Here is a 242,509-nt window from a genome sequence, read left to right on the forward strand (position 1 = left end):
AAAGTATGCGCAGGTCCTACAAAGCACCTCTCATGTCATTCAAGGTAACCAAGGTGGAGCGGCAGCGAACGGCAACGGTGCAGCGGGGGCCAATCAGGCCGCCGATGGCCGACGGCCCAAGCTGAACCCGAGCTCAACGCTGCGCATCCTGAAGACGGCGGCACCGGCACTCAACAAGACGCCACGGTACAGCCCGGAGGCGGCATCGATCATTACGCCGTCGCCAGCAACGCATGCGCTCGAGGATACCGGGCTGCCGCTGGAGAACCTGTTCGCCAGCCAGCCTAGCTCGAGCTTGGTGCGACCGTCTCGCCGTCTACCCGGTAGCGCTAGCGGTAACTTCAAGAACCGTCTGAAGAACCGCATCACCAAGGACGAGAACGATCTGCAGGAGCAGGGTGGTGATAGCGAGGTCGTTACTCCGCAAGCCACTGTGACGCCTCAGCCCACCTACGGCAAGAAACCGGGCAACCGTTACCGCAACACACAAATCGTTAAGCCCGTCGGCAAGAAGTAAGTAGTAGTGCTTGTTCGGACGACTTAAACCCGGACCGGACACAGACGTATGTATTGCTTGCAAGGACTTTGCCCGATGCGAAGAATGTGCGGTCGGTGGCCCCGTTCTCGCATCGGACATCAAAATTTAAAGCGAACACAAACGAACGACACAATCGTGATCGGTCGGATAATTCATTCCATACTCCATATTCGTTCTCATAGCCTATGTAAGTGAATGTTTCGCATGAGTGTTGCAGTTGAGTTTTTGTTTCGTTCCGTTTTACTTTCTTTAGCTATGCAGCTGTTACATTTAGGACTTTTTTTTTTGCTTTTAAATATTCTTTTTTTCTAAATGCTTTGTTTAAACTTTCAGAACGCATGTTGGGAATTTTATATCATTTTTTCTAATCTATCTTATTTCTCCAGCAATGCGTTTTGATGAGTGTTAAACATTATAAAATTTGTAAATTTTGTGTAAATTTATACGGAATTGTGGTACCAAATTTAATTTCATCAAAATTTTGTACAAAAAATCAGAATTTGTCTTTGTGTGTATGTGTGTATGTGCATCCGCTGTATGATTGTGCTTTGTGGTCTTTATATTGTTTCCATCATCGCATTTCTTCCATATATCATCTTCATTACCATCGAGCTCACTGCTTATCACCACTTTTACACCAGTGTGAACGTGTCTCCTAGTGTGCGAGTTTCATTCATCAGCATGTGTGATTTGTTTCATTGATTTTCATAATTATTATTTTGTTTTGTTTGATTTTGCACGTTTGTTTTGTTTTTTGTTTGTTTTATTATGTTTCACTATATATTCATCTTTTTTATTTTTTGCATGAACGCACACCAGTACCATCACAACACTGCATCCTTTCAATACATCACAATTTTTTTCATACTTCATAGATTTACTGTCTACATAATACATATTTATTACCACACGATTATTCCAATCACATACTCATCGTTACACGATCAATCTGAAATTCATCCACCATTCACTAAGCGTTTCGTTTTGGGTTTTGTTTTCCTCTGGGCAAAGTGCTGCATGCAAACAAACGGCAAACCACACACAATGTGTACATACTGGTACAAAGACACCCCCGGTGATTGTAAACACATCCCTTCCTTTTTCTTCCGCTAACCGTGTTTTTGCAGTACAAGATTTAACCGTTACTCTACATCTAGCGTGGAGGTGGCCACGGTATCCGTTTATAGTGAGCCGAATCCGACGCCCGGCTCGGGCTATCAGAACCGGCGCAATAAATCCTCACGTAACGGTTTCAAACCAACATCATCCCACAGCGTGTCGACGGTACAGCAGCAGCAACAGGATGCGGCGACCAGGCGATCGTTCAAACCGAAACCACAGCCGTCCGCTCCGCAGGATCAGGAACCGGGTCAGACCACCAGTTTGTACAAATTTAAGCTGAACCGATCGCCGGGCCGCTGGCAGTACAAGTCGCCCGCTAAGCCGACGGTTGCGATCAGGAAGCAGAGCGCGGTCAAGCCCAAGGATCAGGTACTGGAAAATCTCACGACCGCACCGATTTCCGACACATCCGTACAGTATAATGATATTGCGCAGTCGCCCGAACATGCGGAAAAGGTGGACACGGATGCGGACCTGGACCAGTCCGGCTCGGTGCATGGGAATGTGCTGAATGATGCGGAGAACGACAACCAGATCGAGCGCCGCTACCCGATCGAGACGCTGAAGGTGGAGATATCGACGCCAGCGGATTTTCGTGATACGTACTACGAGATTGCGACCATTAAGTCACCATACACCTTCCAGGTTAGTAGGCAAGATCAATGCCTGAGTATCAGTACTCAGATCTCAAAACTTCATGTTGATCTCTTTCTTTGCAGGTGGGAACAGTAAAGAACACACGCTACATTACGGTTACCTCAACGATCGAGAAGGTTTTAGAGCAGGAGACGGCCACCATCACACCTTCGCTGACGGAACCATTGACCGAAAACATTTTGGCCACTACGACGCACATCGATAAGGAGAGTAATCTGCTGGACTCGAGCATTGCCACACTGCCACCGATTGCGCTCGGCATTGACACGGAAACACCTCCCCTTGAGACGCTGACGGAAACATTCAGCACTACGCAGGCAATGCTTAAGACGCACATTTTACCCGTGATTCGAGACGGTGACACCACGAGCTACACGCTCATCCAGACGTACCATGTCACGCGCCTGGTGACCGCCACCAAGACACTACCCCCGATGGAGTTGTATCACTTCGTACCGTCGCGTACACTGAACGAGTTCAATAGCCGATTGGACGAGGCTGGTTCGGAGCTTCATCTGGAGCTGGAGTTTGGTGATGATAACGAGAACGATGACGAAGATAAGCCTAAGCGCGAACGACTACCTTCGGATTTGGATCTCTCGAGCATCGGATCCGATTTTGATCTGTCCGAGGTGGACAAGACAAACATCCCGGAAAATATCCGACCGAAGAAGAAGATCTCGGGAAGCAATAAGGAGAACCGAGTTACCACCGAGGCACCTGTTACGACACCTGCTCTGACGCCCGATCAGTTACAGCAACTTGCGCTTCTTCGTCTGCTCAATCCGGCCGCTGCCGCTCAGATTCCCTCGGTAATAACCTCCTCCAAACCGGTGATCAAGCTCGAAACCGTATATGAATCGCATGTACTCCCCATCATCAATGGAGCGAACACGATCCTAAGCACAATTTCTCGCCCAATCGGAACAATCACCAAAACCAGCTACGAAGTTGTAACAACTACACTGCCTACTCTCCCAATACCACCAATCCCGCAACTGAACCCACTGCTGATCCAGCAGCAGCAACAGCAGCAGCAGCAGCAACAGTTGCAGATCCAATCGACACCAGTCGTCACGCAGACGATCGTCACCGAGACGAACAGTAAGGTGTTGAAGCTAACGTTCGGCGCCAAGACGGCCTATACTACACTCTACTCGACGACAGTTGTCCCGACGGTGCTGACCACCTACCTTACCCAGTCGGTGTCCGTGCAACCAACGGCAGCCGCTGCATTCCCCGGGTTCTTCCCGAATCCTTACGCACCGTTCCCGTTCGTCGGCTAAGGAATGCTGCCTAGCGTATATACTTGCCTAGTTGGTAGTTTAGGATAACGAATTGACAAAGCTGCATAAAGTCGTGAGTAAACAGGTAAGAAAAATTGATTTTAACAACATTCCTAGTTGTACAACATGTATAACAGTTTCGCTAATGACCTACAAATTGCATACTTTCTGGCGAAACTAATTTGATTCAACTGGAAAATAACAGAGCACAATTGCAATACGCCCAAAAGTATGCTACTTGGAACAAAAAATAAAATTTTTCACTTGGTCAAAGTTTGATAATGAATTCCTGCTTCTCTATTCCAACCGATTACCCATTCCAGGGTAAGCATAGTAAACAAAAAGCTTGATTTAATTTTCTCGCGCAACTCTAATCGAATGGACAGATTCCGAAACTGCTAGTTCCGTGCCGTAGTTCCGAAAACTTGGATCGTTTGTTTGGTCCCTGCTTGCCAACGCAATTATCGAGCCAAACATCCGGGTTTGTTTTCTACCAACTGGGGTAGTGTTAAACTTTTACCTAAAATTTGTTGCGCTTCCTCCAAGAACGCATCGAACTATGGCGACCGGCATGACGTTGAATCGCGTCGAGGATTGTTTGCTTGCATCGGCGAAGAGGAGCGTAGGATTAAACTTTTAACCAACAACAAGATCGAAATGGATCTGGTTACCGTTTGTATAACCGATGCAACAAGTGTGATTTTTGGATTGGAATGAAGTTGCCTTGTTTTTAAAAGAAATAAGAGAATTAAAATGGAAAACAACGTTTTTTCTCGTTTATTGTTTTTTTTTGGTTAATGTTGCTTTTTTTCAACTTAAAATAACGAAAAGCTAATCCTTTGTATACTCAGGTTTCTGTTCGAACCTAATGCAACGGAACAGATTAAGCTCGTTTGCGCAACGCGACCAAACTAGAAATTTACTTTTGTTTCACTCAAAACATTTCGGTTTCATTCGGTTGATTTGGTTGCGAAAAACAATGTTAAAATGCTCCGTCTCCTATCGAACTGTATGCGTTAAACGGGCCTCATTGCTCGGTGGGCTAAACCCAGTCAGACAATGACCGTTCGGTTGATTGAAATCCATACAATTCCACCTTTTTATTTCGCTTGTCCAGGAAAGACACAACCAATCTGGACAGATGTCCTCTAGAAAAAGTAGCAACAAAAAAACGGACAGAAAACTTGCTAATAACAGACCTTCCCATTCGAATGTACTACCGATTGGTTTCATGAGCTGGTATGGTTACGAGAAGGGAAGTCAAGAAGAAGAAGAAAAACGCAAAAAGTCATCTTAATTCTCTTGTTGAATGGAAGTTTATTTCGCTTCGCAAACTTTTGCCCGTCCGGGCTTACAATGCACCGCGAAAATGGTTCAACTTTGCTCGTCCCTAGGAAAGGGACGATGTAAGGACGATTTTTCCTCATTTACTATTTGTCCTGCTAGTTTTGCGAAACGATGGTAGCTCTGTCCATCGTCACCATCACCATTGCCATCATCATCATCGTCATCCTGATCATTAAACTCCGTAAAGTCAAACCCAACGTCCGGATGGCGACGTACGTACTCTGAGACTTTATCATTGCCTTGAAAGAACTATGAGACGGCAGTGTTACTGGTTATGAAACGGCGGAGGAAAGTTTTCCACTTCTATCCCTTTCCTGAGAAGCATTTTTTTTCATCCTCTCAATTCAGTTTCTAGATGCACGTGAAATCCTCCGAAGATCAACTTCCGCTAAGGAGAAGTGTGTATGTGTGTGGGTTTGCTCGCTAAAGTAAACGCAAGGCATGGCTACCATGGCTCATTTCGCTTTTATTTTACGACTCTTGCCATCAGTTCTTTTGTTTCAATCTATAAGTGTGTGTGTGTTACATGTTGAGACATTTTTTGCATTCACTTTATGCCTACATTCCGCAAAGACTCCTTATTCGAACTTATTTTATTACTTCGGTTTAGTTTAGTTCGGGAAACAAATTTACTGTTCTTTTTTGAAACGATATTGTCTTGTGTGTATTAGCTATGCGCAATTGTTACATTGTCAATGTTGCGCATTGTCAGAAACTGAAACTGTTACTATCGATCGGCGACTATATTACTTCCATATAAGTTGGTTCCATTAAAAATATATATTTTGTTTCGTTTGCCAACATAAAAAAACGAGTTTTATTGCGCACTTATTTCGTGTCTACAGCTGTTAAGAAAATGGACAAACAATAGACGGAAAGACTATAAGCCAATCGGATGGAAGAACCTACCCGTCGGGATTTTTCTATTCAGGTTATTTTTATTGCTCCCGTTCGGGTTGTTTCGAAGTGGAGGTTTTTAGAAAATCCTTAAACGGATTAGTTTTTGTTTTTTATTCGGCCATCAATGCATTCCCTCACTAGAAGATGTATCCCTCGGGATGGTAAAAGGATGGTGCTTTTGTTTGGAGCAAAAAAGGCGAGAACAAAAAATGAAAATTGAGTGGCTTTGCAAAAAGGAGCGAACTGGCCGATTGATTGGATTAGAAATGGTGTCCGTTTTATCTTGGTCTTGTAAGCAAATAAACAAAAGACAAAAAGCCCATAACATTTAGGACCCTGGGCTCGGAGCTGCTGTTCGATCATTCTCTAACAGTACCTCAGGGGTATGCGGGAAGCAAAACTTTAAGCTCTGGTCGTTTGAATAAGAACCAGCAGCTGAATAGTAGTGCCAGGCCGACCACATAATGTACGGCAGTAACATAAACGGTAGCGTTGTTCAGACGATTTCTACGTTGGAGATGTGACATAAAACGTGAAACGAACCATGTCCAACTAGCCATTGGTGTTTCAATCAGTTTCCGATTCAATAAAGTGGTAGGCCATTCCAAAGAGGACAGCATCAATATTTGATCCAAAGGAAACTAACCCTTTGGGATTAGCCTAGCATACGAAGATGCTTGTTAAAATTGAAAGCCCGAAGGATGATTTGAGATGAAAATATTGTTAGTGATGATGCATGATGCATTGTACCTCTAAATATATTGGTTCTAATTCCGAAAAGCCTTAATATATGTAATCTTACAGGCTAGAAATTTTTTTGATGAAGTGCTAAGTCGTTGAATCGGATATATTTTAACAAAATGTTAGTTCATCCTTGCTAACTTAAGGATAACTGTTTCTAATACGAATTGACAGAAACTCCAAAGCCTTCATCGGCAAATAGTAAAAAAATATATAAAATCAGAAATAACTATCTACATGTTGCATATTAAAGTTAAAATGCTCAGCAAATTTGAAATAATACATCACACTGTAAAATAAAACCGTGCCTTCACAGTTAGATAGTTTGTTTGATTTTCGTGTTTTTCAATGCCGCCGATTCTCATTCTAATGATGATTTTTTTGGCCAATTCTGTCCAAAAATATAATCCAGCTATGGTCAAATTCCGTTGAGCCACATTGCACTGCATGACTTGAAAACTCCAGTTACTTTTTTAATTTTTTTCAGCTATATTTCGCTTGGGAAAGCGGTCTTAGTGACGAGAAGATTATTGACGATTGTGAACATAATAACTGAAACATAAACTACTTCCAAATTCTTCTCAAATCGATGTGAAACATTAAGAGCTAGATATGCAAGCTTTCTTTCTCCCTGTTTCCAGTGCAAATGAAAAGCATTTTTTTTGTCTACTAACGCACACGTCATGTCAAGGTGCTCTGAATTCTAAGCTTCCAATAGAATCGATTGCAAACAGCAAAAGTTCGCGCAATACTGCAGATTTCCACATAACGCACTACACATTTCACTTTAATTATAACACAACCCGGTAACGCTTCCAAAATCCCCGCCGCTTTTCTTAGCTTGAAACCTCTGTTTTTTTTCTATAACGTGAACAACTATCCTGGAGACTTATCCAGTTATCTTACAAAAAAATTATTCCTTACATACGGAGAAGCACCATCGTTCCATAGACCAGCCGCACTGAAATGAAACACACACTAGCTGGCCATTGCATAAAGTATTCGGCATCATAACCACATCAAACGCTCGACAGCATCGTTGCCATATTGCTTGTTGCATGGTACAAAAAAGAACGCAAGAAGTTATACTCGAGTGTGGACTGCGTTAACGCACTGTCGCCCCAACAAAACCCGAGCCCAGGGCCAAGAACCATCCATCGACCACAGTGAGCTTTAGGAGTGGCTAAAGTGACAGTAATTAGTGTGAAAATATTTCACCACAATAGCAGAAACCAGGTAGCGCAAATGAGTCGGGTTGTTTGGGCGCCTTGATCAACGGTAACAAACTGATCGTCCTGTATAACGTACGTTTCCTTACCCCTTATTGTGTGCCGTGTTTGTGCTGGAACCAATATTAGGACAGTAAAAACCACAACAGAATGTGGTGTGAATTGTTGCGTGAATTTGTTGGAGCTTTCCAGGCAGCCTGACACCCTGACTGGGTGTTTGGTTCTTTCCGTAACCTTGTGAACCACATCACAAACGATTCAACACTCGGTTGCATTCGGGTGTTTAGTGAAAGATGCACTGGCTGGAATTTCTGGAGTATACTGCAGAAGGCTGAAAGTACGATATGGATCCGTAAGACCAAATTCCAGCTGTTGTGTCAATTGGTGGTGTTTGTCTTCTTTGTGCTGACTTTTCAACCACACTCGGCGGTCTCTCGTCTATTGTGAACTGCTATTAGAAGCTGCATAGTATGCCATCCAACACCTTCTGTGAATAATATGCAATTTATCCATCTAGTAGCATGCTCATTTCGACCACTTCACAGTAAAAAAATTCGCCACTAAGGCAAACAGTTTAAGAAAGGGAAGATGTGCCAAAAAAAATTCATTATATATTGTGCTGAACCTCGGAAAGAAATTTCCAGCACGGCTGGTGGAAAATGGCGTTAAAAACACTTTTGAAGTTTCGTGCTTCCCGGTAAGATGATGGTTCTTTGATTTACGGTCGAATCCAAAGTTGCAAGCACTCAAGCAAAAAAAAAAAAATGAGCATAAAGAAAACTGAAAAGGAAAGGCAAGACGACGAGTTTGACGGTCAAAAGATTTATGTGTTCTGGTTGGGTTCGTCGCCGGCATTCGTTAGGCAGCGAAAGTTTGTTCGACCTTCCTGTTTTCTTTTTTTTCGTGATGCAACATTCTTTTCAACGGGTTGGAAAATTTGCAAACTTACCCATCCGGTTGGGATCGGAGCAACAATGGCCGGGAAGAGATTTAAATGAGGGAATAAATTGGACCAGGAATTTGGACGACTCTTGGAATACTTGGAAGCATTACTTTCGGACGGGGCAACTCGTTGGCTCTGTGGGCAATATTTTAATGAATGCAATTGTATGCACCTTTTCAAAGCACATCAAAGTGCAACAAGCCATGCGGTGCATTGCATTGTACTCCTGGTGGTTGGTTAGGCTGGTTAGGAAATATCATTGAATGGTATCTTCTGTGTGGCTCAGAGAATTTGAGGTTAGATAAGAATAAGTATTTTATCCTGTTTGAACGATCATAACACTTCATTGTTCTAAAATATTCGCATAAATAGCCATTCCATTTATTTTGTTGTTTTTTTTTTACTTCATCTAGACATACTGATCCTTAATCCTTTTCTTCTCACATTGATTTATAGACGATCGCAGGGAAGAAAGCTAAAACGTAAACACGTCCGTACGGTCGCCAAGCAAAGCAGGCCGCAAGAACCTTACCCTGATAAGCTCACCTCACCATGATAAATTCCGAATGATACCTTAACCGTGTACCGTGGATCCCGGTGACCGTGGAAAGGAAATTACTCAACGGTGCAACGAAGCTAGCAGATAGAGATAAAAGCCATCGAGAAGGATGTGAAAGGTTAAACGTCCGTGCACAGGAATCTTGCCACAGCTCGGGAAACGAACGCGAACCATCCCTGTCATCCTGCTAACTTTGGACTAGACGAGAGGGTGCAAAGGAGAAAAAATGGTGCCGACTGCCCTCTTCGGCTGAAACGATGTTTTAGTGTTATTTGCATGTTTTGTTTTTCTTGCCGGACGATCCAACGGATCCAACCAACCTGACTGACGAACCCCGAAACCGCCTGGCCGGACATAAAACATTCCATTCCGTTTAGTGGACGTAACGGTTCTGTATCTTTGTTTTGTTTTGTACCGTCCTCAATCTACTATCGCACTTGTAAGCGAAGGAGGGAAACATTTGCCTTAAGAATAGCATTAAATTTAATTCAAAATAGAGCTCCATAATACGGTGAAAATGTAGTCGAAGAGAAAACAGGAAAGCGATGGACGATCCGGAAGTGACTTTGTGGGGGGAGGTGTTTGGTGCACCCCTTTTTTGCGCAAACGAAGAAAATTCGAAAGGGAATACGCAAGATTTTATTTTATGCTACGAAGGATAAAACGGTTTATGACGAAACAAGGCCCTATACAAACGAAGAAAGATCCGAGTGAAAAGTGCAATCGTTAACGTTGAAAAGAGAAGTTGAAAAGTTGGATTAGCGAAAACGAGCGCGCCTAAGCGTGTACTATCAACGATTTTTTGCCACTGGCGCTCGAATGTAACGATAAAGCGCCGTATTCATAAACGGATAATTTTGTAAATATTTTATACGATTATCGAAACCATCGCCAATCCTCGTGCTGTCCGTTTCGAGGAGCGTAGTGAAATCTAACGATTTCGGTTCCTTTCTTACTGAAGCGGAAACGTGTCGCTTCCTTAAACTTGCAATATTTAGTAGTTCCGAAACCCGAAACACTTTTCTTTTCAACCCCAATCCTACAAAAAAATCATTGACTGTTTTGACATTCTGTTGTAAATATTCTTTTTCTTACTAGTTTCATTTCAAATATGACTTTTTTAAAATATCCATCCTTGAATGACCGATTTGGGTATAACTTTATGGCGAACGAAACATTAATTCCGGTACAAATTTATTACAGCTCAAAACTTTTACAACCTTCACTCATAATGCGTATTTTTACGCTCTTACACTTTACGCTCTTTGAATGGGTTAGCAATAATGCTTAAGCGTTTCAGTTCAGGACCATAGCAATTTGCACTAAAAATAGCTAATATTATAATCGACCAGTGTGCGTAGGATTCGGTTGTAAACAACGAAATCGTAACTATATTGAAAATACTCAACGCTACGCATCGTTGCAGCGCTTGCGACGCATGCTCGATTACGTAAACTGTTTATTTGATGTGCTTTAGGTTTAACGTTTATAGATATTACATTTTAGCTAGCTTCATGCGCACTGGCAAACATTCTTTTCCTTTTGATTAAATGATTTGTTAGTTTGTGTTGCTATTTCCTGTCTTTTGTACATAAGTTATATCTTGTCTTATCTTGTGTCTCTACCATTTCCATATACTGTCGATCACACTATCAAATGTTTAGTTAATCAAGACGAATTGTATTCATTGAGAATTTTTTAATAAAACTTATCTTATAAAACAGCGGTTGCTGATGATCGATATGAATTAATACATGATATCCGAAACTTTATTTCAAATTCCACTGTACCAAAGGTTTCAACTTATTCCTTGTAAGTTCTGCTCCTTTATCGGCAAACCTACCTCAAGAAGTTTAGGCCTTGGGATCTTGGAAAATAGATAAATAATAAAATTAAAATGCACTTTCACGCATTTCCGATAGCAGAAGTTATCGGTTATTGTGGATTATTTGCACTGTCATTTTACCATTTACAAATAATTTAGACTGTGTGGAAAGTGGTAAAAATAAAAGCTATTCCCAATAACATTAATTTTTTTTCTAATTTTAAATCATGGAAATCCAGTATCGTTAAATCATTATTTTTCATATCCATGTCATCTATAATGATTCGAATATTTCTTAAACCAAATGTATCGGTTTTATTTATTTCCCAGGCCGTATTTCTCAAAACTGTTTGATTCTTTACGTTAACGACATTTACTTCTCCACAACAGTGAAATACACCTTATCCTGGGTGTACTAGGCCGGATATATTAGTTTTTGTTTTAAAAACGCTAGACAAATCAAAATGACTTGATTTTTTTTTGTGTTAAATGCAATTAATGCAAAATGCAAAATTAATTTCTCATCTTTCATTATGGTATTTCTATTGTTTTCTTTTTTTTTGCAATTTGGCTACTTTTTTGTGATGCATCAATTCTTAACCACAAATGAATCACTATTTTGAAAATGTTTATATGCCATTATGATCATTTGGGGCGGCATGATGGTAGCAACGATGGTTTTTGCACGAACGGACCGAACCAAAATCATAACCGGACCAATCCCCCATACTGGACTGACTATCCAGCTATGGGTAACAGAAATAAAGTCACAGAAAGCCAGACATGACAGGCCTGGACCTCTTGAGGATTTTGTGCCGATAAAGAAGAAGATTATGAGCACAAGTTAATTATTTTTACATTCAAGGTTTTTTTTAAATTTCTTATCATTAATTATATTTGTTCACTTCTTGAGGCTCTTCTTTGTGATTTATTTTTTATTAATTTAAATAAGTATAACTAGTAGAAAACTTCATATAATTATTATGAATGAATTAGTAGCGGGACATACCACGCTCTTATATTCTGTACGTTTACATTTTCACTATTGGTAAAGTTACATTTTACAGTAATGGCAATGATATATTTCAATATATATATATTATAACTAACAGTATAACTGAGAAGCAAACAGGAGCACACGCTTCATCCGAAATCACCGCAGAAAAAAAAAACATCGCACCGAATTTGTCATCACCTGGAAACCAAGACTTCCAGTCAACCCTGTTCAGCAATCGTAGTAAGCCTACCTGGCCTACCGCTCATTCTCTTTTCAATATGTCTTAACATATACCACCAGCACCAACAAACGCATTGGCAAACATTACAACAGCAGGCAAAAGGGAAAAAAATCTGACCCCCATATCATCCCGTACCGTATTGGGGTGTTCCGTCTTATCGTCTTATCTTATCTCGATGTTGCTAAGTATCGGCCCAAACCGAGCGTAACTTAGCCCTTTCGAGGACAGGTGCCATTACAGTCGCTAGCGCTCGGTGTAGTTTCACGTTAACGTGTTTCTTCGGTGTGCTCGAGTACAAATATAGTTAATTTCAGTTATTCCACACTCCATTTCGAACCAGTGTAAAGTTTTTCATCTCTCTCGTACCGTGTAAAAGTGTCGAGTTGGGTAAAGGTTTCGTTTCGCGAACAATTGAATTGCAAGAATGGCCCGTGGCGAAGGCAAAGGTGAAAGTGTGGCCAGATTGTCAAATCAAATCGCCTGCATCAAGTACACGCTGTTCTGTTTCAACATCGTGGCATGGGTAAGTGATCCTGAATGAATTTTTATTAAGGTCAGAATGAGAATGAGCGTGAAACTGCGGTGAAGATGATGCATTTCAATCCATTCAAAGCGTGACACGGTGAGATCATTGGAATTCGTGGAACGGATACATGCGAATGCGAAAGAATTCGCCCAGTTTAACGAGTGATTCACGCATCGTAATAGCAACATATCAGTTTTCTTGTAGTGTGTGCGTTTGGTGACATGGGGTTTGTGTTAGTGCTCGCTGTCGCTATCATCACGCATCGTTATCGCAATGAGTGAGTCTTCCGCGATAACCGCAATGGTGAAATGGAAAGGTCCATCGCAAGGCTTGCATTTGTCGAACAACTGTACTTTCGTACTGAATGTTTTAGTTAAATCATTTTAGCATTTCTTGCGACTAGAAAAGTAATTTTGATGAGATAGTTTTTGTACTAAGTTTCACTAAGTACCACTGATTGCATCATGCTAAAAGCATTCTTCAGAATTAAACGAATGTAATTAATTTACATTCCTATTAAAGAACATCTTACATTCCCGGAGCTTTAATTTCCCAAAGGATTTCAATAAAGTCCAGTTCTACTTTTACACCTGTTCAAATCGATCCTTATTTAATGCTTCCCTGTCGGTGTGTTTTGCTTCAATCAAGTGCACTTCAATTTGCTGTAGTACTTTTTCTTTTAGTTCGTTACTCATCCAACCAACTCAATCTTGTCTGGGTTTTACGATGGAAATCGATCTCCGAGAACTGCAGCGCACTTTATATCGTGATTCACTTTTTTGTTCGGGCTACCGCTTCCAATCTTTACTATCGTGATTGGATTGGGACTGAGGGCCACGAGCAGTGTCAGAGTTTGTTATGCATTTTGGGTTACTTTTTTCCTTTCCGTAGCTGTATTGTTTCTACCAAACTACAATGGAGGAAAGAAAAGATAAAGATAGCATTGGATAAATGTAAACTCTAAGCCTGGACTGTAGAGTACTGCACGAAACGTCGGAAGTTATTTAGCAACATGCACCCAGGAAAGATCATTGCGGCAGCGTGGCATGGAACTCGTGGGAAATTCTCGGAATCTCCTCCCCTCCCCCCCTGGTTAACTAGGGCTGTTTTTACTCCGTTTTTCCGTTTTGAGATCCAGTGATCCAGATTTCATGTAGATTAATTTGAATACTGTAATGGTTCATTTTATTGAAACGCGTTACATCCAGCTCGGCAAAGCGATCTTTTGAATAACAGAAGAAAGTACTCTGGACTTTTTTATGCACATTTATTGCCCAGTTTTTTTTCGGATACATCATTAACTAATGTTTGTTGTGTATTTTGATTCGGTTGAAATCAATGTAACATATTTACATTTTTTTATCAGGTGCAATCCAAACATAGAAGCTATTACTAAACCAAACTCATCAAATAGCAGCTCTCAAGATGTTAAATAATCTAGAAATGCCAGTACATTAGACAAATATTGAAGCAATGTGCCATTTTGAAGGCTTTCTTTGGAATCAAATAGATTCCAGCATGTCGAAGGTTTCCCCATCTTAAGTTAAATACCCGACCCTCTAATGCAGCATTTCCATACTCGCTTTGAGAGGATTAAAAAACCAGCAACTCACAACACGGATATAAAATTGCGGAATTTATGATGAAAACCATAAAATTTTCCCTTCTTTCCTGAGCGCTGCCGGTAAGTGAATGAGACGGAACACACGCGTACAAGCACAATTTCACCCAAAAGGGCAGGTAGTGGAAATATACACAGTGGAAATATAGGGAAATAAATATTTCTTTCGACTGGGGTGCTTCCCCAATCGTTGGGAAGCCAACCAATGGCAACTGAAAACAGGAGGATAATTCATCCATTTCACCGGCTCCCGCATCGTAACCAGCCGGGGTTCCCCGGGAGTCGTTGGCAAATTTCGACAATCCGCAGAAAAGACAGACAAATCGTTCAACAACAACGCAACCGATGAAGTACGGCTGGAAAACTGTGGGTGGCAGTGGGTAAGGATTTTTCGGAATCCCAAATATGTTGGCTTCAAAATGATGGAGTGTGTCTCAAGGCACACGGGTGGTGGAGGGCTTGGAATTGGAGTGTGGAATTTTGAGAGGAGGACCCGATTTTATTGCGTGTCGGAAGCAGGGTAGTAAACATAAAATTTACCATACCTTCACGCCTCGGTTTCTTACTGGTGGTTGAAAGTTGTACACACTTACTATAAACAGGAGTGCTACACGCATCGGGTGCAAATATTTGGGAACAAAAAGAAACACATTAGTTAATTGCTTTTTTCCTTGGGTTTTATTTACTAAACTTCAAATGTAGCACAATATATTCAACACAAAAAGATCATTTGTTTAATAACATCAGTGAGAAACCATTCTAAGTGCACTTTTCGAAGAAGTAAAACAAATAACGTAAAAAAAAGTAGAGAAATTTAAATTAACTCATTACAAGAGACTTCCAACATCACTATTCTATTGAAGTCTTTCAATAGAATTATAGCCCACGTTATCCTTACCAATTTCCGCTATTTCGCTACCATTTCAAAGCGATTTGCCATAAGTCGTTTTATATTTCTTTTCCTACTTTCTTCTTCCATCGGTGTATTGATTTCACATTTACGATTCCGTGCTTTGGCAGTAGTTTGGTTGCTTTCAGCGTAATTAAAGAACAAAATCTGCATCTTGGACACGAGGCGCTGGTTGCCGAACGGAAGATGTTGGAAATTTCGTACAAATTGATTTCTCTTTGTGCTCCCGAGGTCAACGATTGCTAGCCAAAGTTCGGATCTTACGCTTGCTTCCAGAATGATGATGGTAATGAGCAAAGTGTAGCACCAGTAACCTCTGAACGGCTCTCCGTTAGTACAACGGTCACCACGGTTGGCTATCGGTGATGGTTTACATTTTCAAACAGATCGAAAGAAAGACGAAACCTGCTCGGTACATTACCCGCCCCATAATCTATTACAACCATGGAACCAGACACCGAACAAGTAAAGCAAAGTGTACGAAGCAATAACTCGAAGCCACGAAAGATTGGGAAGGCAAAATTTGCAAAAGAAAACTTCAGCTCCCTGAATCCGACTACACTGGATGGATACCGGGTTCTGGCACAAAGAGAACAAATTAATATTAATTAGAGCGAACAAGTGAAGTGACAGTGCTTGCGGGACAGTGGCCCCGGTGTCCGAGGTTTCAAACGGAAACGGATGGGTTTGTCGTAAGACACTCTCCGCCTCCGAGCACTCGATCTCACTACCGCCAATTATCGTTCTCGCCAAGCGTATCGTGCTCGGTGTGGCGCAGCGCAGGATCGGGTGATAGGATAATTTTCGTTCATTAAGCGAGGAGTTGAGCGAATAGTAGCTAGATTTAAAATACAGTTTATCTGTTTTCTGTAAATGCATGCAATGTCCACCACTAACGAACAATTATGCGAGGCATAAATTAATTTTGCAGTTGATGTTTGTTCAAACGTCGGACGATGCGGAATGCGAAACGGAGAGAGTAGTTTTCCTGTGAAGTTGCTGAAGGGATTTAAGCTAGTTCTACCTATTGTTGACGGTAGTTAAGTTATTTAAAGCTTTTTCATTGTCCAGAAAGGATTATTTAGCACGCGTTGATGAAAGCTAGCAATGTATCAATGCTGATGATTAAATCTTAACTTAAGTTGATTGAAAGTAGCTCAAAAAATAAAGTAGATTTTTTTGCTCATATTTTGCTAAATGTTCTTTTTAAAGTACATCTTCTTCTTCTTTATGAGCACAACATCCTCAAGCAGTCTCGACCTGCCAATTCTGGCTGCCTATGACTTTTATTTAAACGTAGCTGGATAGTCCGTCTAGCGTCTGGGGGATTGATCAAGATGGGATTATGGACCTGGTACTGTCGTGTAAAAATCGGCGGCGCTACCAATTACCTACTGTCAGCAACAAATGTCAACCGAACACGTTCGAAGTAATAAAAAATAAACAGAAAAAATGTATTGTGCATGTTGTTACTCTTGGTTACTCTTCTAGGCGTATTGAGCTACTAGGCCATGCCTGCCATTTCTGGATTACTAGACTAATATTATCACGTAGCAACATATTCAGCCCTTGAATGCAAAATAAGGTCCACCAAAGGAAATATCGCGTTAAAGACTTAATAGAATTCAAATCAATACAGCGAAATAATTTTGCTTTACCAAACAAGACCCACCTTGACAATGCTCATACCAAATCAACACATTAGTTTAAGAAGTAAGCGTGAAAACTATCTTCTACCGGAACGTGTGAAGTGTTAAAAATGAGGAAGTTCACACAGAAAAAGGTTCGTTCCGATTGAAACATTAAGATCATCTTCATGGATGATCGAATCGGCACGCTTTGGCTCACTACACCAAACCTGCCGTGGTAAGTTGTTGTTACCGCTGCCCAGTTGCCAACTCAGATAGACACTCGCAACAACACGGGTATGGTTTCGCTGACACAAGCTTCTCGCTGTTGATAGCGCTTCATTCACGCAAACATAAGCCCGGTTGGGGTCAGGCAAAAAATAGACCGAAACAAGAGTATAGTTCCACGGCCGTGCTTCTACCATCCTCACCGGCCATTCCATGTTCTGTTTCGTGTTTTTATCTGTCCATTTTACGATCCGTGCAACTGTTCCCGGAACGAGGCCACGGGTTTCGAAATAAAGTGCAAAGTGTACAGCCGATTTTCCCACCATTCTTAACTGAGCTGCTCTCAGGCTGGGTAGATGGTGTGAAAAGAAATAAAAATGGTGGTTGGCAAACAGCAGAAATAGAAAAAAAAAACCTTACAAAAGTTTTGCTAAAGTTTCTGCCACAGCGCGTTGAGGCTTGTGTGGTGTTGTGTGTAAAGTCAGAAAGGAAGGAAAAACAGAAACTAGCAGGAACTGGAATCACAACCCAACCAGCGAGTGCAAACTGAAACAAGCAACATATCTTCTATTGTCTTTTTTTCAATTTTTTGCTTATTTCTTCATTCGAGCTTTCCGATTTCTTGTGTTGCTTTTTTCCTCCTTTTTCCAAATTTAGTTGTGCTCAGTTTTGGACCTGGTTTTTGTTATATTACATTTATAGCTCCATGTACTATCGCCAGTTATATTTTCATGCACTCCACGCTCATACACTCTGGCTATCTTTTCCGGTGCTTTGGTACCTGTTTTTCTTTTTTGAACGCTAGTTTCAACATTGGGCCCGATTTCAGAATCGAAAACTTTCTGATTTTTTCACACCACCCTTTCATGACCCGGTTAGCCCGAAGCGGAGTCACTCAGACGCTTCTTTCATTCTGTTTCGTCCTTTGCGAAGTCCCGATCTCAGCAATGGTTTTATATGGTGTGAAAATTTATCATTCCTACGTGATCTTCGTCTGTTTCGGAACGGTGTTTCGAGGGAGGTTTTTCTTCTAGGAGGAGGTTCGCACCATACTTGCGGCCTAGGTGCAGTTAACTTTAGCGTACTCCGGCAAGAGCTTCGAAATGAGGCAAGAATGATGCTCTCGTGCAACAGTGCACTTGTGCGGTGTTTATTTTATTTCTTTGCTCATGTTCCGCCACTCGCTTCGCACGATTGGAGAACGAGCAAGCAGCAAAAGGGCAATCGGTAATGTACGTCGGCTACATAAACTTGTGGCCGTCACGGTTTCGGTGTTACGTTTCCGTGGCTGGCGAAGTTTTAATTCAATAAACTTTAAAGTCAATCTTTTTTTTGCCGCATCCTTGTGCTACTTGCGCGTCTTGTAAAAATGCAACTGAACAAACACAGACGAATGAGTGCGTGTGTTGACGATGGCAATAATGTCAGAAATAATCTCATACACATTCACAGTGCGGAGCAGCATAAGCAAGTCCGTCCGATTCCATGCTTTACGTCACGAAAAGGATAATATACTCCTTAGTTGCTATTTTTCATTTTAAATACTTTTCCCGGCTCGTAAACAGGCTATTTTTCATCATTCTCTCTGTTGATATATCTTAGCCAAGCTAGGCAAGTTTTGCAAGCGAAAGCAAATCCAATTACAACCAGTCGAAAGCAATTAGTTTGAAGTAAACCGCTCCCGGGGAACACGTGCACCCTAGGACTGTCCGAGGGACAAAGCTCATCATTCAACCTCAGCAAAGGAATCTTTGCATGAAGGCGCGCATGTGTGTATGTATGTATGTGAGAGAGAAACGTATTAACGAAAACTTGACACAAATATGAATATTTGTGTGAGAAAATTTGTCAAAACCATCCTTTCAGTCGCCCGAACCGCCGAGAAAGGGTGTAGAGGTAAAATATTTAATAAATGTCTCCCTGGTGTCCCTGGAAATAATGGTCGTACTCTAGTCGGTTGGTTCATTCCCATCGTATTAACATGGAAGTAAACCAAACAGTGTAAACCGAGACTATTTCCACAAGAAGGATATGAATGAAGCGGCAAAGTGGAATGTCCCTTTTTGTGGCTGACCGTTCACAGGCTTAGGTATGTGTGATTGCTTACAGCACAAAGGCTACTGGGTCCCGGTGATATACCTTACCATATTCCTTTCAGGGGATTTTTTGTGTTCCTAAAGGGATTGGAAGTATTTCATAACGAAGAAATTCCTTTCTATTGCAATTTTATTTTGATGAGTGAAGAACGAATAGTTTCTATTTCAAATGCCTTAGGAGTTTAATGTTCCAAGAAAACATTATGATCCTTATGTTCCTAATTTGAGACAAACGCTAACAGTTTTGATGCTATGAGCAGCACTTACTGGCCATTATTGAAATATAAGTTCTAGAAATAGCTAAATACTGTAAACTATTACATTAGCAATATCAATTTGAATAATAATATGAATATTGGTAAAAGTTATATTTCATACAATTAAAAAAAGGAATACATATAAATCCTTCAAATAGCGTTTCATAGTTTCATATAGTTTCACATAGTTTCACATAGTTCACATTCAATCCCACCCATCTTAAGATTGGAACATAATCATTAGTATAAAATGGTCAAAATTAGTATTTGACAAATCTGAATGAAGCTACCCAGCTCAAAGTTTCTATAAACATGGTAAACAACAAAAGCATTTGACAAATACACATTGCACTCTTTAGTTTTGAAAATTACACTATTTTGACTTTCGATGAAAGAAAAAATCACTACTACGAGAACTTAAAATAAAATAGAAATAGGGTTGGAGAGGAAAAACACGAACGCAACGAAACTAAAAATGTGAAGCACAAGTAGGAGCTCGAAATTTAGAAAAAAAACTGAACGAAAAAAGCGAATGTTACTAACTTACTTACTCATCCAGCGCTACAAATGCTTCGCGATCTTGACCTGCTGCAAGAGTCCTCTTAAGCGCTCACGATCGAGCACCTTTGTCTGCCAATCTCGCCATTATCCCGGGCTTTCTGGCGGACGCATCAACGCCATCACTCAATCTCAATTTGGGCCTAAAACGCCTCCTCTGTCCATGTGTACGATCTAAAAGGACTTTACGGGTTGGGTCGTACCGTTTCATTCTCATGACGTGATTAGCCCACCGTAGCCTGGTGAGTTTAATCCGCTGTACAACAGTAAGTTCGCCGTACAGCTCATAGAGCTCGTTATTGAAGCGGCTCCTCCATCCGAAGCCAAAGCGGAAAAAAATCCCAGTAGAAAAGTGAATCTAGTATTGAGGGAAAAAACTGATACCTAAAACAAGAGAACGGGAGTTCCATGATACTATGACAGAAAACTTCTAATACTTAAATTCTTATCGAAATAATATTGAAAGCGCATGAAATACGAAGGAACTACATCATACCAGACAACATAAAATTAATAATAAAATATCAATCCAAGAGCTTTAAAATTAGTATTTATTTAAATATGATTCAAAACACAATATTTGCGTACCCATTTTGTCCACACCAACTTGAAGGAATCCAAGTTCAGAAACATGTTTGTCTATTCGTTAAGCATTCTAACAGTCGGGTACCGCTTCTAAAGAGCGGCTTAAAATGTAACCTTTAACAAGTCGTTCGTTGTCGTTACGATACTGCCATCCTGTGGGAAATTCTATTTTTACTACCCTCACTGTCACCAGCCCTTGCATGTTTTACTTTTCCTCGGGACTAAGATATACTCGCATACACACACAAATCAGTCACATAGAACGGTAACGCCAAACGCTGCGTTCCAGCAAACCCTCTCCCTAGTGACGGTGGTTGGAAAAAGGATACTAATGAGATTATTCCATTAGGAAGTTGCTGAAATTGTGCGCCGTTGACGTTGAAGGGAATTTAATGAGTGAACGAGCGCGGTGCGCATTTTTACTAACCATTATCCAGAAGCGAGCAAAAAAACGTACAGCCGGAGTGGGAAGCAGCATTTCGTTTAACAGCCCCAAACAGAACCGTGGGAGATTTTCGGCATCCTTTTCTACCGTACTGCTGCTTGCGCCAGCGACACCAAACAGCGACGGAAGAAAGTGTGAGAGTTTTGGAAGAATTTTAATTTCCCATCAAAGCGGATGGTGAGGAACGGTGCTTGAAAATGGTTGCGTGCGCCATTTGCTTATCGGTTTTGGCGGGAGTGTGACAGTTTCAACAATCAAGCCTTAAAAGCCGCACACTCTACTCGTGTGTTCCGTATGCGGCTCACGTCCCAAACATGTGTCTCGTGCTGTGCGGCCACACATGGCATCCATTTGGTGTGTGCGTGTATGTGTGTAAGGGGAAAGATGAAGGGTATTTATGATTTATAATTCATACGCAAATGAGTGTCCCCGGCGTGTCCTGATTTGCCTCCTGTTCGTCCCCCCAGATACGTGCGAGTTTCACAACCGCTATTTGTTGCTTCGTTACTACGCAGTTTGGTGGCGCTGTTAAAATGTGCCCGCGAAAGTAGATCGTGTGAATATTCGCCCACGCCGACAGGTCTCGGTTCCGTAGGGATTGAATTAACAGCGCTTAAAACGAGACTCGTGTCGCTAAAGTTGAAAGAAAGGAAAGCACAAAAAAATGTTCTCGCTTGCAGAGACAACTTTTTTGCCCATCGGCACTCAGCTCTTGACCGCAATGTTAGACCGAGTGTTGGCAGATTTGCACATGCTTGGAGTTGCTTTTATTTTCTCATTCACGACGATTTCACCATTCGGATCGGTATGGTATGTGTAATTGAGGCACTCAGCGGAAAAAGAACACAAGCATTGCCAATGTTATGTAAAATTTTTGGTACTCAAAAAAAAAGTTCATTGAATTGGGCAGTATAGTGGGAATATTTACACTTGAATGAACCTATCGAAAGGAAAGCTTGCTGCAACGATGAACCACCCATGGTGGTAAAGCTTGAGTAATTGAAAGCAATTCTATTTAGTTTCGATGGGCAAATTAGGAGAAATTTTTTCCTGCTCATCCGATTGCATGGAGTGGCATGGATATTTTGAGGGAGTTTATGGTGCACTTAGGCAGATTAAACCACAATCCGATTTGCCGGGAAAACCATATTATTTAATCGCAAATAGGATTTCCCCAAAAATCGTATCTTTTCGTTGATATAGAGCTCAATATCGGTGTACCAACCGTTCTTTAGAGCAGGCGTGCTGAAAGTAATCTAAACTTTATAAAATTCATTCAAATCCACTCCATGAAGTCTTCTGCTTCATTAAAATTGCTGACATCATCAAAAAAATCAATTCAATTAAAATTTCCTCCCTTAGCTTAACTTAGCATATGGTTACGCAATTAAGCAACTGTAGAGCTACGCAACACCGAATACGAATGTTTGTGTCTGCATTCACCGAATGAACTCATTTTAATCAAGCACAAAGCTAGACACATTGTTTTCGTAAATTTCTAACAAATTGGAACTCATTCGTTACCCCATATCATTAGGATTCGAAAGCTTATTTCGCAAACGTCATCAATAGTTCAAATGTGTTGAGTAATTTGGTCATATGAGGTGAGAGGACGGGAGAGACTTAATGATTACATACGACACTGGGTAGGAAATTTATTCACTTTCACAATTCATCAGCATAATGAATCTGAACGCTTCATACGGTTAGAAGAATGCTAAGAGCCTGAAGAACGAGCTAAGAACGAGCTGAGGTTTAGATTTTCTCATTAAGACAGTTGATGGTTCAAATAGGGAAAGTGTACCAATAGTGGTAGTATTGGTATAAAATACGTTCCTGTTTACAAACTTAAAATAACTCAAATTGATGTTATAAAATAATATCTTCGTAACATGAAATGTTCCCTGATCTTTCAAGTGGCATTTAAAATATAAACTTATAACTGTAAAATCATAAAACTTTTCTTAATACTCTCTAACATTATTCAAAAATTTTCAAGCTTTCCCAAGTAAATAAACTTGTTCTTTATGCTATAATTGCTTACACTATGCTTATGCTTAAGAAATCTTTGCGAATACGCTCAGATGTTATTGGTAGAAACGATTTGACGGCTTTTTACTGTGTTATTTTTTTGCCTATGGCCACAGTGTCACTATAGGATCCAAAAACAGATAGGTCCCGATAGTGGTATCATTTATGTCGGTAACTTAAAAAAAAAAAATAGCTGGCAAATCGATTTGACCATTACGAAACAAAACTATTAAATAGGAGAAGATTTACGGGATAAAGCTGTCTTCATTTTTTTGCCGTATGTACCAAAAATTGACCTTCAAAGCTCATATAAGCCTTACGGAAGATGAGAAATCGAATTTGATGATTATCTCATTTATAAGGGAAACATGTTCGTGATGAAATGATTAACTAAATATTCCACCACTATAAGTACGCATTACCATCATTACACCTTTACCAACATGAATAGAAACCATACCACCATTACAGGTACAAGAAAACAATTGCGTAAACGTAAACATTAAATGGTGCATATAGTTGTTTTTAGTCCATCCAAATACCTCCAAACTATTGCAAATTGTTTGTATACCTATTAGTTGGCTCACTATTGACACGCTTAACGCATAAAACGAATGGTGCTTTTATAGCTGTGTAACAAACGTGCAACGTGAATTATAATGCAGGTGTGACAACAACTTGGTAAATTTAGTGAAATAAGAACAAGTCCAATTAGAGCTTAAATCAGAAATCATGAGCTTTACTTATGTTTTTGGGGTTGACTCATTAACGAAACATTCCTGATAATTTGATAACCATACCATGCCTGGCCTTATTTAAGCAAACCATAGCTGGTACATTCGTTCGTTTATAGCATAATATCGAAAAGCATGAAACGTCGAAACCGATATGTTTCTTCCATATCGCAGTATCGACACGTATCATAAAGGGTTGTAGTCTTGCATACACAAGAGCGGTAAAAGAACACCACGCACACAAAAAAATGTCAGCTGCTACTTTCCCAGACCTTCAATGTCCAGCGTAAAAAAAAATGAAGCTGGGATGGAAAAAATGCGCTGGTAAAACTAAATGGAGCATGGGATTTTTTATTTAACTTCCATAGCAGCACACTTTTACGACCGACGACGACTATTAATGCCAAACCGAAGAACCTACGCACCTTTTGGAAGGGAAGAAAAAAACGGGGAATACCCTCCATTTCGAACCTCTGTCGCAAGCTGTTGAACGCATCTTCCCAGCTGGAACGGTTGAACGGTGGACGGACGCAGACGAATTGCTGATGGTCGAGATCCATCAAGTCGATTGGTGCCTCGCAACAAGTCGCATAAATGGCCGATCGAAGGATATTTTCAAGGATAAAATGTGCCCCGAATCCGGGCACCCAGTACGACCGAAACCCTGACGATTGGTGGAAGACGCCTTAGAGGTAATGCGGCATGCTACGGTACAAACGCTAGAAAAAAGAAGGGATCGCATTCCTGTTTGAAAGGCATTTTTCTTAAGAGCCTTTTTGGGACCGAAAAATTTTACGACCAAAATGGCCCGCATGCTCCGTCGATGTACTGGGATGCATGGGGAGTCATGCAGTGCGGCATGTTTGGCAGGAACCCCATTGAGTCAAGTAGATGTAAACAGAGGAATGTTTTACGGTAAAACTGTGCAAAGATAGTCGATGCTTGTTTTCTTCCCGTTCGCTAAGGCCGTTTGATGCTTTATTTTACCCAGATGGTCGTTGATGTCGTCCTTTTTTTATTATTCTTTTACGTTAAAAGGTGGACCATGTCCTTTTTTGTACACGGGGCTCGCCAATGCAACGGGGGTGGGGCGCAGCGAACGAGCAGAAAAATTCAATTAGTATAAAAGCCGTCAAAAGGATTGAAAAGTTTGCCCAAAAACTTTATCCACTTGCTGGTAGGGGTTTGCCTGAGCGGTAGCCAGTGAGCATTATGATGTTGCGAATGATGAACGCAGTGCTGAGGGACAAGCCATACCAAGGCGGGTTTCAATTTGTTTTCCCTGTTGGTTGAATGGTAGAGTGAACAATGCAATATAAATTTAAAATATGAATAACGTAGTGAAGTGGGCAGTTCGCAATGATTGTTTGTTGCCTATTTTCTCAATTACCATGCAGTTTACTTACTGCGGGGATTGTTCAAAAGCTTGATTAATTAAACGCAAAGTAACGAACCGTCTCAAGTCGTCGGTCGTTAACAAAAAACCTTGTTAAGACTCTTTAATGGTTCTCGTCGCGAAAATATATCTTATCTTTACATCGGTTGTAGACGAACGGACTACAATGTGCAAGTTGAGTAGAGGAAGGAAAGAAAAAAACACACCCGAACTCCAACGCTTCCATGTGACAGCTGCAGCAGTCACCGATCCTTTTGAACTGCTGTCCCCAACAAATGAATGCCTTATTCCAACCAGGGTTTACTTTGTTGGTCGAAGGTTTAGCAAACAAAATTAGCGAAAAAGTTTCGCCTGAATGCTGCACAAACCCGCAAAGTGTTGGTTCGTATTTTTTTTACTTTCACTGTCTCTTTTCAGTTTCTGCTTGCTCAATGAACAGATTCAGTTTTCTTGTGTTTTACCGTCATACTCGGTTCGAGTGGTACTGGCATCGAGGCGACCAACAATAGAGTCTGAGGCGAAAAACATCGGAAAAAATTATCTACAAAAAGTGAACTGGAAAGCACCTTCAGTACTCATCCAAGGGACAATACTTGATGGTACTTTTGTCTGGATTGTACTGGGTTTTCTACACCGATTGTGCTTTTGCTCAAGTTTTTTTGTTGTTGCTGCTCAACACTCGAAGTCTAACCACAGTCTTAGTTTCTGCAATAGTGCTTTCGTTGTTTCAGGTTACTTCTTTTACCACACTAACTGCACAAAACAATAATTTGATTTGGTTTGGCGTGCTGTGTTTTGCCAGCGTTCCCTTTTCCCTTATTCTTTGTTTTTTCCCTCTTTATGTTTGTGGTTTACTTGGGTAAAGATTTTTTACAGTTTCTTTCTTTTATACGGGCACATTTTCGTTGCTCTTCAACACGGTTGAATACTCAGACTGAAGTATAGTTTTTAGTTGCGTGTCTCAACAAAACATTGTGCTTACTTTTTGGAAAGTTTTTCAACAATGGTTTTTGTGTCATTTAATTTTTTTTCTTTGTTACAATCTTTACGCTTGGAGGACTTGGTCTACAACAATCAAGATTACTTAATTGAGTTAATTTAAAAACCCAATTTATACATTGATTAAGGCAAGAGGTTTGGTCTATTACCAAACGGACAATTTAAATTAAGGTGCCAGATATTTGATGGCTCGACTGGGAATGACCGTCGTTATTTATATTCTTAAGACTAGCAGCATTATCTCATACTAATATTGGAACAACACTAGAATACCACTCTAATAAGACCGCTGTGATCGTTAATAGTTTTAGTGCATATCTGAAAATAGTTATCTGAATTTTCAATATAAATAACTTCAATATAAATAATGTATTCATCCCATTTAAGAAGCATAGTATCTTTAAAGATTCTGTTCAGCGCAAAGCTTGAAAAAAAATCTATGACTTTCATTTCATTTCGTGTCGCTTCATCTCAATCATTTTATAGCTTTCTCTATTTTGTCGAAACATGGTATAACGGTTATTGACTGAAAGTATTTTCTCAATAGCAAATGCAAGGATCAAACGAATTGTTTAGCATGGTATGTGAGCACGATAAGAAATACAACTTCCGGTGCCTGAACAAACAGAGACTGGTCGTTTCCGTACAGCTGCTGCTAGGAGACAACAAAACACGGCGGACAAAAAAAAAGAAAACAAACGCAAACGATTTGTCGAACGCAGTACACTTTGCACGAAACATCGGCATTTGTGTCTGCACGACTAGAAACCAATAAAATGAAATTAATCGTAAAACACATCGTTTCTTTTATTGCGAATTGCGATACGCTCGGGATCTCATTTGTCTGTTTATGACATTTTTTCGGCTGTAAATAAACGGCATCAGCCATCAGTCACAATAAGTCGAGCACCAACAATTTCACCGCTTTGACGATTTCCGTTCTCATGATCGATCAGTTTGACGGATTTGAGAGATTTGCAGATGAAGTTAGCTTAATGTTTCATATTACAGGTAAAATTCAATAACACACTAATATGAACGTTTAATTGGTGACAATAAAGGTTACAACGTGTCAGAAATATGGAACCACGATGTGTAAGTCGAATCATATAACAAACATAACATCGAATTTTGTAAAATATTACATACAATTATGAAAGCTTGAGTGTTCTAGACGGTACATGAAGATTAATTGCTGTTTTTTTTTTCGTAGTACGGATGCGCTTATTAAGAATCTTCACCAAACGTAATTTTAACTGCTGAATCGTGTTGCATCGAAATAACCGTCGTGAGGATCATTGCGATCGATGCGATTTGCCAGGAAGGAACAATTTTGACAGCAAACTCTATATACTGTCTCATCCGTTGCATTTACATTTTCCAACAGAGAGAAACTTGACAGCCGTAACAATAGTAGCTAATTGGACAAAAGCTCTTAAATAACCTCGAATATCCTGACCGCCTAGTCGGTCGTGTCGTCTTGACACTGACAAGTGGAGTTCAAATTGACACATTGAATGGAAATACCGCGTGGCTTCAGTTTGTCTGGATACACCGAGACACACCACGATAAGGGTCGATATGTTACACGAGCCTACCATGCTGACTGTAGTTTCTGTATACTGTTTTGCTAGTCCCAGAACTCACACGTATCATTCCATTCAAAGGGTCGTGTGAGAAGGTTGCTATCCGTACTTCGAGTGTACGGGTTGCAAATGGTGTCGCTACGCGATAGCAATAATTTTTGGACACCGGTTCGTTCTTAACGTTGCCTCGGGAGATTGACTCGGTTGTCAAAGATATAAGTTGACCACGAAGCCGCAATGTGGCGTGGGATGTATTAATCTTAGTTCATTTCCTTCGTTCGGTGGTTTGTTGCTATCGCGATGGGATCATCCGGTACGCAATTTCCGTAAACTGGCATGGCAATATCTTGTCCAGCAAACTAATGAACGTTTGGAGCTGAAATGATTATATCTGACGTCGGTAACGTATGCGTGTGGAATGGTTTTTGAATAATATACTATCTTTCTAGTTTGGGTTCTAGTCCTTTTTCGGCAAAAATCGCCAAAACCAGCACCTAAAATGTAATACTTTGAATATAAAATAAATTTAATAAATACGTATTATTGATTAAAAGAAACCAGAGGAAAATTTTATGATTCACAACATCCTGTCAAAAAAGCTGTTAAACTCAAATGTTGAATTTTTTTGATAATTTGTCCTGTTGGTTTTTAACAGGTAAAATGACTTTTCTGTAACGATAGGGGCCCAAATACTTTACATTGCAACTGATTACGGATGATTTGTAGAATACTTCTCAAAACTCAAATCTATTTTCGATTTAATGATATTCCGTTGTTTATGGATTAGCTACCCACGCTGTTTTATTTTTACTCCGATGTCCTCCCGAGTTCATTGAACATTTGGGTGGATCTTCTTACAACCTCTCAAGTCTCGTGAATCTAAAACATATTTTCAACAGCACACTAATTGGATGGAAAGCATCCAACGCTAAGAAACACATCATCTCACCGAACGCAACAATGAATCAGATCCAGCAATAGCTTCAACGCTTTCAGTGAGGTTCAGCCAAATCTCGCCGGAAAACGTTAATTAATGTCGCCCAAGACAAACGTACACTAGCTCGAGCTGTTGGCTCCTTTCGTGGAAACTTTTCTTCCGTTCTCTGGACGCACCGGTATATAATGAAATTGTTTTCTGTTGCTGTAATAGAGAACTTATTTTTGCTTTAACAGTTACTTGGAGAGTGCGCGCTAAGCTGGGGAGGGATGATAAGGATGAGATGTTCATTCAATTGCAGAAGAAAAATCAAGTCATTTCGCTTCTGAGAATGGAAAACATAATGGACGTCCGAGTTCACCCAGGCATTAAAACGGTAACGGTTTGCGGTGTGTTGTTCCGCCGGTTAACTTTTATGTGTGCCTCATTTGATGGTAGTGGACAGCAGACAGCGATTGCTGTTACCCACTAAACCAAACAACGGCGACAATTTTAAATGGAGTTTCACTTAAGACTTCCATTTTACAGTGTTACCCATTGCTCTCGACCAACTCTAGTGCCATTATTGGTCAGCTAATTTGCTGAGTGTACTTCTTCGTGCTCATCTATACTGACAATGGGATGGACAAGGAAACCTCAACTCAAACAATCGCCAAGTACATTCAAGTCCGGATAGAAATTCACTGAACGGGTTTGTAGAAGATTCACGAAACAAAAAATCCTTTCATTCCTCTCAGCCAAACCAAACTTCATTTCGGTTCCGATTTTGTAAGGTGGCCGAATATAATAGCAAAGGAAAACGGTCCAACAAAGCAGCACTTTCGCGGTCATTATTGTCTGTTCATCGGAGTGGAAAAATAAATGTCTCAAAGAAGAAAAAAAAACACAAACCTCAACGCTGGACACCAATTATAAAGTCTCGTTAAATTTAACTACTACGTCAAGTCCGTTACGTTGGATTGAGGGCATCGTTTTAATGATAGTTTTCCCTCGTTGTTCTGCTGGAAAAAGAATCTTGGAGAAAACGAAAACAATTTACATTTCGCAAAGACAATTAAGCATGGCGCGTTTGTCTTTGATGCAAACGGACATCGGTGACGGCAGCGAACACTCATTGTTTCTTTTCGTATCTCAATTTATGCTTAGTTTTATAACATTAAATGTAATAGAATGACAACTGAATTGATGAAACATTAAAAAAGTATAATGAAAGCAAAAAGTTATATGCTATGTATATTAAAACTTAACTGAATGCCTTTAAAAAATATCAAACAATAACAAAACAAAACTTCTACATAGTTTCATACATCGTTACGAGAATAAATCAAGTTAGAATCTGTTTTTGAGATAAAATATTGCTCAATTTTATTGCCTTTCCCCCTTGCTCCGTTTATCTCACGATATACACTTTTATTTTCAATCGTCAGCCAAAACAAACCGAAGACCGCTTGCAGCCAAAATAACCTGTTTGACATGGATGTAAGAAATTCAATGTCGTTCGCTTGATCCATTGTTGATTTATTGCTGTCTTCGATGTTTCGCAACATAAGCAACATTTTAAGTGTTTTTCTCTGTGAATTGAATATTCATTCAAAAGCAATTTGTCTAGCTAGAAAACCTATCGAAATAAATCACTATAGAAGAACAGCAATGAGGAAACAACAGGAAGGAACAGCAATAACGATTGCAAAATTTGCTGTCAATGAGTAATAAAAGGATTTATTGGAAGGGAAAAGCATGAAAAAGTCAACATTAATCATATGTGACATTTTTTATTGCACGGAAATTTTGTCGTTTTCAATAAATACAGCCATAGTTGCGCTAGTGTTTCAAGCATTTTGTTGAAAAGATTTTCAATATGCGCTTGCCTCTCTTTCTTTGTCTCGTTTCCCATAACTACCCCAAAACGAATTTACAGATTAACTCATTCTAGTCCGGTATCATTCTAATGACATAACATTTGTATCGTATTCTTAAAATCACTAAGTCAATGCACAATAAAAAAAAATTGTCCCCAAACACATGAAAAACGTAATTTGATCGGTTCTTATTGCTTTGAAAATTAAACCGTGTCGAACGTCCAAGCGACGGCTGTAAACAATACAGATTGTGTGACATACATTGAGAGGCTGTATTTCAAGTGTGCTGGATCTTGTACAAGAATGTAGAATGTACACCGACAAAGAGATTCATGGTTTCATATTTTTTTTTATAAATGGTCGAGATGCGACGTTTAGTTAGATTGGTGTAAAGAGATGGCGTTAAATTATTGATGTACAGAATCTACTATTTAGAACAATTGTAAACAAATACGCAGTTATCTATGTTTAAAAAATGTTCAAAATTATTATTATTTGTGTTTTCCATCTAAAGGAAATTTATCTCCTTAACCTTAAATAGAACGCAATGCAAGAAAAACAAACTAAACACCATGTTTGGCGGCATTTTCCCCATTCTTTTAAATTTCGATGCAAGGCACGAGTCAACCACACAATCCAGTGCCATATTTAATGGCTTCATTTTGCCTTCCTGCGACACTTTCCGTAGAACTCATGGGTATGTTTTTATTATCATCATGACAAGCCGAACTAAAAAGCACATAAAAACTCAACCTTCCCTGCCATCCGTTAGGCAAATGTGTTTATTCCCTGCCATTGGGCGGCTATGATATTCACTAATTTAGAGCCACCCAGAAGGGAGGGACGAGCGATCCCTTCCGTATTGGCAAACACATAGACACGTGTACAGCAAAAAAAAAATCCACCACTAAGTAAGCACGGGACAAAATTATGCTACCCGTTTCTGCTCGGTCATCGTTAGGCATAATATTTCCAGCATTTTAATCATCTGCCAGCGTTTACTTTACGATTCTTTTGGGCGAACGAGCCCCCAACATCAGGGACTACTGACTTGCTGGTGTAAATGAAATTAGCAAAACATTCGCTCGATGTGTGACTGTTGGCGCTTGTGCGAGGAAAAAACCAACCCCCATCCGGATGTCGAGGGCAAACCGTAACTTGTTGAGTTTTACAGGTTGCTTCCTGAATATTTCATCAACGTCGCTACGGTTCGTCCTTTTTTTGTGTGTGCGAGCTTATGACAAGCAAAAAGTTGGGCCAAAGTTCATGATTGCTAGTGTTGTGGTTGATGTATGATTGTTAACTTCTTTTTTTTGTTTCTGGTTGTTTCTCGTTGTCATACAATTGGCTTCAATAAATTTGCCACAGGATGTGGCAACCGGAATAGACACTTTTTAGAATAATTGATTTTGTACCTTTCCATTACCAGGCGTTGAGAGCGGGTGTTAGTTTGTGGGTTGAGCTTTAAATTATAAATTAGATGTGTTTAGGGATGTTGCATTGTCGGAAAGTTTGATTACGAATGGTTTAATTTGATTACTCATCTTTAAACGGTACTGCTATCCTAGATGAACGATGTTATATGAAACTTTACTAACAAGTGATTATGTGTAGCGACTGGCTTAGCGGAAAGTTTTTATTTTTTCCACACAGTAGGAGCAAAAATGTGTGTTTCCATGTTATAACGATTTTTTTTATTGAACACCTACACCTCTCGACTTCAAATAGTCCTCCAAATAGCGGCACTGCTACAGATTTGCGTCGAAAACTCTGACTACAGCTTTACAAGCCACTAGATGCAGGATGCAATCATGATCGTGGTAATACTTTTATTTAACGTGATGATGTTTTATTTAACTTAGCTTTTTTAGCATGTGAACATTTCCATAGCTACATCAAATTGTATTAACTCGAATATCCGCGTATCTCGAGTTTCCTCTAAATAATTGTTAAATACGTCGTATGTTTGGGAAATGTATGTATTCGTATGTTCGTATAATGTCGTATGTTTATAAGTTTATTTTTCGACTTAATACGATCCCATACCTATTTCCACAGTAGGAAGCACATTCAAAATTGATATTTTTGCGTTTATTTAAAGAATTATAATTCAAATGTCACGAAAACTAATTGTTATAATAATGAAATATACCGCTAATTTTTAGCTTTTTTAAATTTGCAAATTAAAAATTCAATTCTGTACATAAAACTCAGCGAAATGTAAAATTTTTAAAATCAACGTATCCGCGTGAATCGAGATCCGCGTAACTCGGGTATTGACTGTACAGCTTTGTTGAACTAAGATTGCTCATTTTGGGCTAAGTGGTAAAAACAAGTCTATACGACCTGACCATTCTCATGAAACTGTAAATTCCACGCGAAGCACACGCAATAGCTATTTGAAAATACAGGCAAATTGTTCGTGCGGAGAAAGCTGTTGAGTTATTTAGCCGTCATTATGTAACTTATGATATTTTTGAGAATGACCACATCTGAAGCCAAAAAATATTAAATTACGAATCCAGGGTCTCATTTCCCATTTAAAATATTCTGTTTTAACAGTTTTCCTGTACTAAATAATCTTAGAAACGCTTCTAAAATATTTGATCAAACTCTCATATTACAGTACGTTAACTAACAAATGTAAAAAATCCTTTCCACTTTTCAAATTCCAAGTTTTATTTTCCACCCATACAAACAGCTTCGCTAGTTTGTCTCAGTGACAATAAAAAGTACCATTTGCTGAATGGAGTAAACAACATTAATCTTAACCAATGCGCCTCTTAGGGGTGGCGCAAAGTTGTGCACATCGGTACGGGTTCCAAACTATTGCAATTGAAAGCAACTATCCACTCCCGGATTCAGATGTGGTTGTTGTGTTTTATGTGCATGAAAAATCACTGTTTGTCAAGAGTTGTTTCATGCTAGTTCATAAAAGTTTACATCCCATTGCTCTGTCACGTTTTACCGTATTGCGTCAAATTATGATTAAAAACTGCATGTGTTACATTTTTATAAAGTAGGAACAAAAATCGAGCATGTAATTATCGTAATGCAAAGCTCCATTTGGGTCCATTTGGTAAAATGTCTACTCCCTTCTATTTGCCATAATTTAAGTACACCCGGAACCGATAAATCAGCTTTAACTTGATCGAAAAAGTAACGCTGGTTTGCTTTACACACGATCGCATCAATGGTGGATGAGTCTGAGAAGTTTTCCTTCACTCGTTCCATTATCCTGAAAACACGCACAAAACCCATAGGCGTGTTCTATTGAGCCGAACCATACCTAACCCCCGTGTATGATGTGAATTTTATTTCATGATTCAGATCGGACCTCTTCTCAAGGGATCGGTACCTCCCTTCAAAAAAGGACGCAATGTCCGGTTTTTGCACACGGTACGATGAATGATTTATAGACGTTATTGCAAAAAGTAAACCCCATCAAGCATTTATCAATATACGCGCAGAGCTGGTAAACTCCGGTACGGCAGCAGAGGATATATTCGGGATCAATAATTTTCATCTCTCCGCTGACGGACGTTCCGGGGTCGGACCTGACTATCAAGGGCTACGAATCAAACATTTCTCAATCATTTTTCGAGCATTATTCGATTCTGGAGGGGTTTCCTCGTTTTTCATGATGCGCTATAACAGTGCCCCTTCTACGGTCGTTCATTTTCCACGGGTAGAAGAAAGGTTTAATGCGGCGATGGAATATTTTCAATACTTGAAAACGAGTGGATTGTAAGTCATAGGCAAACTTTTTTTTTCTCCCGAAACACACGCACACATAAGCATACTCTCATCGATGCCCTGCAATAGTGTTTTCATGACGCTTTCATTCTAGCAATCTCACAGTTGCCAAGCAAGCAATTTCATTTTCCACCATTCGGATTTCAGTAGTTTTGACTTGTTAAGAGTTTCTGGTTTTCCATTTTTTTGTTTTTTGTTATTTTCTAGCATCGTTGCGCCGTACGTTAACGCTTCACGTGTTTGATTTTTGCTACCATATTTGGTGGTCATTTTGGTTGGCCACTGTACACCAGTGCGATGCATCCAATGCATTCTCGATATTTAGTAATGGATTCAGGGATGGTTGTTAAAGGAAAATAAAAACACAAGAAAAAAAATTACATCCAACCAGAACAAAACTGTCAACCGCCCGCGCTACAACTGACAAACAGACCACACATACAAAAAAGTGTTATTTATGAGCTACAATATGACATCGAAAACCGAGCGCAGTAAAACATGCAGCGCGCGGCAGAAAACAGTCACCTACCGATAGGTCAGAAATTCAAACCATTTGCCATCGTGTTTGGGCTTCGACAACGTTGGTCGTGATGGAGTTTATACTTTTTTATTTGTGCGGGTAGACGTAAAAAAGAAACAACCAACTGACGGGATGCGCCACATGGGTTGCTGCGACGTATTTGTGAGGATGGTGAGAAAAAGATGCGAATCTCCCTCGACTCCGTCTTGCCTGCCAATCGCCATTTGTGCCTGTTTCCTGCCAGCCCTCCCAGTGAATGATTGGAAAAGTAATAAAATTTTAATCGAATTTCATTGTTCCGGAGCCGAAGCCACGAGACTGGGCAGTTGTATAAAACGGCCATAAAAAAGGCGGTTGCTGCGTTATCACTATTGACCACTAAGTGACACTAAAACGGTTGGGTTGCTTCAGTGACCGATGTTACGCGGCGGTTTGGCACGATCGTATGCAAAATTGGAGACAGTGCACTGGGATAAAAACCGCAAGCGCTAGAGATATGATTTAATTTGTCATGCCGATTGCGTGTTGCACAGATAGTGCGGTGCGTTAGGAAAGCTCAACCAAAATGGAATGTGATCAGTTGGGAACATAAAGTTGAATCGGCGATGGTTGTAATTTGAATGTGAAAACTGTAGAGTTTACATTGGTAAGAATTTTTGGTGATTGAACGATGTTTGCCTTCCGTTTGACAGGGGGTGAAATTTTGATTTAAATTTAAATTTCAGTAAATAAATTTCAATTCAGCATAGTAGCAGCAAAAATAAAACGAAAATTTTAAGAAAGGAAGTGAACATAAAGTTCTAGAATGAAAATATGATATGAATTGAGGCGTGAAATGAGTTATGCATGATTTGCTCATGTATTTTCAAGAAGTACTGCATATAATTTTTCAAATCGTTGAAATCTGCATGTTACAATACTCCACGAGCAATAACTAATTACCATCCATTAGCCCGGTGGTGCCTGTCTTTACACGAAAGGACCGGTTCAAAATCTCATCAAGGCCCATTCTCCGTACGCAGTTTTTACTAGCCAGATACGGGGTAATAGAGTCAAAGAAAGCCGGATATGCTAACCACGATACGATACTTTCATGTGTATCCTTGATTCATGTGAAAAGGTTAGAAGCAATAAGTTCCACCAACCAATGGATGGGATAATGGAAGATCTGAAATATCAGCATTTTACTAATTTACTGCATTTATTAGAATATCAATGTTTCATTGGCATAAACTGGACATACACACAATAAACTGTCTAAAAGTGCATAGATGACGCACATAAAGCATTGAGCAAGTAGTGCAAATAATTCAATAAATCTTCAAAATCCAAATTAAAATCTGTTCAACTCCAATGTAAGCTAACCATCACCAAAACCATAACTAAGCATATTTTGTCCACCACTAACCGTAGTAACTCGATCCATTCATCTTTTAAAATATGCTAATGATTGCATAAATTCGACACAATCTTCATATCTGCCAGATCTGTCCAATCATAATCATTTCACAATCCCATTCTCTCAGATAAAAAGATGGGATCGAGGCTCCATGTAGGGACAGCAAATGAATTCTACGGCTCAGTAAATCCACTCTAATACGTTCAATGGGAACCGGTTCGCTGGCAAGAGGAAAGCCAATGTTAATAATTCACCAGTCCAAAAACGGCCCGGTGATGGCACCGGTGGAACCGCCCAAAAACTTAACAGTCCCCGTTCCTATGATGGTCTGTTCGTTCGTTTGACAGATTGCGAACATGAAGCTAACCGGACGGTACGATTTGTTGGTTTGCATTTACAGTTCTAGCGAAGGAGCAGGGGTTCTGAAGAGTGGGTCGCAATTTCTCTATTACTGTTCACCGTTGGACCGTCCCGTATGGTAAAATGGAATGGTATGAAATAAATCTCATTTCGTGATTTTAGAGACAATCGCATGAATAATAGAAGGACAACCCCAATTGTGACCCACACCCGGTTTGTACGTTTCCGATCCGGACCGGAACAGAGGTCATCCGGTAACACGAGGTGAGATAGTGTCGGTTGAGTTTGAACTACCTTTCTGTGCCTTTCGTCTCCATCAGCCCAAAACCCCTCTCCAGTACGAAGGGCAACCCTTCCATCAACTAGCATTATACATCAGCACTCAAGCTGATGTCCTTTTCCTTCACGAGTCCCTTTTTGTTCCCCCCTGTATTCCCTGTGTCCTCCTATTAACCACACAGTCAATTCGCAACGAGAATTGTAATCTTAAAAACGGGAACGAGAGGAAACGCACATGACGGGATTGCTTTAAGCTTTGGATATCTTATGCTATCCATCGGTTTACTTGCGCCTCGGGAACCCGGGAAGTGAAGTTCATTTCCATTTTTGGTTTTTGGAAGTGGGAATATTCTCGTAATGGTGATTACATTCACCCCCCATTTTGCTGGGATTGATTGTAATGCGAATGAGCCTTTATTTCGAGGATGTTGCCATTCTAATGTTTCAATCAATAGCGCCCGGAACTGTAAAGAATAAAGGATGTGTAGCGCAATATTGCTCGCTTTTTCATCAACTTCCCAAAATCATCGAAAATACCGTCTAGGTTCGGGAGCTTGATAAGAACCGCTACAATCGTAAGCCAACCCTGTACGAGTGATGAGTAGAAAGGCTTTTCGTTTCTATTTACACACATTTCCTTCCCAATGGAAATATTCTTCCCCATTGAGCCCCACCTTCGGGGCTTAATATTGCGTCCGATTCATCAACTGTCCGCTGGGCGATGCTTTTGACACGCGACACGGAAGATGAAGTTGGATGTAGATGAGCTTCATACTGCAAGGCCTTTTACGGAGGAAAGCGAAAGATGCCTTCCATTTGTCAGACGTCCCCAGCCTACCCTGTATGGTGGGGTACACGCACGGTGTCTAATGGAACAGCCTCCTAGCTGTTCTTTCGGTTTGAAATAGGGAAACTATAATACACGCCACCAAGTATGTGAATCGTTTTGGCAATGGCGATGTGACTGGAATTTATTAAGCATCCAGCAGTGCCGTTGGAAGGAAAATTCTTTTTCCCGCTCCTATCGGGGTCGGTTCTATTAAATAAAATAACTTTTCACCATTTCCTCACCCCCGGGGGTTAAAGAAGAAGTCACGTCCATCGTCGAGGACGGAAACGGGATGGGGTTGTATACCCCATATCCCACGGGGAATTGTGCCTGATCCGTGCCGTCCCTTTTTTCGGTGTGATGTGAAATTTATATTATCCCACATTGCCTTCTATTTGCTTGTTGAAAAGCACAAAATGACCAAGCCAACATCGTAGGGTGTCCCGAAGTGTTGATCGGACACGCACCGGATTCCGGTGTTTTTGGCCACTCTGGTGTTGCTAGTCTCGAGAATCATCCATCCCCGAGAGAGCTTCCAGGGTCAAGATATTCATCTCCATCAGAAAGGAAACTATGTTTCGAACAAACGCCAACGGTCGTAGATAAATTTGCGAATAATTGAGCCCCCTAAGGATAGCTGCACTCATTAATGGAGATTTTTCCGAGAAATAGCTAAATGGAAGCAGTGAAAATGTAACATGAAAATGAGCCATTACAGGTCAATCCATCCATAGTACTGGAACAAAAACACGTGTAAATCGAGATGAAGCTATACCAATGGTCTTCGTATGAAAACACACCGGTACGGTAATGTGCTGTGAAAGAATCGCACCATAACATTACGTGGGATGGTGAAACACTGAAGCGCGATCCGGACAGTATGTTTGTGTGAGATGAATATAAATGAGCTTCGCTGGTGCAATGCCAGAGGAAGCTATAGGGAATTACCTAGAAAAAGGCTTGGAACAGGATCAAGGTTTGTCCAATGTCGCGAATATGACTGGTTTGCTGTACTAGTGGAAAATCTCTTCCCGGTAGTTGCGTACATACATACATACATGCATACAAAAATACTTAATCAAGAAAATGTTGTTGAAAAGAGCGAAACCACGAGATAAATTGTTTATTGCCGGAATGATAATTCGAGGGTTGATAAAAAATCGACGAAACTTTCCATTTCACTGCACATGAACGACCCGGTTCTACGAACGCTTGAGATTTTTTGTTTCGATTTTTTTGGTCCCAGCTAACCCACACCTGACCGGAAGTATGGAGACGGAGGCAACATGACCAAAAATGGGGATGCCATAAAAACACCCCCGTGATTGCCACCTAGCTGATAAGAAACCTACCGTGGATTTGGATACATAGTAACCGAGAGCAAAACTAAACTTACCCTTGTGTGGTTGAGCTAATAATCAGTGTATATGAATAGCCCTTAGTTTAGCATACGCCAAATGACTAAAATTGCCCTTTGCAAAACTATCACATTTGAATTTCATCGACGGCTTGAAATTGCACTGTGTTTAGATAAAGGATTTTCTGGTTTGGGCGGTCGCGTTGAAAAAGGTTTTCGAACGAGCGAATCGGCACATTGAATGTTTAAATTAATTTAAAATATGCAAAGCTAAAACCATCACTGCTGATTGGATTTTCCAAAATGCTAATAAGGAGCAAGTAACAAGGAAATGAGTAATAAAGAAAATGCATTTTATATTTTAATATTAACTTATCACAAATGATGAATTAGATTTCAAACTATTATTAGCACTAATATGCAAAAAATCGGATACTAAAAGTTAATACAGCATAAACGAAATGCAAAAATCACACTTTTCTAGACACATTTCGATAATGTTTTGCTATTTAATATTGAAGTAAGGTAAATGCAAATGAAAAGTTGTTTTTCAGCGCAAAACAGTGAAGAATACGATAAAAAAGAGAAACAAAACCAAATATAAAACTAAACATAAAATACACAACTGCAACGAAATGCATACTGAATACACATTATACTATTGTCACCAACAAATAGTGGTATCTTTCTCACCAGTCCATAGACATGATCGTTCAACCAGAGCACGTAAAGAAATAAAGCACCCTTCCCGTTGGTGTCGGTTCAAAACAGGAAAATGTAAAGCGCACCCCGTAAGGAATCGAAGGGTAAAAGAACAATCATCCATGCATAACACCAGACGCCAACTCTCGAGGGGGCAAATGGATAACCCACCAAACGGATAAGAGATGCACAACGTGCAAAACACTATTCCCACACGACTTATTGGCAGAACCACCCAGAACTGGACACCAATTGCCAACCTTCGCTTTCCATATTCTCGCAGCTAATGGAAACTATCATTTGTTTAAGAAGGAGCTAGAAAGTGCTCACTTCATGCTGATTTACATAATGTTTTCTCCCTGTCGTACGCGCTGAGGTGCATTTCCAATCGCATCCGCTGCAAAATATGCACGAAAGGAAAAATAAGAAAAGGAGAAACACTACTCCACAAGCCCTGCTTCACGACGTAAGCTTATTTCAGCAAACGTCCACAGCCGAGCCGGTTTGACAGTGGAACAGAGATAAATTGTATTGTTGTTTAACGCTTGCCTGCCTGTGGTTGCTGGTTACCGATGGAGACGCCAGGTACGTTATGGGTGGAACTCGATCATGGAGACGCCCGGTACCCCATGTAAACGGTCGATCATGGAGATGCCCGGTACTTTACGGTCGATCGAACTAGAAACCACGAAATGAACGCTGGTAGGGATTACATTTTCTATCGCTTGGTTCGTCTTCCTTTCGGGTAAGGGGTTGGCCCATCAAGATGGGTATTGAAGTCGCTATTCACAGCTGTAAAATATATTCATCGTAGATGGAACGCAGCTGAAGGGAAAAAAACTCAAGCAAAAGAGTGGAAACGAATTTCAGGAAGCAAACGTCGAGAGAAAGCACGGTGAAATGCAAATTATTTCCTGTTTTTCATTACACATAACCATTCGTTTGCATGTTGTTCGGGTTCGTTGGCATTTTGTCACTACGCCGCAGTGGTCAGTTTTAGCTTATCTTCATCTAAATAGCATTCTTGAGTTGTAGGTTTAGTGTGAATATGTTCTAATCGTATGCATTTTTCTTTGGAATCGTTTGTATTTCAGATTGTTGGTGCTGGACTCTTTGCGTTTACCATTTTCATTCGCGCAGAGCCCGGATTCGATGAATGGATCGCCATTTTGGAGGTATATGAGTATTACATCGGAGTGTACATTCTGATCGCAGCTGGGGCATTGGTTATGATATTCTCCTTCCTTGGCTGCTGTTCAGCGCTGATGGAGCATTCGTCTGCATTGTATCTGGTAAGTATTGTACCCATATAATTTTACAGTTTTCGAATGATATCTATTGCTTCTAACACCAGAGATATTGAGTGAAAATTCCTGTTAAATCGAAGATGGAACAATTAAATGAATTAATCATCCGTGAAATGTGTTCTACAAACACCTCGAGCGATATCATAATAACATAATAACTTTTCCCCCGTCCGGAAGCGATTTCACAATCAAACTCCTCCAACCGACATCCCTAACGCGCCATGACGTCTTCACGACAAAGGCACTCAAATGATAGGGCAAAAACATTAACAGGCACAATGCGGATTGGCGACAGGACTGTGTCCTGCCTCTGACAGCTCTAATGAAACTGGCCCAGTTCCAATCCGCTCAATCATCCCACGCTTGTCTTCGATGCCCGTGAATAATGGATACCGCGATGGACTGCACGCCATCGGTGTGGAACTGTCACACAAACCCACCACACCCGACAGCGGGTTGTCCTGTTTCCCAGATGCTATCTTTTCATGTCGGTTAGATCATTCCTTCCGTACCATCCCGATTGTTTGTGGTTAGGAATGGAGCTGCTGTGGCTTCCGGGAAACTTTGATCCATGCCTTTATGCCCCCAACGTGCAACTAATCCGGCAAGTCGGTCAAGAAAGCGGCCACGACATGTGCTGGAACTTGAATCGGTATGTCAGTTGCAGAGAAACGGGAAAAGAATACGATCGAAAGTCTCATGCCTTGAACCGATAAAGATTTCTCAAGACCGCTCGCATTCTCTTCTTCCTTCCTACCACAAATCCTGGGGCAGGGAAATTATAACTTACACAACATGACACTTCGGTGTCAATTAAAGCATGAATAATGTAGCACCAGCCCTGGCGTCAACTTCTCCGCTCATGAATACTGGAAACGTCTTGACTTTTCCGCTGGAACAAAGAAACCTTCCCAGTTCCCTTACTATTTTCAAAGAAGGCGCCCTTGCAGCTGACAGTTTTCGGGCAGCCTTCCTGCCGGACCATTCACGGGAAAACCAATTTCAATAATCATCCAACCGAACTAACCGATGGCGATGCGTCCCCTGCGTAGTGTTGCGATACCGGATTTCTTGGCACCCCGTGTTTTGTTATGACAATGGGGTCCTCTCGCGACTGGCTGGTTTCCCGGTTCGTGCTTGTAGGACTTAAGTGTTCCATTTTTTGTTGCTCTGCTCTCTGTATTATTAATACCATTCCAGCATTTTTTGTTTATACGGCAGTACACAGAGAAACCGGAACTCCATTCAGCAAAGATTACAATCTCAACTGCAGCGGAATCGAGCGCGGCCAAACGTATAACTTTAATTGCTTTCAGTAGTGCGCACTTGCTCTGTCGGGCCGTAGCGTATTGGACGGAAACCGGAAGTGCAGAACTATAATGAACCTTTCTGACAACGGTAATGGGTGTGTTTGTACGTGCGTGCAGATGTCATTTTCATCTATTGTTTTATGTAAGATGTTTTGTTTGCTTTTTCTAAACCGTTCATTGCTTCCCTTCGTTATCTTTGGCGCAAGTTCAAACAAACTGTGACGCAGTTGTCGTTTGGTAAGCACTCCTTAACCCTATTGTTGTCCTTTAAAAAGTATGGATGTCCTTTGAACCGTATGATCCCATTATATTTCTGTTGTAAAAACTTACTTCTCTATTACTTTGTGTGTGATCCAATTCTCAATTAATTTTGGTATGTAAAGAACGATATGTGCATGACTCACGACATTGATTGGGCTATTTGAGTGAAAAGTGTAATTTAATAAGTATGCACGCGTTTGTATGGAAAGTTTCCATTTTGCTGCTATTTCTTATTGGTTTTATCTTATTTGCTTATGCATCTAGACACGGACGACGTAACTAATTCTGCTGAAACACACAACATAAACATTTGCCCACAGTTATGCTAACACTTACTCTGTTGTTCTGATCTATTAATTACAGTTCAATCTATAACCTCAACCTGACCGGTAATACGGCGAATGTATTTATTTAACCACATTTAACCACAGTTTGTCAATACGTGATTTCTCAGCATGGTATGCCTCTTTATCAATTACCATTAATTAATTGACTCCTTGAACGAGCGGCATAACCCACTTACTTCGAATCACGGGTCCTTTAGGCTTTATTTACCTAAATCGACATTTTATTGGAAGGCGCATCAATTTTCCAATCGAACATTAAAGTATCTTTCGACAGCATGGACCGATTTCAATATTTGAGACTAATGCTCATTCACAACTTGAAATTCACCAATTGAAATTCGAACGTTTTTTATATTTCAAATTAGTATTGATCTGTAGCTCAAGCGAAAGGATACAATATGTCGTTGGGAAACGTTTGTTTTAGATGCAAGAGTCTGCAGTTTACATGCCACATGTGTGTAATGCTCCAAAGGTACATTGGTATTTAATCAACGTTGCATGTTCCAAAGTTGGATATGGATAGAACCCAAAAAAATCCTATTCTTCCCCCAGATTCCTACAATAAGCCCTGCCCTCGAAGAACTTATTTGCCCATGCTTATGTCTTTTGGTATGCTTTTGTTTTCAATTTCACCCGAACCCATACACACAATCCATTGCAAAGCACAGAGGTATAGGTACACTGTCAGTGTTCGTTTCCCGAAATCGTTTCATTTCGAACAGGGATTTTGTGTTTGTCGTTTCGATGAAATCTCTTCCCCCGTTCACTGAATAGAACAACAGCTGTTTCGTTGTTTCTGGGTGCTTTTTTCCTGTTTTGTAAACTCCTTTTGTTGTCGAAGAAACATTCCCAACGACATGGAATATGTCTCTCGAAGCTTTTGCTTTCAATTTACCTACCCTTACTAACGCCCTCTTCTTTGATGTTCCACCGTTGTGGTTTGAATTTTTGGTATGCAAAGTGTTTTCCCACAAGATAAGTTTTCCACTGATTTCCTACAACATTGCAACGATTGAAGAGAGAGAAGTTATTCAACGACCTGCATGTGGGGTTGTGTGCCATATTCCCTGTTATCATGTGTTTGTGGATGCGCTTTTGTCGGGTGAAGCTGGTTAGGAAAGTGAACCCAAGCCTGTTGAAATGCAGATGTAAAGGCGCATCTAGCAACCGGCAATGGTAAAGATAAAACTGCCAGCTCATGTCAGTCTGGTTCGCATTTCCTTGCAATGATGACCTCCGATACATCCTATCTTAGCATGTTTCTTTTTTGCAAATAGAAGAAAAGTCATACGCTGGACTCAACCAAACAGTAAAAACAATGTTTATTAATATCTCTTCCAGAGATTGAACTCGATGATCTTTTTTCACCAACATATCCATGGATGTAATGAAGTTATGCATTATGCAGAGTGCATAATGAAGTGAAGACATTTTACTCATGCTTTTGGCATATTTACACTCCAATACACATATTCGAGTGATGACATTTAAACTTTCTAATTTGAACGCTCCAATACTTTGCTCAGAAAAGCAATGCGTAAAAGAATTAGAACTCTGGAAATCACCAACCGTTTTTTAAATCATTTAAAAAAATTGAAACACCGAATGTGGTTCTTACATACTGAAGACGATTTTTTTCACCTGACTTCGATTTTTATAACCTAATTCAGAACTTTTGGTTCTGTTTTAATTTGTCGCACGCATTGAGAAAAATTCATTCTGTGTCTTCAAATATGCCTTAATTTGCATCTAGAAATTACATTAAATTATTTGACTAAATTAAAAACAGAAAATATAGCAAGGCCAAGTCAAATGAAGATTTATGTATATAAAATCATAGTACTTACAATTTTACTGAAATAGAAACACAAACTTGCCGTCCAATATAAATAAAGCAAAACATTTAGATTGTAATAACTTGTCTTACCATAACATCCTCTTTAATAATTTTCCTTTAAAATCACTCGCGTTAACCTCAACCACGCGCTTAATGAGCAAAGAAACTCTTGAAGAACCTCCTGCTTCTATATATGGCGACCTAACCCAATGCTGTCATTCTTAGGTGCCATCTGTGCAAACACTCGCAAACATTACCCGTACGCAATAGATTTCGGACGCAGCACTACAATGGGAAGTATCGTCTGCCGGACGAAGCATCGGTTTTAAGAAAATAAACACGACATCCCTTCACCTTTGTCAACATCCTCAGCTGACCACAGCGGGAAGTTTCGCCCAAAGAAAGTCAAACTTCCTTTCCCAGGGTAAGCTCGGATGTGAGCAGAAAGGCCAGCATCGGCCTGTCTGTTCAAGGGATAAACATGCTGATTATATCATAAACTCCAAACGTTTCTCCCACTCCAGCTGGATGATTTACCACTTCGTCCCAACTTCGGTGGGTTGCCTGTGGTTTTCACAATTTACACCGACCGACCATCGGTCAACCGTTGTGCAGCCTGTTTGCCGGTCGGTTTATTTGTTTGTTTGCCTTGCTATTTGATTATTTGCCATTGGGGAATATTTCCCGGGCACCGCAACGTCAAAGTTGAGATGACTTTTCCTTGTACACACGGTTTCATGGTAAAGTATGCCTGGTAAGTTAAAGATTTTTTTTCTCAAATGTAAGGAATTGAATTTTCTTAATAACAAAACTCATTCGTTTGAGAAGATTTGGAAAATGTTTTTTTAAGCTGCGTCATCTTTCATGTGAATAATGTACTGTCAATAACAGTAGATCATTGTTTTCGCAAGAATAAAGTTTGCGAATTATAAATATAAGCTTAAATTGCTTTTTTTATTCGTATGGAACGGCTATGGTGTATTTCTATAAAAAATATGTATATCGTTATCCGATCGTGCTAAATCTTTATGAGTTAACCCATGAATATATCCTAGTTCCAAACGAGAAGTATACAAAATAAACCTATATTCGTTTATTGTATTCTTTTGGCTCGGCAGAAAACGAAAATCGGATTGTAAATCGCTTCAGTGATTCCTTTCGATAGCTGTGCAGTTCAAGTGCTTCGATCCAATTCGATGCATGAATTTTCAATTGCTTGCAAGATCAAATGGATATTAGTTTGGATAGTTTGCCAGCCAGATGCTGTAATATACCGAGGGACTAAAAGAATCGTTCTGGTACTTCCGTACGTACTTCCTGTTCGAATATAAATAAAAAGTTTTTTTATGTATGCAGTCTGCTTATATCTCAAACAACCTTACATTGATTGAGCGTATGTATTCCTTCCTTTTATTCAATTTCAAGAAACGTAAGGAATCTGGCGATAAGGAATCATTTTAAACATACATTTTCATAACATTCGCTAGTTTGACCTTGTTTTGAACTAACTTTAAACCGTAATAGCATGAGGGAAATGAAGCTACTTGATGACGTTGTTATTTCAGAAAGCGTCAATAATCACTGTTGCATAAAAAAATGACAACGTAACGCAACACAACTACGGCAGCATTCGAAGATGAACTATAAAAACAATCAGACATTCTTATAAATTATGTATCGCTGATTATGTGATTAAAAAATACAAAGTTAGTGATAATTTATTTGTTAACCAATAATAAAAAAAATAAACTTCCAAAACTTTTAACTTTTAACTTTTAACTTTTCAAACTTCCAAAAAACTTCGGTCAGCGGAATGCTGTAGTTTACATAAAAAGTGTGCTACGGGATGACCGGGTGGTGTATTTGTAACGGCGAACATCTTTACACGACAGAACCGGTCGAAAATCCCATCCAGAAAAATCCCCCGTAGTAAGGACTGATCTCTCGGATGCGTGATAAATGAAAACAAGTTTGCCAGATGCCAGAGAATAGTCTATGTGACCTAATAGGTCATTATGTCTAGAAATAGATAAAAATGTATAAAAAACAGTTCGTGTGTTTTAAGGTTTTGGTGAAAATGTTCACAAAATCTTAGTTAGTTGAGCAATGTGTTTCAGCTCAAATCGAGGGTATAATATGATGGTAAAATGACAGTTTTCAAACATTTTAAGAGGCTTTATGTTCATATTTTTTTATTGTTTTTTAATATTTTTTATTTAGCCGACGAACAAAGTAACATAAAACTAAAAGTATCTCTTCTGAAAATTACATTCTAAAAAAATCAAATTAATTCTAAAATAAATAATGCAAATATAAAGTACATAAACGTAAAATTAACGTAACGTAACGTTTGCATAAACGTAACGTAACTAATAAGTAGTACTAAATTCTGATAATTCAACGATTCGTCACTTTGAGGGGGTGAAAACTTGGCAGGGGGGGTGTGAGAACTTGGCAGGATACGAGTTTAAAAATTATCCTTGCGAAAAACACATTTAAGAGCTACAAAATTCATTAACGTTGACCATATTATCAAACGTATGCAAAATTTTCCACAATGTTCCATACTACAAAACCGACAACGAACGCAACGATAGTACATGGGTACTGTTACCAATTCAATCTTCAACGCTCTGTCTGGTCGCAACGATTTCCGGACATGGAAACACATGAACCGGCAGCCCTTTTCGGCTGCTTTAACAATACGGGCGATTGATACTGAAATGCATCCGGCACTGCACATGGCGATGATTAATTAATTAAGTTTTCCAAATGGATTTATGAATAATGAGCAGTTGTCAGTCGACCGATGTCTACCATTGCAAATGGTCCGATCAAATTGGGGTGGTGTAGGGTAGAGGAACTTGGTAGAAGCTGTGCTACTACCCTTGGCACGATGGAAGGTGAACATGTTCATACCAGACTATAGGTATTCTCGGGTATTGTACCCTCGAACGAACAATTTACCATCGTTCAGATCTATTCTTTGCAAGGTATGCCACCTTCGTCTCTCCACTTTATCAATTTTCACAGAACGCCAACGAGGAAAAAAATCCACAGATTCCATAATGTTTTCTATGAGCTATACGAGAGAGTGGAGCAAGAAAAAAAAAACTTCATATCCCTCTGAACTAAATAGGCAGACGTAAAAGGGCTACAGCCCAGAGAAAAAGAAACACAAACTCATCCTTTGCTCACCCGGTAGCCATTCGTTGGACAGGACGCTATAGCGGAAACGCAGAAGAACCTGTTGTCGGTGGGCTGGAGATGATGAAAAATGACAAAAATTTCCAATCACATCACGGAAATTGGTTTTCATAACATCCGGTTCGTGTACGCGCGACTGGACTGAGCATTCGGGAGAAGGCAGCAAAAATCAAGTAGCAGCAAATCAGCACACTTCTTGGCTGTACCGTATGCTTGCTTGACCGCTTCACTCACGCCTTTGGGTTGAAATGATCACTTTCCTGTGTGCAGCCTTTGCCGCAAATGTTACGGGAAACAGTGGAAAGCAAAAATTTAAACACAGAAAAAACTTTGAATGCTAGAATGCTTCTCGTCTGGTCCGTTTGGTGAGTTGGCTGCATGGAACGTTTATAGGAAAACAGAAAAAAAACAGCCATGACAAAAACAAAACACCAAAGAGAGGAAAAACGAGCGAAGGAAACGACGACGAACAGGAGGCGGTTTTTATCATTTGATGGTGACTTTTGGTTCGATGTATTTTCTTCTCAACTCGAGGACTTGTCCTTCGGTCCAGCGGTGGTGGGGTTTTCTGTGCCCAACCAGCTTCCACCTCAACAAAGCATATCACATGCCGCATCGGAGCGTCGCATTGCCTATGGCTATCGAAGTTTCTTGCTGATGATGGGTGGCTGGTGGTTTGCTTTCTCACCGCCGTGTCATTCTGTAGACTAAAAAATGTACCACCACCTCGCAATAGCCAGTGGGTCTATTTTTTGTTGGGCCTTTCTTAATCATTCTTCAATTTTCTTACACTTTGTTCAAGTTTAAGAAAAATATCTGAAATAAATTGAGACGAAGTTAAGAAGTAAAAAAATCTAAACGATATCATCAGAAGAATGTTAATTGCGTATTTCAATGAAACTACAAATGATTGTAAAAACAAGAGCACCACAATATAACAGAACAAATCTAGGTCTGCCATTTCTGGCTTTCTTTGACATTATTTACCCGTAGTGGGATAGTGAATCCTGCGTACGGGGGTTTGATCTGGAAGGGATTTTGGATTGGTCATGTCGTGCGAATATCTGCGCCGCAGCCAATAGCCCATCGAACCCCCTCGAATAGAACAAATAGAAAAGAACAACATAATTCTTGTGGGAAGCATTACGATGGTCTTTACCAGGCTAACATAAATGGGCTGTACATACCTTACTATCAATCCTTGCTACAGGGATTGGTCCAGATGGAATTTTAGACCGATCTTGTCGTGTGAAGACCGGCGCCGCTCCCAATACAAGATCGGATTAACGTGCTGCCATTCTTCATGTCATTATTATCACATTCTATGCGTTAGCATGTAAAAAAAGTCCCCTGAAAAATCAACTTTATTTTTAAGCAATTCTTCCGTCCTTATTGAAAAACAAGAAAATGATAACTTTAAGATTCTGCTCCTAATTCTACATTTAGCGATCTTATTCTAAACTAGAAACGGTGAGATCATCCACGTTATTTAAAACAATACTCTTTACGCAAAAATGTAGCTTTTATGATACATTCAATTTCATCTTCCCTACTTGAATGGCAGCTTTTCTACCGTCTTCACCATGTTGTGCCAATCAAGCGCAATAGATTTTAACCAACTTCCGCACGCTTTATGCAACATGTGTCTTATACGTTGAGCTCTCGTTTTTCTTCCTATCACCATACTTCCCCATTTACCTATCCTCGCCGAGAACGTAAATGCACTTTCATCTCTTGTTATACGTTATCCATTATTTAAACCAGTGAAAGACTCCGATAAGACGTTATACCACACAGCCCAAAAAGCTTCACCCCGAATGGAACGAGGGCTCCAATGGCCATTGACATCGGTATGAATTTTCTACCTAGATCACTTCTAGATTGGAAAACGATCACAGGCTGTCCGTGGTGGTCGGAAGGCATATTTACTCATTGCTCAAGAAAATATTCTTTCATTCCTTTTGATAGTCCTACATTTCGCAACCTGTCCATGCGTCTTCTAGCTTACGGTAGGTTCAAACCTCTCTGCCCGGATGTCAAACTTCATAACTAGAAAGTTCCATAACCTTCCCAGTACTGAAGTGTCCTCTGGTGGGTTCATTCCGAAGGCTTTTTTCAATATGCATGATCCTCCCACTACTGCCGGATATTCCGGAGAACGGTCCACCAGTTTCAGTTTGTCTTCGTTTCGTAACCGTTGGCTTGTGTAACGATGAACTAGCAATAAAAGAAACCCACCTTCATCCATTTCGAAACGAACCACACAACGGAGCACATGAAAGGAATACACCCTCAATGCCATGCTCTAACCGTAACAAGCCTCCGCAAGGCGTACACTTTGATGTTGTAACATAATTTGTAAGAATAATATTCCCATCCACCGGTTGGTTGGAACTTCATTTGTGGAACCTCCCGCACTTCCCGGGTAGTTGCCCCTTAATATGCTCGCTTGTCAACCGGAACGAGATAGGAACAGATGAAGGTGACCTAGGTGGGAAAATATTGAAACCCATTCGGTTGCACGATGACGAAGCCAAACCATCACTTGGGCCCATTAATCGATCGAAACGTGCTGCGGGACCGGCATATTTTGTCGCTAGATAGGTGAAAGACCTCACAGACGACGTGCCCTTACGTATTCAAATGACTCAATTCTGAACCGTGCGTCGTTAATAATTTAGCGTAAGAAAATCACTTGCCGAAGGTAAGCATAAAATAAAAGGGAAACGCAAATTTCTTTGGGTTTGGTTTGAGTTGAGGTTTACTTGGTATGTGCATGGCATGTGGCTTAGAGCAATCTATCAAAAGATTGAAAACCTACTTCAAAAAACAATACAGAGGGAATTTGTGTCTTACAGCGAATAAGCTATTAAGTAATAATAAAAGGTATCGTGATTGAAATTTCAATTGAGTTTTATTTAGTTTTCAATACCTTACCTTAAAATAACATAGAAATTTACTTTAAAACATTTCCGACATGAAATATTTGTACTAAACCATAATGCAGCACTCATTCATTCCACTCAACTTTCAACTCAACTTCATCCAAAGGTTCCATTTCAGTAACGAAATCATCGCTTTCAATAGGATATACTTTAACCCACTCCAGTAGTTTGATGTAAAAACGATCCTTTCTGCCAGTATTAAATCTATTTACTAACCCCCCCCCCCATTCATTCGCTCGAAAATGTGGCTAAATTGCAATCCCTATTGCAGCTATGGTCAGTATTGAGTTCGCGATATTTTCCACTCCCGTTTTCAACAACCGAGGTGCTTTTGAGTAAACGTAGAATGACCGTAGTTGATTGAATTTTTCATTCAAACTGCGTTCGATGGATGACCATTCAACCAGGTGCTTCAACGGTTGCACCTGCATGGAGATCGTGTAATTTTATTGAATTCCTTTCCATCACTTCTATGCCATTCAATTATGGTAGCCGGCGGTGCTCATTTGGCTCGCAAAGAAGCCCCACACAATTGACGGGCGTTATTAACCTTTCGCTACAGCCAATCGGTAGCCAATCATCAACGAGTCCTAGGTTAATTTATTCATCGTGCAACCTTATTATACTTACGCGTCAGACCACCCATCGTAAAAAGCAGCAATGTAATTATATATAACGTATAATGGTCATCATTTACATTGCAAAGAAATTCACTTTATCACTTTACTTTAAACTTATCACTTAATTTTTTATTTTATTATAAATACCATTAAATATTTTTCTTCTTCCTACGATTCGCAAGTACCGTCATCAGGGTGAGATAAATAAATAAATAAATATGTTTATTCTCATTTACCCGTATCTGTTTGAATAAACAAGTTATTGAAATTGTGACAAAAAATCCATATAAATATTTGTTCAACGAACGATTACTCTATCGTTGTCAATAATTTGTCAACATATTACTACACATGTACTCAACAAAGAAAAGGAAAGCGCACCGGATTGTGTTGTCAATGCGTTCGTTTACCGAATCCACTGCAAAATATCCAACAGCGATTCCGTTAATAATGTTTTCAAAGTAATTTATTCTCAATCTCTTTCGGAAGCTCTTGCCAGACACAATCCATCGATTGGAAACGGACTATACCGCGCTTACCCACCTGGGACGGAAGACGGCCCAGTTTCAATTGTAGTTTAATCGGTTCGATCCTGATAACCGGCAGGAGTTGTTTGACAGGCGGCAGGACATGGCTTAATCGGCCCCCGTTACATGGCTTAATCATGTTGGTAATTGTTCAATTTTCATCGCACCGATTCTCACGTCAATCGGTCGGCTTGGAGCGACAATTGGATTTTCGTGTTTTGGTTCGAAAGTGATTTTCGTCGGGAAAACGGTTCTGCTGGTGATGGTGGTGAAGTTCAACTTTTCTTGCGCTGGCTTCGCTTTTCATCGAAGGCTTGTAATTGATAAGCTGCCGCTAATTAAATTTTCGTAACAATACATTTGCTTTGGCACAATGAACTCTGAAAGATCGTGCAATTAGGCAATATGGAACAGCAGAGTTGTGTAAAAATTACAACATTTGTTGTAAACATTTGAGATTACGACAGCCATCAGGAGCCTTGTTCAGTCGTTGTGATACGTTTGTTTTCTAGAACCAAAACATAATGATCGAACGCTCTCAACATAACCAACAATGGTCGGATATAATAAAATATCGTTTTAAATTCAAAGAATCAAAATTACAAATAAACAAACAAACAAACTTTTTGGAAAAAATACAAACCAAACTATCTACTCGAATTAAAAAGTTAATAACCACACCGCTACTTGTTTTTAAAGAAAAATATTATAGAAAAATATTTTAAAACATTGTTTGAAACTCCTGAGGAGCTCTACCGATTGATCTTTTTTTTTTGCGACTCGAGTGCTCTAGCAACCTTCTACGTAACATTAAGCAATATAGCTTAATATATATAGTTCTGTTTAATATTCTATTTCTTAAAAAATCAATAACATATTCTTCATTTTTCTTCTATTTTTCAGTTCATCGGAACGCAAGTGTTCTTGTTTATACTTACCGTCATCGGTTCTGCCATCCTGCTCGATTACTCGACGATGAACTCCAGCATTCAGCCACTGATTCGTCAAACGATGCTGCGCTTCATCATCACCTCCGAACATCCTCACTCGTCAGCCGCACTGAAGCTGATCCAAGAGAGTGTAAGTATCCCGCAGATTTTCCCTCTTACGCAACGACATGCCTGCCCAATCGAGAAAGAAAAAAAAACTATATTAAATCCATTTCGCTCCGTACATTTTGCGGTCTGAAACTGTTGACGACACACAGCACCCGAATGGCACTGTTCGTAATGTATCGGTTGTTGTCTCTTGTGTGGAGAAATTGTTTGCCAAAGTGCTCCACCTCGTCCGTGCAGTTCATTAATCCATTATTGAAATCAAACATCATCGCCACTACATCGCAATGCAGCATTTTGTTCGCATTCGCTTCAGTAGATCTTCTGGCTCTATTGTTCCGTATTCTCCGTTCTCGACATCACACCAAGCTCCCATCTACGGTTGTAATTAATACTGAGTCTTTAATGGATATTTGCTTAACTCACCTAAAACGCCCAACCCATTCCCGTGATAGCGAACACATTCACATTCATTGACGACACTATAAAGTCCATTTTATCTGGTTCTGTTGAGTGTTCGATTCCGTCCCACATGGCATCCTTTCGGTATAGCTTTTAGTAATTAGTTGAAAAAAAATATTACAAGAACATGATGCAATTACAAAAGAAGCTTCCAAATAATCAGTTTGATGAATGTAAAATTTTGATTTGCGAAATTAAAATACTAATATTTAAAGGGTGTATTACTACTTTTTAACTATAAACGAAAATAATTTCACATCAAATAAATCTCGTTTAACTGCTCAACAATTTAGAAAAGTCATTCAACAAAAAAAGACTGTGTAGTAATTTGAATTCACAACTCAATCAAAAGTCGATCATTTGATGAAAGCCGGAAAGCAAATCTAAAGTTTCTGTTCCAATTTTGCTCTGCAACCAATTAAAAACTTACTGTGCTTTGGTGTTTCAGTTGTGGAATCGATCTATGCACTGTAAACTATAATTTTAATCATCTTAATTTAACCACTTTCTTCGAGGACGGCAGAACTTTTAGTCATTCCTTTGTCGATTTCACATCGTCAGTGTTTTCGATTTTCCACTTTTTCTCCCTTCGATGTCGCCATCTTTCAATGAGCAGGTGTGGTTGCTTTTCTCTTGATGTCAATCTCTATAAGATACACATTTTTTCCGCTTCTGGTTTCTTTCACTCTTTCTTTTACTCCATGTTGCATTATTGAACACCTGCCAGACTGTTACACGACTACACCATCGTATCAGAAATGGCACTTTGCTTCAGTGATACGGCCCATTTCCTTATCGATTTCACTAATGAAACCTATCCCGGCAACGAATCAGACGCCTCGACGGAATAAAAACGGCAGTTACATTTATGCTGATTTTTTTCTTTTCTTGTGCAACTACTGAAACGCTAAATCTGATTTGCTTCTTCGTAACATGTTCTCTCGCTACATTCTCGATACAGATTGGGTGCTGTGGAGCGGACGGACCAAACGATTACATGGTGATGCGTCAACCGTTGCCATTGGAGTGTCGCGATACGGTTACCGGTAATGCATTTTTCAACGGATGTGTCAATGAGCTGACCTGGTTCCTGGAGGATAAATCCATCTGGGCCGCCATCATGGCAATGATACTGGCTGCCGTTCATGTAAGCCTCACCAGACTGTTGTTAGTGCCTGCTTACATTCTAACATTCTTTTCTTCTTATATTTTGCTCTGAAAAATAGACGTGCAATGCTGTGCTGGGCATTGTGCTGGTTCAAGCGCTGAGACGCGAGGAGGAAGCAATGAACCGTCGCTAAACAACAGGTTGCCGAAAATAAACCCCGCAATGACAGCACGTAATACCACAATACACCCCAAATCCAGTATCAGGAGCATAGAGCTATGACAAGCTCAGGCAGAGGAGTGGTTTTTGATTTATTTTTCGATTGTGCAGTATTTTAATGCCAGAGCTATCTTTTCAACGTTTTACACTTACTTTACCATAGGCGCTAGCGGTTAATTGAACAATGTCAGCAATGTAACTTAACTTTGTATGTTTGGTGTATCGAAACTAAATAAAGCTTAGGTTTAGAGAAAACAAAAAAATATCCAAGCGGTTTCTTTTTCAATTAACTGAAACATGTTCTTTTCGCTCAGCCCTGATCATGGCGGATCCGAACAAACATTTCCGAGCCCATTTTATACAGCTTGTTATTCCACGCTTTGCATGTATTAGCATTTTGTCGAAGGGATAACACTGATAAACAAAGGAACATAACATTGCATCCGTAAATAGCTTTATCGAGCTTCATCTAAGCCACAAATCTTTCCCGACCAAAAAAAAAAAAAGCAATATAAAAAATCACTCACCTTAGAACAGAAAAGTTAAACAACTACATGAAGCATGAAAAACGCCATCTATTGTTGTTACCTTTCCTCAGAATGAACCAGTTGTGGAAGGGAAAAATTAAAATAAACCTCACTTCATCTCGAATACGTTCCAAGCACCTTCCCTGGCAGCGAATCGTGTGTAAATCCTTTACACCAAGGACCTTTCGTACCGGCCTTTCCCGAGTCTTGCGAACCGAAAGCTAATATTGTAGGTAATAATTTGCATAATTTTTCCTCACACAATCGGTTACCACCTTTTGTTGTGTCTGTTTTTTGTTGCGTGCTCTTCTTAGTCGACGTAACACCAGATGTTACCGTGGTAAAGTTACCCTTATTTGCATCTTCGGCAAAGCTGGTGGAGTGGATTCTTTCTGCCGCGAGATACGCCAGCCCTTATGCTAGCGAAACTTTCACTCCCCGAGTTCGTCTGTTGAAGGTCACACAATCACACAACGACAACTTTAAACCGTGTTTTCTTTGTTTTGTGTGCATCATGGGAAGAAACAAGGTGTTTCCGCGGTTCGTATTAAGGTTTCTTATGGGAAACACGCTGCCCCAGTTGCGGCCTGAACTATAAAGCATATTTCTCATATCATATTTTAAAGCCATGTTTCATCATATCAAATAGACACATCTGTTAACATTTTTTATAGAACTGTTATTACTTTGTTACTACTTTTTTATAGAAACCGTATCGACTTATTTTACCACGTAGCTGGATAGTCACAGTCCGGGAGATGGGTCCGGATGGGATTTTGGTCTGGTCCGTTCGTGTGAAAACCGATGCCTATACCATCATGCCACCAGGTCGCCACTCCTAACACTACTTATAAGCTTATAAAATATATATTATGAGATTTGAAAACAATTGCCATCACAAAGTACACTAATATACTAGATTCATTGCTGTGAGTTTGACTAAGCTAAATACCATTATAAACTCAACAGGCAATACCTTTGTAGAATGTTTAAGCATTTAGTTTCAACATCTCCTAACACCTTTTTATTATATCGTTTCGAAAAAAACGTTTCTTCTTGAGATATAAATCATATGCATTGTTATAAATAAGTTGCTTCTGTAACCGTAGCAAATAGCCTGTTTACATTACGTAATCTTTTATGCGCGAACATAAAATGTCTGCTAAAATGAAACATAAGTATTAAGATAAAAAAGTGCGCATACTCTCAAATCAAACTACAAACTAAACGTTTGACACGATAATTAACTTTCTGTGAAAATTCTACTTCGATGACACACAAATCCGTTCACACAACACACAAAACAACGATTAGAAAAGTATGCTAGATGGGCAAGTTCGTTGCCACGGGCGTGCTATTAAAACCACCTCCCAGACATAGTTATTAACTTCTATTCATGTCCAACTATAACCGCCACCAAAGTCGATCGACTTTTCGTACCCGTGTGTATCCCTTTTCGGTGGTGGGATGAGACGTTTTAACAATCTCTCTATTTATTGCCCGTACATTTTCTCGAATGGAAGAAGGTGAAGAACCTCATTAAAAGCTTGTACTTTCGACGCGCTGTTCAGGACCCATCGTCAGACGATGTGGCGGTTGCTTCCATTCAGTCACAGGACGAAAATGAATAGAAGTGAAAATTCTTCACATGTGAAGCGTCTTACACGACGTTCGTGCGCGTTCCCATCATTTCCACTGGGTCTTGCTTTTCCTTTCTTACTTCACCGGTCGGAGTGACCTACTTCAAACGGTAAGCTCTGGACGTGGACGTCATTCAAAGCTGGTGTCGATAAAGGCGGGGTGCCTTCAGCCGGGATGCCTGGGATGTGGAGCTGATAAAGGAAAATATCACACGAAACGATCCTTTCTCAGCTTGGGTTCGGTGCACCCTTTGGTGCACAAACAGGTCGTATCAGAAATGAATATCAGAGGACGATGTAAACAGCGATTGCGTTTTGCTATAAGCGTCGCAATAACTATAACAGAGATACACTATGGGAAAATTCGGGACAAGACTGTTTTGATTGGTAATAATATTTGTATAAATGATGATCGAAAATTTAAGACTAAAAATAATGTACATGATCATCTCAAAACGACTAACTTATAGATAGGAATTTTAACAATATTAGAAGAAAGTTCCAAGTGTTTCGGTTTTGTATTTTGATGTTAATCCAAAAGTTAAACACAGAATAACTGCATATTAAAAACAAAATCGTTATATTGCAGTACTTAAATAAACTTACTGAATTTCCCTAACCAACTGCATGCTCTGTATTACAAATGTTTGTTGAATATTATTCTAATAATAGTAATAATAATATAATCTATAGTAATAGTAATAATAATAATAATATAATCTACCTAATATATTGAAGGTAGAGGGCGCTGCAGCAAGCAGCGACATCGATCTAGCCGAAGATACCCGATCTAATAAGATCAACGCTCGGGTGAGATGTGACTCTAAAAAGTTATCCCAGCGAAAGAAGACTTGTTTTTTTTAGCTGCTCTAAATAGCAAAGTCGGAGGAAATCGAATTGGCAAATAAAGATTATTAAAGTATGTGCTGTTAGTGTTATGTGTTATATTTGTGCAGTTATTGTCGAACGCTGTTGCTTGTCGCAGCGTAAAAGGGTACTACGTATTTAAAGTGATACCAGAAGGCGATTCTACAGTTCTTGCTGTGAGTATGTTCTAACAAATGTGGTCGAAAGTAGCCCTTAAAAGTGCATTATTGTGCACTGTGTGCATTATGTTGTTGTGCATTAATAAGAGACAAAACAGTACTATGCAGTAGTGCATGATAAAGAATTTCGCATAAGATTCGAAAAAAATAACGAAATCAAAAAATGGACATCATGCCATTTAATGGAATTTAATGATCTCAACTCTCAACTAGGTAGTCTATCTAATTTTTTCCAACAATTTTACCTCCTTCCTTTTTCTGTCTCAATGTGCATTGCTAAGAAGTTTCGAGAAATTTTCGTTAACATTTATATCCGATGATATATCACAGCACCACTATCATCAATAAGCGTCACAAAACAGATGAAACGGAAAGAGATTATATAAGAAAATGATGACAATAGCGGTGATGTTGAATGTATAAAAATCAATTGCCTTATCCCGATAATATTTAAATAAGTACGTACAATATTGAATTTGTAATTCATTATTCTATCGATCAATTGATACAAATTGATAGATAAGTTAAAAAACTAATATTTTGATATATAAAAATAAATGCCTAGTTTGTTGCGCTTTACATGGTTGCTCACTCACTGTGCGAATGATTCCAGCTAAACTTGTCTTTGACATTTCAAACTGACGACTAGTTCGAATACTTTTCGTCGGAACCTCATTGGTAGGAAACTTTCTATCACATCATATCGTGTTTATGACTTAAGCTAGCGCATCGTTTAGGCTGTTTTCTTAAGTTTCCTTCAATTATATATGCGTCAAGTTGTTGTATTCTAAACACGGCATTTTGTAGTGTTCTTAGTTTTTAAAATAATTATAATATTTGGAAAAGTTGTGTTTTGTTCTGTTTTTTTTTTAGTTCTGAACCGATATCATAATTTAACTTTTTTTTCGAAAAAATTTCGATCCGGATTTGATTTTCGATTGGTTACATTCGTTTTAAACAAACTTGTCATAGTATGAATCCTCTTGTTTCAAATTAATTTAAATAAATGTTGGATATGAAATGAAATCTACATCTTATTTATGTTTTTGTTTGCTATTATAGACAAGTATGTGCATCTAGGTATAAGATTTGAAAAACACACTAAATTATTTATGTTATCAAAACCACTTATCTTCGCTAAATTTGTTTGATGGAATCATTACTTCGCCGTTTGTGTTAAAAGTAAATTGACGTAACAACCATTTCTAGCTTACTACACACAACAACACAAAAAAACCCCAAACAAATTAACATTCTCCTCACCAAAATACGCCAACCATTGATGATGCTACTGCTGTTGTTCTTGCTGTTGTCACGATTTTACGATCCTTCAGGAACTAGATTAGATCGCTCTTCGACTCCCAGCCCTCGGCGCCCATTTTCTACCCGTACCGAAAATTATACATTCAACGTTGGAGACACAATTTTGTACATGTTTCCTAACCGCACCACTCAAGTACAAAAGCGTCGGGCTCATCAGCCGAGTGGCGCGAGTTAAAAATGCGCACCATGGCGACACAAACTTTTACGATTGAAATAATGTGTAATTTTTAACCACCGCTTCGGAGGCGTACAAAATAATGCACTTTGGCGGTTGCAATAAAACGTTATCCTTTGTGTTATCCTGCCAGCGCACTTTTTATCCTTTGTTTTGCTTTATCACTTTGGTGCAGCTTTGAAAGCGGAAAAGTGTTCATCACTCGAGGCAGGAGCGTAGCGAATGGTATGGGTTGATGTTTCCTGTGTATCTCACTACGGCCATGCCTGTTCCTTGACGTGTTGCCTTCAGTGTGTAGATACCACGGACATCAACGCGTTAGAGGATGAATGCGAAAAAAGTGGAACAATACAAGAAATAAATGAGATTCGGCAAGATTTCTACGGAAAAGATCGCTGTTTTGCACAGCAGTTGATGACTAGGGTGCCCGCATTATAACACCACAAAAATATAAATAAATAAACGCACAGTGGAACATGTACATTGTAAAAAAACGTTAGCGCCACCCCTCACAGTAAGCACGACTCGTGAATGGAATAAACCTTCTGAAGAAGAAAAAATGATGTGTGTCGATAAAATTATTATGCTCTGTTGTAAAGTCAGTCGTCACGCTTCCATATCCCACACAAAGCCTTACGATGGGAGGATTACATTTTGAAGATTTGATAATCCTATGCCAGACACTATACCGCCATGAAATGGTGATACGTTCACCATATACTACACACCAAGGAACATGTAGCGACGGTAGATGTCTTACTTGACGGACGGATGTCCTGTTCTTTTACCTTTAAAAGCGGGAAATGGATTGTTGTAGCTGTTGCAGGTGATGGCATGCTGATGGTTGATGGGATTTCCACCCAACGCCCCGCTATTGGTCAAAATCTTGGTATGTTATAGCATTATTACAGCATTATTATTTAGCAGTAACGTTGGATCAAAGTCATGAAACATTTCAATTTTGAAACACGGTTTTATAATTTAGTCTATATTATCCAAGTCGTTAAGAGTTGTAACTGCAAGCGATATCATATAAATCGATTTAGAAATGATTAGACGTGATGTATCTTTACTGATATGCTGCAAATATTTCATTTTGTATCATAATAAAATTCTATAACATTGTTTTGGTTTTGTTAGGTTTTTGTTTTCTAAGGTTGGTTAGGTTTTTGTTTTCTAAGGTTTTGAAACTTCGATAATTGAAGCACTAGATACAGTGCGTGCCATAACTGTATTCATACTCGCGTTTTTGCGCTTTCCTTTAAATCCGGATGAAATAGATAAAAATTTACTATTTATTGAATGCATTTAGTTATCTAGACTATTTTGGCCTACATAACTATCCTAGTTTAACAAAAAAGAATAACAGTAACAAAAACGAGAAAAAATACATTTAACCGTAAAACCTTTTACAAAGCACAAGATAGATCGTCAATAGATCCACTGATAAACTTATGTAAAAAAATGCTCTGCGCCGTCATTCGCCTGCGTTTAAGAGACTGCAGTAAAATTATTTTTATATTCTACCGACCATAAGTGCATTAATCTGTAATGCTGACGATGATGATGATCTTCCGTAACGGAAACATTCTTTTAATTTGAATAAAAGTATGAGAATCATTTAGATTCTTTGAACAATCGTTGTTGTGGTTTTTATATCTTCTTGCAAATTTTATGAAACGAATGTCAATCCTTGTTGCTAGTTGACATACTATAGTAATTACAATAACATACAATAACTCTTGGATTGTATGTCGGCTGCAATCATGTGCTTATTTAGTATCCAGTTTGGAATTATTCCATAATTTTTGCACTACTTTTATGTAAAATTAACAAGTTGAACGGATTTGTCATTCTAAATAAAATACTTAAAATTTTACATTTCAACCATTTTAGCACAAAAAAAAACTTCCGATAATATTTCTGTATTAAATACAGTCGTACGTTCCATGTTCACATTTTCCAACATTTTCCATATAGAAAGATACGCAACCTTGTTCGCATGACAATCAAAATACCTAGTCACTATCGAAGAAAGATAATCTAATTTTAAAACCAAAGCACTGACGGCATCGTCGGCACGAGCGAATTTTACAAACAGATAACATTTTCCCATGGAAACGGGTGTAAAATGCAAATAAATCTTAATGAGACTCCACCGTAGAAACCCGCTGCTACCCCGTGGTATCGTTCAGTTGATGTGCTGTTGGGCCATTTAGCGAAATTGACACAACGCGGGCATCGATTCCACAGCCAGAAGGAATGAAGTTGTTTAAATGATTTTCCAAACCCGGCGATGGGTGAAACGGTGGATTTGCCCGTACCACCTGAGAGAAACGTGCGTTGGGTTTTCGGTCCCGTTGTCTGGCCCGGTTATTTATTATATCGTTAGTTTCTGTCGGATTTCTGCCTAATTACGGCCCAGCTTCACATCGTCGCCCTGTCGCCGTGGTTGTCATACGGCGTGGTGTTGAATACGAGCGCCCGTTACCGTGGATTTTGCTGGCCCGCTGTCTAATTCAAAAACCGCAAAGGAACCGCTCGCCACAAAACTCCGGGTGCAACGTCATCATGACCCCTGCCCATAGTTCCCACCAAACCACCGGAAGTTATCTGTGAAAGATCGGGAAATATATACACCAATAACAAAACGATAAGTTCCACCTGTGCGAGTGCAAATCGGAAGCGGGTGAAGCTTTTTAGCATATTTTCCCAATTAGCGCTTTGCAAACGTTTCACCACAGCGGCAACGGTTGGGAGCAACGATCCGCAACGAAATTTAAGCCTTACCATGTAGGAACTGTTCGCAATGCTCACAAAACAACTCAATCGGAATCTGCTGTTGGGTAAGTTTGGCTTGATCCGATGTCCGGCTTTTTCGGCATTACCAATTACCGCAAGCCATAACGATGTCGTACAACTTTTCCCAGCAAGGAGATATTGCGGTGCGGCATGGAAAGAAAAATTATGCGAAGCAGGTGGTCAAGGTGGCAAAAGTACCGTTCGAGCCACCGACCACAGATGAAGCACCTTTTCAAGACCTCATCGTAACGCGAACTTGCGGTTGCGGTATTTGAAGCGATCTGCCTTGCGGAATTGAATGGAACGTACCCTATCCTCCGGAAGGAAGGAAAGTGATGGTAACAGTGTGGAGGGAAAGAATCTTCCCACTTTTTAGCGACTTTTTGATTTATGCTTCAATCGTTTCACTTGAATTTTTAAGCATAGCCCTACCGCTGAACAGCTCTCGAACGAAACCTTGAGAATGAATTTCCTCTTCGGACGGCTAGTTTCGCCTTTCAACGACCAAAGGCATCCAAGATTAATGAGGATTGTTTTTATTCTATCGTTTCGTCTTTCCACTTTCGCTTCCAGTGGGAACAGGCCATCGAAGTGCGAGGTGAAATTGAGCCCGTCTTGTGGTGCTTAAGCCGTCAAGAACAACGGACACGACGTAGCCGGAAGGCGAAACTACGCTCTCGCTTCACTCATTTGTTATTCATAAGGGGCCGTAGTTTGCAAATTAATTATTATTATCTTGGTTATTCGTTGCGGGACGAAATTCGGCCCAACTGTGGATGGTAGGAAGTTCAGATCGGTTTGTGTAGACAGTACTTTGGAATTCAAGTATGACGCTTGATCCTTTTTTTTTAACTCATTACGCTCTCCTATGTGTGTAAACCTCAAAAAACCAGTACGCTCTCCTGTGTGCGAAAACCTTAAATCTAACGATGAGCAAGGTAAGATAATCTTAAATACCATATGAAACAGAAAAAAAACATTCACATTAAAGTACATTTCATCATCTGAAAATGCATATACAGGCCTAACATACGGTAACAGGCTCAACAGTCTAACAGGTAACATGGTAACTTGTTATTGGAGACATTTATCAGTTTCAGGATCAGCTGAGATGAAAAGGTATCAATGATGGCGACTTGCCTTTGGCTTCATTGTAACTCGAGTACGTAAAAATTCCTATTTTTTTCTATAACAACTCAGCGAGTACACCTTGTCCTTTTTCGTATTTTTCAGTTGAAACGACCTAGCCGTATCAAATTATTTTACCACGTAGCCGAGTAGTCAGTCCGTGCTACAGACAAACGGTTCGGATGGGATTTTGGCGCGCTCCTGTCGTGTGATATCGAAACCACTACCAAAGGGATCACCGTGTCACTCCATTTTCCTTCGAAGCAACAGTGTTTAAAACACACCCTTTTTTGCTCCCTATTTCAGTGCACAGTTTCTTACTTACTTTCTTACTAACAACAATTTGAACAAACAGCAAACTGCCAGTACAGTCATTACATCTCTTCAACAGAACGTAATATAAAAAAAAGACACACTTTTTTAAACGAAGCTAGTCCAATAATCTTTTCCGGACTGTTCCTTCCGTACGCAGGACAGAATATTATTATTTAAGGAACATGCGTGAAACCCAAGAAAATGCTGTAATTAATATGTTTTAGGTATAACAATCAAATAATAACAAACCACCACCCCGCTGGGCGGTTCAATATCACCAATTCATGCAATCATATGTATGAATCGCTCATGTGGGACATAACATTCTTCATTATGGCATCATTTGAAAATCTCCATTAACTTCACACTCTCTCATTTCCGAAAAAAGCTGCAAATGCTTCCTGCATGCATCACCTTCTAATGATATTTAAATATCCATCAAACTTCAAACGGATGAATAATGTTTGACCATCAGACTTTCCGCCGGATGTAATCAACGGAAGATGTACTTCGCAAGAATGGCTAGCGGTCGTTTCAAGGAACAGTCGGCTAATGCAGAAAGAAAACTAGAGTGCCTTGTCTTCCCTATTAGTGTGTATGTGCGCCTAATATTGAAGCATCATAGCTGTCTATGCTTTGGTATGCTAATTTTTCTATAAATTTTCATTGCTTCAGATGTTTCGCCCGACCCTGGCCATAAATATTTCCCAAGCATCGAAGAGAGAGCTTTTTTTCCTCGAGCAGTGGAAAAGCCGATGGGAAGAAAAATCATTGCTCAGCATTTCTCCACGCAGATACTTTCATCAAAAGTGGGCATCATCATTATTCTTCGTCCGCTCGCGTCTGCCGCAATCGAAGTCGGATGTAAAATTCCTTCGATGCTGCATAAACACCACTTCGGCGAATACACGAGCCTCATACGCTACCGTTTGACCTTTGGACCGCACGGAAAAACCACACTACGCTACGCTCGATGAAGCGGAACGTGGAAAGTCTCCTCTCGGCGCTGCCGAAACACTGCTTAAAGGCCCTGCAAATACTTCAAGTTGGCGCATGAATGATATCGTCAACGTAGTAGGCTTCAGTTCGGTCGCTTGCCTGTCCCTACATCAAACAGGCCCCATCGACAGTATCCTCTTCTTCGAACGGAACGGGCGAACGGAACCCGCCTCCGGTGCCAACGACAACAACCGAAGGCACCCCGGGCATAGACAAGTATCATCGACGGCCAAATAAATTAAATTATACTTTCTCCATCGCTATTCACCGATGCGAAAGTTTCTCCGTTTTTCCGTTTTCCATACCGCGCCCAGAACCCCGGTGGGGAACATTGCCCCCTTTGCTATTCCACGTGGTCGAAATTTCAGCCCGGGTCGAACTGAAAAGCAAAGTGTCATGCCGGCCGTATGTAGTGTGCTGATGTGGTGCGCAAGAAGGCGGAAGAAATTGTCTCAAGGATCTCGAACGCTGCTCAGCAAAGAGTTGGAGCAGGCAGGCCAAATTGAAAAAGGAACCCCGGGCGGAAGATTAGGCGGCTACGTGACGCATATGTGAAAGTGACTCGTTAAAAGCTCCTGGGGATATGTTTCAATTACCGAGATGAGGCAAACGGTAGCCTGCGTGTTGATGGGTGGTTCCGTGCGTTGTCCACATCGTTTCACTCGGACGAATCGGAAACGACGAATGAAGGCGATTCCGTCAGTATGGACATCCAACTCGATAATGACACCATCGACTTACGGTGAGAAAAAATATTCATGAAAACAAAGTTAATAAATTTTGGCAGCATATAACTAATCAATACTTTTATTCCAGCTCTCCGTTAAGTTGAAAAGTAGTTTGTCATAATTTTAAGTTATGCATTGTAAGAAGACGAGGAACATTATTAATGGAACATTGTTTTTTTATTTTCCTTTATGACGTTGACAAAAATCAAATATTTGTTTATAATTTAGATTGTTTATACAAATCAACCAATTGCAAAATAAAGATCTGATCAAATAACACATTCTTTTACTCGAACATGCAGCCTGCACACACATGCACGGTTAATCAAGAGTAACAAAAATTATTAAGTCAAGCTATTTATACTATATGCTTAAAAGTTAGTAGTTAGTATTCTCATAAGCTAGTAAGTAAGTCAAACTTAATTTACGTTTACCTGAATCTTTACATCCAGATACTCATTTCTCGATTATGAGGTAGCGATGTACAAACGAGGTTTGAATGCCGTTTGGTCGTGCATTGTTGATAAAACTTCATTTTTTATGTTGCTCTTTAAAACCTTTCCTCGTCTTTCTTAAGTAAAACAGCTACGCATAAAATAATAGCTATTAAACACAGAGTTCTAAAAATAAAAGTAAAATATCCTTAACCAATAGCAATGTACCCATATTTATTTGGAATTTTCTAGGATTTACCATTTGAAATTTTCCAATTATAACTAGAAACTCAGCTAATCTCACGATTCAAAAGACCATTCCTTTGTATATCGAAAATACCATTTGAAGTGAATCCACTTCCTTCGGAGACTAGCGAAAGCTTTTTTTTAATCTTTATTTGCCATGTTGCAGCAACATCGAGGATTGTCGATATGCTAAGCCACTGCCGCTCAAGCAGCCGATCCATTATCCAATCGTTTCCAACGTTCGCGGATTGACGAACCGAACCGTTGTTTCTACCACAATTCCTATTAACTTCCCTAATCCGACCGGAGCTCGCGCCGATAGTGGCGGTGCGCGAGCTTTGCGATTTGCTTTTTCATCACACTTTAATCCACTGATTAATAGCAGAATCGAGGCGAACACGCGAACACGTAGCGGGTGAGTTTTTGCGTATTCCATTTTCGGAACGATGCCAAAGTTCTAGGAATCGATTTTGGAAGAAGCACCGTATTATTTTTTTAGGTTGATTTCATCCAGTAGACAAAACAGAGTAGAGTTAGAGGGTGGCACGAGAACAAAAAAGTACACCATTTGCCATTTGATAGCATTCCAGAGGCACAAGAAGGAGGCATCGAATAATACCGAAAGACGTTAGATCCTTCCTTACGGTCGGCCCATCAACGCCAGCCTTCCAACCGCTGGGAGACATTGTTGAGCGAGGAAGAAGGAGGATGTCCTCTAATCGGAAAAACTGTCATGCCTCGTTGTTCACTTTAAACCACGGGTAATTTGTTCGCCTCCTTATCCTTTCGGGCCCTGGAGAGAATTGCCCCGGTTGCGGGAATGGTGCCATGGGGACATCCGCCCAAGGACATTCGCTACCCAGCAAAGAGCCCACGTTAGGCGCGAGACGGATGTTTTTCCTCTTGCAGTGCTATTCTGTGCTATGAAAACTTTCCTCCTTCCGTCGTAAGTATGGCGAAGGGACAGCGGCGGAATTCAACCGTGGGGTGTCAGAAAAGCAAACCGGAAACACGAAATAGCGACGAGCTGAATCGTTTTCAGCAGACTGCTGCGAGCGACAAGGACGAACGAAGTCTTTTCCATCGAAAGATTAGTCTTGCTCGATGAAAGATAACTTTCGTGACGGCCAAATCTCGTTATTTCGTTTCGTGGCTAGATTCCGTAGAACGGGTGTTGCCGGGAAGATGTGTCGCCTTTCCTGCACTCACGTTCCCCAGTATACCACCGACAGACGCAAGCAGACAAGAGATGAATGAAGTGGTTGGTTGTTCCTCTTTTCTGTCTCGATACCCCACTTGCCCGTTCTTACACTCGCAGTAATTCCGCTTGCTCCCCTTCCCAAATGTCACCGCTGGTTGGATGGATGGCTTCTTTCAGTACCGACATTCTCGTTTTTTCAAAAATTATCACCAAACGGAGACGTGTGCGGAAGTTCAGTGAGAGCAAAAATCGTTTAAATCAAGCCGAACCATTTCGCGATACGAGTATGAAAAATTGTTCCCATCCGGAGACGAGTCGTACTCGCATTTTGGCTGGTTACTGTTAAGCTGCCTAGGATAGCTGAGCTATCTGTGCTGGCCACGAACGGTTAAGCACGAAATCCCGTGACAAATTAGAGCGAAACGCGAAACAAGCATCCCGACAACGACTGCCATTGTTATCTTTTGCACTAAGAAAATGAAACTTACTACCGTGCAGATACGTTTTCGGACACATTTCGATGGGAATGTTGCCGTTTGTAAAATGCATCATACAAGGGAAACGTCCCAAGTGGGTGAAGAACATCAAGCTTTGTTGGCAAAAAAATGATAACGTTCTATCGGAGGATATTTTTCATTCTTGGACGTCTGCAATTGTAATAAATCGTTTAAAATTATTTCATAGTACCAAGAATTATTACAAGAGCATTAAGATTCCATAAAAGTCCTACTCAAGATAATAGACAATCGTCGAAATGAAAACTAATGCCCTGCTATACTCTGCAAAAAAAAATTTATATAAAAAAAATAAATACAGGCCATTTATGAAATATTAATTAAAATTACATTAATATATATGCTAACATTAGCATAATATTAAAAGAGAAGAATATTAGAACATTATATTAGAACAGAAAGAGAATATAAAATACACAGAGATGTTTATGGCGTTCTAATCGTTCGTGTTTTTTTCAGAAATTAATTTTACATTAAAAAGTCTTAAAATTTGCCGACTATATTCGGATTCAGCTACATTGGCTATCTTGTATGCATTTCAAAATAGATAAAGTTCAGCAATGTTTTATACGAGCTCCTTCCCACCTAGAGGAGAAGCCGGTGCTGGTTTACTTTTGTGTATCTATCCCATTATGTACAGAAAAAACTTTACAACGGATTTGACAAGGCAATTGCTTTCCATTTCGTATTCACCCTATATGATCGATTTTCCTTCTGTTATGTCTTCTCCTATCATTAACAATACCAGAGGGCTTAGCAGTATTCTTGCCCTGCCCACCACATTAGAGAACGTCGTGATAGTAGAGATATTCGTAAAGTGCAGCAGTACCTAGAGAAAACGATCGAAGACAAAGTGATCTCCATAGCCTTTGATAAAACTGAGTGATAGCTAATAGGCAAGGGAACGAAAAGACTTTTTGTTGTGCTACCTAAGGTTTTGGCCATTTAGCATACGTTCACTGGTCAGCGTTTCGCAGCATTTTTCCTGAATGGTTGTTAAACATAGAATTAAAGCTAACTTTACTGCATTTGATTGTGTTGAACGGTTATTTTTACTTTGTATATGCGGACTCTATTTTAGGCGTCCATGAGTGTGAGGTTTAAGTTAAGTTTAGGAATGAACAAATTATAATTTTGTAATAATTTTTTCCTTAATTAATGAGCCTCAATCTTTTTGATACGATTGTTCATTCGTTAAACCATTCACGCTTAAGCTGAAATTGCACTTTAAATAATTGCTCATCAAATTTCGCCATAAAAACCACACTACGAGTCCATTATAGAAACATCATTTGTATGTGTCTTTTGGAGCTATTCTTAAACTCCCAATAATGATAACTCCCAATTATTATGAGATTTTTCTTGTGTTTATGGTATCATTCAATGAACTATCTCAACCAAACCATCGAACTATTTGGCATCGCAAGATTTGCAGCAACTGTAGCAAGTCCTGATTCCAACATTTTCGCTCTAAAGTCAACTGGCACAGACAAACGAACCGGAAAATGAACGTTTTTCCGGTTGATTATATTTAACCCCCCTAACTGTAGACCGTGCCCATGTCCGCAAGCCAACTGTTGCCAATTAGGAGCACTCTCATTAAATCCGTGCCATCCGGCAACGACCGAGTGAATATTCAATTGCCTTGAAAGTCATATCGAATTTCTTTCCAAAGTACTCCCATCCAACTATACTCAACCATCGTCATCGTTCGTGCAGCACGTCAATCACTCCATCGCTATGCTGGGGAAGTCGGAACATCAAACGCCAACGCCCACCAAACGTGTCTGTGAACGGTGGAGAAGCGAGTGCAAAATAGCATTAAATGTATTATCGGTATCATGTTACCGCTCCGGTTGGCTTCTAGTCGCTTCGGTTGAGTAGGTCAACTAGTGGGGATGCCGGGAAACTCATGGTGGAAGATAACACTTGGATCATATTATTAGTGGCACTGCCGAGAGTGAAGGTACTGTAAAAATGCAACAGCGGTTTCTGTAGCACCAGCATACTGAGGTCAGGCAAAGGATACCCAGCTTAAGAGGAGGTCAAGCGCCGCTAGAACAATAGAACGTGGGGAAATTGTTACCATTCCCGACTCAAGTATCCTCGTGCCTCGCCACGGGGCACGTATAAGAACAGAAAAACCCTCAACCCTCCCGAACGGAAATTGCAGTTCAAATGTCAGCATTATCGTGCCGTGTACGTCGTGCAAATTCCACTCGAGTGACAACTTAATGGTATGGCCTCGGTGCGTAAGTACTTAGCTCCGTGCACTAAGCACCCAAAGGAACCCAAGAAAGGAAGGACTGACGCTCTTCTTATTAGCTCCGACACGGCAACTGGTAATTAGTGTACGAGCCTTTCATTAAAAGAATAAATTATAGCCATGAAGATGATGATGGGCTTCGGGGAGCGAATCTTCTTCGCGTTCGGATTGCTAAAGAACGAGGTTTTATTTGTGTAAGGAACTCTTTTCATAGACATTTGCGCTGGTAAAAGTGTAACATAATTAAATTTTGGGTTACTTTTATAGGTTTGACATGCATATCGTCAATGCTTTTCAACTTAACACAACAACTTAACAAAGCCTTAACAGTTTTTGAATTTCATACAGTTTATTATTATTGTTACATTCAGCCGTGCATAATAATTAACCGAGTAGCAACTCAGCGTTATTTTTTGTATTGGTAGCAGTACACAATACACAGGTGTAATTACTGTATTAACTGTCATAGATACCAATTAACTTAGTTTACATTTTCAAACCGTTGACATTTTTACATTTTTCAATGTCAATGTTGAAAATGTAAAAATTCTAGATATTAATTTCCAAATAAATGATAAAATGTTTTTTTTGTATCTATCCCATTATGTACAGAAAAAACTTTACAACGGATTTGACAAGGCAATTGCTTTCCATTTCGTATTCACCCTATATGATCGATTTTCCTTCTGTTATGTCTTCTCCTATCATCAAATCAAATGATCAAATCTATCAAATAAATGATAAAATGTTTAAAAATATTAAAATTACCTGTTTTAACCGAGATAAAAAGCATAAAAAAATAAAATTACCTTTTTTAATATTCACAATCGAGATGAAATACATTTTTGACTGTATATACGTATTAAATAGATATCTTAATCAACAGAAAATAATTGCTGTATTATCAGTTCGATCCAATTGTATCTAGTTTAATATTTTAATTTTTGTAATAACTTTTTATCCTTTGACAGTTTAGTGTTCCTTCTATAACGATTCGTGCAATTTTCAGCGTTCATATAACATTTATGATGTTATATCATCAATATTTCATTAATAGTTAAAGCAGTGTGCAAGTAGATTTTTCTTTCGAGTAGTTTGGCTTATTTGACACAAGAGTTTTGTTGATCAGCTTGCCATCTTACGTTAGAACATTCTACGGGTGATATTACTATTATCCCATAAATGGTGGTTTAAATTTATTTATTTATTCCCGATGGCACTTCCCATGACCATTACTTGGTGGACAGTTTCGTCGGACTTCGTGTTTTGGATCTGTTAGGTCAGTGGACGCATTGAGGCCTAACTGCGGGTCGGGGGACTCTCAATGGTCAAGAATGAAAGAAGGCACGAGTATGACTTCTCTCATGACAGTCCAGATTAAGTCTCTCTCTCCCAACACGTTGGTGCTTTATTATATATCATAAATATAAATAGTATAAATAAACATAAATAGTAGTAATAATCAGCTTATCATATTAAAACAGAAATACTAACATTTTAAATCGGTAAGTTACCGATCCGTTAATTTCGATGCGCATCGCAGACCCAAAAAAAAACAGAGAACGAGCGAAATGCCCGAGCCTCACTCGGACAAATCGATACATAAACGCATTGCTTCCCCGAGTGAACGTAGGGTCAATAGATTAATGAAACTTTATAATTTACAAAATTACCATGCATTGTTTTGATGATCATATCGATAAATAAATCTTTCAATTAGAATATTGCCAAATGACGATAAACTATTACAACTACACTATCCACTTCGTACTAACATGTACTTCTTCCATCGTGTTCGTTAATGTTTATGTCAAGATTTGTAGTTTTCAAATTATTCAAAATGGTAGCGACGGCGGTTGCACACGGCAGGACTAGTACTCCATCTCATTTAGATCGTTCCTCCATAGCAACAAAGACACTTACATTGAATCGTTTTTACGCAAATGATTCTCATCTTACGAAAACTGTCCGAAGTTGCAACAATCAATGTCCGATGCATCTCGTATTTAATGGTTCAAGCTACGGCTAGCATCCATAATAACACGCGCTTTGTACATTCTCTGCCAAATGCATCCTATCTTTGTTACAGCAAACAAAATGTCCTTTCGATATTCACCCACTCATTCTGATAATCTGTCCATCGCAACTATTCCGTTTACCACGCGATTCGATCTGCGTCTTCGACGTCTACCGATTGCTTGATCGTAAGCGGTAGTGCACCGGTACGGGAAAGTAAATATTGTCCAGCAATAAATTTTCATCCTCTCTCCGATGCGGGGTACCCATGGTTTTGAGCTTGACCATCGCACATAGCTGATGAACGGTAGCTATCTTGGGGATCGAACGGTACGCTGTTACGGAGTTGTCCTTTTCGAGGACTTGCCGAAGCCAGAGGTATCAGTGAACCGGAAATACGTTTGGGCACGTGTTAGTTTTTCCAAGACTTTGAAAATAAAGCCCCTTTCGCATTGCACCGTTCACTCTTTACCCTGTACAAACCACATCAGAGACGGATAATGTCCTTTGTCCACGCTCTAGATAAAGCATCAGGAATGGCTTATTTCTGCAGCCGGTCACAATCCGCCTTCTGGAAAGGTGTTACCTGCTGCTATGCTGCTGTAGAACCCTTTCCTTCTCCACTAGCTTCTACTATCACTCTCTTGTTATCTCCCTTCTCTTCCAACTCTACATTGCCTGCACCCACCAACCAATGCTACAATTCAACGTCACGACAAACAGGTGCTCAGGGCCAGTGCCATTAAATTATACAAATAAAACAACATGCGCTATTTGCATTTTACATTTAGTCGTTGGACAGGTTCGGTTCGCCTGTGTCGACTGAGTCGGCACACCGGAATGAGCACTAATGTCACCAGGTTGCCTGCGTCTGGTCATCATTCCACCCCACGATCTACTCCCTGTGACTGCGCGATGTGAAGATTTTCTCTGCTGGAGATGCATCCACCAGCAGCGCATGGTACAGGTGAGATGATTTCGTTCCGGTTTAGGACTTCCGTGCTTGAACTACGGTGATAAAATAAAATAGAGTGGAAATTGCTTTTATATTAAATATATTCATCTTCTACCAACTTCATTCGTTGCTTGATTGTGCTTTCACTTCGCATAAAACAAACTATCCGATCGAAGCTTTCCTTGATCGAATTGAATGCAACTGATGGTGACATGGCATGTGGCTTCCTTGCATGAAAACAGATGTTACTGTGCTACGGATATGATTATACGAGAAATTTTTTAAAAAATCATGCAAACAAGTCACTTACAGACAATCGGAAGCACCAAGTACTATTTCAGTAAGTTGATTTAAGACGGGGTATAAGTATATAAAATTGATTCAGGTACTTTTGCAAATAATGATTACGTATATAAATATGTGCATGTCAAAATATTTTCAGGCTCGTTTTTATTAAAACATCAAAATAAACAACATTTTATTTCACCCAAATTGAAAATAAATCAACCCATTCAACCTTCATGTAATTTTTGTTAATGAATGCTGTCAAGTAGATTTATTTAGTAATTAAGGTACTTAATTGTTTGTAAAGAAATATTTTTTGTTTAATTTATTCTTTTTTTATTCAAGTACACTGAATATTATTTCCCAGAGAAATTGGATTCCCTGGCCCAGAGAAGGAAATGTCTCGAAACAATATGAATTCATTTCCTAAATTAAATTACAAGTAGTTTCGTACAAACGTACAAAAATAATCGCCGAGCGTAAAAAAAGAATCGAAATATTGAACAACCTTAAAGTTTAAGTTAAGTAAAGTAGTAAGTAGTAAGTAAGTCAGTAGTTAAAGTAAAGTGAAAGTTTCGACTTTTTCGATAGGTGTAACAGAATTCTGAAGTGGGAACTATTGCATGAAATATAATTCAATTTTAAATAAATTCAAATAGATAAGCAGTAGTAGTTAAAATTACGACGAGACAAACAACTGTCCCAATTGTATTTTTAAAACAAAGAACTTTTCAATCCTTTTCTATAAATAAATCTCAAACGAATATGTGTACAAAACTAATGAAATATTTAAGCTCAAATGGAGGCGCCTGGTTAATTGTACATTGCCGAAGTTGTCCCCCACATAGTTCCCTTTTTTCTTTATGCTTCCTACACCCTAGTTACCCTGATTGGCCACTGATATTCGTGTGCTCTACATTATTACTTCCAAAACAAATTTATTAGTTCGAGCTTGTGGGTCGATGAGTACCCACGCTCAGGACGGAAAATGTTTATTATACACATTTTGAAACACTGTCAATATTCTGCGCTTTCTGCTCCCTTCGCTGGAGCGCCCCATACACTAACAATTAATGCACTATTAATTAAGGCACCTTCGCCGATCTCCATCCGTGGTCCCTTCTTCCGAGACGCCATCATTCGTTCTCTCGCGTTCTCCCATTTTGACATTCTGGCTTCTGACTTGGTTGTTTTTAGCTTAATGTTCGCTATTTTGTCTCTCACACACTATATCTTATTTTCAATCGGTTTCTCTCTCGCTCTCTGTTGATTTCGTTGTTTCATTCTCTTCTAGCATGATTATTCCTTCCTCTTCCTTATTCGTGTCATCATAGGATAGCCGAACCGTGAAACGCTTCATTAAAAATCAAATTACTTTTAATGCTATTGCTCGTAATTATTTTGATGGTTTTAATGCTTCCAGAAGCACGGATCGTGTGTATCTGATCGTGCGGTAAGTGTAGGAAATGGTGGGTTCCATTGATTGAAGGTTCCAACCATTTTTTTAATTGATTTTTTAAAGAGTTTACAAATCAAAGTATGCATTAAACAAATCATTTAAAAAGGTAGAAAACATTTTTAAACCAGGTACAGAGAAAGATGTGTAATCAATCAACAATGCAACATTCGAAAACTAATGGTATCTTATATGTTGCAAAATAAAATGTAACAAAGTAATAAATAGTGTTAATTTATGGTATGCTTGATAATGTTATTGATTTATGATACGTATATTATTTCGATCAGTAAAAAAATAAAACCATTGTTGAAACTTCTGATTGAATGCTTTAATTTTTTTTATTGTTACAAAAATTTCAGTCAAAATATTTCACATATTTTGTTATTTATGATCATATTTTCTGCTCTAGCTTTTTTTAACTTTACGCTCTGCCAATTTGCTATTGATTAATGAGCTGAAATAATGACTGTCCAACGCTCACAAAAAAAAATCGAAAATTATTATAATAGAGTTATAAGAAACAAACGACAACATTTCACATGTATTGTGCAACTGTTACAAAATGTAGCTCGCAACACACATAAACGTGAAACATTGTGCGGTAAATTCTACAATTTCAATACGTGCCTTTCCTATGGTCCATGTGACCATTAACTATCCGAAAACTAATGGTACGCATCGAGCAGGATTTGACGTTCGATTGATTCACTAACAAATGGAACAGCTCCTCTTGTAAAATGCCCTTGTGGTAATAATCTGGAACGATCGATTAGAACCCCGTATTCACTACGCTGAATGTTCGCATTCATTCGCGTGCACGTGCACTCTAATCCGCTTTATGGAGTATGGCTCCGTAACACCACCCACACCTTCCTAAATGCTTCCAGTTTCAGCTTTCCAGTGTGGAAAAATCCAACCAAATTCCGATCCAACTTACGGCACGTGGGACGGTGAAAAGGCCGCGTGACTCAACGGTGAAGCCGCTCTAACGCAGCATATTGATTACGATCACCTCAAAGCGCGAGTCAAGTGAACCGAGCTCGGAACTCCAACTTTCAAACCCTGATTGACTGTTGGTGGCCGGTGGCAAGTGTTTATTACGTGACACACCTGTCGGCGACCAGCATATCGGTGCTAGTGCAAGTAACACTTCCAGCAGCACCGTCAAGCCAACCCTTCAGCTCGTTCGATCTCATTGAAAGTCAAGCGTTGGACGGTAATGATATGCCACGAAAATCAATTTCAGCTTTTCAGGAAACCGTCGAATGCGCTCGATGATGAACTGCATTATTATGCAGCCCATTTACTGCAGTCGGTACGCAAAGGGCTTCACCGGAAGGCAACCTTAGTGGAGCCACAGCAAAGGAACGATCAAATGACGGTTCTTGTGGTACCTTTTGAATGATGGCTTAACGCGCCGTTTAGGTGCACCATTGGCACCAATCTGAAGGACTGCCGTTGCTAATATTACCGCGGACAGTGAATCGGTTCGTATTTTGACAAATGCGGTTAAGCTGCGCTTGAATCTGTTCAAAACATTCAAATATGGATATTTAGTAGAACGAACAAAGCGAATAAGATTTAAAATTTTAAAATACATCATAACATGTGTTTTGTTTTACCCCGATGTGTCCCAAGGTACACATTTTTGACATGATATTTTTTATTATTTCGTGGTTTTTCTTCGTTTGTTTGAGAGTTTTAACTGTTATTGCATTGATTTCTTTTAGTGTCTTCCCTGATTTTCTGGTTTAATTATGTATTATTTTGCCATTAACAAATTGTCCTTTCATGTCTGCTATTAAGTTCTGCTAAATTGTTATGTTATTTGCACGAGGTTTTGTGGAATCGAGACTTAAAAGATAGCCAATTAAACTAAGTCTCCTCTTTTAAGAATTGTGTAATGAAGACCGCTAAGCTTAGTTAAGGACAGGTATTCAAGCTTGCTTCATGTTGATGAAGCGACACTACATTAAGAAGCAACGCGAGAGCAATAAGTCTAAACCTATTAGCTTATCCCCTTATAAGGGCCTACTCTCCTAAGCTAGGTACATTTTTGGGAGATAAGGACAGCGGGCTTTCGACGAAGATAATTTCCGTTTGCGACACATAATGTGCTTTAAAGTAAACTATATTAAATTAAAATTGCAATTATTAATCGAATAAAATAGATTAAACCAATTCTTTGATAACAATTTAAAAATAAAATTGGAGAGAATAGAGCATTAAAGAAAAATGAGAGAGGAAGTTGTAGAAAATAGAACAATAAAGCAATAAGAGAGTATGTAAATGATAAATTAAAGAAACCTGAAAAATAAAAAAAAGGTAAAAAATGAAGATTCATCTTGAGCGCTCAAGTGCGAAAGGATTATCAATCAGCACAAGAGAAGATATGTAATAAAACGATAAAAGCTCCTTTCGGAGAGAGTATCGAGTGATGATTAGGAAGAGAGTGATTTTTTTTTACACACGTATTAGGCAACGGTTCGGAAAAGAGCAGCGTTGAAACGTTAAAATAAAATTAAGAAGTTTGTCTGAAGTAAAAAACTAAGTTCAAAGTCAGAAAGTTGGCGAAGGTTTTCAAGCTGGAGAAAGATATAATGGTACATGGTGTGCCTGCCATTTCTGTCTTTGACTTTATTTACCCATAGCCAGATAGTCAGTCTTGCGTACGGGGGTTTGCTCTGGATGGGATATTGGACCGGTCCTATCGTGTGAAGAGCGGCGCCGCTATAAAAAAAAGTAACAACGGGCCACCCTAAACTAAAACATCTAGGTGTTCAAAAATCATGTTATTCATGATGATGGTTTTATACCTTAGACTGTGATGAAAAAATTGGTGAAAACAATCATCTTGACACTCCGAACAAAATAGATCGTATAGTTCTAAACTACAGCATGTGATGTATTATGCAAAAAAAGTGCTCAGCATACGATACCACTACCTATTGACTTTAAAGTATGGGAATGAATGCAGTTACGTTGTGTGTGTATGTGTGTGAGTGTTAATTAAGTTATCAGATTTTCTCAAATTTGGTCGATTTTGTAGTGTGTTATAATGTGAAAGTCCTGGTTATATAGAAACGAAAAAATGACCGTCAATAGTTTTTTGTTTCAGATCAAGTAATAATATACCTAAAGAATATTGTAAGTAGGTAGTATTTGATGGGTTAGACTGTGGCTAATTTATTTATTTTAATAAATAAAACATCTTCATTTATGCAAGCTCAGCACGGAATCTCATAGTTCTTAAAAATACCACATAAATATTGAATTCAAGTACCATTCCATTACATCATGCCCTGAACTATTGTGATTAAAAGTTTAAAACTATAGCACATTGGAAAATGATTCACCTTGATTTTATTTCTGTTAAGGATTTTTTTCTTCAGTGCATACTATCTGTATCAATTACTGCAGCTATAGATAGTTAGGTTACAAAATTCCACGCCCAAAACCCATTTTGTTTCAACACCTCCATGGTTTGCTTCTTTCAATTATGCTTTTTTTCATCCTTACCTCTCAGCAAAAACACAACCACCAAACCTCAACCCGAAATTCGTGGAATGTTCAATTAAATATTCTCCTCTGCTCGAGCATTGCAGAACGTCTATCTTCGCACGAGACGATGAAACCCGTACTCATGGCTCCACAGGGAGTGCTAAACAAAAAATCCCACCACCGCAATTAACGCCTTCCCGAACAAACTTCACATCGTATCCTACCCATGCAAGAGGGAACTCGGCATCGACCTTAGTGTCGATATTTACCACTAAAAAGATACACCCATACACATACACTAGCAAACCAACAACAAAATAAAAAAAAACGCCCATCTCCATCTTTATCAGGCAGCAAAAGTTTTCTACCTTGATGCGAAAAAGCTTCACGGTCGGAGCGTTGAGAGATTTATCTTCATCCAACTTTGCTGCTGGGTTAGGTTTGATTTGACGGTTGAGGATAAAGGAGAGAAAAGCTAACAGCATGCTAACAATTCAATCCGATGCACCCAATTACCTCAAAACGAGTTAGAAGACACACAATCGCAGCATGTGCTAAACGGTGATGAACTTATCACCTGGAGGTGAATGAACGGATGTGAAGCGATAAATAAGATTTGTGTAAAAAAAACACATCTCCAAATTGCCACCAGCACTGCACGAGGCAGGATGGGAAGGTATGCGAGCAGCCGAAAAGGTACAGCGCAATGCTTCCCAAGGACAAGGACTCGAGGAGAACGCAGACGTCCGCAACGTCCTTGTCGGCTGGCAAAGCGTCCCATCTGAAGGCGGGGGATGCTTTCTGGCTGGCTCTCGAGACACAGCACAGATCAAAAAGGACGCTAAAACGGATGGATGCGAAAGTGCGAAAAAACGATCCCATAAACGATGCATGAGACGTAGCATGAATACAAGGGCCTGGAAGGTATTCGTGAGACCGGGAGCAAATGGGAAAGAGCATTCGCACGAAGCGCCAGACAGACGCGCGAGATCCTTGACTCCATTCTGTGCCGACGGTACTAATTGGCGCCGGTGTGCACTGTGGTGTGATACGTGCGCCCGTCATGGTGACATGGAAAATGGCGGTAGAGTATCGGAACGGTGGTTCGAAGAAGATGCACAAGTGTCACGGGATGGCATTGGCACGGGGATTAGCAAACCACGAAGGTTGGGAAAACATGTCGAGTAGGACATCCTACCTTAAATCGTAACCATTCTCCACTCACATACGCCGAACTCGAAAAGCGAGAAAAAGCCCTCCCGAGGACAAAAGTTTGACCGCTAAGATGGAGAACGTTTCGATCGAGATTTCCACCTTGCGATGGAATTGTGCAGAAGGCACAAAGAATAACGTCCGAAATCCCACAACGATGCCGTTGTTGAATCGGATTCTCCATGTTCCTTTCCACCGCAAACGACCTAAGGTGACCTGGAAAGAACGGAACGAAATAATCGCCCACAGATGCTGCAGACGTAGAAAGACTGTATTTATTTTGTTTTAGTTTTCAGTCTGGCGAACTGTTTTTTTTCTCGTTCTTTTTAAGGTTCGAAAAAAGGAACGTGATGCGTTTCGCTTTTAGTTTCTCAAGTGTTTGTCTGGTTTTGGGTGCGAGGTCAATGTAACGAAACGATTCCTTGCCTCCACGTGTATGGAAATAGCGATTTTACTCACTGTTCTCCGCGCATCCATCGATTTGGGACGGAATTTGACCTTTCCGTAACGCTGTGTTGGTGGATATCGATAAAATGTGTGTATATATGTTCAGCGATCGTACAGGAGACGTACACGGCATGAACAAAACAAATTTACGAAATCTGAGCCAAAGTCGAACACGGTTTGTTGGATGGCTAAATTAACAGCGAACGTTCGGCGAAAAGCGAATCGGAAAAGCGTCCAAGCGATACCGACCTGCATCCGTGGATCCAGTGTCGTGTGGGAATTGGATTTGCCACCGGTGGCAAACTTTTACGCCAAATGATTTATTTGACCGACCGTACCCGGTCTTTATACGAGGGCAGCCAGTACGGCAATCTTACGGTTCAATGAATTCCGATTCCCACGCGAAGATTACCACGGGACGAATGTGAACTTTGAAGTGTTGTAGATGCTGCTTTTTTCTCTCTCTATATATTTCGTTTCACGTTTGCTTTTCCGCCTGACGCGCAAGGCAAAGGTGTTAGCATGTGGCGTTGATAAATTTATGTCCTTTGATTATGATTTCTCAATCCTTTTCAGTTTCTGTTTTCTGCTTTCCAGTCCAGTTGCGGTCTTTTTTTTCTTTTTCATACAGTAACTAAGAAAACTTGCATTCCAATGATGAATGGAGGAAGGTTTAAAGTTGTCACTATTTGCTGAACTACAGAGCGATGATAAATCGATAAGCATTTCCACAGATCCAAGCTTTATTTTCTGTTTGGTTTGTTTTTCATTTGGAAACTTATCTTCGGTTCGTGCCGATGAGGTTGGAAGAAAATAGCATCTTTTCACAAAACAACTCTTCGTATGTTGCGGGAACGAAGCGTAGGAAAAACTTTCTCCCAGAAACTCAACCCCTGCGCTCTTAGCCTTACGTTGGCAACCGGGCCACCAACCGCTTTTAGGAATAGAAACTCATGTCTAGGTTCAGAACTCTCATTAGGATAGAGTCTCGGTCCTGGTTTCCCGCTTGCGGATACACCACTGAGTGAGGGCCGAAACTTTTCCAACGCAAAACTATCAAACCAATTTTTCATCTATTCCTTCCCCCGGTCCAAAGCGTATTCGTTCTCAGTAACGAGTTAATTAATATCATCCCGTTTCACCGAAGCTGATGACTTCGCTACCAGAATGTGAAAGGTAAAGGAACCCTCATCGATCTGCGTTTCACTTTTTGTCATTCGATGAAGCACGCGACGCAATTCCCTTGCGGGACAGGCACCTAAAATGCCCCGTGCAGCTACCCTGTAATACAGTACCCTCCTGGATGTCATTGTACTTTCCAGGGAGGGTCGGCTTGTTGCGCTCGCCTGTCGGCACGGATCTGCAGCATCGGTTTCACTTTTTGATAATGATGCGTTTTGCTTTTATTGGTTCAACGGACAGGGGTGCGCATACTTTCCCGTACGGGTTTCGCTGTTTTTCTTTTACTTTTATATCTTCACCATCTCCGATTCCTTCGGGTGACCCCGGTTGACGAACGGCGAGGACAATGACGATGTTGACTGGTATCTGGTTGAATGAGAATGACCTATGTTCGGGTTCGGGTTCCGTTGGCCGAGGGGAATTTTCCCGACACGATGTTAAAGCAGACGCATGCGTTCGTTCGTTTCGGTGGGGAAATTTAGGGACGTAGGAGAATTATGCTGTCACTTTGCCAGAGCAAATGTGCGATAAGTGTTTTGGAATGGACAAATGTGTTGGTTTTTTTTTATTAGAAATCTTTTGGGATTGTTCTTAAAATTCACCAATTAAAAGAATACATAATTTTATGTCTTGAATTTATATTAATTTTTACTTAATCATGAAACCATGAAAGGATTTTGAAATTTTTGTCTGGGATTGGGGGGTTCTAAAAGTATTGTTTGTACTGGTTTTGCCTTCATATAACGATTCCGAAATCAAGCGCCTGATGAAAAGTTATATAAAAGCTTAACAAATAAAGGATACACAGAATATTCAGCCTGTAGTTGTACAAATTAAATAGCAAAGTCGATTTAAATCAACTCCAGAAGACCCACTTAAAAACCCTCAACATTCAACAGCTCGCTACTATACCGGTTGACAGCATTTTCTTCAATTCCCCTCTAGCGAATTTCGGCAAAGCGCATACTCGGCCCGAAACGGATGCGGTTGCATCGTGCCCGCTACGAAGTTCGCCCCTTTTACACCATTGCAGAACACAAAAGGCTCGATCATGTGATACCGAACGCTTCAGTCTGTCGGTCACTTTGCTCGCGTACGGAAGTGTCTCAGTTTGTGCTACGGTTCGAATTTGTTTCCAAAGAAACTTACCCTGCCAAAGCAGCGTGCAGGTTTTTACGGTGCGTCAGATTTACCAACGGTCGGTTTGAACGATACGTCACGCGCCAGACATATCTTGAGAGCGGATGCGACCGTGGGAGAGAGAGTGCAAGACTACGCACAAGCGAGAGAGCGTGCCTGTCTGCAAGGTCAAACGTCTGCGTCAGACGTTTTCCCAAACTGTCAGATAAAATTCGATGCAGAAGTTTCGCATTTCGGTCAGCAGGTCGGTACGGGAGAGTTCTTGAAAGAAAACAGGTGAAAAAATTGTGCTGATTGAACCGGGAATGTGCGGTGTAATTGAGTTACCGTTGCCGGACCGTAGAAAACAAGTGCCAAACACGTCCGCTCGGTTGGAATTCGTGCCGTTCTCGCCCGTTTCAGAATGAATGTGTGCAGAATGCTTCCGCAGCGTCTGGTGCGATTTTGAACTGGTGCAGAACAGTGACAATTAGTAGACATGCATCTTGCATCTTCCAGTGCGAACTCAATGTGACGGAAAGACAATAATCAAATACCATTCACCACTCGAAAATAACGCACCGATGGACACCGTGTCTTCACGGTTTTTGGCTACTGAAACAAGTGGTTAATGGGAGTGCCGTATGTGGAAAACGTCAAAACAAGATTTGTTTAGAGCGAGACAGCAGTAATTGTAACGTTTTGGTGATGCAAATTTAGGGAAGAAAAGCATGTTCTATTCGATTTTTGGATCGTTCCTTGTTCGATGAAACAGATTAATGGAATGCAAACAGCGAACATGTTACATTTTGTTCTACTAAAGTGCTTGAAGATACGTTTTTCCCTTCCTTTTACAATGTTTCAATGCAACATAGACCTTATCGCTCTCTCTCGCTTGCTCTCCCTCTCTCTCTCTCTCTCTCTCTCTTACTCTCTTTCGCGCATCGGCATCTTGCTAAAGCCCAGGAAGAACTTGGCAGCAAGAGTTTTGCCACATTTCGCAAATCAATGCTGACCACAAATAAAGAACCATGAAATTTCTCAACATGTTTAACTAAAATTTAAATAAAACCTTTACTTCACCTTTATGACAGATACCTTACAGCTCACACTAGTCCAATTTTCGTTGTCGTAAAATTGTTGTTTTAATTCGCGTGCGTGTGTGTGTTTTAGAATTTAGAGCAGAATTTTAGAAAAAAAGAAAATTGTTTAAAATAGGGTCGTGGAAAACCCATTCGCTAGAAAGCATCAAATCGTTCGTTACATGCTTGAAAAGTTCATTTGGAGCTTCCCCCTTGTGCAGTGGCGGATCTAGCAGCACAAGAAGTGTGTATGGGAGTGTATTACGTGTGCGTGTGTATAAATTTGCTAAGCAGTGTATGTTTCTAGCTGTGTGCCGTGTAGTAGATGTGCTTGTAATTGTAAAAAAGAATGGTGTGTCCATCGCAATCGTGAAAGGGATGAAGTGTGCATTTTCCATTCCCATTCCCATGCATTCCTTAAAATCATTCCTGGTCCGAAATAAGTGTTAGCAAATTATTGTCACCCTTCGGTCTTCATCCTTTACGCCGTGTTTCCGTGGAAATGCCGTGTTTTCCAGTGCGAACGGAAGGGAAAGCGTTGATAAAATTATTTGTTTGTTGAAATGTGCGAAGAAAAAGTTTTAGATTAGCATTTGAGGTGGGTTTTTGTAAAATAAATTTCATCATCGCCTGCAAAAGAGCGCGAGTGCGAGAGGCAACTCAAATACAGGCGATAAAAAAGGGAATCAAACGAGTGATTGTGGTTTGTAAGTATTCAGTTGTGTAAAATATTAATTACTAGTACAGTTACATGATTGTTTTATAATATAACCGTAATAGAACATCTTTCATTATCCTTTTGGAAGTCTAGTGCGACTATCTCTTATCCTGTAATTGTGTTAGGATCGCAACTGTTCCAAGATTGAAGAAAAGTAGGCTAGTGGAGCAATGCTCTCAAGATTTTCCTTCTTTTTCCTGGTTTAATCTTCCACCACACGTCACCTAGTGGTGAAATCTTTACTGTTTCCCTGTTTGTATGTGTGCCTGGTGTCGGTGTCCGTATGATTTGATGAAAGTGTAATTCAATCCTTCCTGGTGTGTTTTCTTCGTGAGTTTAGATCCTTCCTCTCGTCTTGTAAAAGATAACGATTTCAAATCCACGGGACACCCAGCAGCATATGGTGTTTTCCTCCCGCAGTGATGTGCCGTTAGAGTGTCCTTTAGCAAGTGATAACACTCAAGCAGCGCTGCATTTCCATCACCCCTCAGTAGAACGACATGCCACTTGACAACCAGTTCTGCTTTACCCGGATATTGGTGACGAGATTTCATCTTCCTTTCGAGACAACGGCAGACGGCATTGATTTTCACTCGTTTGGATGGAACACCAGTGGTTAAGATTTTCTGCGGTAAAATCGGAAAGTGCAAATAGGCTGTGTTGAATGAATAAGCACGCATCGGTGTCGAAAGGAAGCACGCCATAGTCTGGCCGGCCCTGATCGAACTCTGGTCATCTCGTGCCGGCTTGCTTGGGTTCGGTGTCGATGGAATAATTAATCGAATTCATTCGATATCCTCCCCCGAAACCGCGCACTTTGGGAGCGCAGCAGCATTGGGTAAGATGACACCGAACCAGTGGATCGAAGAAGGACTGATTTACGACGACTGATAGGACTTATTACTGTAATAAATATTTCACCAATGCCCTGCCCGCTCCGTGCAATGTGTTTCTCCCTACCCTCTTCTAGCGATCGGGTGGATGGTATCTTTCATCACGTTTCCATCCAACGGTAACGGTCAGCTCCTACTCTATCCCCTCGCTTTGTGGTTTTCCGCTGGACCAAGAGTGTGTCTTAATTAGATCGGATTTATCGAGACCATTAGCAGCAAACCGTGCAGCGGGTGTTGAGGTATGCGGTTCGGACAGGATTCCAGTACGTCTCCAATTTCGGGTGGGTACGTGAGCAAATGTTGCGTGGCCATTAGCGGCCACCCAATTTACGGGGGAGTAATTTTATTGATTCAGCTGGCCCCATCCGGATTATTCCTTTCACGTGTTAGACAGCTAGGTCAGGTGTGTTGGTAGGTAAAATGGTGATTGTTGTCGTTCAGAAGTGATGATTTTTCATTTTTTGGTTTTAATTACCAAGAATATACTCAATGAAGTTAGATTAAATATTGTCTGTTCCGTTGAGGTTTCATTACCTAACCCCAAAGCTTCATTCATTCGAAACTAATAACTTCAACTTCTCAGTGTTATTTCAACTACCAAAGTAACTTTATTGACAAATGTTGCTTGTTAAGTTCCTGTCGATTAGACAATCGAATTATTTAGAACTACACTCCTTTGGGTTGGGATGTGAATAGTTAAGCAGCTCGATCTCGGAGAGATCATAGAAAATTAGCTATCGGAGTGATTCTAGACAATGCCTACTGCCAGCAGGTAATTGACAAAGCTATTAAAAATGGGCTAATTTGTTAACAGTGTCCACAATACCGAATTATGTTCCGGTTTGATGTTCAAATCAACTGTTTGATATTGGAGTTCAATTGTCTTCTTCCTTAAATCTAAAGGCCCACTGAATAACCTATTAATAGCGTCACATTGCATAGGTTTTCGCGTTGTTAGGTTTTTAATCACATTATTAACCTGTAAGAGCACAATGTTGAAATGGAAAACTTTGAATTAGAACTGATTTCTTGACCAGATTAAATATTCATGGTAAAATATTTAAAGATTATATAGAAGACAACAATAGCTCGGTAATTATGAATGCAATTTTACGGACGTAACAGTAGTACTTTCCCTCCGTTAGCGATGGTGCGGACTAGTGACATTTTTATGATATCTATGACACTTCGAATTGAGTAGCTCAATGCAACTTTGCACAAAAAAACAATGCTGCCTTTCTACGCTGCAGTTGGTTCTTAGGGTTGACTGAAGTACAATGATCAGGTTTAAATACCAAGCCAAACACCAAACGAATCAATCCCTTAGTCTGATACACCATCAGCGACGGATCAAGCCCCTTTGGGGGACCTCAAGTGGAATAGTAGAATAGAATAGTAGTGGAATAGTGGGATATTAGGGTCTTGCTGTTCAAATAGGTTGACCGGATAAGATGCTCGGAGCCCGCCATATCCGCTTAGTTTGCTTACCGTTAAACCCACCACTACGGTACTGCATGCAATGTCTGTGATTGAATGAATGATTGTGTTCCAAGCTGTGGTGCATTTGACGTACAACACACTCACACAAAAACACAGCCCGCGCTAAATCTCTCCAAACATAACGTGAATCGTATTTGCACAAATTATTTTCATCTGTTCTGCTTATCTAGATGGGATCCGCGGTTTGCTGAAATGAAAGTGAATCGAGAAACGAAATTTATTTTTAACTTTATGTCCAATTTTGTTCGTGTAAAGAATTTGGTTTGCTTACAAGTTGCTGCTCGTACGACGGGCCCGGTTTATGTTTATGTGATTGTTTGACAAGGCACCAACTCCGGCAAAACTTCGGTAGGCTGGAATGAGTTTGCAGTGAATTAGAAGGGTTTTTCTTAGCACCAGGTTTTACGATCCCACCCCCTGCCTCCAATCGTAATGCAGTCGCAATAAAATGGTGAAACGTGTAGTAAGCTGCTGCTTGTGCCTTGGATATTTGTTCTCCCACTTTTTTCCATTCCAATCGCGTCCTTGACAGGTTACAACGGTTCGTTTGGCTGCTTTCGGCTTTGCTCTGTTCTTTATATTTTAAAGCAATTTCATGCCTTGAATGTTTTCAATTCCACAGTGCAAAACAACAACAAATGAGCGAACAGCTACCAACTTCTATACCGGATGCCGATTCTGGCACAGGAAAATGGAGCGATTTCCGGTTGCCATACCGTTCTTTTGAGTCTGATTTCCATCACCATCCTTATCGCTACCTCCCTTCCAATGGGTTTTTTTATGAAAATGCTTGCCTTTAAGTTACCTTTAAGAGCCAAATCATCATCTTAAAACTTGGCGCGCTTGTTCTTTGGCTCTTGGATGGGTGGGAATTGAAGGAAAGGAGAGCGAAAAATACAACCCCCAAGGGGTAAGGAAAATGAAAGGGAAATCCGTTGTACAATGTGCCCTTCTTCCAGATTCCCCACGAATGGATCGGTTAGGCTTGAGATCAAAGCTGGTGTTGTGTGTATCATTTCAATTTTTGTCGCAAAAGCGTTCGGAAAGCGTGCATGGTTGGCTATCAATGGACAATACATTGAAAGGGAATTAATTTCTCCGCTGCTTGGAGGCCGCTTTTCTTAAGCTGTAACATAGTGAAGTAGATGCTTGAGCAATGGTGCTATCTACAAACATCTGTCTTTCATTTATAATGAGTGGTATTGCGTTACACGGTGTTTGGGATTGTTTCCATTAACGTAATCTCAGTTTGTTTGTGGCGGATATAATATTTATGAATGATTTAATTTTAAACTTACATTTCATTGATTAATGGACGGAATGATTACGCAATTCAACAACTGTTTTATCTGTGTAGAATAAAATAAAAGTGAAGGGTATATTGTTTACTGTTAGTGTAAGTGTTATTTAAACTCTTATATTATTATTATAGTGTTGTTTAACCTGGTTTGCACGAGTAATTAGTAGAAGAAAAAAAACAGAACAACTATTTCTAATTGTCTTTCCTTTTCCATTCGTTTTCTTTTTTGTCACTCCTGTGATGCCATATTGGTTCAGGCCAGGCCAGGCACACTCATAGGGTAGACTTATTATCAATTATCTCTGTAATTATCTAGTTGTTTGGTGAAAGTTTGGTAAACACTTAAATACATTTATTTTATCATTTTTCTGTTGTGTAATCAATTTAACATATTTTAAGGTGGAAAAATTACACGATGTATCATAAAGAGACTAATGGAAAAGTATCGTATTTTTTCGTGCGCCATTTATTCTGGTTTATTATGGCAACATTGTTTGGTATTGTCCACAAAACGGCAGCGTTACGGTTACGATTGCAAGATAAAAGTTAGTTTTATAAGTTTTAAGCAATCTCATCACGGCACATTTTGGTACTTTCAGATCGTCTTTGTTATCCTTTACTAAACGAAACTAAATAAGTTGAAACACGCGACTTGTTGGACATCATCTTGTCTTGGACTGCTTGCGTCTTTTTGTGTGATTTTTTTTGCGTTACGTTGTAACTTACCTATTTTTTTACTCGGAAAGTGTTGTTATACCGTTTCGAAACCTTTGTCTCGGCTGTCACACAACAAATTTGTATAGAAAATCACCATTTTCTCTTTTTTACCTCTATTTCGGTACTAAATGTTTCAAAGGTACCAAATGAGTTTGATTTCGGGGAATGTTATAGTCTTTTTTTTATATCAAAACAACCAAAGTACGTCCTGCTAGTTTTTTCTATGTCCTGTGACTTTTCAAATTTCATTTTTTTTGTTTAGTTGCTGTTATTGGTGTCGAGTTCATTTCTTTAGGGCAACATTTTGGTAACAACCGCCCATACAGGCAAAACATAAGTAAAAAGTATGTTTTCTTGTTACATGTTGTGCGCGTGTGTGTTACTGTGCGAGAAACAGTTTTCCCAACACAACCAATAGCCTGAAGCAATTGACGAAGAAAGTTAAGGCTTTTCCGAACTGGCAACGTTGCTCCGACATCATTGTATATTGGAGGAAAAGCAACGATTGTGATGAGTATCAGAAAGCGGTCCCTGTGTGGCGAAAAATGGAACGCTGGGAAAAAGTATCGTGAGTGAAAAGTTAGCTTTTTCACCATTACTGTGTAGAGGAAACAGAGAAGGGATGGAAAACTGACAAAGGATGTGAGAGTGAGAAAATTTAATATAACTTTCGTGTAACTGAAAAATAACAATGAAATTCTGATGGGATTGTGGCACGGCACAGTCGAACTCTGGCCATCTGATAACTCACCCAGCGTTCCCGGCAAGCGCACTTTGTCTGGATGTTGGGTTTTGCGGAGGGCATGGTGTGGTGTGCGCTGGTAATGAAATGATAGTTAATTTTATTTCGACAACCAACAATGGCTGCATACCAGCAGGCGCGCATTGTATTAAATACAGATCTTTTTCTCTTTCGTCGCCATTAAAGTCGGATGGCAAATGAATAAAACAACCTTCATACATCGCCAAAACGGCCACTCCAAATGCTGTATTTCTCCAATTTCACTCTCGCATTAATGCGTATGTTGGCGCGATGCTCCATTTTTGAGGTCAACTTATCCCGTTTATTGTGTGTTGTCATCAGATAATGAAGACTGCACACACAGCAATGGAGGCAGTTGTTTAATTACAAGTAAATTTTGGCCAATGTTTGACGCAATGGGGCAATCGTGTGAAATAATTGAAAGTATTTAGGTTGCTATAATGTGAGTGTGGTGTTGTTTTTTGTTTGCTACTCTCAATTGCGTCCGGCGTCCGGGAGTTTGTATTACGAATCGCTGCACATGATTGGCTTTTAATTAGACTCAATAGTTCCGATTTATGCCAGTAATTACATTTTCGTGTGTTATCAACCAATGGGTTGGAGAATGATATTTATTTTATGTTATTGATTAGAGTATTGCTAGCATATTCATGCATTATTTTATCATTATCTGGTTTACGGGAGATTCATTTGTAGGTCGTTTGTTTTTGTAATAGGCGATAAGATCCTAACGTAATATGTATTTTACGTTATAAAAATCATTAATATTTTTTTGCCGACAGAATATGTGTTGTTTAGATTCAAATGCATTGTAAAAACTGTACGAAATTCATTGATTTCATATGATGGATAATTCAAAGTTACATTATAGTTATTTAAAATGGATAATAACACGGATAGCGTCGATGTTTTAAAAATATTCATATCTTTACCTGGTTTATGTCTGGAAAAAGTTATGGTTGATGACCTTTTGAAGTTGTCGTACAGGCAAAGAAATAGAAGAATGTCTGAAAAAGTAACTGCTGTACTGGATGTTTCTAGGCATACATATATCCGTGTTTCCCGAGCATCAGGTGGAATGTATTAATCAACTAAATTCATTTGGAACTCGTGACTGAAATCAATTTATCATGCTCCCCAATATCTAATTTCGGTTGGTTCAACTCGCAGTGATGGATTGAGCTTTTTTTACGATAAGGATTCGATTAACAATATTGGTTACACAAACAAAACGAAATATAAGAGCAATAAAATATCTAAAAAAAAGGAGATTTAAGCATTAGTAGAAAACGTTTGTAGCTACTTTTGAATCAAGATGATTGTATTAATTCTTGTGAAATTAATTAAATTTTTAATGCAACTGATGTTACGAGACCGACTACGGCTTGCTTTGTTCCATATTTGGATCGCAAATGTTGTATAAATTTCGTTATTGGCATGATTTTAGAATCATATATCAGCTAGACAATTCCATTAGGCGCAGAATTTTCTGTTATGAATTTATAAATTTTATTTGGAAATAAACTCAAATCAATGTTTGTACATAGCAATGGCTTGAAACCTTTGAATGAAAAATGATACATTTGCTTCTAATACATATAAAATTTGTATTAGTATAAGGTGCAATATGTAAGTTTTTTAACAGTACAGAAAGGTGCTCATTAAAGCATTCAAAATCTTCCACCATTTTGAAAACTTTTCACGCTCTTACCCAGTCAAACATCTCTCAATCCCTCGAAAAGTGTGAAGCATTCTCGCGGGAGCATAAATATCATTCGGCAGCCCATCATGAATGATTATTAGTGCGCGGAATTTGCTGTGGGCCCCTGGGAATTTGCGTAATGTAATGGCGCGTTTTTTTTATGCAGCGGCAAAATCTTTCACCTTTATTGATTTTCCATCTCGTCCGCGCTTCCATCACGAGCCGTCCGATGGAAGGTCCGTTCATAACTCTTGCGGTTCGTTTCAAGCTCACATTTTCCTGCATTTCTTACGATCTGGGAAAGGAACAACTTTTGGGCCTCTTGCTGCACACAAGTACGGGCGTGGTGGGAATAAAGGAGATAAAAAAGAAACTTTCGCCATAGCAATCCCAATAGACCATCGTTGGTTTTGGTGTGTGTGTGCGTGTATCTGTGAATTTGTGCAAATGTGTAGCGAGGGATGGCTTTGAAGGCGGAGAGAAGTTTTCCGTCCGTTCTATGTGCCAGCGATGTGAGTCCCACAAGACAGACACTTCGAACGCGCCACCACCCAAAACTAATGAGCCGGGTCCGTGACCATTTTCCGTCTTTGCTTCAGTGTTCTACCCAGTGCTGCATGGTTTTCTTATGGAGTGGGTTGTTTTTTGTTTTACTTTCATCCGTGTGAATAAAAGTCACCTCGTAGTTCGTGCCTGGCTAGCCGTTGACGTGACTTGGATGGTTGTTTGCGGAGGAAACGGATCCATTCTACGGGATACAACCGGCGTTGGATGACCCAGTAAGGTTGCTAACTTTAGCTTCCCGTCTGTTCAAACTTCGGACGAACGAAGCTGTGTGTCCGTGTATCGTTACTTGGTGTCCTTGCTGATGTGTGTGTCCCTTTTTCCGGGGCATGGGATATGTTGTATGATTTTCCTTGGGATGCTAGTTAATAAGTCGCTAAGTCCGCGCTACGATGTGCGAGAAAATTAATTCAATTCCTTAGGATGCATGTGTGCTGGCGAAGGATGGAATATATTACAGGCAACTTAAAGCTATTTCGCTCTCATGCTCGTATCCTCTGCCCTAACGACAGTCTTCTTTCACATCTCTGGCGCGGTTCCTGAAAGTTGTTTCCCGTCCTTGTTTTCGTTTTTTTGGTTTGAAAATTATTCCCTCCCAAAGACCCTTGCTTGGTTCTCTGCGCTCGAAAGTGCATTATACAATGGATTATTCATAATTTTCCAGCCTTCGTTCGGGGGCTTTGAGACTGCCGATGATGAGCTTCTTCGCCAGCCGTTCGTGACCGCTGCTGCCGGGCTGGATTATGCATGCGAAGGTTATTTTAATCATGATATGGTTGCCTTTTACTCGGCTTTGGCTTTCATCGGTGTCGTTGAATAGGAGCTTTTAAGCTACTGTTAGTGTTCGTGTTGCTGTATAGATATTTTTTTTACGCTTACGAGGAATTGGAAATCCAGCACGTTAAGTAGTGAGAGCGTCTATTGAAAATAAAGTCTATTGCTATTGCACGGTTTGTGGAGATTGGACTGCTGGCAATAATTTATTAAATTAAATTAAATGGCGTGCATTGTCTGTTTCTTGGATTACAATTTTGACCTGATTTTTATTACCACCGCAACGGTCTACTAGTTATTAGGATTGGTGCAGCATTTTAATTGAAATAATTTCTCGACTTCGCTGTTGTGTTAATATGACAATTAAAGATTTAACGAATAATGTGTTTCCACTGAAAAATGTAATAGTTGGAATCGAAATATGTTGTGTTTTTCTCTTTCGACTGGATCGATCAAAATGGTAGATGATTTCTAAGTGGTAGATGATTTCGGGTGTTTGGAATTCCATTTTACCTTTTTTTTTCTTTGTTGTACAGCACCGATTTTTGCTGTACAACCGCAGTGTCTGTAATTCGCAGTAAAGAAACCAAAGTGAAGAGAAGAGGAGATAGAGAAACCAAAATAAATCCGTCGGTGATTTTTGAATGGTTCTGGTAACACACCAATGCTGCTGTCAAATTGCTAGAATATTAACATTTTGTGTTTTCCGAGCTTTTTTCCGATAGTATTTATTTTAAGTGTTTCGGTATCATTTATCGCGTAATTCCAGATAAAACCGATGTTGATTCTTTGTTTTGATTATATTGCTAGTGTAAATTTCATACAAAAGCTTGTTCGATGCATGAATATCGCCAGTTGCACAGCAGCGTCAACTGACAGTGATTTTCTGAGATATTTGCGTGCTGCAACAACGGCATATGTGCGCAAACGACGATTCACGATGTTAAAATGATGGAATTGAATGAAACGATAACGGTAGTGGGCGGACGCATCAACGCCATCACTCCATCTCAATTTGGGCCTACCACGCCTCTTCTGTCCATGTGGACGATCTAAAAGGACTTTACGGGCTGGGTCGTCCGGTGTCATTCTCATGACATGACCAGCTCACCGGAGCCCGGCGAGTCTAATACGATCTCGGACAGTAAATTAGCTGTACAGTTCAAAGAGCTCGTCATTGTAGCGGCTCCTTCCTTTGCTCATCCTTTTGAGTATTTTCCTCTCGAACGCGGCTAAGAGGGTTCCGTTAAAGTCAAAGACAAAGTCCATGTCTTAGAGGCGTGTGTGAATACTGGAACTGTATAAGTTCTATATAGTCCTAGCATCGTTCGTCGCGACAGGTGTTTTGAGTGGAGAAATTTCCTCAGGAAAACCGTAAATCAATGATGTCTATGAGGTCAATGTATGCCAGGATCTGGATTGACTTATACAAGATGTGAAGTGCCCTCTGCGTACGGATGGCGCTCTCTAGCGCTAGGTTGAAGAGTAAACAAGCTAGCCCATCTTCTTGGTGTAGACCTTTGTAGGAGTTCTCTGGCTCTTAATGTCCTTAAAGATTAATTAATTATATAAACAAATTTAAAAAAAAATAAATTCTCTTAAAGAGCTAAGATATGAACGGCGTTAAGAATAGACACAGCGTCATGATTACTCCCTCTGGGCATTGTGATAGCAGTCATTACCACAACACTTTCAATTGACCACGTCCTCCTTCTCTTTCACAATTCACTCGATTCAACAGGTGCATAATTTATCCACTTCTCTGTCACCTTCATTTAATTTAGCAGATACAGTACATCTTTGCTATACCTGGTCGTCACCGAATGTAAATCTGCCTTGGACCATTTAGTTCTGTTTATTTTTAGGGTTTTGGTACTAGGTACAGTAGATATTTATTTTAGCTATTCGTCACTTGTGGGAATTTTTCATTTTATATTAGATATTTTTGCACATTTAATTTTTTCAGAAAAAAAAATCTTTAATATATGTGTTTATGAATGGACCTGTACCTTATTTTATGAATGGTTCCAAATCATATTCAATTCCAGCCAAGTGCAGCGGTACTTTCCCATCACTACGTTGCGCAGTGGACGCTGCCCATACTAATACCGAGATAAAAATATAATATCATGAAATATTCATAATTTCGTTCGCAAAAGAATTTAAAATCATACATAAACTCAGTGATTTAATGAATTTAAACCGAATATTTCCCCATCTTTTTATAAAACTGATTACAGTCGACAGCCTTGGTCTAGAGAATGACTAATCTCTGTCTGGTTTTCTGCGTGATTTGTTACACTTTTAACTAATATCACCTTGAAAATATTAAATAGTTTGAGTGATATGTCTCCTATATTTTTTATTTGAAAATCATCGCAACAGCTAACATAGCGTTGAAAGATTGTTTCTGTGCACTATTTTAATTTAACAATTGCATTTTTTGTGTGCAATGCAAAAGGTCCTAAAGGTCTGCTTGCATCGTTTAGAAAACATGCTACTTCTCAGGTTTACGAGTTAACCGTTCTTAGATTAGATTGTCCCTAGCTCAGTTTCTGTTGCTCTCATTTTCAAACCCCTCCTGCTTTAGGGTTGCATGATCCTTTCATCCCCGGAGCGTTTCATTTCTTTTTTCTACCACTGGCAGCTGGCATGTGCGTTTAAGTGGCGTTATAAAAAGAGACGTACGGTTTGTGTCGACGCAAAATGGGGCAAACACTGCCCTGGTCGAGTGTCCAACTGTACACCATAAACCATTTGTAACGGGTGGTAAATCGTTGCGCTCTTTCCATTTTTCACCACTCTGGAAAAAAAACCCGAGGTAGAGAAGCGTCAATCTGGATAATATAATATGTGCCATGCAGAAGGCAAATTTGACTCTTCCTTTATATACTTTTTTTTATATACTATTGTTGATATACTTTTTTCGTCAGTTTCGCAACCAGCTTCTCAATACACTGGCTCGCTAAGATCTTTCGGGAGTTGTAACACTTTTCGTGAGAACAGAATGTGCTTCCCAACTGTTTAGGACCGATAGACCAGCGTTTGAAGTGGAGCACCAATTTTGTTTTTTTTTCTTTGTCGACCATAGTTACTTTGGAGTGGTTTTCCATGTGAGTGCTGACAGTTGGTTTTCCTTTCTACTGTTCCATTATTCGTTAAAAAAACCGCATGCACTTTGCTCGGTTGACTACTTTTCGCATGGGTCTGGTATGCTTTATTAATATTTTGTTCGCATCTTTGAAAATGAAACAAAACCTATGGAACAAGTGAAAATTAGGCTTTACCTCCCTGGCCCGACAATAGAGCGAGAAGAAAATTGGCCATGAGCCGCCGATCGGCGCTGGGATGGAAATTTCGTGCAAAGCGTAAAAATTCCCGGCCCGATTTGTTCATTCGCTATGAGGCCGTTTCCTTTATAGTCTTGTCCAGTTGGTGATTTGCTTTTTTTGTCATTTCATCATTTTCGCTGCTTTCAAAGTCACCAAACCCGGTCACCAAGTCGAAGCACAAGGACACCCGTGTCGGAAATTTCTGTGTGCGATTTTTGTCCTTTTTTCCGTTACCACTTTGGGCCGCACATTCTGCTCAAGCAATCGGGGGCACCCAGACTTTTCGACTCCATCCGTATGACGTAAGGTGCTATTTTTTGTGTATGACAAAACCAGCAGCGACAAAAAATAGTCTTTTTGTTCCAGTTTGCCGATGCGGAAGCGACTGAAAATGGCGGCCTGTTGCTGCCGGTTTCTAGCACTGCTAGGGTTGGGGGGTTTTTTGCACCGTTTTTCTCCGAACGAAACGTGCAACTTTCGCCGATGGACGATGGACGATACGCACAGGAGTGGCACTTAAAATTCAGCACGACATCGTGGTGCTAAATTTCATCTTTGCTTTCCCGGTGCCATTCATTTTAAATGCCGCTGGCAGTTGGCGATGTAGCCTCTCGGTGATATTTTTTCACCGCTCTTGTGGTGTTCGCGCTTTTTGTTCTCCTTGTATTCGTTTCGCGAAGGAGGCATTTGGGTGCCTTTCTCACGTTCGCGTTTCTGCTCAGTGCCACAAGCTGCCGTTGGGACATACGAGCCCACTCTCACATCGCATGGAAAATGACGACCAAGTAACTAGCTTTCTTTCAGCAATGTCAGAGGTTACACAACGCCGAATAAAAAAAAAATGCAACCCCGAAACATGCACACGAAGACAAACGCTGCCGGGAAAAAAGTGTCAGAATCGGCAAGTGGTCCGTCACAGCTGTCGCCTTCCGTTTACGTCGTCCAGGCGTTTAACGAAATGACCTTGGTTTTGGGAGACATTTTTGCTCCCGTATTACCATCCCACCACTCTGTTGGCAAATGTGACTTTTCGCCAGAAACAACAGTGCCCCCTTGTAATGCTTTTAAAAGGCACATCATCGGTTAGCGTTCAGTGCTCCGGGTTTTTGGTTTTATTTACGGTTTCGCTGTAAATATACGCTTGATCAATGATTGCGAACAAAATGGTACTCAACCGACTAGAAATGTATGCGTGAACAATTTTCCATCGAAGCTGGAAACATTGAGATTACATCTTGATTGGTTTCACCTTTTATCGAGACGCACTTTGATATCGATTAACAACGGATTTAAATGGGGATAGGTGTGGTTTTGTAAGACAGGTGCGATCGTTTTGAAAGGATCGGTTTTATTTTGCCCACAGCGCGTGTTTGGTTGAAACCCAGTTGAAGGAAGCAAAGGCAGTGTGGGACGAATTTATTATTGTAGATAAATTTCCAATCTATTAAACAGCTTTTGTATCGGGTATGGTCCTTGCGGTGTAGCCGCTGGTAAATGATGGTTGAATCTACTTTGCACACAAAGGTGAATCTTTTTTGCTGCTTTTCTCTTCTGTTATAACATTTATGTTTTGTGCCACGTTTTTTTCTTGCCGAGGTGGATAACCATACAGCTAATCAAATTTGCAAACTCGTTTGCCTATCGTTGGCCTTGAGGCATTCACCTTTTGGGTTAAAGTTTATCATCCGTTGGAGGTTTGCATCGCCCCGCAATGCCGAACTATTGCCAAGAACAAGCTTCATCCTCGCCAAGACTGAATGGTTTCTCACACTGACAAGTAAGCTAGAATTTAGCTTGCCTAAGGAAAACTGGACCACCACCCACCGGCCCCTACGTTTGTTTGTTCAGCACTGGGGAACAGCAAATTGTTCTACGAGGTTTTCACGTTCCGGTCGCTCCAGAGAGGATTTCGCGTGGGTTTGCTGGAATTTGTACAACTTCATCCGGTCTCACGAGTAGCAAGAGCGAAGTTCGCCGGAAGTGTTGTCGCTTGTCAACGGTACGCACCTTCCGGAGGTTTGCTACCGAACAACTGAAGACAGCCTGCTCCTGTGTACTGCAAGCTGGTTTCTTCTTCGCAATTTCGATGGTTTCGCAGGAAGAATTCATAACTTTAATCGGCTCACGTTACGGAACGTGGATTTGCGCGATGATAAGTGGCGGATGTGTTGAATGTGCGTGTGATTCAATAATAAAAATCCAAGCTGCCGCTCACTTCAGCTGTTTTCGCTACAGGATACCATTCCTCATCGTATTGTTGTTGGAACGGTTGGCTGTTAGATGGTTGCTGTATGTCCGTGGGATAGCAAAAGTGAAGAGTATGCTGGAAATAAGCACGTGGCCAACACTGGTGGATAATATGGTGCTGGTACGTTTTGGTAAATTGTGGTATAAACGTTGTTCACTGTGCAAAGGCTCCGGATGCTGTCGATACGGGAGAAGCATGACAGATTGTAATTGGCTTTAGAATTAATGAGCAGGAAGCATGTGCCCAGCAACATTATCAATCATTCATCGTGGAAATGGATTGCTGGTTAATAGTAAAATCAGTTACAACAAGTTAGCTAAACTTTTATGTCTTTTTATATTTCTGTAAATGGTTAAAAATCTAGCGTCTGTGTAGTTCAAAACAATTTTTCATATTTGATTTGTGAAACAGAGAGACCTCACTGGTGTGGTTGAATTGTGCCCCACATCAAATTGGATCACGAAGAAAACGTTGTAGAATATAAAATAGATAACTTATCATTTTTAAACTTTCATGCAATGAAATATAACCCTATATCAAGCTTTGGGCAGATTTGTTTCAGTTATCCTGATTACCATTATAATACGTTTGCATCTTACGCTTAATTCCTTCCTTTAGATTCTGTGTAACATCTTGCCGCAGCTTCTTCTATATTGAAATTAATTTCATCTTCATGTTTGCCTAAGATTTGACCTTGTTGTGTTCTTGCTTCATAATTTTCGCATACCCGAGCATTCCAGTTCCAGTGCGTTTAACGAGTTCATGTCTTTGGGTACGAAAAGCCAAGAACGAACCTCTGTAGGTTGTTGTGTCGGTAAAAAAGACGAAGAATTCATAAATGCTCCCGTAGACACTCCACGAACACGAACGACGCACTTCGTTTGTCACACGCTCAGATCGCCTGCTAAATCATGCATTTCTTGATAAACTTTGCACGGTTCTGCTTCCTTACTTGCTGCGGAACTTTGAACTTAGTGGTTGGTTGTTAAAAAACAGAAGCTTTGGAAGCTCTCATGGAAGTCCATGATATATGATGAGATAATAGGATTTCGTAAACATTTGGTGCTGAGGGAATTTTCCTGGTGGTTGAGTAAAATCTATTCGTAACGTGGTGCCGTTTTTTGCCATTTTGTTAAAAACTGATCAAAACACATTGCAAGCAGTACACTCCAACCTACTTCTATGCACATTTTCAAAACCCTCCCAAACCCAAAGATTAGTTTTCTACTACGTATTGCTGTATTTTCTTGTACAATTTGAAGTGGGACACCTTTTGGCATTCTGACCTCTGACATTTAAAGAATTTGAATTGAGTGAGTGTTTTCCAAACCGACTTTAAATCCTGTGTGTAATATACATTTTTGCAGATAGCAATAAATCATAATTTAAATGTGAGTTTTAAATTTAAATTTTTAAAATAAGTTTTAAAGTGCAGTCACACAATGGTGTACACACGTACACGCAAGTGCACCGCAGTCAACCTTTTTTTATAAGATTTGCATTCTTCACTGATATTGAATGATATTTAACAGAACACATTGGCAACGTCAATGAAAAATTTAATCAAATCTGTTCTGTCAAACTTTATCAAAATCAATTCGACAATAACCGGGTAACCTCAAAAACTAAGTAAATTTTTAATTTGGCAATCGCTGTAATGGAAAAGTATATATATTACAACAGTCGAGTAAATCAAATTTTAAAATAGTCGAATGTTTTTTTGCAGGTCTGAAAATATCATAAACAAACTCGTCAATTTTTCACAACCATGTTGTTTTTTTCTGCTGTATGCCGAAGATAAATTATACCTTCAATACGTATGCGTACACTGTATGTTATAGCCCGTTTCGGAAAGGTACATGTTGAATAACTCCTCCTCAATAGACACGACTTACCGGTAGCGTAAAACACTCTCTCATCGTCTCTCTCTCGCTCTTGACTAGTTTTCCCGCAGTATAGGTTCGCTTGTTTGCGGTTGGTGCAACTTGATGACGCCATACCAATCCTCTTGTTGCTCAGTGGTATGCTTTCTTATGAAGAAAATGTTCGTCTTCGGGATCATCTTGAGTTTAGTGTACCTTTCGGGTGAGGTTTAATCGTGTCGGCAAATTTAAAGCAAGGATGAGTCGATGTTGAACTTTTGTTTTCTTTCCCAGAGATGTAAAACGATCTTTTTCTACTGAACCTCAGAATGCCGCAATGGGTGACAGCACGTGCACTGTGTTAGTGTTGGGAAAGCCTATCGCTCATCCTGCTCGAAGCAAAATGACTTCAGCAGATGGCGGGAAAGGTGGAGTCATCTCAAGTTGTTAGTGGGGGGGTTGTGTCGAGATTGTGCTGAAGAAATTACGCACTCCCTTGTCCATCGTTGGTAAAGCAGTGGCTAAAACTTTTGAAGAAGGGAAGAAGTTCAAACCCAAAGCTCGTGGTTTGTTGAATTGGCCTGTGGGAAATTGCTACATGGAAGATTGAGCAAGGAAAAGCAGATATTGCTACATCTTAGTGGGATGGCTACTTTTTGTTCTGGCATTTTGAAGCACACGGACACTTAGGCAAAGAGCAAAGTTTTCTTGGTCCTTGAATAGTTGCAAAAAAAACGTTCAATCTCATAAACCTGCCTTTATCGGGCAAAGAAAGCTAAGGCGCTTGAAAGACGTTGCCATGTTGTCAAATTTTAATCTGGTTAAAATGTCCCGCAACTAAAAGCTGCTTCCAGATGAAGGAACAAAATGAACCCTAAAGAAAAAATTGTCACAATTCCGCTAATCTGAACCATCTCTCTCTTTTTTTCTCATTCCAGGCTTTTAAAACTGTGAGCGACCGATCCGAGGGCGATATTTGTCGTACAGTCACACGTGCGTAAAAGAGTCCTTCAGTGGTGAAATTCTCGATTCTCTCCCACCACTGATGTGTTCGTCGAACCGGTGATTCTGGCTCCCGGACATCAGAAGCCCGCTAGACGTCCGAGAAAACGATTGACACCCCCGGATAAAGATGGCCACCCATCATCTGTACGGGGCGCTCATAGCGCTAGTGTGCGTTCTCTGTTACCACAACAGTCTCAACTGTGGTTTCGTGTTCGACGACATCAGTGCCATCAAGGAGAATCGTGACCTGCGACCACACTCCTCGGTCAAGAACGTGTTCCTCAACGATTTCTGGGGTACACCGATGCACAAGGTAAGTTACTTGGGTTTATTTTATTGCCGGATAGGTTACGAAGGTTTCTGCTGTGTGATTGTTTGTGAGAATGGCCCATCGATTGAAATCCCGAAACCCCGACTCTTGCTTTATATTTCGTCGTTTTAGAAGGCATGGCTCAGGTTTATTCCCCCAAAACACCAACTATATACAGGAAAGCTATCTCAAAGCCCAAAATTTAGTCGCTAGATTTAGGTTACATACACACCTTAATTTACGCAACGATTGCGCACTAAATTATTGGGGTCATTAAATTGGAAATTCATAGAACCTTCCCCGAGCCGCTGGCACCTATCTGGCCTATAAACAGGTTACTGGACGGTCGTTAGGGGTTTTGAAATCGTGTAAATAGGATTTGGTGTTGGTCTAGTTATCGATCGTTTGTCGGGATTATCCAAAAGGACATTCGTATCTTGGCGAACGGTTCGGAAGATTTCCCTCGGGAGTTTTGTAAAATCGGAACATTTTATGACTCTTTGAGCTTAGCGTTATTTTGCTTTCGAAGTAAAAACTTAAACTTGAACTTCATGTGGATAACTTGTAAGAAGGATAGACTGTGTGTCGCAGTAAGAGCACAAGTTAAAGATTTGAAGAGCTGGCATGATGAATTTGAATAGAAAGCAGTGCCGGGGGTTCGTATGGTTGTTTTTAAATTAGTATTCAATATCAATATCAATAATATCAATCAATAATTATCAATATCAGTGTTATTCTCTTAATTTTTTTAAAAATGCTGTCAACATTAATTTTTAAAGGCGGCCCGGTGGCATCATGGTAGCGGCGCCGGTCTTCACACGAACGGACTGGACCAAAATCCCATCCTGGCCAATCCCCCGTACGCAGGACTGACTATCCGGCTACGTGGTAAAATAAGTCGATACGGCCAGGCCGTTCTAACGAAAAAAAAATCCTTAATTTTTATAAAAAACTATTTTGTTGTTTGTGATAGGATTTGAACATGAGGCTTGGTTAGCTTAGTTAGAACTGTAAAATATTTTCAGAATAGTAAAAAAAAATCCCAAAAGCTTCCAATGATGACGTTATCTTTCTCGATTTAATCCTTCCGATTTTTTGTGTGACTTGTTAAACAAAATCCGTGCCAAACGGGGTATCCAATTTTCAACCACCCAACGGCGACAGCAGTTGTCATCGAAATGCGAACCTTCGACAAATAAAATAAGCCCTGCAACGTAAAACTCAACCCATAGGACAGTTCCCGGGAGACAAGCTTCCGAAAAGAACGGGACCATTTACGGCCGGACGACTCGCCGGACCACCGGTGTTAAATATTCTGCACGGGTACCCGTGGCACTGATCCACCCAGGGCTGACGCGTGGATCTCGGTCATGTTGTGTTTTTGTATGTGGGTTTCGTATAATAAAGCCCTTGGCTACGGTATTCCCGTTTCGCTTTCGAAAGCCACTCGATACATAGCCGAGGTATGCATTATTCATAACGCTTATTTTGGACGGCTTGAGGGAACGAAACCGAACTAGCTCAGAGTTGGCATCGAGCAATCGAGAATTTCCCTGTACGGTGGCCGCAACTGGCCCAAAAGGGACATTTAATGTTCAAGCCTTATTTTTCTCACGCTCTCTACGTTATCGGACGCGGAGTAAAGCTTGCGCATGGCGGTCGGCCCGGAACAAAATTGAAATCGAACCGTTCGATATAGGGTCGACAAGTGGATACGGCAAATCAGTTCTAATGCCATTTTATTAATTAAATAAAAGTAATGCTAGAGCGAAAAAAAAATTGATCACATAGATTGGTTTTCTGTTGATTTTAACTATTTTTTTTCATAACCTATGAGTTGCAGATGACTAGGTGCGCAGTAGCGCGATAGTGGTTATTTTATATCAAAATATAAGAAAATATTTTCGGAATTGTTTTTGTTTTTTTGTTTAGGAAGTTTGTTTCGAATTCCTTAACAGGATGTATCTGATGTAAGCAGCTTTACGTCAAATTGTTCGACTTTGAGGGTACTTTCGTGCATTCGAATGAGTGGTTTATTATTTTTATTATTTTCAACTAATAATTGACGAACACTTTAATCGAGAAATTGATAAATTGAGGAATTGAGAAACGAACGAATATTGGTGTTAATTCATTAATTAATTCATTCGATCGTTTTCGATCAAACGCATAATGCTGTGAAGTAATTTATTTAATTTCTTCATGTGTTTATGTGTTGTACTTCGGTTACAAACGTATGTTTTATAACGATGTGTTTACCGTTGTTTCTTTGGTACATTTTAATTTTGCAAATATTTCAGGCATTTTGCTTACAGCTAAAGTGGTTTTCTAAACTGTTAATTTATGGTCCAATTAATTCAGTTTGAAAAGTATCCTAGTTAACATTTCAGTGCTCTGTCTTGATACATAATCATGTCGAATTATTTGATAATTGTGTCAGAAGCGAACCCACACCCAAAGTAAGCGAATGTGACAAATCACTCCCCATTACAGCGAGCACAGGTTTGGTAAAACGGAAGACAGACAGGCTGGGAGGCATTTAAAGTCTTACCACAGAGATTATTTTCGTACTTTTGTTAGACTCACCGGTGACGAACAAAGAGCCTCACACATGCGAAAATAAAAGAAGAATAAAACATCAACACCCTTAAAATTGGGGAGTAGGGGCCCGCACTGGGCTTGGCGTAAGCTGTATGCATAAGTAAAACATAAATGACAGAGAAATATTGCTTCTCACGGTTGAGAGAACGCGCATGGGTTTCCCACCAGAAATGGAGTTTTATTTGTCACACGCGCCCCCAAAGGGAAGGAAAATCGGTAGCAAAAGCACCTTAGCTTTAATGTGTCGCTTCCGTTCCGTTTTCTTTCGCTTCTATCACATTAAATTCCCAGGCACACCGGGCGTATGCTTGCCCCCTACGGGGAACGTTTCGTTTGCTTCCTTCGGTTCTCCAGCATTCTCCCGAGCCATTCGAACAGGTACGCGTTTTTCCAAGTGAAACAGCGCCTTAAGTGACACATGGTTGTGACATGCGTTCCCGCGTTTTACGTCCTGCTCCCAGCGTTGGCAGGAGTGGAATGTTTCCGCGTAGGAGCTCCACATTGGAAGCTCACGTGTTTTTTTCCGGTTTCTGTAGGTGTAAGAAGCTCACGAAGCAATGCTTAAGGTAAATAGACACACTTTCAAAGGAACCAAGAAAGCGTGGTAATAGTTATGGAATACAAAAAAAAAAACGACTCACAAAGATTTACACGGTGATATATTAAAAGATGTGTCCTTTGTCACGGTATATCTCCGGCAATGGAGGGAATTCATTTCTTCTGTTCCATGGTATTGAAATACATTGGCAAATTGTTTTTTTTTTTTTCGAGAAATGTCACCTTCTCTTGTACATAGTCTCTCTCGATACAGGAAATACCAGTCAACCGAGAAACATAATCATTCCAACATGAATGTTGTAGTCTTCTTTTTTATGTGTGTGTTCATATCTTTGCTTCACTTCTTGGGACACCTTCAAAACTACGAAACAATGTATTACGAGACTTCGTCTTCCTTTTGCTCCCCAAACGAACAAGTTCGTCGTTCGATTACTATACCGAATGTAGGTGACCTTCTTATTAGATGCTCGTCCCGACTGTTCTCATCTCTGCTTCATCCAGCATGTACCTTGTCAGTTTGCTTGTTATACAAACATTCCGCACTGTGTCTTTCGCTTTTTTCTTTCACCTTAAAAAACAACAAGCTATCCCCAACATGAACCAGCTTGCTGTTTGACAAAATTACAAAACTTGCGTTTCATGCTCTGTTTCCATTTTCTCTTTCAACGGCGGATGTTGACATTGCTTGTTGCGATGCGGAAGTTCATACAATCCGGCGGAATGCGTACGATATGGGAAGCGTATGGCAACGCGTTAGATTGATGGTATTGCATGGTTCAGTGAGTGGAGTACGGTTTCGAGCGGTTCGGATATGTTTTGTAAGGTTAACAGTCAGTTTTCTGTACTCAGCTTTAAATTGGGTTTTAAGGAATACAACGTTTTGAAATTTGTGATATTTTGTTTTTTTTCTGTGTTTTTTAAAATATGTTAGGAATATTTTATTATATAATTATTATAGTGGATGTTTTGGATGTCGTGGCTTATAAAAATAAAAAAGTAACATTGCAAGTAATTTTCAAATCGTGATGAATTTTCAATTTCTTTCACGCGCTAATGACATTCATGTTATCTCATGATGAAAAAAGTGTACGCGTCACGTGTAAAAAAATAAATCATTTGTACTGCTTTTCACCGCAAACCCATCGTGACATGTTCGCTTTCATTTCCGCGCTACGATGGATTCAAAAAGGGAGAAGCAAAATTGTAACGCATACATTTACGCACGTATGCCACCCATCATGATGTACACGCGTACGCATTTTGTTCGCCGGAAACGCTGTGGAAAGCTTCGGATCTTGCTGTTTGCTCCGTTAAAACCGGCACATCCTATCCCAATGGGTAGAATGAGAAAAATTTGTGCCTAAGACGCGTGACTCTCAAGATTCTGCTTACCGTTGCTCGTGAGTTGCTCGTCAAACTCCTGACAGCGCGGCACACGTATGTTGACAGGTCCAGATCCGGAGGTATTGCGTATGGGCGGGAAAGGGACCGGCCGAAGCACCCGTGGCAAGCGAAAATTGACGGAATCAATTTCGTCATCGATGCGAAAAGCTGATGCAGCCAGCGAATGATGAAGATTTAATCAGGCGGTTCCGCACACTCACGTCTCTTGTGTGATGGATCGCGGCCGAAAATCTCGTTTCGACGTGTAGCAAATGCTTGCTGGAGAACAAAGGGACGTATAGGGAAGAATTTCGACGATGTACCCGTGCTCTGCCGCTCCAGGTATTCGTTGATTCGATTAGGGATATTCGATACTGGGCGCCTCCATCAATGTTTGCTACAAAATGTCTTTCAATTTAGCATTACCAGTAAATGCGTAATGGGGATGATGACGTTACGTTGTTGCTTCGATGAGTTTCCAAAACCGCAACGGCAGCGTTCAAGTAGATTTTTGATGCATTATTAATGGGACCTGGTTTAATTAAAATATTTTAATAGATTTGATTAACTTGTGTATGTGGTTATTTATTTCGAAATATACAGATTCTTCAATAATTTGTATGATTTTTTTAAGCGAAGAACGACCAGGCCATACGTTTTTCATATTAAGTACATCGCATAAATAGTTATTTAAAATGCCATGAATTGTACCTCAAACTAATAATTTAATACATAACTGAAAAAACTGCACACAATCACAGACATATTGCGCGGAAATTCCCATATAGATACCAATTCCCCATATTTTACAACAACCTTTTTTAGTTTTTAGTAGTAGTTTTAGTAGTAGTTTTTTTAGCAAGAGACCTTTTTTACAAAAAAAAAAACAGTTTGTACTGTAGTGTTAAAAGACTAAATTACACCTGTCAAAGTGTAAATTATAAACCATGTGTGTTTAGGTCTTTAAAAAGAATAGTTACAATAAGTTAGATGCCCATATCGTTCATAGTTTTCTTGTTCCACGCCAATTAACTGTAAACTGTTTATAACGCCGCCTTTCATTCCTTCAGTAACATCTTACCAGGCGGTCTAAGCTTTCATTTCTTGATGACAGTTTGTTATACTTAAATCTTAATGAAGATGACACTGAGAATCATTATTTTTTATGCCCTTGGTTCGTTTTATCTTGCAGCAGTGGCCTATCAGCGGAGAAGTTACGCTACTGACGAGTAGATAAAGTTTGCCCATTTGCAACATTTTTGGCGAAAATGCGAGAAATCGTTTACATTTTTTTGTCTATCGCATTGGCAAAAAAAATCGAGATAAAGATGGACGAATGTTTGTGTTTCATCTTGGTTCTTTCTTACCACTTTCACCGCTTCGGTGAGCTAAATTTAAACGGCAAGCAAGACCTGCTGCTTGGTTGGTTTGTGGCAAGTGGTTCATTAGTGGCGCACCGGTACCGTCCTGGGATCATCAGTCCAGGCCGAGCAGAAACGGTCAGTCAGTGTATCTTTTTATTCCGTGTGCGTTGTGCACAGCGGAACGAAATGAGGGTGGCCAAAAAACATTAACCATTCATGGAACATGAAACGGCGAAAGCGCGAAAACGGCAAACGAACACCGGGATGTGACGTTTACCGGGGTGAATTTGGGAAACCGGTGAAGGTCTTTCTGGCTAGTCAGCCGAAGGTTGTTTTCATTGCCTTTCAAAGAAAATCCTTCCACAAAAGTAACTATAAAAATAAATTGGTTTATAGGTTCACGGAATCGTTTCAGTGCCGCTGGTTGAGCACGGAATGCTGCGGTACGAGTTTTATGTGCGCGCAGAAAAAAAAACATGGAAATCTTAAAATGGTAGCTTTAAAATTAAATGAATAAAAAAAGGAATCCTATTAAATTTTACCATCGTGCGGCAGTAGGGAAATGGTACCGAGAAGGATATCCCTTTTAGAATCTGTACAAGTTTCTGCCCGCAGGGGCCGTGAGTCGTGCAAATATTTCAAAGCTTATCATGGTGAAAGTTGATAAGCACACCTTTGGTGTTTGAATGAATGAAGATAAACGCTAGCAAAGTGCTGTTGGTCAGAGTTACCTGTGAAATTGCTAGTAATTATTCTTAACCGCAGGGTATTTTGGTGTGTAAGCAAGTGCTTTCCTTGAGAGTGAATGAGAAAAAAAGAACGGTACTTGGCGTACATGGCAGGATTTTTCCCTACGCTATGAAATTGACCCAAGGAAAGTGTGCAAACGTGAAGTTAAACTCTTTGGTACTGATCAGGGCGCGTGTCAAACGTAGCTCACGCGAAGTACTGGAAAAGTCTGACCCTAGGCGAGGCCGTAGCAGTGCAGTAATTGTCGCATCGCCTATCTGAAAAGCCTACACAAGCTGTAAAAATGGTTTTATCGAACTAACGAATGGAAGGTTGGTAACCGTTGAAGCTTGAAAGTAAAACCTCTTACACATGATTGGTGGTCAATTTCACTGAAGTAATGTTATTCAGCACCACAGGTTGATTATAAGGTGCACATTTTTAGCGCGCACGAAAAGGCATTTCCATGCAATTGCGAAAATAAGTGTGCCACTAGTAGAAACTTTTAGTGTGAAGATTCTTGGAACTCGGGGGTAATAATGATTTTAGAAATCGTAGTGGTGTAGGTTGTTATAATTGAGAAATATTCTGACTATGTGTTGATTATAGATTTATGCCCTAAATACAGTTTTTTAAATTTACAATTTAATTGTGCTGTAAGAGATAGAGTTCATATTTAAAAAAATAATTGCTACAAGTAAATGGATACGCGTTTGTTGAGCTGGAAGATATTGTCAAAATAATCATTTTAGCTTATTAGTACTGTTTAAAATTGCAATGTTGTTATTATTCTAGTAAATATTTAAAACGTTTAAAAGTTTAAAGCTGCTTAAGTTAAGTGTCATTACTTTTGAGCACTGCTCAACAAATTTGGATAGAATACTGAAAATGGTAGCACGAATCTCATCATCGTACTGACCGATGCCAATGTACTTACGCAGCTGTTCTTTTCACTGATTTGCTGTACCTCATTAGCCGTGCTTTTGGTTTCGTTTAATTGGATTACATTTTCGCATCGTTTATGCCGCGCGCGTGCTGACGTTCTGTCGCTGCAAAGATAAAACAAAGCGTACTGGCAAATATGCGAATATTCACTTCTTTTTGGCTCGTTTACGGCACGATACTAAGGAAACATTTTTTTTTCGGGTGGCCCATCAAACCACTCGCAAACTAGCATCTAGGACATTGAAATGTCTTACTTTTTCACTTCGGCATTACTTCTAATTAGAGCCAGAGCCGAGCCAGGAAACCGAGCGTCCCCATTATGCCTAATGAGACATGTGATAATCAAAAACCCATCATTCGCCCCCGGGACGCTTTTCACGATGCAAAAAGGACCGGTTTTGTGCAAAAGGAAACGCATCTCAAATTAAGCGGAGGCCAGAAGCGTGCTCAAATCTCCCTGCGAGAGTGAATCCCTGTCGGGCGGTGTCCGCAAAGCAACGCAAAATACTGTTTGCGAAGGATGGTTCATCCGAATGGTACAACTCATTTCCACACCGCACCTAATTGGACGATATCTTTCGCAGGGTAGTTGGAAGCGAACGGTGGGTTGGTGGTGGCTCGTGAGTGTCGTTTGCTCTCAATAGCTTGATGAAGGCGAGACACACTTCGCCCACTTTTCTACCGGGTTCGCGTAGGCGCTTGTCCCCATTTGCTTGTAGATTCATCTAATGAATGCTTTCATGTCGCACATACCATCGCAATGAGTAAGGTCTATGAAGGTTTTTTTTTATGCTGCTATTTAAAATGTTTGTTTCGTCTTTGCACTACATAAGGACACATATATACGAATATATCCAAACAGGGGCAAACATTTTGTCCTAAAAAAGGTTTTCCCAAACACCATGTTTGTATGAGTCATTTTAGGCTGAGTGAATCTTTAGCATTAAGAAATAAAGTAAAGGTTAATGAGTCTATTTTTCTTTACAATATGTGTTTTTTTTTATATACATTATGAATAAACGCATGTATAAACGTTATATAAGTGCATTATGTTTAGGAATGAAGGTTATGCAATGTTTCGTGATGTATGCATGTTATTACAAACCTTATCTCGATATAAGTGATTTTAATGAAATGGAGACGCCTAGTGTTTCACTTTATGATAAGCCTCTAGTATTGCCCGGGATTATACTCTAAACTGTTGTTTTTTGTATACGTTTTGACGTTTTCATATGTAATATTTTCATAATGTACTTTATAAAATCATTTGAAAGATTGTGTTTTCTTTTAATCTATTGGAATCATACTGAAGTTGCATTTGTGATCGCTTCTATTAATTGGCTGTGGCTGGTTATTTATTTATTCATACCTCCTATTGTCATGCTGCGGCTGGTTATTATCCTTTTTTTTGTCATACACTCACCCACCGGTTGTAAATTCGACATACCTAATATCTTATGATTGTTTGATTTCGAGTAAATTAGCAAATAACTAAACGATAAATTTATAATGCAAACATAAACACATTAATGCGGCGAGGGATGCGGTGTCTCTGTAAATATGCAATGCCATAAAAGTTGAAAGTTATTCGCCTAACCGCGCCGAGAGGTGCTTTCAATTCCATACTTACGTATACACGCTTACACACCAACGAAACCATCACGAGTAATGCATGGAGGTACGAGGTTACATTTTATATGCTTAAAGTTAATGTGCCCGAGGGTGGAACGATGCGCACAGAATGTTTAAACATGGGCCTGGGCTATTTGGTTCGGACCGGGAGCGCGCTGGGTACATTTTGTTTAGAGTTTTTTTTATGCGTTCGAGTCCTTCCAATGTTTCAATATTTGCATTCCACCAGCAGGATACATTTCATTAGACAGGCGGTTCGGTTGTTCTGATGGTGCCTGGAACAAAATAGAGGGGAACGCCATGCTGTATGTCGATTTTTAAAACACCTGTTACACTACGTTTGGTGTGTGTGAACGTTTATAATACAGAGTGTGGTGCAAAAGTGGTCTTTCTGCATGCAACCCCTTTGCACAGAGCAATAATTTAAATCATAATAAATAAAGCATACTTACACTTTGCTCCTAAGGTTCGTATGTAAATATGGAAACGTTTGTATTCATTAAGCATTAAAGTTTTTAAAGCATTAAGTCGTTAGATAATTCTGCGATACTTTATTTGTATAAATGTATATTCTTATATTTAGCAGTAGTTTATCAATTGAATTCATATCCCTTTAAAGAATTATTTTTTTATCAAACAGATTTTAATCCCTTAAATTCTTTGCCTTTGTATGCCCTACAGAACTTAACTTAACTTTCATCAGCAATCGCACGACGTACAAACCGCGGAATGTTTCTAACCTTGATTTTCCACGAAGGAAAGATTAAGTTAATTTCTGTACCAATCGTCTGCCGTCACGATTAGGAAAGTTGTTTGTATGGAAATTTTCCGCATTTATTCCCATCGTCCGTGTCGTGCCACAGCAAACAAACCACACTTCTTGAAAAATACTTACCCTCCGAAAATCACTTCCGTGTCCACATCCGTGAAGAAAACTTGCCTATTGGAAGTGTTACGCCAGTCAGAGTCGTCTCGATTATCTGTTCCGAACGAACTCGAAACGCAGTGGTCCGCGTGTCAAGAGTGAGGTGAAAATTACTATGTACAACGACCTGGCACTCGTTAAAACAACGCAGCATGCTAGATAGATAGACATAGATCGAGAGCGTAAACGGGGAGCGTACTGGCGTGATTGGGTTGCTTTGGCAAACCAACTTGTCCGTCAATTTGGGGTGAAATGGTTGCGCACCTAGGTATAATTATCATCCATTTAAATAGATGGAGTAAACTTTTATGTCTATCTGTCGGTGCTTTGGAAAAGTCAGTAAAACAAAGAAAAGCTCTTACCACTTCGTGTTTTTTTTCTTCGAGACAAATGCCTATTAAGAAGATTCTTTTGGTACAGATTGATTGAAGTCGCTGGTTTGGTTTCAGAGATTTTAGTTCCATACTTTGCTATTCTATTTTGCTCTATGTTTGCTTTTTCTTTGTTATATTCGTTTTTGTGGCGTTTTATATTTTCGTCATTTCACAAAGCATCCTTCTGCATCATAAAGTAATTTTCTTTTCTACCTATGTGACCCGGAGCTATTTTATCTGCAAAATTATTTATAAGTAAACTGAATAATAACGTTGTTAATAATACAGCTGCTCAGTTAATAATAGTTAGTTCGTTATTTGAAATATACATTCACAGCGATACCTGTATCATCTTTTAATTAATGTGACCACATCTTCACACATGTTCATTTACACACACATTTTTTATTCATTTATGAACATAGAAAAATCCTTATACCATGACTGACGACCTGTTATCCGAACGTATCGTCGCAGTCCTTAAATAATTTCAAATGTTTACCGTACAGTGTGCAGTGTGCGAAGATATAAAACCGCTCATTGCAAAACAAATTATTTTTCTCAAAAATGTCTACCGTCGTCTCAAACACGTCCATTTCTGTTTGCTCTCCGTCACGTTCGCTACTAAAACGAACACTTCCGGTTTCCGAGCAGTGTCCGTCTGTGTGCTTGTGAATGTGTGCGTATCGTTCAATTCCCGGTGCTATCGCGTCCCATTTGCAGTACCGGCCAGCTATTCGTTGTTTTTTTTCTCTTCCTTTTCTTTGCCCTTTGTCCCTAGTTTCTTCCCGTCCGTCACCAGCGGGTGTTTGGCACTTGCGAGATCCGGCTCCGGAAATCCTTTCCAATCTTTCCACAATCATAAGTGATGTGGCGTATCTGATGCATTCTCCAAAAACTCATAAGATGAATAATTCATAGCGGCACGAGTGTTTGTGGGTGTGTGATTGTGCATGATGTAGCTCGTCTTCACTTCCGGCATGGTTCTTCACGTTTTCAAAAAAGGGAGTTTCATGCAGAGATCTAATGTCCTTATGGTTGCACTTTTTTACGCTTTATCTCAATCCTCATGTCTTTCTTTGTTCGTCTACCTTCACAATATTCCATTGTTTTTTACGTGCAATACCTTTCACTCTCTTGAAACACTGATCGGATTAAAGTTTGGTTTTGGATGTATGCATCTAGGATTCCCTTGTATAAGTGAAGTTCAGGTGGATATCTGCGGGACACAGCGTGTAGCACAGACAAAATCTCAAACTAACCTCACATTAGGGAAGCAAAAATCGACAATGCAATGCCTGCTTTTTCGTCTGCACCTGGACACTCCAATGTTTGTACTCATTTTCTTCCCTTAAAAGGTGCCAAAATGAAACAGAAAACGCAAAAGCAACGTGCTTTGTTTTAGCCACCAAGGCTGTGTTTTCTTTATACCGCAAGTCACCTACTGTTTCTACCGTTGGCAGAGCGTGATTGGTCTGTTTTGCATCCCGTTATGCAGCTGCGGGTTGGTTTGATCCTGTGCACTTTTCCACCGGTGCGATATGAATCTCGAAATCGGTCTGCCATACGCTTAGGCATCAGGCATAAGATAAAAGGATTGCTCAACAAGGGACAAAGCAAAAAAAAAAAACAAACAGGATGCACTACCGAATGCTGCACGAATGAGGCAGGATGTTCATGACGACTGTCGGAAATTTGGGTTGATCCGGTGCAGAGGATCCTGCTGGAGGTGGATTGATCTCCTGTATGCAAAATTATCTGTCTGTCCGTCACGTGAATCTTTTTGTAGTGTCTGAGAATTTTGTTTGCGATTGAATCAATGTTTGGATACATTTTTGTTCCATCATTTAGTTCGATATAATGCAGATAAACGTATTGCACTAAGGTATTTCAGAGAGAATTAGCTCCTTTGTTATCAAATTCATCTGTCCAATCAATTATTTATAATGTAGATATTCATAATGTGTAACGAAAAAATACTTGTTTAATTTCAAAAGCTTTACAAATGTGGTAGCTCTTAATCCACACTCCCATACACGTGTAATAAGCCTCGATAGCCTGAGATAGTCATCTGTTCCTTCAGCAATTTTTGTGTAAGGGCATCATTAAGCTCATGATGCAGATGCAGGCAGAAACCGTAACAGGAAGCCTGGCCTAGGAAGGAATACAATTGCCAAACTATGATTCTTGTTGCATTTTTGATCAAAATTCAATCACAACAAGAAAATGAGATAGGTTTAGGCAATGCATTTACCAAAATGTGTAAGACATTTTAACAGTTTCTGATTTGTTTATAATGTTATCACCTTGATATTCAAACACTGTGTCATGTTCTTTACTTATCTTATCTTATCTCTCATTAATTCCATTAAACACATAACATATAAAGTGCACTCGGTCAATTCTTGAAAGTATATATATATTTTTTTCGTTAGAACGGCCTGGCCGTATCGACTTTATTTACCAAGTAGCCGGATAGTCAGTCCTTGCTACGGGGGATTAGCCCGGATGGGATTTTGTACGGTCTGTTCGTGTGAAGACCGGCGCCGCTACCATCATGCCACCGGGCCACCTTGAAAGTATTTGAAATGTATTGAATTTGTGCAATACAAAATATATCATACATTATAGGCATCGCATGTGAAGATGTTTTGTTTAGTCTCTTTATCACTACTATTTTACACTGATCAAATGAGCTTATTTGCGCTAATAACATGATCCTTTTTCTTTTGCATGAAGCTCTTTCATCAAGAAATTTTGTGTCATTCAGTTCAGTTTTCAGAATTCAGTTTTCCCGCAAGCTAGTGAAGGTGAAAAACAATCTGCACTCATGCTTGAATTTTCGATTCCACTACATCGTGCGGATGCGTGTTTGTGTCGCTATTGTCGTGCAGTGGTGTTGGAAATTTGACCACGTACACTTCCGGTTTACCGGTTTCGTTGCTCATAACGCGCTGGTGTCGCAAAACATGCACATTGCAGACAGAAAAAAGCAGTTCCATAATAATAACAACAGCGAGCGGGTGGTCGAAAAACTGGGTAGAAGAAAATCGTATCACAACGAGCTACCAAATGCGAACAAACAAAAAATAGCGAAAGTACAGCGGTTCATAGCTTTCGCACCTCGCCGGTGAACACTTACACAAACTCGTGCTGTTCGCGTTGAAAACAAGCAGCATCATATTTTCACACCAAAGCATCCACCAGTGCGGCACGTTGTCGCACACACAATGAGCGAGAGAACGGGACGCGATGTTGATTCAGCCAGCCGAACTAAAACCGGGGAGGCCTGCAATGTGATAGAGGCGATGTGTTTATTCTAGTATTTGATTATTTTCGTCCAGCAGAAAATGTCCAGCACCACCATACACTACGCTTCGGAACCGCGTTCGGTAGATTTGCTTTTTTCCGCACGAATGCACACTTATCCCCTAAGCTACCGCCTGTGCTCCCCAAAAAATAGCGTGAATACTGTTCCATTTCGCTTCATGTTGATGCTTGTTGAAGGCGTTTTTTTTTTCTCGTCCCTAACACGTTGTCCCCATTTGGTACTGTTTTCGTTTCATTCGAATCTACCACCATACGGCGACTGGCTGCCCGTTGCTGATGGGACTTAAACAAATGGCGTTCGTTACGGTCGGCTTTCCCGCTAGTGGCGGCGCTGGCGCTGGTACGGTTTTCGCCATAAGAGAAAAATCCCAAATCGATACAGTGCAACGGATGCAACGAGCGCTCGTTACCGGTGCAGTGGTGGTAGCAGAAGGGCGCGGGATTGTTTTGCGTTGCGTCCAGAAAATCAGTGGTATCAAATAATTTGCGAATTGTGCACCAAATTATCTCAATCAGCCTCGGGAAGATGGAACCCGATTAAAAGTGTCTGATGCGAATGGGAATGTTGGCGTTTGGTGGATAAAAAAGTTCAACCTCGCCATTTTGTAGTGTGGAATGTTGGAGTTTTTTTTTCATTTTGCATTTTATTATACAGGTTTCATTCCTTCTGAATATGTGTTTCTATTTTTCTCTCTAGTTAACAAGTGAAAGGTATGGCTAGAACGAGCTGTAATTGCATGTCAACCTCATTATCCAAACAGAATCATGTCCCACAGAACAGATCTCAGCACGATAATGGCTCATGCTCCGTGTTCCGATTGCCACACGGTCTATCAACCATTCTAGCTCCGTGACCTTTAAAAGACCTTTTTGGTAAATCCCAGCTCTTTGCCGGGTTAGCGAGTGTGTCCTTGAACTTCAGCCAACTCTCCGAGCATGATTATGTTTCAACCAACCGTGAAGCCGTTACGGGGACCGGTGATCTTCGATCCAATTAGCATTCGTTCGCATTTCCAAGAATTACACTCGTTAGCATTGGATTCGGTCCATTTGTGTATGGTTGTGTGTATGCGGGAGTTTTTATTCCGGTTGCTCTTTCACCGTTCGCACAATCATGTTTAAGATCCCAAACATCAACCTTCAAGTCTCGCAAGCCTATAGATTCATCGAGTTGGTTGTGAGCTGTCCTGTTTTTCCTAGAGTTTTCCCTTTCTTTTTCACTGGTCTAGGGACAAACCGGTTTGTGGTTCATGCCGTTCTCTTGAAGATGCTTTAAATATGTTTTCTGCTAAAAAAGGGTAGCAAAGTTTTTCCCTGATTGTCATTTATGTGTTTCTGTAGCATTGGTGCTTAGTTGTGTGAGTTACTAAATCTAAAGGGATCTTGTAAGTGTGTGTGTGTTTGTTTGTTTGTTTCAATATATCTTTATTATTTGGCTCCGGCGACGCAATATCCCTACAGTACAGTGCCCTTGGATGTATGCATCGAAAACTGTAGCCTAGCCTCAAGTAAGAGAAAAACTCCGAGCATTCATCGTTTAAAGAAGTCTAGAAACCCTTAAAAAAGCAACCAACAATACGTTTGTATTCACCTCGATGGCAAAGTCATTGACGTGTTTTTGGAAGGTTTTTGTTACGTTTTCCACAACAAAAATTGTATGTTCCCTCCAGACGGTACTAATTGTCATTCTCATCATCAAAGACGCTTATGCAGAGTGTCGGCAGCAAAAAGGCAACATCGTGCCACGACTTGTCTTCTGCATGAAGCTTTCCATCAGCACGCTTTCACGGGCATTATGCGACTGGTGAAAATTTCCGCCCTCGTTTCTATTTCTGCCAACCCTCGGGCTCGGTTTTTCGTGGCTGTCGTCACGTCACGCGCCAGTGGTGATCACACACCACTTTCACTATCCCCGTTGGAGGCTAATGATCAATTTAGTATTCAAATCAGCCAATTTATAAGCTAATTCCAAGTGCTTGTTGGTGCTGGCGTTCCCTGTTGAGAATTTTTTTTACCACCGACTGGATAGTGTGTGAGTGTGTACATCCCTTCGATGGTAGAGAACGAGTTGTAGTTAAAATGGTGGTTGTTTCCGTCATGCATCAACTCTGTTCTGTGGTGGTTTGTAAGATACTTCTGCTACTTGTGCGGTTTCTTCTTGGGCTTGGTGTTCTCTGTGCTTTTTTGGCTCCAGCAATTACTTTCCACTGAACCAAAAATGGAATCAAATAAAGAATCTAAATGGTAAATCGCCTGCGGCAGTACCCGCGGGAAATGTAAACTTCTTGTAGATAAACCGATGGCAAAAATTGTCAAGATAAGAAGAAGGATAAATCTGGCTCGGTTGTCCAAAGAGAGCTAATCGAGTGTAGAAATTCGTTACATGTACGAAAGAGGAAGAGAAAGATAAAGAGAGAAAAAAGAGAGATATAAAGAGGGAGGGAGCGAGAGAGAGAAATATAAAGAAACACCCGAAATTAAACAGGACGACAAACATAACTCTCATCGCTTTATCTCAATGCTGAAAATGAAAATCGCAGCAAGAAGGGGAACAGGACACTAATTTCCCGTTCTGTGCCGTACACCATTTCCATTCGCACGTGTAGTGTCGACGGAAACCCCTTTTTCTGAGTCTTCTCTGCGGGACGGGTTGCCAAGTTTTGCCATAAATCTGTACGAACTCCAGCGAACCCAACACTTCTCCGCTGGCCAGAATTCGTCGTATCCGTTTCCGGCACTTGGGCGAAATACTCACTGGGCAAAAGATGAGGTGAAGAAGACGGGTATGAGGTGTTACCGTAAGGGATAGGCACATTCCAAAACAAAGCAGAGAAAAACTGGCAACCGAGGCCTTTGGCCTTTTTGGTACGGTTAGCGAACATGGGACAAAAACCACCAGTAGAGACATTGAAGGAGAAACAAAAAAATCAAAACAACTTCTCAGCGGTCACAAGCAGTTGCGAGTAGTGGAAGTTACTCTGCGTGGAAAGGAGAAGGTATACAAAAAAAAAACACACACACCAAAACGCTAACACAACACCGAGCTTCCATTTCGTGCAATCCCCAAAAGGAGTGTAAATTTTGCGATTACACTCCCGGGTGCCCTTCCGTTGCCACTGGTTAGATAGCATCTGGATGGTTCCACGGGATTTTTTCTGACGTTTTGCGTGTTTTCTGGACTATTTTTTTTGCGCCAATCTTCACTCTTCCGGTGATTTTGAATCCTTGTTTCCCTGGAGGTCGAAGAAACGCTTGTGAACGCAGTTCGCTTTTTGGTATTCTCATCCCTGAAATAAGACTTCGGTAGACGCAAAGCTCTCTATCTGTTGCTGCGAGTAGATGTGCGGCTGGTCCCAGAAGGTTGACATTTCCGGTGCACCATTACGATTGCCTCAGGGCCTGATGTCGTACTTGGTCAAGCTGGGGAGCTAAACCGATGGTGTACGTTTGTTGGGTTCGGGCTTTTTCGTTAAGATTTGTGGTGCTCTGTTGTTCGTTTTCATGAATGTTTTGTTGTGTTTTGTGTTATCAAGTGCAATGTTTGGTGGGTTGTGGTAACAACCAAATTTGTCACGTTCAGTATCGAAGAGGCTCAATTAGGGATTGGAATTGAAAAGAAAAGCGTTGCAAAACTTGACAAATAATATTAACAAATTGTAAAAATGTGAAATTTTTAAACGTGTTGTTTATCTGTGAATTGTTTACAATGGTTTGAGCCGTTCTAACTTCCAACACTCTTTTATAAGTATTGCTAATATAACGTTTTAACCAACACAAAATAATAAATCTACAACTAGGACGTAAAACTCCCTGCTTTGTTACGGCCTTAAAGTATTGATTTGTCAGCATTATATTCATTTTATTACAATTGAAAAATGTGTTACGTTTACATACGTTACAGGATATATTTCTAGAACATTTTCAATTGCAGTAAGCAGATTACCACACTGTTTGAAAATTTTACAAATCTGTTTTATTGTCGTCCACATGTCATTCAATGTATAAAAGAATTCAACATCCCTTTCGCACATAATCGACGTAATTCAACCACTAGCAGCACCCGCGATCTGATTGTTCTTCGGAACAAAGTGCATGCAACAGTGCGGTAGCAAAGCAATAGCAAAAAAGGAAATGAAACAATATACGAACCGCCGGAAAACCCTGACAGCAGCAAACACACGGATGAGCATTATAATGCAATTATCAATTGCAACCATCACGATAATGTTGCGCTCATTGCCAAAGGATTCGCTGTTATTAATCGTTTTGAGGTCCATTTAAAAGCTGTACAAATTGTAACCATCGTCCCGTTGCGCACATAAAACTAGCACTTTGCTTGGTGATGTGTTGCTTTTTTTCGTGTTTGTTTTGTTTTGTGCTTTAAGGTGAAACAATAATCGTGTTTTTTTGTGTATTATTTTGCTTTAATTTTCGTCAATAAAAATAATGCTGAGCCTTTGGAAAAAAGTAATTTTCCCAAATAAAACCTTATGATAATTTATTTGTCAATTTTTTGTTATTACTCGAGTGGTTTTTGATAACTTACATCAAAATCTATGTATACATAATTTTTCGAATAATCTTCTTGGAAGTTCAATAGGTAACTAGTTCATTCGGCGTAGCCGTTTATTAATATCAATCAAATCAATTAATCATTGTTGATAGTTAAGTGCACATTGCTTGTAAAAAGTCGAATCGAATAATGGCCACAATAGTACTTTGTATTAATGAAAAATGGTGAACACAATACTGAATAGTACGTGGTCTTCTTAATGTTTTTTTGTAGCGATAACCGCAACTCACTCACTTCACTTGGTTATTTATTCCAAATGGTAAATGGTAAATCATACATAGTTATTGTTGTTGTGTTGTTTTTGTGTTGAGAAAATCGATGCTGTGTATCGAACATGATTTTTTAAAACACATTATGGAATTCCCATTGTTCATTCAATTAATTCACAGGTTTTCGCAAAGCAACTCTTCATTTGTTTTACCTCCGTTCGAATAATAAAGATCCGCAGAAAGCAAATTCACCAAGAAAAGTAAATAAAACTAGGAAATCATTTAATCGTTCGCTGAACATGACCTACATCATATATTTCTCAATTGTCTCATAACTCCTTTTTGAAAATGTTTGTTGTAAAAGAAAACTATATGTTCAGTTAATAAAATTGTTAAGTTTTTGCATCCATGGTGAACGTGAACGAGAAATTTTCGTGCTGTTGGATGTCATCCGCCTTCCGTCAATCGTGTGTCTTGCACAACGGTTCACACAGAAGCAATGAGAAATGTAAAATTAAAAAAAAAAAAACAATTCCATGTCCTTGTTCGCACTCAATATGTTATCGAACGTAAATACTCCATTACGGGAAAAGCGAAGAAAAAAAGAACAGAAATCTCATTAGTGTGAACAAGGCCTACGAACATTGTCATGTGGCGGCCGTTCAATTAATCATTTTCTGCTCAGCATTTTACGGAAACGCCAAGAGATGATTTTTCGCCGAACAAACACGGAGGTATTAAACCCGATTAATGGTCAGTGCGTTTGAACTTTATTTTTATTTTGCTGCCGACAACAGAGATGCAGTTTATGTTCCCTACATTCGCTTGATTATAGTTCCGTGTAGTTTCCCTTTTGTTGTGCTGTCCCTTTCATTGCAGCGTTCCGGTTTCGAATTCGATCGAGCATCAAAAAGTTTCGACAGTGTAGCAAGCGGTATGGAATTAATGGTCCGTGTGTGTGTGGGCGGTTTGTGTTAATCACTTCTAGGGCAACGCTGGTTCGATTACGACTGGCTTTGAAGATCACCCGCTGGCTAAAAGGGAAAAGGATATTAATGCAGCCATGTCAAGGGAGGAAAATCCACAAACTGAACTCATACTTCCCACCTTTATTCTTTTATCCGGTCAGGTCGTTTTATGTTGTGCACAATTTATCGGCCTCGTGCGTCACTATGCCGCATGACGAAAATCGATAGCGAAATGCGAAAAATTCAAAGTTGGCTGCAAGACCACTACCCCGACCGGGTTAGCCACAAATGAGGAAAAGTTATTAAATTTTTCTCATTACTCCTGGGGCAATGATTGGAACTTGTTTTTGTTGTTTCACAGTACGCTTCCGAAACGCCGCAGGCAGCATTGACACAAACGCAATTTGTTGGATATAAATTTGTCTGAATGCGTTTGGCGACTATCTTTGGCTGCGTGGCGGTGGTCTGTGTTGGGTTTCGCTCAAATGACGAGCGATCATCACCTTGTGGTGATGGTGTTGGTGGTTGCTTTACTACATTCAATCCACCAATGATAATCAGTCCGTACGCAAAGTCAAAAGCTTTGTCGGGTGCAATGTAGTCGCCTTTTTTTTGCACATTTATTAATGATGGGATGAATTTTCCATCCACCATATTTATCTGCAGTTATCAGGGTAGCGATGTTAGAGGAAGGTGCGGTATTGTTTGGGTTTGTGGTGACGTGTGGTCTGCTTTTGTGATTGAAATTTTAATCTAGCAAAATGGTAATTGAGTAATATTGCTTACAGTCTGCTTGCAGCGCTGCATCAAATGGTTTTTTGTTTTAAGTTTTGATCTATTTTTCGCAAAGTGCTTCACTTTATACTTAATTTTCCCATTATTTCATTCCTTCCATAACGTTGGTTTTGTGCGGTGTTTTGTTTCAAACCATGTGATTATTTCGATCGTGCATACAGCATACTTTACGTTAATAATAGGCTGAAATGCAGCCCACAGGAAACCCTTTTATGGTATGAGCACGCACACCTGAATGTGTTTAGTGTGCGGCAATGTGAAGTGCTGTTTAATTGGTTGAGGTTTGGTTGAATAAATTTTTTGTGCGAATTATTTTTTAGTTTGTTTATCGTTGCCACCAACGTGCACAGCAGCGTTTGGGGCGGGTGTTGATTTGGAAAATCAATTCAAACACAACACATCAAGGGGCTAGTCAACAGCACACCTGGGTTGGATAGGGAAAAGCATGCAGTTAGCCGCAATTTGCAATGTGTGTTATGTGGCAGTGCTTAAATTATTAAAGCTAATTGTTCAAATGCTCGTTTGCTCGAACACACTTTGAATTTTTGGGCGGCAGACTTATCGATTCAATATGGTAGCGATCGAAACAAATGGGAATTTTATTAATTTATCGTGCACATTTTAACCCTTGTATTTTCTGTAGCAGCTTCATAATATTGGAGATATTTCGATTACATTATACTGGAAACCACCATGTACACAAAATATATGTTTTGTAATTCACACTGTTTATCATTATGTTCACTTGTGAAACTGTTGGCGTTGTGTGTTTCAAAAAAAAATCTTCTGCCAATCAACTTACCTTCAAGCAATATTTTTTGTTTTCTAGTAATGTTTGGAAATTTAAACTGCTACGTAAACTGACATCTCCGAATATGGTATTTTCGGAAATATTCCCATTTTTTTGTAAATGTAATTGAATTTTAAGCAATGGTTGTTCTAAATAATATTATTTACATTCCGTAGAAGTGTAAAAAAAAATTAAAATATTTTGATACATTCCAAATAATCAATCATTTTTTACTTTAAATAATAATTTGTTCGATTGTACCCAAAATACAGTGAAATTTTTCAAATTCAAGCTGAAACTGAAGGACCGCAATTGCTATTTATTCTAGTTTTTTGAAGTTTGAATCCTGCTGCATGATTCAGCTTGATGGTATTTGATTGATTATTTCTAGAACCGCCTTTCTCTAACTATAGGCCTTAATGTGAGTGAAGCGTGTAATTTGCAGGGTAAATTGGGTTTATTGGTTTGCTTCGCTTAACGAAACATCAATTTTAACATTATTAAAACGATGATTGACTTGATTCTACGGCAGCAACCGTTATATTGGAAGAAATAAAAATAAAGCGATGATAATATAATATAATAATATAAGAATAAGCGATGATTCAAGATTATTAGTTATCAAAGAAAAAAGCGTCGTTAGCATTGGAATAAAATAAATGAGAATGCATATGAAAAATTACTGACATTTTAACTTTAAAACTCGCACGATAAAACGTATGTCTTCATATGCGAAATTGTTTGCAGCAATATCACTGCGTTCAATCTTAGCAACTCCTGGCTCGATTGAATAAAGCAGCACAAAATTGCTTTTGTGCCTCCATGGTTACTGTACATTCGAACCCTTTTTACCTTGCGGCATTTCCCAGAGGGTGGTTGGTTGACCATTACTGCAGTAGCAATAGTAGCAGAAAGGGACTCTTATGCCAAACCTCTTTGATCTCGTTCTGTTTCGCCTGAGTAATATGTCTGCCGATGAAGTAACATGGTGCCACTTCGATGCACTTTACTGCTTCTTGTGCTTGCGCATATTTGTCGCATACTCTGGTGTATCAGATTCTTCCACAGAAAGTAGAAAAAGGTCAGCTGCATCTACCATCCAACCCGAAGCTATCTATTCACAAGAGGTTGGGCTTGTTTTCGCCCTGGTTTTAAGAATCATGTTTCGTTGTTGCTTTTTTTTCAATAGCAAAAATAGAAATAGAAAGACAGCTCCAACGAGGACAAAATCGTGCGAAGGACACTTCGAGCCCGTTGCGAATTTGTATCGATTTTTACTCCCTAACAACCACTGCTTTACGCTGAATCGAAACACTGCTGCATGGAGATGGGATTACTCTTTTGTGGTCGTTGCAGGCTTGCAGAAGGACTTGGATTTTTGTATGCTTCGTTTGTATCAATTCCATGCCAACCATTTGAAAGCATGAAGCATGACCAAGAGCCGGCGACGGGAAGGAAAAAAAAATACCTAAGAATACTAACCTTAAAAATCCTCGATTCTGATGCCAGCAGGGAAGAGTCGTAAGGGCTAGCGCCAGTAGTTCCAATGAACTGGCGTCAGCTGGCGTCATCCCGATGGCGTCATGCAGTCATCGAAGCCAACAGCGTACGATCTAACGATTGTATTTTTTATGTTTGCACACACCTAACCAACTTCTCTATCGTTGTCCTGCTGCGCCAAGCTCACAGTTTCGTGTTGGGTGTGTCAAAGCTGTTGTGTTAAATGTTTTTGCCTATGGAGAACCAATGGTTCGACAACTTCAAGAGTCAAGTTCCCGCTGGGAATCCGTGTCCATCATTGAAGCTGCTACTTTCACCGGAAAGAACGGCTACGATAAACAGTCGGAGTAAACTCCCTCAGGAGAAAGTTACTGTGCTGATAAAAAAATAGTGAAAAAAGAACTCTGATAGTTTGTTGTATACTTTTAACAGCTTTTAAAAGTTGTTGAGTTATGTTTGTGGCCATATGACATTGAGTGACTTTTATGCAGTTTATAGTTGCATTTCGGGTAACAACATTCCGTTGCGCTTTCTTCATAGGATGTATTTGTTAAAGTTAGTTTATTATTTGACTAGTTTTTATTGGTTCAATAATGTTTTCATACAACTCTTGAATGTATTTCAAAAGCAAAAGTGATTATGTGTGTTTTTGTTTTGGCTTCGACGTACCGGCCAATCCCCGGGTCGTGTGAAATTCGCGTATGAAATTTGAAATTCATAAATGTAGGTCACCCAGGGAAGGAAAATTTTCTTTCTTATTGAATTGAATTTCCCTTTTTTCTCGGTCCGTTCCTGTGAATCAACCTATTCATGTGGATGAAAACAAATGCTGCGGAAAGGAACGTCGTTTTGGTGGCTTGGCTTGTGCCGGAAAGGGTAAAAATATAACAGGATTAAGGATCCTGCCGCACGAGTCGGGTGGTAAGAAGGCGTAATGTATGCGGGTATATCCTTTTGAGCGGACATACTTTTCGGCGCTATGCTTAACTGTCTAAAGTGAAAAACACACTGACCAAAGCTTAATGTCATCTTTTTGAAAGGCCGTAGGACACAAAGCAGCAAACTGGGCATATAACGTTGTGAACATAGTTGGTGAAAAGAAGATGCTTGCTTTCAGTTTTCCTTTTTTATCCTTGAGATTATACGTATGCGATTCAATGTATGTAGGTGGTAGAACGGAAAAGGTATGGCGTTGCTGGGTAACTGAAAGCAGTGTCCTTGAATGACAATAACAACCTGGTCGAATGAAAGGCGAGAAAATAATACGTTGCCTTTAGAAAAGTAAAACATTCTCATCAAAAATTGGTGACAGCTGGTGAAAGGTACGGGATGTTCGCATGTTCTTCAATGTTCTACCTACCAACCGTTAGAGCATACTCACGGATAAAGTTGCAAGCTGTGGAGCGCAGTGCTTATTGAACTTTAATAGCTGCACTGTGTTGGGATAAACAGATACAACTTTAGAAACAATACAATCCATGAAAATGAACTGAGCTTGGTTTTAGAGATACACATGCAGTAATTATGAGAAAAGAGAATGTTTAAGACGGGATGTTTTCATAAATATATGACTTGCAATAGATTTTACTAGTGTTGAGTAGATCCGATTTCCAATATATAATGAATCATAGAGCCGAATAAAGATTAGAAATCTGTGTTAAATTGGTCACGAATCTCCGAAAATTCATGACTCTTAAAAGCCTCTTGACTTGATGAGTCTGCTGTTCAACTCTTCAATTCTAATTCAACAATTCTAGTTTATACTTATTTAAATGATTGTTAATTGGAAAATCATCCTTACAGGTAAAAAAAATGAAATAGCAGTTAAATGTTTCTTTCCACTTCCATCCCATTGTACAGGCAGCTTACTTTCCAGCTGCATTTTTAAATTCACTCGTTATTATGTGTACTGTTTACTTGACTTCTTCTGAGCATGAAAGCCTTCCTTGTTTTGTACACATCAAAAGCAGAAAAAATAAAGACTACACTGCTTTGAAAAACGTTCGAACGAAGCTTCATAGTGGAGCAAATAGAAAAGAAGCACAAAACACATCTTCTGTGCAAAACCCAGGGAAAGATGCAAAAGAAAGCCGTTGCATTTTGGAAAGCAGATCGCACGTATGTACATAAACAGGATCCAATCTTGTGGTGAAGCAAGTGCTTCACTTGTTTCGCATATCTGTGCCCTGGTTTCCATGTGTGCGGTTTGAGTTGCTTAGAAGCGTAGCGGTGTTTGTTAAATTCATCCCGGTAACGGGCGGCAGGATTAGAAAGTTTCAGGTGATCCTTTCAGGCGATGCTTCAAGCTCCCACTTGAGCTGTGGCACACGTTTGTGTTGGATGGTGATTATGGGTAGCAGACGTGTAGTATGTACAGCTCAAAGCTGTGGAAATGATGTTGATGATGATGATGATATGGTGTGAAATTTTTCTTTCCCTCGGCAATCTCCTAGTACCAGCCATCTTCGTGCGCGAGAAAGAGTTTCCTTATCCATTATCCATGCGGGTACGGTTGTGTTACCCAGTTTCTTGAACAGAGTGTTCTAGAGTTGCCGTACCTTTTCATGTGAAAATGGTGCGCCTGTTTACGGCTGGGGCAAGTAAGGTTGATCATGAAATATGGAACTGTTGGAACGTTATGGAGCGCATTGAATTTATTTATGTGCCTATTTTGGCACATGTCACTGAAAGCTGATCATGTGTCGTGAGCTGTCCTTTTTTGTCGTGTGAAGAAAGAATAAAACTTGCAGCAAACGGAGCACGCTTCCGGTTACGATGATACCGATGCGACAACCCGACGCTGACTGTTTTCGCGCTGAATTTTCTTTTTTTCCCTGCTCGTTAGGATGTGTTGTCAGGCGCAACAATAAAGCGATGGATCGGTTAGCAGTGAATGAATATTGCCCGCGGCACAGTATTGCCATTCTCTAGACGGACGAACATTGGAAGGCGCCACCAAAAAGCACTGGAGGCGACATTGTTCGGCATACAAAAACTCACTCCGAACTTGTTAGTGGGACGTGCGTGATAAACAGGTACTCGAGACGGCCGTTGTGCGGTAGAAGCATTTCCAGTTCAATGTCATACTCGCGCTAATCGCGCATTGCGTATGAATTATATTTCAATGCATAGGAGAAAATTTTCCATCACATGGCAGCTTTAGGCTCCATTTGCACATTCCAGGCACAATATTGTTCAATAATCCACAACACCATTCGGAGCGGTAAAATGCACAGCGAACGCACGCAGGCAGCCACTTTTCGGGAATGATTAAGGGTGGAAAAATATGACAATAGGTACTTGATTTTTGCTTTTTCCTTTCACTTTGGAGCGTAGCTTTTCAGCTCTTTCCCCGTCAACAAGTGCCCAAATTGACGTCAAGTGTGATGGGTTTGTTCGATGAAGATGGCATTTTTCGGTGCGACTCATCGCTGATTGTGCCGTTCCCGTTACCGTTCGGTCCACCGAGCATTGTTATGGGAAATTATGGTATCATAAGGTGTGTGCAAATGGCAATCTCTCGAGGGCATTACGTTGTGCCATTTATTATTTGACAATTGGGCCTTCAGGACGATGAATGGATCGTTACGGTCCGGCAAGGTTGTGAGTGTTTGCGTGTGGAACACCTCCGTGGACGAACGAAATGGATATGTGCTAATGGATAGGTCAATGTCACATACGTGCCCAGCATAAGCATGCTTTAACCAATATCCAAAGTGTACATTTATTCGTATTCTGGATTGCTTGTTCTTGTTGTTGATTTGATATTATTGTTACCTGGATTGATATTTTACATCTCCTGATTCATCGATTTACAGGAACTTTTAGTGCATCTTGTCTAGAAAAATAACAATAATAGATCCTTAATATGTTCAAAGAAACTAAATTCATCTTAAACCATAAGGTAAACTTTCAAAAGTTGGTTTGAAGGAGGTCAACAGTCTCCTACAGTCAAAGTAAAATGAAGTTAATTTAATAGTTATTATTATGTTATTTGAAATTACATAACACTAACAATGAGGGTTCGCCGACAACTAGGTTCGAGACATAAGTAACGAGTAAGTAATGAAATACAATGCTTAAGTGACCATAGTGTCGTTATATTCTGGCTTGCTGGTTAAGTTTGTAGCTATCAATGCCACAAGTCAAAATTTACAAACGTGTTTCGGGATGTTTTTTTTCTCAAGTATACCTTGTTACATTGGTTTAATTTAATAGGCGTAATAATATGCGCTAAAATATTGTTACTGAATCAGGCACATTCAATGATACTTAATTTTTGAATCATTAAGCGTGCATTGTACTTTGTTGTTAGTATACGAGTTATAGTTATAGGTAAGAGTTATACGAAAAGTATACGAGTTGGCCAGCTGCAAGAGTCCTCAGGAGGCCATACACGGTCGGGTCATCTGTCAACCCAATATTCCTGATTCCTATCTAATCTGTATTTTCTTAAGGACGCGGCAACGCCATCACTCCTTCTCAATTTTTGTTTACTGCGCCTCCTTTGTCCATGTAAACTACCTGAAAAGACTTTATGGACTGGTTTGTTCGGTACCATTCTAATGCCAAGACCAGCTGTACGATAGTAAGCTCTTCGTACAGCGCGTAGAGATCATCATTGTAGTAGCTTTTCGATTGTGCTCAGCCTGCGATGCCACCAGCTATTTACAATACATTTTTTAAGAGCGTTTTAAATTTATATAACTGATTTTTGTTTTGGTCAAATAGTGCCTAACATATCTTTTACTAGGGGCGTATAAAGGAGCATCTCAAATTATGATCATTTTGCACGATATAATTATTTTGTTCTTGGATTTGCGCGCTTCACGACTACGTATACAGATTGGTGAACAAAGTCAGAAGCTTATCGATTCGATACAACTACAATACACTTGAATTACGAACCTCAATAAAAATGCGGGAATAAAACAAACAAACTAACCCCATAAAACCAGGAGTGATTTTCACCGATATCTAGGATTTGTGAAATACTTTTGACCACACACAACCGCTTAGTCATTGTTAGGGTGTTTTGCCCCCGTTTCTCGTACCGGTAAAAATCACACCCTGAATGATGGTTCGCTTCAATATCAATAAATCATTCGTGCTTAATCGTCTAGTACGGTCGGTAAGTGTATACGATTGTGTTGTAATCTCCTGTCGAGCTAAAATGGTGTCTCATCACTTGATTAGCCGCCCCTTTCACCCGCAATCAATCACTACATGTTTTTCCTAGCGAAAACAAAAGTTTCTGCTAATGAGTTAATCTGTTTCCCTTGCTTTTTTCTGTTTCCAGGTAATGCGTTCGGATTACTATCAGTTAACAATGGGAGGGATGTACAACTTGGTAAGCCACAACAATGGATGTTGGTGATTTTTTTCACTTTACGTACCAGTTTGCATTTTAAACAAAGGATACATTTTCAGCCTATCTGATCCATGTTTTCTTCTGTTCTTTGAATTAAGCGTGGACTGCTTTATGAAATGTTCAATTTTATTGCGAAGCAAATCGATCCCAGTGTCAGACTTACATGCAACAAAGAACCTATTTGGAAGGTAACTTACCGCTCTCCGCAATCATATGGCAGAAAACCATCGATACAACATTTCATCATGTTCAACACGATAAAGTGAAGATAGCATCTTTTTGCTTCCCTCGCTCTGCGCTGGTCGCACTCTTTTTGGTCGACTTCCGAAGCTTTTTTTGGCTCGTTATCGTTCGTTCCGTTCCCTGATTCCCAGATCATCATTTCGAGCGAAACTGCTACCATCCCGGAAGTGTATAGGGTCGTTTCTTTTGCGCAGGGGTTATTTTTGGAGAAGCCAGCGGAGTGTATGCTGGCAGGTTCACAAAAATTCCTTCGCAAATACAGTGCTGTTCCATCATCATCATCATCCTTTTAGTGTCTTTCTCTGCTGCTGCCAATCGTACAAAATGTTCGCTTGAAGTCGGCACCATAAAAGCGCCGGGCATGTGGTGCTTAAAATTGGAACGAACGGTAAAATAGTAGTATTTTTCGTTCGAGAGTGTGATTTCTACAATATGGCCACAACCATTTACCACTGATGCCAGTATATGGTATATGGCGCAGTGCCTGAATCTCGATAAGATAAATATGTAGAGATGTGTGTCTGCAGATTCGGCTCACTTCACAACTTCCGGCAGTGCCCAACCACCGAAACCCTAGCTTTCCACGGGTGCAAGACTCTCCGGTTCGCCGTATGATCGTATCGACCCAAATATAGTTATCATTCCCTGTTTCCTTCACTTGTTTTCATTTCGTACCTTGCACGATCTTGACAGTTTGACTAGAGCATGAAACACACGGCTCCCTATCGTTGAAAATCCGCCCGGAAGCGGAAGTTTTCCACCTATCCAATTCTGATGATGTTAAACTTTTGCACTGTAGATTTAAGGATGATAACATGATGCGAGTGAGCGGTACAATGTCTTTTTGCCTTTCGTTTCTACACCTTGTCATGGGGTGAAACACAGCAGAAAAGTGTGAACGGGCACGAAAAATTGGTAGCTATTCAATGTAAGCATAATGGTGCCAATCGTTAAAGATGGTGGAAATGTTCGATATTCCGCGTGATGGGTGAAGAAATGATAGACATTTTAAGCGTGTCCGGTTTGATAAACATCCATCTGAAGTCTCTTGGTTATTGTACACCGTAAGACACATACAGAAAGAAAAATGGACACTCATTATAAATTGATGGTTGCTACCATTGATGGGTTGATTGGGTCAATAAAACCGTTATGGTACCGAACGATGGTTTCTACTCCTGAAGCAATGTTTTAATTTTCCGCCCACTCTCATGGTTGTATGTGTCTTCATTGATACAAATGAAGGTAGTAAGTTATCATGGTACGATCTGTAGAAAATCATATCAACGTATTGAAAAACAGACTGCATTAGCTTTACCTGCTGGTCCCAGTCACGGGTAAACCCATTCGATCATAAACTTTCCACACCGATTTCAATCTGAGAACCTACCAAAGGTAAACGGGACCGTGGAACGAGAGATGTTTGTTCAATTTCCATAAATTAAATTTGTTATTTATTATGCACCGAAAGACCTCACCTGGTCGTTTCCAGTTGCCTTTGTTTTTTCTTGGTTCATTTCTTTTCTTTTTTCACTCCATCCCACATTTCGACATTGTTTGTGTCTGATGATATGCTTGCAATCGGGATGCAGGTTCCATGCATGTTTTGATCTGAAACACTGCCAACAATGCAGTTCAAGCAGAGTGTGAGTGCGCTGTATGGTTAAATTGGAAATACTAAAAATGACAAAAACCCGGCGTCGAACCCGCATAAATAATCGTTCGTTACGGTTCGTTATGTTGGCGTTTGTTTTACTGGCCGGACGTCACCTCGTGTGCATCGATTTTTGGCTTCGTTCCTGGCGTTTTATATCAGCCGTGTTTCTTTAAATTGAAAGGATTGGTCAATTATCTCACCCGCTCCTTTTATATGTTCCATGGCTAGTTCGTTTCGGGTTTCTTGTTCACTCGTTTTTGAATGCTGTATTCCGATAAAATGGATTGTATTCCGACAAAATGTATTGCTTTGTGCTTTTTTTGTATTACCTCTAGCTCAATCGATGGAAATAAACAGTCGAAAGAAAGTGGAGGCAGTTTGTCAGATGCAGTGTCGAAAAAGAAAATTGGATGCACCAACATGTTTTTCGTCGTTTTTGCTACCTACAAACAGTTTTAAAATATACACATCGCAAGAAACCCCTTCAGGAAGCCCGCATTCCCGGTAGGAGCTGGAGTGAAATCAAAGTCCCTCTAGAGCAAACAGGGATCCTTCCCAGCACAACATAGCGTTCGCGCACTACCGGTGCCGTTGTTCGTCTTAACAACAAGCAGCCTGGCAAGCGAATTGAATTGCAGCCAAAATTCAAGACCAATCGGAACAGAGCACTCCCGGCGAGTATCCTTCTCCGATCCGGGACACCGTTCGATATCACCACCCAATGGTGTTCTGCTCACTTGCCAGTTTAGAGTAATGGGCTTCTTGGTGCCATTTGCCCGTTGCTTACGGTCATTCCTGAACGATACTGGAGGTCAGTAGAGCAGTGGTGTGTCTATCTGTGCTGTGTGCACCCGCTGACTCGAACCACTTCATGCCGACAATGCTCTTCACCAAACTCCACCCATAATACCATGGCCACCATGGTAGCAAGAGTTGTGCAAGGACATTTTTATCATTCCTGTCGGCAAGGATGGACTTGCGCGGCAAGTACGAAGGGTTAGAGTTTTTGACTCCAGTAGTTTAAAATACCGAAAAAGAAGTGTAGTGGTAGGTTTGGGTGGTGCTAAGTGAAGGAAAAGCCATGCTCGATATAGTGAGTGGACGACTTGCCTTAAGTGACAGGGCTCTATTGCTTCCACTGGCATGGTGTTGCTGAGCAGTGTGTTTTAATTAAATTGTTTAGCCAACTCTATTCGGTTGCAGAAATATTTGAGGTCCGTTTCGATAAGCGTTGGATCCTTTGGGATTCCCCAAATTTGCAGTGGGATGTTAACGTGGTTGAATTTGGACGCTAGGTTCGGTTTGGCTATTTTAAGTGGGAATGCTTTATCTGTTAGAAGTTTCTTGATAGAAATAGGGGTACATTTTATTCCATGTTTAACGTTTACACAGTCAATACTGCTGCACAACTTTTGCTCCGCATAGTGCTGGTGGTACATTTTGTGTGCAAAACAACACATATAAGTGATGAAATTTAACCTCAATATATGTAACAATTTATACATATTATGTACTTTTATTTGATGCCAATGGCAAAAACTTCAACAGTAGAAACGATTGTTTCTACTTCTACTTCTTCTCAAATTTAATCTTCTCCGGCGTGTAAAATTAGGGAACAGTACAATTATCACGAAACTTCTGTTTTATCTTTTTGAATCGCGAATCCGACCTTAAGAACATCGATAAGTTGCCAAATTTCTTGCAATCAAGTCTCCAACTCCCTAATCCAAATGAGCTACCATTTATCGTTGACCATTTTCACAACAATCAGCATTAAAGCCGACTGGCATTGAAATAATGAAGCAAAATAAGTTTCATTTTCTTCTGCCTAGGACAAGTACCTTTTCGAGATACGTTACGTGAATATCGAAAGGAAAAGTCTGCTTGTTGCTGGTCGGCGGCTTGGGAAAATGTTTGAACTATTTCGAGTGTAACACCTAGATGAAGACCACCGGATTCTAAGCTAGGAACACCGTGAAACAACTTGTTCTTTCGTGAAAATTCCGCAGATGTCGTTCTTCTATTATGCCTCCTTTACTATCCACTTCACGTGTACTGTGTGTTCGGCTTCAGTCCATTGGTTGGGCTGGATTTGTAAAAGTACGATCTTAAAAACAGCATGCCACAGGTAAAGTTTGGGAGATACAACATAAAGAAATAGAAGCGTTACGAAATATCTTACGGCGAGTTACTTTAAACGCAAACAGAGGGTCCTACTCGAGAGTAGATAGTCGTTCACGGTCGGCTAAATTATTTTCTACGCCCAAAATTCGACTTTCTCAGCTAGTGTGTGTGTGTACTTCATTTTCTTTTGTATTTTTTTTCATCTGACAACGTCGATCGTAATTCGAAAACCGAAACAAGTAATCGGAAACTCTCAGACTTCCCATCGAAAATGGCGTGTGCACGTGTAGCAGCGATAAGGTAAAAACTCTTGCCAGCTAGCGTAGCTCCACCGCTTCGCGGCCCTAACGAGGCCCTCGTGTGCTTTTCTCAGCGTTTAGTGAAGACTCGGGAAGGGAGAAGGGAAAGCTTTCATACGGAACAAAAGGACACACTCATTGCCTGTTGTCTATCGTTTTCTTCTCAACCAGAGAATTCCACTTTTTCTACTATTCTTCCTTCCCTTTGTTCTGGCTCTGACAAAATGGTCGACAGCGATTACGGAGCACTTCCTTATGCGTTCTTCCTGCATATGCCCCCTTCAACACGAACGCTTTTGAAGCAGCGTGCTCAAGGATGCGTCTATGAATATCAACGGCATTTCACGCTACAATGATGTTCAGGTAAGCGCACGTTTGGTGTGGAACAATTACGCCGAGGGAAAAACGATGCCCGAAAAAAGAAATCTTCTGCGGTTCGGTTATTTTCAATTTCAGCTACCAGCCGCATCATTCCACGGTTTTATCTTTGCCGGTGGGCACGGCACGGTAAAGTCGAATAAAAGTTTCAATAATCGATTTGTGTGTGTGCTTTCGGGAGTGAAACGAAAGAGTAAAGTAAGGAATGAACGTTTGCACAGGAAATACTTGGATCAAACAGTAAACGTACGTACGCACGTGGATGTTTAACGTCTGCCAGACTTGTAGCTAAAATCTGCGGTTCTCTGAAGCGGACATAACATGCTCATCGTCGCAAAGTCATATTGATCGCCGATGCCGGTTGTGATTGGAAATGTTATTTATTTGATTCGTAGAAATGTTATTCGATGTTGGGTGACTTGAAAAGGTGCAGGTGCGCTGAAATTCGTCGAAATATAATGTTTTGTTCCGACATAATTTGTTCACTTTCGCTACTTTGTTTTCTCGGTTTCCAGCGTGTTGCACTGAACGTATATAGAGATAGTTATTTAACAGAATGGAATTGAATACGTTGATGAATGTTTTGCTCCTTTTAGGCGCTTTTCGCCTCAGTTTATTTCCATGGTGGTGTGTATATTTCTTTTTGATATACTTGTCGCTTCCGAATCTCATCATCCTTTCGGACTAAACTTTTCCGCCTTACTACAAAACCACTCTTTAAGAATTGTAATAACACTAACTCTGCATCGCGTTGTTGGAGTTTAAAACAATTCCTCCTTGCCATCCCTATTCTTCGTGGCTTCGTCGCGGTAAGGGCTGTATTCCATCATGCTCGATGAAATGGAGACGCATGGTTGCTCATCAATTTATTCCCCTTTTTTTCTTCATCATTCGCCAGACTCTCGCGATCCAGCTTAAACTTTCTCATACACACAAACACACACTTTTATTCGAAAAGCTAAATGTCAGCGCAAACCAAACCAAGATGAGCGGCAGCGGCGCTGAATATGGCGCCAAAAGAAAACCAAAGAAAACTGTCGTGCCGTTTCGGGTGGAAATGATTTGTGTTTTTCTTTTTCCGCACGCTTCACGTCACATCTTGCTGGCGCTGGCCAGTTTCTTCGTCGACCAAAATTTGGGATCCGTTACCGAACCTCCCAAAAGCAGCAACGACATTCGTGTATTACGCTGGAGGGGATTTTATTATGGTGGCTTTAACCACGGCTGGGAAAGTGGGTTGGAAAAGAAACGAGACCATTTTCCCAGACCATTTCCATCATCGTCGTTCGGTGACGGTTCGACGTTTTTTTCTGTCATTTCGCAAAATTCGTGTGGTAGCGGGTATAACATTTCGGTTGAGCTTCCATTTCGATTCGGGCTGAGGGTCCTTTTTTTCCTTTTCTTAGTTGCTGGTTGTTCCGTTTTAATTGAGTTATAAATTACCGTCATATATTTTTGCCCTGCACCACAATAGGAAACCGGCATGATCCTGTCTGTCCACGCGGTCGGTATTTTTGGATACTGTTGCTGGGCGGGATACCAAACCAACGAAGGGGCTGACTTATTCAGTCAACCGTACGTACTGCTGGATGCTAGGCGAAGGTTTGTCCTTCTAACCGCTGCTGATGTCCTAGGGTTTTTCGCGACTTTGAGTGTGTCTTTGCAATATTATTCGCACCGTCTCGAGGCGGCATTAAACACGCTTGAAGTGATCTAACAAGCTTTAGCCAGAATCTTTATTGTGGCGTGAATTATAGCAGGATCAGCAAAGAAATGATCAAAACATAAATGGGGTGACCAATGCCTCAAATTATTTTAAGTACATTGTGTGTGTGTGTTTTTTTTTAAATATCGATTATTATTAACATAAATCAATTCAAGACATCGGTTTTATGTAGAAAATTTGAAACGTTTTTGATTTGATTGAAAGTATTTCTTAATCTTGCACAGCAAATCATAGGAACGTCACGCACAACACTATTAATTCAATTTTCTTTAATCATCAAGCCATTACACGTTTGTGAGAAGTTGGCGCACATGAACTACATAAACAATTACATACCCGAAAATGTTCTTTACTTTTTTAAAACTTTATTTATCAAGTTGATGATTTTCCGTTGTCGGTTTTTAGCAGAGACTATGATTATAAGCTTAAAAATAGCTTATACGATAATAGAGTTCCTGTTAAATTTCTGAATTAAACAATGCTTTTTTGAAATTTGCTGATCGTATCAAGCGGCAAATGCTTAGAGTATGCGAAACTTCCCCGAAATATGTCACAGTTTTGATCGAGAAAATGCAATGGTAAATTTTCGATTGTGTTTGTCGATCTGACAGTATATCTCCCTTCAAACTATTCGTTAGTCGAATTAAACAAATGGCTTAACCCTTGCACTTATTATGAAGGTATTATTTGCACTACGATACCAATTTCTTCCGTACTATATCTAATTTGTTTTCAGCTAATGGTGTTGGCATAATACAAAGCATAAATAAAAATACAACCTCTGCACAGGTACAGACCAAAAAGGATTAATTACTTTCCTACCGTTATTCCAAACCTACAGATCTTTTTTCTACACGCAACGTAACGCTCTCAAGGCGCCAGGAAATTCATTATTCGTTTCGCCCATAAATTGATTGGTTCATTCCACAAACCTCCCACTATTCCCAACGGGATCGACTTTCGGTTAATCTTGCACGGTAAAAATGCTTGAAAAGTATTACCCATTCTACTACACCTTCCATGCAAAAGGTACTCAAGGTTCCCATGCTTCGCTTTCGGGATAGAGGGCCAGCAAATGGTGGGTCCTTATTTGCTGTGAATACATTCACGGTTGCTGCTGTTGGTTTTGTTAGGATGGGTTTCTTATTTTTCCCATGTTTACTTTCTCCGTTCTCTGTTTGACGTACAATGCGCCGCCGATTATCGACCGATGATGGATTGCGTATGAATAAATGGGCAGTTTTCCCGCCAGCGGCATAATGTGCGCACCCGAGAGCGATTTGTTAGCGCGTAAGAAGCCATTAATTATCATCAACGCCGAGAGTGAAGCGGGAAAAGTTTTTGGCCTTGCCCGGGTGGTGCGTGATTGGAGATTTTCCTCGCGCCAAATCGATGCAGGGTGGAAACTTCTGGCGAAAAAAAAAACTACCAAAGGGCTTGTTGATATGCGTACGGCATAATGAGATGAATGATTATGAATGATAGACTTTGGGGTTCTCTACCGTCAGTCCTACACAAAAACGCACAACTCATGCACCAAATATTGCTGCAGATGGGAGCTGCATTTGGACGGAGAAGAAGTTTACCTTGTTTTTTGTATGCTAACCGTATTACAATAAAGTTCACATTTTTTCTCAAGCATGATTTGCCTCTTGCAGTGCGAGATGGACCGTTATGTGAGTTAATGTGTACACACTAGAAAAGCATATTTACTCAACCAGCCTGCTGACGTTCATGGGTTCCTGACGAAGCATGTTTCTTTGTTGCGGGTCATGACGTTTTGAATAACAATTCGTTATGATGAGGTTAAATGTGTAGAACAGTTTATGTTTTCTTTGCTGTATTTCATGGTACGCGGTGAAGTTCAAATAGTTTATAGATTATTTTATGGGTTTCAGGCGAAAGTGAAAAAACAATAACTCTTTTGTTAAAATTCGGGCAAAATGATTGTAACCAAACATTGTGTGGTATATACTGTATATATGCATTATATGTATACTGCATAGCACAATTCTTTTTTAAAAAAATAGCCAACCATTTTTTGCAATTTTTGACAACGTGTACGTGATATATAAAATTAATATATTCTAAAATTGTAAAAAATTAAGTATGCATCAAATCATAATATTTTTTTTTTGCTGGGTCGAAAAATTGCACTGTGTAACATACGATATTTTACTAATTTGATGATTTCTCTTACGAAATTATTACAACCTTGCTTATTGTATTGAAAAAGAAGTGTTTAATAGGCTCTGTGGCAGAATTTTGGTATATGTTTACATTCACTATGCAAAATTCTCATAACGAATTAACATTACGAATAAGCCAGTTTGGTTTACAATTGTGATATTCTTGTGTATCATTTGAGTACTGTAATTCACAATTACCGCAATACTGTTAGTTAGAAAGCTGTGTGCTATAAAATTGATGCATTAAAATTAAAGATTAAACAACATCCAACCGTAATAATCAAAGTCCTCAAGTGCTTTTAAATTATTGTTACGTTTTGGCAAATGGTTGTTGTTGTTGTGGTTGTTTTTGTATTCGATTGTAGAAAATCCGTTCTACTCGTTATTATTATTTAATTGTCTTCTATAAAGCTCTTTTGTTATGAAAGTAATGCGAAAATTTAAACATAAAATGCGAAATAAATCGAAGTATCATTGTCGTGTTGAAAGGTTACAATAGATGGCATTGTTAACATTATTCAATTTCTAAAAACTCTATACAATGTATGAAAACAATGTAAAAATGTAAAAGAAACTGCAAAAATTCATACACGGTTCCTGCAATTCTCCATTTCATTTATAATTAGTTAACCGTTTTCCTCGAACCGCTTACGAACGAGGACAAGGACAACGCACCACGAGCCAAGCGAGCCAGTAGAATATGTATGATAGCCCTTAGGCTAACCTTAATTGTGGTTCTCCCCCTATCGGATAAGAAAAATCTAATTTCACCTCATTCTAGCAAAGAAGAAAAGTTCACAACCGTCCGAAGATCGGTAAAACTCGCCCACGGGATTATCCTCCAACGCATGACCCATGGCGAAGGGAACAAAGTTATAATCTGTCCTAGTTTTTCCCGAGTTCGGACAACGTCCCTGGCCTTTTCCTGGATCGGAGCGGCTAATCCCAATCTGGACTTAATGTAATAAAAGCCAAACATGCCTCCTCCCCTTGTTTGGTTGATTATTACTTGCGGGCGAGTGTAATTTTTCCGATTCCATCGCGATCATCATCATCGTCGTCGTCTGGTTTCACCTGCCAGAGAATGTGTTGTAGATAAGAAAATAAAAGAACGGTGAGCCCATAAACTCGAATGATTTTATTTTTACATCGTATTAAGTAAGAGCGAATGGCTCAGGTTACAATGTGGCGGATTCATGAAAATAAGTTTCGCAGAAAAACTAGTTTTAAGAGAAGCGGCCAATGGAGGTCACGGGTTAGTAACTCGTGGTGGCAATGGTCGTCGCGTGGAAAGTGAATGATTTCTTTTTATTGCATGCTTTCCATAACCACCTTACATGAAGCCGGTGTGTGTGTATGTGTGTGTGGTTTTATCCTTGGTTGGTCTATTTATTTTCCTACTATCGGTGACCGGACAGGATCGCCAGTGCACGACGACGCTCTATGGGAGCGGCACCTTTAGCGCTCCCACAGGATGGTAAATCCACCATAAATTATTCTCATGCGATTTATTAATTCCAGGATATTCTTCTGCTGCTTATATATATAATATCCCTTACCGGCCACGGGTCGGTCGGTACGGGCTTCTGTTCGTGAAATCCGTTTGCCTTCTGCCTGAAGACTTGAGCCTGTTAAAGCCTTAATAGAAGCAGCGCTTGTCCCGGATCATAACTTTCATATATTCTTGTATATTTTTCCACAGCATAACCGGTGTGTGTTCGTGTGTGGATGGTTTTTTTTGCTTTCATTTCTCTTCGTTCACATCAACGCTAACGCTTCGTTTTCCCTTTTCCCTACCCGCAGGAACAGAGTCATAAATCATATCGACCGCTGTGTGTCCTAACGTTTCGCTGGAACTATCTGCTGCACGGGCTTGAACCGGCCGGCTATCATCTGGTCAACGTGCTGCTGCACACGATCGTTTCGCTGATGTACTTCCGGTAAGTTTTCTGAAACGAACAAACCCATCCCATACCTAGCGTGTCTCCTCCTGCATTAGCCAACCCTTTTGCACGCTCGCGGACCTTAACCGTTTTCACGAAGCTTGCTGTCCGAAGCCCGAAAATGTAATGCAATGTTGCAGCAAACTGAATCTGATAGGTCTTCGCCGAAACTATCTTTCGGCACGGGTATGGAATGGTTTGGATTACAGCTGAAAGATTTCGGCAAGAAATTGGTTGCATTACAGTTCGCTTCACAGAAAAGATGGTCGAATGAAAAGGCATTTTCATGGAAGTGATCAGTTAAGTAGACCAAAATCTTCGTTGCTTAAAGATTTATTATTCGCCAAGTGTTTGTGCCAATTCACTTAACTATATGGACAATAGAAAATATATAAGTTGCGTGAAAATAGTCCGAGTGAATCTTTCGCCATTTATTTTAACGAACTGTAAGGGAAAACTTAACACTAAACTAAGAACGGAAATCGTCATTCACATTCAAACGCATGCTGTTTCATTGATTGAAGATAACTCCCAAAGATCGCACTTCAGATGCTCTGCTTTGAGTATATCTTCCTCTCTGAAACTGAACGAATCACTCAGCGATAAACAGTTCTCATTCAGAAAACGCGTAGCAAAGTTCTTTGGATTTTGGACCGCTACCACTTATCCGTCTTTGGCTGAAGTTTGTTTTGATTTCTTCATTCAATTTCCGGTTTCCGGTTTCCGGCCCAACTCTACTTCGTCCTGAATATAAGCTGTCTAGAGCTTAGCGTAGAGAGTGCCTACGATGTTCCATTCGAATGACTTAAGCATCGCCAAAATAAGTTCTCTTATCGTAACGCAACACACAGATCGAAAAAACACATAGACTGAAGGTTCCATTATAATTTTGTCACCCAATGTATAATATCATCTTTTCTGGAGCCAATACCACCCATGACAGTCACATGGTCGGTTTGAATGAAGCGTGACGATACCTTTCCTTATTCTACCAAAACGTTGAAGTTCATTGTTTGTTTCAAGTAGCATATCTTAAAACAAAAAAGATTTCGTCCTTGGATGAAGTCCATTTTGTTTTGAAAAATAAACGAAAAAAGTCATTCAAAGAGTAATCATGCACAGATGATAGGCATTTTGGTGGCAAAGACGTACATTTAATCTGAAACATCAAGATCTTTAGAAATATATTTGATCTTATATTATTGATATTTTGTTTAATAAATGCATAAATTACGCTTTATTTATACGCTGTGTATCGCACGATGGTTCGGAGCAAGCGGAAGAGACTGCCCAAGTGAGCGTATAAATTGGTTTCATTTTCTATACCAGTTATAACTTATATAATTTAGGCCAATCCTTAACATGCAAACCCAGCATCGGACATTATTTGATGTTCCAATGTTCGTTTAACGTTCGCTCATTTTATTCGTTTCTGAGATTTTCATACCCTTGTTACGGTTGCTATTAGGCATCGTTTCTTCTTCTTTAATTGAACTACAACCTCAAAAATTTGCTAGTTATGGCTTTATTCGACGTTATTTAGCCATAAAGTTAAAGTCAATTACTGCGTAGAATAGGGGAACTGGCTCGGATGGAACTGCTTCCGTAAGTCATGGGCTGGTCTGATCATGTTAAACTCTTGACATCTATATGCCTTATTTTTTTATGTATTTTTTATTTATTTATTTATTATTATATTTGCATGGTGTATGTGAGCATTCAGCCAAGAGCCATGACGCCATGAATAATATCCCTTCAAGAAATAAATAAAGTAAAAAATACATAAAAAATAAGGCATATAGATGACATAAAAATAAGGCATCAAGAAACTCGTCATACTTAGATTTATGTGGATATTTATGGAGGCCCTAGGTACAATTAGATATTTTGAATAGATAGCTTAAAGGAAACCTTCCAAAATCATCCAGATCCTTTCTATTTCTTTTAAAATATGAATTCATCAGAATGGCGAATAATTTATTCAGGTATCATGGTATATGAATCTTCTAATTCGAACTAAAAGGTTTAGAAATCGAATTAAAAATATTTTTAAAATCAACAGCGATGTTCTCTTCCGGCTTCCTGTTCAAAACTGCAACGAATACGGATGCACCATTGCTTTAGAAACAATGTTACGGTTTCGGTGTACCGTAAACTTCTTCCAAAGAAATAAAGCGCCGGTTCCTTAATGCAGGCGACGAAAGCTGGAAGAAAATAAAACTGAAAACAAATTAAAACACCAACTTTGCTTCACGACGAAGACGAATCCTTTCAGCTGCGAACAAGTTGCGCAACAAAGGGTTACCCTTTTGGGAGTGCTTCCCAACGCTTGGCTCCCCTTCTTGTTGTGCTGTGTCAAAGATTCATGCTTTTGTTTTCTGCTGCAGCTGATGCTGGTAGCGCTTGTTTCATTAGAGCCGAATCGTTCATTGTAGAAATTATTCAGCTCGGTAACCAGCAGCTTGTGCGCACAAAAATGAAAACTGGGCGGAACGCAACCGACCGGGACAAACTTTTACCAAAGCATCTCCGCACAACAAAGGTCGCCAAAGATAGCTGTAGTGTGGGATTTGGTAGGCAAAGGATGGTAGGAGTGTTGTGCAATAGCAGCAGCGAAATAAAAACAGGATTTACTGCAAACTAAGGAATGCAATTGTAAGGAAGTCCATTCGGGACTTTACCATCTTTGGTGCATTGGACGGGCAGATATCAATCTGTCCGGCGCATGAGGCGGGTTGAGCCGTTTGCAGGGTTTGTTACAGAATAAATGCAATTAGTTGCACTAGTCGGATGAAGACCAACGATTCGCAAAGTGCACAATTTGCATCGCAAAGCTGCTCGCAACTACTTGAACTAATTGAAACAACAACATCAAAATGAGGGAAACTGTAATCTCCTGCCAAATGGGATTGTTGATCCACAATATCACTTCAAAAATTATTATCAAAACGATTGTTTTGCTAAAAAAAAAGGCGCAAGAGCCAATGTGTGTGATTTTAAAGCATGAAAAACTCCAGACAGCGTTTTGACTATTTAACCAAATTTACCATAAAGTTAAATTGCATCACCAGGGTAGCTGAGCGCACATTTTAATTTCTTCTTTGCACACACCCCCGACACCGTCACTGCACGTACATAACCCCCGGATTGACCTGGGATCGGAAACGCAAGCGTTGTGTGTTGGAATATTTTTCCATTAAAACTTGTGTCCAAAATGCTCATCTACCACCCGGCTCCATCCGTTCGTGAACAGGCCTGACCCATTTTTTGCTCCCATATCATCGCTATAACTTGTGCGCTATTTTTCCTCCTGCAGAATACAGAATTCAATTTAGTTATGCAATTTAACTAACCGAAATCACTCGTATACCCACTAACGCACGCTGCCACATTTACTACCTCACTGTGTGAGTAGGATGGAAAGTGTCGGTAGAAAATGGAAAATCATGACATGTCCATGCTCTGTATCGAGTGGAAATTTCGCCCTACACCAGGCAAACCAGTTACAAAAAAGAGCAAGAATAAAAAGGATAGTAGAGCAAAATGGAAAAAAAAAAATATTTACTCTGTATTAGGATCTTACCGTAGTCGCACTCAATTCGTAGCCAATTTTTCCAACGTCCTGATGGAAAACCATTTAGGGGAAGCAGGAAAAATAGTAGCTGCATCCGGGTCGTTTTAAGTCTGCCGAACAAATCGGACCCAATCGTCCCCGGTGTGACGATTGTAATGTGTTTTTGTGCACCGTTTTAGTGTTTCATGTGAAATCAATGGTACGCAAATCGGTCCAATATTTCGGCCACCGTAGAATTCGACCGTAAACTCGAGTGGCTGAATATTGCGTACCGGTGGTGATATTGTTCGGTGTGCCAACGAACGAAAATATGAAAATTGAAACCGATTCCCGAACACATTTCGTGTGCGGGCTTCCGAAAATGGGTCGTTTCGTAGAACGCACCAAAGTAGATTATATTTTATCCAATTCATGGTTCGGTGAAACAATAATTTCCCTAACATCATTATCGCATAGAACTCGGCCGGGGTACTCATACTTTTTGAGGTGTGCACAGGAATGGATAGTTGCGATGTGCTTCAGATCCTATGTGCTGCATGGTCTGGCAAGGAGATATGAGGGTGGTTGTGCGGTTGGGTTTATTCCATCGACCTCACCCAGGACCGTTTCTCCTATCCGTTGGTGACATCGAACTCCCTCCAAAAATGGATTGTAATTGGATGTCGCTTCCAAAATCGCATGGCGTGGATCGGTTCTCGTTGGCGTTGTGTCTGTTTGTTGGTATTATTTTGAACCACCGAAGCCAGCAGCTGTTTCTCCGGGGGCGCACCAGACGTATAGCTGTCACCCAATTATGCTGTACGATAACGTAAAATATGTTGCCTGTCATTCGTGATAATGATGGGCGTTTGTGTTGTTTATTCTTGGAATGGCAATGATCTTTCTTTTTCGTGCTGTCATAAACGGTGATGTTTGACAAAAGTGGGAAATTAAGCATGCTGCGGTTGATCAGAACACCAAATGGCATGACAAAAACTCAAGGGTTGAATTTACGACCTTTGGTGGCATGGTGGTCGCATATTTGTGACCTATACAAAATACCATTGGCTTCCTGAATGGTTTGATACTAATTGATAGGTGTCCAATTAAGAGGTTGAAATTGTAACTGTCCATTTGGAAATGCTGTTTTATAAAGCATAATAACAATGCCGTAAATAGAACTTTTACACGATCCTTCAGAATGGATACCAACCCTGTGCGTGTTAATTTCAGTTACCATTTAAAAATAATAGTCGGTGTAGGTGGTTTGTAGATCTTGCTATGGTTAGTTACCTTGTTTGTTGGTCTTATTTCATTTAAAAAGTGCTCTGAGCTATTTACTCAACTTTTCAATTTTAGCAAGTTTTTATCTAGAACATTTTTATTCTGAAATTCTGGTGTCTCTACTACAATAATCAAGCAATGAATTACTGCGTTTGACTACCATTATGTTGAAACTACTACCTGCTGCGCGGTGTACAGGTCATCGGATTCCAAACACGTCCCACATTTCAACCAAACTATTGAGCCCCTATCGAGATCTCGTTAGAGGTAGGCTCGTAAAAAAACTGCTGCATAAGTACCTTCGACACACACAACACGACCTGACAAATCATGGTCCTTTCGAATGGCATTGCACAAAACCGAACCATTGTAACGGTGGTACAAATGCACACAAACTGCCCGACGACAATAAAGTGTCGCAATGGATGCGATGATTTTTTTATACGATTTCCTATACATTGGATGTTACTGCACAAGGAGAAGTCCTTCAACGTCCGTACACCAAACGGGTTAAACAATTCCGTCCGGCGTAGGTTGTTGGCAATGGCAACTGCTGCAACTCTGCTACCAGTTTCTACTCGAAAGGATCCATTTGGGTACGGGTTTCCTCCACCACCACTATTGGGGCGTAACCGTTGTCGGAGCACGTTTCGAACTATTGCAACCATCGTCAAAGGTAGGTCGAACTCGGAATATGGTTTGCAATGTTTGTGCAGGAAACGATACTACTTCCCCGTTGCTGGGAAGTTGGGTAGTGCACAGTTGCTTTGTAAAGTGTAAATGGCACCAACGGTATCTGTGGTTTGCTTGGAGACATTTTGTTTTGGATATTATTAAGGAGGCAAATTTTATCAATCTCACACCATAATCCTCTATTTGAATCGAATTTTTCTATGTCAATATCCTATTGTCTACAAACATGTGTTTAAGGTGCCTCAACAAAATGTGAGCTTTCCATTCAACTTTGATTCTTTTATCGTCCATAGCAGCTATTAGTAATACTAGCGTGTTATGAAATAGCTTAGTAATAGTTATGGCTGAAAACTCATGGTATATGAGGTATGATCTATTCAAAATTTAATCTTCGACTGAGCGTTTACCTTTAGCTATGCGTTACCAACAACACTGTTACTAATACAAGTGTCATCTGAAGGTAGTTGTTGCGTTGAGTAACAATCGAACAACGTTTTTCGCAGCCGTTTTACAATCTTTTATTTCTAACGATAACCAAGAGACAGCTGGATTGTTTACTAGGCTAGATTGTTCTTAATGAATCTACTTTTAGCTATTTACTGACAAATCATTCAAAAATTACTCTCTAATCTCTATTTTTTGAATGCTTTAGACGATTTTCCCAGCTATTCGCCACGTTCCATTGTAAAATAATGTAGCTTATAAGGTACATAAACCGCTAAAGAATTATGAAGTTTAAATAAATCTAAAATCTTCGTTGGAATCATGAATCTTCATAACATAGTTTCAGAGTCATTCATTCGGTTCGTATTATCTACATCTATTTATTTTTCTTTCGAATTAAGCTCACCTAATGTAAATTGAAATGCGTGTATGAAACGCAATTACAACTACACATGCATTTAAATGAATAATTGAGACAACTAATAATAGTCGATTTTTTTGTCACTTAAGTATAATTATGTTATACAGCAAACCGAATTTCGCGTTTGTATTTGAATGCCTAGACCATCGTCGTAGAATCAAATAATCCTGCATAAGTAAACAATTTTAATGAGAGCAATGAACTGTATGGTGTGTATTCCAACAATCAGCACTTAATTACCAAGCTTTAATACGATTCGTCACTGGAACATTAACCAACTTTCTGCTCACCCGCCAAGCCGTAAATATAAAATGAAGGGAAATCACCCGCGTCAATGAAGACAATGAAGACAAATACACTGCGCTTAAAACGGCTGACAGTAGGAAAACGGGTAGAAAGGGTACAAATAGAAACGCAAACAGCATACTTCTGCTGGTACAACAAAAGAACCTTTTTCGCTGTTGATTTTCTGCTAAAGGATCTCTTCCCTTATTTCGTTCCACAGAGCTGTTAGTTCTATATCGTTCATTGACCGCGTCGGTACGGTTTCGCTCAGCTTCTTATGAAAGCGCATCCTTTTGCGTTCTTCGTTTGGCTATCCTTCGAACTATTTTTTTTCTGAACAGCAGCAGAAAGTCAATTGGCCAAAGAGCTGCAACAAATGAACAGTGCAAAATAATTCTCAGATGGGCAAAATGAAGGCAAGCTTTTCACGGTACATAGTGGTGAAGGGAGTTTGGCGCAGTCCTAAGTCCCAAAGGCCAGCGGCTCTAATTAAATTAATGCCATAGGTAGTATAGGGTCATGAACCTTTGTTTTCTCGGTGTCCCACATTCGCAAATGCTCCTTTTTCTGTTTTCTCATGCGAAAAGAAACGTGTCCGAAGGGCAAGACAGGAGAATCATGACAATGAGTGCAAAAAAGAACATCGTTGGTAAAAAAGAAACAAAACGAACCTGCTCGTAACGACATCCCACAGCAGTAAGTTCTTCGAAAAGAAGATGCACGCTGCAGTAGGTCAAGATAAAATGGCTACCATTGTTCACCCGCTAATGGCGCGCCATATTGGGGCGCGATCGTGCACCACCTCAGTGGTGGTCAGAAAGCCGAATGAAATTTACTGCCCCATCGTTTGCCCCATATGTGCCGCTTGCATGGTGATTCTATATCTTACCCATTATGTTATACCTTCATGTACTTATTGTTTTTCTTTGCTTCCTATCTTCCATTGCAGAATGTGCGCCATGTTGCTTTCGGAATCGGCCAGCTTTGCGGCTGCCCTACTTTTTGCCGTACATCCAATCCACACCGAGGCGGTAAGTTTGCTACGAAAATGTTTGTCTTTTAATATACCTATTTTATAGTACCTTTATCCCTTTTTTCGCTTGGGTTTTCGTTTGGAAGGTATGACGTGACCTTTACAGAGCCTATTTTAGCTTAAATACATACATACATACATACATACATACGGAACATAAATTGTTGAAAAAAAATTTAATAAAAATTAAAAAAATGTCATATATCTCTCATATCATAATCTCAATTATGAAATCTCATGAACTCTGTTAAAATGTTTTAGATCTGCTATGGCATGACAACGACCTCGCCAAAGAATTAATATAAAACTTAAATGTTTTGCGTTAATCATGATATCGTTGAGAAACGTTTGTAGATTTCTTTTAAAAATCTGTCAGTAGGTGTTAAATGATTACGCTGGTTCTCATGTGTTTCACAGCTCCTAAAAAAACTAAAAACTAACTTATTGCTAACTATTACATCCACATAGTTCAAATAAAAAATTTCGATAACTACGTAACAAACATCCGGAATGGGTTGTGTGGCATCGATTGTTGACGTGATAGGTGGGATTTTCCGATAGTAGAACTTAGCTCGCCGATTACAGATGGTACGTGGAAAATATGACGCATAAAACAATCAAAGCAGATGATAGAACAATTGTGGCACATATTAGCTATAAGTTAGCTGAGCGGTATCAATGAAGTACAACCTCGCGCGTTGATTGTAATTGATATAGTTGATTGCTACGTATCTTTCAAGTACATGAGACTGTGCCGTCTGTCTATTGTCAAGTATTTATGCCCAACATTTTCGATTATAAAACAATAAACTTTACACTCATTAATGTGGCTTTAATACCGTTCCCAATCCGGGGACGCAACATTTCCTAACTATCTTCCAGAATGGCCCTTTAAAATGAACAAACATCTTCCTGTATTTAAGGATCATAGACTAGAAAACCATCAGTATGCAAATATGGCCACAGATTCTGCCTGAAAGCCATCGACCGGCCGAAGAATCTTGCCGAAGGAAAATAAAATAAACGAATGAACAGTCCCCACAGATGGAGGTGCTGAACGATGCCGGGCAGCAGCAAGTTTAAAATTCGTTCCAATTTAAAACTTTACCAACCGGGCCGGGAATACATACCCGGTGGATCGAACCGCACGGCCACACTCGCTGAGCTGGCCACCCTGATAAGCTGCTTTTTGTTTCGATGCATATATATTTTTTTAATGTTTAGTGTGGGTTTTATTTTACCGCCCGTTTCGCTTCTGGTGAAAATTCACCCCAAAATGGATCGTGCGGTCGGTGGTGGCACTGAGTTCGGAATCGGTGATGATGGTAGCAAAGTTTTGCCCATAATCAGCCCCCGTTTGCCTCTTATTTTCAACGGCTTATCCGGTGAAAAGCAGCAGGTTTGTGAGGGCCTTTCGGCGAGAGCATTGGGGAATGAGGCAGGAAGGAATCTAGCAACACAGCCACAGCATCGGTTCCACAATCGCTTATCGCTTTGCATGTGTATGGCTGCGCTTGGTGTTAGCGGCTCTTTGGCTCTCGGCAAAAGATAATCGGTGGCAAAGGAAAATTGTTCCCATTTCCTCGACGGCCGTTTCATCGTCCAATCATCGTTCCATTCTTTCGCGCAACACAGCCACGTTGGTGGAGCAGCTGCTGTGGCCACCGTATCATGGTGCGCGAACCTTTCAAAGATCTTCGCAACGCTGTCCTGGGAACATTTCCAGCTGTTTGCTTGTCGTGTACGGTCGAATTTGTGGTTTGATTGTGTATGTGTGTGTGGAGTTTTCTTACCATTTTTGTGCCCATATTTGCACCGTCCTTTCTTTCTTTGTCAGTTTCCATCGTGCAGTGGCGATGGAGATACGCTACGGTTGGCGTGTCGAGAGGTCGATTTCCGTACGATATTTTCCGACATTAGGCGTAACTGTTCAGTCTCTCATTCCTCGTTGGCCTTTCGGGCGGGCACAACCTCTGCTCAAGTCGACCGTAATTGAGTCAACTGTTCTGTTGACCAAGAGTCCACTTCGTCTCGGCTGGCAGTTTGGTTTGGCCGGGCGATAATGTGGCGGAACGCAAAGGGAAAATCGAATTTTCACCCGTTCGCTCGTTTGCGATGCTGGTCATAAAGCGATTAAATGGAATGAATAAGTTATGCAGGATGAAATCGGAAACCTTTGCCGTTTGACTCGAATGCAGGAAGGTAGAAAGAAAAGTTGATTGGTACAGAAAACCGTGTTATTATTGTTAAAATGTCACAAAATCAATTATCCCATAACTTTATCACTGTTCACGATACTTAATTCCTTAATCTTCAATATATTTTTTGTCGTTGGAACGGCCAGGCCGTATCGACTTATTTTACCACGTTGTCAGATAGTCTGTCGGAGGCTTGGTCCGACTCCGATGGGATTTTGTTTCGATTCGTTCGTGTGAAAACCACCGCAGAGAGTATAAATTCCTCAAGGCATGTCCTCCTTGTAACGTACCAAATATCTACCTTGACTAAAAATATAAAGACATACTTTTTCTATTTGCTTTGATTGTACCAATCATCAATCCTTTTCTAATGCTAATTTGTTTTGTTTAGTAACTGTTTTTGTAGTATCAACATTGAGTTTATTATTGTTTTCATATATGTTAGGCTTTTAGTTTATTCTCAATAAATAAAACAAGGCGTCAAATGGTTTTGTTGCGCTCTGCAATACAAAAAACAAAGGAAGGAAAAATCACCTCAAACGTCCGGTGTGGCAGAGAGAAAAAATGGAATAAAATAGGCTTCAAGTTATAAAGGGCATTGCAACAAAAACTGTAAAATGTATATAAAGTTCATCACTCTATGTATTTTCTCTGACCTAACGCGCATTCCGTTCGCCATACGCGAAGGAGTGTGAAAGAGGATGTTTTATGGTATTAATAAATGAAATTTAATAACACTAAACGACGTCCGACGTCCGAGTCCCTCCTGCTGAAGGGCGAAATTGCCGGTGAATGTACCACACATACACACACAAATACATCCAGACAACAAATCGCAGGCGTCGGGTGTGCAAACAAATGGCACCGTGTTGGTTGCAAGAGTTTTTTCCCCAGTTTTCAGAGGGTTACAATTCCACGAAGGATTTTAAATAAAAACCAACGATCAAGCCTGGCTTCAGTACATTCGATCGCACAGAAAGGAAGGGAAAGCGTGATTTGTGCACGTTGCAGCATGTGAAAAAGGGAAAGAGGATGGATACTGGTGTGTGTATGTGAGTGTGTGCATTCCGCATTGCGTTACAATGTCCTGCAGGGGAATCCATTTTTATCCCACGGTTTCCACGCTTATTCTGTTGTTTTTTATCCTTCTGCCCATTTACTCCATCCGTACCAATTTCTCTAACACGTTGCAGCCCACTTTCCCTCTCTGCTTTTGCGCGTAAATTAGTGCTTGCAACAGTTTTAAGCCAACAAATGATGCTCCAAGCGAAATGTGCAACAAATTGCACACACATACATAGTTTGAATCACTTTCCACCCCCGGAAATGCACTCAAAACATACTCCAACGTACACGTATTCGCACTCGGCTGATGCTGTGTGTTTTTACTCTAGTCATGTCTTTTTATTACATTACTTTCCCTTCCGTTAGAAAAAAAAGATACTCATACCGGCATCATGGCTTGTGAAAGTTAACACAACAAAGCGTGCAGGATCCACGCACACAGTTTGCTTTTTTCGCTACAACTTCGCTGTGTTCGCTTGGGAAACATCCATATTTATGTTGCTTTATTTGAGTACGCAGTAAGGAACATTTTACTGCAAGTACAAAAGTTCTCGATTAAACAACATGGTAACCATAACTTTGATTCCATTTTCGGAGCTGCTAGTAACGGAAATAATAGTAACAAAACTAGTTTTTCATCCGGGACAAAGGTATTGCTCGCGAAAAGAAATCTCCTTGAATTTCGATGCTGTTAATCATCATTGTGATCTTGTAGATACTATAAATAATTTTGTAAGTAACGTTTATTTCTTACTTAGCTTCCTGTGCCTAATTTCAACAAGTCAATGTTGATGCAGGACGGACTATCCAGCTTCGGGTAAATGAAATCAAAGCAATGGAAGCTATTTTGAGATTCTTGTGCCTCTAAAAAAGAGAAAAGTGTCAGCAGTGTTTTCAATGTGTTAGCTCAGGATCGTATAGCACAGTGGTCAGCAAACTTCTAGGACCACAGAGTCATATAGTATAAAAATACACATGTAATGAGTTGAAATGAGCCAAAATATGAAATTTAGGAATTTAATATTGTGCGTCCAAAATCAGAGTATGATATACTTTACACATGAAGATATCCATCAACACATTAACCGATACAACCGAACGCAACGGATCCCAAGTTCTGATTGTTCTCAGAGAAAATTTTTACAGTATTTAGAGCTTATTCGAATGTTCTCATAAATTAACTATAAGGTTCTCATTCAGCAACAATATTTAATAAAAAAATGTGTATGGCAAGGATCACCTTAGACAAAAAGCTGTATTAAAAATGCCAAAGAGCAGCATGCGCCTCACAAGCCGTACTTTGCCGACCACCGGTACTAGCAACCCAAGATCATGATTGTTAAAACTGCATCGTATATAGAAACACGTGCGCCAAACGATCCAGCTGACACTCGCTTGTGTTAATTACACAATTTAGACAGAAGTAGTTTAACACAACGGAGGGATCGATCGCGATCAGATACGATTGTAACACTGGAGATTTGAGAGTAGTTGAGAGTAGTATTTTTTTTTATGTTCACTCAATCAGGCTCAATCTCGGTTTGAGCACACCTTCACTGTTCATTTGTACAACCTTATAGGACTTCAGGGGTTGGGTCTTCCGGTGTCAATTTCATGACATGACCAACACACCGGAACTCGGCGAGGCTATATGATCTAGTAATATGGTTTATTCTCTTTCCTTTCGAAACGTAATCATGATTTTAAGATATAGAAATTCATGTTCAGCAAAATATCAATTCCCATCTGTTTACCAAATTACTGCAGTTACAGAATATTAATTAAACCGTATCAAGCACCACTTGCATATCTGCCTCTGCACAAACACGCACAATCTCGTTTAGTTGTGTTGGAAATTGAATTGGAATATTTTGATTTGGGTTAACAATTTGCTTCCATTCAAAACTCCCTTTTCGAACATGCAGCGCTACCTCGGATCGCGTATAGTCACGAAGCGCAATCTTACCCTAAGCGCGTGGTGTACCCGGCAAACACTTAATTACTTCCACCCGCTGCACCTGGACAGGGTCTGGCAGCACAAGAAGATGAAACAATTATCCCAAAGTCCAAGCCAAGCCTCGGCACATTTCGTAATCAATGCGCTCTTTGGCACGTGGACCCCCGTATCGAGCTGTTGCTATCTCACAATTAAGGATTCCCTCGCCCGGACGCAAATCGAATACCCCGAGCCTGCCCCTTTCCGCATCTGCACCGACGATGTTCCGGGACCAGGGATAAACAATAAACCGGCTCCCTACACCTACAGTTGACCAGCTGAAATTGGCTGAAAACGCACCGATTGTCGTGTTATTATCTTACTGCACTTAATTAGCTGCAGTATGCATCACCGTTTATAGCCCAAACCCGGTACGAGCGGAAGCAAAACATTCAAGTCTGTTTGGCACCAAATTGGTTCTCGCTGGAAAGCGACCCCGACCGTCAACTCTCGTAACTTGCCAATTAAATTTTAACTCGATTGCCTGCACCATTGACGCGTTTTAGAGTCGGCAAACGATTGGATCTTCGATCGGCGGCCTATCGGTTCTATCGATTTCACCCGTCACGTTTTCTTCGGGTGCAATGGTTCGTATAATGTTTGGTTCTAAATCGAAGTGCGAAACTCAGTGACAGGGATAAAAACAATCAAATCAAAATCCAAAACCACCAACCGTTCCCTTCGTTGCCAAGCGTGGCGGAGTAAATGGAAACGCTCGCCCGATACGATAGTATTATGGCAATAATTGAATTTGAAATTGAACAAACCACGAACCCACTAGATGAGCTGGCCGCAAATTCCGTTCCCTTGTGGATCGACGTGTTTCTTACCCTTACGAGCATGTGTGTGCGACATTCAACCGAATGAGGAAAAAGGGGTGCCGGAAAAACGGATTTTGCTCCACTCATTCTCAGTTGAATCACAAACCCGTGAATGGGAAGCAATAAGACATCTGTGCGTTGGTATGGTTGGTTGTGTGAGAGAAATCTAAAATAGAAAGCTGATCTCTTGTTCGAGCCAACCACCTGCCCCGCTCGGTAAAAGTTCACCAACTAGCTAGAAGGGAAAACTGATTCCAATTTCGGATAAATCTTTCCCTGCTCAGCTACCGCGCGCTGGAAGTGTGACAAGGAAAAATCTCACCAATCCAGTGCATTACGCTTGCCTCTTCTAGTGAACGAAAGTTTCCCTCCAGCGGCAAATCTTACCTTCAAAATGGACGCTGCCGGAATAACGTGATATTGTTCATGGTCTGTACGGGATGCGGAAGAAAAGGTGTTGATTGAGTTTTTAATTGCTTGCAGTACGCGTTCTCTACGCCGACTTCAGTCGAATGAACAGCTTAAAACTCTAGTTAGGCAATGAAAGGTGAAGGCTGCGGTGAGCCTCTATTCATTCGGATGCGGATTTCGTGGTAGATTAAGTGGTGGTTTTCATGCAAAGAGGTGTTCTTACGTAGCCAATCGTGCGGTAGAATTAAATTCGGTTGTTTGGTTGAAAATCTGTTTGTCTCTGATTTTTCTGAAATGAAAAAAGGGGATGTTTCGTTGTACAGATTGAACTGTGCGATTTTTGTTCAAACAATTTTAAATGCTTAAAGTGAAAACAAAATAGAAAAACTTTATTAAGCATTAAGCAAGTGTTAGAAAATTTAACGAAAACAGAAGCCAAAAATGTTTATAGACATACCTCCGCATGTATAACTCATTGAAAGCTAAATCAATCCATTTACTCGAGTCTTAGCCTTTTGACTCATTAGATCAACTAGCATTATCTCGTCAATTTCATATTCGCTTTTTCCTTTCTTTTCATAGCTTTTTTTTACTCCGGAATTTTACTCTCCAACATTATCCATTATCTGCAGCATCAGCACTATCCGACTCAGAAAGAAAGAACGATTCGTAGCTTTGAGAGTGCTGCTGCAGCTGTCCAAATACCCAACAATTTCTCCAACGACCGTCACGATGCACGGAATGTTCCAACACGACCAACTACCAGGCGTCGCCATGTGGTATTACAAAGAGAAAGAAAAAAATGAAATCGCTCGCCTTTGCCCTCTCAGAGGTACGGCCAGATGCGATTTGCGCTGTTGGGTTTACAGTCTCTAACCATCGCCTTTCACACCGGGCGGGCTCTTGCTTATGGTTTGCCGTTTTGAAATAATAGCAACGTAAATAGGTAATAAATCTTGATTAATGATATTGGATTATGTTCACCGAGTCCCCCACCCTAACGGGGTGGTCTCGAGCCAGTTGTTGGGTAGCTATTTCTGATTACACCGCCGCTACGTCGGTGGCAGTATTTGAGAAGTCAACAACCAACCATGTCTGGAGGATACGAATAGTAGTACGATGAACATGGGGAAAGAATGAATTTAGCGCAGTAAAAACTCTGCCAGTCAAGAATGTCCTTTCATCCATTTTTTTGTTTGTTGGATTGTCCCGCTGCTTGAACCATAGGTTTTCCACCACCCAGGGTGAATCAACTTTGGGTAGCTCAGAACAAAGTCGGACCTTCCTGGTTGCTAAACACGGTTGAATAGAAGTTTCAGAAGGAACTGATTAATACACGATAGGGGTACAAGCACTGGTAATTCGTTGGAATAACGTGAATCAAAATTGCCACTCAGTTCGAATGGTAGGTAAATTTTCGCATTACGCCACAGTTATACTTTTTAAATTTGTAATATAAGCTTCCACGATTAATGGATTTTTTTTGTATAAATTAAGCTAGACTAATGTAAAGCTCGGTTTCAAACTGTTTTATTAATTAGAAAGAGTTTTTTATTGAAACAATGATTCCGTACCTCTATCTTGAAGATAAAATATAAATGAAATATAAAAAAAAATATACGATTAAAATATAAAAAAAAGTCAATCCCTTAGCAGAAAAATTACTTGTTTTGGAATATAGTCGAACCCAGTACGTACCAACTAACGTAGAACATTCACACTACATAGTTGAGTTGTTTGACAGGTGCCAACCTATCAAGTAGAGTAACATACATTGTTGTTATATAGAATACTATTTTTGCTGACAGATTTGAAGATACAATTATTGATTAACACAAGAAGCAATAAAATGACAGCAAAATCAGCATGTAATTCGGTATCTAATTTATTGTACAATAAGCTGATTAAACTGGGTGATCGGACACGATCTAGGATTTAACGTTTAACGTAACGTATTTAACGAAAATATGCAAGTATAAATTATACAACGGTGTTTAAAATGAATGTATTCTCTGAAGCGACAAGAACAATACAAATACCGTTGCATCAAGATAAAGAATTTAAAGCATGAAGCCGATGAATTTAGAAAAAAAAACAATGCTATAATAAAACAATGTTAGTATCTTTTGTAACAATAGTAGTTTCATTTTCAAACATATTTGATCATATCTTTGGACAATATCTAACTAAAATTACCATTTTCCTTAGTTTTATTGTCCTCGTAAACAGCTCACATATCTTCCTATTCGTACCATTGAATGAATTCTTTACGGAACAGCACAGTTTTCCCGTCCATCGTTCCCGGAGGTCCTATGAATCAACCACTAACGACTGCTTCTACCACAGGCTAAATGCCATGTCGTTCTCCTATACTTTTCTGCGTGATAATCATCCAGTTGTCCCGTGGGCGCACTGACGTCGAGGTGCTATGCTATCGTCACGATAGGCGCATCCACTGCCCAAGTATGTCATCCACTCGAACGTCACCGTCGCGCATTCGTGGTGTCCCGCGAATCTCCATACATCCGTTGAATCGCATACGATGGATTGTCTGGTCCAGAGAACGAGCTGGCACACCATTCGAAGATCTGGTCATCGTTGAGCTATTCCAGCTACGTTTGGATAGCTCACGGACAGTAAAACAAAGCCTCGTCCGTGCGATGGATTAGATTTTTCATTCCATCTGCCGAATGTGCGTTGGTTTACTGGTTTTAATTTCTTTCCTCCGTGGTACCACTAACTGTGCTATCGTACAGATCGACGAAATGCATAGCACGTACACACCCGCACTAATCACACCATGAATTATGTGGGCCGGTATCCGGATCAACCATAACTGATGGTGTGGAAGCAATGATGCCCGGAGATGAATGCTTCGGCCTAACCAGGTGATAGCAGCGCGATAGGGAAAGGGTTACAATTTATCGCTCCCGAGAATTCATTTGTCAGTACGCTTATGAGGTTTAAAATTGTTACCGATAAAATTCTTACATTGGATGAAATGTGATCAGTTCATTGTGTTAGTTACAAAAAAAATGCAAAACGCCATCTTGCTTCTCTGTGTTTTAGTTGCAAACAAAGGTATTCCTTTTTTATTAAAAAATAGGATCCAAGACATGATGTTCTAGAGAATTAAACCATTTTCAATTTTTAATTATTTATTTCAAATTATTTCTTTTCGCATTCAACATTGTGCGTAAGAAACATAAAATCCGCATTTTTCTCAATTTTGGAAAAGAACAGCTTATTGAGATACTATTTTTGTTAAAATTGTTTTTATTTCGTAAAAATATAATTTCGTGCAGAATTCTATAATAGGGACGGATCATAACATAAGTTAGAAAGCTTAACCTTTCAGTCTTCATTAGTCAAATGATCCTGGTACCAGGATGTATAATTTTGAACAGATTCGTAAAGGACGTAGCAGTTTGACATAGCAGTTGTTTGGGTTTAGGAGTTTACTTGACGACGGCGGAGTTTATTCCTGAAGCGATTCAAACAGAACTAGCAAGGGCACATATGTACCCTGAATCATTCGCACTATTTGAAGCCAGCTCAAATAGAAGCTCAATCATTCAACGAATCATTTTTGCCAAAATCAAATGGCCAAAAACTTGAGAGATTTGGAAAAAATAAATTGAAATTTAGAAATCTAATTTTAAATGCATTAAATTGAAAATAATATACAAATCTGATTTTTAAAATCGGATTAAAAAGAGGATTTTTTGTTATTTTTATTAAAATTTTTTTAAACATTTTTAGCATACGGCAAACATTAAAATCTGGTTCAGACATTCATGGCATTAAGTGGGTCACTTTGACAAATGTTTTGTTTTGACATTTGTTGAGCAGTTAACCTGACCTGATCTTCAGCTGATTGAAGCGTTCATTAGGAAAACAATCGTATCCTCTTTTCCTAGGTTTAACTTGGCTTGCCATTTATATGGGGAGCTGACATCGGATAAGCTTGGAAACGTTAAAATGCGTTCAAAAAATCTGGTTTAGAGCATTTTTCCGTCCATTATTCTTCTAATAATTATATTAATTTTCCTATTTCAGCAGTAATTGATGTCATTTAAAATATTATCATACTCGAAGACAGTTTTGTTTGTATGCGTTTTGACGCTTCCAGGCTTATCCTAATACAAAAGCCAAGCCTAGGAAAAAATCTAGGAGATTAGATTGTTTTCCTATTGCACACTTCGGTCAGCGACTAGCTTGTGAAGTGTGCGCAAGCTTGTGCAAATAGTTTCTAGACGGCCTGAATCATGTTAGGCCATATTGCCCGTATGTCAAAATTGCAAACAAAATTTTCTAACGGAAACAACTATAACAGGATTATTTTAATAATCTGATTTATATATTAGTTCTGCAAAACTGATTCGTTATGTCATTCTTTACGTCGAAATGCTATGTCCTTTACGAAGCGGTACGGAATGTTACTGCCCGTTACAGCAGTTTTTTGACAGGTACTGGCTGAAAGCTTAAGCTTTTTAACTTAAGATATGATCTGGTTATTTATATTCTTCTTTATTGTTATGAATAATCTTCACATGTTAGTCTACCTTGTGGAAAAGTTTGTATAACATTCCATTTAATGCATGTTTAAATTGTTGCATGCAGCATGGGCTTACATTCATTGTTTATTGCTTAGTTCAATAGACGATCGTTCTAATCTACACACAACAAATTAAAAAAAAATAAATCACAGGCAATACAAATTTATAATTGCTTTTCTCCAACATTTCATTGACAAGCAAAATTCATTTTCAATTAGTTTGTCCCTTTTTTATGAAATAATCTCCACAACAATCCAGATCCGTTTTAGTAATGTTTTCACATTCTCACATTCTTTTCAAACACACGCTCATCAATGAACCGCCTACATTTAAATGTGTTTCCTTTCCCCTCCCTCAACGCTAAGAAGAAGTGGGGGATTTAGGTTGGACTATTGCAACTGTGGGAAAAGGATATCCCATTGAAACGTACTACCAATCTGAGCAGCTACCGTAATGAAGCATTTTCACACGTCGCATCGGTGTGATGCCAGTGAAATTGCGTTTCCCGTGTGGTACAACCACACAACCCACTCCATTGTAAGCGGATAATTCCATCTTAATTGCATCTTCCGAACTGCATTGACTCCACTGCTGGGTACGGGACATTATGAGACGTTGTTTTCCCCGACATCCCCAGGGAAGGAAATCCGACACATCTCAAAACCGGATAGAAAGTGCAACGTTTCAGTTCTCGATCTCTCTCCTCTTGTGAAGTGCACTAGCATTTCCATGCATGTCGTGTCGTAATCGAAATAGCACGCTGTCATGTAATCTTATTATCTGGGGGTTGTTCTATTTTTTTTTTTGCATAAGATGAATTTTGTATTGACACAGAATGGATACATGTTGTTGCTGTGTGAATGGTAACAGAGACACTAGCAATGTACGGTGGCTTGCATACAAAAACTTTCAATGGATTTCAATCGAGGATGCTGATTGGATTTTTATTCATTTTCAATATTTAGACTATCAATATATCTTTTTTTTTTGCTTTCAATTTTTTATATACCATACCATTTCTGTGCTCCCTAAAAACAACGTTAGTATTCTTCTGATTCAATTTGGTTACATGAATTCAAATCAATAGTTGAATGAGTAAAACCCATTTTATTTAAATAATATTTGGTTTGAATTTTGAAGACAAGATGGTTCGAGTTTAGGAGTTTGAACACAAGAATTAGTGATATAAATCTGAACTGTAAATCCGAACCTTTTGGAATTTAGCTAGCAATATAACTTAATATTGCATGGACCTATAATTTCTTATCAAAAGTCGCACTCTATGTTTTATGCACATTTTTCCTTTGTCTACAAATTGAACATCACTCGCGACAAATTACCGCGTGCTTTAGTGTCCAAACGAAGACATTTGTTTCCGCCGACAAAGACATCGTGACTTTTGGAGGACCCGTGACCTTAATCATTCTCCTACCTAGATTTCTCACGACTCCATGGTCAGCCAGTCACGAGCCCAGCTCAGCGACCAAACGGCACGATTGCATTAATTGGCCCGATTCCCTTCCGGTCGACGGGACGGTCAACATTGATTTTCCTCTCGCCTGACTCACAACTCTTTCCCGTTTCATACAGTTTTCCACCCAAACACTTCCCAATGGACAGACCGGACGGGAATAATTCTCACCGGTCCTAAGGGCCGCTTCGTTCGCATTTCAGTAAAAATAATTTTCCACCATTATCGTGTACTGCCGAGCTAACTTTTTTTTTGTTGCACTCCATTCCAGGTGACCGGTGTTGTCGGACGGGCGGAAACACTCTCGTCGGTGTTTTTCCTGGCAGCGTTCATTTTCTACACCAAGGCGACCAGGCGGAAAAAATCCACAGGTACGTATCGCATCGGAGTGGCTGTCGCGAGTGACAGGACCTTTTTTCCCTCTTTCGCTCTCCCTTTCTCAGCCCCGATATAAAGGGTGTAATGTTGCACAAACAAGTGTAATCACCTTCGAGGATAACAAGAGTGATAGAAAGAGAACTGGGAGAAGAAATGGAAGGAAACTAACGAACGAACGGTTCAGATTGTACAACCGGTGTGTTATGTTGGCACTCCCACTAGCACAGGTTGCAACTGATGAATTGCAGATGCTGTAACAAAAAATGCTATACAACTAACAATGTTTTCCCTTCAGAATGGTTACAAAGCGCTGAAAATATCTACTTAAATCAGAATAAAAACATCAAATTAATAACATAACACTATCATGTACATGAGAACAGAAACACGTTTTACATCGGTGCAGATGGCACAACGAATTATTAAAATAACGACAGCAAATCCAAAGTTATTTTAATTCTTCAAGGCGTGTATTATTATTTTTCGTTAGAACGACCTGGCCGTATCGATTTATTTTACCACGTAACCGAATAGTTGGTTCATACTACGATTGATTAATCCGGATGGGATTTTGAACCGGTCCGTTCGTGTGAAGATAATTTTAACAGCTTAAATTAAAAAAAAAGAAGTCTAGTTGAAATTAGAGATTCTAATTATTTAATTCATAATCATAATAATACCACAAACCGCCACAAGCGTCGAAGCTAAAACAACATGTTTTAGCTATACTGCTTTAACCGCGTGGTGGATATGAAATTATGTTAAAAAAAGGGCAGATAATCTCATAATCCCTGTTCATAAATGGACCCTTGATGACGAATAATGGAAAACCTAACATACCCGTCAGCCCACTTATCCTATGTTTCCAATTAGTGAATATAACATACCAGCTGCCAAAATTAAATCACTGGTAGCTTTTTATGTTTTCCCGCACCAACATTTGTCATAACATGGCTGCTATACTCTCAATGTACTAATGCAATTCACAGCGGGCACACCGGACACAGATAGGACGTCATCCATGTGTCAAGGATCCACTCAAAATGGCACCTAATATGCGAAATCAATCAATTTAGAATTTGCCCTGTTGTGTTGTCGTTGGTGCTGCTGCTGCACTCTATCACGCTTGATCCAATTTCATACCAACCTTACCCGTGCATGTATCCGTAAATACCATTCGGTACGATTCGTCTACGTCCCATGCTGGGCATACAGGCAGGGCACATACACATTATGCAACTGGTCCGCTTACCGCCAATTCGAGCAATTTGCTGATTTTACAAGAGCACAGACACAGCACAAAATGTGATTAATTATTGAAAATCCGCTCCCTAATGATTTGCTATTCATCGGCGAAAATTCATGGTCTGCTCGGTTGCAGAGTTTTGAGTGTTCGGTTGTGTATCAGGGTTGCAGCTGTTTGACTTTTGGAGTTTAAAGGAATATGGAGAGCAAAAAAAACACTTCTGTGACATCAGCAATCATCCTATCGAATGTTTCAAACTTGTTAATGAATTAGTGTATTTAGCTTCGTTAATATATCGTTGACTGTATATAATGCTCATTTTAGTGTATAAATGCAAGGAAAAATCGATGGAAATAACGACCTTTAAATGAAGGTTAGAGAATTTATGGCTTTCACCTTTCACGTATCTTTTACGAACTGCAATTTGTAATTCGGCAGCAAGGAGAAATCACAAATCATTTGGCATGTCATCTATGGTCGACGGGTAGTATAATGAATTATTGGATTGTTGTAAATCCAAAAGTTTTAGTGTTATTAATTGTTATGAATTATTAATTTATTATTTTATGTCCACACTAATGTTTCAACATATGCACAAACTTATAGCTAACTCAAAATTAAGATAAGAGCTAAAAGAAGATGCTGTTGGAAGGGGCTAGGAATTAAAGTGAGAATCGTGGCAAGGAACGGAATACAAAGGGTACAAGGTGAAAATCCAACAAGTGAGATGAGAAATTAAACAACTATAATGCACGCAGCAGAACAAGGATCCGCCATAAAATCTGCGAACAGCCAACCTAGAAACCCAGGTGCAAGATCTCTGTACCCCTTCAAAGAAATCAGAAGTCACGGTTATTATATTTTATTGTACAAGGAGTGTTGAATAGTTAGATATAAAAAGTATCGTGGCATGGCAATAAATATTGCTCAAACTTTTCAAGCAGTTTTTGGTAATAGTGTGCGTAAGGTACGTTATCATGTGATCGATTCCTCTACAAACTCTTAACAAGTTCAAGTGTTAGACAAAGTACGCCTAAATGATACGAGTCCTACTCGATTGACAAGGAATCTTTTTTTTACATATATTAGTACATTCAAGTTGCGATCGCAAATCCTTTACGGGTAGAAGAGATAGACCAGTTTTGATGGAAAACACATATCCTTAGCTTGTATTCTTTGACGCGCACGTTTACAATTGCCTTAAAAATTTCATCGTGTAGACGCAGACTTAGATCATAGACTCCTCGTCTTGTACATTTGTTGTCGTTAATGTTTGTTCATTTAATTAATTTTATGAAAAATAATTTGTTTACTTCTCCCAGACGGTCAAAGTTTGCTTCAGATCATACAATGAAGCTTTACATTTTAAATGACTTTCCTTATTGACGTAGAGCACGACGGGCCAACCGGGTTTGTTGTCGAAGGAAAGTGGAACGTAAGAAGTAGCTGGGCTTACATTGCGATTAAACAGTAAACCTGTTCATCAATCGTCTTCCTTCGTTGCTACAAAGCACTAAAAACATCAAGGATATATTTTCAACGTTCCCTCGTATCAAAATGTCGCTGTTTTTTTTTCATCCGTTTCGATAAAAATGACCCTCATTTGCAATTTTGTGGAGGAAGCCCCTTTTACTCCATTTTGGAAAGTGCGTCCACGCCGATGAAAAGTTCGACACCCAAGCATGCTCGTTCAACTTTACTTCCACAATCCATTAGCTTACAGCATGCGTGACGGTGGTCAAAGGCTTTCTCGGCTGACTCAATCTCTTTGACCCACGAGAACCCCACCCAACACAATGGATTCGATTTATTTTCGAAAATTCGTCCCGAACAAAAAACTAACTACCACCTACCAGTCGGCTAGTCTGCTTCTCTTTTTCAGGCAGTAAAAGCGCACTTGGTGGAAAAATGTTAAAATTCCTTTCACACCGATGAAATTACAACATTTATCAAGTAAATTACATGACTTTTTTTCTTTCGTTTCAAGCTTTGGGTTTTGTGGTATCGTCACGTGGGGAGGTGCAGGTGCAGGAATCATTACCACAACCCGGTAGGAAACGTTGCTTGGTTGGAACCGGGTTGGAAATGCAAGAAGGAGTTATAAAAACTGCACAAGAAAAGAATCGTTCCGTTTGGCACCGGTTGCAATAATAGGGGTACGAAAAGTTTAGCGCCCAAAATTGAAAGAGCATTTGGCACGTTTTTTTGAGTGAAAGGTTTTTAGGTTTTTCCTCTGCTTTGCAGCCGTTGCGTTCGCACTGCGCAAGTAGTTCGGAATAGTGCATCCACCCCCACGCACACAAACCTTCGAACGAATGCAGTAAACTTTTTGCGTTTTTGAAATAATGTAACACGGGTGGTGCAGTAGCATAGAACGTGCTTGCGCGGTGTTCGGAGAATAAATCATGGTAGAGTTTGCTGCCGGTATGAAAAGGATGAATTTATGTGGGAATAATTTACAAACTTAAGCTTTGACGGTTACAGCAAAAGTTCCAATAGTTTAATTGCTTACCATACCAAACGAAGAAATATGTTTAGTCAGATAGTATTTTTTAATTTAGTTGGTTACTATAAATGACCCTAAACTCTGAAAAATGAACATTTTTACCCATTTTCATTATATTACTTATGTTTTGCTAGTATTTTTCATGTATGAAAATGTAAAGTTAAAAATATATAGCTTATATATATAAGCTTGTTGTTACATAAGTTACTTCAAATGTAAGAGTTAAAATTAAAATGAAATTAAGCTTTCAATCAATTTTACTCTTGAATCGCATTTTCTATCGTCAATCTTGAATAAATGTCAACCTCACACTCCAAAAATTTCAAAAGCACTCTAAACGAACAGGGAAAATGCGCATTGCACGCTCCTTGAAACGACAAACAACTTGAAATATTTGCTCAAAAATTAACCTTCCTCATGGAAAAAGCAAACCATTTCCCCGTCACTCAAGTGCATACTCCACTCATTGCCATTTCTTACCTTCGAACTATGCCAACGTGCTGCTATTTCGAATGCAACGGAAGCGATTACACATAAACACGATCCTCAAATACATACCACTCACGATTTAAATTGAAAAAAGTACGAAAAATGAAAGAATCACACTTTTACTATTAGCACGAACCAACCCTGGGAAAGCAGTTTGTACGATCGTACTTTATAGCGCCGAGATTTGGTGCAAACCATCAAGCTTTCAGCTTTCGAATAACGAAATACCTTCTTTCTTTGGTATCGTTTGCTTCGCGGAATTAAAATTGATCGAATTCATGGAAATTACATGTAGATTTCAAATAAATGGCAACGATGTAGTGACATAGAATGCATTTAAACATTAATAAAGCATTTACTGGCCTGCAAATCATTTCGAATGTTTGAGTAACACAATTCTGTTGAAAATACTAAATTTTCAAAATTCCACAATGAGTTGACGGAAAGGTTAAAGCAAGTTTTCCTTTTTTGGGCAGAATAAACTACTGCCACTGAAACCATTCAGCAGTAGGTGCTCAATACAGAAAAACCAACCACTTCACAAAATGCATCAAATGCAAACGTTGCAGTTGACTTTGGATCCGGAGGCTACCCGTACTGCATCCGGTTGCATCATTAAGAGCTGCAGCAATGCGAAGCTGCTCAGTTCCTGTTTCCGGTAGGAGGTGGTCGATGTTTTTTTCTCCGTATTTTGCATCCCTTCTTCTCCATAAGCAACGTTCTCGAGGAACTGAACTTTTGCGGCAAAGAAAGCTCTCATTACAAGGGACGTCGATGCAGTAAACCGAACAAGCAGCAACGCACAACACCGCGCGAGGTGTTGGTCCGTAATGGTGTTAGTGGGTAAAACATTGAAGCTTGAACTGATTGTTGAGAGATTCCGGTGCAGCTGAGTTGCACTGCGACGTGGAAATGGAGTTTGCCTTCACGAAAAAAACAACGACAAGCTTCCTAACGGGGCACAAGCAGCATTTCAACACGAAGAAGTTGCATCGTCGTAGCTAACGCCGTTTTCCGCTTAGGGAAGGCGTTCTTCAAGTCAACCATAGCGAAAAAAAACCGAACCTTCCGTCGCAATGTATCGGGACCGTACTGAGGATTGCTAAACACACGCGTTTCTCTGCGGAGGTTTCGACACGCTTGCTTTTCTTAACGGTTTACTTCCACTCTTTAAGCTTTCTTGCTCTGTTACGAGAAGGGAAACGCCCGAGGGCGTGATTTATTTACGACAAGCTTTCGGAATAGTGATTTTCTTTCAGCAATAAAATGCTTGCCATACTGTTGTGCCTTAAGGGAGATATAGGATGCAAGCATGGGTGGTACTTATGGATGAGTAATTGAATATTCGTTTTTGCAACCATCATTCAAGGAATTAAGGTAAGAACAGAATCCCGGCAGTTGGATAAATAGGTAAACTCTTGTATGGAAAATGGGATTGGATGGGGAAATGGATTTTGTTCAATTTTTGTGAAAGTCAAATCGTCACTTGCCCAGTTTGAAAGAGACAAAAGTTGTAGCTGAGTTAGCAAATGGAGTTGTTGGAATTTTAACTCGGTTTCTTCCGCTCCGATTCAGATGATTGATTTTGATTCAGATTAAGATTTTGACGAATGATTCAGAATCCTTATTTTGAAGATTTATGAATCTCTGAAGAACAGATATGAATTAATGTTTAATGATTAATTAAAACCATTGTCATCTTTAACAGATGTGCTTCATGGTTCAACTCTTTAATGGTTTATGCATCTTTTGTGAACCGACTTTAGATTCGAAAGATTCCTCACTGTAGATTATTATGAATGATTTTACCCAAGGGATGCACTAGCAAATTTAGTTTTATTTCACTCGTAAAGATGATCTCATAAACTCATAATACATGATCTGGGAGAGAAATAAACATTAGTTTATAAGATGATAAAAACCTGCTACATAATGCAGAGCATCATTGTTTCTGACTAACTATTCTAACTATCGTCTTTCCTACCCAAGCAATATTCATTGAATTGAATTCTCGCAGAAATTTAATACGAAATGTTTCATTGAACCATCATGTTATCACTATTGAAATCTTATGTATAGCTTCATCTTACCTTAAAAACAGTTTTAAAATCTCTATGCAATTTTTGTAGAGATTTATGTTCAGGTATTTTATGTAAGTCATGAAAGCGAGAATCTAAACAAACAAAAACATAAAGTTACGTGCCATGAGTCATCACCTCGTGGCCATGTGTATACGTCGATGCGAATGGCAACAGTTATACGGCCCGGCGCGTGGACACGCGCATCCGGTCGACAACAATCCCGCAACGTCGGCCGCTAACCAGCAAGCCGGCCAGCCAGCCAGCCAGCCAAGACCAATTAGGAGTTTAGTTCAGACGTAGCTTCGGATCAATAAAGAAACAACACACAAATTGTTTCTATTTCGTTACTGTTATTGCAGTTATTTTGAAACATAATTGTATTGCACAACTTCACTTGCAACAAGTGTTGCGTGTTGTTTTGTTTTATGAAAAGTTAAACAAAAACTTTTTTTCCCTTTAAGGTATATTTCTGCAAAGCATTGTAAATAGTGACGAGTGCCGGCGATGGACGATTTAGCGTAATTGAGACGTTATTTGGGTTAGAATAATCATAAGCTAAATTTTATCTATTGTGATATATTTGGTAAAAAAAAATTTGTTAAAAATAATTTGATATGTATACGGCCAGTAATTCGACAAAAAGTTTCTAGAAGGTGATCTTTCTTCTACGGTCCCAAGATTGTAGTCTAAAAAACAAACATCTAATCCAGCAGTTACGGCAGCAGCATTACTAGTCCAAGATAATCGATAAAATAATGTATATTAATAAATTTCCGCTGAATGACGCCTAAACTGGCCAACCTTTCTGACTTTGAAGTGTATTGCGATAGTATATCCGAGATATTATAAAATGCTCTAGGTATCTGCAATACGTTTGAAAACTGTTTACATCCGCTCCATGATACCTTGCTCTCACCCACTCAAAATATATTCCAAGCTACTCTTGTTTGCTTGATGGAGGACGGAAGAGAGAAAAAGCCACTCGTTTATAAGATGATAAAAGCCTGCTGCATACACTCGAAAGGCTTGCGACAGATCCAAACCGAAGCGGCAGCTTCCTGATCGGTTGCAGATTGCGTTGCCAATCGTTTACATCGTCCCGTCAGCACCGTGCAATACTCTGGAAAGCGTCGGATGACACTGCATCACCCGGTATTTCTCCCGCTCCTTCTCTCAATCGATGCGGCACTATGGCAGTGCACAGAAAAGTACGCTAAGTGGATGCACTTAAGACCGATGCGGATATCCATCCGTCCGAACGGGCTGAAATGAACGAATTGCAACGAGTTTGCGTCATCGATTTCTCCCCGTTTGTTGTACGGAAAGCGTAAAATTGTTATTTTTTCTTCCCACAATGATGGACGCCACATTTAAACGCAGTGCCTAATGGCGGTCTTTGTCAATTCGATAAACTAAACTGAACGAACTAAAGGTACAATGTGCGAATAGTTTTGCTAGAAATAAAACTAAAATCTAGATGTGTACAATTGTTTGATAAGGAAAATAATGAACCCTTATAAATAACCTTCCCCCAGATAAAAAAAACAATACAAATCAAAAACTGTATTTCGAATACAACACAAGCTCCATTATATCGATTGATGTAGCCGCTTGCACCATGGTATTTTCTCTGGATGTTTGTTGTTTTTTTTTTTTTATTTATGTTCCTACTATTCTGAATCATGTTCAAAATCAGGTCACGCGAATGCTACTCAGCATTTTGTCCCCTATTGCTAGTGGCCCAAAGTACCATCAACACATCGTAATTGTCACATTTGTCTCACAGTTTGGTGTGCTTTGTTTGTTTATATTTGCCTTTTTCCTCGGCATCACTGCAGCAAATTTGATCCTTTTCCATCCTCAGCTGACCCATGACGACATCGTGAAACTGGAGCTTTTTTGTTGCATTAGTACTCGGTGCACTTTTTGTTATTTGTGTCGCAGCTTTCTCCATTTTTTTTTTTGTTTTGTACTGTCATTTCTTGCTTTATCTTATCACGCTTGCGATGGAAGAGCTGCCCGGGAAGCGATGGAGAATGTTTTTATGATGTCTGTTTCTGTTTCGTTGGTCAAATTTCTCTTCACTATTTTTATGCTGTGCAGCTTTCGTAGGGGTCATTTTATCCGTCGTTGCTAACGTATTTCTTGTTTCTCGCTCAAGATTTTAGAATAAATCGCGTTGTTTTCTTCGCTCGGACGTATCATGGAATAGCTTTTTCACCCAAGGCTAAGCACTCGTCAAGTCGTAACAATGGAAGATGGTTTACAATCGTTTGTCTCGTTATGTCGAGCTTTTTTCTTTCCAGATGATTGTCCTTTTCCTTTGTCGTGTTGTATTTTCCACAATATTATAAAGCTTGGAAAAACTGTTTTCCCAAGAGAAAATATAGTTTCTTGATGTAATATTGCAATAAAAAGTAGTCTATCAAAAAGCTCCATCAGGTTGTCTGCATTAACTTAAAAGTTGAAAGTTGCTGATTTTTGGGCGTAGCGAATTGCAAGTGGAGGAACAATTTTTCATCTCTTAAACTCGTCATCGTACTTCACCAAACAGACAGTGACAGACAACACTGGATTGGAATAGATCGATTCATGGATACTTCCTTGCCATTTTCTCGCATCTTCAATTGTCGGTGGTTGCACGTTCGGCGCCATAAAAGCTTCACATTTCAACAGCCAACACTCGGTTCTAATGGATGATGATTTCTCTTTTCACGGTTGTGAGCTTTATAAAATTCCCTCTGCGTCTTACTCACTCTACACTCTGCAAATTGTATTATTGCTTTTACAGTTCTTGAAAAAGATAACAACCCATCAATCTGATGATTTGATGACGTGGAAAGGAATCACAAATTACCACCATCCATGTGATAATTCGTTTTTTTACAGTGAAATGCGGAAATGCTTTACAATGTTTTTATGTAAATAAAATCGTTAAGTTTAGCTATGTAAAAATATGTTCTGGCTTAGTATCATGGTATAAGATAAATCTTTTTTTTTATAGTACAATTAGTAACAATAATGAACACATTGCGATATTACTTTTGTTCAAATAACTTCTTCGGTAACTGAACAAAGGGTACGTATTTAAACTATATCAAACAAGCAAACAAATAAAACCTTCCATTTGCCAACCTAATGTCGGCTGAGTGAATGAAGGGAATATTACTATTAATTACATGCAAATGCGGGACGGATCAAATTACTGACCACCGAAGTCTGTCGCAGTACAAATTCAACCATTGCCCCATTTTTGTAATTAGCAGCATTATAATTGGGTCATTATATTTGTCCGTACTTTAATTAGTACTCATCAAACAGACGGGAGTAATCACCCAGCAGCGGTATGGTAAAAAGAAGTGGTGCAAATAGAGGGTTGAGTGAAAACACTTTCAAGTTTTTTTTCTCATTTTTACATTTAACATCCTTCGTAGTGTAGAGAAGGGTTCATTCTTTGTTCAAAAGCTTAACATTTTTTCTGGCTGTCTTTTTTGTTGCGTTCATATTCTAACATCTTTTACTTCAATTCGCTATCGAATTATTGCTTTTTCCATTTTATGTAAAAACGAGTTATAAATTATGAGTTTATGTATAGTACTGTACAACTAACGTACATTTAAATAAATCATTCCGTCGTACAGTAAAACGTCTTTCTCTATCGGTCATTTTATCATTTACAATTGAGGTCTTTACAGAGGTTTTGAGCACTATATTACCAAGTTCAGCGAGATGTTATTTTGTTCGGGCATATAATTGGCTTATTCGGCAAGTTATTGAATTGTACAGAAGATGGCGTTGACATGCTCGGCAGAGCTATTGAGCGACGGTAGAATGTTACAGAAGAACCAGGCGCCTCCATTTTCATTGACTTATTATTCAGATTACTGGTACTTTACTATTGCATTCATGTCCTCAACAAACGCTAACTAATCCTTTCACAAATGGCAAGGCAATTAACAAGTGGCTTAACTGTCATAAAACAATTCACAAACAACTTCCTCATAGCGTAAACGTACTTGGAAATATGTTATGCTCTTGTACGACCGTACTACCGTTTATTATGGATACTTATAAAGATATCGTGTCACAAGATTCAGCTAAGGTTTTGCTACAAAAGTAGATACGATAACGAAGCATAAACAGATGCACAAATAAACAATCCGGCTCTTCCTTTGCTTCAAGCCTTTGTCATTTAGGGCACCATAGTACAATCGTTACTGCAATGCTTAATCCTTCCGTATCCGTGGATCCTTCCGTGGATACTAGAAGTGACTGTGTTCCGCTTTGAAGCATTTAAATCATACTCTTCGTGTCATGTAACCCCTTACGCTGAACTGTTTTTCCCCGGACAAAACAAATGGGTGCTTACATGTGTAATGGTATCGTGGCACATTAATCATGACCAAGGCAGAGCAATGTGAGACGGACATGAGAAGTGTCTACAAAGACGATTGATAATTCAAAGCCAAAGCTGTCCTGTAAACTGAAAGGACTGTGGCAGAAGAATAGATGATATTTAACTTACGGATTGAAATTCGAGTCGGAACAGTTTGCACAGATTCACGAAGGATGCGGGTGTGCATAATATTTTTGTTCAAAGTTATTTAAGCGAAAACCTATAATATTTTTGAACAAAAACAAGCACTATTGTTTGTTATTGTAATCCTTGGTCAATTTCCAACACGCCGTAAGTGAAAGTAAATCCAAAGTGTCCAATCAAAACGCCGTGCTTAAATTATTTCGATGTTAAAATACTCGTACACGACTGTTCATCCATCACATAGACATCTACTGAACACTTATATCGCATCCGCCTGTATCGGTTTATTTATGTTCCCACACAGTGAACTTTCCCGGAATCTTCAATACAATTTGTATCGTTACGAGTATGTTTATTATGCTATGTAAATTCTCGGATTTTGTTCCATTGCATTGACTGTGCAATCAAATTTCGGTGCGCTGCTGTGCGTCATTATATATTGCCATCCGGTACCGTTGTTTGTCGTTCTCTTTTCACACAAATATGTTGAGTTTCGCGTACTGTTTTGTTCATGCTCGTTACATTCGATTACCGTGTGAAAGGGAATATTTTGACATTGATTATTTATCAAAACCATTCTGAATATGGTGGTGAAGGTGCCACTGGAGAGAATGATGATTCTGTTGCTTTTAATAACGGCTACCCAATGTACTTAGCGGCAGCTGGAGGGTATGAATTATTTAATCTCAATTTTGTTTCGTAATGTGTGATGACTTCCGCCTACGGTAAGAAATCGGGTCTTTGACGATGAGCTTTGGCGGGCGGTAATAAATTTTTGCTTCAGCGCACGTTATGAAACTGGAATTAAACAATGATTGATTTATACTATGAAGCACCACATTTGTGAGTAGATAAACATCTCACTAAGCAATCAGTTTAGCGATCAATGAAACTATGCGAGTCAATACATTTCAAGCACAGTATTTTAAATTTAAAATTATACAAATTGTTTTATTGTGAGAATTGTATAGCGATACAGCGAATCTTAAATCAGTGCATGGTATGCGCTCTACTAACATATTACTTTAACCAGCTAGTTACAGACTACAGGGCCATATTCTATAAACATATTTGCATCGAAAGCTAGGTACAAACATAAACCATATGGAAATGTACTCGTAAGAAAACATACACTGTAGATTAATGTGCAAACATGTTGTCATGCTTTGCCGTAGTCGGAGATGAAAAATGGGTGGATGGATATTTCATTTAATTAAATACCTGCCAGGCACCACTATAGTCGATGGCAGTAACAGTCGAAACGGTTGTCTATAAGACATCACTCGTTCTCACCTCGTTTTTCCCACTCTGAACACATTTTGCGAATGCTTGCGTGTGTGTTTGTTTCAGAAAATGTTACCACCGGAGGCCGGGTAACTTCTCCCCTGCATAAACACGTTTCTTCCCAGAAGTTTTTGGACCCTGAAACAACGGGGATTAGTGCTGCAAGGTAGATAAGCTTACTCATAGACTCCGAAACCTCCTCATCCAAAGCCTGATGCCTGTCCGTTAGTCTGGTATTGTCAACCAAGCGGAAGTTGGTTGTCTTTCGTCTTCCCATCCAAGTGCTGGTGTTTGCAAATAAATAGCTCGTTCATTGTTGCTGCTTGTTGGAGGGGAAAGTTGGCGGGCATGCTGTGTTGGTAGAATTAGAAACAACAAAATACATGCTACCAGTTCGGCGAATCGTTCGCACCCAACAAACCCCACCCAAATGTAACCCGTGTAAATTGATAGTAAATGAACCGGTAAAGCATGACGGTGCCTTAACGTTAAGATATTCTATCAAGGAATCGGCATATTACAATTCAATAACACGAAATATGATAAACAGTAATAATATTAAATTTAAGGTTACTGTCACAATTGGCCTACCGTATTTTCGCATGTATGACATGGATACTCGTTTTTTTTTTGTTTGCAATTTTAGGCAAAACATTTATATTAGAAAAAAAAAGCTTTGGTCTAGGGTAAATAATAGCTTTCAATCATCATACAAATCCCTATATACTTCTTCATTTTTATCAGAAATACCAGCAATTTCCATAACACCAAATAAGATGCACGATGCACTAGATAATGCCAATCAAGGTGTATAAGATGCACTTCCGTTTTGAAAAGCACAAAGTCCAACAAATTACACATGGAGAAATATGGTGATAGGATTTCGGTACTTATTTGTACAACTTATCTAGCTAATCAATTCTTGATACCTTATACCTTATACCTTATTATTCCTTATAAGATTCAAAGTAAAATTGTGATTAAGAAGATCATTTTTTATATATGATGGTTCATAAACCTTCTTTTCTTCTCTATTCCCATCATCAGGTTGGCGCTTCCTTTGCCTTTCCATGCTGTTCGTCGCGACCGCAATGCTGTGCAAGGAGCAGGGCATCACCATAACGGGCGTATGTGCAATTTACGAAATCTTCGTCGCCCAAAAGGTACGTACAAGTTTGACCGAAGGACACATATTTTAATCAAATCCCACCACCCATCGGCGATCATTCCACAAACTTTTGCTTTCTTGCCCGTTCCAGAAATAGTTTGTTCGCCACATTCTAACCCCGAATATCTTTGGTAGAGCTTAAAGTGCTTCTTCGAAACGAGGGAAAATATTGGAATGAAGTGTTTGCGAATAGTTTTAAACAAATGTGTCGAGGATTTTGCAGTGCAAGATGAGAATTAACTTCTTGATATATTTTTTTCCGTGGTTTGTTTATATTTTATCGAAAATGTAAATTAATTCTGCTTATGCTATTTTTACGTGTATAATTTTTCGATAATAATGTTAAATTGAAACTAGTTGGAAACTCATTGGCTGCAAAATAAAAACAATCATATGCGAAAGATTATCACATGGCGGTTTGCGCACGATCAACTCCGCCCGTTATTCGTTTCATTACTTTCGTTTTTTGACATTCTTCTGAAGCTGGTTTACAACGACAGAATCAACAACAAGTAAGCAATTTCAACAATGTGGGTCAATTTTCCGCGTACATAATTTCGGCATCACGCTGTGAAAGCATTGGCCGAATTCAAAACGCACACACACGCGCACCTTGACTGCGTGGTGAAAAAGTGGCTACACATTTTCATTTTTCCTGCCTATCATGTTTTACCAAAAGGCCAACCAGAGCTGGTAGGAAATTGTGATGTTTTTTTCCAGACTTCATACATTTTATCTAGGTATAGTCACGGTAGCTTCCCATTCCATTTCCGTGGGCCATGAATAGATGGGATAAAATGATACTACGGTAACTAAGTCGCGAGCAAAGGTGGCTTAAAACTGATTTGATAAAAGGTTTTCTCGATGGAATGTTATTTACGCATTTCCCATACGAGCAAAGTTTAGGATAGCAAGCAAAAATGTACCTTTTTGATGCTTGGTTTAGTTGGTTTAGAGCGTTCTAAAAATAAACGAAAACGAACGCCCAAAGGTAAGCAAAACAAATCCCAAACAGGTTAGTGGCAAATTAAATTTAGTGTGGAATGAAAATGTATGCAAAGCATTAAAACACTGTTTTGTAAAAGATAGTTAATATTGTTATGAACTTTAACATTGTTTTTACTCCACAAACATTTTACCAACCTTAAAACGCAAAACCTCCAGGTTACCTTCAATGTAAACCCGTACGGCGTGTGTAGATTTCTGATCAAAACACCCGGTAGTCTGTTTCGGTTTCAATCTCGTATTAAAAGCATTGCCAGGAGACAGCAAATCCACTATGAATTTTTCGACGAAAACGAAGTGCATTAGCGTACGCCGGAACGGTAAAAGCACTGGCTTTCAAGCGATTCTCAACCGACCGGCCAAATTCAGCACCTTTTCAAAAGGTTTATCCTGCATCCAAGTTCAGCGGTTCAGCTGTGCAAATCCCCTGGTAGCTTATTCCTTGCCACCGTCAAGTGCATCCCTTAACCGTGTGTGGGTATGCTTTCGTTTGAACGGAACGTTGTCGCGATATGCGTTCTTTTTCTTCTCCATCACCATCCAAAGCCACTATGATCCGGGTTAGGTTTGTTGAAGCGTCTGCACGGGAGCCGGAAGTTCCAACGGGAGCAAACATTATGTTGTTGCCACGGATGAACATCATGCGGCATCATTTGTAGTGCGCGTAATGGGAAACACCGAATGGCGTGTCCTACTTTTCTCGCCAGCCGAGGAGCTGGAATACTGAGAGCACGAGACCGCAGTGGCATGTGTAGATACCTTTGGCAGCACGGTATGATGCGATTGCAGATGCCCTTTCGACCAGATATGCGATTTTCTTTTCGTTTTTTGCAACCCATTTCACACTCCACGAAATTGGCTTCGGGAAAAAGGGTGCTGTTTTGATGGGAATGTGTATATCTGTCGTGACTCGAACATGAAAGGCTGTTTTCAAATCACCGAACAGCTGGAAAAAAATATTTTCCATTGGAGATTTGCCTTACACAGTTGCAGCAACTGTCGTTCTCACTTGAATGATGGTAGCCATCCGCTTGAAGGTCTGGATTATTTCAACCGAAATTTGCAAATGCTCTCACCGATAGTGTATCTTGTTTACGTTGGAGTACTCCACATTATTTACGTAATTGCGAATGATGCTTTGCCAAATATTGGCCTTCAAATGATTGGGTTATCCTATTTTACGGTTGTGCAAGAAAAAAAAAGTGAAATATTGTTTTTTTGAAATATTGTCAACCAACCAAATGTATGTGCCTAATCAAAATCTCACTAATTTTCATCCTCAATACGACAAACAGCACACTTGAGCTTAGAGTTCTATATTATTGTTCTGTATTAATATTACTATTGTGCTACATTAATTCTAGGAAATAGTTTTAACAAGATAGCATCAGACTAGCCTACTATAGTATACTATGCTAAACCTGACAGTGAACAGATATTACCGAAAAAATGAAGATTGGCATATCTTAAAACGTGCTACGAAATATAAACTTAAGATTATTTACACTAGTGTTGAAATCGATAGAGTTGTTAAGAGAGCAATAGAAAAAATCTATTTTTTAAAAAAGGTCGTTAGAACCAAATTCCGTTTATAATCATTCTGTTCTTGAAAACGGGCGCATTTTTAAAATCCTGTTAGAAGCCTGATAAGCATGTGTTGTGTTTGCGCCATTCATCTATGTGCAAAATATTTAAGTCCGAAAAGAAAACATCAAGCACGATAACTGGAATAGGTTGCATCGAGGCAAACCAAGGGAACAAAGCAAACGGTAAAAGGGTACACTTGCAAACTTTCTTTAGATTGATTCAAGCCTATCTGTTCTATAGTGTTGTGTTGATCACGACTCACATCTGTTCATGGAACTGAGCTACCAGTTAATTTTATTTTTTTTAAGTTAACCAGTTCGAAAATGTCCCAGTAAAGCATTTCGATAGAAAAAACAAATGATAGAAACAACGTACAAATTTTCCCAGTAAATAATCGTCCCATACTCATCCACTCAAATTAATCCATTTCAATAAAACTCCACTAAACAAACACGGGTGATACAAAGCCTTGTAGTTAACATTCCATTAAAATGCAATGTTGAAAAGTCAAACGAAATGTTTTCCCTGATTTATCATGCACGAAAAGACACGTAAAGTTCATTATTTCACTCTTCCCGGCTGGTCCAAGACGGACCACAACTCTGCAATCGTTGGAGAGATGACAGATTAGATTCTAAAGTCGTAGTGGAAATCATGTTTTCTACCATTCCGAACACGATCAAATAAATGGATGCATTTTTCTGTGTATAATCCGACCGCCGTTAGCCTTCGCTTCCGTTCGTTGAGATGAGTGTACGCAGCAATGGATGCTGGCTCGGATTAAAATTCCACGTGCATCTTCTTCAATATGACAGACGAGATGCCGCATCAGCCGTAACAAAACCGAACAGCAAGCTTCGATCGTAATGAAATATCGATGTATTCATAATTCAATTCATCTTCCTTTACGCAATGCAATGACACACAGCGTACTACCAAGTACGGCACTCGAGTTTTATTGGCTTAATGTGGCAGGCAAAAGGAAGGAGTCCTGTGTCACAAAGGATCTTCCACAGAATCACAGGATATATCTTATACCAAGCGACGTCTCCTCTCGACATGGTTGAACTGGAGTTCATGTTCTATTCTGAGGTGAGACGGTGTTCCTCTTAATGCAAAAGGACACTAGGTTCTGATTTATTCCATCCGTGGCTGTTCGTTTGCACATTGTCTGACATTTGCTTAATCTACGACAGTCGATGTGCTCGGTGTGCGTCGGTCATTGGATTAGGTTGGATCGAAAATTAAATGAAGACAAAAGCAATGAAGTCCGGGCAAGTGTCCCCTCGGACCGAGTATGTCCATTGTGTTCGGCTGATGAATCACTGCTCAACTCGAGTGCTCGAGCTGCAACTAAAATAAGACACAGAAACATCCGGGCCACAACGTCCTTATGATGCTGCAAAGACGTTGACGAGGAGAAACCTCAACAAGACTTATCACTATCATTCCGACTATTTCTGTCCATTTTTTTTTTCACCATTCCACGCTTTACGGTCAGACCGTTAGCCTGTACTCAGTTAGCAGAGGAAGTTTTCGGGGTTGTATTTCAAATTTTTATCCCCACTTTTCTGTTGCATCCAACGTCACTTCTCGTCGGTGCATCATCCTCCAGGTAACAGAACCGTCGGGCGGAAGTGTTAGTCAACTGTCAACACGGGTCGACAGGACGTGACGACTCAGACGACAAAAAAGCTGACGACATGTGCAAAGTTCTTCCATCATTTCGATACTTTCCATGCTTTTGCTTGGCTGATGGGGCAGATGGAACAGTACCACGCTCCAAGGCAGGTGAAAACCGGTTCTCATCGTCTTGTCAGACGAGCTTCAGCTTAGACGATTGTTGCAAGCTCTTACTTTTTGCCCCTCAGCATTGTAAAGCTTGAGCAAAGGAAGAAATATGTCTGACATGATGGGAAGTTTTATGCCCCAGTTTCCTCAGTGCACTCGTCTGCGACACTCAATGGTACAAAGGTTGCAATACATTAGACTGTGTGTCGGAGGCGGAAACAAAACACATAACATTACCCCAGACGGGTCAAACCGCTTGACGAGAGGATTTTACAAGCATTTGCTTCTTTAGGTGAAAATTTATTTTGAGATTTCACAATTTTTCGCATATTCAACGGGTATATTTCGTATATGAACTTATCATTTAAAAGAAATCTGAATTGTGTTGCAAATTTTAAAGTGCAAATTGAGTAGCAATTAGAGTTGGAACTGATATCTATCAATTAGGTGTAATATTATCAAGCTATTTAAGGGTGTTGCAAATGACAACGCGTCGCTGTATTCACGGTGACCATCAAAATGTTTTTAGCACATAATCCCGACGGTTATAGCACTTAAAATTTCCACGCGATCACATGACGAAATATAGTAGTCAACAAATCGACCTAGCCCAAATGATAGCAAATAATAAATAACAAATGATAGCCTTTAATAAAATATGTATAGGATAAGAGACCGAATTATTGCAATAATATGTCATCAACATGGAGATTTTCTGTATTAAAATTTCATCTTGGATAATGCTGAGGAATCCTAATTTGTAATCAATTTCTAATTGCAAAAAAAGGACCCGTATGGTTCCTATCATTTAACTGTAAGTATTCTTCTTTTGGCTATACACTTTCTTCGAAACAAGAACTTGTTTCGTGATTAGCAGATGGCATAATTCGCTGTGAAAATTGAAGCGTTTCAAGCGAAGCGAACATAAAGCAAATCTAAACTTCATCGTCAATTTTGAATATATGGAAAAACCCGCTGTTTATCGGTGAAATATCACATTTGTTATGTGAAATCGAGGAAACTGGAGTATTTTTCGTACTGTTGTTGATTACCTGTAATAAGGATTATAAGCTTAAAATAAACTTTTATATCCAAAAGTGTTATTAAATGTTTTTGTTTGTGATAAAAAAGTGTCAGTATTTAAAGAGTAAACACATTTCGTTTTAAATAGATTACTTATTGCCTACTGACATAATTGGTGATAAAGCCACAATTGGGTCGCTTACCCTGTATGAAGGCGAAAGGCCTCTTTTTACTTAACAACAATAAGCCTTTAGCCTCTTTTTTACTTAACAACAAAAAAACAATATCTTAACATCGTTTTCCTCTACAAGAAAGTGTATTCTATTTTTTGGTGGTTATTTTATAAACATTTTCGAAGAGCTGTGTTGCGACATTTAGTGGAGTTCTTTAGACTACTTTAGAGTAACTATTTAGAAAACGTACATCATCTAGGGTAGTAAAAGTGCGAATGTTTATGAATATATTTATTTAACAGGTCTAAAAACATCCCCAGGGTGGTGTATTGGTAGCGGCATCGATCTTCACACGAAAGAACCAAGCCTAAATCCCGTCCGAATCAAACCCCTCGTACGCGGGACTGACAGCTACGGGTGTAAATAAAGTCAAAGAAAGCCAGAAATGGTGGTAGGCATCGATCTCTTTATGTTGTTTGTGCCGACAAAGAAGAAGAACACATCAAACCACTTGACGAGAGGACATGCTTTTGTTATGCAATACCGTTAAAGTTCGCTAACTACTGTGACGTAATAACTTATTTAACCGTCCGGTTTACTTTGCACACGTTTTTTTGCTCAGTTGCGTTCATTTTTGCATGCAGCAATCGTCGATGACGTTGGCAGGTATTCTAACTGTCGATATACGAATGAAATAACAACAAAGGCAACACGAAAAAGATAAATTCGGTTTAAGCTAAATGTTACATAGAACATAGAATGGGGACATCCCATTTTCAAAAAAAGTCATCACTTTAAAGTTAAACACTGTAATTATGCTGACCCAATTAAATTTAGTAAAAGTAAACAACCAAGAACATCAATAAACAGCGAAAATTACTTTTCAGTAAAACATAAACACAAACTTGCAATCTTTCCGCACTTGTTGTATTCCCCGTGGGGGTGGTACATTTTGTGACCATATCACGTTTGTGAGCACCACGCACCAGCAACGTGCGAACAAGTGGATCGTTTTCAGTCACTGATCATTTCACCAGGAATGTAATAACTGACTAGCGACACGTCCGTGTACCACTAGTCACGAGTCCAATTGAAGTTTGCTACCGAACCGTAATGCAGCAAAAACTTTCATGTTTCCAACCCATTCCAGTCCCATAGCAACCCATTCCGGGCAGCACACAGATCGTCGCGACTAACTGTCACATACCAATTACGAACAATGCGCTCGATGATGAATTGATGTGACACAAAACCATTCCGGAAAACGGAAAAAGTCAGTAAACGTGGTTTTCACTCGAACGATGAGGAAAAATAGTGCAAGCATGTATGGCATTTTCACACCATATCCCGCTGGTAATGGGTATTCGTTAGCAATGTTGTGACTCAGGAAGTCGCAACACCCTTCGATAACAAATCCACCGTTTAAAAATCGAAACCTAGAACGATTCACTTTTAGGAAGGATCAGAAAGGAAATAGTAACATAAATCAATTCTAAACAAGCGCGCTTGACGTGGTGCGGCCGAGGCGTGGAAATACTGCCCCAAAATGCACCCCTTATACGGCTACGCTGGTGGGAACTTTGTGGTCATTGTGAAGACATATATCCGCAGCATCCGGGTGTTGCTATCAGGCGGCGCTACGCGCTTCCACGCAGGCATGTACGGTAAGCTAGTAGCACGGAAGCGGCTTCGTTATGTGACAAATTTCAATTAAACTACATTCAAAGCAAGGCATTCACAGAATGTTGCTCAGGTTGTCTACCGGTAAGCGAAATCGAAGGCTCCACGGTCTGGGCTAGAGAAACTCCCAAAAGCACAAATCTTCTCGGAACGTTTCCAACTCTCCTCCTTCCTGGCGCAGTAGTGCCATCTCAGAGTCCGACTGTGACTGATGTGAAGTTCATCCATTTCGTTCCAGAGATAGGTCATACTGGCATGCGTAAAAGACCATCGGTGTAGGTTGAAATATCGCTTTCAAACAATATTATAAATCGCTCCCGAACGCCTACCTTTTTGCACATGAAAAGTGGAACACGTTCGTAGGATGTTCTTCGGCGTTCGAGTGTCGTTTTCCCGGACATTTCCGTATGCTTTTATGTGTACGTGCGTGTGTGCGGGTTTATTTTGCGACCCGGGCTGGTGTTTTTCCAATCCAGCCAGTCGTATCCAGTACCGGTCGACTGTATGTTTGCTCAGTTTGAAAGGTCTTCCGCCAGAAACTTCCACATTCCAAATTCTGTCGGATGGCGTCGCAGCGCACATTTCAACGCACTTGCCCCGAATGAGTGAAGGCAAACCCTGCGTTCGGTGGAAGCTGCGTTGTGAAATTCAAGAGCATTTCATCTTTCACCCCTTTTTCCAGTGTGAAGGTGGCGGAGGAGTTGGGGAATGTGTAAAGAAAGTGGATCCCACTTCCGGATGGGAGGTAACGGACGAACCCCGAATGCCACGAGTAAGCGCAATGATTGAGTGACAAACGGAAAAGCAAACATCGGCACATCGTTCGATAAAGGGCGGGACGAAAAGGGGCGAATATAGGGGGTAGGAGGCATGGCAGGAACAGACGGAATTTATGGTAATGGGTTTAGGAGTGCCGGAAGGTGGATAGGGAGTGTGTAGTTCGTGACGCGCAAACGAACTCGGTTTGGTTGTTGAGTGGATGTTTTTGCTTGTACCTTGTCGCCTTTTGTCGTATCCTGCTATGGCAGACGGTCATTATTAGGAGTGAAAATGTATTCCCCGCAGTGTGCCGTGTGTCGATGACTCTTACAGCTCCCGGGAGGGTTTATTTTTATTGTTCAGCTAACTGACGAAAACTCCTCGCCCCAAAAAGCTTGCACTGCTATGGGTTTCGCCTTTGCAGGATCGATAAAGCTCATTTACGAATACTTTAAGGTGATACCGTATATTTTAACTATTATTTTGAATTTACTTCTCTCATTTTAACTTACTATTTTACACCATTCTTATTGCATGGCTTCGATATGTGTAACAGTACGATGTTACATCACGAATCTTGCATACATTCCTACCTATTCACTTCATGGTTCGTGTTCATAAATAATCAAGAAGCGATATTAATCACATTAATTTCTGATTAATTCGTCATCGGACCTAAAGTACGGGTTACGTTTCCCAAAATAAATCTGAAGCTATCTGCATGTTTCCGACGAATCGGAAGAGTGCTACTGGCTCGTTTCGATTGAGGCATTTGCATGAAAGTTTAATGAAAGTTCATGTACGCTCACGGGTCATTTGTCGTTGGTGTACGTTTTTGGAATTTTACTACCAGCCTGCCGGCCACGGAATACCGTGCTCCCGAGCACTTTTCCTTGGAAAAAACTGCTATTTTCAGCCCTTCACACTATTGACCAGCGGAAATGGTGATGTTATGCCGAATGCATTCACTTTTTATGGTACCAGTGCTCGATTAATTTACCCTTCGGGCGGATTAAATGATCGTATGGGGCAGGTTTTGTTCGTTGTGGGACTTAGTTACAGATTCATGTTTGAAGGAGTTCTAAATAGTGAAACAGCGTTTGCACTAGTGGTTCAGTTGTAACAGTTCATCGGAAAATAAATGAATTCCAACCAATTATTATGACTTTCTTCCGGCTGCTAATCGAACATGATTCTTCAATTATACTAGTTAAGATTCATTGTAACTCACCACAACCACGTTGTGACTTGCTGGAAGATTTGAAATTGGTCGAGGAGAAAGAGAATTCACTTTGTTCCACTAGGAACACTTGCAAATTGAAGGAAATATACTCCCTAAACTATCCCTAAATCCTGGAAATGCTTTTTTGTATATTCTGGAAGCTTTTTGATCAGTCCTACTGCAGAGATTCGTAAAATATACAAGAAAATTAAAATAGTGGTGTAATCATCCGTATTATTTATCTTAATAGTTAACGACATATGAAATTCTTTCAACAATCTACTTATATTGGTGAGTTGTTTGGTATTGAATACTTATTCATCCTTGATCAAAGCAGTTTTTTTGTAAATAATTGTAACTAGCTACTATTATTCTTACAAATACAACACAATGTGAACAATTTTTTATGAGAATACTACTGAGTATTTGTTTTCTGCTAGTAATTTTAGCTCTTATATTGAAATTTTATACATTATGTAAAAACTTATCCGTAGTATTTTTGTTTTCGTTAGATTGGCCTGGCTGTATTGACTTATTTTACCACGTAGTCGGATAGTCAGTCCTACGGGGGATAGGTCCGGATGGGAGTTTGGTCTGGTCCGTTCATGTAAAGACCGGCGCCGCTACCATCATGCCATCGGGCCGCGCCGAAACTTATCCGTGTTAATATTCTATAGTTGCAGACGGCCTGGTGATGTATTGTATTGATCGGTGACGTATTTGGTAGGGGCAGGCTCGACAGGATCGAGACAAATTACCATTCGAATCTTTCTCCCGTATCAAGAACTGACTATTCGGTTAGGTGGTAAATTTAAGCTAGTAAGCCAAAAATGACAGACATGACCTAGTAGGGCATGACCCCTGGTCGTTAGGCCAAGAAACAAAAGTCATCGACAGTTTTCTTGTTTATTCTTTATTTTTACATTATTTTTACTACCGCGAGTCGTATAGGCCTTCTGGTTTGCGTTTATGGTCATTCGTTTTGTGTGCTTTAGTGTGACCCAATCAATTATTTATTTTTTATTACTAGTTGAATAAAGCTATAAACCAAATCAAACAATTGCAACCCCTGATTGGCTTTATTTTAAATATTTTCCACTTACGGTTTAGCTACTACTCACATTGTAAAACAAGATGTTATATCAATGAGCTCGCATGAGAAGTCATTTGAGCTTTCCTGAAAGTAACGCACGTGTGTTGCATTCACGCAAGCATTCAATTAAGGGCTGATTAATTAACTGACAAATAGATTAAAAATTTCATAACCATCCCTAACGACGACGACATATTCCTGATGAAAGCACATGCAACCGTCTCCCACTTTTCATAATGCCTCATCAACCGACAGAAACGTATACGTACTGAATGGTGTCATCGACAAGCAGTTTGCCTTGGCAACTGACAAGGGAAGTGCCCCAACTATACCCATCCATGTGTTGATAATTTGCAATCAAGAGCACGCCCTTGCATCTGTTGCAGCTCGCTGATGTTGTAGCTGTACGAAAAATGGCCTCAAGTCTTCATTCCCGCTGGTTTACTCTAACGCAAACGAACGAGCTGTACTGTTCATTCCATATAACATTAGAGAACCATACCGAGGGTGCTACAAAATGGTATACGTTGCCGGGTTTTTCATGGTTTCTCAAATTAAGTGTTGCCAAGGCAAACACTTCTCAAACCAATAACCGTATGCAACAACACGATTTTGTCCAAGCTGATTTTTTTTAAACACGGATCTACTGAACGTTAGTAAATCTTCCGCGCTTAGTGATGTAAATGTGTGTAAATCCTTAGAATGTTTATCCACGAAATTACAGCCGAAAGATATTGTCGTGGGATGATAGATCCTTCTGCCGCTCTTTGCAATGCTGTCGTATTTTAAAACATTCCGAGAACTCACCAAAACTTTGCTTTTAACAGTTTTAATTGCAAATTCTCCATCCAACAGTGTGGGTTGTTGGTCACCGTTGGTTTCCTCGTACAGATACACACACACAACGATAGACACGTTTCCAAAGTAACACATGTTTAGTAGTTCACTTAAATACGCTTCTTCCTTCTCGTGCATTCGGTTTCTTCGATTTTCGCGCATCCAGACAACCTTTTCGTGTTGGTCGCGTGTAATTTTCGTGCTGTGATAATAAATTTATAATGACATTCGAGAGAGGAAAACTCTAAACCACTCTCCCAGACAACCAGATCCGAAAGCACGAACTGGAGCGAACGTCAGGTGAAACATGTTGTTTTGGCAGGATATTTTTAACCGCTCGTTACCGTCCGGTCCTTACCATTCCTTGGAGAAAGCATCGAGATGCCACAAGCTACTCGAAGGTGTTGTGTGGTAAGCGTGAAAAGTACGGTAAATATGTTCCGTTTCCAGGGGAAGCAGTACCACACATGATCCGCTCATACGTTACACATTAGCGTTTATGTTACCGGTGCGAGATGATGTTATTAGCGGTGGCAATGGTTTACGTTGTGATGAGTGTAGAGGAGACGAATGGGCGAGAGATCGGGAAGTGCGAGTGATGGCGGTGGGAAAAAGGTTTTGCCCATTTGCTCCACAACGCGGCCTCCCCAGTAACGGTGTGCACCATCAGCATCAGTGGCACGATAACGGCGCACCGAATGGAACATGTCGTGCCAAAATGATGATGGTGGAACGACATTTTAAGCGACGATCTCCTTATGGCGTACGAGCGCCAAGGGAACAGGTTTGTTGCCCTGACCATTTCGAACCCTGGGACGAATGCTACTCTACGATATGATTCTGTATGTGAAATCTTCTTCTTTACCCGTATTTTTTCGCTTGTGGTTTCAAACTGTGTTTTCTAAATATTATCTTTGTTCTCTTTTTACTTGCAGGTCAGTTTTTATACTCTTGAAGGAAAAAGAATGACACAAATTTGCTTGTCTATGGGTAATGTGAGTGTTTTGTCATAATATTCTGCCAAACAGTTGGCCAATATATTGCATTGACTTGCTTCTAGTTTTATTTCTGAGATTTTAAATTTTATTCCCCTCCCGTACACGTAACAATATCCAAATGCTGTACGAAATGTAACTTAATTTTACATTTTACTCGTTTGCTACCTCGTTACATGCGTTCAGTGCCTCGTTACTCCAAGATTAAACAACAATTTTTACTGGGTGCAGCTCGCCCAAAATCATTTCTCAGTAATCATGTCAAAAAATTCATTTCACCGAGTTAGATCGTTTAAGGTGAAATCCACCCAGCCCTAAGTTTCAAGCAAGGTTTCACCACATAATCCTAGCTCCTGTCCTGGGTCGTACCGATCGATACACATTCGAGAAGATGAGATGGAAAGTAATTACATCCGACATTACATCCCAAACGTCCAGAGAAATTTTCTTATGTTCCTGCAAAGATGTGGCATTCTTGGAAAAAGGGTATCGAGCTGGTCTTTTCGGAAAGCAAATTCAGTTATGAAGCATCGTTCGGTACCCTGCAGGAACCCAATTATGCGCTAAACATAGATCCTTAATTCCGTCTCCCGTTGTTCGTTCTTTCTGCTACTTCATATCCGATATAAGCCTCAGTAACAACTTGCCCCGAAATTGCTTTCCCCTGGATGATGTAATCTTAACGTGGATCTTGGAGCTAGCACATCGAGTACAGCTTAACGGCATGGATACGACAAACGTTGGTAAACGGCAGGTGTGGAGAAAGTTTGGTTAGTGTTGGCGGTTGCATCTGTCAAATGTGCATGGATGCAATTCCCTTGAATCCCATCACTCGAAGCACATTGCACGTGCAGTAGTCGGTTCCATATCGGTCGGGTTGCTATCTGCCAGGCACTCATTTTTCATTTCATTTTCATGCTCCATCTGATGGCTCTGTGCAATAACGGAGAAGTAACGTTTGCAAGCAGTCATGCCTGCTGCTAGATGCTAGTCTCACGTTTCGTAACTCCGTGCTGGGGTCAGAGGGTCTTTAAGCGCACCATACGAAAGGCTGAACTGTATGGACCCGAAGTACGATGGATGGGTTTGTGCCAGGCGCATCGGCATGTATAAGGTTTGGTTTTCCCACTGCCGCTATTTCTAGGTCGAATCATCTCGACTTTGTTGCATCATCGCTTCTCCGCTTCCAAAGTAACTGCTCACTAATTTACCGTGCTGATGGAACGGACGAACAAATAAACTCGACCTAAGCAACAGGACGGGCACTAAAGCAGGTTAAAATGCAAGCGCCGGGATCGTCAGCGACGGCCCTCGAGCTTCAGGTATCTCGAAGCACGCTTCTGCCAGGTTGCAACGAAAGCAAATGTTTGCGCAACAATTACCGAAAACAGTTGAAATATTTAACCTCGCCCAGGACTACTACCCATACCCATACCGAGATCCACCACCTTGAAGGCGTCTACAGTACCATATGGTTGCTTTCTGGCGCGTAACGAACCGACATGCAGCTTTTGAGCTAAACTTGTGCAAATTCTGCTGAAGTCAAACATAGTGTGCAATATTGATTTATTTACAGTCAGAGTAGTGTTTTTAAGACAATACTCAAAAACACTAACAAATATAACCTTGTCATTTTTTAACCTATTCAGGCACAAATCCCCCCATGCACAAATTAAAGGTACAATAATGATTATGTTATTATTCATTACGGTAAGACGGAAATAGTTACTATAATATTAATACATAAATTTATTTAATTTATTATGTAAATTCGCCTCGTAACGGGCAAACCTTTTGATGGTGACTATACTTTCCCTAAGGAAACAATAGGTGAACCCTCGTTTCTGGTAGGGAAAGTCTACCAAACTGCATACAGTGTAGCATAGTAGTACCCTGCGGCTATAACATAAATTCCAAAACCAACACACAGGATGCCAGCACGAAAGGATTCCTAGAGAAGCGATACACACATCACTGTGCTCGACGAAGTCGATGAGGGAATATTTCTCGCTTCATTCCGCTACGATCCGAATGCACAGAGTGTATGGTGAACTCTTCTACTAGGAGCAATCTTTTTTTGCAATCCTCCCAAGGAAGTCTTTTATCTCTCCGTTGAAGTTTATGACTGAGGATAGTACCGGATTGTGCATCAGAGTTTTATTGCACATTTGTCTTCTTTTTTTACACTCTCCACTCGAGGGCATCTTTTTTGATGACACCGAGGCACAAGTCCAGCTGGTAAAGAAATTACTGAAAAATTAAATCGAGAGTGAAACTACTCTTAACCAACGTCATGCGATGATGCTTTTGTAGCTTTCGTTGCATATATGCAGCCGTACGGTCATCATCATTTGGAGTAGTTTCTGGGTCGAAAAATAACCGACGTTGAACCAACGTCCAACCTTCAACGGTGAAGTAATCAACTCCCGGGAAGAAGTCTATTCGACGGGAACTAATTTTTATTACGCAATTAAATGCGATGCTGCGTTTACGTAGTAGATGGATGAGACTAAAGTGTGGATTTTAGTGTTATTGGTCTTTTAAAAACCAGATAGGAAAAGAGTAACTCCCGAAGACACCCCCGTTTGTGGGTGAGTAGTAGTAATGTCACATGCTTTTCCAGCGCTTCAATATTTCCTGACCAGCACATTCGCATCTCGATCGGTTGTAACAGCGCACAATGCGCCGAGGAAAAAGGGTAGACATTTTGCATTAGTTTTCCCCCGAAGCATTCTTGCATCCATTAAAAGCGAACAGCATGAAGGGTGATATCAGGCGAAGGATGGCATGGCCATTAGCAGCACCAAATTACAATGAATGTTTCGGTGCGCGTTTGTCGTCGTCCTTTCCGACGGCAACAAAGTCTTGCTTGCGTTCGTGTGTGAGGGAGTTGTATTATGGTAGGGGTTCAGATTCATCGTAATGGGAGATTTTTATCACCCATCCTAACTCTCCGCTGCTACCCGGACGGTGCGCTGAATCACATCACATTGAACTGTAATCAAAAATTAAGACGCACTTTAGCTCGCTTGAGATAACGCCAAAACGATCTTTGGTTGGTTTTCCGGTGCTACTCGCATTGGTGGACGGTCGCATTTACTTTAAAGTGTTGGGTCTGGTGGGATGGTTCGAGTGGTGGTGGATTTAAAATGAAATCGTCATTAGTTCGTAGTACTCTCCGCTTGGAGAAGCTTTTAAGCTGCTTTAGGGCTGTTAGTTAGTGGAAAGTATCGTGCCGGGCGTCGTTACTCCGTGGTTCATTAAAATCGCTCGCAATCGTCGTTCGAGATCGTCGTTTTTGCGAATGCGTATTTCCTTTCATCGCTTTGGCTACCGGTGGGCTACGGTGGACTGGGTGAGCTGCCAAATTATCTGATTTAAAAACTGAAAAAATATCAACAAGTTGAGTACATTTGCAGCATGAGATTTCGACTGTGTTTGGCATACATCCGACACTTCATTACATTTCATTTATGTTATCAAGGTAGTTAAAAATATTAGATTTAATTTGTAGATTTTTTGAATACTTATCGCAAATGCTAAATCAGCATAATAGCGGCGTAACTACTTTAATAAGAGAGCAAACATAGCGTTGCTGTTGCTGTTGGCTAAATTTGGTTACCGTTCCTATGCGATTAAATTATAATCACTCTTTCCGGTGAGTTCAATCAGATTTCAAAGAACTCCCAAGTTGATCCAAGTCGCAAGTTTAAGTTGACATTTTGTATATAGTTTTATTAACTTTTTCCTGTGTGAGCATTATACCTTCAAAATATCATACAATTTAGACTTAACAAACTATAATAGTAGTTACATATAATATTTGAAGCATTTAGACATCATAGCTCGATCATAATTGAATACTCATTTTAAAAATTTGATCTCTTTCAAACATATGCAACTCATTAAACATCACGTCAAATCCCTTGAATGGATTTGGAGGTTCATGTATTGCGACAACAGTGCCATTCACTCAGTCATTCACTGAGCTCCATTTTCCTTTACGGAAAAATAGATCAATCTATAATTACTGGCATAATTTAGTTGATTAATTGCTCAGTCTGCATCAATTTCGGTACCTTTAAACCCAACAAACAATTAACCAGAAAGGGATCTACCGTTTTACGTTATTCTTCTTTCCGTTACCGTAATCTTTCTTTTTTTTCTCTCCTCCAACACAAAAACCGCAACCATGTGAAAATTAATCTTTCTCCCCTTTTTTTGACAACTTTTTTTGGGACCGCATCAAGTGAACAACAAAAAAATACAGAACAACAGCTGAACGTAATGTATTTTGGAAATACTTTTTTTCTTTGCTTTGAGTGAGCTGGTTTTGCTCGAGGAGAGTGAAATGTGGACTGAAAAGGGTCTTGAAATGAAATTTGTAATCTTCACATCACAAGCAAAACTTGAACATTCACTTGAGTTGGGATAGGGAAAGTAACAGCACGGTGCTTACAAAACAAGAACCCAAAAAAACAGGTGAAACATTTTTAAGCAAAACATTCGCAACTTAGCTGAAAGTGCCTAAAAATTCGCCTGCCATCGTTCGGCCAATCCTAAAAGGGTAAGAGTCAGGAGGAGAAATCCTTTCTCGTCCCTTTTTCGCGTGTCGCACACTGTCGATGAATGGGTTTAGCGCCGGAAAATCCATTATTATTCTTCATCCTATACCCAACAGCTCATTCCTTCAAACCCCGGCGATGCGATGGTGTTTTGCGTCCTGTATAAAGGAAGGTTCCAAATCCTTTTTTATTTACGCGCCGCTTTTGTCAACATCTTTTTCTCCAAAAGCAGTCCGTTTTGTTTCTTTTTAACACACTTTGGGCCGGATAAAACCCGAGGAAGTAGAAACTTTTCTTTCCTCACGGTGGAAAATCAATTAATTAAAAAAAAGGAATAAAAAACTGATCCGATCAATCCGCCAAGCTTACGTACTTTTCCGGATGGTACGGTTTATTCCTGTCAGCTGTGGTCATTAACATTGGCAAAGCTTTGCTAGCCAATGCGCCAATCGTACGATATTTGGGTACGAACGAGTAATTAGTGGAAGTCGCGTTTTCTCCTCGCTTCTAGTTGTTGCGAAAGTGTGAAAACTCAAACGTCCGTAAGGAAAATTTACTGTGTTTAGCATGACCATTTGTGCTTAGATTTAGCAGTTTGTTGAAAATCTTAGCTGTTCTGGAGAAGGTTGCACGGGCAAGCAAAGAACACAATACAAGTTCGTATAAATTGCTTTTCGTCTTTATGATGCCCAGTAGACCATTTTCTTTTTGATATCGTTGTATGTGTAGGAATCAAAGTGTCAAATGTCTTTTTTTGCATTTTGTATTGCCACGCAACAAATAATCTTTTTTTGTCAAAATTTCTCGTTCAATAGTCAATATTGAAAGTGCCATCTGAATATCTTCACCTCAAAGAAGTTCCTGGCACAAAATATGTTCCAATGCTGCGGATTGAACCGGTCCCCGTGCTCTTCTTAACCCAATTCGAGCTAACCGCTAGCTCGACTGTCTCAGCAGGAGGTTTTACATTGACTTTGTTTCCAGCTCTTCACTTTAACCCAAAATCTTACCAAACCAACGAAGAGTTTTCTCAGCTCTTTCACCACAAAATCGATTGCTTCTCTATACCCGTTTGGAGGATTCAAGAATTCCTCGAATCGATTAACTGTAACTCACATGCTGTGCATAAGGGATATGTGGGTGTTCCATTCGGACTGGAAACTACGCCGCATCACGAACAGCCCAACTAGAGGCGAATAATAAATGAATATTATCCATTGTACGAACGCGATTTTCCTCCCGCGGACTTAACGGACTTGTAGCGAGCTAACGAGCCTTTGGGGAAAATGTTGGCTTTATCAGCACAAAAAATACGCTTTGTTCCGTTGGTTGAACCCCTAGCAATCCAATCGCTTCTTTGAATTAAGCAAAAGAAAAGAAACCTTAAGGACAAAAAAAGGATTCGTGCGACCCCGAACCGAAGCGGATTTTGTTTTCGCTGAAGATGGATTTTCGGGAATATTTGTTGCGCGCTGTGCTCCTTGGCAATGAGGATTTTCGTTGGCAACGGTTTTTACTAGAAGATGTTTCCTTTTCACGTGCTGGGAGGTATCGGATTAGTTCGGGAAAATAGCGGCACAGAAAAATGGTCGATCCTTTTTCTGCGACAATGATGAATGAATCGATCAGTACACCGAAAAAGGGCTTCTGAAAAGGGTTACACTAGAAAAATGTCGTCCTTGTGTCTCCTTTTCGTCAAATAGTAATATATCTTCAAAATATTCACTCTGTATGGTTCGGTTTTATTTTTGGTGTTTATATATCAAACTTAGCAAAAAGCATTGAGCGGCTCTGTTGAGGATGATGCGGTATGTTATGCAGCTCTCTCAACGTTATTGTCTAATGTTTGTAACAATAATTTATAATATGTTTCTGTCAATGCTAGAAATTTAACAAATTAATAATTGAAATCCTCACACAAAACTCGTCGAATTGTCATTTTTTTTTAATCCATTCATGTTTGAGTCTGTGTGAGTTGACAACCGCGTAACTCTGGTTAAGATTGTATTCAATTTCAATAAATCGTCCGATTTTCTGTTCAACTCAAAATCATGCAAAAAAGCTTGGTTATACTGTGACTTTTTAAAAAAGGCATTAGTTTTCATTGACGTCATCATCATAATCCTTCTCAGTATCATCTCACAGGGCTATTACCAGCAGGATAATGAACCATTCCCCTCATTTTGCTTTCTTCCGATTTACTTTACCTTGCCTTTTAAATTGCGAATGGTCGAACGAACTGGGTAGGGAATTGCTTCGACTATTCACTTTCCTTCTTCCTGGTACTGCACCATGAACCGATTAGCTTTGTTGCTTTTGCAGTCGAAGCTTAGCTAAACATTGCATTCGTTGCCAATCGATAGTTCCATTTTTCCACTTTCTTATCACGTGGGTAACGAATTGCTGCGAAGCGCGCAAAGCGCCATCTGTACCAACGGGATCGTCCCTTCGGTGCAAACAATCCGATAAAGACGTCAATCGATGCGTCAAGTGCAGCTATAAATAATATCAGATTTATCACTGTCGGTTCAAATATCCGATTGCATCGTTGTGTGGACGTCGGGAGGAAGCTGTAATGCGAGCTTGTTTTGAGGGATATAAACTTCTACGGTTGTGAAATAAAATGAATGTGAACCATTGACCACGATGAATAAAAGCCATTCGCTGGTAGAGCGAACGAACCTTTCGCCGAACCAATGCGATGTCATTGATCCTTTGTGTAATGGATATTTTAGTGAGTTTGTTAAATGATAAACTCGGTAAATATTTACACATCGCTGCTTGCTTACAAACTTAAGCTCTTTCTTTTTGTTATCTTATTATCACTTCAGCAATAAAATATAATAAGATTTGCAAGCTAATTTAAGTCATTTGTATTTGAAAATATTATCATCCGGTGCCGGCTTCATTTCATTAAATTGAACAAATTTAAGATATGATTATTTACATTACTGTTTACCTTCATTCAAAATCGTTTCCAAACGTTCAAGTTCTCGGTTTACGAAGTTAATGATTTTTTTTCAGTGACTATCATACCGATATCAGCTGGCACATTTCACCATCGTTCTTTCGCTTGTATGTTATATAGCCTTACTCTCAATAGTTGCCTTAACTGTCCTTATCCTTACTTCACTCATCTATTACGCCACTAAGGTACTGATATGTTGTGCGCTGCTCTTTGTTCGTCTGCTCTGGACAAGTGATTGATAATACCCCAAAGCATAACTCACTTCCACTTCGAGTATCATCGTATTAGATATCGTTGTATGTGTGTAATGTTTTTCTTTACATCCTGAAAATCCCAATAACTCTATTGTTTCATGGCTACTGCAGTGCGATGTTCAAACTGTTACCATCCGGGTGATGGAGACGCCTGGTCGTTGTTGAAACTGTCAACAATTGCATCCCCGATACCCGTCTGTTTTGCTCTGCTACACCATACTGATGGGTAGTTTATCGGTTCGAAGTACAGACTAATGTACCGTTCGAGACAGCATATGTAGCACTATTCTCTCTCTCTCTCTCTCTCTCTCTCTCTCTCTCTCTCTCTCTCTCTCTCTCTCTCTCTCATTCATTTGCTGTTTGTCTACACTTGGAAAAAGTAAAGCCATTGGTGGGACCAACTGGCACATGCGATGAATTCATCTTCTCTTCATCGACAAACGAGTTTCTCCGATGAAAAGTGGCAAACGAGTCCTCGGCTGTAAGTGTGTTTATGGGGACCTGAACAAAGGAACCCTAAAACAGCTCGCTCACAACATTTCCCACCGCTTTATTTTGCCTCACCAACGTAAGATGGTATTGGGAACAGTGAGATTAGTTTTCTTACGATGCAAACACGTTCGAGCGAAAGGCCCTTCGGTACCATTCTGCAAGACGAAGTCGACAGCAACAATGACGACGACAACGAACGCATATTTCATTCTAATGAAAGAACAACGAAACAACTGCGGGACGATACACAATCTAGCCCGGGTTTGGGCATATGGGTACACTTGCGAATCGTAGCACATGGAGCATAATGTTGTGTACATTTCCGTTCGAGCGTCTCAGCCTCCCTTCCGAAAGGTCGTTCCCTTTCCGTCCCAGTGTTTACTTGCTTGCGAAAACAATACCACTGGTAACGGTGTCTCCGTTTACTGTGCCACCATGTGTTAGCGAGAGGAATGACACCCAAGTAGAATTTCGGCTCTGTTTACTTTAGTCCAACGCATCACCGCTCTCGGGCCGGATATTGTAAAACATATTTTCTTTGCCTTCGATCGTTAACGTTCGATTTTCGACTGGCAGAATTATTCAGTTTTCTGGGTAACGTTCGACTCACGCTCGTTGACTTGCAGCAATATCATGAAACAAATCATAACAATAACGAGAAAAGTTATTTGCGGCTTTTCGAAGAAAAGAGAACGTTAAAGCGAATAATCAAATGAAGCTAACGACGAAATGGCAATTTCTTGCGTAAAATCATTCACTTCGTACGTAGTGAACTCTGTCCGAATAACACGAAAGAGTACTTCAATTATTCCAATCATAACACATATAGCCAAAACTCCGAAATCACACTAACACACATGTACGAAGGAGGTTGAACGACAAATAGGCGAGCGATAAATCAACCCCCTGACAGTAAGTTGCAAAATCGCGATAAACCAATTTCGTGTTTCTTGGGTCTCAATCTTGCTCCATTTTCCCCACATCCATCTGTGCGGCTGATAAACTATTTCGTTTGCTTTATTTCTTGCGACGAAAGCACGATCGCGGAGCGGGGCAGGCGTTACTAGGGGTTAGAACTTTCGGTAATCGTGTTAGGGGGAGATCTTTGCCGCAAAACATTCCCACACACACAGTCAAGCAGTTCCACTGATAAAATAAGACTGTATGGGGCGCAAAAGGCTTCAAAAAGCGCGTCCCCTCCCCCGAATGCTTGAGAGAAGTAACAAAAAAAAAGTTTGTCCATAAATTATACGCAACCAATTTTACTACGCTATTTTTAGAGGGACACAGCTACCCGAAAGGCGACGACCACCAAACCCGCTTCTTTTTTGTTGGTTTCGTTGGTGCAAAGTTCAAACGAACCGTGATCACGGAGGTCACCCAGCATCAACCACTAGACCTCGCGTAAAGTAGGTTTTTTTCTGAACCCGAACCCCAACACACGAACCGTACCCATGCACAAGGGTTCGATAACAACGTGCCTCTTGCCGGCTTCGACACCATCGAAGTGGCGGTGTCGATGAACATATTAAAGCTACACTAGAAGCAAACAGCAGCAGGAGCAGCAGAACCATCTATTGCCGTTCGCCACGGGAGGTTATAAATCTGGCCCTCCGGTACCATTCCTACGGGTGCATGATATCCTTTCGAGCTGCCTGCTCGGTTCCCGTAGGTGAGCCTCGCATGTCCTTGATATCATGCATAATAAATCCTTCCCAAGGATCCAACGCCAGGGGTAAAGTGGGATATTGAAAACGAAAGACAACGAATCCCCTGCCCGATGCTCCCGATTTCAGCCTTTCTTCACGTACGGATTTTGTGCCACTTTACACCCGAATGTTGGTCACTGGGAAATGAAATGTTGGAAAACTTTTGGAACCCCAAATGTCTTTTGTACGGAAAGCGGTAGCCACATGACAATGCGAGAGAAGAAGAAAGTAGTTACCTTCAATTTCAAGTGGGTTTGGATCCTTCACATTGTGAGTGGGTCGCGATTTTTTTTTTCCATTTTCCTACGGTTCGCTTTACTCTGAAGGGTTCTGGTCCAAAGTACATACGGAGAGCGTACATCTAACGGTGCCGCAGGGGATGCTGACGCGAAAAGTTACTATCTGATAAAGTATATGCAGGTCTCGTACCTTTCTCCCTTCTGCTGTGTCACTATGAAGGGTGTTTAAAGGATATATTCCGTTGAAAAAATGCCACATCAACTCGGTCTTCGAAGCATGCACTCCCCATATACCGTTGTCCATTAACCGCCAAAGTAACGGCACTCCTGGCTGTGCCTTCCGAATACTACCACCAAAGTATGGCGAAGAGCTTTACTGAAAATACAAACCAAAAATTATCTATAAAACTTTATGCCAGATGGAATCTTTTTGTTTGTTTTTTTTTTGTTTGAAACATTTTCAAACTTTGACACACCCCTCAGAATACATATTTTTTCACCTAGTACCACCGACCCACTATATATGGAAAACCCTCCGTTGTGAGTTTTACTTTGCTACAAAAAAATGCACAACCGCACAACAACCCGGACACACCCGGTTGTACTAATGCAATCCCTTACAGTCACAAAAATAAGAAACGAGTCCTTGTTTCTGCATCTGCAAGAAGGTGAGCTTTAGGTTCAACGGGGTATGGTAAAAGTTGCGTCCTTCGGGAGACATTGTAAGCTAACTTTTCTGCCATATGTCATTCTTTCGTGCCGCGCATACCCTCTCGGGGAAATGGATGCCTAGATAGATTGTACCACAGTCCAATCGTTCTACCAACCCTTGCCCGCACAGTTTTTAGGGTGTTGTTTCGGCAAAATAACAGCGCATGGATTTTATCCTGTTGTCTGACGCGCATAACTTTTCTCACCTGGTTTGGCGCCTAGTGGATAATGTGTCATTGTGATTTTGCCTTGGTGCCGAACAAACCTAAATTTACCTAAATGTATCAAGCATTTTCTACTAAGCTACCACATTTTTGCAACCATTCATTACAATTAATTATCTTAAGCAAAACGCTTGTCACTTAGATAATAATATCTTTCGGTAAATATCGTTAAGAGAAATAAAAAAAATATATTTAATAAACCGCTTCATGTACTCCATCGTATACATATAATCCACATGTTCGAATAAATGTAGGAAATGAATCACCCTGTGCTTGGTGACAGTTGGTGACAGTTGGTGCTAAGGCTGGCAACACGGTTGTCAGAAGGGAGCTAGCGAGGATAGCGGACGAGGAGTCTAGTTCGGGAACTGCACTCGGAAGGTTGTAAGACAATTGATGAACGATTGAAAATAAATGAACTTTCTTTTTCTATCATCCTACATAAATAGAACTCTAAACTCACTCCTAATACATTATGAACTAAAGCTATGCAAAATCAGTTGGAGTTTTACACAATCATGCGTTTTTGCAGCTCTTTCTCACTAATAAATTTTGAGTAACGCACAACTCACTGCCACGGATGCTTTTGACTTAGTGAAGACAATTTTAATACGTTGTAATGTAATTATCAAAATGTATGATTCAGGTATGCTTCATTCAGAATTTGCCCCAAAGTAGGCAATTTGCATGATATATTTTTCGTACTTATTGACGTACAAATAATATTTACTATTTTTAAATCATATAATATTCTTCTTTAAATTTATTCCATCCCTGTTTTCTTTTCATTTATCTTGAGGAATGATCTAGATAATTTGCTCGTTGCAGGGATCTATATAATTTGCATATCCCAAGTCTTATGCTGGGATGTAATGGGTTAATTTCTTACTTCCGTTTGATGTTACGATTAGTAAATTTAAATGCTTTACGAAAATAAATTCAAAATTTTTTTCCCACATCACGCGCAATCCGGTTTACCCAGCCATTCATATTATTTCATGAACAATTTAAAACTGCTCTCACTAGAAATGCTCAACAATCGGTCAGCAATTGGTCACAATTTTCAGAATTCCATCTCCGCCTGGTGTAAGTTTACAATACTCGCAGCTCGTTTGCTTTAGTCGGTACAGATTGCTCGGAAAACCGGAGGTAATTAAGCATGGTGTAACCAAGCAGTGGCGTACCGTTTCACTTTATCTTCTCATTCACATCATTCCGCAAAGATATTCCGCGAAATGTGCTATGACGGATGCGCAGAAAACAATAAATATGCGTCCAATCTGCTAAGCTGTTTGCCATAATGGACAGTACACAAAGCAACTAACCGATTCGTTGAATTCACTACATCGGTTTGTTCATTACATTTTGATGATGAAAGAACTTGAGTTGCCGGTTATAATTTCGAGCACACTAAGTATTAATTGCGGACGGTGAATCTTTTTTCATACCACAATGATTTTGCTTTGTGTAACTATTAAAAAAGGAAAAAAAAATGAAATTATTTACAGGACAGTATGCACTTAAAACGCTTTTAGAAAGGGTTTTTTGAATGATTTTGAAATAATATTAACTGGTAAAACTTGGAAGATATTTGAAGATATTGACAAATATTTGCAAGTTAACAAATCGGAACACTCGTCGTGCACTAGAATAATACGATATTCGTATATTAAATTATACTAACCTCATGCAAATTATTTCAAAATATCTTAACCAGTATTGCTAAGGCCTGGATGCAATTCATGAAATTATTTATTTATTTCTGAGACAAAATGCAATTAATAATGATGAGAGTTTTTTCGCACCTCCATGTTGTCACCCTATGATAAGCATTCTTTCAAAAGAATAATACATCAAAAATTGTAGTCAAATAGATCACTGTATATGTTCATCCCTTTTGCAGTGTTAGTTTATTCATTCCTCAAATTGTTTACAATATACTTGTAATTATTTGAATGCATATAATACATTTTCTATCTGTTGTTATTACATATAAAGAAAAAACATAAAACCATTACTCATTCAAATATTAGAGCAAACTGCGCTTGTCAAATTACACATCTGAAATGTATTTCATCACGTGCCGCGCTTAATATTGCCTCGAATATCCAAGATGGCGAGCATCGAAACAGCTTAAAAATTATTTCGTCTTGTCACAAACACACAAACTGCCAGCAGCACCTGGTGGTTTCCTTTTTAAAAAAAAGCTCTCCATACAATGCTGACAAAAGTTCCGCGTCGCGGTAAGCATAAATCAAAATGTAATGAATTTTTAACAAACTTTCCACACCGAACATGAAAAACGTTTTGCAAATAAAAGTGAGGTGGGACGGGTGGGGGGATACTGTAGCGGGAAAAGGACACCGTAAATCTATGTGGTTGAAACCAACAACAGTATTACTGATTCCTCTCTCTCATCGCACACACACACACACAAGCAGCCGCTATGAACCGATAATTACATATGTTTTTCCCTGTACCCTATTTCCATCGCCAAACTTTTAACAACGCACATACGCATGGATTACAGGCACACTTTTTGGCATACAATTATCTCAGCGCCCGTGACGAACTGCCACCGTCGCTGTTGTGTATTACGCACGCATATAAAGCATCCGACCGACAGCTGCCGGCAGGTTCTGGTTGATGAAGTTTTACAATCGTTACCTCAAAAAGCCGAGCCGCATAAATTATGCACCAAGCCAACCATCCGGCGTACCCTACGCGTCATGTCAAAACGTTCTCCAGCCTCCGTTCAAACAGCTTCAAAAGTTACACTCGACGACGATCGTGTGTGCGTGGAAAGTGGCGGGAAAATTGGCGCACATACTACGCTTTACAATCGTTGCAGCACGGTGTGTAATTGAAACTAATGAACGGCTGATAGTGAAGTTTTCCATGGCAGCACCGGCAACAAGGCGGGAACTCATTTTAAACTATGATAAATGAAACAAAGGTAAAATTAATTTCTGTATCAAGCAACAATCGGTGCATATGATTAATGGTACACAACGTGCAGTCAATGTTGCCATGTTGGGTTATTTTTTTTCTTTATTTCCTCTTTTCTGATGTCCTCATGTCTGCACTGCACGATTGTGGATGTATCTATTTGTGTCAATTAAAGAGAAGATTTATTTTTAATTTTTCGCTCGAGGTTTTTTTTATATTTCAAAATTTTACGTTTCATCATGCCTGTACACGCTGAATGATTGATAGTGTGATGAACCACTATTTTTCTCTCTTACTGTTTCCTTTCATCTTTCAAATCATTGTCATGACTGTGTTGATGTGAGTGGGTGAATTTGTTTTTTTAACTCATTATAAATATTTAATTTAATGAAAGTTTTTTTTTTATTGTCCAGACCTATAAGAGCAATTTATTTTTATATATGTTCATTCATTTATTTATTGTGTTGTGCATATCTCACGTGGTGCCACCACACTATTAAATACATCAATGCTGCAGAGGGAATCAATCACAATATAGTATTATTATGGATTTATATCGCGACCTATTTCTACGAAACGTATTCCAACGAATAGAAGAAACCACCACGTTCCTGTTTATGCGCTTATAAACTCGATATCACTTTAGAGCATAAATTCAAATCACGATATCAAAAATGTATGTCCCGTTGCTTCACCTCGATTCGTTCAAAGATGATCTAAGCGCAGAAAAACGGCAATTCCTGAGAAAGATGTAAAAGTAAATCGATTGTCGATGAAGAAAAGCCAATCGGAGCACATTTGAACGGAATGAATACGATTCCATGTGACCCGTTGTTCAATCTTTGCTAGGATACTTTCTATTACCATCTTCCGAAGCGCTCAAAGTAAATCGTCCACAAACAGCATTATTATTGCATTGGTCATAAAGCGGAAAAAACGTGACAGAAGCATTCGCTTAAACGAATCACGGCCGGCTACCGTGTTGTGCCATTTCTTAGTGGAATTGTTGCAGATAAAATTGGAAAGTTTACTAATGTAAGTATATCTTCTGAGCTCTTGTTGGAACACCTTTTTTTTCACACCCGTTTTCTGTTGCAAACATACCATTATTTCTTCCGTATAAAATCTTATTCCTGCCATCTTATATATGTGTTCGTTCATTGTACGCGTCCCAACGCCTTAGGTTTGTGCATGATGCATTTACGTACGATATCAGTTTATTTGGAATTGTTCTTGGGTTATGCATATTTCAAATATTTACTCTCTGCCGCTAGGACAAATCGAACGGAGCAGTTTCGCCTGGCTCTGCACACCAGCATGGTACAAACGCGATGGCAACTAAGGTTTCTTTGATGCAAAGGAAAACCGTGCCCCAGGGAAAACCTCCCGTGTACGTTGGTTTGGCACGGAAATATCGGTCTCCTTTATTACACCTCGGCTGGAAAAGCAATTGTTGCGGCGCAGCCCAGCGAGAGTAACAAAGCAAGGGATGCAATATCAACCGACAATGTAATGCATACGCCCCTTCGCTCAATGGGAAGCCAGGTGGATTGAATAGGTCTTGCGACAGTTTAGAAAGAACACTTAGCAAAGGGACCCATTGGGAAAGGGAGCACGCATCCTATATCAAAGATAAAATCAATAAAACCGCTTCGATCGAAATTTGCAGCACAAGAATTTGTTTGCAGAAATTGCAAGCACAATATCGAAGTAAATTATATCAAATTTAACATTACATTTCAACAATCCAAACTTCCAGGCGATACAAATGCATTATTCTTTGTAGCCTAACAAGTGCTAATTTCCATTCAATTTTTAGAACTTATCTAAACGTTTACGGAACTTGTTGTGTCGTATCTGAGCGTCCGTCGTTGAGTCACCAACCATCTTTCGTTGCATGGTTTAACATAGTCCCATGCTGATTTTTTTCGATGCACTGCTTCCAAATCTGACACCAAAGAAGAGAGACAGAGAGACACAAACAAATATTAGCATAATTAGCGATAAACCGATGTTTATCGGATGCGCCCGAACAAGATTAAGGTCACCGCAAAGGACCGGCTTCAAGCCAATGCCATAGCGGCCGACGCTGACTATGCGGAGCTCTACCGGGTGTTTATCCCTGGTGGATCGGTGGAGGTAACCGGCGTGGTCGAAGATTTCGACTATCCGGAGGGGGATATTTTGAAGAATGGTCTCGGAACTTTCCCGTCACCAGATACTCCAAAAGTACGAGTTTTGGAAGTTCAAAAGCTGTTTAAAGCAGTGGTCTCCGAGGAAGGTGGAAAAACCTTCGTCCCAACATCCTCCCTCCGGATCACGTTTGAGGGAACGGTACTCCCACAGGCACTCGTTTGCGAGGGCCTAAGAGTTCCTATTCACCGGCCATACATTCCAAGGGTGGCCACCTGCTCTAAGTGCAGTCGGATAGGCCACTCCGAGGCGTTTTGCACTGGCAAAACAAGCTGCGGCAAATGTAGGGGGCAGCACTCCACCGAGGAATGCAAAACCTTGACCCCTAAATGTTCGCATTGTCGGGACGAGTGGCACGAGGTGGTAGTGTGCCCTGTATATAAAAAGCTCAAAAAAGAGCAGTCAAAAACAATAGCCGAGCGGGCACGCGGCACGTTTAGCGAGGCTCTTAGGAGTGCTCAGAACACTTTTTCAGTGCTGGCCGATGGTGCGACAAATGTACCAAATCCAACTGCCTCAGAGCGAGTGGTTGTGAGACCAAGAAAAGGAATGAGATTGTCCTACAAAAGGGCTCAAAGGAAGGTCTTAACGAAAAAGATAAATCCTGTGGCACCACAGCGTCGCGCCGAGAAAAAGACACCAAACTCCATTACCACTCGTCCCAGTCGTGGCGCTGATCCTTCTATCCAATCCTCCCAAACTCCCCGGGAGCAGACCAAGAGGAAGCGATCCCCTCGGATCGAGGCTCCTGCAAGCACGCCAGGTTTCACTACTGAAACCAGGAGCTTCCCGAGGGCTCACACCCCTTCCTTGACCGAAATCCTAGAGTCCCTTCTTTTGTCCTTGAATCTCCCAATTCCGCTACAAATGATCGCTACTTGGGCTCTCCCGTACCTAAAGGGGATGATTAAACAGTGGCTGACACAATGGCCATACTTGAGTATGATGGTTCGTCTTGATGACTAAATCAAAATGGCTACCATCATACAATGGAACTGTAGAAGTTTGATTGGAAAAATAGACTCTTTTAAAGCCATAATTGGTGAATATAATTGTAACGTCTTCGCCCTCTGTGAAACTTGGCTATCGCCCGAAACAAAATTAACCTTCCCGGGATATAATTTAATCCGTGAAGATCGAATCAACCGAGGAGGAGGGGTGTTGATTGGTATTAGAAGGAGTCACACCTTCTCAAGACTAGCAACCCCTAGACAGGATGTAATAGAAACAGTCGCAATAAAGGCAAAGATAGGCGATCTTCACGTGACTATTGCCTCTATCTATATCCCCCCGATAGCTAAGGATGAAAAGAACAGGGTTGAAAAGATCAAACAGGATCTTGGAAACCTAGCAGTGGTTTTGCCTGGGCCACTTTTAATCCTGGGAGACTTCAATTCCCATGGTTTAGACTGGGGATGTGAAAAGGAGGATATCCGCGCGCCCATTATCAAAGAGTTCTGCGACAAACATAATTTTGCAATACTTAACTCAGGGGAGGCAACTAGGATGCAAACAGCAATGAGTAGGGCAAGTGCACTGGACCTGTCCTTATGTTCCTCAGCTTTGTCTTTGGATTTTAATTGGAAGGTGATCCAAGACCCTATCGGCAGTGATCATTTACCGATAGCAATTTCTCACATTAAGGGAGGATACTCAGTAGATAATTCGATCGTTGAATGTGACTTAACGAGAAATATCAACTGGGTGAGATACGGTGAACTTATGACCGCTTCACTCTTCCTTGACAAACCCGATTTATCTCCTGAAAAGGAATATAAAAAACTCGAATCCTTAATAATCGAGTGCGCCCTTGCCGCCCAAACAAGGGGCTCCCACCAAGCAAGGACATTTAAAAAACCTCCCACTCCTTGGTGGGACAAGGATTGTCAAGCGGCATTTAACATGAAGCGGACGGCTTTTAAGGCTTTTAGAGACACTGGCTCCAGAAATTTGTATACTCAATACAAAATTTTGGAGAGAAGGTGCAAAAATCTCCTCAAAGCGAAAAAGAAAGGCTACTGGCGAAATTACGTCAAAAAACTGAAGCCCTCCGTTTCATTAAAGTCACTTTGGAGAAAGGCCAGAAGAATGCGGAGCAGCAAACATATTAATGAGAGCGAAAGTTTTTCCGGCGACTGGTTAAAGGATTTTGCCTACAAGTTCTGCCCTGACTTCGTTCCTGCGCAAAATTTCTCTCAACATGCGCCTGGTAGTGATCCTAGGATGGATTCACCTTTCACCATGGTGGAGTTTTCCCTTGCTCTCTTGTCTAGCAACAATTCTACCCCAGGTTTGGATCAGGTGAAAAGTAAATTGCTTCAGAATCTACCAGACGTGGGAAAGAAACGATTGTTGAAGTTATTTAACCAACTGTGGGAGTTCAACATCGTCCCGCCAGACTGGAGAGAGGTGAAGGTTGCCACCATTCTGAAGCCTGGTAAACCGGCATCAAGACACGAATCGTACCGCCCTATTTCGTTACTTTCGTGTCTGAGAAAACTCTTTGAAAAAATGATTCTTTTTCGTTTAGAAGAATGGCTTGAATCAAACGGCCTTCTTTCAGCTACCCAATTTGGTTTTCGCAAAGCAAAGGGTACAAACGACTGCCTAGCGCTTCTTACAACAGAAATTGAACTTGCTCGTGCTCGCAAGCAAAACATGGGTTGTATCTTTCTGGATATACAGGGGGCTTTTGACTCAGTTTCTCCTTGGAAACTGTGTCAAATGCTAGAAAATGCGGGACTGGGCCCGAAGATGAACAATTTTCTCTTCAATCTTTTGTCGGAAAAAATAATGAATTTTAATAATGGTCACGTAAAAATGAAACGGACTAGCTTCCATGGACTAGCACAAGGGTCCTGTTTGAGCCCCCTGCTATACAATTTTTATGTAAAGGATATAGACACCTGTCTGGCAGCCAACAGCAGCATTAGACAATTGGCAGACGATGGTGTTATTTCAGTCGCGGGCAGAAGCACCATCGATATACAAGAAGCTTTGCAAACCACCTTGGATAATCTCACCAAGTGGGCAGATAGTCTAGGTATCACGTTTTCAGCTTCAAAAACCGAAATGGTAGTCTTCTCTTGTTTTAGCGATACCGTAAATAACAGACAAAGAGGACTATTTGAACCAAAACCTGATGTCTTTTTGTACGGGGAAAAGATATCAATATCCGACAATTTTCGATACCTAGGTGTTTGGTTCAATTCTAGACTGAAATGGAACACACACATCGCCCATCTGGTACAAAAGTGTTCCAAAAGAATCAACTTTTTGAGGACAATCACAGGTTTTTGGTGGGGGGCACACCCATCAGATGTCCTGCGATTGTACAAGACTACGGTGCTATCCGTTTTGGAGTAAGGAAGCATATGCTTTCATTGGGCACCCAAAACGTTGATGTTACAACTAGAAAGAATACAGTACCGATGTCTTAGACTCGTACTAGGGAGCATGAAATCCACTCACAACATGTCCCTAGAAGTGATGACCGGAGTGATGCCGCTGAAACTTCGATTTAAGCTGCTCTCACTTCGTCTTCTGGTCCGATCCTCAGTATCAAATCCCTTGATTATTGAGAATTTTGAAGCACTATTAGGGGCAGGTTCAAAGAGCAAAATCATTGATGTATTTAATGATTTTGTTTCCCTACAAGTACACCCTAGCGCCTCACAAGCAATAAACCGTGCTGCCCTTCCTGAGGCCTACAGTTCTTTTGTATGTACAGATTCCTCGTTGCGAGAGGAAACCAAGACCATACCTAATGATCTTCGCCCGAAGGTCGTTCCGGGCATTTTTAGGAACAAGTTTGGCCATTTAGACCCTTCAAAACAGTTCTACACTGATGGATCGTCTTCTGGGGAGGGTACGGGCTTCGGTGTTTTTGGCATAACAACGGAGGCCGCGTACAAGTTGAGGCAACCATGCAGTGTATACACTGCCGAGTTGGCCGCAATATTTTACGCGCTACTTATCATAGCTGCGAGTCCTTCCGGTCAGTACTTCATCTATACTGATAGTTTAAGCGCAATTGAGGCGCTAAAAACAGAGAAGGCTGTTAAGAGCAAAGACTATTTTATTCACAAAATTTTGGAAGTACTTGGCTCATTGTTTGAGAAAGCATTTCGCATTTCACTAATTTGGGTTCCTTCTCATTGTGGAATTCCCGGCAATGAGAAGGCCGACTCACTGGCCAAAAAAGGCGCAACCGAAGGCGCATTTTACGACCGCCCTATCTCAACCCATGAGTACCTACGCTCCCCACAGCAACTTTATCTGTCTCGCTGGCAGAGCATGTGGGAAGCGGATGAACTTGGGCGATTCTTTTTCTCGATCTCTCCGCAAGTGTCCCTGCGGCCCTGGTTTGGTGGGCTCTCTGTGGATCGTGCGTTCATACGTATGATGTCTCGGCTTATGTCGAACCATTTTGCACTTGATGCACATCTACAGCGCATAAACCTGTCGGACACGAAGGTATGTGGCTGCGGTGTAGGATTCCACGATGTGGATCACCTTCTGTGGCACTGCGTGGAATTCGAGACCGCCCGACCTGACTTGCTGAGAGCAATCCGGGGGATCGGGCTACAACCGGGTGCGCCGATCCGCGACGTGCTAGCCAATAAGGACTTGAGGTATATGATGATTATATACCGCTTCTGCCGAGAAAATGGTCTTATCCTTTGATTCCTTTCCTTAAATTTCTTGCCATCCTTCCATCCTTCCAATTGATCCATTAATTGTTAAATGTTGTCCTACGTCATATTCGTATTGTGCCACATAGATTCCGACACCAACGCGACCCCTCTGGGACACGGCAGCATCTCCGAACATCCACGGAGGCAGAATAAAAAACAATGTGCACGGTTGTATCGTTCCTATCTGTAACTAGTATATGTTACACTAATTCTTCGTGCCTGTTTTATGTCACCGGTCCATAGCACAACTACAACAATAGACCTGCAACAAAATCGATAGCCCAGCATAACATCACAAACAGTCACAACAACCAATATCCACCAACCGACCAACCAACCAGAATCAGCATCACCAGAAACGAGTCCATCACCGCCACCATAATCGCCACCACCACCATAATCGCCACCACCACCATAATCGCCACCACCACCAATGCCTCAACCCGCAATACCACCACTAAATCCGCATCAATAGCCACTACTTCACATCACCATCCGCCACTACAAACCATAGTTATAAGTTAGTTTATAAGACAACCGAGCAAGCCCGGGATAAGGCTCATAACTGGGAGGAAATGCCCGTAGCTGTTTAATTTCGGCAAACTTTGTCGACCATACGGCCTTTGGCCGTCATAATGGAAATAAATAAATAAAAAAAAAAAATAAGTAGGAACGAACCAACGAAGCTAGTTTATGCTGGGTTTTTATAAGTATAGGGTCGTAAAACTCTTTGGTCATTTGAAAGATTATACCTAGCATCAGATTTCCTCGGTTAATTAGGTCCGTTATGTGAGATTTGTAGCTGAGGGATTTTAACAGAGTTAATAAGGATCAACTAATCTATAAAGCCCCGAAATGCTGGAGAAGATACACTATCACTAATGTTAATGCGATATGATCAGTATGAGAACCATTTTTCTATCCATACGACTACGCTGAGGGACACTTCCAGCTTTTCCAGTTTCAGTCCCAGAAACCCAGAATAGAAAGCTTCCTTAAGATCGCAACTATCTGGGACCAGATTCCAGACCTCGCTTGTGGAATTCGATGTGGTTTTGCAAAATTAGTTCGTTTGGGTATGAATCCATGTTGGGTAGAGCACAAGTGGTGCCATACCGTGCCACATTCGTAAAACATGAGCTCAAATATCTTCAATATAATGCGAAAAGACATCACACAATGGCACAAGTAACATTTTCAATAAATCTACGTTTCTCCTAAACACAATAAAGATTAGTTTGTAGTTTATACATTCTTTTACTGAAATCGTTGTTATCAATTGCATTTCAAATAAAACCATGTATCCAGCAATTAAAAAAACATTCCAATCTGTACTCTGTGCAAAAAGTCAATATGTGTAAGCTAATCGAAGATACAACATTCAGTTTAAAATAAACGCCAAACAGCTTAAGCACACACGCTACGCAAACTAGCGTTACAATTTATTTTACAATTTACGCTCATCCGAGCGTAAGTAGCAGCGTGGAAAATTAAACTCTAATGATTCGCAAGCCATAGCAAACGCTTTGCTGCCAAGTGTAAAGTATGAAAGCTCCATTTCACCGATCTAGGATAATATCGGCAAATGGGATGATTATTTTACCCACCCCATACATGCGCGAGTAGTGTGTGTAGGATATGAGCGAATACACAAGCTTCGTTTGCATTAGAAACCAGAGGTATGTTTAATTTTTCCATCGCACCTGATACATACAGTCTACGGGCGACCATTGCCACAAATGCGTTCGAGCTAGTAGGAGGACGTGATTTTACCCGAATGGTTTATGCTGCCGTTGATAGTGGTGTGACGGTGGTTGTGATATATGAGTGTACGCGGTAAAACCTCGATCGTAACGAAAAACAATCGCAAAATTCAGTGCACCTGCGGTGTGCGAAAATAAATAAAGCTATACCATCCGACTATCGATCAGCGCAGGCCCCTTACTTTCCGGCATCGGGGCATATTTGCCTTATCGAGTGTAGCGGAACCGTTCCACCATCCAACTGCAATGGTAAAACTTTTCCCGAAAACAATCCTAAACCATTCCGGTAGTGGAAACTCAGCACGGGTGAAATAAATCCCACCAACACATCATGCCCACCTCACTCTTCGGTACACACTTGGGCGGAATGAGGGCAGCATTAGCCCTTTTCCACGGAAAACTATTTATGCTCGCGTTGTTAAAGCCTGCCCCATCACCTCCTCTATCGTTTTCTCCCTTGTTGCAATTTCGGTAAACGTAATCATCAGCAATCACCACAAGCACACCACCGAGAGGTGGATCTCTGTTCCCTTGAAATTCGCCCCATAATCGACACCATCGCAGCTGTGGTATGGTGAGCACTGAAAGAAAAATGTATCAGAGCTTACCCCATCGAAAGCCACCGCCGTTTGTTCAAAGCGCAAGCCACTGCACTAACGTTTACCAGCGAGGCTTAAAATTTGAAACAAACACCAGACCAAACAAACGACGCCCCACCCAAAAAAAAAAGATCCGAAGCGCTCGCACTACCTATACACATAGAGCAATTGACGGGATATAAGCTCAAAATTCATCATTTTTCCACAATTTTGGTATATCAATATTCAACTAGAAAAAATTATTTGTTTATTATTTATTTTTTTATGTTATATATTTTTTTATATGGTTTCTGCAGACAAAACTGTCAAAGTCAAGATTTGTGAAAAATCATTTTTGGCCCTTGCGACTGATAAGCATCAGCCGTAAAAAATTTTAAAAAAATAATTATAAACCAAATTTGATTCTTTTTCCCATTCAAATAGACAACTTAGTACATCATCTGCATGTTTCTAGGTTGTTCGAAAAGATTATTGAAAAACTGTTTCAGAAATTTAAAGCCTAATAATATTAACATGTAATCAAATATTGTCTGGACGATTTTATGAAGGAGGCATGTCGCATGTCCTATATCTACTATCAACTTATGTTACAAAATACATGTTGTGAATGTTTGTGTACGCAAACGTTTGTTAAACTTTTTTTTTCAATTCTGTTGAATTGTACGTTAGATAGCAGACACCACCAGGTATAAGTTTTTTTTTATCATAACTGCTATTTGCGAAAGAGTTTTGTTCTGCTACATCTACAAACTACATCTCGAACTTTGAACATATTTTATTGTTTTTTTTTTTAAATCATAATTCTAGTATTTTTTATAAATAATTGTTTAAAATAATTAAATACTTAATGCTGTAACATTAAATTGGTAATTCGATAATAAATATTGTTATGGCCCTAATTTGTTCGACACTACCCACTGTGCGATGTGAAGGGAAACACTGGCGGCTTTGTGGCTTTCGAATAATTTTTTTGTGTGGATTTGTTCTGTGGATTCATGACGGAAGACCAAGCAGCCAACGAATGATGTTTGCTTTTGTGATCATAATTTATACCGTTCGGAAATGCCACATTTAAAGGCAGACGCCCAGAAAACAAAGGTGTGATGGTGCAGGTGTGATTTTACAAAAGGGATTATTGGGCATCCTCCTACGATAAGATTGTATTGCGTCGGTAAATAAATACATAAGGCAAAAGTTTCTCATCCATCCACATTTTGTGCATTATTCTTAAGTTCAAATACGTTTCATGCTTACTGTTACTAAATGTGGATTAATTTATTACACCACATCGGAATGCATAGCATACACTGCGTCTATCACAGCGTAAAACTGTTGAAGATGATCCTGACGATTCCTCGCTTGGCTGCAATAAATCGTTTTCTTTCTTTCTAATGACTGAATGCGTCGCTACTTAGTCAACATCATTCCCACTGGAAGAGAGAGAGGGAGAGAAAAAAGTCAAATTTACCCACCCATTCATCAGCTCCCGGTAAACAACCGCAACGGGTCCATTTGCAAAGCATAAACAGATAGTTTACGAGCCTTAAGTGAGCTCGTTTGCCGCTGATGATAATGATGTTGGGGCGTGTAAGCTTCCCTTGCCGGAAGCTGAGAGCTAATGTGTGCTTAGGCGGAGAGTCTGAATGAAAACTTGCCAGAGGCAAAAACAAAAAACAAGACTTGCTTATACCTCCGGACGGTAACATTCGGCAGTGCTTTAACGCGTCGAGAGCGCATTAAATAATCTGGTAAGATTATGGTACAGCCGTACGGATACCATGTCGCGTGTGTGTAATGTTTGAAAGACAAATGCGCCACAATTCATTCACATCTTCCAGACCATGGAACGACGCTGTGCGTTGCTGCCACGTAATGCACGTGTCAGTTTAAGAGTGTATGTGATTTAGTGCTTCATTCGCACGTTTTATAGCATTTTTACCTCGGTGTGTACACCTTGTTCGGTTGCCAAAGATGATGCCAAAAGGGTTTACGCAAACCGTAGGCGGTTATGTTCGGTGTCCATTTGTCTCGTTTGCGATGCTTGAGGAGCCTACCTTTCTTCGCCCAGGAGGACACATTACGCCTAGATGGTGCAATGCGAGAACCAGTCGTGAGATATACGAGAGATACAACGTACATTTGCCAAACAAAGTAACAGCTCATCAGAGTGTGTTGTGGTTGAGTACCCTTTTAAGGGTGTCTTTCTACGAAAAAAACGTTGAGACAACGGAAATACATTCGGAGAAGAAAAAATTCCTATTTCATGAGCACCTTCAATTTGCCTGATGTAACTCAACGGTCTTTACGGAATCCGTATCACACAATTCCATTAGTAGAATGAGTCACTGCTAATAGAGTTATTCTCTTAGCACCCAGTGAGATATTCGTATTATACTCTGCTTTTCTACACCGTCCAAATTGTCCTAGACTCGCAGCGTGACGGTAACACACCTTACGGATATTCATTTCGTCCCAAGAGCAGATAGTATCTTCGTTCGACATTTACCTCTGCACCGCACAGTACTGTTTGCCCGAGGATCCATTATTTCTTCATCAAGGTTAGTTATCGTTGAGTCATTGTGTTCGCCAACCTGCTCGGACATTGTGTCCGCAACTCCTTCAAAATCCAATGTACCAAACAGTCCTGCGTTCCCGGTAATAATTGATGTCTGTTTGCGTTGCAAAAACCTACAACGACTTCAAGTCAAAGGTTGTTCCAGTTTTTCCACCGAGCCGGCCAAGCTATTAGTCGTCAACGGGCTCTTGCAGACGGTTGTCCGTAGCGTACCTGGACAGTGGAATAATTCAATCATCAGCACTCATCCCTTCCTATTTTTCTTTCTCTTTTCCGGTTCACTGGCGCAGATTCGACTCGGTGACATCTACCATCTGGCCCGGTCGATGATGAGCGGGAAAACGTTCGCCCTGCCGACGGGCTGGTGGCCCCATGAAGCATCCCGCCGACTAGCAGTGCTGTGCGTTACCACCGTGGCATTGTTGTTTGCCCGGCTGCAGATCATGGGCTCCCAGCTGCCTGTTTTTACCAGGTGAGTACATTCGTGCTATCAATCTCGTGGTTCGCTCCAGACACAACCTTGCCCCCGAAGGTATGCAAACGCCGAAAAATTGATTACGATCGTAAGAGAGAAAGGGTATCGGGTCGATCGAGCGAGCTCTACCAATCGGTCATCGCATATTGGTTTGTGACAGTGACAGGCAATGTGGCAACATTCCACATGGTACCATACGATACCTCACGATATTGTCACTGCTGCCATGCCTGTACCAGAGACCGATACAGACCGATTCGATTAATTTGTCTGCTAATGCACACCGACGCTAGGTTGCCTAGCTTATAATCCGCTGAGCCTGGTTTCGAAACAGTTCGCCTCGGTTGCATCCGTCCAGGCAGAGATACGCTCAGTCAATCGGTGGTAATTATTTATCGTACTTTATGGCACCAATTAAATACGCTCCCTTTTGCTCTTCCGTTTCCAAAAATGTGCACACCCAATGTTGCCAATCTTCAATGTTGCCAAATATTCAACGCACACCTGTATAGGTATCGCATTGCATTATCGAATATCATACTGCCGAGATTGGTCTAACGCAACCGATGGAGAATCCATCTACATCGTTGCATCTTTTAATAGGTAAATGAGCTTTATCTGTCGGCTTTCTGTGCGGGGAGCAATTTTAGCCACTTCGAACCATTATTCTCTTGCAACCAAACCGAAACGATGACGAAGGCGTATTGGATTGTATTGAATCACCTGCTACAGAGTTGCTAAAGGTTCATGCTCATGCAAAGGAATCATGCTCTAGAAATTAAATGGATAGAATGTAACTTAATACTAACCCGAAGGTGAGCGTTTCATCCTTGTTACGTCTAAAGGTAGGCAATCCTTCTTTCACCTTGTATTTCGAACGGACACAGCTGTGTGTATCTGTGTCCCTTTTTTCGATTGTTGTTAGTTTAGGTTTTGGGTACGGCCTGTGTACATAATTCCGTTCCTGCAACAATGCATCAGTTCATTAGAATTTGTTGCATGATTCTGCGTTTAATTACAACCCAAGCATACCGTTGCAACGGTTCACTAAGGGTTTGCTGCCAATGACCCATGTACACCAGAAGCTTACCCTGAATTGGGCAACCAGAAAATCTGCTCATTAAAACAACCGTGCACTGTTTCCTTCCAGCACAGTTGCACACACACATTCCCGCACAGAAAAAATTGCTGCGCACACTTACACCGGCTGCTCATGAGCCCTACGGTTCGTATGATAAATCACCCATGAATGTAATTTCCGCCCACTGCGTTAGGCGGAGAGCGTTGTAAAATCAAACTACTTGTCTGCCGTAGGCTAAACCTCACGTCACGGTACACTACGCACCTGCCCGGTGTGTGATTTTCCGGGGGATTTACTACGACTATGTCGGTCCGCAAAATCATGTGCACCACTGCAGTCACAAACCGACCAGCCCGGCACGTACCGTGCTGCATTAACAGGCTGCGACAGACCTCTAGCTCATTGGCTGGTAAATGATAAGGTGTGTAAGGAGGACGGCAGTGATGAGCCCGGAGAGCAGAAGCTGGTTTAACATGGTCCACCGTATAAACAACAATGCTCATCGGCTATCGATTGGATGAGGCGATGCCGGGGGGAAATCGCCCGAGGCTGTGGTGCGGTAATGTTACGAATGCTGGAACCTGTGAACATGATGCCCATGGTCGTATATCAAACTTCAAATTCAGACACACGCAGACCGGGTGCGCTGAGGAACCGTACCGTATACCGACATGGCTTCAAACCCGCCTCTGCGATGTGAGAGATACGAGAGAATTTAATTAGGATTACGGTCGTTTTGTGCTGCGAAGGAACTACTAAACCGGTGACACTGTCCCGTACCATCCCGTACATACTCTGTCATCACCAGCCTGGACACCGGACACTCGGTCTGTTCCTCCATCGATCGGCTGCTACCACGTGATCGGCAACCGTGCCCTTGTCGGTTGTCCCTTCGTTCGGGCTACAATCGACCATACCGACTCGTCTCAACCTTAACTATCATTGTTTCTTGTACCGGTTTGTGCCTCTTTGGTGAGCGTTCTGCAGCAAGAGAAAGCGTTTAACTCACCACCATACCGTTCATGGCAAGCTGACCTCCATGCACTCGCTACGGTTTGGACGGCTTTTGTTCGACAAGTTTTTCCTTCTACGCGCAGATTTTCATCGTTGGAAGCGCCCTCCATTAGTTACAGTGTCATGCATCCAACGAATATCACCAAAGTCAATTTACCACAGTTTAATCGGTTCACCGCTGTGGTATGATATGCAACATGGAAAGCTTAGACGACTGGTATACTTCTTTTTTTAAGCTACAAGAATTTGATTTTAGGTAGACATGTTGCCCCAACTTTGTACAACTTTTTCGTTCTCCAACGTCTGCAGTTTAGGCGTTCTTTTAATTTTTATTGCATAAAGCATACTTTTCACGAGAATGATTATTTTGTAATGTTTGACAATGTGGTAAATGCTGGTGCTATTGCTTTCTATTGCTCATGTACACTTGCTAACTAAAACATGAATGTTATGTACAGTATGAAAACTATTGTGTCCTCATGGCATATGTTAATAAAGATAGCAATACGAATATCAAATATAAACTTTACTACACCATTTAGTAAGGCGTATTTGACACTGTTAGCTTTATCAAAACTGACTACCTTCATTTGACGTAAAATGTCATATTGATCCCGTGGAATCAATTAACAAGGATAGGATATCCATACCACCCTGTCTTCGTATCAACACTGATCGTCTATACGTTCCACAAGGAAATTGATCTGAGCGAATAATTCACCGTATCCCCTCGTTCCCACCGAAAAAAATACCCCACCGAACGTTTAGTTCGACCGAAACGAAAGGCTTCATTAAACATTAATTAATCCCCCGTAGCGGATGATTAAATTTCCATTAAGTGCATCCGAACCGAAGGGTCGAACCGAACCGCCGCGATGCTGGAACCATCATCATCATCCCGGTCCGGACCGAAATCAATGGCATGTAACAATAAGCCTTCCCTGAGTGGGATAGAACGGTTTAAGGTGCAGGTTCTTGCAAACAAAAAAAAGAAAAGATTACCAAAACTTCATCCATAATACATGCCCCGGATGCCATGCGCGCGCTCTCCATTCCACGCACTAGCGAAACAGTTGGTCACAAAAATTGTTCGACGTGTCGTAAAAAATGCGATACCACCGCATGAACGGCGCCCTCCGTGATGGTATGCATCAACCGAAACGGTTCGCAGCGGCGAGTAAAAGGAAGTAAACTGATTTAACGCCTGCACGGTGGAATTATTCCGTGATGAACAAATAAAAAAATATCACCATAATCCCCATCACCCGCGGAACGGCACCAGGCGCCTCCATGTATCATTGAGATTCGGGAAGCCATGCAAAATCGGCTTATCGCAAGCCGAACCTTTTCCGATTGACCAGTGAGGCAGATTTGAAGGCGGCCTTCCCATGAACTGATGTACCGAAATCGGATAAAATTCCCACACGAAGTTCAGATTCATCGTGTCGAACACCGTCCAATTTCGAAGGCTCGCGCGGAAGTACATTTGCTTACGCACACTTTGGCAGTTTTATGTAAAGGGGGTGTTCACGATGCAAAAAAAAACACACACACACACTCACCATCCCATACGTGACGCTTCGTTTCGTCACCCGATTCGTTCCACTTTGCAGCTCGTTTTTCCGAGCGCCCAAAGTGCAAAGTCCATGCCCCTTTCCCTCGTGAGCAAGAAATGGGAATGAGGTCAAGACACTTTCACTACGAGACAATGAACAAAAAAAGAGGATGGAAAGCTCTGTCTGTTAAGGGGTAACGTTGTGTGTGAAGAAAAAAAAATAGCAACCCACCATCGAGAAGGGACAATATTCGGGTGAGACTGGAAGATGATGCTTGCTGGTTCATAAATTATGTTTCATGTTTTGACGAGGGTCCGTAGGACACACTCGCACACACTCAATCCCCCCGTCCGGAGTACGGGGCGTATACGAGGGTACTCGAAATGAAATAAGCAAAATATATTCCAGTCGCTCCACTCCACCACCCGTTCTACCGGGAGTGATCCGTTTTTTATGCGAAAAAGACATAAAAGGAAGATCATAGGTCACAGTTACCATCGGATCCGCTTCATGGAAGGGATGAACCTGTTCGATGTGAAGCTAGAGCTGATGGGAAACATGTCAGTGCGTAGAGCCTACTCATCACTCCTGCCTAGCGCGTCCCGCATACCCTACTATATCTGCTTTTTTATTCGGCTCGTACCAGGTTTCTGTAACATGGCTACGCTTTATATTCCCACTGCAGACTTTATGCCGAGTGTATCAACACAACATTCCATTCAGAAAAGGGAAACTTCAACTTTCGATAGGTTTTTAATTTGATTTATGATAACAACACAATCTCGTTTTTTTTTTTTTGAGGGGAAGGGGTTTCACCCAGTTTTGAATTTTAACGACGAAGAGAAGTGTATATAATAACCAACATATGATAACGCTGAATTTTAACCGATCTCTCGAATGTCCAGTCAACTGAAGTTGGCCACTGTATAAACGATTCGAAATGTTAGATGCATTAAACGATGAAGCGTTATAATTGCTATAGTTGACACAGCAACGAAGCGCATTAATGCAAATTATACGTTTAACTTACTTAAATCAACATCACAACAACAGCACTTACCTCTTTTTTTAAGTCTATGCAGGGTTTTACTAGTCGATTTCCAATGCCTACAGTGTTTTCAATATTATGTGTAGCATATTTAAAAAAAATGTTGTAAATGCTATTTCTCTGACATATTTTCAAAACCTTGTTCATAGCAACAGCGTTGTTCATGAATTCGACTAACAAAGCTGAACCACATTTTGCTTAACCCACTACATCCCATGGGTACGTAATCTTAATCCAAATGGTATGAAGCTTTACAATCTGTATAGAAATGACCCGAAATGAGGGGTTAGGACATTGTTCTTGATTGGCTTTCTTCAGAAGTCGATATAATTAAATTTAACTTTTGGCTATTTTGTCATTTAATACTTGATTTTATCCTAACTTTGCATACCACGAAACGCAACGTAATATACCAAAATTGATCTGCAAAGTAGTATTGACGCAAAAAGCGCTGTTAAATTAAAATCTTTTAAAACTTAAATCAACCTGTAGTTAACTAAACAACATCTTTAGTTTGATAAAAATAGATTTTTTAAAGAGAGTCTTTTTGCGAATGAAATGTCATACGCTTTGATGTAATGGGTTGTAACGAGTGATGACGTAATGAATTCCCTACAATAGTTTTTGTGTTCACATTTCTTTGTGGTTCGATTTGACAATTGTGAACGGCAACTGTTACAAATGAAACACCTTTTAAAAGGAAATGAAATTGAAGTGTTCGGATCGGATCAGATTCTTCAAGGTTTCAATACTACCAATAAAAATTGTCTTGTAAAACCCTGTAATCTGCGTTGTACCGGTAGGTATAATTAAATTTAACGTTATCATAACCAAAGTGATGTAAACCAAAGTAATGTGAAACTTAAATTCTTGAATAAAAGCGTATCGCGAACAAACTTAATGCCACATTAGTAAATGGGTTTGGGTGGATTACTGTTTTTATGTTTTTTTTTTCATGGTGTACGTGGGTTCGTGGCACCCTTTAGTAACCATATTTCACCAGGTATTTTACTTGCGATTTTTCCGCAAACCCTTTTCGGTAAAGGCTGCCTGTTCGACAAAAAAGCTTTTTAAACCAAAATAGTATAGTACCAAACATTTAAACAGGATCCACAATGTACAGACTTTCTTTTCACAAAAGCGGAAATGGTAGTTCTATTTGAATGCGATATTTAATCTCTTACGCTCCATTCGATTCCACGTAAAGCTGCCCTTTCAATTTGTCGTACACGTGTGTTAACTTTATTCCAATTTCATTATAATTTTCCTGGAAACCCCCACCAAAATTCAGTTTTATGTTATGTATTCCCGCTGACAAAGTACGTTCCGTTAAGACAAGCATACATGCAATATGATTGTTCGTACAATATTCACATACCACTTGGTTTCCCCACTTCGGTCCTGAAAACGTTCTTCCGTCAGATTAATTTTGTTGTTCAACCATTATGCCGAGGAAAATGATCTTATTTTGCAGTACCGTACACAACACCCAGCACTGCAAACGTAAGGCCAGTGAAAGCACACCTATCGAATTGACAGCTCATTTGGTGACAAGCTCGTAGCACGCCACCGCGTTTTCGACGGAAAACTAAAATGAATATTTTCTTATTTCGTCCACCTTTCCAACACACAACACCGGCCGTGGTGGCAGAGGTGTTCTGGTAAATTGTTAGCCACACCTTTCGTAGAGCATGTCCAATAAATCTAGCATCTAATCGTGGTACTGCTCCCGTTTCATCCGATGCTTATTTTTCGCGACGACATACATGACACGGACTCCGACGGGTGGTGTCCTCTTTTCTCGCTGAATTTGTGCGAAACACGTTGCAGCACACGCTTCACTTTGACACTAACGACGTATGCGAAGCTGCTCCACGACGGGGTACGGGCACGAACGGGCGAAATTCGCCGACACATTAAACTATTCGACGCTATAATAGGAAATTGATTGGAAACGTTATTTTGCTGGAATGATTTGATTTCCTTCCGTTGCCAACGCATCGTTTTCCACCCTTATTCTGCACGTTCGAACCGAAACGAAACACCCCTTACCTATGATGGCACTACTGGTAGCCAGCAACAAAAAACAAAGAAGGTAACCATAAAACGGTGGAAATAAACGTTCCATGCTAGTACAAACGCATAGGAAACCTGCTGCTTTAGCCGAGTGGATGAACCGAAAGTTATTGCACTCTCAGCCCTTATGTTTTACTACGGTTCTCAACATACTTCACCAGGGGTTCACAGCACTTCCATGATCCTGTTGCTATTTTCACGGAAATTCCTACCCTGCGCTACCGGCGGCACATAGTTCGCATCCGTGACCATTTACCGGCATGCGGGTGACGTTGCAAACTGCTAAAGGTGCTTCAATTTGGCAATAGAGCATTTTTATCGTGCTGAAGGGCAACCTTCACTTGTGCTGGTGACCTCGAGTGGTGATAAAAATGGTGCATACCTAACCTGGGCTGTTAGACAGTCGAGTGCGCTTAAAAATCAGTAACAAGCACAGGATTCTCTTTTTCAACATATAATTCGTTTCCTCTAATTTAGCTATTTTAAGTAGGTAAATTAGTAAATACTAATTCGTTGTTTCGAATATAAAATAATAATTGTAAAGATTAAAACTTTAAATATAAACATCACAATTCAATGCAACTTTTTTACTACATACAAATTAAATCAACAAAGCACTTTTAAGGCAGGAGATTTGTTTTATAAATATTGCGACACATTTTATTGTTTTATAGTTGCAGAACAATAGGATGGATAACTAAAATTAAGGTCAAAACATTTTATCTTTTCTTACGCCCTCGATTACTTCGATCAAAATAAAAGCATGTTTACACATTGAAGAATTGTAAATAAAATTTAAATTTTTAAAAGTATATTTTTAACATGTTAATAGAAATATCCATACAAACCCTACTTCTGTGATGATATTTTTAACATTTTCATTTACTTTTTTGCTTACTGGAAACATGGACTAACCTGGTTATAACCTGAGAAAGAAATGCTGTGTTTTGACATTCGTCAAGCAGCTGACCGAAGATTTCATTCACTCATCAGACTCTTCACTTATCAGAAAAACACTGTTATTCTAGGTTAACTTGGTTTTCCAATTTGTATGGAAAGCTGACAGCAAATAAGCCTCCAAATATCAAAATACATATGGAAAATTTAGCTCAAATCTGGCCCTATCTAATTATGTCCATTTAAAATCAGAATAAAATTAAAAGTAGTACTAGAATAGAATATAGAATTATACGCGGTATAACAAATGCTAATGGAACAGATTTTCACAAAAAATTTCACATGTCATAGTATATGTAATATGATTAAATTAAAAATAACACATCACATTGTTACGATAAAAATGTGCTCTTTACAGTAAATTACAATGTAAAAATGTCATCGTCGTTATCGTAATCCCTACGTTTCATATTGCTGTTACATTTCATGTTGAAACGCCGTTTAAAATGCTACCTTGAGTTCAAAATCCCTGTATTATGCATTGAGTACATCATTCAAAACCCATTATCGCATTGAAAAAGCAAGCAATCATTTTGCCCGTGAAAAATACCTGTTTGATACAAAATGGTTAACAATCTATTCATTCGCTGCTTATTGTCTGCACACGGCTGTATAAAGGCCCCTCCCGGCAGCCATCACGCTTACTCAAGTAGCACGCGTAAGCAAACATGACAGCAGAAACGGTCCTGTCATTTCACAACCGACGGTACCATGTCCTCTGCCCTGCAACCGGGCATGGAAAGTGTGGTGCGAGAATACGCGCCGAAGGAAAATTATTAACCTTTATGGTAGTTTTATGACGTGAAATCGCGCAATAGCAAAAACGTTGATGACTTCGTTTCTGTAGGTTTGCCTGGTCGCTTCCCCCTTGCATACCATTTCCCGGAAGCGTTCGAGGACCGCCAAGGATAACTGTTTTTTCCCTGTCCTTCCTTTCTTCTCTTACCTTCATCACGTACACGGATTTGCCTCGCAAGCCAAAGTTAGCAATGGTGACAGCACTCGCCGTCCCAGAAACAACCTGTGCGTGTGTTGAATGTTTGGCTTATTCCTTTTATTACGCTGACGGAGGTGCTTTGCCGAAGTACCTCTGCTTGGTGATGGCACAAAAAATCCATTCCTTCCCTTGGCGGTTGTGACTCCGCCGCTGACGAGTTTGACGCTCGCGGAAATGTTACTTTGTTGCGCCACTGCCGGATGGAGACCGTCTTAGCAGGGTTACCACAACATACACAAGCGGACGGTGGGGAAAATGCAGAAAAATGGTTTCATTCAGCAAGGAAATGGTGAGATTTACCCTCTGCAAGCTCGACTCCTACCTTCCCTCAGCAGTTCCCGTCTGTTCGTCGGTTTTGCACTGAAAACCCCGATGTCACATGTCACCAACGATTACGACGCACGACGGGTGCGGTGTTCCACGGTACCTTATATTGTCACCAACGATACTGCCAGCCCGGGTTCACAACCACCGCGTGGAAGCGAAGGCCAATTTGATCGTGTCAACCCGTGCAACCCGAGGCCAATAAAATATCTAATTTCATTCGAGTAAAAATATGAGAGCTTTACTATCGATCATATTGTTTTGCGACTGCGTTCATTTTCGAATCGCACGGATGTGCATGCTATGTAAGCGATGGTTTTGTCATGGTTATGATTTTACGTTATGGCTTCTGTCACGCCCAAGGTGCCGTGCGTGTCATTAAGAATTGGTGATCAACTAACCAATCGCCATTCGTTTATAGTATGCCGCATGGAATGGAAGTTATTCAGCTGAATGGACATTCTTCACGTCCTTGTGCTACATAGTGTGGTACCTTAATCATGAAAAAAATAATTCGATAAAATTCTTAAAAAATTTTTGGACTCACTATATTTGTGGATGTTGCTGAGACGATTTTCGGTAAAATGTTTAACTTAAAAATTCTTCCAAATTCAACCCTTGATGGGTTTGGCTAGATTAGTTCGATCGATCGCACATTCTTTTGGTTGATCTTCGCTGATAAAGGCATCAATTTCCGGATGACCGGCTGTGGGAGGGAGAGTGAATGCTTATTTCCTTAGTGGAGCTCGTAAAATCTTGTTTTGTTTTTTCTTTAACATCCGACTTACTTCTTTCTCTCTGTTTCAGGTTCGACAATCCAGCATCGGTGGCGGTAACCCCAGCTCGGCAATTGTCGTACAACTATCTCGTCTCAGTCAACCTTTGGCTGTTACTATTCCCATGCGATCTTTGCTGCGACTGGACGATGGGAACGGTCCCTTTGGTCGAGTCGTTCACGGACCCGCGTAATTTTGCCACTCTCGGAGCGTACAGCATGATTGGCGTATTGGCATGGGTTGCCTTCATCGAAAACCATCGCCAAAAGTCTGCCGTAGTTGTCATGGTGAGTAAAAATTGTTTCACACGTCCCGTACCACGTCAACCAAATATATGTGACACTTTCTTGCACTTTAAAAACGATTTTCGTTCGCACTTGTGAACGAAAATCAAAGTTAAGTTATCTTGAATTAAAATCTAACAACAAAAAAGTATTTCTAAACTCCTATAGATAAATATTGTATTTTGTAGTAAACAAATATTTATTTGTTACATTTTTATTGTTTAAAACGTTAAACCGTGAAACCGTTGTTAAACCAAACTTTGATCCCGTTTTTTTTTGCCAAACACGGTAAACCGTTAAACCGTTGTTAAACCCTACTATTTTCATATGTGATATTTTTGGATTACTCAAAAAGATGTATTTAATAAGGAATTTTGTTTATTTGTTCCAAAGTTCACTACAAACTTATCGCTAGTTTTTGTGAATTCCGAATGACAGAAATATCATACGTTGGTTTGCTTCGGCATCTATTGTGAGTGTGCGAGTGTGTATAGTCATTTCATGGGAGTTAGCAGTTATTGTTATTTTTAGTGTTTATCAAAACATTATCAATACATTTAAAATCATTGTTCCAAGCAATAAACGTAATACTGGCGATATATATGTCTCCAGATACGCTATTATAGCGGATCGCTATAACCCGGAAAAAATCCGCGAGTCTCGAATTTCCGCGTAAGTCGAATCCGAGAGTAAAATCGTTTATACTTCAAAGTGAGATAGTTAATTTCCTTCTCTGCACTTAAGTTATTCTGCAAACCAGGTTACTTTTTGATAGAATACATTAAAATAAAATTAAAACAAATGATTTTTTTTACGACAAAGGAAGCTATTTGAGACCAATTTTACACCTTTTTGCATATATTTTGTGCTTTAAACTAACTCAGCTTCAAATTTCCTAAAACCGCGTATCTCCGAATCCGCATGTAAGAGGAACCGCGTTCCTCGGGGACTGACTGTATATTTGTTTCCTAGATGAAAACACATTTTTGAAACATTTTTTGGCTAATTTGACTTTTTGGACCCGGAAGATACTTCACTGATTTGCACAGGGAAGTTATTAACTAGCTGACAATATTATTACATAAGCTCTGATAAGATATTACAAACACACACACACACACATATATATATATAATTTTGCTTCATTTTTATGTACACATGTTCGTTGTGTTTCGTATTTGCCGTATGGTAAAAATAAACCTAAGACATGAACACCAAATCTCAAGCGAATCACACAATCACGCATGGGAAATCTATCTCTGTCTGTTCGAGCTGATTCCAACGTAGCTGAACGAAGTGGTTTATCATCATTATCTGGCAAACATATCCCACACATTCTCAAGTTTGCTGTTGATTTCAATTTTCGTGCCATGCATCGACAAAACCCGACCCATTACTTTTGCCATCCTTTTCCCCGAGGATTTCCAAACCCATGTGTCTTAAAACCAGGAAAATGGCTATGAAATTTGTTTCCTCGCACCACATCACTCGACGTGGAAGACGGGTTCGTATGAGTGGTTATGTGTCCAGTGTGTGACATCTTTGAGATGCGTCAAAATCCGTTTGGTAATGATTTTTGTTTCTTTTTATCCCTCACTAGGCTCACATTTGTTTCTTTTCCTGACGATTGCCTTGCTGTGTAGAATATTCTACACATTCCGCTTGCCTATTTGCTACCCATCGAATCAAGGCAAACAGTTCACATTAAAGCAGCAAACACACACACGTCCTCAATTCTACCAATAGCCAGTCCTCTTCAGACCGAGCGAACAACCGAATCCTCAGGCACGTTCCGATTGCTCACTCATGCGAACAGAACGTCGGGATATGTTGAGATCCCCCTCACATTTTGTACAATGTCTTTTTCTCTATCGATTTTCTTCCTCGATTCAACCTTTTCTTTTTCCCCACAACACAAAGAAGAAGCCTCCAATGGTTGACCATCGATCGGGCGGCGAAACGTGGGACCAATTTTCTTCGTTCCACCAAAGGGTCGATCGATTTTCCACCGAATGACCCCAAACCGCACGGTATTTTCATTTGTTCGAGTGAAAATACGCATCCACACCTTCGGCGATACCGCTTCTTAGTTCGTTGATGATGATGTAGAAGCCAATCCAAACCGTTGCGAACCGTCGCCGAGTTGGGAATCGTTCGTACGTTGCCCTTGTTGCTTCCGTCAGCTAGATTCGATATTTCCTGCATCGCATCGTACCATAACATCCACGTCCTTTGCCCATCGTGACGACTGTGTAACCTTCGGTCACGGGTTGTCTTCTGCTTTTTCAATCTATCGCATTTTCGATAACATCGTTCCGTTCGGGTTCGGTTGGCAGCGATCGGCTGTGGCTGGTGACCGGCTGCTTTAACAGCTTATAACTAGCAATGTAAATCTGAGTATCTACGCTTCCGATCGGGCCGGATTTTTCAAACCCAAGGGTCAAGGAATGCTTGCCAATGGTATTTTTGGTTGGTATTTTTAAATTTTATTAAAGAGATTAATGAAAAGTAATGAAATAAGAAATGATCATTTTATAGCAAATAGTTGTTATCCATTATAAAGGGTATGCAAATAAAAAAAAATCTCCTGTTTTTTTAGTTCTTAAATTTATTACTTAATTTCCAACTTACGTACTACCCAATACTTAAAAATTCAGTTACGTACCTCATTCGGCAAACCTCTCGTGATTGTTGAAGCTGCAAATAACTACTCACATTTACATGTTCTCTATCCTCCTGCATGCAGAACTTGTTGTGAAGCTTGTAAGAAATCTTAAACCAGCGCCTAGTAGCAAAGTCTGGATGAACATTCGTTGATGATGCTTAGCTATGAGCTAATTTCGAGCACTGTTAATTTATAGTAATAAGGGTCGTAGATAGTATAAAGTTATGATTTGTTTGGCTTAAATATTTCCCAAACCATTAAATAGAATATTTGACTTAAAAATTAAATTGTATCAATGCTTATCATTTCAGATTATTGGTGATCATTTATTGTAAAAACTAATGCAAAAGCAAAACATTTGTCTGATTTGGGCGTTCCAATATTCATTTGCCACGTAAATAAAACAGTTAAACCATTCATTGTAAGTGAGCAACAAGAGCGACGTTCGGATTGCATGCCAAACAAAACTGCAATCACTTACCTAGCTTCAGTTTCTAGGAAACTCGTGTTTCGAGTCAATTTTAACATTGCAGTTTTGATGACAGCTATAAACTTCCTTCTAAGGAAATATCTCCTTTCCTCCTCATTCACTCTTCACATCGGTGGCAGGAAAAGCCACTAGCGATTGATATTACACTCCGGTTGTTTGCCGAGGATGAAATTTGTTTTTCCTCATCCAAAACAACCACCGATTCACTCGACCAATTCAACCGAGCGAGGTGGAAGTTGAACATTTTTGCATTCTCAGCAGCACTAGCAGGAAGCTTAAGTCCCGCTTCTAAATGTGAAGCTCTCCGCGCTTTCCGTGCATTCGATTTGCTCTGCTGCGTTTTAAATTGGTCCACCGGCATTTTCTTTTTCCTACCGATTCATTTCGTACCACTCGGTTCGGGCTTCCGTCCGGTGGATTTACATATAAAACGAAAACGATTCCGTGGAAAGAAAGAAACCCCCGTACCAGCTGGTAGGGTGGGACCCACTCTTTCCGGTGGGACGGGTAATCTTTATCGAACGTTGGCACACATACACAAATACTGCGCGTTGTAAAGTCGCGCCATCCATGCGCGAAAGAAGCAAACCGGAAGCTGGTTCCAGTTCGCGAAAGGACTACAGCAGTCGATGCCATATCCTTAATCCTCTCGAGTGTGCACGAACTCGGAAAGACAAGTCGAGCATTCGATGGCTGTAAATGTAAACCGCCGATGAAGGAGTTTCCTGCAAACGTTCCGTCAAAGCTTGCTTGCGTTTTCTCTCCGGGACATATCGTCGGGCGCCCGGTGAATTACATTATCGATGGCATTCGCTTTCGTTTTCCTTTTTTTTTTTGCTTTTCCTGGTCTCTCTCTCTCTCTCTTTCAGTCTTTCCTTCGGATTCGTATTGTTCATCTTACATATTCACAAATGATCGTATAACTTCACGAAGCCCTAAAAGGCTTCCGGGCACGGCAACCACCGGACGACATTCCGGTTCCGGTTGAAGTAATAACCCAGTTGCTTGGAATCCGCTTCATAATCCTTTTCTGCTCGTAACGGTTTACAGTGTGTCCTTTCTTATTTTTGGCATACCCTTCAAAGGATTTGCTGTTCTCAATGAAGGAGAAAATCAATACCTTTCTTCATTTCAACATTCGGCATGCACAATTTGTGGAGCTATTCTTGTATTCCCATCCGAACAAATTGTTCGAAAACCTCCAAAATTACCAATTTTTTTACATTTTTATTCTCACATTAATCATTAATCATACTTTAAAAAAATAGTAACACCAGTACTTCAAGGTGACGTGCACAGTTAAACATTTTTAAACATTTAATACAATGAAAATGATTATCGCGCTATAGTTGTTTGCATATAGTTCAAGAAAACAGTGATTGGTATACAAATTCAGAAAAATTCGAGCTCAGAAGAAATTGATAACAAACATTTGCATGCTTCGAACGAATTGTTGCCTAGTGTTAGCACATGTACGCCTAAATGTTGGCAGTCGCAATATAAAAATCGGCTAATTAAAATCTGTTCAATACCTATCATCAATCGGATTGGGATAAAATCCTATTTTTATATGCAAACAAAGTTTCTAGATCACTAAGTATGCTGAGAAAGGAACACGTACACTGCCTAAGTGTCCTTGATACCGAAGCAAACAAATAGCAAATTGCTACTTGTACCATAAAAAAAGTAAGAGGAGAGTCATTCGGCTTGCGTTTCCTCTCTACTTGCGCTTCGTTTCCATATCTCCAATCTTTCCCTCATTGTTCCCGTATTTGCTTCGCGCCACTAATCCTAGACTCTTCGCTTAATGTATAGCCGCATCTTTGAACGTTGCACCATTTATTTAGATTTATGAGTCAACGATAACTCAACGTGAAATCTTTTTCGTTTTCGGCAAATCATTGCCTCGTCCCTTCAATTTGTGATTCCCAGCTCCGGCTGGTATTGCGTTGGGTTTGTTTAGGATATTTGTAAATATATATATATATATATATATATATATGTTCTGCCATGCCTTTCTTTTTATTTCATCACACTGCTCAATTACTGTATTACTGCAGTGAATCCTTCCGGCTCATACGGCCCATGGCCAGAAACCTTCCATTAGTGTGCTGCCTGTGCGAGCGTACAATAAAAAAAATCATGTTTTCATTCTAGCACTGCGCGAGAAGATTGATTACAGCTGAGGGCAAAATCTCCTCTCCATTTAAGCTTTCGCGGAAGGTTTCGGCCATTTTTTAACTTCCCCGTCCGCGTGCACCGCCTAGTGCGCCGGTTCTACGTCTCGCAAGTAGACGGAAAAGCTCCGTTGGTTAAGCATTGGTATTTTGTTCTTTTCGCATGTTTGCAATTTCTATAAGTGATAAGCCTTCAGACTGAATGCAGGTTTGAAGGTAGATTGTTTGCAGGAATGCGGTGCGGCGGTTTGGCAGCACTACTAGACGGTCAAATAAGAAAACTCATCAATTTCATGTCACTCTACCTCTGTTGCCAGTCGGTAAAGTATCGGTGGGTTGAGTCATTCAAAATTTCCACCATTGGGAAGTTAAAATGAGGGAAAGCAGTAAAGCAATTCCTTGATTTGTTGTTTACACTTGGGACATTTTTTTCTGTTGAGAGTTTTAACCTAATTAGAATATAGTGGAGTCGAACGAAATTTTTCGCTTTATATATTTACGTATTTCGTGAATTTGATTCCAGACAAATACCCGGTTCCTCTTATGCGTGGATTCGGAGATACGCGGATTTTGGAAATTTTACAACTGAGTAAATTTATTGAAAATGTCTTCCATTGTCATATAATACATTTGTTTTTAAATTTGATAGATTTTTATTTCAAAACGTCGCTAAAATTGCTGAATAAATAAAGAACAGAGAAGGAAGGCGTCTTTGTTACTTTGATGTTGCATTGCATTGCAAGCTATTGCAAAACAAAATTTGATTAGGTATAACTGTCATCATGTGAATCATTGCTCGCCTAAATGTATGCAAGTTGTTGATTAGTTTAATATTAGAGCATGCTAATGATATATTGTTTATACATTCAATTTGGTTTACACAATTTAACTGCATTTTTAACTAAACGCATTGAAACAGGAACTTTAGAGTTAATTATTATGACACTTATTTTAAAACTGTACAGCTGCACCATTAATCTACTATCTTTTTGTACATTTTAGTTGTTTCAAAATGAAATAAATATTCGCCACACGCTCATCTCACATAGCACCTAGTTCATTGCATTAGAAACAAAATTCAAATTTAAACATGAACCAGCCCCATCCTTGGCACAGACCAGATTACTCAAAGCCCGTCAACGTCTGCTTCCGTCCTCATACCAGCAATCGGACAGCCTCAATTGTGCACCGTCGCACTGTGCACTCCACTTAAATTCGCACATTGACTAAGCTTTTCCAACTTCACCATGCGATCGTTTGTTTTTATGTTTTCGCTGCTCTTCAACTGATGGCGCCATCCGTCTCTAGCCACTGCTCGAGGGATTAAAGTGACATAAATTCTAAAACTAAATGAAATTTTTGCAAGTATGTGTGTTCCACGGGTTCCGTTTGTCGTTCAACTACCGAACGGCTGTCTAGACGGTCGTCAGTGATTATCTCCCCGGGTGATTCCGACGGTTCTACAACACATATGAACCACGTTCACTATCCAACCCGCCTACACACGTCATACCGCACGGTTGCCAGGAAGTGTTAGTGGTATAAAAATAAGCAAATGCATTTACGTTTCTTTTTTCATTTCACCCGGGCATTATTATTATGCGAATGGTAATGGCGGCTATGTTGAGGTTAGTCCCACGGGTGTCGAGATTATTCAGCGCTGGAGTATAGTTTTCTTTTTAGTGCCGGTTTTTTTGGCTGTGCTTCTTGTTTTCCTCTCCACAAACATTTCTACCGACGGTGTAGATCTCTGTCACCAGAGCTTCCAGAATCGGAAGTGCAGGTAAGAGTGGTGTGGAAGTGCAGTACACACAAGTGGTGTATGAGATGCATGTTTCCATTGGAATTCATATTTTCAACTGCACGGAGAGTGTTGAGCTTTTTGCACGTTTCTTATGTTTTTTTGTGTGTGTTTTTGGTACATTGCAATGAGATGCATCATGCAGGGATTGTGATACGAGAATAATAATACCCTCGGGCGTACTGTGACACATCTCACATGGGTAACTAATGCCACCGATGGGTACCGGTAGCAGAGTTCCACCTGGGAGACATTTTGATTGCTTCAGACAATCATGTTTGTACGAGGAGAAAAAATGACGTTACACTCCAGGGGTGCGCCAGGGATCGACAGACAAAACTGGGCCAGAGCGTTGACGCTCCAAACATCCGCTGTACAATGACAAGACGTTTTTAATTGCAGCGCAGGGTTAGGTGAGATATTACCCACGTAAGCTTTGATGGCATGTAGCTATTGCAGTTTATTTATGTGCTTTTTAATTTAAGTACAATTTTATTTAGAATTATTTTCTTGGTCGAATCATCGATTTTGCCCAAAATTACTATGCTGATGGTTAATGGTTTATGTTTGAAAAAATCAATCAAGAAACGAAACCAATTTAAATCAATAATCACCACACCCCACGATGAATCTTTTTCCCTCAACAAAACGACATTCAGCTCGATAAGATCGTTAGCTACCCCAAAAAAAACCGACAGTACAAGACAAATTGTTGAGAGTGGAATAGAAAAGTGCGACGAAGAAAAAATAGCATATATATTACCCTGAAAGCCGAACCTGAATGTAATAACAAGCGAAGGAAATGTGTATTAAATAACAAACGGTTGTTACGAGAGCAGATCGATCGATCTAAGCGATATCTTCTTTTCATCAAATAAACACGCAAGTACGCATCGGCCTTTCGCACACAATCGCACAAATCCAAATCACACAGCGGCACGGTACGAAAATATGCCAGTGTTCGCAAACGAAAGTAAGGGCACTGACGAAATGAAAAGAAAACTGATGTCACGTTTGCTGGCACAAAAGCACGCCGCTTGGCGGAACGGCAAGCCGAAGGTAAATAATTATTTATCGATTATCGACATCTTATGCGAGCCATCTGCCACCGCACCCACGAGCACTCTGGGCAACGCTTCTAGGGAAACGAAATGAAACAAAGTCTTCGCTCTTACCGTGGTGTGTACATCATCTTCATCCCGGTGACAACCGTCCGCGTACGGTCCGGATCAAGCGAAAGGAAAAGCCGATTTCAATGGTATCCTCATTATCGGCCACCATTATCAAGATTTACCGAAAGTGAGCCAGCATCCGGGACGAAGGCATCACATTCACCGTCCCGGCGGGTAGACTGTCATCATTGTGAGCAGGGATGAAACCGACGAAAGGCCACCGTCATCGACATACCTTCCGTTGCTTCGTTCGTTCCGCTCAAGTGCTTTCCATTTCGCCTGCCAGCTGTTTCTTGGGCAGTCGATTTATCTGATCAGTTTTTAATCGAAAACTCGTCCGCACCGCCTAGGATAAATCGAAGGACTTTGCCATCATCGATATGGACACGACACCGGTCCATGGATCGTGTAACAAGTCCAACCACCACATCCACCATTGCGTCGCTGGACGTAGGATAATTGTAGCAAGACTTGACACGTCCGGAAGAACATGGTTATGCTTTGTTTTGGTTTATCTCATCGATTTCCGATAACGAAAGCGCATAAGCGGAATCGAATATTCATTTGTGCGGCCCAGTTTCTTTCCGGTGCGGCCAACCAAACTTCCACGTGCTTATCACGCAAGGTTGTCCGTCGCGAAGGAAGTGGGAAGCAAGGTTGAAGACGATGGAATTTAATTAAAGCAATCGTTCACTTTGATTGAACCACCACAGGGGGGGCTGATGATAGCTTGGGTGACTTTCCGTTTCACTTCGCTTATTACCTTCACAGCGCGATAAACTTTGACGGTGGGGTGCCATCTAGTGTTCATTTTTCCCTATTTCATATCAAATCAAAGTCCATGATGTTTTGGACAGCTCGGAAAAAGAAACAGACGTCCTTACGTCCTTGAGAAATAGTACGTCCAAATTTAGTAACTCTCGTAATATTTTATACAAAAGTCCGAAGCGGCATTCTCATCCCTTTGGACGCAGTCAGACAGAAGGGGACGAAACAATTACAACCTTTCCTCGTGCATCAAGTGTCAAGAATTGGAACGATATCCTGAAATTGATATGGCTCACCTATCCGCGGGCTGACAGACAACCGGAGAAGCTATTTAGCTCGTGACGTATCATGGCATAATGGTTGGCATTTCATGAATCGCATTTTCTGGTATCTGGTCGGGCAGCACCATCGCTCTATGTTGCATAATTAAACGTAGTAAATGGACTACTACCTCGCTTCGGCTGTCGATTAGCGAGCTATTTCTTTGGGGTATTAATTTTTAATATTTTAATCTGAAATTTGTTGCTCGCAGCGTAACACGTTTAGATAACCGACCGGTGGTAGTAGTAGGTAGTAGAGAAATAACGTAAATTATATTATCAAACTGTAACTAACCATCAGGTTTATAAACGGTTAGGGATTTTTAAACTTTTGCTTGATATTTTTTAAGCTATTGTAACTTTTTTGTTTATTTCATATCTTAATGGAAATAGGCAGAGTAATGTAAATTGTAATTACACATATGTTAAAGTTAACATGTACTTTAATATAATGCAAACTCAGTAAGATACTTTTTCAGATCTCTGTAAACAAAAAGTATATAAATCATTGAATATGCGGAACATTTTTGACGGGTTTCATTTAATGTATTTACGCGGTCGGTCAAACTTATTTTCAAACATTTAAGAAGTATAAACGTCATTACTATATTTCATATTTCCCACTGGAATCCTTTATAGGATTTTACAATAGACAACATTTTTGATAACTACCCGTTATCCATATGTCATCCACATAAAAAAATAAGAATGGTTCATTAACATCAACATCACATTAGCCTTTATCTCGTTAATATGTAACCCAAAGTCCCAAGATTTTCACGCCATAGTCACGGATAATCCTTTTTATTGACCTTTTAAAGACTACCGTTAAAATCAATGGAGATGTATGTATACGTACCATCCGTTCCCGAATGCTAAATATTTGAGAAATGATTGAGTGATCATTTAAAGCCATAATAATTTTACGTTATTTCGATGCGGTTATGCGCTAGTTCCGGCAATTTTTCATAACCTTTATGTATAATATAAATTCTAGCTCTTTGTCTATACGTCTACACGACCTTGTGCAGCTCTGTCTGGTAAACATTTCGACGCAAAACATCTACAAGGTCAATTTTGTTTTCCCATACCCAATAATAAACAGTTATCCATGATTTTTAAGGCACCCAATTTATCAAATGCTATTCATATTTTTACAAGCACAATCAAGAATCTTTTTACATCGATCAATATTGCACTACGTATCGCTACAGATATTTGATATTTAAAAATTTTCCTGCCTAAAATTTCCTATTTTCCTAATTTTCCTAACTTTACTTTCTCTTTTAGTATAATGGAATCTCAATGACCCTTACCCATGTAATATTTTTTATTTAATATTGATTTTTTTTATCTCAAATTTGGGGTTTTTTTTTTGTAATGGTCTTTAAACGATGCAAAATATTAAAGTACATTAAACAAAATGTGGAATGAAATTTTATAAAGGTGTGTTTACGTCTGGCTACATTTGCATTTAATTTGATAATCCCTTGCGCAAAGCTCCAAGGTTCACTTCCCAAGGTCGAACTTTAACCATTTTTATCCCTCCGGGCATCTACAATCTATTTGCCGCTTCGTGTCATAACATTTTCCGACAGTTATTATCATTTATTATCATCGCTCTAGGGTTTGCACTTAGGATTTGCTTATCCACGTCCATTGCTCGGCGACAAATCCGTTGGCAGACAGTTTTACGTCCGGCTTCTCCTATCCGGAGCCTTTCTTATAGTACGATCAAATAAAACTTGTCTAGTTGACACAGCCGTACTATAGATGGGGCGTAAAGAAGATGGACGGAGTTTAATCAAATTGTTTGCCAACAAGGTCAACCGTTTGCAGCGCTGTTGGTAAAAATTAGTAGCAAAAGCTGGAGAAAAACAAAACAACAATCAGTAATGCTGCTTTTTGAAAATATACACTTAACAACGAGGGGTAATAAAACAACAAAGATAATTTCATTTTCAATCCTTTATGTTTTTATAAACATCCTTTTTATATATATCCTTATTCAGCTAATGTTTTTTATGTTTTTTTTAACTTGGAAAATAGTTTAACATATTTTAATTTATGAGTATTTTAGTGACATTTTCCAGTAAGCCCACATAACTTGTTGCATAGGGCGCCTCCATTATCCATTATCATAATGTGTAACAATGAATATTTAATGGTTTCCTGCTCTATTATAGGAAGATTATATTCACTTTTCTGCATTGTTTACTGAAAGCTTAACCATGTACACCGGCACACGTGCAATGAAACCGACTTTAAAGATGAAAATGTGAAACAAATCCCTTGCTGTTTCGTAAGCATTCTGTATGCCGGACGCTTCTAATTATCCTCAGCAGATCATATTTTGTGCCGAGAACAATTACAATGAACATAATAAACATACAGCAGATAGAAATGCATACTCTCATTTCGCTTGCAACACGTCAAGCATGGAAACAGCGTGCACACCGTAATAAGCGGTAATGAATGCACGAATGAAAGCAATAAAAATCACGTTACAACCGTTGGCATGAAAACAACTTGCTATTTTAAATTATGGTTTCTTGTACACGCTCGGGAGGTAGCTTTCTGTCCATTCACTCAGAAACGAATATTTCAATTAAAACTATCAGCGGCAATTCAACAAACTAACTTGTCATTCTGCTTGCAGTACATAATTAAAACAGATGAAATGATGTTTTTCTTCATTTTAATGAATCTTTCTTTTCTCTCCTTTTCTTCCAGGGGCTGGCATTCATGATTCTTCCCTTTCTGCCCGCGTCGAATCTGTTCTTCCCGGTGGGTTTCGTGATTGCCGAGCGCGTCCTCTACATGCCGTCGATGGGTTTCTGCATTCTGGTAGGGTACGGTTTTCATCTCCTTTCGGAACGCTGGTCACGCAAGATGACATGGTGCTGTCTGGGCGTACTTCTGCTCACACACTCCATCAAGACGTACAATCGAAACGCGGACTGGGAATCGGAGTACTCGATCTTCATGTCCGGCCTGAAGGTGAACCAACGGAACGCAAAGCTGTTCAACAACGTGGGCCATGCACTCGAGAGTGAGGGTCGGTTTGAAGAAGCGCTTCAGTTCTTCCACAAAGCCGTCAGCGTGCAGGAGGACGATGTGGGAGCACACATTAACGTCGGCCGTACGTACAACCATTTGAAAATGTTTAAAGAGGCAGAACAAGCCTACTTGAAGGCGAAGTCATTGCTGCCGAAAGCGAAACCGGGCGAATCGTACCAGGCTCGTATCGCACCGAACCATCTGAACGTGTTCTTGAATCTCGCGAACCTGATCTCAAAGAATGCCACCCGGTTGGAGGAGGCGGATCTTCTCTACCGGCAGGCGATCAGTATGCGATCCGATTACACGCAAGCGTACATCAATCGTGGTGACATTCTGATCAAGCTGAACCGCACCAAGGAAGCGCAGGAGGTGTACGAACGGGCGCTTCTCTACGATAGCACCAATCCGGACATATACTACAACGTAAGACGATCTCGCAATTACGATGTGTATTACACTAGAATCTAATCGTTATTTCACTGTTCCATATTTCAGCTTGGAGTTGTCTTTCTGGAACAAGGTAAAGCATCGCAAGCATTGGCGTACCTGGACAAAGCGCTTGAATTTGATCCCGAACACGAGCAGGCTCTGCTCAATTCGGCCATTCTGCTGCAGGAGCTCGGTCGTCCGGAACTGCGTAAAATAGCTCGTGAACGTCTGCTGAAGCTGCTAGCTAAAGATGGTAAGCTAATAATATCTACCGTTATCACGAAAATCCTTCTTAAATTATCTGTTTCTTTCCGTTTCTTAGAAACCAATGAACGAGTCCATTTCAACCTCGGTATGCTCGCAATGGACGACCGTAATACGGACGAGGCCGAGAATTGGTTCCGTCGAGCAGTTCACCTAAAGCAGGATTTCCGCAGCGCACTGTTCAATCTGGCATTGTTGCTAGCCGACGATCATCGTCCGCTGGAGGCGGCACCATTTCTTAACCAACTCGTCAAATATCATCCAGATCATATCAAAGGATTGATACTGCTTGGTGATATCTACATCAACAACATCAAGGATCTGGATGCGGCAGAGAATGTAAGCACTTGCCTATCACCTTTCCCACCATCCGTTAATTAATTGTTTGTTTACGATTTTAGTGCTACAAACGTATACTGCAGCTTGATCCAATCAACATCCAGGGCTTGCACAATCTATGCGTGGTGTACGTGGAGCGGGGCAAATTGTTGCAAGCGCAGGATTGTCTTTCGCACGCACACGAACTGGCGCCGGGTGAGGAGTACATCGGTCGTCACCTTCAAATCGTCCAAACGCGCATTAATCGCTTGCGCCAAACACCAGACGGTAGTCGGGAGAAGGAAATTGCCTTCGCCGACTATGACCCGCAAGAGTTTGGTGGTACCGCGGGTGCAATGGCGTCCAGAAACGTGGAACTGTCGCTCGGCAAAAGCACTGTACATAGTAATAGCGAACAGCCGGTCAGTCAGCAGGCCGAATTGCGAGAAAATATCCCGGATGTGCTGGACGCCAACGATAATAAACAGAAAACAGTATTACCTCACCAACAGCTGGAGCAACAGCAGGCTGAATCGATTCCGCCGGATGATGATCCGGTTTTTCTCGAATCAGAAAGCACAAACAATCTACAAAGCTATGCAGCTCCATCAGTCGATAGTATAGCGCACAAGTCGAAGCACCGTGTTGATGCTGGTAGTGGTAAGCTTGCGGCTACCGCCCATCGGGATGAGGTGCCTGCGGTGAAGCGAGACTCCAGCCATCTATCCGATGGTTCCCTTCATCATGCACCACACCCAACGCAGCACCTTCATCGACCGGCGACGATTGGACAGGATCTGGACGATCCGTCGTCCGGGATGTCATAGCATCACATACTGGATTACAAGTTAGATTGTTTCAAAATCAACTAGGAAAGCTACACCTCCCCCGAGCATTGGTCTCATCTTCCCTGTAAATAGGTAGAGAACAGCGAACGTAGCACGCGAGGATAAACAAACGTAGCAGTGGAGATAAAGTGTATGTGTTCCTAGCGGAAATGGACTGCGAGAGATTAACTTTTGACTGATTTGTTAAACCAGAACTAACTGCTAAGCACACACTTCACAATGGATCTCACGAAGGTCGTGGTAAATGGAAACTTAATCTGTACATTGAATGCACTTTCCAAGCCAAGGGGCAAAACAATGGCGGAACATAACAATCCTTAACGCTGAAGAAAAAGAAACCCTTCCCGGTTTTTTGTTTTGTTGCATTTCCAGGTAGCAAATTGTTAGTACGGATTGTAAGAACGTGGTTTTGAGCGGTTGCGTTTGTTGGTCTGTGAACGTGGATATGATGTGCCCGTGTGTGTGCATGTGTACGTAAATTGTTAGGAATGTATGATGATATAAAAAAGGGATATTTTCTATATATACAAACCATAATTGTGAATGCGATAGACGAGAAATGTAGTTTGAACAGGTTTTCTCTCCTGGAGAGGATTGTTAGCATGTTACAGCAATGTAACAGACGGACAGTAGTTATCGAATTGTACGACGTTGGCCTTGGAACGATCTGGTAAGGATGTTTGCAAATTAAAGAAATGAGCACCCTGCCAGCAAAACGGAAAAATATAGAATGGTGAACTGATGAGAAATTAAGTTTTCTATCGATTTACAAAAAATGAACAATTTCTGTGGAAAAACTCTGCGGATTTGTACTTCCTTGCTCGCTGGTAAAAAAATGGGAAAAAACAAAGCAAGATTCCATTACGTCCGTCGCTAGGTGGAATCATACAACCAACGTCGATTCGCTTACAAGCTAAAGTGAGGAAAAAATTTAAAGTTTTTTGTGTAACCCGCAAGCATAACAAGAAACGAAGGATTAGCAAAACGGATTATGTATGTATATACAAACACACGCAGACGTTGTACACATTACAGCAGCTATAAGATGGCCACAACATAATACACAAATCTCACCTAAAGAAGACCTTTGGACCCTCACACATACACGGTTCCTTTCCGGGACCTTCTTCCGTGATAGTGTTTTGTGCCATGATTTATGCATCGGCTAACAATATTCGGCAAAGAGAAATTCGTAAAAAAACATACACACCAACAAGCACTCTCAACAAACGATACTCTGTTTGAAGTATTTTTTTCCAGTTCCGGCTTAAAATTGATATTAAACGTCTGAGAGATTTATGCGTGTATACTGGGCCTGGTGTACTTAAGCCAAGGAATATTGTTACTGTATGTGCGCGTGTGTTTGTGTGCCTGGACTGAGATAAGGAGGAGCAACAGTTTAGCAAAATGACAAGCGATTGATGAAAGCTGAACTCTTATTAACTGTGTAAAAACAAGCGAACGTCTTGAAGCAGGTGCAGGTAACTGGTGAGTAGTAGTAAAATGCGATTAGTACTAGCGAAATACCGGTAGTACTCCGGCAAGAGTGTATAAAAATGTGCAGAGAGAATGAAAAGCAAAAGGGAGAAAAAGCGAGAAAAAGAAAGCAGAAAGGGGACAATGTGATTATATAGAAACTACAACACTTAAAACAGAAGAAAAACAAAACTGGTGATGGGATAGTACTTAACGCTACGCCACAATTTCCATTTATTTCTTAAACGTAAGATGGAATTTTATTCCATTAGTGAATATCATTTACAGTTGTAAGCACACATTCCATTTGCATTTACTTTCATTCAAGCATCTTTTTTATCCTAAACCCGGCAAACATCCAATAGTTCTAATCGTTGTTAGTTGGTACATTTATTAAAGGTAGCGTTTTGTTTAACGGTAACAGACACTTTATCCGCTTTCCTATTTCCTTACATGAAAACAGGCACTCGAGGCGTGTTTGGTCCGGTTGCCGTGTGCACATTACATACAGCAATCGTTCGAAACAACAGCCCGTTGATGGTGCGTGCGGTAGTTTTATGAAGAAGTATTTGTCCTGAATAAAGACTCACTAAAGCCGAAGTGAAAATGATCCCTCTGCGTATATTAAATGGTATTTTCTTCTATTGAGAAATTATTATTATTTATTAGTAATTTGTCGGACCATGAGGGACTATAGAAATTTTTTTATGAGTACATAAATACTAGACACTAACGAATCGAAGGCATTCTTTAAACAATGACGAAGACAAGTTAAAATCGAAAACATCAATGACAACATTTCATTCACGACACATCTGCTGAAACGGGTGAGGTCCTCGGCCTGTGGTCTTCGCTAAGAGCGGAACATCAGACGTGCCGGTGATCGTATACGAATGATCGGACCCAAGTACTATCCAGCAGATAGGAACGCATCCAAGATATAAAAAATATCCGGAGTGCCTAGTCGTGGGAGATACCGTAAAAGACAACTTGTACGTGGACATAAACGGCATCGACTTGATATCCACGATTCATATTCCTTAAACATTCCACCAAGTTTGTAATTGCATCAATCGATACAGCATTGACTAATGACGAATAAATGGCCTGTTCGAATACCTTAGCGCTGGCACAGAGAGAGACGATACCGAGGTAGTTACGAGCCTTCATGCGGGTACGGATAAGTGATAAAATAAATGTTTAGGAAATTACTTTATCCCGCTATTTTTAACCCTTTGAAATGACGATAGATTTTACTCTTTTGCACTTCATGGTTTAAACCAACTGTTGTTAAATCCAGCTTAGAAAATTCAAAAATCATAAATCCAAATAAATCCAACAAACGAATGAGAGAAATGATATAGAATGCACCCATTTCCGTAGGAGAGAAGCTCCAACAATCTGCGATAATGTCGTCTAGCTCCACTGATCGGTTGATATGCAGACGAAAGGATGAGTGTTAAGGAATGTTGATATGATCACACGTGCAACGTAATTTGTTGTAATGATCTCCATCGCTCAAGATCCGTGTCCATCACTAGCTTTATTGCCAGGAAAGGCTAAGTCGTTTGCTCCTCAGCTATTCCCCCATTAAATTCTCCACCTCCATAATAAAAGGCTTCCTTATTCCGAATTTTTCTATCCCTCGTCTAATCCACGACCATCTCTCCTTAGTATCGTTGCGTTCGTGTCTCGCTCCCGATGTATTTTCCCTTGTTCCACAAGCTTAGGTTCTGGTTCGTCTCATTGTTCTGTGAAACTTCAGTTGGTGTGTTACATTTTCGTATAAAGCTTTTCGACCTTAATTCAAAATTAATACGTGCTAAAGCTATAACATTGCTGCGCCATTCCACACCACCAATCCCAATGCTTATTGTTTTAAAAGGTTTCTTAAGCATTCAGATAATGTGCTCAGTCTAGTGTATAATTTGTAATTACAACGCAAAGGTATCTCAAAATATTCTCCCCATGCTTACAATAAACTCCTACAGTTTGGTGTTTTGTGAAAAAGTTTGCCCCAAAAGTCCCAGATCTGGTCCCAGAGAAGAGATCTACTAAATCACGGAAAAGTCCCAGATCTAGAATAGTCTTTTCCCAACCAAAGCAGCTGTCGATTTGTGCAGAAAAAATGCATTTGATTACTTAGCAGCAGTACGTTCTTCTTTTCCTAGAATTGCAATGCATAAAACGATTCGTGCAGATGATTAAATAATCAATATAGGGCAGAAACTGTAGTACAATCGCTTACACGAAACGACCGGAGAAGGTTGACCTGTTTCAATGTACACCGTTGTCATTTACCTAGGTGCATACAGCCCGTTGTGCCATTTAAACAGATGGACCGCTTCCAATTGCATCTTTGTTCGTCTTTGTCAGAGATTTGGGAGTTCTCCTCTAAAGATGATTTCTCAAAACCGAAATTGGTCGACAAAAGACAAGTCTAACACCACGTTATAATCATTTTCGATCGCTAGAATAAGATTTTCATTTCTTTGCCAAACAATAAGCCTCTTCTTCCCGTGTTAATGCTGCAACTCTGTTGCCGATTGGTGTTCTATCCAAAAATAAGTCGATAAACAGTATCGCATACGATGTGAGACCTGGCTTAAGGACATCCTAGTTATGGTTGCCTGTATGATCGTAACTCTGCTGACATCTATCAGTGCGATCGTAACCTTGCTAATAGTTCCTACACGTGATAAACGTGATCGTATCCTGATTACTTGCCCAGCTTGCCTCTCAGTTTGCACTTGATAAAACCTATCAGTTTAATTTTAACTTTACTTGCTTACTTACCAGGCGCTTCGCAGTCTTTGTCTGCTGCAGAAGTCCTTTAAACCGCTCACGGTCAACCGTCGTCTGCCAATCCATTAGTCGGCCTTTCTGGCGGATCCTTTAACGCCATCAATCCTTCTTTATTTGGTGGACGACTTAAAAGAACTTTGCGGAAGGGGTCGTCCAGTATCATTTTAATGAAGCCCTTGGTATATACCCTTGATATCTACATGAAAGCAATAAACATAGCGAGACACAATTTACTCTACTTACCAATGGGAATACTCTCTTGTCCACTTTGTTCTTTAGTTAACTTCGGCGCTTGTTGCATTCTGTTGTTCGATTTCAGTTTTATGCCATACTATGCTCATGGCTTACCATACTACTTAGCATGTGGCTACTACCACTATTAGGCGAATCGGAAATATTCTTTGTATCGTGCCAGTCCTTTGGCCCTTGCCACATACTCCAACGTACTCCGTGTTTATCGTACGCTCTACATCTCCTTTCCTAACTTACGTAGGAGGATCCTTTTCTCCGCAAACTTTGTTCACAACAAAGCGCTTTAAGCTTTTTTAATTGGTTACTTCATAAACAATTTTGAAGAGCTGGATTTTGTTTTAATAAATTTTGGAAATCGTACTCCAGAAAAAAACTCGCGAGTAGAAACGCATTTGATAACATATATTTTCTAATAGATATACCGAAATACAAGGATAGCATAACAGAACTTTCATTTGAAATCAAATTTTAAATTCATTTGTATATTTATCACTGCATTTTACTTCAACTTCAAACCTCGAATTCGATTGTCTCCTTGTCTCATAGATGTTATTATTATTTCACTACCATGATCTGTTCCATTCCACTGACATTATAGTTACTGTGCCAACCCAGACAGTGACCATCCATATATCACCCATCATTTCTATCATCGAAGGACTTTCCACTACAAATAAAAATGCTTCGTTTTATTTTAAAAATGCTTCATTTTATTTTAATACCATTGAATTATTATCAAAATTATGACGGCTCTTTGTCGTATTATCGATTTTTGTAATTAAAATGATTATTTTTTGGTACGAAATCGATTCCGCAGCATGATTTAGCTCCCTCTACTACCAACACTGCTAAGCCGACAAATAACTCAAAGCGTCCGTTGATGAACATCAATAGGTTCTATATGTCAGTATAGTATATACTGACTTCTACAATGCTGGGGCGACGTAGGCGCACATATG

The 242,509-nt window shown here is 40.1% G+C and overlaps 3 protein-coding genes across 3 annotated transcripts in view; all 3 read left to right on the forward strand.

Annotated features, from left to right (window-relative positions):
• The window catches only part of LOC128718352 (proteoglycan 4), a 6,127-nt gene extending 2,524 nt beyond the window's left edge, over window positions 1-3,603 (forward strand). The window contains exons 3-5 of the mRNA XM_053811980.1: window positions 1-513; window positions 1,666-2,305; window positions 2,380-3,603. The exon at window positions 1-513 is cut by the window's left edge and continues 1,267 nt beyond it. Of these exons, the coding sequence (XP_053667955.1) occupies window positions 1-513; window positions 1,666-2,305; window positions 2,380-3,603 (2,377 nt within the window). The remainder of the gene's footprint in view (window positions 514-1,665; window positions 2,306-2,379) is intronic.
• A 9,206-nt stretch (window positions 3,604-12,809) lies between these two features.
• On the forward strand, window positions 12,810-55,162 carry LOC128707018 (tetraspanin-2A). Its single transcript, XM_053801962.1, has 5 exons — window positions 12,810-12,908; window positions 41,078-41,275; window positions 53,248-53,424; window positions 54,823-55,008; window positions 55,088-55,162. Exons 1-5 carry the CDS (start codon window positions 12,810-12,812, stop codon window positions 55,160-55,162), a joined length of 735 nt encoding a protein of 244 aa, XP_053657937.1.
• A 46,134-nt stretch (window positions 55,163-101,296) lies between these two features.
• LOC128719294 (protein O-mannosyl-transferase Tmtc3) lies at window positions 101,297-236,996 on the forward strand. The gene is made up of 11 exons (XM_053812919.1): window positions 101,297-101,482; window positions 139,946-140,082; window positions 147,715-147,796; window positions 160,591-160,690; window positions 173,891-174,006; window positions 212,405-212,586; window positions 222,450-222,705; window positions 234,829-235,581; window positions 235,654-235,840; window positions 235,910-236,190; window positions 236,253-236,996. Exons 1-11 carry the CDS (start codon window positions 101,297-101,299, stop codon window positions 236,994-236,996), a joined length of 3,024 nt encoding a protein of 1,007 aa, XP_053668894.1.
• The last annotated feature ends 5,513 nt before the right edge of the window (window positions 236,997-242,509 follow it).

The sequence above is a fragment of the Anopheles marshallii genome, chromosome 2, assembly GCF_943734725.1.
Source record: "Anopheles marshallii chromosome 2, idAnoMarsDA_429_01, whole genome shotgun sequence".
NCBI classification, from domain to species: domain Eukaryota; kingdom Metazoa; phylum Arthropoda; class Insecta; order Diptera; family Culicidae; genus Anopheles; species Anopheles marshallii.

Excerpts from the sequence above, each read along its gene's own strand:
- LOC128707018 (XM_053801962.1), top strand. The coding sequence starts at position 12,810 with ATGGCCCGTGGCGAAGGCAAAGGTGAAAGTGTGGCCAGATTGTCAAAT. Across the intron at positions 53,425-54,822 it reads TGAAGCTGATCCAAGAGAGT|ATTGGGTGCTGTGGAGCGGA; the intron begins GTAAGTATCCCG and ends TTCTCGATACAG. Across the intron at positions 55,009-55,087 it reads TGATACTGGCTGCCGTTCAT|ACGTGCAATGCTGTGCTGGG; the intron begins GTAAGCCTCACC and ends TCTGAAAAATAG.
- LOC128719294 (XM_053812919.1), top strand. The coding sequence starts at position 101,297 with ATGGCCACCCATCATCTGTACGGGGCGCTCATAGCGCTAGTGTGCGTT. Across the intron at positions 212,587-222,449 it reads CAGCTGCCTGTTTTTACCAG|GTTCGACAATCCAGCATCGG; the intron begins GTGAGTACATTC and ends TCTCTGTTTCAG. Across the intron at positions 235,582-235,653 it reads ATCCGGACATATACTACAAC|CTTGGAGTTGTCTTTCTGGA; the intron begins GTAAGACGATCT and ends TCCATATTTCAG.